This window comes from Dipodomys merriami, unplaced genomic scaffold (genome assembly GCF_024711535.1).
Source record: "Dipodomys merriami isolate MVZ:Mamm:240054 unplaced genomic scaffold, mDipMer1.0.p SCAF_55, whole genome shotgun sequence".
Lineage (NCBI taxonomy): Eukaryota > Metazoa > Chordata > Mammalia > Rodentia > Heteromyidae > Dipodomys > Dipodomys merriami.
The window spans coordinates 9,266,749-9,523,803 of NW_027206124.1; the positions used below are offsets into that span (position 1 = coordinate 9,266,749).

A 257,055-nucleotide genomic window follows, 5' to 3' on the forward strand; every position below is an offset into this window, starting at 1 on the left:
GGGGAGGGGTGGGGTGGGGGGAGGGGTGGCGTGGGCTATTGTGGGGTGCAGGGAAAGCCCTGAGCTTGGCGTCCGTGGCGTGGGAGGGGTCAGCTCTGTGCTCTGGGCAGGCGTCATGTTGCCCAGGGCTAGGCTGGGTGGGCGTCTCCCAGGTGGCTGGCACAGGAAGGGCCATCGGTCCTTGTCACCCCTGCCTGGGGCCTGAGCTCGGGCTGCTGTTGAAACGTCAGGAAATGGCGATTGGGTTAAAGCGCTGGTCTCCTGGGGTGATGGCTGGGACCCCTGGAGAGGGCTGAGGTCACAGCTCCCAGCCTCTGACGTGTGCCCCGAGTTCCAGAACACGAGGGAGAGGGCAGTGAGGGCCGGCCACAGCCCCTCCCCCCACCACCCCGACCACCCCTGCACCCCAACACCTGACAACACCTACCCCTGCACCCCAACACCTGACAACGCCTACCAGCCCTGCCGCTGCACCCCAACACCTGACAATGCCTACCAGCCCTGCACCCCAACACCTGACAATGCCTACCAGCCCTGCCGCTGCACCCCAACACCTGACAATGCCTACCAGCCCTGCACCCCAACACCTGACAATGCCTACCAGCCCTGCCGCTGCACCCCAACACCTGACAATGCCTACCAGCCCTGCACCCCAACACCTGACAATGCCTACCAGCCCTGCCGCTGCACCCCAACACCTGGCAACGCCCGCTCTGAGGCTCCCTTCCCTGCCCCTGCCCCTACCTTGCCAGGGGTCTCGGGGCTATCTCTACCCCTCCCTCCCTCCCTCCCTCTCTCCCTCCCTCCCTCCTTCCCTCCCTCCCTCCCTCCCTCCCTCCCTCACTCCCTCCCTCCCTTCCTCCCTTGCTCCCGCCTTAGGCAGGAGGGAGCCTGGGAGCATGGCAGGCCCTGCTGGTTCCCTGCGGGCCTCTGTCTGCCCCCGGCCCCTCCCCAGCTCTGGTCCCCCTGCCCGTCCAGGAAGAGGCGCGTTCAAGGCGCACTTCTGCTCCTCTTGGGAAGAGCAGGGAGGGGGTGGTGCTGGGGCTGCGGGGACGGTGACCGTCCAGGGTGGGACAGGGCAGTGTGACCGGACACCAGGCCCTTCCATTCTGCGGAGGCCCGTGGACGATGCCACGGCAGCCACTGTGGCCAGGGCAGCCTGGCACCGCGTCTCCCCCCTCCCCTCCCCCGGGTGGGGCCGGGCACGCCATGGATACGGACGCCGGCCCGAGCCATGGAAGCCCTGGGCCAGAGCCTGGCTCGTGTGACAGGGCCACGGGCAGTGGCGTCTCCTGCCCCCGTGGACAGGACCTGAGTCCCCTGCATGGCAGTGCCCTCTGCCAGGGCAGAAGGGACGAGCATCCAGGGTGGCACGAGGTGGCGCATCTTTTAGGAGCGGTGGCAGTTGTCTCTTCCAGGCTGGGGGCAGGGCAGCCGTGAGGAGAGAATTCAACGAAGGAAGATGGGGGGGCGGGGGGGGTGGGGCTCAGGCTGACCTGGACCGCAATCCTCCTGCTTCAGCCTCTCAATTGCTGAGATTACAGGCGTGCCCCACCATACTCCGTTCTGATCCATTTGGGAAGTTGAATGAGATCTCATACAAGTGGCCTAGCCAGGCACCGCGGTGGCTCACGCCTGGCATCCCAGCTACTCGGGAGGCTGAGATCTGAAGATCTCCACACAGGGCCCGGACAGGAGAGTCTTATCTCCAATGAGCCACAGAGAAGCCAGAAGTAGAGCTGTGGCTCAAGTGGGTGACCATTAGCCTTCAGCAAAAATGCTCAGGGACAGCGCCCAGGCCCCAAGTCCAATCAAGCCCCAGGTCCATCCAAAAAACGAAAAACAAAAAGTAGCTGAGACATGTGAAAGAATATCAAAAGAAGGTGCTAGAAACCAGATCCCCGCCAGTGTGAGCTCATCACCCGGACAGCCATGGGGAGAGGAGAGCCGAGCGCGTAGCCTGGGCCGCGGGACGGGCCTGGGCCCACCGTGCTGGGCAGGAGTGGGCCGGGCGGTGGGGACCAGGCCTCACTGTCCAGGGTCCCAGGAGACGGGGTCCTGCCCAGACCCTGGGCCCCCATCAAGGGAAGGCCCCGGGGAGGCGACAGGGACAAGGACCTGGTGTGGGTGGCGTGGAGGGGGCGAGCCCTGGTGCACCTCACAAAGTCACGAGCAAAGATGCCCGTGGCCCCCCCCAGTCCTCTCTCAAAGACTGTCGTGAGCCCCAGGGCGGGGCAGGACCCAGCCTCCCCCCCACCCTGCCCGCCCACCGCAGGGCCAGCCAGGCCAGGTGGTACGGAGAAGGGACACTTTCGTGCCAGGATACGGGGCCCGAATTCTCCCAGGGCCAGCGGCTGGGTGGTCTGCCCCAGCGGAGAAGCCCCCAGTGCTGGGGACATTCCGCTTGTCTACGAGGGCTTGGCTCCCCCCTCCTGCCCTCCCCACTTTCTCCGGACTGACAGGTGGCCAAAATCTCTGGCCAGGCAGTGCCGGCTGGCATCGCCCAGGCCGGGCGACCAGATGGTCCGGAGGGTCTCCGGGGAGCCGGAGAATGGCAAGGGAAGAACAGCATGAGAGCCGGCCCTCCAAGAGCCTCTGCACCCCCGTCTGGAGGGCATGGGGGCCCAGGTGTGTCTGCTGGGGGTCGGGGGGGGGCAGGGAGCCCCGAGCCTCTCGGCAGCCCTGGTCGCAGCCCCGCAGCCCCACCCACCCGGCAGCAGCTGCTTCCGGCCAGACAGGCAGACAAAGCGCTGGCGCAGAGCGGTGGCCCAGGGCCAGCCGCCCCTCCCCCGGCCCGCAGGAAGACAAGCGTGTCCTCGCGTGAACCCGCTGGCCGTGGGACAGAGCGCTCGAATTCCTGGATGAAGAGCTACTGGGGTGTGGCAGACCGATTCCTTCCAGCCTGGTGACGGCCGAGGCCGGCGACCCTGCAGGATGGAGTCGTGCCAGCCTCGGGCTGTGCGAGCGGCGGGCTGAGGCTCCCACCACGGGGCCCTTGCACGGCCGTGCCCTCCGCCTGCAGCCTGCCGGCTCCAGGTTCAGCGAGGCGGCTCTATTCCTGTCTCAGCTGCAGAGGCTCCCGCAGCCTCAGTTCAGGCCCCGGTACCAGCAGATGGACAGACAGACAGACAGACAAAGGAGAAGAAAAGAAGGAAAGAGGACATCTCATAGAAAAGGACCACAAGTGCACTCCTCCACCTATGCCCCAGAGATATGACCACAGGGACAGAAACCAGGGGTCACAGAGGTCCAACCGCCCACGCCTGCCCCGCAGACACGCAGACGCGTGGAAGCGCCCCACACAGCCCCCAGCCAGCCGCTCAGCCTGCTCTCCACCAGCCCCTCCCAGCCCCCCTCCCAGCCCCCCAGGCCTCTGGACACAGAAGCCCAACGTCACAGCCCTGCCGGGGGGCCGGGGGGGCCGCCAAGCCCTCCCCGCTGGCATGGAGAGCTGGGGACTCCGCACCGCTGCGGCCTGGGCCCCGGGGCCCCGGCCGCCGCTTGCCCTGTGTTTCATCCCTCCGTCCATGCCGGAGCCTGGAGCTCCAAGCCGCCTCTGTTCCCTGCTGCAGAGCGCCCTCTGGTGGGCTTTCTGGGAGCCGGCAGGCGACAGAGGCAGAATCAGACCAGGACAGCTCCCTGGTGCAGGGCAGGACCCACCGGACAGAGACGTCTGACCACTCAGCCCGCCACCCGGACCTGGGAATGGGCCTGGGGAGACACGGGCCCAGGCTCTGGAAATGTGGTCACTGGAGGGCCCAGGAAGGGGTCATTGGGGTCCTGCAGCGTCCTGTGTCCCCAGGGTCCCCCAAAGCTGCCCCCCTCCAGCCTTGTCTCACAGGTGGTCAGCACCGTCCTCTTGGAAACAGATGTCCACCTCAGGCCAGGCGATTCGCTGGTCTCCACAAGAGCACTGTGCAGAAAACAGGGGTCACAGGGCCCACCCCCGCCTCCCCACCCCCGGTATGGCCGAGCACCTGGCCTGAGCTGCAGGAGATGGTGGAAATTTGGGGAGGCGGAGCCCAGCTGGATAACGCGGGTCACCAGGGACCACGTCCCGGAACTTCCTGCCGTGAGGTGGGACTGCCCTCCACCACACACACTGCCACTGTGACGGCCTGCCAAGCACATGGGTCAGACAGCCGCAGGACGGAGCCTCAGAAGATGAGCCAGGTAAGTCCTCCAGGCTGCTTCTGCCTGGCATGGTACCACAGCAACAAGAAAGGGGCCCACACCCATCCCCACCAACATCACAACCACCACTACCACCACCCCCACCACCATCACCACCACCATCACCACAATCACCAACACCACCATCACCACCACCACCACCACCACCATCACCACCACCACCATCACCACCACCATCATCAATCACAACCACCACCACCATCACCACCACCATCACCACCCCCACCACCATCACCACCACCATCATCACCACCACCATCACCACCACCATCACCACCACCACCACCACCATCACCACCACCATCACCACCACCATCACCACCACCACCACCACCACCACCCACCACCACCACCCACCACCACCCACCACCCACCACCATCACCCACCACCACCACCACCACCACCACCCACCACCCACCACCACCCACCACCACCCACCACCATCACCCACCACCACCACCACCACCCACCACCCACCACCACCCACCACCACCACCACTACCATCACCACCACCATCACCACCCCCACCACCACCATCACCACCACCATCACCACCACCACCACCACCATCACCACCACCATCACCACCACCATCACCAACTATACCACCATCACAAGCACGACCACCACCATCACCACTACCACCACCACCATCACCATCATCACTACCACTACCACCACCATCACCACCACCATCACCACCACCCCCACCACCACCATCACCACCCCCATCACCACCCCCACCACCACCATCACCACCACCATCATCAATCACAACCACCACCACCATCACCACCAACAATACCACCATCACAACCACCACCATCACCACCAACAATACCACCATCACAACCACCACCACCACCATCACCACCACCACCACCACCATCTTCACTGCATTGCTCAGGATTCTCTTGAGGAACAGAGCCAATAGAACACACATGTGTATGGATGGATGGATGGATGGATATTCATATACATGAATATATATCCATCCATCCATACATACGCACGTGTGTATAGAGATATAGATACAGGTATAGTATATAGTATGACATACAATTGGCTTGTATGATTGGAGACCGATCGTCTGCATGATGGACAGATAACCCAGGAGCTACTCAGTCCTCCCAGGAAGCTGGAAGCTCCAGAAGAAGGTGATGGGGAGGCCGAGGGCCGGGAAGGCCCTGGGGAGTCGCGGTGCAGGTCCTCATCAAAGGCTGAAGAGGCCACGTCTGCCGTCCATGTCCACATCCACGACTGCGGACGCACGGGAAAGGAGGGTGCGGCTCCCTGGCAGGTGCTGGCTGTCCCCCCGCCCCCGCATCCCAGCTGAGCCCCCGGCCTATTGGACAGTGCTGTCCATGCTCAGGGCAGGTTCTTCCCCCTCATTGGCTGTACCACATGCCGATCATCCCTAGACACGCCCTCTCAGGCTCCCCAGCAGTGTGCTCTACTAATCTCTAAAACATCTCTCGATCCAGTCAAATTGACAATGGAGATTAACCATCAAAGTTCACCTCTTGCCAACTCGACACCCCCACACCTCCTTACATCACACTTAATCTCTCAGTAAAGACAACTACAGCGGAGTGATTCCACCTAACACGACGCCGCTGTCCCTGGTAGCTCTACAAACGCACACATTCCTTCCCACACTCAAGTTCAGACTCTTGAGCCTCCAGACAAACGCGCACCTGTGCGCCATGTGACATCCAAAAGAACGTTGCGTGCTTCTGAGACACAGTGGCACGGAGCAAACACCCCCGTTCCCAAAGGGTGGAATCGAAGCAAGACCAGAACCTGGCAGGGTCAGCTTTAGATCCTGTCATTCCGTTAGATCCTGTGGGCAAGTGGTGTCCTGAGGTGAACTCCAAAGGGCTGGGGGAGCCCGGCTCCAGTGGGGGAGCCCGGCCCCCGTGGGTCCTCTGCAGTGGCCACACTCTGGGACAGGCCTCCCGTCCCTCTGGGCCCTGCGGCTGTTGGAGACTTCCTCTTCCCACCGCCACCCTGCAAGGCCGGCTTCGCTTGCAGGGGCTGCATGGGACCGGTCAGAAGTGGCTTCCACTGAATCTCTTCTGTCAGATAAACCACATCCCTTCCCAGTCCAGCCCCCAAAAAGTCTCGGGACAAAGACCCGAGGAAGCTTAGCTCTGTCCCCACAGGGTTCTCTGCCCGTCGGACACCTCCTGAACACACACCTTTCACTGTTCGCCATTTCTATGGAGACCCTGCCCAGCAAATCACTCATGCAGCTAGATCCTCCCGGACCCTTCCCAGCCCGCTCCGCCGCCGCTCCCCACCATCTCGCACGAGGCTCAGTCACGGCAACAAACCACTTCTTGGTCTTAGAGGAGCAGAGTCAACAGGACATAGATGGTATCCACTAGTTTATTAAGTCGGTTTACACAATTAGAGGCTGGTAAGTACCACAATGCCGTTTACACTGTGCATAGCCAGAGTCGCAACTGTTTGATCCCCGAGGACCGGTCATGTGCCCTGGCCTCATCAAAGGCTGAGGAGGCCGCGTCTGCCGTCCCTGTCCACGACCCGGCAGCAGCTGCCGACGCACTGAAAAGGAGGGTGCGGCTCCCTGACAGGTGCTGGCCAACTCCTCCCCCCCCCCCCCCGCATCCCAGCTGAGCCCCCGGCCTATTGGACAGTACTGTCCATGCTCAGGGCAGATTCTTCCCCCTCATTGGCTGTTCCACATGCCGATCATCCCCAGACATGCCCTCTCAGGCTCCCCAGCAGTGTGTTCTACTAATCTTTTAAACATCTCTCGATTGGGTCAAGATAGCCAGGCGCTGGTGGCTCACACCTGTCATCTTAGCTACTCAGGAGGCTGAGATCTGAGGATCGTGGTTCAAAGCCAGCCTGGGCAGAAAAGCCTGTGAGACTCTTATCTCCAATAAACCACCAGAAAACCAGAAGTGCGCTGTAGCTCAAGTGGTAGAGCGCTCGCCTTGAGCTGAAGAGCTGAGGGACAGCACCCAGGCCCAGAGTTCAGGCCCCACAACCGACAAAAAAAAATTGGCAATTAAGAGTAACCATCACTACTCTGGGGCAGAGATGTAAAGATCGCAGTTCAAAGCCAGCCTAGGCAGAAAAGTCTGTGAGACTCTCATCTCCAACCAATCACCAGAAAACTGGAAGTGGAGCTGTGGCTCAAAGTGGTAGGTAAAGCGCTAGCCTTGAGCAAAAAGAGCTCAGGGACAGCGCCTAGGCCCAGAGTTCAAGTCCCATGACCAACAACAAAAAAGGAGTAACCATTAAACAGTTGGAGCATGGTTCAAGTGGTAGAGCACTTGCCAAGCAAGTGTGAGATCTTGAGTTCAAATTCTAGTATCGCTACACACACACACACACACACACACACACAAAGGTCATCAACATCCTCATCATCCTCATCACCATCATCATCATCCGATCATTTCATGATTATCATAAAATCACCTTCACCACCACCATCATCATCACCATCATCATCATCCCCACCACCACCATCATCACTACCACCATTACCACCACCACCACCACCATCATCATCATCACCACCACCACCATCATCACTATCACCATTACCACCACCATCATCACCATCATCATCATCACCACCACCATCATCACCATCATCATCACCATCCCCACCACCACCACCATCATCACCATCATCACCATCATCACCATCATCATCACCATCACCACCACCATCATCACCATCATCATCACCATCATCATCCCCACCACCACCACCATCACCACCATCACCACCATCATCATCCCCACCACCACCACCATCATCACCATCCCCACCACCACCACCACCATCACCATCACCATCACCATCATCATCACCACCATCATCATCACCATCCCCACCACCACCCCTGTGAGCTCACACTATCACACAGGCATGCGTCTCTGGGGTAAAGATCAGTCTCCCCTGATCTGGCTGGTGACACACACCGGGTACTTTGCTGGACCTAAATATCTGGTCCACATCCGTGAGGTACCTGATTCCACGCCCGGATCTTTTCCATGTCACCTCTGGTTCTCAAGGAAAATGTTACTATTTTTTAAAGCCCTGCCTCTCTCCAGGGCCTTTATGTGTGCATTCGCCGCCGGTGGGGCAGGCCGGGCCCCGCTGTCCTGAGCGCTAAGCAACGGCACAGAAGCACTCAGGCTGGCGGTGGTGGCCACTCTGGAGGCCGCGGCAGGAGATCACGAAGCCCTGCCTAAAAACAAAACCAGGGCTGGGGGCGTAGCTCAAGTGGCCGAGTGCCTGCCTCGCCCTTGAAGATGGTCCTGGGTTCAACCCTGGCACGGCAAGCACAATTAAATAGAGAGAGGGGGAGAGCCAGGGGCAGGGAAGGCCTGAATTACTCCCGGGCAGCCTCCACAGGGACTCCGCCCTTGGAGGAGGGCACTGCGTCCCCATGACCCATGACGGCCCCGGGGTCAGGGGCCAGCACCGCCCACGGCTCCCGGCTGCTCTCACACCCCAGGCACTGCTGCTCAGGATGGGCACGCCTCTGCTCGGGCTCCTGGGCCGCCTGCGTCCCAGCCCCGGATCAGCCGTGAGGAGCTGAGCACCGGTGATGCCGGTGAAGAGCCCAGGGCTGCTGCACAGCTGAGCTGTCCTCACTCCGGAGCTCACCTTCCCTCCCGCCAGCCGGGAGCCGCGGGGCCGGGTGCTCTGTGGTGCTGGGCTGGGTGCTGTCGGCAGCGGCTTGTTAGCCTCTCTGTGCCGATACCTTCCGGTGGGTGTGTGCTGAAGCCTGGGTTCAAATCCAGCTTCCAGTGTAAATTATCGCTGGGGCAGGTACCCGTGAAGGCCAGGAGGGGAGAGAGCTCGTGTCCCTGGCCTGCCGCCACCCCAGGGGCCCTGTCAGTCCCGGAAGTGGCACAGGACGGGCGCTGTTCCCCCGGGCGGTAGGGTGGGGCGGGGACCCGGTGCCCAGAGCCACGCAGCCAGGACAGCCTGACTGTGGTTCTTGCTGCTCAAGAGAACAGCAGAATCTTAAAAAACAAAGACTGGTGGCTTCATAGATGCAAAGTAGGCATGCTACCACTGGAGCCACACTCCCAGGCCCTTTTTGCTTCAGTTGTTCTTTTAACAGCCTCTCGCTTTCTTCTCCAGCCCAGCCCAGGCCGGGTTCATTCTGTTCAAGCCTCTTGCCCAGCTGGGGTGACAGGCACTGGGCTCCCCGGGCTCTTTTCAGCTGGGCAGGCCTCAAACCACAAGCCTTCTGATCTGAGCCTCCACAGTAGCTGGGATTACTGGCTGCATTTGTTTGGTTTAAAATGGGGCTTGAAGGCAGGGCCTTTGGCTCTCGCTCAGCTTTTTTATGCTGTCACTGCCAGCTTCTGGCTGGTTCGCTGGAGGTAAGAGTCTCATGGATTTGTCAGCCCGGCTCAATCCTCAGAACGCAGCCTTCTGAGCAGCTAGGATGACAGCGTGAGCCACCAGCGCCCAGCCGAGAATATTGACTTCAAGCACTAGGAATCACGAGTTTGTCCCGAGGCAGCGCTGGCTGCCGGGCCCCGCTCCAGGCCCTGGCGCTCCAGTCACTGGAGTCACTCCGCAGCCGCCCACCACGCACGCGAGGCCTGGCCAGCCTTGGCCCTGCGTCTTCCCCCAGGGCTTGCGTGCCCGTCCCCAGGGAGCCCTGCCTCCCCCTGAGCCCTGTCCTACCACGGAGGCCGCAACTTCCTGGACAGAACCAGCCCCTGGCTGCCCTGCGACCAGACGCCAGAGTGACTCAGACCCGTCCATCACCGATGCCTATGAGACCTGCCAATCACCACCGCCGCTCAGACCCGCCCATCACCAATGCCTATGAGACCCTCCCATCACCAATGCCTATGAGACCTGCCAATCACCACCGCCACTCAGACCCGCCCATCACCAATGCCTCTGAGACCCGCCCATCACCGATGCCGCTCAGACCCACCCATCACTGGGGGTGCCGCAGCTTTCATGCAGACTTTCGGGGCCTCTGCAGTCCATGTCCAGTAAGTCAGGCTGTCTCCACTCCCACACATTAAATCTCAATATGTTCATTTGAGTCTTTGAATTAATTGGTTCACTTTTGTGGCACTGGGGATTGAACCCAGGGACCGGACTTCTTAGACAACTGCTCCAGCACTATATAGTATATTTGTCTTAAATTGCCACAAACATAGTTTAAAACCAGATCTACCAGCCAGGCCCTGGTAGCTCATGTTTATAATCCTAGCCACTCAGGAGGCTGAGATTGGAGGATCACAGTTCAAAGCCAGCCTAGGCAAGAAAATCTGTGAGACTCTTTCTTATCTCCAATGGACCCCAAAGAACTGGGAAGTGGCACTGTGGCTCAAGTGGCAGAGCACTCGCCTTGACTGAAAAAGCTCAGGGACAGCGCCCTGTCCCTGACCTCAAGTCTCAGGACAAAAGAAGTCTTTGGAAAGCCCCAAACCCAGGTCGTCTGGCCATTCCCAGGAGTGTCCATCAGGAGCACAGCGTGGGGCAGAGCACCTTCCCGCAGGCTTTCGCTGGGCGCGCTGGCCAGGACTGTCAGCTGCACATCTGGCTGTTGGCAGAAAATTCCATTCCTCACCTCGAGGTTGCCCCTTCCCTGGTGACGCGGCTCGCTCTCGCTCGCTCTTGCTCTCGCTCTCTCGCTGTCTCTCTCGCTCTTGCTCTCTCTCTCGCTCTCTCGCTCTCTCTCGCTCTCGCTCTCTCTCGCTCTCGCTCTCTCTCTCGCTCTCGCTCGCTCTCGCTCTCTGCTGGCTCCCCGTGACGCCAGTCATCCATCCCTGGACCCCGGAGCTCACTCCTCACCCGCAGCTCTCCTCTGTTTTCAGATCTAGCTATGCGACCGCATGCCCTCCTGGTTTCGAATCTCACAGGCTGCTCCTCTGCCGTGGCCAGTGAAGATTCTGCCTAAAATCGCATTGGCCGCTGGGTGCTGGCAACTCACATCTCCAGTCCTAGGCGCGCAGGGGCTGAGATCTGAGGACTTAAGTTCAAAGCCAGGCTGGGCAGGAAAGTCTGAATTTTTTGTTTTTTATCTCCAATTAACCAGTAAAAAGCTAGCAATGGAGCTGTGGCTCCAGGTGGAGCACCAGCCTTGAGTGGAAAAAAGTCTCAAGAGGCCCTGAGTCCAGGCTCACAGAGCTGGCATACTGGATGAACTCAAAGGCAGATGCTGGCAGCCTTCGCGCCTTGCTCGGCAGGTGTGACACATCACCATGGAAACCACAACCTAGCAGGGCCCTGGGGGCCAGGCAGCACTGGTCAAAGGGTCATCTGCAAGTCGGTGCCCTCAGCTCCTGCGCCCCTCCCCTCCTCTCCCTCGCTGCCCCCCTTCCCTCCTCTCCCTCGCTGCCCCCCTCCCCTCCTCTCCCTCGCTGCCCCCCTCCCCTCCTCTCCCTCGCTGCCCCCCTCCCCTCCTCTCCCTCGCTGCCCCCTCCCCTCCTCTCCCTCGCTGCCCCCCTCCCCTCCTCTCCCTCGCTGCCCCCCTCCCCTCCTCTCCCTCGCTGACCCCCTCCCCTCCTCTCCCTCGCTGCCCCCCTCCCCTCCTCTCCCTCGCTGCCCTTGGGGTCTGCCAGGCCCCTCAGCACCCTCCTCGCGGCCCCACCTCCTGGCCCACCTCAGTCCCACCCCTCTGTGGGGGGGCTCCCAGCTGAGGGGGCCGAGGGCTTCACCATGAGGCTTTCACCACCTCCCAGCGGAGCATGGCCCTGACGGGCATTGGCGCCAATCCCACTTCTACCTGTGATGTGACTTTGGCCCAGTGCATCCCTTCCTGCCTCAGTTTCCCCATCTGAACAACACGCCTACGAGCCCCATTGTGCAGGCTGCCTGTCTGGGGGCCGCCCAGGGGATGCTGGGCGGGAGTTCTGGGGTTCGCGAGACACTGGTGGGTCGGGCAGTTGCTGGAAGAATGAGGTGGGAGGGGCAGCAAGCACAGGGGCTGGAAGTGCGTCAGGTGGTAGGCGGGGCTTCCGCTCACGTGCGCGCATGCCATTGGCTCAGGCCTCTACCTATAGCACTGAAGGCCACACATGCCAAGTGCTCCCTGGAAAGTCGTTTGTTCTCACTAATTGTGCACTTTCTCTTACACCTCGGGGATACAATTGTAACAAAGACATTACAGTAGTTCTCACAGACGCATGCCCTGATGGGAGACAGACAGAAGACAAGCAGCGGAGAAGCAGTGGAGCCTAGAGGACGCCAGGGCCTGTGTCTGGAGGGACGGGGTGGCAGCCCTCTTCAGCCAGAGAACCGCGGGGAAGAGCTGTGCTAGAAGGGACACACACGCACAAGTCCTGGGCCAGGAGCTGACCCGGCACCTCCAAGTCACAAAAGGAACTTGTGTGTGCAGCACAGAGTGCCGGCGGGGCACAGAGCGGTGCACTGGGAATGGGCAGCCTGCGTGTTCACAAAGGACGCGGGAAGCCAAGGTGAGGAGGAACGGTGGAGAGCTGCCGGCCTTCCAGCTGGGGAGACGGACCCCAGCCCTCCATGAGCACCCCGGGAGCGCACAGGGGGCGCTTTGCTCATGCAGAAGCACACACGCACTCACATGGGAGACGAGCTCTAGGCCCAAGGTGCTCCTCAGCAGCCTGCCGCCCTCCCTCCGCTCCCCCCTGCCCTCTGCCTCTCCGGGCAGGGCCTGGTCTACGCAGGAATCCCAGGAATGGAGGGACATGGGACAAGTGCTCCACAGGGAGTAAGAGCAGAGCACAGGTGAGGTGGGGCCCACACAGTACCTGTCCACACACAGAACCTGTCCACACACAGTACCTGCCCACACACAGAACCTGTCCACACACAGTACCTGTCCACACAGTACCTGCACACACAGTACCTGTCCACACACAGTACCTGCACACACAGTACCTGTCCACACAGTACCTGCACACACAGTACCTGCACACACAGTACCTGTCCACACACAGAACCTTTCCACACACAGTACCTGTCCACACACAGTAACTATACACACAGTACCTGTCCACACAGTACCTGTCCACACACAGTACCTGCCCACACAGTACCTGCCCACACAGTACCTGCACACACACAGTAACTATACACACAGTACCTGTCCACACAGTACTTGTCCATACACAGAACCTGCACACACAGTACCTGCCCACACAGTACCTGCACACACACAGTACCTGCCCACACACAGAACCTGTCCACACACAGTACCTATCCACACAGTATCTGTCCACACAGTACCAGTCCACACAGTACCTGCCCACACAGTACCTGCACACACACAGTACCTGCCCACACAGTACCTGTCCACACAGTACCTGCCCACACAATACCTGTCCACACAGTACCTGTCCACACAGTACCTGCACACACAGTACCTTCCCACACACAGTACCTGTCCACACAGTACCTGTCCACACAGTTTCTGTCCACACAGTACCAGTCCACACAGTACCTGCCAACACAGTACCAGTCCACACAGTACCTGAATACACAGTACCTGTCCACATAGTACCTGAACACACAGTACCTGCACACACAGTACCTGTCCACACAGTACCTGCACACACAGTACCTGCCCACACAGTACCTGAACACACAGTACCTGCACACACAGTACCTGTCCACACACGGTACCTATCCACACAGTATCTGTCCACATTGTACCTGCCCACACAGTACCTGCACACATAGTATCTGACCATGCCCCATGGGCAAGAGTGAAGTTATTCTAGAAATTTTGATTCCTGCACCTGACACGTCACATCTGGATGGTCATCACGTCACATCTGGATGTGCCTCACGTCACATCTGGACAGTCCTCACATCACAGTGGACAGTCCTTACATCACACTGGATGGTCATCATGTCACACTGGATGGTCATCACGTCACAGTGGATGGTCATCACGTCACAGTGGACGGTCCTTACATCACACTGGATGGTCATCACGTCACAGTGGACGGTCCTCTCGTCACAGTGGATGGTCATCACGTCACAGTGGACGGTCCTCACGTCACAGTGGACGGTCATCATGTCACAGTGGACGGTCCTCACGTCACAGTGGACGGTCATCACGTCACAGTGGACGGTCATCACGTCACAGTGGATGGTCCTCACCACAGTGGGTGGTCATCACGTCACAGTGGGTGGTCATCACGTCACAGTGGACGGTCATCACGTCACAGTGGACGGTCATCACGTCACAGTGGATGGTCATCACGTCACAGTGGGTGGTCATCACGTCACAGTGGGTGGTCATCACGTCACAGTGGATGGTCATCACATCACAGTGGACGGTCATCATGTCACAGTGGACGGTCCTCACGTCACAGTGGACTGTTCTCGGAGTGTCTCTTCCAGGCGCTAGAGGAGCCATTGATCTCCAGGGACGTCCAGATTCTATAATGCTAGAGCTGGGGTAACCAATTATTCTGTTGCCCAAGACTGCGGAGGTTCTCAGTGCTTGAAGCTGGGAATGTCCAGGGGAATACCTAGAGCTTCTTGTCTCCTCTTACAAGAAATCCATCCATCCGTCTGCTTCCCATCATCCATCCATCCATCCACCCACCCACCAATCCATCTTCCCATCAGTCATCCATCCACCCATCCATCCATTCACCCATCCATCCATCCATCCATCTACCCGCCCATCCATTCATCCACCCACTCACCCACCCACCCATCAATGCATGTATGCACCCACATATCTATTCATCCTTCATCCATAAATTCACCCACTTTTCCCTCCCATAGTCCCTTGGCACTGCTCTAGACGCTGGGGACGTGGGGATGAGACAGTTATGAGGTTGGACTTGGAGCTCCTGGTCTGGAGACACCCAGGACCCTCGGGTGGGTGTTCAGAGTTCTGCCTCTCCTCCCACCTTTGACTCCAGACAAGCGACAGCCTTCCAAGGGTGACACTCTCGCAGAGCGGCTCAGCTGGCTGCCTTCTCCAGGAAGCAGTCTACATCCAAGAAGGCAGAGCATGAAGAGGCAGAGAACAGAGTCCTGAGTCCCTGTTGTCCAGAGAAGGAAAAGGCTCCAGGGAGCTGGGGGGGGGGGTCTGTGGGGACCGGCCTGGGGGTAAGGCTGCCGCTGGGACCCCACTGTCTCTACCCCACCCCACACTTTAGGGAGAGCGGGGGGGGGCAGCTGTCCTGCTCAGGACACACCACAGACAGGCGCCCGGCCTCACATCTGCCCTGGAACTGGGGCAGAGGGAGGCCTTCCCTGACCGTTCCTGCTGAGCCGCATTCTCTGTAAGGTCGGCACAGGTGACCGCCCGGGGCAGGCGCTGCGGGGTGTCAGGACGCCCAGGAGGTGCGGGCACTCCCGTGGCGATGGAGGGGGCTTGGGGGATGGCTTGGTGACTGCAGCCTGAGAAGACCAGAGCCTTGCCTGAGGCCACGCGGGCCGAGCCCCACTGAGCCCACGGGTGACCCCACGGGTGACCCCTGGGGGGGTCTCCAGGCTCTGGAGACTTTTGTCCTCTGGCCCAGTCTTCAGACTGACCCTTAACAAGGAGCCCCCCCCTCAATCCCCACAAACGGGTGGGTGGGGAGCTGGGGTGACAGGGCCAGGCCTGGACAGCTGCTTCTGGGACCGTGGGGGGCAGCCCCTCCCCCCGCAGCGCCGCACACTGCGCCTGCGCGCGCACGGACACGCGCTGTTCCCTCCACATCTCTCCCCCAACCTTGGAGCCATTCAGAGGCACTTCCAGAAGAAACTAGACCCCACCCCCCACCAGTGGGTGCGATTGAGGTTCGGGGCCACCTTTCCCGCGGCGGCGCCTCCGCCCCGCGGCCGGCAGGGGGCAGCAGGACGCCGCGCAGCCGCCCGCCCTCCCTCCGGGGCCGCTCCGGAGCTCCGGGGAAACCGAGGCACCGGGAGGCGGCGCACCGCATCCACCCGCACCCCGGAGCCCCGGCGCCCTCCCCTCCAGGGGCCGCCCCTCGACCTCCTCGGGCCCTGCGAAGCGGGGTGCGCAGGGCGGGCGCGGGGGTCCCCGAGACCCCAGCTCCTCCGCAGCCCCGTGGAGGCTGGGGGACCCGCCCCCTCCCCGGCCGAGCCCGGGGCCCGTGCGGGGCGGAGCGGCGCCCCGGCCGCCCGGTGTCCGCGCGGTGGCAGCATCCGCCCGCCCAGCCCCGCGCCCGCCGCGCTCCCGCCGTTCCCGGCGCGGGGGTCGCTGAGCGGCACTCGGGGCGCGCGGCCCAGGGGGCGCTGGGGTGGGGCGGCCGCTCCGCGTCTCTCCGTGCCTCAGTTTCCCCGACCCCAGCCCCCACGGTCGATTGCCCGCAAAGGCCTCCCACCCGCCGCGCCCGATCGGGGGCCGAGGTCGAGGCAAAGGTTCAGAGGATTTGACGGGATTAAGGGGGGTGGCGGGGCCGGGGTCCCGCGGGGCCGAGGGGCGGGGCGGTGGCTTGGGGCGCGGGTCCCGACGGGGCGGGGCGGGCGGCCGGGCCTCTCTCCGCACACCTGCTTCCTCCGGCCGGCCGCCGCGCTCTCCAAACGCGCCCCGCGCGAGGGCGTCGGCAGCCCGCGCCCGGCCCGCGCCGCACCGGCCGGAGAGCGGCGCCCACCGAGCGGGCGCGGGGGCCGCGGGCCCGACCTAGCGGGGGCCTCCGCGCCGTCGCGCCCCCTCCGGCCCGCGAGGGGCGGGCGTGGGTCTCGGGTGGCGGAGGGCGCGGTCCGGGGGCGCCGCGTGGGAGATTCGGGGGCCGGAGGGGCGCGCCGGGAAGGGGCGATGGGGTGCGTGGTCCCGCCCTCGCCCACTCGGCCCTGGAAGGCCCGCGGCCCCCAGAACGTGCGGCCCCTGTCCCCCCCAGCCCCGCGGGCGCAGGGGCGCAGGTGTCCCTTCCCCGCCGCGCCTCCCCGCCCGCCCGAGCGCGATCGGAGAGCAGGGAGCGGGCCTGGGGAGGGGGGCCGGGGGTAGATGCGTTCGTGTGTCACGGGGGAGGGAGGGGTAAGGGGAGGGAGCGAGGGAGGGAGGGAGGGAGGGAGAGAGAGAGCGAGAGAGCGCGCGGCGGGCGGGGAGGGCGGGCGGGAGGCGGGTCCTCCTACCTGGGGCGCGCTCGCTCTCTCTAGCTCGCTCGCTCGCTCGCGGCTCGCTCGCCCGGGCTGCGAGTCACCTGGGAAGGCCGACAAGTGCGGACACATTGGCCGCCGCCGCCGCCGCCGCGCACGGCGAGGCGCGCACGGCCCCAGGCGGCCGAGCCCGTGGAGGCAGCGCCCGCCCGCCGCGCCCGGCCCCGGCCCGCGCTCGCTCGCGGGGGCCCCACGGTCTCTCAGCGGGGCTCCGAGCTCGCGGCCCCCCGCCCCCGGCCCGGGTCACTCCCTCCCCGGGGCGCGCGCGGCGCCCCGGGCTCACCATGGTGGCCACGCGCGCCGAGTGCCCGCGCGTCGCCCTCGGGCCGAGCCGCAGCGCCGGCTGAGCGCGCCCCGCCCGCGGCCCCGGCCCCCGCCCGGCCCCCGCCCGGCCCGCGCAGCCCCCCGGGCCGAGCCGCAGCCCCTCGGGCCGAGCCGCCGCGCCGGCTGAGCGCGCCCCGCCCGCAGCCCCGGCCCCCGCCCGGCCCGCACACCCCTTCGGCCGCAGCTGTCTATGGCGCAGCCCCCCCTCCCTGGATCATGCACAGAAACTTTCGCAAGTGGATTTTCTACGTGTTTCTCTGCTTTGGCGTCCTCTACGTGAAGCTGGGGTGAGTATCCCCTCTGTGGGGTGCCTCCGGGTCCGGGCCGTCGGAGGGGCTCCGGGGCTGGCCTTCGGGCCCGGCCCGCCCTTCCCTCCCCCTGCAGCCCGGCCGGAGCCCCCGGGCGCGGGGCGCACGGGCAGCCGCCGCGGGCCGGCGGGTAGCGGCGAGCGTGCCCGGCGCGTACTTTCACCCGCTCGGGCTCCAGGCCTCGGGGGTGGGACGCGCCTTCCCTCCCCCGGGCCGCGATGGGCGCCGAGCCCGGGGGCCGAGCGCTCGCCGCCGGGAGGGCGCGCCGGGGTGGACGGGTGTGGGGGGGGGCCGGGCAGCCGGGGCCGGGCCGGGCGGGGGGCGCGTGCCCCCTGCGAGCGCGTAGGCCGGGCACCCGCCGCAGCCCCGCGTCTCTATCCATCACCCGGACGTGTTGAAATTACCTTGACAACTCGTCGGGCTGGCTCGGGATGGGCCTCGGGGCCGGCCGGGCTGCCTCGGGCTGCGTCCGGAGCCCGCGCCCCGCCCGCCCGGGGCCCTGGGCCCGGCCCCCTCGCGGCCCGCTCCCCCTCGCGCAGCCCGGCGGGCGGGCGGGCGGGCGGGCGGGCTCCGGGCGCGCCGCGCTCCCGGCTCGCTGCGGTAGCTGCTCCGAGTCGTATTTCCACATTCCTGAACCCAGCCGAGTCCTTACCTGTTGAGCCGCGATCTCCTTTAGACAGAATCTGTCTCGGCCTTCCTCGATGGGGGGTGGAGAGGGGGTGAGACCCAGAGGCCATGCTCCTGGGGGTGGGGGGTCCCCGCTGCTGGGCGTGGGCCTTGTGCCCTGGCACCTGCGGGCACCTGAGCCCCGCCGCCCCGCACGCTGCTGCGTGTGCGGGACTCCGGAGCCAAGGGACGGCCCTTCCTGGGCCTTGGGGAAGGAAGGAGGCGGCAGGCAGGCAGGCAGGCCGGTGAGCAGACTTGTAGGAAGGGTGCGTTCCCATACCTGGGAGACGGAGACCCAGGCGAGAGGTAAAAACACACCAGAGAATCCTCTCCACCCTCTCTCTGTCTGTGTCTGTCTCTCTCTCTTCTGGTCTCCGCCATTTCAGAGGTGGAGACACCAGGGCCCAGAGCCTGTGCCGACCAAAACCATGGCTTCAGAGCCAGGGGAGAAGCCTGGGGCCGGCCTCGGCCCTTGCAGGTCCGGACGGGTGTGTCTGTGGCTGCTGGTGATTCTGTTTATTGTAGGGCTGTGGGTAGCCTGTGTCCCGGGGTGTTTGTTTATGGAGGTGAGGGGTGCCCGCCTGGAGCCCGCTGGCGGTGGGGGTGGGGTGGGCAGGGCAGGCCGCTGCTTCCCGGCCTCCGTGGCCGGCAGTCGGGTCCCACCGAGGGGTCAGGTGAGGCCCTGGCTCCCGACCTGGCTCTAGCACTGTGGTCCCCACCTGCAACCCTAGAGTTGGGTGGTTTTGCTTGCTGAGGCTTAAGGATCAGAAAATCGAGCGTGGGAGGACCCAAGGCCAAGTCACCATCCACAGGGATGGGAGACAGAGAGCCTGGACTGGCCCCTCCCCCCAGAGCGCTGACCCCCCCCCCCCCCGCTGCCGTGCCCGGGCTCCCCTGGGGGCTTGGAGGGTGAGCAGGTCTTTCCTGAGGCCGGGCTTCTGTCTGCCCCTGGACTGCACCTCGGGCCCTTCTGAACAGCATGGAGGACAGTGGGTGGGGAAGACCCCTGAGCTGGCTTCGCAGGCATGTGCGAGGGTGTGGGAGGGAGGGAGGCTGAGCTCCCTCAGGGTGGGCCTGCTTCTGCCCGGGGGGGGGCATTCCTCCCCTGGTAAGCCCAGCAAACACCACCCCCCACTCTTGAGTTTCCAAAGAGAGCCCTGAAGACCCTGCCACACCACCACCAGGGAAATCCAAGGCCCATTCTGGAGTGCACAGGAGAAGAGGGCGGAGTGGGTGGGCGAGCCAGGCTCTGCTGTGCTTTCTTTGCAAGCTCTCTGCTGTGCCCGAGGCTTAGGAGGGGCTGCTGGGTCCCGGGTGACCTAAAGCTTAGGTACCCATGGATCAAGGGAGTCTGGAGGGATCTGGACCAACAGCTTCCCTGTCCATCACTCCTGGCAGGGGCCCGGGGTGAGCTCTGTACCCCCACGGCCTCCCTTCCCTCACTGGAAGAAAGCCAGGTGGTAGCAGCCGCTCCCTCAGGGCTTCCGGGGCCCTCATCCTGGAGCCTCTGCCCAGGCGGTGATGAGAATGTGTCCCAGTAAACACCACGAGGTCAAAGGTGCAGCCCGGACCCTGGGGGCTCCTCCAGGCAGAGAACCCCAGGACCTCTGAATCTCAACGAAGTTCCAACTGCAAATGAGACCCGGGATTCCCCTCCTCCCCAGCTCACCTGCAGGCTGAGCGTTCTTGCCCCTGCCTGAGAGCCTCCTTCCACCCCTCCCGTGAGCTCACCAAATACTTTTGCCCCTCAGCCGTGCAGCGCACGTACGCACAGGAGGCAGAATGCAGCCGGCCCAGTCCCCGGAACAGACCTGCCTTGAGCAATTTCAAAGCCTAATGGCTATAATGGCTCCGGGGAGACAGTCACCCTGGCTGGGTCCTTTGTAAGTGGAGCAGTTTTCAAGCTTCAGTCCTGGAGGAGACCAAAGCAGAGCAGGCAGCAGCCTGTCTGGCTGGTCTGGGCCCAGTGGACCGCGCTGGCCAGCCCCTGCCTTTGTGGCCAGGAGAAGGAAGCAGAGGCTCACGGACCTGGCCAGGGAAGGGAGGAAGGTGGCGTTCTTGCTGGATGCTGGGGGTGAGGGGCCGGGCCAGGGAGCCCCGGAATCCACTCCTCAGGACTGCCTGGCCTTCCTGGCTCCTTTCGCGCATGCCCTGCTTGGTGGACAGGGTCTCCGGCTCTCCTGGGCCATTGGAGGTGGCAAAGCGTGGCACACAACCGGAGATAGGACCTTAAATGTGTGTTTCTAGGTTACCAAAAAAACTCCTTAGTGGGAGGCTTGTGGAGAGGAGCCAGTCCTGTGGATCCCCCCCCATCCCAGGCGACTCCCCGGGGAGGTAGGGGGAGGCCCTGGGATCCCCGGGTGAGGGGTGAGGAAGAATGGCACCAGCAAGTCTTGCCAGACACACTCCTGGTGTGGACGCCCGGCTAGGACAGGCAGGGCTGGGGGGCAGTCCCTCCTAAGCACACCACGCCGACAGAGACGCCGCACAGATTTCCCGCGTGGACACACACCTGCACCCTGGCGGCGGCCCGGCTGCCGCAGGCGCCGCGCGCGGGCAGGTACATGCGTGCACACAGCAGCACATGTTTGCTGAGCACAGTCGGCCCCTGAGGGAAGCACAGGCCTGGGCCTGGTTCCTTCCCCCAGGGGGCTCTCCGGAGCCCGGCTGGTGGGGACCAGGACATCCCCGCCAGGGCGACGGGGCAACCCCTGGGGGCGGCTCCCGCCGCGCCTCCGGTCAGCCTCCCCTTTAAAAAACCCGCCCGCCCGGGGAGGCGGATGTAGGGGCGGCCGGCCAATGGCAGCGGCAGGCCTCGGGAGACTGGAAGACGTGAGCTGGAGCTAGCGACCCAGCCGGCTCTTACAGACGGACAGACCGACCGAGGGGTGCAGACAACCGCCAGGACGCCCCCACGGCCCCATCGGGCCGGCCCCTGCCTCTCTGCCTCAGCACCCACCGCGCCGGCCCCAGATCCAGCATGATGTGCGGCCCTGGCGGCGGGACACGGGCGACCGCCGGCCCCCAGCCGGCCAGTCCTGGCCCCTAGTGCCCAGAGTCGCTGCCCCGCACCGGGACGGGCGGGGGCCGCCCCGGCCTCGGCTGGGCACGGGAGCCCTGCGGGGGAGCGTGCACGGACCACCATGCGCCTGTTGTCGGCGCGCCGCGCCCTCCTCTCCGTCTATTGCCCGCAGATCTTCCTCCTCCTGTCCAGCGGCAGCTACCTGTGAGTGCTGCGGGCGGCCGGGGAGCAGGGCGGGCAGGGAGCAGCAATGGAGCCGTGGGGCGCGATGCTGGGTGTCCTGGGGGCGTTGGGTGTTCCGGGCTGGCCACACCCCCTGGGGGACCCCTGTGAGGGTGAGGGTGAGATGGTGAGCAGGGCGGGTGGTGGGGTCCCGGCCTCTTGGGCCAGCGGAGACCTGCTCACTCCCCATCCTACCTTGGGCGTCACTGCGCGCGCACAGCGCACCCGCCCCACGTGCATGCTGCACCCCGTCCCCAGGGTCCGGCTGTACCCCGAGGCCGCGGGAGGCTTTGCCTCCATCCCATCATCTTGCCCCGGCCCTGGGACTGCTCACCTGGGAGCCGGGAGGGTGCGTGCGCCCCGGCGGCCAGGCCTGGGAGCGCACTCTGGTGGTTTCGAGCTCCGGGAAGCTCCGAGCAGGGCCCGGTCCGGGGGCTGGGGGGAAGGGGGGCTCCGGGAGCCGAGGGGGCGCGTCCGCGAAACCGTGGCTTCCCCCGATTCCTAATGGGACGCATATGCTCTGGCCTCTGATTTAAAAAGAAGTTTGATTTATGGAACCGCCGTTTGGGGGAGAATTTAAGCTGGATGCTACTGATTAAACCTCAGAGCAGCGCGCCCTCCCTCTCCCCCGCCTCCCCTCCCCCGCCCCTCCTTAACACGCGGGCCACGTTCGGGGTCGCCTGAAGCGGCCGGTGGGGGCAGCGGAGCCCGGGCAGCCCAGGCCAAGCAACCGCCCGCCTAATAAATGGCCGAGCCCCCAGCCCTTTTAATGAAGACACAGCCAATTGCTCCTCCAGCCCCTAGGAAATTACTATCCTACCCGCTTTCCTTCTAAAAATAGTTGCGCATCTTGAAACAAAAGTTCGCAACCGCAGCCAGATGCTGCGAGGCTCGCGGCTTCCCGGCTGTGGGACGTAATTACAAGGTCCCGGCAGCAGGAGCTCGGGCCTGGCCGTGGAGGCTTGGCCTGGGGTGGGGGGCAGCAGCCACCCCCCCCGGGACAGGGCAGGGCAGGGCAGGGCGCAGCGCCCGGTTCCAAGGCTAAGGAAGTGCCGGGTGGGAACGTCCCAGCTCCAAGTGGACGAAGGGGCCTTGGTATCCTGGCCTCTGGTTTGGGGTATGGAGGGGAGTGTGTGGAGCTCCCCCCCCCAAATCCTGGCATCTCAATCGCAGAAGCTCTGGCGGCTACTCTGCCCGAGAAATTCTTTGGAACTGGTCTTGAGGTTTGGGGTTCCCGGGGAGGTGTTAGGGTCCTGGAGGGGGAGGGCTGGCGGGAGGCAGGGGGTGGGTGGGAAGAGGAGGAGGCGCCACGGCCGCCGTGGAGGGGCTCTCTGGCAGGTGGTGGCAGTGTGCGTAGGAAGCCAGGCTTTCCCCTAACCCGGGCCATCCTCTACCACGCAGGCTTGGCCCACCTGTGCCGCCAGCTTCCCGGGCTGCTTTTTTTTTGTTTCCTTTGGTTTTCGAGGAAGGGCTTCTCAAACACGGCTAGGCCGGTGCTGGGGCCAGCGTGATCGGGGGTGACAGCAGGACAGCCTCGCTCCCACCCTGTCCTCAACAGCTCGCACCGCGTGCCAGGCTGGCCTGGTGCAGCCCCCGGAGGAAAGGCTGGCCTGGCCTTCCCAAGCAAGGGTCCACTCAACAAGAGGGTGGTACGCATGGCCCCAGGTTTACTGGTTGGGGTGCAAGATGCCCAGGTGGGCACTGGGCAATTGGAACGGAAAGTATGTATGGCGAGAAACCCTTGGTCCCCGAGTCCCGGAACCATGGTGGAGTGTGGCCAAGGCAGCCAGGGCCGAAGAGCTTTGAGAACTAAAGAAGGTGGTGAGGGTCACCCCCCCTCCCCTCCCGAGGGGCGGCCTGTGGGAGCTGAGGACGCTCTGGGTGGAGGGTGTGTTCTCTGGTACAGAGAACTCTCCAGAAGGTGTCTCATGCCCTGATGGCAGACGCTGGCGGACAGTTGATCCTAACCCTTTCATCTGCGCTGCGCTCCCAGCTCCTGCTGCTGGGCTGTGGTCCACACAGCCAACCCCAGATGCCTGCCCCCACCCCCACTGATCGAGTTGGACGGGTGTGCTGGCCTGGAAGGGTCCTGAGCCCTGCTGGGCTGGGCGGCTCTGGCCAGTCCCAGCCTCTCTGTGCCTGTATTGTCAGAGTGGGGGCTCCCAGGCCAGGGCCGGTCCACAGGGCTCCCGGGGGCAGGGGAGGGCCACGGGCCACAAGGAAGGTTGTGGTGCTTTGTTAGCTGGTGTGGGGGCCTGGCCCCAGGCTGAAAGCCAGGCCCAGGATGGGTCACTGTCCTGGGCAGGTCCTTTCTGGTCTTGGCCTTCCTCTCCCAGATGTGGTGGCTGGTTGTGACGACCTCCCCTCCTCCCCAGGTCTTCCGGTGCGGCCTGTCATGGTGACCGCCGGCTCTGGAGAGCCGGTGACTCATGGGTGACAGGGCGGTTACTCACCGACCACCTGGCTGTGGGGGGCGGGGGGTGTTCACCTCGGTTTTGCCAAGGCCAGGCCTCTTCCCAACTCCCACTGTGGCCTTGCCCGTGGTTCTGACCGCAGTCCCAGAAGCCCTGTGGGATGACCCTTGGTGGGCTGGGTGCTGAATCAGGCCTACCCCCTGGCCTGGGGGGTCAAAAGGGGGCAGGCAGGTCAGCGTGGTGCTCCTGGCCTAGGGGGTGGCATCTGTCTGGGTGCGGAGGGACTCTCTGGGCATCTGTCTCCTCCTTGGTCAAGGGGGCGAAGACTCCGGAGTGTGATGGCACACAGAGTTACCTGGCAAAAATCTTAACTACAAGCAGTCCTGACACACAGAGCCTCGCCAGCCACGGCAGACAAGCAAGCCCACCGCCCGGCGCGATCCACTCACCAAACAAGAAGGGGAAAGAGGCGCATTGTGGGGCAGACTGCCCTGGGCTGCTTCCTCCTGATGCCAGGGCCGAGTGGCTGTCGGGCCTGTGGACGATGAACCCCCCAAGCCCCAGGGATTTCACTGGGATTTCATCTCAGGCCCTCCAGCTTTCAAGGCAGGAATTCTGACACGAGAGCCATCTCCCCAGTCTGTTTGCATTTGCTTTAGTTATTCTTCAAGTAGATGCTCACCTTTACACCCGGCCAGCCTGTGTATGACGGCACCCCTCCTACTTTCCCTTCCCACGTGGCTAGCACACCTGCCGCCACGCCCAGCCAGGTATGGGTGGAGATGGGATCTTGTGAACGTTCTCTCAGGCTGACCTTGAACTACGATCTTCCCAATGTCAGCCTCCTGAGTAGCTCACATTGCAGGCTGAATGAGGACCCCTTTGGAGCCTGCTTTCTTTCCCTTGACTCTCAGATGGCCAAATCTGGGTTCTCAGACCAGCTTTACCTGTCCTGTCCTCCGCTCTCTTCTCTCCTGAGATGTCCGGTATGCAGGGGCTGCTCAGGAAACGGGGTTGTCAGGTTTTTGAGCAGAGAGAGGCCCCGAGGGTGGGTTTGTCCAGGGAGGCATGATGGACTCTAGTGTTCCCTGGGATGTACCTAGGTGGGGTCTGAAGAAAGGAGAGGATGGAGGAGACTCCTGGGAAAGGAAATGATGTCCGAGGGGCATCGTCACCCAGGGGCAGACAGAGAGTACTGAGGTCCCAAGAGAAGGTCCTCTGCGGCCACCCAGGGCCAGGGCCCAGCCCTGTGGCTGCAGGCTTCTAACCAAGCTGTTTGCTTAGGGAAATCCTCCGGCTGGAAAGGACCTCCAAGCTCAGGGGGCCCCGGACACTGGGGAACTGGCCGAGGGCGGGAGCCGTGTTTGAGGGGACCCCGCCTGTCTCCTCAGCCGCGCACTTTGCGGGCTCCTCTGGGGACCCAGCAGGTGCACTTCTGCGTCTGTCCTCCAGCCCCGAGACCTCCCGCCGGCCCCCCAGTGCCACGCCGGCCCTGAGGAGCAGGCAGGGAGACGGCCTTGGGTGTTCCCCTGGGGTTGACCCGGATCACCGCTCTGCCTGGAGGGGGGTGGAGGGGCTGGGGGGGAGGGGTGGCACTTTCCATTTCTGAGACCCGGAGCACCTGCCAGCCCAGGCCCTGGGTGAAGTGTCCTGAAGAGACCATCTCTGGTCTGTCCACTAACCTCTCCTGGGCTCCTGGCATTTGGAGGGTCCACAGCGGGCTCTCCCAAGCCCTCCATTTTGCACGGCCCTGCGTCCGGCGCGGATCGGGCTCAGCTCCCCTCCCAAGGGGGCAGGAGGCGGGCGCCCTCCCCTGTCAGATGAAACCCCGGCCAGGGGCTCCCTCAGACTCATGAAAGGGTCATTGTGTGGTGCAGGCCGTTGCTGGCCAAGGACAAAACGGCCGTTTGTCCTCCCTCCTTGGTGTGGGGCTGGGGGCCTCCCCCGGGCCGGCTGCGGGGTGGGGGTGGGTACAGGTGTGCTCTTCTCCCTTGTCTCTCCGTGCCGCCAGCCGGGCCCTTCCCCCCAGCCGCCCCCAGCCCAGGCCACCCTGTGCTTGAGCGTAGACTCCAGCGTGGCAGCCTGGCTGCTGGCGGGGGCGGGGGGAGCAGGGGGCTCTCCGGCCGCGGGGCACACAAGCTGGGGATGGGTCCTGCTGGCCTGGGACGCCGGTCCAGTGCAGGGCAGAGGGGATGTGGTCCGAGCTGCTCTCGATGGGATGGGCCAGGCTGAGAGCCAGCGTGAGGCAGGGTGGCGGGTGGGGCCTGGGATGCTGGTCACCTGCAGCAGGTGGCTGTAATCAGTGCTGGGGACTGGCGGGCAGGGCAGGCGGCCACAGGGACAGGGAAAGGCCCAATTCAGCCCAGTAGCCACTGCAGCCATCAGTCTGGAGATGCACCAGAGAGGTCGGGGGGGGGGGTAGGGGGGAGGAAGGCTCACCCAGCTGGCTGCCAGGGCCCTAAAGGACCTGGGCCAGCATTTCCAGGGAGTTCCATCCCATAACACATGAGGGGTCTCCTGCTTCCAGAACCTTCTATTGTCTTGGAGACCCTAGTGCTCAGAAATCCTGCCACCATGCCCCTATGGGAGCTGCTCCTGGTAGCTGGGCCTCTGGGGGAAAGAGGCCCAGACCCAGGCGCCTGCCTCTCCCCCCAGCAAGTGTCAGTGTGCCCTGGGTGCTGAGGAGGTTCAGTAGTGACACTGATTAAAAAGGCTTTTTGAGGCTGGGTGTGGAAGTGCATGCATGACTGGAATCCTAGCACTGGGGGGGGGGGGGGGGGGAGGGGAGGATACTAAGTTCAAGGCCAGTCTGGGTTACAAAGGAAGATCATATTAAAAAAAAATGCTGGGATTCCTGTCCGGTGACCACCTGCCCCAGGACCAAGGCCCGAGAGGTAATCCCCACTTCTGAGGTCTCCAGACACGCAGGGCATGCTCAGGACCTGCAGCCTGGGCTGGGCTGTTGGGTCCATTTGGGGGGCTGTGTACTGGTGCCGGGAGGGAAATACCATGAGGGTCATACCCACGGCAAAGTGGCTGAGCCCAGCTTTGAACCTGTGTCTGTCTGGCTCTGAGGTCCTAGCTGCTGTCAGGACAGCTTCCTAGCCTCTGGCGAATTCTACTCACAGTTCATTGCATTGGTTGAGAAACCAACGCATGAACCAGCTGGTTGGAACTGCTGGCCGAGAGGCCCCCAGCCTGTGCCCGGCGCTCCTGCCCACAGCGGTGGGTCCAGAACCACAGCTGCCGTGGTGGAGGTGGAAGCCAAGAGCTTTCCTGTGCAGGGCCCCGAGACCAGCCCGAGACCAGCTGGGAGGAGGCTGGCGGCCCGGCGGCCAGCGTGTGTCGGTGTGAGTGAAGCCGTGGTGTCCTGGACCGTGTTGGCCATCGCTTGTGACACCCTTCCTCTTCTCTAGGCCTTTAGTTTCCCCATCTAGCTGGTGGGTCTAGATCCCCTCCTCCTCTCTCCCCTTGATTCTTGGAGTCCCTTTGCCGACGCACGAGTCTGGCCAGAGGGGCGGGAAGTGTGTTCCGAAAGTGTGTACACAGCCCAGGTACTGCCCCCAAACTCAATTGGAAGCTGCAGTGGGGGCTGGGCTAGGACTTGCCACAGGGTGCCGACAATGTCCAGATCCTGTAGAAACCTCCCTCCTCCCCCAGCTTGTTCCCACCATCTCCAGGTTCCTGGGACAGTCGCGTGCTATAAAGGCAGGGCTGCAGGAACGGCTGGCTCCAGCAGCCACACGTGCTTTTGTGGGCTGAGGCGGAGCCCCCATCCCAGGCCTGGGGGGCTGGCGTTTCCCTTGGTGGCAGTGCCACAGCGTGGAGGACCAGGTGGGCGTGCCGGCCTCCCAGGTGACTTTCCTGAGCCCCAGCCTCATGAAGTGGGCTGTGGTGCCTGGTGCTGAGTGCCGTGGGGGTGGCAGGGCCAGCAGCCTGGCCTGTGGGGCAGGGGGATGGTGTGGAGAAAGACTGGACGGGGCCCAGAGCACTGGAAGGGGAGCTGTCACCATCCGAGCTCTCCCTGAGTAGGACAGGTGGGGAGGGGTCTGCACGGGAGACTGCCCCGGCCTGGCCCCTGCCTTCCTGGATGGAGACCCCTCCCCGGGGAGGTTAGCGCTGGGCCGCAGCATGCCCCGGAGCCCAGCCGAGAGAGCGGGCGCTGCGTGCCTCTGCTCTGGGCTCTGACGTTGCCCCCCCTCCCCCCTCCGAGCCTCCTCTGTGACAGGAGATGGTGAACTCCCAGCGAGGGGGACAGGTGGGCAGGCGTCCAAGCAGAGGCGGCTGGCTGCGGAGGCCAGAGGCCCAGGAGGGACAGTCTGGCACTGGGGACCTGTGTCCAGAGGGGTCCCCACAGGGTATCTGGCAGGCCTAGCGGGGTGAAGCCGGGTCTGACCCCCGGGACGGTGCGTGGCCCCAGCGGCCCCACCTCTCTGGCCTCTGGGGGTGTCCTGGCCACCCCAGCCTCCGGGGCACCTGACCCCTCACCCAAAGCTGTGCCAGGCCAAGGGGTGTCAGGGCTGGGCGCCCTTCTCCTCGCCCTGGGGTCTCCGTGCTGTGGCAGGCGTGAGGTGTGGTGGCTCCCCTGGGCCATGGGCAGCAGGAGAGTGCCAGGCTCGGACGCGCGTGCTGGGAGGAGCAGGCAGAGCTGGGGGCAGAGCTGGGGGGCAGACTTCCTGTCTGGCTTTCTGGCTGCCGGCGTGGTAGGGTGCCCCCTCCCCGGAGGGCAAACGTCTGGTCCCAGAGGGTCGTGATGGGCCTTGCATCCTGGTAGGGGTGTGGTCGTGTCTGAGGTCAGAGGTCAGAGTCCCGAGGTCAGGGGTCATGACAACTGGATGGCTTCAATTTTACAGATCCGGAGGGGACGAGAGGCCTCTCCAGTCCCCTTGTCCCTTTTGACCGTGGCTCCACCACCTACCTGGCTAGGGCCTGTCCACCCCGGCGTCCTCACCCCTGCCACGGGTCCCCTCCTTGTAGCCTGCTTTCTCTCCAAGGTGGGGTCCGGGGGGACCAGGGCAGGAATGGCAGCTGCCCCCCCCGGGGTGCGAGGAGCCTGCGGGCCTGGCGTTGGGGCCCCAGGACACCGAGGACAAGGAGGAGCTGGGCTGGTGGTGTGGAAAGATCAAAGCTGGCTGGACCTAGGGCCAGGGGTGCCTGCGGAGGCCCACCCCTGCAGCGCGACTCCCCCCAGGACAGATGGGCAAACTGAGGCGAGTCAGCAGGTGAGTGCTTCCAGCCTGAGGGCTGCCCGGGCTGTCATCTCAGTTTCTCGGTTCCTCAGGAGTCACAGGGGCGGGGAAGGGCAGAGGAGTGACCTCATTCCTGAGCTGAGCCCTGGGGGTATCTGCCACGGCTCTCCGAGTCCCTGGCTGACTCCAGGATGGTCTCTCTGTTCGTTCGGGCTGGCGAGACCCCTCCTGTGTAGCAGTTGTGGGGGGGGATTTACCAGGGTGACAGGCGGCGCACGCTGCATCAGAAGGGTGCCCATCCCTCCCACAGGTGCGGGCCAGGGCACAGGCAGATGGCCAGGCTGGCTGGGGCAGGAGCTGCTTGCCCCCACCCCCCCACCCCCCCGCAGGGTTTTTCCTGGGTCCAGGTTCTTCTTGTCCAGGTGAAGAGAAAGGAAGGCCATTTGCCTAAGGAGGGCAGACTGTCCCTGATTTTCAGATGAGAAGACTGAGGCTCGGGACAGCCCAGGGGGTCTATGTGCCCCCCCACCCCCCACCCCCGTCCCCGCCAGCCCCATGTCCCCCTGTGGGGCCGAGAGGGCCAGGGGAAGGAGAGGTGGCCTGAGGCTGGGGGACCTGCTCAGACCGGTTCTGCGCCACTCTCTCCCCTCCCGTGGCCCTGAGGGTGCCCGGCCCCAGCTCCCGCTCCGGCTTGGGTCCTGGTCAGATTTCTCTAGCTCCGAGCAGCAGCTAATGCAGAGGGGCAGAGGAAGTTGGTGGTTTGGGCTAACCTGTGCCCAGTGGTGGGTGGGTAGAGGTCTGCCAAGCCACCCAGGCTCCTAGATGATATTCCTGTCCCCAGATGTCAGGCAGGAACAGAGGTTCACTAGCCCCCTGCCCCAGGGGAGCCTGTGGGGTCCCAGGACAGAGGAGGACTCCTTCCTGCCCCTCACGGGCTGGAAGCCACACCCCCCACCTGAGGGAGAGGTTGGGGTCCAGTCACCACTCAAGCTGGGTTTGTAGCTACTTCCTGGACAAGTGGACCCAGGCCCGCCTTCCTGGCCGGTCATAGATAATTAGAACATTCTTCAAATATTTTGCCTGAGGATGCCCAAGAAGGAAGCATTGCGCAGTGCCTGGGGCCTGGAGCGTGGGCCGGAGTTGCCTGGGCAGCTGGGCAGCTGGTTGGGGCAGTGCAGGGCCTGAAGGAGCTGGTTCAGCCTGTCCTTACCGCCCGGACTCCGGGGGGTGGAGGGTCCCCAAATCCCACCCCCCAGGTGGGCAGGGATGGAGGGGATTCAAATCCAGGGGCTGAGAAGGTGTGGAGTCTGTGGCTGGTGATGGGGAGGGGGAGACCCACATGGCCTTTGACCTTGGGGCGGGGTGAGGTGTCAGGGTGGGGGGGGTGTCAGGTCTGAGAGTTGGGTGTGACAGGAATCAGGATCAGCAGAAGGGGGGGGTGGAATCCTGTGGGGGGTATGAGAGGAAGCAGCCAGGGGGCATGCGCAGGTCCAGCTTCATGATTGACACCCACACCCGCCAATCAGACCACCCAGAAGTAGCCTACAGCTGTGCTGGGAGGGGCTCAGGCTGGGGCCTGTGGGTTGGGCCAGGGGCCAGGGGCCAGTGGATGTGGTCTTGCCCTGGGGAAGCCCTTTCACACTGGGGCCAGCCAGGGAGGGAGTGCCCTTGTCCCCAGGGACCCTTCCTGGTCCCGGGCTCTGGCGGGAAGGGTAGGAGCCTCCAGGCCCCGGGGATTCAGGCTGGTTCTGGACACCTAACACGGCCGGCCTGATGTGGCTTCCTCGGAGAGAGTATTCCAGGCTGGGGGCCCCCGGGGGTCCCCATGGAGTCCTCGGACCCCCTTCTAGGAGGGGCGAGAGCAGGGCTGGCCGGTCAGCGGCCACCCTTTGCCCTCCAGGGGGACACCTCGGTCTCAGGCTGTGGCTTGTGGGGTGCACTGCTGGGGTGACGTGTCATGTGACGTGTCACGTGACGTGTCCTGGGGCCCCTTGGGCCACAGGCTGTAACAGTTGTGAGGATTGCTCAGTTCCCCGTGTCTGGCGCCAACGCCATTTCTCTGTGACCACCAAAGCCTAAGGACACGGCCTGGGGTCAGCGTCCTTTCCTGTCCTCTGGGGTGGCTCCAACCCCACAGCCCGGTCCATGAGTGCGGGGTGGGACAGCTGAGCCGCCCTCGTCTTTCCTGGAACTCAGGCTGAGGGCAGGGGACGCCCCATCTCCGCATGCTTCCCATCACCTGCTTCAGCCGGCTGCGGCACCCGCCAGGGCCACTGTCCCCGGGGAGGCCTGTCCCCTTGTGTGTGCCTGGACAGCGCGCCCTCCGCCTGCGTGCTGCGGTGGTCACTGAGTGTCCACCCCAGGGCTGGTGCCAAGGGGCTGGCGAAGGGCCAGGGTCTTGGGGGGGGGCTGGCCGCTCTTCCTCCCGACTGAAGGGAGACCCGGTCCACCTCCCCAGTCCAGGCCTGCCCACGCCCTGCCCTCCCCTGACCTCTGTGAGTCTCAGGGGTGGTGTGTCTCAGGGAAGGGCTGGTGGCTGCCTTGGTTGGTCCTGCTGCTCTTCCGTCCGCCTGAGCTGGACAGACAGCAAAACCATCCTAGACCCCAGCTTCCTGTTCTAGGAAAGTGAGGATGACGGATTTACCCTGAAGCTTTGATGGCAGATTGCGGGGACTCAGCCCAGTCCAGCCATCCTCGGTGCTGTCTCCAGCATGAATCCAACAGCGTGAAGGACCTAGGTTAGACTTCCACCTGCTGGGGCAGACTTTGGAAAGAGTTGTTTTTTCTGAAGGAAGCAAAGATGTCATCCAGAGGCTGGGAGTGGATAGGATGGCTCAGAGGAAACCTGCCCCCGCCGCCTGGCCTTCGGGTCCCATCAGCTGAGCGCACCCCACTTACCCTTGAGAGCAGTGGAGGAAAAAGGCTGTCCAAGGAAGCCCCCAGCCCGGGCCTGGCAGGGCAGGGCCTGGTCTAGAGCAGCCCCCCTTTGCCTCGGTGGCGCGAGCTCCCTGGGAGGGAGGCAGGGCGGGCTGGGGGGTCCTGGGCCTGGGTGGGGGCCCCTGTGTGGGCTGGGGGCGTGGGGCCAAGCGTTCCACGGGCCGGCCAGGAGTGTGGCCCCAGCCTGGAGGGTCAGGGATGACCTGCGGGGCTGCACGGCCTCCCGGGCCAGCTACCCAGCACGCGCCTTCTCACTGTACCTCGGCCGGCTCACTCCCACGGACAGAGGTGGAGACGGAGGCCCGGAGGCCCGGGAATGGCCTGAGGCCTCCCGGCGTAGAGGAGTCAGAGTCCGCGGCCTTCATGGCTGCCCCAGAGGACGGTGGGTGGGCGTCCCGGCACCTGGCTGGCAGGGCAGGAAACCTTGCCCCTGTGGCCGGGCGGGTGTCTACCTGCCACTGGGCAGTGCAGAGGGGGCCGGGGTGCCCTCAAACCCCCACCCCGAGCCCCTCATCCTTGAGGAAGCCCTATTTCCTTGGGCCACCCTGGCAGGGAGGAGGATTTTCCTGTTATTCAGGGTGGCACTCCTCTGCCCAAGCCCAGTGCCAGGGCATGGCAGCAAACACCCCCACCAGCCCTCTGCTGGCCTCTGCACCCAGTCTGAGTCTCTCCTGCACTCCCTTGTTGCCCGGGCTGAGCCCCTTCTCCTTGGAACGGTTTTATTTGGGGGGGGGAAGGAAAGTTCCAGGCTCCCCGCTTGGCTTCCTCCTCCTGGCAACCTGCCCGTGTCCTGAGGCCCTGGAGCAGAGAGGGACAAGCCCAGAGCAGAACTTTCCATGGAAAAGTCAGCAACACGTGGTAGTGTCACCCTAGGCCCCTCGGCCTGCCTGGCCCCGGCCCCAGCCCCGGCCACGGGCACCTGGCAGAGCTGAGGTAGGAAGAGGTTTTCCCCCTGCGGGGTGAGCACGGGGCCTGGCGTGGGGTATACCTGGCTCCAGCAACCCCAGCGCACAGCCCAGTCCTCCTGCTGCCTGGCTCCTGGGGAAGCCATGGGCCAGGGGTTTCCATACCAGTTCCCACAGGTGGTTTTCTAAGGATGCCCGCCCTGTCCGCAGCCAGGCTTGCCGGAGACAGGAGCGGCTTTGGAGGAGGCTCAGGATGGGTGGGAGGGGTCTAGACCACAGCCAGACTCACAACGCTGTGACTCGAGGATGGATGAGCGAATGGATGGGTGAATGAACGGAGTGAGTGAAGGAATGATGGATGCCCTGAAAGCCCTTGGGGGAGAGGTGGTGATTTAAACTGTCTTCTGAGAACTAGACGAGGATCTAGCTAGGGGTCGTGGTACACACCCAGAATCCTTGCACTGGGGAGGCGAAGGCAGGGGGGCGGGTCTACATGGTGTGTTCATGTTTTAAAACAAGCAAAGGGGAGGGGCATGCAGCCCCTGCTGTGTGGCTCCCTGGTCTACACTTCAGTCTCCACCAGGGCTCTGGAAGCGGAACCCCAGTCCCCAGCGTGGCTGGTCAACCCAGGCAGCTCTCTAGCCTCTCTGGGCTGTGGTTACCGCTATGGTGTGAGGACTGCCAAGGTTTGATCTAGTAGAACCCAGCAGCACTGGGCAGTACCCAGGAAGCCCGAGGGGCGTGCTTAGAATCAGTCGTGGAAAACACCCTGTGCAAAAAGAAAGGTGACCTGGAAATTACTTCTGAGTGACTATCTGGTCGCTCATACTCTGTCACCTGAAGATTTGATTCATCTGTGTGTGTGTGCGCACGTGCATGCGCACACATGTGTATGTGCATGTGTGTGTGCTGGTCCTGGGCTTGAACTCATGGCCTGGGCACTGGTTTTCAGTCTTTTTGCTCAAGGATGGCCACTTGAGCCACAGCTCCAATTCCAGCTTTTTGATGGTTAATTGGAGATACGAGTCTCACAGTCTTTCCTGCCTGGGCTGGCTTTGAACCATGATCCCCAGTTCTCAGCCTCCTGAGTAGCTAGGGTGACAGGTGTGCGCCACTGGTGCACACCTATGATTCACCTTTTAAAAATTTATTTTTATTTGAAGGGGTTACAGTTACGTGAGCAGGTAGAGAGCACATTTCCCTTTGGACCGTGTCCCCCCCTTCCCTTCCTGTCCCCCAGGTTTTCCCTCTCGTCCCCATCCGTGAGTTGTAGAGTTCATTTCCCACATGGTGCCCAATGAGGACACGGCTGCATCTGTTCACCCTTCGTCCCTCCATCGAGTGCCCGCCTCACCCTCCCGAAGACAGATCAACCAACATGACAAAAAGGAAAGAAAACAAGAACAGCTAAAACGGCTTGTTCTGCTTTGAACCTGTGCACTGGCCCCCATACCCAAGGCGGTTCTGGAAACTTCCCTGCCACCGAGCCTACCCTCCAGCCAAGGGTCCTATCATATTCATTTAAAAAATTGTGATTGAAATACACAAACAGTAAGATTCACCACTTGAAAGCATCTAAGTCACTACCATTTGGTATTTGTATATTGCAGCCTTCCATCTGATATTTTTCTGTGGCAACCTTCTACCTAGTTCCGGAAGCTTTCCATCACTCCAAATGGAAATTCCACACCTACTAAATAGCCACTCCCGGCTTCCTCCTCCCCCAACTCCTGGCACACACAGATCCACTTTCTGTCTCCATGGATTTACCCGTTCTGGGCATCGCGAATAAATCAACTCTGACAACCTGTGGCTTTCTGTGTCTGACTTCTTTCTCTAAATATCATCTTTTTGAGCTTCTTCCACATTGTGGTATGAATGAGTTCTGCATTCCTTTTCACAGCCAAATAATATTCCATTGTATGGACATACCACATTTTGTGTTTCTCCACTCATCCATCACCGAGTTGTTTCCACTCAGTGGCCATGGTGAATGGTGCCTGCTGGGAGCGTTTGTGTGGAAGGCTTTGTTTAGACACCTGTCTTCAGTTCTTTTGGCAGTGGAACAAGACGTGGATCCAGGTAGCTGTGGGTGGTGTGAGAACCGAGCCCAGCCCCTTACACGCCCCAGCGGTGCAGGAAGGCTCTCGGCTCCTGGCACGTGCCGTTCCCCAGCGTTTCTGCCTGGTGATCACACTTGTCCTGGTGGGAAGTGGAAGCTGGCATTTCCCTCAGAAGCGAGGCCGAGGCCTGTGCTCGGCTCCTCCGCCATTCGTGTATCTTTCAGTCCTTTCTGAAACGGGGTGTGTGGTGGCCTTGAACTCGTGGAACCGCTTCTGGTAGAGCTGTCGGTTACGGCTTGCTCATGTACACATCCGCCCACTCCAGGCAGCCCGGGGAGCCCGCCGCCGCCGTTCCGGGGACCCAGACCCTGCTCAGACCATCAGACCGGGCTGTGGGCCTGTGTCACATCTCATCGCCTGGGAGAGTTGGGAGAAGGCGGTCACTGGGGGCCTGAGGGGGTCACAGGACCCCGCTGCTTCCTGCTGAGGGCCATGGTACCAGGCTGGGGCTTTTTCTGGGGTAGAGTTTGCCGGGCGGCAGGGGAGGAGCCTCGGCAGAGGGACCCACAGGCCTGCGGAGGGGGGGGGACAGGAAGGGAATGGGTGCTGGTGGGTCTCATTCAGGCGGAGAGCACCAGCTATGGTGGTCCTCAGGGCAGAGAGGCTGCCCGCTGTGCTGTCTGAGCCCCGACCCCCAGGAAACCACGGGGCTTTGTGGCAGGAGTCTGTGGGGAGTCTGAGAACGAGGGGAGTCCCGCCGGTCCAGGGCCCGAGTGGCTGCGAGCCCAGCGTGGCTCTGGTCCACCTCATTCCCCAGCCTGGCTTCCGAGGATCTACAGTTACTTTAGGCTGAATTCCCCAGATTCCAGCCCGCATCACCCCACCCGCCCGCCCGTCCACACGCCCTTTCTCAAAGCCGGCCTGGGGCGTGTCTGCCCGTTATGCTCGTGGGAGACCTGGGGGGGGGGTCGGGGCCAGATTAGTGGGTGGAGCAGGCAGGCGGACCGGGGGGATTGAGTGTCGCAGCCGGTGCTGCACGTGCTGGGGCTCGGGCCACACGGGGACTGTCCAGCTGCCCTGGAAAAACACCATGTCTCAAGGAAGGGCCGTTGCCCAGTGGGCATGAGGAGTCCCCCCCGCCCCGGCCCCGTTCCAGCCAGGGCCTGGTTGTCAGCTTTGGGGACCCCCGGTGGCCTTCCGCTTGGCTAAGCACACGCAGTCTGTTGTTTTGTATCCAGATCTTTTCCTTCTATCTCTGGGGTCCTTTTGGGGTGCTGAAAACCAGTCCGCTTGCCCCTTCTCTGAAAGCAAAAACACCCAGCAACACCAGAGCACCCAAAGAGCTGAACATGACCACCAGAGCCAGTGTGGCCTGTGTGCCGTGGAATAGTATTCAGCCTTAAAAAAGAACAGAGCTCTGGTGTGCTGCAGCGTGGATGCAGCGTGGATGAACACTTTGCTCGAGGGGAGTGGCGGGGACACAGGACTGCATGCATTGTAAGATTCCATGGAGCATCTAGAACTGCAGCCCCGTGGGAACCGAGAGCAGATTAGTGGCTGGCGGCCGGGCGGGTGGGGGCGGGGCGCGCGCGGCACAGACGGAGCTGCTGCTTGCTAATGCGGACGGAGTTTCCTATTGGGGTGATGACAGCATCTTGGAACTTGATAGAAGCTGGGCTTGCACAATGCCGCGTGTACAGAAAGGCCAGGGAGCTGTATACTTTAAAATGGTTAATCTGATGTGATGCGAATTTCACCTCATTACCAAAGCAAACAAACACTCTCCCCACAACACCTTTAGGGAGAGTGGGCTTGCTGGCTGCCAGGAGGCTAATTATTGGTGCAGCCTCAGGGCCCCACGTGGCCTGGTTAGCGTGGCACCTGCCAAGACCAGCATCCAGTGGGGGTGATTAGCCGGGTTCCTGGGTGTGCTTGGTCTCCCAGAAGTGAGCGACCTGTTCCTGCTGCTTGTGTGCTGGTAGAGTGTGTGTGTGTGTGTGTGTGTGTGTGTGTGTGTGTGTGTGTGTGTGTGTGTGTGTGCTGGTCCTGGGGCTTGAACTCAGGGCCTGGGTGCTGTCCCTGAGGTTTTTCACCTAAGGCTAGAGCTCAACTGCTTGAGCCACAGCACCACGTCTAGCTTCGTTAGTTAAAGAGTCTCACTGACGTTCCTGCCCAGGCTGGTTTTGAACTTAGATCCTTGGACCTCTCAGCTTCTCAGTAGCTAGGATCCCAGGCATGAGCCACAGACACCCAGGGGAGGAGATGTTTTATGTGCCCATTTTGTGCAGGAGGAAACTGAGACTTGGCACATCTTTTATGGGTTACACAGGCTGGAACTGGGGTCTGAGGCTGCTGGTTTAGGAATCTGGGAGCGGGAGAAGGGAGGCAGGAATTCTACCCTGGAGCTAAGCATGGTGGTCTGGGAGTTGGGTACACCCTTGGGGGCCTGTGCTGTGACCGTGGCGGTGGCCTTCCAAGGGGAGAGGGCTTGTGGGTCTGAACCGGAGGCCTGGAGATGGTGGCCAGGCCATGGGCTGAGTCTGTGGTTCTGGCAGCTGGGAGGCGGGGAGGCCCTGGACTCGGGGGAGGCCAGGTCAATGGAAAAGGACCCTTGAAGACATGGGCCACTGTTTCCTGGTGGGCAGGAACGAGGCTGGTGAGGACAGTCAGTGGGGGAAAGGGGTGAGGAAGGCCGGGCTGACGGCGGGGAGGCTCACCGCCCGGCCTCACCGTCCCGGGCCTCGCCGCCGGCCTCACTGCCCAGGCCTCACCGCCGGCCTCGCCACCAGCCTCGCCACCAGCCTCGCCACCAGCCTCGCCGCCGGCCTCACTGCCCAGGCCTCACCGCCGGCCTCGCCACCAGCCTCGCCACCAGCCTCGCCGCCGGCCTCACTGCCCAGGCCTCACCGTCCGGGCCTCGCCGCCGGCCTCACTGCCCAGCCTCGCCACCAGCCTCACCCCAGGTCCCCTCCCTGTCTCCGCAGAGCACTGTCATCTGTGGTGGCCCTGGGAGCCAACATCATCTGCAACAAGATTCCCGGCTTGGCCCCCCGGCAGCGCGCCATCTGCCAGAGCCGGCCCGATGCCATCATCGTGATCGGGGAGGGGGCGCAGATGGGCATCAACGAGTGCCAGTACCAGTTCCGCTTCGGCCGCTGGAACTGCTCCGCCCTGGGCGAGAAGACCGTCTTTGGGCAGGAGCTTCGAGTAGGTAAGGGCTTGTCCAGGCTCGCGGGCCGGCCGCGGGTGGGGGTGGGGGGCCGGGGGTCCTGGGGACTGGGGGCCAGGGACCGGGGGGCCGGGGTCCCGGAGGCTGGGGGTTCCGGGGGTCCTGGAGGCTGGGGACCTGGGGCCAGGGGCTGGGGGCCGGGGGCGCTGGGGGCTGGGGTGCTGGGGGCCGGAGGGCCGGGGGTCCTGGGGGCCGGGGGGCCGGGGGTCCCGGGGGCCGGGGGTGCTGGGGGCCGGGGATCCCAGGGGCCAGGGGTGCTGGGGGCCGGGGGTCCCTGGGGGTGCTGGGGGCCGGGGGCCGGGGGTGCTGGAGGCCGGGGGTCCCGGAGGCCGGGGGTCCTGGGGGCCGGGGGTGCTGGGGGCCGGGGGTCCCAGGGGCCGGGGGTGCTGGGGGTCGAGGGTCCCAGGGGCTGGGGGTGCTGGGGGCCAGGGGTCCCGGGGGCCGGGGGTGCTGGGGGTCGAGGGTCCCAGGGGCTGGGGGTGCTGGGGGCCGGGGGTGCTGGGGGCCGGGGGGCCGGGGGGCCTGGGGGCCGGGGGGCCTGGGGGCCGAGGGGCCGGGGGTCCCGGGGGCCGGGGGTGCTGGGAGCCAGGGGTGCTGGGGGCCGGGGGTCCTGGGGGCCGGGGGGCTGGGGTCCCGGGGGCCGGGGGGCCGGGGGCCGGGCTGCCCGCGTCGCTGTTTTGCGCATGCTTCCACACTCAGACGTGCCTAGCACCCTGTTGCACAGCCCTGTTCCAGGCCAGGCTCGGGGTGGGGAGCGCGGGAGCCCCTCACGTGGCTGTACCCCTGGGGTACCATGACACCCGAGGTGGGGGACGCAGCTTGTGCGTGTGGATGGGGACTGTGAGGCCAAGGGGGACCATGTTCAACACGGGCAGGAGCGGATGGGCGCATGGCCATGCAGGGAAGTGAGCAGAGCATGCGCTCTGGTGACAGGGGTGTGGCCATACAGTGTAGTGGGCAGGGCCTACGCTGTGGTGACTGGCACGGCAGATCCAGGCCAAGGTCCCTGCGGGGTGTGTGTGTGTGTGTGTGTGTGTGTGTGTGTGTGTGTGTGTGTGTGTGTGTGTGTGTGTGTGTGTGTGTGTGTGTGTGTGTGCGCGCACGCGCGCGCACGCGCAGGCATGTGCCGGCCCTAGGGCACAGCTCAAGGCTGGTGCTCTGCCACTTGAGCCACATCTCCACTTCTGGCTTTTTGCTGATTCATTGGAGGTAAGAGTCTCATGGACTCTCCAGCTCCACCCTGAGCTCTCAGCCTCCTGAGTAGCTAGGGTTACAGGTGTGAGCTACCAGCGCCCAGCGAATGCCTCCATTCTCCTCCAGAGAGCAGGGACAGTGTGGCACTTCCCAGGTGGCTTGGGGAGTTGAGGGGAGCAGTAGCTGCCCTGGGGAAGGCTGGCGGGGGGGGGGAGTGCAGGCAGCGAGAAGGGGACCCTGGGAATGCCCCAGCGAGAGGACTGCCGGCTAGAAGGAGGTCTGCAGCGTGGAACTGGGCTGCGGGACAGGCGGACACCGGCTGAATCACGCAGAGCAGCCATGGGAGCCGGCCACGTGGGGATGGCCGGGTGTCCCTGCTGGGACCCTCGAGGCAGCCCTCCTGTCCTCAGAGTGCCGTGTCACGGATCGGGGAACATGCTTTGAATCCATCATGTAACCTTGGCCATGTCGGTCAGCGGCCCTGGGCCCCGGGAGTTGCCAGCCTGCCTTGTGTGTCTGCCAGTGTCTGTGCACAGTAGGTGCCCCGGGCTGCTGTCAGCAGGAGAGTGCGGTGGTGATTTCAGCTTCTCTCCAGGCTGTGGCAGGAGCCCGGCTCAGAGCCCGGAGCCAGGCTTGCTGGCTCGCTGGCTACCTGGCCCGCAGGCGCGCACAGCGCACATCCTTCCAACCCAGAGGCCTGGAGCTGCCAAGCAGCCCCACAGCTGCCGGGACCCAGGCCAGAGCTGCTCTGCAGGGCTGGCGGTGCTGCAGAGGGGCTTCAGGGTGGCGCAGGGGAAAGTCCCTGGGGGCCCCTTTGCGGTGAGCAGCTGTGGGTGGCGCCTGGCAGAGCCAGGGTGGCTCCTGCGGAGCCTACCACCCAAGTGCAGCTCCCTCCCTCCAGTGCCAGCTGCGGCGGGCTGGTAGGGCACTGGCATGAGTGTCTGCCTTGTGCCAGCTGCCCACCTGCCCGCCTGGCCCCCCAGCCCAGGGCTGCCAGGCTGTGGAGCTCCGGAGAAACTGAGGCTCGGGGCCTTTTGAGAAGCTGCTTGGCTTCTGGAGTGTGGGCTCTGGCTCTGTCGCCCTTCGGGCCATGCTGATGGCGTTGCTGTGTGAGCAGCTGGGAAACCAGCCCCAGCCTCCCCCAGGGGGTGGTGCCACGAGGACTGGCAGAGGGCAGCGTGGCCCCCCAGCCTCTGCCCTGTCCCCAAGGAGCAAAGCGGCCCACTGCTGCCCACCCCCATCCGGACACCTCACTGAGCACCACGGCTGGCTGCCGGAAGGCTCTGCGGGACCAACGGGAGCCGGAAGGGACTGAGCTCTGCCCACAGGACTGATGTCCGGGTGCCAGGGCCATCCTTAGCCTCAAGGTGGGCTCCACCCCGGGCAGCCCCCACCCCGAACTCCCTAGGGGCCAGGCATCCAGGCGTTGGCTCTGCCCCTCCCCCTGCCCCGGTCCCCCGGGCCCCTTCTGAGAGCACGCATGTGGCCCCAGCTCTGCTTCCGGGGAATATGGCATCCCTCTCCTGCCTCCTGGGGCATTCAGAGGTGAACGTTGTGGTCCAGCTGTTCACACCCATCTCCCACGCTCCCTGTCCCACGGTCTGCCACACCACTGCCCCTGTCTGGCCACCAGTGGCCCAGGTGGTCCCGATGGTGCGCTCTCCCTGGCTCCCAAGCCAGTCTCTGACTGCCCCCCCCGCGCCCAGGCCCAGGTGTGCCCTGCGTCTGGGTGCCCCTGCCCCTGTCACCCACGGCTCCAAGTGCCACAGACCCACGGGAGCACTGGCGCTGCGGCGCGCCATCTTCTTGCTGCCACCGTGCCAGCTCCTCCGGCTGCCTGACTGTCCGGCATTGCACAGAACCCTGCGGTGCTTCCACTGTCCACGCAGCCGCGCAGCCCCGGGGTGGCTTCGGGTCCAGCCCTCCCGGGCAGCTGCCGCTGCCTCCCCGCCCCGCCCGGCCCTCCTGCGCCCGGCTACACAGTAGCCGCGCAGTCACGGCCTCGCTCCCGAGCCCACAGTAGCTCCCTGTGGGAGCCCAGGGTGTGAGCGGAGCCTCGCAGGCCTCACCCCTGCTCTTCTCCCTTGCACTCAGAAGCCAGCCCGGCCGGCACCTGCCGCCCTCCCCACCCTTCTGGTGCTCCCGCCGTCGTGGTGTTCCTCCTCTGGCCTCCAGTCTGAGCCGGTGCCGTGCTGGCCCTGAGCCTTTTCTGCCTCCTACCCCTAGTGGACAGGTTTTTGGGTTTTTGTTGTTGTTCTTTCTGTTGGTTGTAGGGCTTGAACTCTGGGCCTGGGCACGGTCCCTGGGTTTTTCAGCTCAAGGCTAGCGCTCTACCACTTGAGCCATAGCGCCACTTATGTTTTTTCTGGTGGTTCATTGGAGATCAGAGCTTCATGGATTTTCCAGCTCCGGCTGGCTTCGAACTGCAATCCTCCGCTCTCAGCCTCCGGAGTAGCTAGGATGACAGGTGGGAGCCACGGGCGCTCAGCATGGACAAGTTTTTTTAACCAGTGACTCCAGCCTAGGGTCCTCACTTCCTGGGTCAAAGGCCCGGCCCTCAGCCAGGGTGGCTCTGGCCACAGCCGCACAGTGCTACGCAAGGACCTCCTGCTGGCACCTGGCTGCGGTCTGGGGTCTGGGAAGGGGACCCCACCTCAGAGGTGTGCCGAGGCCTGGGCACAGGAGCCAGGCAGCTGGGGCACGCGTGGACCATGGGCAGTGCTAATGAATGACGGGCCCCAGAAGGAGAGGGCCCGCTTCAGGGCCTGTGCTCTGCCTTGGGCCTGTGCTGTGGCTTGATCCTGGGGGGAGGGGGGGAGAGCCTTTGAAAGGGCCCCAGGGCCCCTGTACAAAGCCCACCCTTTCTCCTGCAGCTGTGCCATGGCTGGTGCGTCTCCAGGGACGAGGTGCTCACTACGCCATCTTGGGTTCTGTGTGTGTGTGTGTGTGTGTGTGTGTGTGTGTGTGTGTGTGTGTGTGCTGGAACTGGGACTTGAACTCAGGGCATGGTGCAGTGTCTTTGCTTTTTCACTCAAGGCTAGCACTCTACCACTCTAGCCACAGCTCTACGTGAGGCTTTTTTTGCTGGTTAATTGGAGACTTTCTTGCCCACGGTTGGCTTCAAACTGCAATCCTCCATCTCAGCCCCCTGAGTAACTAGGAGGTGTGAGCCGCGGGCGTGGGGTTGGGTCATAGGTCATTCTTGCGATGACTCCTCCTTGGCCCCTCCCTGGGGTCACTCAGAAGCCACTTGCTCTGCCCTCTAGAGCGAGGCCCAAGGCCCTCGCTAGGCTTCCCTCCGCCCATCCACGCTAGGCTTCCCTCCGCCCATGCGCTCCTCCCCGGGAGGCTGTGGCCTCCTGACTGTCGTGGTGTCTCGGGGCATGTTGGAACCTTGCGGACCCACAGCGAGGCAGCTAGGGCTCCCAGCAGAGATGTCCCTGAGAGAGTGACCTGCCACCGGGGAGGCAGGGACGGCACGCATGCGCAGGGCCGAGGAACCAAGAAGCTGGGTTTCCCCAGCACTGCAGGAGCGTTGGGGGCAGGGGGGAGGCTTGGGCCAGCGAGGGGGCAGGGCCGGAGTGCTGCGTGCCTTGCCCAGGGAGAGCCGGGGAAGAGCGGAGGGTCCGAGCAGGCCGGGCTTTTCCTCGGCCCCTTTCTGCTTGCCCCAGCCCCTCCTGGGCCCAAAGTCCCAGCACCCGCCAGCCGGGCCGGCCTGGGCCGTGGCTGCGTGCGGGCCCCGGCTCCATGCCTGCTGCCAGGGAATGCCGCGTCCCGCCTGTCATGTGCCAGCTTCAGACATGACCAGGCATAGGGCCGCCCGTAATCCCGGCTCACGTGAGTGGCATGAGGCAGCTGTTAGGCTTCTGTTTGCTTTGTGGGTGAGCTGTGCGTCAGGGTGGCCCGCGCAGGCCAGGGGAGCAGGCCCTGAGGGGGCAGAGGACCGCGTCTCAGGGGTCTGAGAGGCGAGGGGCTTTGGGCGGGGGTCCGGGTGCCGGTGTGTGTCCACCGCCCCGCTCTGCAGACAGACCCTGAAGGGGCAGTGCTGCCCTGGGACGGTCAAGGGTCCTGTGGCCCCTCCGGTGGCAGTGGGCTCACTCCCGCGGGGATGCGTCCAGGCACGCGCACAGAGGTGAGGTGTAGCTTTCCCCACAGCAGACTGGGCAGACTCTGCACCCAGCACCAGCGGGACAAGTCTGCTTGCCACTGGGGAATTTCAGATGACATCCGCTGGCAGGGACCGAGTAGGTCTGGGAACCCCGATGGGGCAGGCTCTTCCCAGATGCCATCCTGCGGGGCGGGGAAGGGCAGGCTGAGGACGCAAGTCAGCTGGCCATGGCCGCCTGGGCAGTCGGCCCCGCTGCGGTTCAGTCTGCATGCGTGGAGCACCTGCCGAACGCCAGGCCGGGGGGCAGGAGGGAGGCGTGGCACGACAGCAGACATCTCTGAGGGGCAGGGACAGGGAGGAAGGGGCGCCGGGGTGGGAAGGAGCTCAAGGTCGGAGTCTTGCTCAGGATAGGAGGACACCAGCTGCAGCCGAGCCCCGGCCCCTCCCCCTGGGGGCAGCTCCCAAGCGACATGGGAAAGGTCAGCTTCGGGTCTTCCTAGGGTGTCTCTGGAGCTCGGCAGGCTTGACCAGCCAGGTGCCACGGGCTGGGCAGTGGCCTGGCACCCGGAGCGGAGCCTTCCGGCGCTGAAAGCCACCAGAATGTGTCAGAGATAGGCATTTTCCCACTCCCTGACAGACTGGTCGGACGGGAGAGAAGGCTGGGTGGAGTAGGAGAGGACCCCACCTGGTCAGCTGACCGGCCCCCCTGTCCCGGGGGGGGGCTGAAGCTGGGCCTCCACAGGGCCTGGGCTCTCTCCCAGACGGCGCTCAGGGAGGCCGTGCAGCCCCTGCAGTGGTCCTGGGGTGTGGTGCCTGGGTCCCAGGGCAGGCCCAGGCTCCAAGTGGAAAGGGGCCCGCCTGGCTCCAGACAGCTCCGGCCTGGCTCCATCTCTTTCATTCCGTGGCCGTCTTCTAAACCCTCACCAGGGACAGGGACCGGTGGGCCATGTCACCCCCTGTGGGTTCTGCCACCCATCTATGAGGGGCTGGGGAGGCTCTTACGCCTGTGAGAACTAAGGCTGCCCAGCCCTGAGCCCACACAGCCCCACAGGGCGCTGGGCCTGGAGGCCCTGGGGACGAGGCCCGGGGAGGCCCAGGGCTCTTGTGTCACCAGGCACAGGCCTGGGTGGATGTTGTCACCAGCCCCCGGGGCAGGAGGGAGGCCCTGAGAGGGCATCCGGCCCCAAGCAGCTGGGATAGGATAAGGAAAGGCGCGGCAGGTTGCAGGGCGGGTTCTAGGTGGGGGCTGCACACACCCCGCTCTGGGCCTGTGCGCCCCACGCCACCCCAGCGGAAGCCTGATGCAGCAGAGGGGCTCAGCGTGTGCGGGCTGCCCTGGGTCAGAACAAAGGCCCAAGGGCGGGCATGCTGGCGTGTCCGGACCTGGCAGGACTTTCCCGGCGCTGTGCTTATGACAACAGCATGAAGAGCTTAGTGTGGAGACTCTGAGTCAGCAGGACAGGCAGAGCAGGGCCGGGAGACGGGGACAGAGCAGATGGAAGGACTCAGAGGCCGGGTAGGATGGACAGATGGACAGACATGTAGAAAAAAAGCACACACATGCATTGACACAAGTACATGCATACATGCCAGTACATACTCTTACATACCTACACCCAGGCACGCACACACACACACACACACACGCACGCACACACACACACGCGCACGCAGACACACACGCACACACACACACTTCTGAATCTGGCACTGGTCTCAAGCCTGTGACCCCAGGAGGCTGAGATCTGAGGACTGGAGTTCGAAGATAGCTTGAGCAGAAAGTCTGTGAGACTCTTTTTTTTTTTTTAACTTTTTTTTAAATTATAATTATCTTTAAGTAGTTGTACAAAGAAGTTCCCATTCTACAAAACAGTGTATGAATACAGGGTGTCTGACTACATTGTCGCCCATCCCTCCTAACCCACCCCTTCTCTCTGGGAGACTCTTATCTCCAACTAACCACCAAAAAGCCAGGAATGGAGCTGTGGCTCAAGTGGTAGAGCACTAGCTTTGAGCAAAAAAAAAAAAAAAAGGCTCAGTGCACATACATGCAAACACACCCATGCATGAACATGCACAGACATGCACACACACACACACACACACACACACACCTACCTATAATGCCTGTTTGGAGGTGACACAATTCTCATACACAGGCACATGCAGTTGACACATGCACACACATGCACACATATGTGTACACTCTCACATTTACACACATATGGCTATACACATACACATATACCGGCCCTGCATCTGCCTGCCTGCCAGGGTCAGGTCTGCTCTGAGATCAGCACTGCAGCACACACCTGCAGCATACTTCCCATCATCCCCTGCCTCCCAGAGGGTGCTGTGAGGTATGTGCTGCGACCGCCTCCGTTTGAAGGGTCAGGGATGGCCACGGCTGCCAGGCAGCTGTCCTGGCCCTCACCTGGCAGCGCCAGACCCTGCGGCCCTGGTGGTCCAAGCCAGGCTTACAGAGGCGTGGTGAGCTGGGACTCAAACTTCTGATTATTCAGCTGAACAAGTAGAAATATGGCCACCCCCCTTCCCGCCGCTGCCCTCCCTGCTGCAGACCAGCGCCACATGTCTCTTGAGGATGAGGCTGAGACCTGTGGACGTTCACCCCACCCCAGGGACAGAGCTCAGACAGCAGCAAGGAGTCAGGGGACACGCGGGACCCGCCCAGTGCCCCGGGGGCACCTCAGATTCCTGTCCAGACCATGATGGGACACGGCCACGGCCACCGGGCTTGTGGGCCAGGTGACACCTGGTGCCTCGGGCCTGGCTCAGGGGCCTCCTCAGTCCCCACCACAGTGGGGCTCACACAGGGAGAGCCACACTCGGTGCGCTAGAGCGGGCTGGCGGTCTTGGTGAGCAGGGAGCCGGTCAGCCAGCAGTGTCGCACGGCCCTGGCTTTGGGGGCCCCCTAGGCGCCCCTGCCTGTCTCCACGCCGGAGCCCTGGTCTCAGCCGTCCCTCAGGAAGGCTCGTCTGACAACCCCCACCCCCACTACGCAGTGCCCACATCCCTGTTACCGGGCGGGTCACCACCGCGGGCCTCGAGCCCTCGGAGTCTGGCTTGGGGCTGGGGCCGAGCAAGCCCCGCTGACCTCTCGTGCCGTGCCAGGCTTGCACGTGGCTGCCTCGGCCTGCCCGGCTGCTCTGACCGCAGCGTCGGCTCCCGTGGTGGCCCCCGCCCCCTCTCCCTGACCTTCCACCAGAGCCACGCGCTGACCCTGGGCCACACCCGCAGACCCTCCCAGGCCTGACCCCTCCACCTCTCAGCTGGCGGACACCCTGCACTGGCCCCCCTGTAGCAACCCATCCAGGGTGCCCCGACTTTTTAGAGCCAAGTTGAAGTCTCGTCTGTGACGCCCTTGAGGCCGGTGCGGGCGGCGCTGGCTGGACAGACCGGGCGCGTGCTGCTCACATGCTGCTTCCTGTCCCCTCTGCCGGGAGCACGGTCCCCGATCCCCACCAGTGTCCCCGCTCGGGGCTGCCTTCAGCACCCCTTCCCCAGAGGGTGCCCCCAGTCCACTTCTATGCTGGGAGGCTCATTGTCGGGCTGTGGGCCACCCGGGGACAGCCCGTGGCCCGGCCCCGCCGTGGGCTCTGCAGTGGGCAGGGCTCACGGTGTCACCCCTGGGCTCTGGGAGCGAGGCTGCGCGTGGCACTGGGGAACAGAGAGTGGTAGGGAGCTGACTGGTGAAAGGGCCAGGCGGGAGTCTGGCGGACGTAGATGGGTGAGAGTCCAGGGCAGCGAGAAAGGCAGGCAGAACACCGGCGTTTCTGTCCTGGCCAGCGGGCTGAGCAGGCCCTGGGTCCACCCGAGCACAGTCCTGGCCTGCCGCGTGGCCTCAGCCTGCGCTCAGCAGCCCTGGCCTACCGCGTGGCCTCGGCCTGCGCTCAGCCCACTCACTGCACTCTAGAAGCCCCTGGGCCCAACGCCTTTGCCAACGGCTCAGATACTAGACAATGCCACGCCTCTATTCATTGACTTGCATTTACTTGAGATAAGGTCTTGCTCTGTGGTAGTTCAGGCTGGGCTCAAACTTCCATTCGTCCTGCTTCAGCCTCCCACATGCTGAGATTACAGGTGTGAACCACCCTCCTCCATGCATGTGATTTCATTTAAGTTGTGCAGTTCAGAGGTTTTTAGAGGTTTTTAGTAGAATTGTGCAAATGTGGTGAACACGGTGGATTTTTAGAACTTGGGGGGTTTTGTGTTGTGAATGGGCTTGAACTCAGGGCCTGGGCACTGTCCCTTAGCTCTTTTGCTCAAGGCTAGTACTGTACCACTTGAGCCACAGCTTCATGTTTGGCTTTTTGTTGGTTAATTGGAGATAAGCATTTCACAGACTTTCCTGGCTAGGCTGGATGTGAACAGGGCCATCAGATCTCAGCCTCAGAGTAGCTGGGATTTACAGGTGTGAGCTTCATTACCTTTGTATGGCTGAGTAATAGTCCACTATATGGATATTGAACCATTCATCCCTGGGGCAGGATTTTGTGCCTGCGTTTCTCTTAGGCATGTACTTAGGAATGGCGTTGCTGGCCGCACACCACCTCTCACCCCCTGTGGGGTCAGGGTCCCAGCTGGTCCCCTCCTCAACAACCCTCGTCCTTGTTGGTCTCCAGTGTGTCCACTCGGTGGGTGTGAGGTGGGGCCTCTTGTGGTTTTGGTTGGCATTCTCCACAGCAGACCGTGCTGCTCATATTTTTATGTCCTTATCGGCCATTTTTGGAGACATGTCTGTTCAGGTACTTTTCCTGATTGGCTGATTGATTGGCTGATGATTGATAGGTTGGTACTAGAGATGGAAGTGGGCTCTCTGTTCGTGCTACGCCGGCACTGGGTCATGGAGCCACGTCCAGGCCCGGCCTCGCCCGTGGCGTAGCTTGGTTCCGTAGCTGTGGCGTTTTCAACAGTGCAGTGTGTGTCAGGGGGGACGGGCGCAGGTTGGCCGGGAGGAGGGCGGGCCCCAGGGCCGGTCCCCAGCCCCCTGAGCCCCGTGACCCACACTCACGGCACAGAGCACACACGGGAGGGACACATGACCCCATGTGTGCCCTGCGAGGGGCTCTGGGACTCATGCCGGCCAGCCTCAGCCCACGTGGGAGATCCCCAGGGACACAGCCAGGCCCCTCCGCGGTGTCCGGCTGCACCCGGCCTGCCATTTTAGGATCTGGCCTTGCGCTCTGGTGTCACGCCTGACCTGCACCCAGCCTGCCATTTTAGGATCTGGCCTTGCGCTCTGGTGTCACGCCTGACCTGCACCCAGCCTGCCATTTTAGGATCTGGCCTTGCGCTCTGGTGTCACGCCTGACCTGCACCCAGCCTGCCATTCTAGGATCTGGCCTTGCGCTCTGGTTTCACGCCTGACCCTTCCTCTACTGGCTGAGGCACGCGGCCCCCGTGTGGCCCCGGTCACTCCATCAGGGTGGACGCCGGCGCCCCCAGCTCCTGAACTGCTGTGTGGCCCGGCCGTGTGCTGGGCCTCTCTGGCCTTGGTGGGGATGGAGGCGTGTCCCTGAGTGATCTCTCGGCCTCTCTTGGCACCGCTGTTGCCGATTCCTGGCTCTCCTTCTGAGAGGCCAGCCAGGGCCTCTGCCAGCACAGTTAACCAGGTCATTATTAGCTCAATTATAGCTGTAAAAAATTTATGTCCCTGCCTGTGTGGACAGAGGGAAGTGGCAGATCACTGAGGGGTGAGGAGAGCCACGCTCGGCCTGGGGAGGGGGGAGCCCTGTGCTGACATCTCTTTGCCTAGTAGGCTCATTCATTTTCTAGAAGCTTCTCGCAGCGATCTGCCAGGTCGCCAGCAGGGTCCTCCTGGGAGTCAGGGTAAGGGATCGCCAAGCGCCCAGGCTCCAGCTCGGGTCTGGGCAGGCGTCTAACCCTGGGCCTGGGGTCTGCCTGGCACGTCTCCCTCAGAGCCTGCCCTGGGCTGGAGTTTGGATAACCTGAGAAAAGAGCCAAGCTCAGGGGTCCCCGGTGTCCTGGTGGCTCACCGGCATGCGAACAACGAGGCCAGGATCTTGCCCTGATAGCCTGGGATTTTCTAGAATGTCGGTGGAAGGGGGGGGGGGGTGGGCAGGGCTGACTGGGCGACCCTGGGAAGAAGCTGTTTCCAGAAAGCCTGCACTGAGCACGGCCAGGGACCAGGCCTGTCCTGGAAGTCTGGTGACACCTCCAGTTGTCCCGGCCATCTCCGGGCATCCGGGTTCTGCTGCTCGCAGCTGGCTCTGGAGGCCAGCAGATGGGGTGGGCATCGCCGGCTCCTTAAGACAGATGCCGCCAAAGGCCGCCAGGGCCCCTCGGGGCTAGTGGTACTGGCTTCGGCGGCAACAGGAGGCCCAGCACCAGGCTAGTGCCCTCGGACCTCTGGGACTCACGGACAGGGGGTCCCACGCCAGGCCGGTACTCTCGGACATCTGGGACTCACCGGCCCACCCCAGGGCACTTGTGGGGCGGCCCAGGTGTGTGCTGGGCCTGGCTGGGGCTCTGGGGCCCGAGGGCGCAGCTGTGCACCCGGGGCGGCGCTGCCCTGAGGGGAATCCACGCGCACCTCGGGGCAGCCTCTCAGGGGCGGCCTCCGTCCGCCTCCCCCCGGCGTAGCCTGCAACAAACCCCATCTGTGAGATGGGCCTGATTCAGACAGTTCGTTTCATCAGGTGCTGCGGAGATGAGAGGAGATACGGTAGGGGAAGGGCCCAGACCTGCTCGGGCGTGGGGACTAGCAGCTGTGAGCGGGGTGCACACAGATCATCGGACGCGGGTCCTGCGCACCGTCCCTGCGGCGTGAGCTTTGGCACGAGGGAGTTCTGGGACCCGGGAGTGTCCGAGATTTGTCAGACCTGGGCCTGGGGACTTGGGCAGCGATTCCGTCCCAGACAGGGAGCTGGACGGCCAGCGGCGCCCGGGCCCTGGGGCTTTGGGGACCAGGCCAGGGTACCGGAAGTCATCTCAGAGGTGTTGAGCCAGCCTCCCGCCCCAGGCCCAAGCCCAGGCCTTCTGAATCCCGAGCGGGCCCCAGGAAGAAGAGGAAGCTTCCCCGTGTGCTCGCCCGCGCACGCCGGGGCACTCGGGGCTGGGGGATGGCTCCGAGCCCTTGGAGCTGGCATCCTCCCTGCGAGGGCCCCGCCCGGGCCCAGCGCCCCTCTGCCGGCCTCGCTCCCCGCGAGGAGAGAGAGCTTGGCTCAGCAAAACCAAATTAAAAAGGACGTAGGGGGAGTTTCCGGCTGGTGAGTGACTGCTAATGAGTCTGGGCCCGCGTGGGCAGAGGCCGGGGAGAGCCGACCCTGTGAAGACTTGAGAAGGCCCAGGGGTGGGCCCCGAAATGCAGGGAGCTGCCTGGGCACCTGCCCGCCCGCCCGGGACGCCAGGACAGGACGTCGGCGTGGGAATCCCCGACTGCTGGCTGACCCTGGGGTAGCGGGGGAGGCCTCCTCCCTCCTCCTCCCTGGCCCAGCCTCTTCTATAACTGCTTCTGGTCCCTGCTATTGGGTGTCTTGCGGTGGCTTGTGTCCACTAGGAGGCCCCTGGGCCTCCCCCAAGCCTCCGATGTAGAGTTTGCCAGGCAGCCAAACCCGTGCCTCACAGTCCTCAGACTGCCCAGGCCCGTACTGCTCCTCCGTCCCCTGACCAAGCCTGTGCACGCAGTGGTACTCAGTAGCTGTCCATGGAACGGATCTGACATGACTCATGACTGTTTTCAGCCTGGGCGTGAGCACCCCGGCCCCAAAGAAGGGCCAGTGTCTGGGCACATGGGCAGGTGGGTGTGGCGGATGCTGGCCCCGGGGCCAGGCCGTGTATGTAGGGCTGGGTCCTGGGCCTGACTGCCAACCCCGCTGGGTTGGACTTGGACCCAGCCAGCGGCTGCAGGGGAGAGGCCAGTCAACAGAGGGCTCAGGTGCCCTAGCCAGCAGGGGTGTGGGAGGAGAGAGAGGCTGGAGACCTGAAGGATGATGGCCGCGGACAGCCAGAGAAGAAGGCTCGAGCGCCAGGCAGGCTTCTGAGCCGTGTAGGGGTGCGGTGGGGCCCTGTGCCTCCCCAGGGCTGGCTTCCCCCCGGCACTCGCCTGGTCCCGCACGCCCAGCACCTCCCCCACGCCAGGCTCCGGGGAGGGGAGCGATCACACGCCAGGCTCCGGGGAGGGTCACGCGGGAGCGCTCACCCCTCGCCCGTCTCTGCCCGCCACAGGGAGCCGAGAGGCCGCCTTCACCTACGCCATCACCGCGGCCGGCGTGGCGCACGCGGTCACCGCGGCCTGCAGCCAGGGCAACCTGAGCAACTGCGGCTGCGACCGCGAGAAGCAGGGCTACTACAACCAGGCGGAGGGCTGGAAGTGGGGAGGCTGCTCCGCCGACGTGCGCTACGGCATCGACTTCTCCCGGCGCTTCGTGGACGCCCGGGAGATCAAGAAGAATGCACGGCGCCTCATGAACCTGCACAACAACGAGGCCGGCAGGAAGGTAGGCGGCGGGAGCCGGGCAGCCGCGGGGCAGCACGCGGCGCACACCCGGGACAGCGGTAGCACTCCGCACTCAGTACTCCGCACTCAGTACTCCTCGGCACTCAGCAGCGGGCATAGGGCTGAGGCAGGGCCCTGGGTCTGACTGAAGACTCCAGCGTGGGCAGAAGTCCAGGCCCCAGCCCCACAGGCCTGCCCTGGGGTTCCTGGTCCCACAGGCTGACCTGGGGGTGAGGGCCACTGCACGGACAGCCCAGCCTGAGCACCAGCTGCAGCTGCCGGCGGCGCTGGGGGCCTGGCCTGTCGGTGGGTGGGGTGGGGGCGGTCGTGGAGGAGAAGCTGGGACACTGGGGAAGAAGTCGGGGCGAGCCGGCCTGCTGGGGAGATGAGGGCCCCAGATACAGGTGGGAGGAGCAGCCTCCTTGGCGGCAAGATGGCCTGAGATAGGGCGGCCAGCCGGCTGGAACGCCTCACGGGCTGGCGGGGGCTGCGCCCAGGCCCGCGAGGCCGGGCCTTGGTGGGCTGGACCGCGTCCTGCCCGGGCATCGGGAGCGCAGGGTCTCTCTGCCTCTGCGGTCCTGCTCCCACGTGTATTCACTCAGCAACACACCCAGGCTGCTCCGAGCAGATGCTGGGCTGAGCACAGGGTGGGGGGGGGGGGAGGGGGTCTGACATGACCCGGCGATGGGTGTGTGGCCGTCCGAGGGACAGGAACCTCGCTCCTGGGCCTGGGGGCCTAGGGAAGGGTGCGGCCGCTTCCTGGAGGAGGTGACTTCAGCGTCACCCACAGCCTTGCAGGATGTACCAGCACGGGGCTGGCACCAGGGCACTACAGTGCTTCTGGAGGGCCTGAGTTCAAGACTTGGGCACAGCGTGGGCAGTGGCCAGGTGAGGGTCCCACCCCGGGCTTGCTGGGTTATTGTCACTGGTCTCCAGGCACAGACGGATGGTGTGGGAGGGCCAAGAAGAGGGCAGGAGGCCCCGGAGGGCTTCCTGGAGGAGGAGGCCGGGCTGTTTCCGGTGGAACCACCAGGCCTTGGCCTCCACAATGGCTTCTGTGGAAGGGGGCTTTCCTGCACCCTCCGAGCAAGGGCCCTGGGGCCATGGCAGCAGCAGAGGCCGGCAGGATGCTGGCCGGATGTTGGCCTGCGGGGGACAGGGGCCCCCCGAGGGCCACGCGCCTGTCCAGTTCTCCCCACCCCCTGGGCTGGGGCCTGGGATTCGGGCTTCAGGAGCGGTGATGGTGAGGGCCTCAGTTTCCCATCTGCCCAGCAGGCAGCGTGCGCTGTGCCCTGAGTCGTTTGGAGAAGGCGATCCGGGTGGTGGGTCCCACACGGCCCACCAGGTGCAGCTACGCGTTCTCTCCCACCTTCTCAAGAGGGCTGCCAGGTGTGGGCTGCCAGGTGTGGCCGCCAGGTGTGGCCGCCAGGTGTGGCCGCCAGGTGTGGCCGCCAGGTGTGGGCAGTCAGGTGTGGGCAGTCAGGTGTGGGCAGTCAGGTGTGGGCAGCCAGGTGTGGGCAGTCAGGTGTGGGCAGTCAGGTGTGGGCAGCCAGGTGTGGGCAGCCAGGTGTGGGCAGTCAGGTGTGGGCAGCCAGGTGTGGGCAGCCAGGTGTGGGCAGTCAGGTGTGGGCAGCCAGGTGTGGGCAGCCAGGTGTGGGCAGCCAGGTGTGGGCAGTCAGGTGTGGGCAGTCAGGTGTGGGCAGCCAGGTGTGGGCAGCCAGGTGTGGGCAGCCAGGTGTGGGCAGTCAGGTGTGGGCAGTCAGGTGTGGGCAGCCAGGTGTGGGCAGCCAGGTGTGGGCAGCCAGGTGTGGGCAGCCAGGTGTGGGCAGTCAGGTGTGGGCAGTCAAGTGTGGGCTGCCAGGTGTGGGCAGTCAGGTGTGGGCAGTCAGGTGTGGCCGCCAGGTGTGGGCAATCAGGTGTGGCAGTCAGGTGTGGGCCGCCAGATGTGGGCAGTCAGGTGTGGGCAGTCAGGTGTGGGTAGTCAGGTGTGGGCAGTCAGGTGTGGGCAGTCAGGTGTGGCAGTCAGGTGTGGGCAGTCAGGTGTGGGCAGTCAGGTGTGGCAGTCAGGTGTGGGCAGTCAGGTGTGGCAGTCAGGTGTGGGCAGTCAGGTGTGGGCAGTCAGGTGTGGGCAGCCAGGTGTGGGCAGTCAGGTGTGGGCAGTCAGGTGTGGGCAGTCAGGTGTGGCCGCCAGGTGTGGGCAATCAGGTGTGGCAGTCAGGTGTGGGCCGCCAGATGTGGGCAGTCAGGTGTGGGCAGTCAGGTGTGGGCAGTCAGGTGTGGGCAGTCAGGTGTGGGCAGTCAGGTGTGGGCAGCCAGGTGTGGGCAGTCAGGTGTGGGCAGTCAGGTGTGGGCAGTCAGGTGTGGCCGCCAGGTGTGGGCAATCAGGTGTGGCAGTCAGGTGTGGGCCGCCAGATGTGGGCAGTCAGGTGTGGGCAGTCAGGTGTGGGCAGTCAGGTGTGGGCAGCCAGGTGTGGGCAGCCAGGTGTGGGCAGTCAGGTGTGGGCAGTCAGTTGTGGGCAGTCAGGTGTGGGCAGCCAGGTGTGGGCAGCCAGGTGTGGGCAGTCAGGTGTGGCCGCCAGGTGTGGCCGCCAGGTGTGGGCAGCCAGGTGTGGGCAGTCAGGTGTGGCCGCCAGGTGTGGCCATCAGGTGTGGGCAGTCAGGTGAGGGCAGTCAGGTGTGGGCAGTCAGGTGTGGCCGCCAGGTGTGGGCAGTGGCAGTCAGGTGTGGGCAGTCAGGTGTGAGCAGTCAGGTGTGGGCAGTCAAGTGTGGGCTGCCAGGTGTGGGCAGTCAGGTGTGAGCAGTCAGGTGTGGGCAGTCAAGTGTGGGCTGCCAGGTGTGGGCAGTCAGGTGTGGCCGCCAGGTGTGGGCAGTCAGGTGTGGGCAGTCAGGTGTGGGCAGTCAGGTGTGGCCGCCAGGTGTGGCCGCTAGGTGTGGCAGGGTCACACCCCCTCCAGGGTAGGGTCCTTCCTGCCTATCCAGCTTCAGACCCTCCCTGGCATTCCTTGGCTCGTGGCCGCATCCCTCCACCTCTGCTTCTGACTCCGTGGGGTCCCTTCCATCTCTTCTCAGTGGATCTAGGAACGGCCCATTCCAGGCTGTACCACACTGCCAGCCCTCCCTTGATTACGTCTGCAGACCCTGTTCCCATGCGGCCCCTCCAGGGTTCCCAGTGGATGTTACAGAAACAGCCACACTCCCTGCAGCTGTACAAACCCAGATGGGCATGTGTGGTGGGCAGGGGGTCAGACAGCCGAGCCCAGAAGCCTGCTGGCTGCAGACGACTCGGCCCCCCGGCTGTCCTTCCAGTCAAGGACGTCAGGGACGCCAGCTGTCCCCGGAGCACGGGAGGGGCAGGCCAGCTCCTCCAAAGGGCTGTGGGTTCCGCCAGAAGTGCTCTGTGTCCCCCACACTGGCGACCCTTGCTCTGGGGGACCCCCACGCCACCATGGCCCTGTGGTTGGGGAAGAGGCCTGGGAGCCGCCTGGCCCCTCCTGGTGGTCTCCGGGCGCAGGGTCGGCTGAGCACCTGGCAGTTCCCGCTGCCGTGGGCACCATGAATCCTGTGATCCCTTCCCAGGGAGGCTCGGCTGGGACCAGCCGAGCGAGGACTGACAGCGCTGGGCTGCAAGCGCCTGTCCAATCCGCCTCATCCGGCCACTGTCACTCCCCGGCAGCGGGAGGTGCCGCGGGGCCTTGATGGGACCAGGAGATAGGGGCTGGAGGGGGCAGGGCAGACCCGGAGCCAAGGCAGAGGTCAGAGGACAGGCCCCACAGGCCTCGGGGACACCGAGGACATTTAAAGGCTGATCATGTGACCAGTAACACCCCGGCACCCCTGCAGGTCTTGGGCGACCTTAGGAGGGTCTGTGGGCCGGGCAGAGCGAGCTCTCCTGGCTGGGGAGAGCAGTCGCCCTGGGCTGGCCAGTCCGGACAGCACCTGCCCGGGGAGAGGGGACAGCCTCCACAGACAGGGCCAGACAGGGAGGCCCAGGTCCTATAGAGGTGGCTGCGGGGGCCAGGCCCCAGCAGGCTGACACCGGGCTGGGAGAGGAGGCAGGGAGGGCATCGGGCATGGTTCTCCAGGACTGCCTTCTACCTTCTATTTTCTGTCTTCCACCCTCTGTCCTCCATCTCCCATCCTCCACCCTCCACCCTCCACCCTCCATCCTCCACCCTCCATCCTCCATCCTCCACCCTCCACCCTCCACCCTCCATCCTCCACCCTCCACCCTCCACCCTCCACCCTCCACCCTCCACCCTCCATCCTCCACCCTCCACCATCCACCATCTACCATCCACTCTCTTCCTCTATCTTTCCTCTTTCCTCTACCTGACTCCCAGCCCTATCTGAATCACGCCGTCCACCCACACATCTCTTGGCGCAGTCATGGAATCCTCCTAATCTGTTCTCTGCCTCTATGAGATGGCAGGGCATCGATCTCCCCCCCAGCCTCCCTCCCCCCCAGCCTCCCTCCCCCCCAGCCTCCCTCCCCCCCAGCCTCCCTCCCCCTCAGCCTCCCTCCCCCCCAGCCTCCCTCCCCCCAGCCTCCCTCCCCCCCCAGCCTCCCTCCCTAGCCTCCCTCCCCCCAGCCTCCCTCCCCCAGCCTCCCTCCCCCCAGCCTCCCTCCTCCCCAGCCTCCCTCCCCCCCAGCCTCCCTCCTCCCCAGCCTCCCTCCCTAGCCTCCCTCCCCCCCAGCCTCCCTCCCCCCAGCCTCCCTCCTCCCCAGCCTCCCTCCCCCCCAGCCTCCCTCCCCCCCCAGCCTCCCTCCTCCCCAGCCTCCCTCCCCCCCAGCCTCCCTCCTCCCCAGCCTCCCTCCCCCCCAGCCTCCCTCCCTAGCCTCCCTCCCCCCAGCCTCCCTCCCCCAGCCTCCCTCCCCCCCCAGCCTCCCTCCTCCCCAGCCTCCCTCCCCCCCAGCCTCCCTCCCTAGCCTCCCTCCCCCCCAGCCTCCCTCCCTAGCCTCCCTCCCCCCAGCCTCCCTCCCCCCCAGCCTCCCTCCCCCCAGCCTCCCTCCCCCCAGCCTCCCTCCCCCCAGCCTCCCTCCCCCCAGCCTCCCTCCTCCCCAGCCTCCCTCCCCCCAGCCTCCCTCCCCCTCAGCCTCCCTCCCCCCCAGCCTCCCTCCCTAGCCTCCCTCCCCCCCAGCCTCCCTCCTCCCCAGCCTCCCTCCCCCCAGCCTCCCTCCTCCCCAGCCTCCCTCCCCCCAGCCTCCCTCCCCCCCAGCCTCCCTCCCTAGCCTCCCTCCCCCCCAGCCTCCCTCCCCCCAGCCTCCCTCCTCCCCAGCCTCCCTCCCCCCCAGCCTCCCTCCCCCCCAGCCTCCCTCCTCCCCAGCCTCCCTCCCCCCCAGCCTCCCTCCTCCCCAGCCTCCCTCCCCCCCAGCCTCCCTCCCTAGCCTCCCTCCCCCCCAGCCTCCCTCCCTAGCCTCCCTCCCCCCAGCCTCCCTCCCCCCCAGCCTCCCTCCCCCCAGCCTCCCTCCCCCCAGCCTCCCTCCCCCCAGCCTCCCTCCCCCCAGCCTCCCTCCTCCCCAGCCTCCCTCCCCCCAGCCTCCCTCCCCCTCAGCCTCCCTCCCCCCCAGCCTCCCTCCCCCCAGCCTCCCTCCCCCCCAGCCTCCCTCCCTAGCCTCCCTCCCCCCCAGCCTCCCTCCTCCCCAGCCTCCCTCCCCCCAGCCTCCCTCCTCCCCAGCCTCCCTCCCCCCAGCCTCCCTCCTCCCCAGCCTCCCCTCCCCCCCAGCCTCCCTCCCCCCCAGCCTCCCTCCTCCCCAGCCTCCCTCCCCCCAGCCTCCCTCCCCCCCCAGCCTCCCTCCCTAGCCTCCCTCCCCCCCAGCCTCCCTCCCTAGCCTCCCTCCCCCCCAGCCTCCCTCCCTAGCCTCCCTCCTCCCCAGCCTCCCTCCCCCCCAGCCTCCCTCCCCCAGCCTCCCTCCCCCCCAGCCTCCCTCCCCCCAGCCTCCCTCCCCCCAGCCTCCCTCCTCCCCAGCCTCCCTCCCCCCAGCCTCCCTCCTCCCCAGCCTCTCCAGTCTTACCAGTAGGCACTCAACTTCTAAGCCCACCCAACACACGTGTGAGGCACGTGTGGATTGTCTCCCCCACCCCACCCCCATGTTCACTGATCTTGGACTTTTGTTCGTATTGATTTTCTCCGGGAACGCTGTTCTTGGTCCAATGAGCTCCTCCTCGCTCGTCAACGCTGGCCGTGCTCGCGGCAGGCCCACCACGTCCTGCGGCTGCCTGCCATGTCCGCCTGTGTCTTCCAACTGCACTGTGGTCTCCTGAGGTCCTGCCTGTGACCCAGGAAGGTGGTGCCACAGTGCGCATCTGTGGGTTTTATCTCCCTCCTTCCTCTCATTTATTCATTCATTCACTCGCTCGCTCACGTGCCTGCTGGAGGGCTTCTTCCCCGGGGAAGAAGCGACTCCCCACAGGGCCCCTCAGCAGTCAGCTCTGGCCCGGGGCAGGAGTTCCGGGGCCAGGCAGCAGAGCGGAGCCCCGCGGAGCCCGACAGCTGACAAATGGCCCCTCTGCAGCCGCGGGCGGCAGATAATGATTCCCCATCTTTAATCAGGCCAGGCTGGCAGAGCCCTTTCAATCCGGGTAAATGAGTAGCTGGGGTCAGGGCTGGCTCTGGGAATCTGCCTTCCGGGGCGGCGGAGGGAGGCCCAAGGAAAACACAGGGCCGTGCCCGCGTGCCCGCATGCAGCTGAGGAGAAGGAACAGCAGCAGACGGCAGGACGGGGCTTCGGGGGCCCGGCCCTCACGGCCCCCCGTCCCCGGGCTCGCCGGGCTGGCCCTGAGCCGCCGGGCTGTGTGCACGCAAGGCCCAGGGCCAGGCAGGGCTGCGGGAGGCCGGCGGACCTGCGCGTGTTCAGCGCACACTGGCCCTGGGTCTCCAACACCAGCTGCCCGCACAGCGCACAGCCGCGGGCCGGAGCCTGCCTGTGCGGCACAGCTCTGAGCTCAAGCTACCATTGGCATGAGGGGGGGGGGAGAGAGGGGGGAGAGAGGGAGAGAGAGGAGGGAGAGGGAGAGGGAGAGGGAGAGAGGAAGGTTTAGGAAGAGGGAAAAAAGAAAGAAAGGAAGAGAGAAAGAAAGAGAGAGAGAGAGAAAGAAAGAGAGAAGAAAGCAAACTGATAAGCGTACACCAGGCTCCCGAGCCCTGTGCACGGGGCTGTTCTCAGCGGCCCATTTAACAGGCTGGGACACGGAAGCCCAGAGGCCGAGACACGTATCCGCGATCACACAGGACGTGAAGAGCCCGGTCCAGAGTCCAGTGGGCGGTGGGAGGGTGGCGGTGGGGGGGGTGGGGAGGGACGGGACGGTGGGGGGGTAGGGAGGGACGGGACGGTGGGGGGTGGGGAGGGACGGGACTGTGGGGGGTGGGGAGGGACGGGACGGTGGGGGGGTGGGGAGGGATGGGGGACGGTGGGGGGTGGGGAGGGACGGGACGGTGGGGGGGTGGGGAGGGACGGGACGGTGGGGGGGTGGGGAGGGACGGGACGGTGGGGGGGTGGGGAGGGACGGGACCGGGAAGCGGCCACCCAGGCCCCACCCGCGCCGTCTTCCTCAGGTTCTGGAGGACCGGATGAAGCTGGAGTGTAAGTGTCACGGTGTGTCGGGCTCGTGCACCACCAAGACGTGCTGGACCACGCTGCCCAAGTTCCGCGAGGTGGGCCACCTGCTGAAGGAGAAGTACAACGCGGCGGTGCAGGTGGAGGTGGTGCGCGCCAGCCGCCTGCGGCAGCCCACCTTCCTGCGCATCAAGCAGCTGCGCAGCTACCAGAAGCCCATGGAGACGGACCTGGTGTACATCGAGAAGTCGCCCAACTACTGCGAGGAGGACGCGGCCACGGGCAGCGTGGGCACGCAGGGCCGCCTGTGCAACCGCACGTCCCCAGGCGCCGACGGCTGCGACACCATGTGCTGCGGCCGCGGCTACAACACGCACCAGTACACCAAGGTGTGGCAGTGCAACTGTAAGTTCCACTGGTGCTGCTTCGTCCGCTGCAACACGTGCAGCGAGCGCACCGAGGTGTTCACCTGCAAGTGAGCCTCGCACACGCGCACGCCGCGCCGCCCTGCAGCGCACACCTGTGCCCGCCGCCACGGGCAGACGGGGGTGGCGAAGGTGAGGCCCGACTGCATCGGGCCCTGAGCCCTCTCCCTCCCCGGCCCCGGGCTCCTTCCCCGGCGGCCGCGCCCTGCCCGCCCCCCAGGTCCCCAACCTCGAGGATGAACTGATGCCCCTCCCCCATGCGGCCCCCCCCCACAAGACTCTCCCCTGGCCGAGTTCCCCACTGGGCTCTGGGGCAGTGTGGACACTGACAAGGTTATTTATGTTTTCTTAGCATCAGAAGAGGATTCACAGCACTAACGAACGTAGCCAGTCCTAACTCCATCCTCTGCATCTCCCCGCCCGCCCCCTCTGCCCCCTCCACCACCACCCCATCTCCTGTCCCCCTATCCCCCCAGTCCTCCGCCCCCCCACGCAGAGCTGAGGTGTGGCGGGTTGAAGGGGAGGCTGGGCCTGCACGTCCCAGAAAGTGAGCTGGGCAGAGCTTGGAGCCCAGAGGGGGGCACAGAGAACAGCCCAACTGCCCCCCTTCTTTCTGGAGACCACATCAAGCCAGCCCAACATCACCCGAGCCCGGGTCCAGCCCCACCTCCTCCCCCGCCAGGCACCAGCCTGGCATCTCCCTGCAAGTTTACAAGGGCCTTGGCATCCCAGAGCCGGCCTGCACCTTGGGATGGCACTGCTGGGTGGGTGAGGGGCGCAGGCCCAGGACAGATGGGCACAGAGTGGACAAGAGCGTCTGTGCCCCACGGCTTTGCTGGGGACCCCACGGCTGAATGGACTCAACCTGCAGCCCGAGCGCCTGCCCAGCGCCCTCTGCGTGTGCCCAGTGCCCCTCAGGCAGCCCTGGGCCTGCCCTCCCCTGACACTCCCTGGCCATCCCTGGCCCTCCCCTCCCTGACCCTCCCCCGCCTCACAGGGGCCACCCCCTCCCCTCCCCCTCCCCCCCAGCCTCACAGGGGCCGCCCCCTCCCCCTCCCCCCCAACCTCTGAGGACTGTCTCATCTTGGTCTTTCCACCCTGCCCCCCACACTAAGACAACTGGCTTCAGGCCCAAGCTGGGGCCTGGTGCCCTGCCTGCTGTCAGCAGATGCTCCCCCGAAGTCCCTCCCTGAAGTCTGACACGCCTCCCCCCACACGTGGTGTGAGGGGGGCTGCCAGGTGGAAAGGGTGCCGGGCTCGGGGCTCGGGGCTCACCAGTCCTCCGGGGCGCCTGGCCTCCACCTGGAAGGGCTCGGGGCTCGGGGCTCGCCGGTCCTCTCGGGGCGCCTGGCCTCCACCTGGAAGGGCTCGCGGGCAACCGGCTGAGACTCGCGCAGTGCTCTCGGCCTCTCCTCTCAGCGGCTGCAGAAATGTGCTCCAGGGTGGGCGTCCGGCCCGGCGGCCTGGACCTCACCTGGGGAAACTGAGCCCTGTGTAGGCCCTGGTCCCAGTGTCCAGCCATGTGTCCCCGAAGGGGCCAGCTCTCTCTGGACCACTAGAAATACTCCACCCCACCCCGACCCCATCTCTTACCCCCAGAGCCCCAGGACACCCCAAGTCCACAGCCCGGCGTCCTCACAAGGAATCTGGTTAACTTATATTGTTATATAGCGTCGAGATGTCTATAGTGTCCTTTAAGTTATTGTGACCTACACTGGGTACTGGAGGGCGTGAGGGGCGGCCATGGCCTCCATCCCCCCAGCCACGCTCCTCCTTCTGCTGGAAACGGACCCTCAGGGCCCCGTGCCCCCCCCAGCAGCACAGCCCTTCTCTTAGGAGGGGGAGGGGGCTGGCCGCCGGGGCTGTGTGCGGGGCAGCCGTGGCCCCGTGGCATTGGGTGCTGTGTGTGGGGCAGCCGTGGCCCCGTCCGTGGCATTGCACGCCCTTGTGGTGCCCTGCTTCTGACGGCTTGTGATGCACACCTCCCCTCGAGGGGGGCGCTCGGCCCCAATAAAAGCTGGAATCAGAGTCCTGAGTGGGTGTGAATTCCCTGCGTGGCACCCCTGGTGTTTGCCCCAAGGGGGGGCGACATACACGGTCTGCCAACGGACACCAGCCTAGCTCTTCCTGCTCCCCGGCCCCTCCGAGGGCTGACTCCCACCCCACCCTGCATCCCGGAGCCCCTCAGCAGAGCTTGGCTGGGGTGGGCATCCCCCACAGGGCCCACTGGAGGTGGGGAGGGTGCTGGATGCAGACCCCAAGGCTTCCCTGGGGCCCAAGAACTGGCCACAAGGCTGGGCAGGACGGGCTCACGCGGAGGGCAGAGGCCCTGCCCTGCCTCTGCTCCCCTGGGAGCCCAGGCAGGTCCTGGGCTGGGGATCAGGGCCAGGGACCGTCCCGTCTGGTGGATTTGGGCTCCAAGCCCCCTGGGGAGCTCCTAGCCCCTTGGAAAGGTAGTGTGGGGACTTCTGGGGTGCCCCCACAACACCCAATTGCCCACTGGGCCTTGTGCTTCTCCCCAGAGGCCGGGCCTGTGGCCGCGGTAACCACGCGCTAGGCTGTGATGAATGGCATTCCTGCCCCGGCCGGAAGGCATGCGGTAGGGCCGGTTTGGCCACTGCCCGCTGTCCCCCGGCAGCCTGGCATCGGGCAGAGCCACTGATCAAAAAGCCCGGTCCCCACTGTACCCAGCTGGACACCCACAGAAAGCTGCCCCACACCCGGGTCCCCTGGAGGGACCTCTGCCCGGACTCAGCAGAGGGGACGGGGGGACTGGCAGGAAGGGGATGCCCACGCCCCCGGTGCATGCACCCCCCAGTCTACCCCTCCGGAAGTGGGGGGGGGGTCAGGGTGCAGTCCATGGGCTCGTGGTGTGGGTGTGTAGGGGCAAGGGTGTGTAGGGGCAAGGGTGTGTAGGGGCAGGGGTGTGTAGGGGCAGGGGTGGGCAGGGGTGTGTAGGGGCAGGGGTGTGTAGGGGCAGGGGTGTGTAGGGGCAGGGGTGTGTAGGGGCAGGGGTGTGTAGGGGCAGGGGTGTGTAGGGGCAGGGGTGTGTAGGGGCAGGGGTGTGTAGGGGCAGGGTGTGTAGGGGCAGGGGTGTGTAGGGGCAGGGGTGTGTAGAGGCAGGGGTGGGCAGGGGTGTGTAGGGGCAGGGGTGTGTAGGGGCAGGGGTGTGTAGGGGCAGGGGCTAGGTCTGGGCAGCCTGGCAGGAGGCCCCGGTTCCCCCCGAGACAGTAAGCAAATCCGCGGTGGCAGCCTCGGAACGCGGGGTCCGGCTACTCCCACAGCGCCAGGAATGAGGAAAGAACTCTGAGAATACCGTGGCCCCAGTGCCCAGACTGTACTTATTTCTTGGCCGCGGTTCAAGCCCAGCCTCGGCCCCCCGGGGCTGCCGGGCCCATCCTGGCGAGGTGGAGGAGGCCCTGCCCCAGGTGGGGAGCCTGCATCGCCCAGCCTGGCCCCAGGCCCAGCCGACCCCAGCCCAGGCCCATCCTAAGGCTGACATCTCCAGAGCATTTGCCAGGGCCGTCCGGATCAGCACCCCGACTCCACCGTGGCTCGGTGAACCCAAGCAATACCCCCTGCACCCCGGCTCTGCCCAGCCCAGAACCGTGCTGTCTGCTGCCTGCCCGGGGGCCTTCCTGCCTCCTTGTCCTCAGGATGTCCCTCCCCGGACGGGCGCCCTCGTGTGCTCAGGACACTGGATCCCCCGGGCAGAGGAGACTCTGCATGGGGGACTTGGGCACTTGGAGCTGTGGGGACCCAGTTCACCTGCTTCTTCCCTCCTGAAGCCCCTCCCCAGCCAGCCAGGCGGGTCCCGGGGCGCACACGTTCCTCTCCCCGCGATGGCCAGGCAGCTGCTGCCCTGCGTGCAGACCACAAAAGAGGCAGGCCAAGGGGAGGAGAGAGACCTAGAAGATTCCTCTGTATCTTGAGCCTTGGCTTTCCCTCCAGAGAACCAGTGGAAGGTGATCAAGGGTGCTTTCCCAGCAGCCTCTGTGCCCCTGCCCTGCACATGTGTGCGCCACCTCAGGGCTGGCCGGAGACCCTGAGGGAGCCTGCGACACACAAACTGCGTCCCCGCACCAGCCACGTCACCCGCTCCTATGTCCACAGCCCACCTCCCCTGGGCACCCGCCCCCTTGAACACCTGTCTCACGCTCGCTCCCTGAGCAGTAACTCCCCCACCCCACGCAGACCAAGTCCTTAGAACTGGAGGGAGATGGGAGGGCACTGAACGCCTGCCCAGCCCTGCCAGGCCTCTGCGGCCGGCCTCCTCCTTCCCAACGAGGTCAGAGTGAGCGAGGCCCAGAGAGCTGTCCAAGGACACACAGCTGCTGAGGGACAGAATCAGGATTTGAACCCAGGCCCTTCTGAAGTCTCCCTTCTACTTGGGGAAACTGAGGCTCAGGAAGTTTGTCCGAAGCCATATAGAGAAGAGCAGGAAGGGAGTGGTCCGGGCTCATCTCAGAGACGACAAGCAATGCTCAAACTCCACTAAGGACAGAACAAGAAAGACCGGGTTCAGAAGCAACAGGCAGAATCTGTGTTAGACATCTGGGTGAACCGGAGAGGATGAAGAGGGAGGGGCTGTCAGCAACTTTCTTCCTGCTGTCCTGGGCTGGTGAGGCTGATCTTAAAGACGGAGACAAATGAGAGGAAGGTGAGTCCCGAGCCTGGGGGCAGGGAGGGGGCTTTCTTCCCACCTGCCCTCTTCACTTTGTCCTCCTTCAGGACCAAACCCACCTGTTCACCAAAGTCCTGGAATTTGAGCCCTGCGGGTGGTCCTGGCACTCTGGTCCTCCCCAGTGGGCTCTGGTAGAAGGTCTTGGCTGGGGACGTGTGAGGACCCCCAAAAGCCACACACACCCCTCCATGAGCAAGTCCCCACCCTGCCGCAAGGCTTAGGCAGCTGCCCGCTCGGTCCCCATTTCCCACCCCAGAGCAGGCTGGGCTTTGCCTGGGCCCCTCCCTGGCTCTGGCTCAAACTCTTGCTCCTCGCTCTGTGTTTGTCCCGCACATGAGAAGTGGTGTCCATCCACGCTCACATTGGTTCTTCACTCTTTCAAGGTCGCTGAGACGCTTGATGCTCAGGGCTTGGCTGTCCGTCACGAGCTCTTCCATCAGTGACCCCCAGGCCTCAGGCGAGGCCTCTCATGTCCAAGGCTGTGACCCTGAGCACAGCTGGTATGAAAAGGGGCCTGTGCCCAGTCTTCAGGAGAGTGGGGTGCTCAGAATGGCTCCTGGAAGAGCTACGGCGAGGCTGAGACTGGAAGAAAAACTAGGAAAAGGGAGGGAATGGCTGGAGGGACGTGGCAGGACCAAGGGGGGAGGTCTGGGTGTTAGGACACGGCAGCATAGAACTGGGGTCCTAAGAGAGCAGTGCTGTCCCAAGCTGACAACGTTCTAGAAGGTTTCAGGACAGAGGGAAACTTGCCCTTGAGTCTCATGGTCCCCAACACTTGTGGGAAATCTTGTCCCTCTGCCCGGGCCTTCCCTCTCTGCCCTCAGCAAATGATCAAGGCCAAGAGCAAAGGCAGCGAGCTCCTTGTCAGTCTGCAAGGGCAGGCAGCAGCCGCCAGCTTAGCCCATGGATGGGCCACAGACAGGATGACCACCACCCACTTCCCTTCTTGGTGTCCCGGCATGAGGGACTGATTATATTTCCATGATACATTGAGGGCCAGGCAGACACGGTGACACACCTGAGTCACTGGTACATCTCTAGAAGCCAGGGAGACAATTTCTACAGGGAGGGGCATGTCAACCCCAGACCCAGTTTGTGGAGAGGGCTGTGGCATCAGGGTCTATGAGCGCCTCTTATTTGGGGGGTCTGGGATGCTCAGAGAGGAGAGAGTTGGCTTCAGGCCACAGTTCCAGGCCTGTCACGCCTAAAAGGGGAAGGACTGGAGTCTCCTGTCATTAAAGGAGTGCAAGTGTGGTTTGATCTCCAGAATGACAGGGTGAGGGGAGGTGGATTCTGAGGTGAGAGGGGAGTGCAAGTGTAGTTTGATCTCTAGGAGGAGAGGGGTTCCAAGGTGAGAGAGGAGTGCAAGTGTGGTTTGATCTCCAAGAGAGGACAGTGGAGTTCTGAGTTGAGAGAGGAGTACAAGTATGGTTTGATCTCCAGAAGGAGGAGGCGGGTTCCAAGGTGAGAGAGGAGTGCAAGTGTGGTTTGATCTCCAAGAGAGGACAGTGGAGTTCTGAGTTGAGAGAGGAGTGCAAGTATGGTTTGATCTCCAGGAGGAGGGGGCAGGTTCCAAGGTGAGAGAGGAGTGCAAGCATGGTTTGATCTCCAGAAGGAGGGGAGTTCTGAGGTGAGAGAGGAGTGTAAGTATGGTTTGATCACCAGGAAAGGAGAGTGGAGTTCTGAGGTGAGAGAGAAGGTTCTTAAGTGCCAAAGGACTATGCTGTCACACACAGAGCCCTGTGCTGCTGTGGTGGAGAGAGGCTTGATTCTGGGCTAGGGTTGGACAAACAGAACTCCTGGGCTCTGAGGAGGTCTGTCTACCCCAGCCTCTCTTTCTAGGCCTGGGAGCAGGGGCATTTTGCCTCCCCCTCTCTCCAGTCCCCCTCCCAGGGCTGAGGGAAAGCCATGCCCACCAGGGCAAGAATTAGTAGCTGGCAGAAGAGCATAAGCAGCTGTTGTGAAGACAGGGCTGGGCAGGACCCTGGGGAAGGGAAGGCCAGTGGTACACCAGAGGGGCACCCCCAGCTGTCCTCAGGTGTGTGCATGTGGGGGGCTCCAGGGATGGAGAGGAGCAGGATGAGGGCCTCCCTCATGCTCACAGAGCAGCCTGGTCTAGAGGCACCTGCCTGCCCCCACCCCACCCCATTTCTCTAAAGTGGCTGCTAGACAGCCAGGCAGGGGAAGAGATGGGGGTCAGGAACTCTGAGTTGGCTCTAGGCTCCATGTGTATCCCTGCATGACCTGGGCCGCACTTTGCCTCAGTTTCCCCACCTGTAAGCTAGGATGGTAGTGCCTAACTGGAAGCTGCAAGGTGAGTCCAGAGATTTGACAGGAGGCCTCTTCCTCTGGGCCTCGAGGTCAGTGGAGGGGTGGACAGCAGCCAAGGCTCCAAGCTGGTAGCCCCGCAGGGACCCTGGGACAGCCTCGGCCTCTCCCTGCTCAGGGTCCTGCCGGTGTTCGTGCCAGGCTCTGGGTGAAGGGGTGATGGGCACAGGGTGTGAGGCTGCATGCAGGCCCGCGGTGAGTGCAGGCTCTGGCAGCTGAGCCAGGGCAGGGCCCGGCTGCTAGGAAGACAGCACTGTGGCCATTGAGTCATGTGACCACAGCTCTTTTCCATTCCTAGTTGCCCTCTGACTATTATTGGGCACAGTGAGACCCAGGAGCCTCACACCCCAGATCACCCTTGGTCCTGGGGACTTGCAGCTCCTGAGGAGGCACCTGGCACACACATCCCAGCCCCCACCCGAGGGCACCACCCTGCCCCATCACCCTGCCCCCACCCGAGGGCACCACCCTGCCCCCACCCGAGGGCACCACCCTGCCCCCACCCGAGGACACCACCCTGCCCCCACCCGAGGACACCACCCTGCCCCCACCCGAGGACACCACCCTGCCCCCACCCGAGGACACCACCCTGCCCCCACCCGAGGACACCACCCTGCCCCCACCCGAGGACACCACCCTGCCCCCACCTGAGGACATCACCGTGGGGAGACCCTTCTCTCCCTGAGGACACCCACACTTACAGCACAACCCGATGAGCCACGGCACTCATTCACAGGACCTAGGCTGGCTGGCATCATGACTCTGGTGGGAATCCCCTCCCGACCGTCCCCCATCTTTGCCCATGGGGCCCGGCCCTTCTCCAGTGCCCAGTGTGGCCGTCCTGACCTGACCTTGCTGCTCGTCGTGGGGACCCATCCCCTCCACTGGGACACCTTTCCCTCTGCCTCTCCCAGACTACCTGCCCCAGACAGGGTGAGAGCAGTCCCTGGGTCCTTGGCCCCTGACCTTTGACCTGAAGGGGGATCCACAGCCTCGACCCCTTCCTCCCCACATCACAGCCATGAAATCAAAACTTGGCACGAGCACAGAGCCCAGGCCAGGCTTTGCGTGGCTCGGGGTGGGGTGGAGAGGGATCCCCGTGGGGACGGGATGCACCTATTTTTAGCCTCTAGAAGTAAACTAGGCTCCCCCCCCCACATACACACACAACCTACAACACAAATATTTGTTTTTATTCTTAAAAGGGCTTGGGCAGTGGATGGCGGGGTTGGGGCCTAAGTACATACCTGGTTGAGTCACACAGGCTGAGAGGCAGATTGGTCTGTCCCTAGCCAGCTGTGTGGGACAGCTGAGCTCCGGGAAGCCCAGGGCTCCCACAGGGACCGCAGCCCTCCTGAGCGGCCAGTCCACCTGCTCTGTACCCACCCACAGCCCTCCTGCCTCCATGTGCCGCAAGGGGCCGTGGGGGGAGGCGGGGGGGGGATCCGGACACCAAGCGAGGCCTGCAGGGGCTGGACACTGGTTCTGAGGCACAGACAAGGGTGTGCGTGCCCCAGGGCCGGCCAACTCCCCGGAGCAGACAGCTCAGTGAGCTCCCTGAAGGTGGCCAAGGTGGCCCGTGTTCAAACCGCGGCTCCATCCGCCCCTTTCTTGTCCCCTGTCTCCTTTTCTTCAAGGGTCTGCTGGCTCGCTGGGCCTCGCCCAGAGTGACCACATGGTCCTTTCTGCCAGGCAAACTCCCATTTGCCCTTCAAGACCAGTTCCTGGGTTGCCTCCACCAGGAAGGCCTCAGTGCTATGCCGGGGAGCCAGCGCTGCTCCAGGGCCCGTGGGGACCGAGGGCGTCTCTCCACTCACCCCAGTCTCCAACGCCGCTCCGGGCTGGCCCGGCGCACTCTGCACACCAAGGGTCTGGCCTGCTTCTAGGGGGACAGCATGGGCCGGCCCCAGGGCAGGGAGCCAGCGCAGCGGGGAGGCCTGGCCCGGGGGCCGGAGCCAGAAGCACCCGCCCAGGGCTTCCAACGGCAGACACTCGGAGTCCGCCAGAGACAGACAGGACTAGAGCCGTGCCTCTGTCCCTCCTACCGACCAGACGGCTGTCCCCCCTCCGGCCCGCCAGGGACCGTCTCCAGTCCTCCGTGCTCACTGGACACGGGGCCACAGCCGGGTCTGCTTGCCCTCGGTCCCAACTGCCGATCTCCGTCCAAGTCCCGAGTCTCTGGCAGACGTGGGCAGGTCCTGGCCAGCCCAGGTACCTTGTGGAGAATGTGGAGGGGACCCGCCCGCCTCTGGGACCCTCAGTTTCTTCACCGGGGCAAGGGAGCATGCGCCCAGCCTGGGGTGGCATCCTGAGGCCCTTTCCCCTGGCCCAGGGTGTGGCGTGAGGTGCGCGCCCGGGAACCTTAGCTTCACTGTTGGAGGTACCGGTCCAGTCTGCTCTCTTTGGGGAGAAGGGAAGGGAACGGTGGCTCTGGTGCAGCCTGGGGCGGGGCGGGGGGCGGGGGGCTGTCTTCAGGGGGCAGACAGCAGAAAGGGTCTGGCAGCTGGGGCTGGGGGAGGGGGAGAGGGCCCTCCGGCCAGCCCAGGGGCAGAGGAGGACGGGAAGAAGGTGTGGGACCCTCCGCTCTGGAGGTTGGGAAAGCGGCTTCTTTTTAATTAACGTTCTGCAGAGGGCTGAGACCCGAGGAAAGGAAAAGTGTTGGTGCAGAATAATTAGCCGGACAAAAGGCAAATCCTCTTAGCTTCTCTCCAGGCCATTACAGGTTAATTGGTTGACACCGCTGCCCGCCCGGCCGGACAACCGGCTTTCCCAGAGCCCCTGCTGCTGGCTGACCCAGGGCCACACCTGCCCCGCTGTCCAGCGTGGGAACCCAGCAGGGCTCCGGTGGCCCTCTGCTTGGCCCTTGGCCCCCCAGGCTCTCGTGGAGCCCCCGGCGCCCCCCCCAGCTCCAGAGTCCCAGCACTGCCCCTCGGTGGCACTCTTCTGCCGTCAGCCCGCACCCTGCACCCCTGCCTGTCACCCCTAACTTGCCACCAATGCCAGCCCTCCCTCCTCTGATGGCCAGTCACCAGACTGCGTCAGAGGCCCGGGTGACATCTGGGAGCACCATTCGGGTGGAGCGGCCATGGCAGAGCGCGGGCACAGGCTGCCCTCCGCCAAGCCTCCCCCAAAGGAGGAGACTGAAGGCTATAGGTGGGGAAGAGGGAGGAAGGATGGAAGGGGAGGGGAGGGAGGGAAGGAGGGAGGAAGAGAGAGACTGGGGACCAGGGTGGGGACAGCTCAGGGTAATCTGCTTCTCCAGTGGCGTGGTATCAGGGGCCCCGTCCTTGTGTCCACCGTGTTCAAAACCATCGTGACACATCTGCATTCCTGCCCTACTACACGAGCGCCCCAGGACCCTGAACTGTCCCCCCAGGACCCTGAACCCCAGCTGTCTTGCTCTCCCCACCTCCTTCCTGCCAGTGGACAGAGCACAGAGGGCCACAGGCTGAGCGAGGTCAGGCCTGGCTGGCGGCGGCTCACAGAGGGCGGGAGGAGTCAGGGGGGCCAGTGGCCTGGCCCGGGGTCCGGGACGGACCTGCCCTCTGGCCCCACCTGACGCGGCAGATCCTGGGGCTCGGTGGGGAGGGATGGGGCAGCCCGGGGCCCCTGTGTGCTGCCCCACCGGGCAGGGCTGTGAGTCAGCCGCAGCTGGGCTGGGCCCAGGAGGCCGCAGTGGCGGTTTCCAGTCGGGAGACAGGACAGTTGTTTATTTTTCTTGCAGTGAAGGAGCGGCCGGGGGCGGGGCGCGGGGAGCTGACCCCGCTGGTTCTCACACTGGCCCGGGATCCCCCCCGGAGCTCTTGGAAGAGAAGAGGCCTCTGGGACAGGCTGCTGAGGGCTGCAGAGCCCCGGCCTCGCCGCCACATTCCCGGGGCGCCCAGCCAAAGCCAATGTGGCAGGCCAGTTCCTGGAGCGGGATGTTGGGGTTTCCGAGGTTGGGGGGGAGGACTGGCAACGCTCAATTCATGATGTCATCAGCCCAGTGCCAACCCCGGCCTGGCCCAGACCCAGGCCTGTCCCCAACAGGGACAGACGCAGAGCGCCCTGGGGACCCCGAGCTGTCCATCCGGTCACCGGCCCCGGCATCCGGGCCCCTAGACACTCCTGACAGCCGAGGCCACCACGTGGGGACGCCTTGAGGCGGGGACCCCAGCTCCCTGGCTTCTGGGCCTGGCAGTGGTTCTCATGGAGGGGGTGTTTCCTGAACCAAAAGCTTTCTTCCAAGAGGCTGTGAGTCACGCTCGCTCCAGGGCTGGGCCCAAGCGAGCACGGACCCCGCCGCGCCGCCCCGGACCGCCGCGCTGCTTTAACAATTACTAATGGCCTTGATTTCCCCTCTAGACTCTGGCTGGGACCCCTGGGTGTCCTTCCACCAACACTTCTTGCCTTTTCTGGATATAACCACGAGAAAGTGGACGCAGCAGACTTCTGATGAATCTTCAGAAACCAAACCCTCTGGGTAACTCATCACCAAAAGCCGTCATGGGACCCCTGTGGCACTCCCCGCCCCCCCCCGGTTCTGGATTCACAGGGACCCTGAGGATCTCCACGCTCTCCTGGTGGGCCACGCGCCCAACCCTGGGCCATCCCGCATCTGCATTCAGTGTTTCTGCACTCAGACCCACCCAACACACAGGCTGCTTTCTGTATATGTCAGTCCTGGGGCTTGAACTCAGAACCTGAGCTTTGTTTTTTTTTTTTTGCTTCTTTTTGCTCAAGGCTGGTGCTCTACTGCTTGAACCTCAGGTCTGCTTCTGGCTTTTTGGTGGCTCATCAGAGATAAGAGTCTCATGGCCATTCCTACCTGAGTTGGCTTCAAACCTCGATCCTCAGAGCTGAGCCTCTTAAGCAGGGGGATTATGGGTGTGACCTGAGTCTTTGGGGCCTGCAGGACTGCTTCTTTACATTTGCTTCTATTGATAGCCTTGAGTTCTTTTCAGAACAGTTTAGGATTGCAGAAAACTTGAGGGGGAAAGTCCAGGAAGTTCCTGTCTGCCACCCCCCTCCCCCGCATCGACATTTTGTGTTCCCATGGTATCAATTACAATTGGAGAGCTGATGTGGGCCTGTGTTGGTTAGCTCAAGTCCAAGGTCCGCCGGGCTTACTCAGCACTGGACCCGGGACGGAGCCCACGGGCTCCGGCACATGGAGAGATGAGAGCTGGTCAGTGCAGTAGCACACAAGTAGCTCCTCTGCCCGAATAGCCCTGCGTTCTGCTCATTCACCCGCGCCTGTGCCCGCCCGGGGGTCTCTCGCCATCTTGCCGCCTTCCTGAAGAACGTCAGCGCTGGCCTCACAGCCCTGGGCTTTGTGGACTGGCATTCCCACAGAAGGATGCGCATCTCAGTCTCCTCTGGGCCTTCTTGTTCAGTGTTGGGTAATAGTCCATGCCTGGACGGCTCAGGGTTTATTATTTGTCCATCTCTCTGTCCAAGGACATCTTTCTAGTCATTCTTTTTAACTACGAAAAATGATCGATGCTACTTTCAAGAGACATCATGGTTGGCAGCAGATGGCTGTTTCGGGGGTGTCCCTTCTACTGGGCCTGTGAACCCTGAGGTGCGTTCTGGGCAGCCAGCCTCCGGCCCTGGGTGGCGGAGCAGGCAGGCAGCAAGGGGGCTACACGCTTCCCTCCCCCGGGACGTTTGCCTGTCAGGCTATGGAGCATCCACACCCTCCGTGTGGCACAGGTAGGAATTTCTTACTGTGGTTTGTGGCCAATCTCCCATCAGTCCCACAAGGCGGAGGGAGTGGGGACTGGGGGCTGAGGTCAGAGGTTCCCTGCTGGCCCTCAGCCACGCGGTGCCCGTCCTCTGAGTCCACTTCCTTACCTGTAAGGTAGGGCACAGGTTGCAGCCCTGCCCCGGGAGTGATCGAGGCCAGACATGCAGTGGCAGAAAGCCTTTGCAGCTGTAAAGCAGCACTGGGCAGGGGGTCTGTGGATGCCACGGTCAGCGGTGCTCGGCTCCCTGGACGTGGACCTGCCCATGGAGGAAATGGGAGAGGAGGGAGCTTCCCAGACATCTCCACCCTTGGGTTAGGGGAAAACAGAATGAAGACTGAGGAGCAGTGTGTGTGTGTGTGTGTGTGTGTGTGTGTGTGTGTGTGTGTGTGTGTGTGTGTGTGTGTGTGTGCGCGCGTGTGTGTGTGTGTGTGCGCGCGCACACACACGCACGTGCCGGTGTGGATGGACATACAAATTGCACTGCTTAATAAATCACATTCAAGGGGACAAGTTCTCAGACCTGGGTCGCTGACCAGTTTCATGGTGTGGAAATCCCATCTTGTACCTGTATGGTGGGGGTCATTGCTTGGGGGATGGAGATCCAGGGGGAGGAGGGGGAGGAGGCCCCAGGGGGTCAGAGGTCCCAGGAGAAGGATGGAGTCCCCAGAAGAGAAGTGGAGGCCTCAGATACCATTTAACATGGACAGATAAGGCACTCTGCAGACCAGGGGAAAACAGAATGGCTGAGAAGCCAACTGAGGCAGAGAAGGAAGTTGGGTTCACCCACCCACTCGACTCCTTCAGACAAGTATCGTTTTTCAAATAAAAGAACCAAAGCTTTAAACGTCATTTAAATTATCTAGTTGTTTAAACACTTAACACCTAACAAATTAATCGTATCAGTGGGCCCATAAAACCTCTCTATAAGCTTTCTAAAATCCAGGCACAGTGACACATTCCTGTAATCCCAGCACTCTGGAGGCTGCAGCAGGAAGATCATGAGCTTGAAGTCAGCCTGGTATATCCACACAGGACAGCAGAAAGAACTTGATTAGGTCAGAACACATTCAAATGTGTGTAAAAATGAGCTCCTTGCCAATCCAATCCGAAAAGCAAAGAATAACCACAGAAAATGGACTTGGGAGCAGGTGCATCCTTGGGCCTTCTAATCTTTATCCAGCCCTGCTACTCCTGTGCAAGGCAATTTTTTTCATATAGCCTTAGTATTTCTGAAGGTTCATTTAATCAATTTTTCCTGTAAATTGCTTCAAAGTTTCATTTGATGGTCTTAAGACGTGAACACGATGGAACTCCCATTGCCACTTCTCCCTGGGTGATAATATTTAAAGTAAGAAAATCCTTTCTTGCTAAGCTCCAATGGCTCACAGCTACTCAGGAGGCTGAGATTGGAGGATCACAGTTCAAAGCCAGCCTAGGCAGGAAAGTCTGTGACACTCTGATCTCCAATTAACCAGCAAAAAGCCAGAAGTGGAGCTATGGCTTAGGTGGTAGAGTTCCAGCCTTAAGCAGAAAAGCTAAAGGATAGCACCCGGGCCCTGAGTTCAAGCCTTAGTATTGGCATACAAAAAAAAAATCCAGAAACCAAACCCAGAGTCTCGTGCACAGTACATGAGCACTCTCCCGCTGTGCCCAGCCCTGACTAGCCAACGTACTCAGAGAACTGGAGACGAAAATCGCTGGTGATGAGAGGCCTACCACAGGAGGCCTGGAGGCTCGAGCCTGGCTGTGAGGATGGAGGGCGGGGAGCTCCTGGCACATCGTCACGCCGGCCCCGGCCAAGGTTGGGGGTCGTGGCTCCCGCGTGGTGGGCCGCTCACACCCCCCCCCGGGTCCCCAGCGCCCATCTCCTCCACTCCACGGCTGACTTTCCTGAGAGCGTTGCTTTTACCACCGAATTCCTATCTCGCTCATCTCTACAAAAACAAACAGTGTGTCTCCATGCTGAACCTTTTAACTGAATTTGTGGGTACGCTCACCATCCGCCGGTGAGTCACCCGGGCACGCTCCGCCTCCCGGAGCTTCACCTTCATTGCGCAAATTGGGGGAAACTTCCAGCTGCTCCTGGAATTCACGGTGTGTCAGCGCACCCTGTGGATACGCAAGGCCTGGAGACTGCTGCACCTTCCCACCTGCTTATAGTCCCAGCCGTGAGCGTGTGTGGGGTGTGTGTGTGTGTGTGTGTGTGTGTATGTGTGTGTGTGTGTGTGCGCGCGCGCACGTGCGCATGCGTGTGAAGTCCCCTGAGAGACAAGTGTGGAAACTGAGGCTCTGGCCAGCAGGGACTTCTCTCCGGCTCAGTCTGGAGTGCAGCAGGGCTGGGCCGTGCATGTGAGCCTGTGTGGAATATGAGTTGAGGGGCTTCGGGGCCTGGCAGGGGGCAGGGCTCCCAAGAGGCTCCCAGTTCCAAAGCCGCCATGTCCCTTTTGCGGCTCTGCCGGGGACCGGCGCTGCCCGTGAGCCTCTGGGCCCCCTCCCGCGGAACCGGTCTGTGGTTGTGCGGCTCCCAGCTTGAAGGGTCCACGGGACACAGCTTGGGAAGCACTGGGCTCTGTATTCAACTCAGTTCCTGCTGGGAACCTGGGCGGCCTGGCCTGGTGGAGAGAGCTCAGCCCTCTCGTCGGACCCTCCCTGCCTCGGTTTCCCCACTGAGCTGCGGGACAGCCTGTCTCATACTGTCATGGCAGGGATGCAGGGCAGGAGGGACGGGGACCCTGAACGGCCCAGCTCGGGTCCGAGGCCCGCGCCGCCCAGCCAGGCCCTCTTGAAGATCCAGCACTCCCACAGCGGCCTGGCAGCCTGGGTCCAGCCCCGGAGCAGGCGGGAAGAACCGGAGCCAGGCTGCCTAGAAAGGACACCCACAGTGGGCCAGACAGCTCTGCCTGGCCGCTGCCCGGCGGACGGGGCCCTGACCCGCAGGCCCGGTGGGAGGCTGCTTTGTGTGGCCCCGGTGTCTCCGCGCATCCAGGCTCCAGGGTCCTGGCCAGCCCTTCCTGTCTCTGGGCCGCTATCTTCCATCTACAACGACCCCAAAGGGCCGTCCAAAGACCACGCTTAGGGGTGCAAAGGCGGTGGCTCCAGTGCCCGTGTCCAGGGCTACTCAGGTGGAGAGGCCTGGGCCCGGGCCAGCCGCAGGCGTCCTCTGCCCCACCCCAGCCCAGCCCGGATGAGCTCAGGAGCTGGCTGGCAGCACAGCACCCGGTTAGCAGCCTGTGGGCCCTCATGGCCGCAGCTGCTGTCAGGGCGAGGGCTCAGGGAGAACCCTTGGGGTCCATCCGCCTGTCAGCTGCCCATTCACTGTCCCTACACACGCATTCGGGGGACCTGGCTGGGTACCTGGGCCTGCCCGTACAGGGGGTGCAGGGCTCCTAACGGGGAGGGAGATTGGGGCAGAGGGGCCGGGATCGGGCTGGGCTGAGGAGCAGGCTTCGGCAGGCCCAGGCACAGAGACACAGAGGGCGGGTGTCCCAGATGGGGCTCCCAGGACCAAGGCCCCCTGGGGAGAAGATGTCTGAGTCTCGTAGGTCTCACACCGCGTCTTTGCCTCTGTTGGGTGCGGACTGTGCCGGGCACTGGGCCTGGGGCGTCTCGGTCAGTGGACAGGCCTGAGGTAAAGCAAGAACAAGCGGGGGGATGGGAGGGGGCTGGGAGGGGTCCCGGGACGGGGGAGGAGCCAAGGAGAAGGGACGGCCCAGCCAGTGGTGCGGGGGGGGGGGGGACAGTCAGGCTAGCAGAAGCCGGAGGGAGTTGTAGGGGGGCCAAGGAGAGGGGGGCTGCGGCGAAGGGAAGGGCGTGGCTGGCCAGGTGGTGGACACGCGTCCGATATGTCCCCTGAGGTGCTCTTGAAAGCAGGGCCGCCAGGGGAGGGACTGACGGGGTAGAGGGGTGCTGGCCCCGGGGAAGCGGTATCATATGGGGTGACCTGGTGACCACGTGTGTCTGGCACAGCTCCGCCCCCCCCCAGCCTGCGGAGGGGCCGGCTGACACAGGGGAAGGAGGGAGAGCCAGATGCCTTCACTTATGTTTTATTTTTCATTTGTGCCAGTCCTGGGGCTTGAACTCAGGGCCTGGGCGCTGTCCCTGAGCTTCTTTCGCTCAAGGCTAGAGTTCTACCCCTTGAGCCACAGCGCCACTTCTGGCTCTTTCTGTGTATAAGGTACTGAAGGATTGAAGCCAGGGCTTCGTGCCTGCTAGGCGAGCTCTGTACCACTGAGCCACCTTCCCAGCCCTTGCTTAGCTTTCTTGATCATGGCTAGAGCTCTACCACTTGAGCCATGCCTCCAGTTTTGTATTTTGTTCGTTAGAGACGGAGTTTTTACGATTTGTCTATCCAGGCTGGTTTCGAGCCCCCTGAGTCGCTAGGATTACAGGTGTGAGCAGCCAGCTCCAGCTTCTCCTTGATTTTTTTTCTTTTTTTCTTTTTGGTGCTGGTACTGGGGCTTGAATCAGGGCCTGGATGCTTTTTTTACTCAAGGCTGGTGCTCTACCATTTGAGCCACAGTTCTACTTCTGCCTTTTGGTGGTTAATTAGAAATAAGAGTCTCATAGTCTTTCCTGCCTGTTCTAGCTTGGACCAGATGGTCAGATCTTAGCTTCCTGAGTAGCAGGGATTACAGGCATGAGCTACAGGTGGCTGGCTTCTCCCTCCATTTATTAAACGTCTTACTTAAATTTTTGAAATGTTAACTCCCCGCAGGGAATGTTAACTCAGAGCCCTCTAGGATGTGATCATGATTTAGCTCCCAAACTTGCAGAAGTGAAAAAAGGCTTCCTTCGCAGCCCAGGGCCCACCCTGACGAATGGGGGTCTCCAGAGCGAGGCGGCTTTAGTGGCTGCTATCCAGGATTCTGCAGCTCCCTCAGCCTACCTTCCAGACAGGTAAATTGTCCCCAGGGCCAGCTGGGAACGGGGCCGGGTGTCTGGGCCGCGGGCCTCTGTTTGTGCAGGCCTCCCTGGCCTGTGGGGCCTGTGGGAATTTTCCCTCCAGAGAGCCATGAAAGGCCACGGGGTGGGGGGTAGTCCAGCTGATGGAGGCGAAAGGGCCGCATGGGTTTTGTGGTGGAATTATCCAAACAGTGAATTGCTCCGTCCGCCCGGGCGGCTGTGAACGGTCGGCTTTGGCTTTGTCTGCCCTGAGAACAGTGGCGGCGGGAAGGGCCAGACAAAGCGGACGCTGACGCGGCCTTTTCCATGGTCGGGCAGAGAAAGAAAGGCCTGGCACACAAAGCCGTGCCGGTGGGGCGGCCGGGGGCTCTGCTTTAGTCACACAGGCTGAGGATCAGGAGGGGGACAAACCGCTGGTGTAACCAACATGCTGACGCCCTCCTTCCCGCTTCCCATCCACCTGCCTCGTCCCCCCTCCCCCACGAGAGGCCTAGGGGCCCTGAGGATGACTATCTGGGCCTCCAACACCGTCCGCACCCATCCGGAGAGCACAGGGCCGCTCTGGGGGCCCCGGACCCCCAGCTGGCATCTCCAGGCCCCGGCCAGCCAGGCCTTCCTTGCCCAATGGCCAGGGTGCCCTCAGAGGAGTTCAGCCAGCAAGGGGTTAAAACTGATGTCTTAGCAAAGAGCATACGGGAGGACAGGTCAGGTCGAGTGGGGGAAAGTGTGTGAGGGGGGCTGTCCCCAGGCGGTGGGGCCGCAGGAGCCCTGGAGCCGGGGCCCGAGGGGCCGAGAGTGACCACGGGCCAAATGCCAGGCCGGGTTTCCTTCTTCCTGCTCTGGCCAACTTGCTGAGAAGCAGGGAGCGATGGGGTGGAGAGACAGCAGGGAGGTACCCCGGTGGGGAGGGGAGGTACCCCGGTGGGGAGGGGAGGTACCCCGATGGGGAGGGGAGGACCCCGGTGGGGAGGGGAGGTACCCCGGTGGGGAGGGGAGGTACCCCGGTGGGGAGGGGAGGTACCCCGGTGGGGAGGGGAGGTACCCTGGTGGGGAGGGGAGGTACCCCGGTGGGGAGGGGAGGTACCCCGATGGGGAGGGGAGGACCCCGAGCCCAGCCAGCTCAGGTCCCCGGAGTGGGACCGCGGCTGGGATCTCCGCTGTCCCCCAGGCGCGGGAGCTGCTGTGCCGTGCGAGACCAGGTCCTGGGCTGGACACCAAGCAGGAGCCTGTGCCTGTGCCCAAGGGGGCCCTAACCCCAGCCGCGGAGAGCCGCCGGGCAGGACCCGCACACCCCCACCCCACCCCCAGCCCCCTCAGGCAGGGGGCCCAGGAGCGGGGGGTGGGGGGGAGAGAAGGGCATGGTGGGAAGGCGCTGCCTGATCCCCAGAGCACAGAGGGGTTTGGGAAGAGCCAACTTAGGGGAGAGGCTGGCCTGGCACCGGTGGCTCACGCCAAGTGTGAGGATCTCAGCTTGAAGCCAGGCGGGGCAGAAAAGCCCATGAGACTCTTATCTCCAATTAAACATCAAAAAGCTGGACACGGAGCTGTGGTCCGAGTGGTAGAGCGCCAGCCTTGAGTGCAAAGGCCAAGCCTGATGTCTGTGAGCAGGGAGGAAAGCCGGGGCTGGGCCAGGGCGGGGGTCACCCGGGGGCGGCAGCGGCCAGCAGCGCCTGCCCTGCCGACGGCCACCCGACGCCACCTCTTCACACCCAGAAGGAGCCCTCAGTCCCCAGAACCACGGCCAAGGGGCCGTCACAGGCCCTGGGAAACGGAGGCCCAGAGGGGCCCAGAGCACCAGGCCCATGGCCTCGGCTCACAGCCCCCCGGAGAGCCTCGCGCCCACCCCGGGCCCCCTCCTTCCACGCAGCCCGGGCCACGGGGAAGCCTGGCCCTTGTCCAGAGGTGGCGTCATCTCCCCTCAGGCAGAGCAGGGCCCCCCCAGAGGTGGAGCCCCACCCCGGCCCCGCCGCCCTCCGAGGCTGCCCCAGCGCCATCTGCCCCGTCAGCCAGGCGTGTGCGGCGGCCGTGGCGTGGGGAAAGCAGCCGGGCGGGCCGCACCAGCGGGCCTGGCTCCCCCGCCGGAGCCGCTCAGCACATCCTGACGGGGTCAGGTGGTGCCGGGGTCCGACGTCCAGGCCTCCCCCACACACACCCCGCTGCCCGCCACGGTCTCCTGCCAAGATGTGACTAAAAGCTAGCCAAGGTCTGCGGGCCACCTGCAGGGCGGCGCAGGCCGGGTGCCCGGCAGGCAGGAGGGCTCTGGCGTAGACAGCACCGCCATCTCCCGCTTACGCAGTCTGGGGGACCTGAGCTCTGAGCCCCTGGCCCCACCAGGGACCCGGCTGGGGGTCCCCATCCTCCCAGGGACCCATCTCCTGAGACACCCTGTGGGGCCATCCCAACCCCAAGGTGAGCGAAACGTGGTCCCTGCCCTGGGGGCACAGGCCAGGGGGGAGCGGCCGGGCCCAGCCGCGCCAGGCCGAGGTGCGGCCAGGGAGAGCCCACAGGGACGCGCGGGGACAAATGGCACCGAGCGAGCCTGGGGCCGGCCGGGAGTGGCTCTGTGGCATGGGGAAGGAGGCCACAGGGGGCAAAGGCGTCGAGCCCTCTAATGTGTTTGAAGAGAGCCAGTGAGCAGCCAGAATGCTCGTCCACGCTGCTCAGCGAGCGCCGGCCGCCAGCCTTTGTTCTCCGGGGCCTCTGGGCACTGGGGGTCTGGGTGTCACGTGACTGGGCCGGTCATGTGACAGAGCCAGTCAGCAGAACTGGATTCTGCTGACTGGCAGGTTCTGTTTGGGCTGGGGTGCCGTGACCCCCCCATCACCACTGGGCTCCCCAGCACCGCAGGGCTGTGTCCCCGGGAACGCGTGTCTGGCAGGGAGAGGCTCAGGCAGTATGGAGGTGCAGAGCTCAGCCCCCAAGGTCAGCGGGGACAGCGGGGACATCTGAAGGATAAGTCTGAACTGTGGGAGGGTGTGGTGGTGGCCGGGCAGGGGGCAGAGGGCAGGGGGCAGAGGGCAGGGGGCAGAGGGCAGGAGGCTAGCTCCCTGCCCACTGCTGCCCTTGGGCTCCTTGTAATAAATGGGAATTGGGGGGCTGGGTAGTCTCCCCCTAAACAGGTGTCCTGCCTCTGCCCTTGGGACAAAGATGCTGCTCTCTGCGGGTCTCCTGGTGACCCTCTCAGAAAGCCCCTTTTGGGGGCCCACCAAGCAGGATCCTGGCAGAGGGGCAGGGAGAGATCAGAAAGGCTGGAAGGGGCAAGTCAAAACTTGGTGAAGCACAAGGTGGAGTGGAGAGGGAAACTGAGGTAGATCACCCACAGGCGGGATGGGGGGCTGTGAGGGCTGGGGAGGCTGGGGGAGGGGAGGCTGGGGGAGGGGAGGCTGGGGGTCCTGGGTTGGGGGGGCTGTGAGGGCTGGGGAGGTTGGGGAGCTGGGGGGAGGCTGTGGGTCCTGGGCTGGGGGGGCTGTGAGGGCTGGGGAGGCTGGGGGGGGCTGGGGGGAGGCTGTGGGTCCTGGGTTGGGGGGGCTGTGAGGGCTGGGGGTCCCCAAGTCGCCCCACATCATCCCAGCTCACCCATGCTAGGCTGTGCACCCTGGATCAGCTGAGGCGTCTCAGAACCAATTCCCCTTTTCAGAAATTGCTGGAATTGGGGGGGGGGGGGAATGGGAAGGGATGGGAAGGGGAAGTGGAGGAAGCAACAATACTTGATAAGAAATGCACTCATTACCTTTCGCATGTAATTGTAACCCCTCTGTACAGTATTTTCACACACACAAAAAAAAGACATGGCTGGAATCTCCACAGTCCAAACAAGTTACCCCTAGATCAAGTATGCACCTCATCCATCAGTCAGGAAGATGAGCAGGCCACGAGGCGGGAAGGAGCCAGCGCCCGCCGCCCCTCACCGGCCTCCGGGCGATGCCGAGTCCCTGCGCCCGGGAGCCCAGGCCGCGGCCTCCTCCTCAGACCCAGGCCGGGGTTTGGGCCATGCATTGAGCTCACCACTCCATCATCCCTCCACTGACCCCCGACTCCCTGCATGAGCTGGTGTCCTTGCTGCCCACACAGGAAACACACGTGCTCCAGGCCTGCCCTGGGCCTGGGACCCACCGCGAACCTCCAGTCCTGTGCTGAGACTCAGTGAAGGGTGCTTTGTAAGCACTTGGAAATTGGGTTCATCTGCCTCCCTCAAATACCGCCATAGCTCCCTAGTATCCTCAGAGAGCACCTAGCACCCTCAGAGAGCACCTAATACCCTCAGAGAGCACCTAGTATCCTCAGAGAGAACCTAATACCCTCAGAGAGCACCTAGTATCCTCAGAGAGAACCTAATACCCTCAGAGAGCACCTAGCACCCTCAGAGAGCACCTAGCACCCTCAGAGAGCACCTAATACCCTCAGAGAGCACCTAGCACCCTCAGAGAGCACCTAATACCCTCAGAGAGTACCTAGTACCCTCAGAGAGCACCTAATACCCTCAGAGAGCACCTAGCACCCTCAGAGAGCACCTAGCACCCTCAGAGAGCACCTAGCACCCTCAGAGAGCACCTAATACCCTCAGAGAGCACCTAGTATCTCAGAGAGCACCTAGCACCTTCAGAGAGCACCTAGCACCCTCAGAGAGCACCTAATACCCTGAGAGAGTACCTAGTACCCTCAGAGAGCACCTAATACCCTCAGAGAGCACCTAGCACCCTCAGAGAGCACCTAGCACCTTCAGAGAGCAACTGGTACACAAAGAAAACACCTGATATCCCTCTGAAAGCACCTGGTACCTACAGAAATCACCTAGTATCATCAGAGAGCACCGTTTGTCTCTGGACAGGACAGAGGCACTGTCATAAGGCCAAGGTCCCTGAGGACCTGAGTTGGTGGTCCTGACACCACCGCCTGGCCCACCCTGAGGGAAGCCCACAGCTTGGAATTGTGGTTCCCAAATGCATACTTACTTGGGGCTTGCGTCTGCAAAGGTGAGGATTTAAGTATCGCCCGATAACAGGCACTCATGTCCAGTAACCTCCTGAATCACAGAGCGCCGTGCCCAGGTCTGGCCGGGCCCACGACGGGCCGGTGAATGCTGGACTCTGGGGCGGGGGGGGGGGTCCCGGGCCCCCTCACACCTGGGCCATTGCCAGGGAGCAGCTCCTGCTCTGTACCTGGCTCTAAGGTTTGCTCAGCGGGCTGCAGGGGGAGCCCCGGTGGCAGGGTTGGGAGGAGGCCACGGCCCGGCCCAGTGTGCTCGGCCACAGGCCCGGAGTGCGAATGATGCCCCACAGTTCTTGTCCAGATCACCAAGTGGAGGCAGGGAAGGATTGGGGCAGCAGATGCTGCTGGGGATCTTCCCACGAACCCTAAGAGCGGGTCCTGGGGTGGGGAGGAAGCAGACTTTGGGGGGCCCTGCATGGCCGGAGCCAGGGGCACCGAGGCCCCTGGAGGCCTCTCCAGGGATCCTCTCTCCGACTGCTCATCCCTGAGTGCCACTGTGTGGTATGCCAGCCGGGCCCAGACAATGCCCCCTCCTGCCCCCTCCCCTGGCTCACCTCCCTGGTCTCCCCAGCCCCGAGGCCACAGAACGGGGGCCGCACCCATGGCTGGGTGCATGAACCCCAGAGCTGGGAACCTGGGTCCCCAAGTCTCACCTGGAATAAGCTCCCTCTCTCTCTCAGCCTCCTCCCCTGGACTCTGCCCCAGGCACCCTCTAATCCTCCATTCACAGCAAGGTGTGGGCAAGGCCTTATTCTCTGACAGCTGTGTGGCTTGGGGAAGCATAGCTAACCTCTCTGTTCCTGACAGGGAGGCCACCTTCCCAGGGCAGGCCACTGGGGAGCACGTGGCCATCTTGGGAGGTTCCTGGATCACCAGACAGTGAACAACACAAAGGCCAGGGTGTGGTGTTGACTTAACTCAGTCAAAACTCTGAGCGCAGCTGAGTCTATGAGCAGCAGGGAAAAGAGGGGAGGGAAGGAGGGGAGGGGAGGAGGAGAGGAGCGTAGAGGAGGGGAAGGGAGGAAGGAAGAGGAGGGGGAAGGGGAGGAGGGAAGGGAAGGAAGGAAGGGGAGGAGAGAGAGGCGGGGAGAGGAGGGGAGGGGAGGGAAGATGAAGGGAGGGAGGGGAGGGGAGGAAGGGAGGAGAGACACCAGGGGAGGGGAGAGGAGAGCGGAGGAGAGGAGAGGGAAGGGGAGGGGAGGGAGGACGGGAGGGGGAGGGGCTTGCCACCTACCACAGGCGGAATGCAGACACAGCAGAGCTCAGCGTGCGGCCGTGCGGCAGCACAGGCTCCCGGCTCAGGGAAGAGGGGGCGCAGACTGCAGGGGCAGCTGGCCCCGGTGGCCGCGTCCATCCCCCAGGAGAGGATGGCCCAGAGCCCCCCAGCTGGCCCCGGCCCAGGGCCCCCAAGGCTGTATAAAGCCCCATGTGCTCACTTCCTGCTGGTGTCGGGGACTCAGGCCTCTGGGACACAGCCGCGTCCCAGGACTGTGGCATCCGGGCTGAGAGCCATCTTGGGATAGTTGGGGGGGAATCGCTGGGGACCCAGGTTCAAGGATAAGCAGAGAGCCGGGCGCTGGTGGCTCACGCCTGTAATCCTAGCTACTCAGGAGGCTGAGATCTGAGGATCGCGGTTCAAAGCCAGCCCGGGCAGGAGAGACCGTGAGACTCCTATCTCCAATAAACCACCAGAAAACCGGAAGTGGCGCTGTAGCTCAAGTGGTAGAGCGCTCGCCTTGAGCTGAAGAGCTGAGGGACAGCGCCCAGGCCCAGAGTTCAAGCCCTACGACCGACAAAAAAAAAAAAAAAAAAAAAAAAAAAAGATAAGCAGAGGATTCCTTCGCTTCTCTGGCTTCAGTGCGAAAATCCCTAGCCCCAACCTAACCCAGGCGGCCCGCACCAGGCTCTGGCTTGGTCTGCAGGCACGGGCCGGGCTGTGAGTAGGTCTTCATGCCCAGCGGGTCCCATCCACATCTCTCGGGGGCCATGGCTCCCCCAGCCGCCCTCAGGCCGTGGCCCCAGGACCCCCACTGCCCCCGCATTCTCTCCCCCGGTGGTCCCAGTCCTCGGGGAATTGTCCTGGGGACACCTGTCCTGTGCCGGCCTCCTTACCCAGGGTCAGGACAGCTGCGCCCATTCACATGGCTTTAAAGAAGTCCCCACCTCCTCATCCTCCGTCCTCCCCGTCCTCCCCCCTCCTCCGAGCGGGGCGGGGGAGGGGACAGGCCCCAGCAAACAGTCTTTTTTCTGTTCTCTCTTTCACAAGGGGAATTCAATTAGGAGGGAAGAAATCCAAGCCAGACAAGTCGCCCTTAGAAAAAAACCTTCCCAAAGCCCCAGCAGGTCCAGGGGGCAGCTTCCCGCCTCCCTTCTCTTCCCTTCCCTCCCTCCCACCCTTCCTTCCTCCCTCCTCCCTCCCCTTCCTTCTTCCCTTCCTCCCTCCTTCCCTTTCTCCCTCCTCCCCTCTCCCTTCTTTCTCTCCTCTCTTCTCCCTTCTCTTTCCTCTTTTCCTCCCTCCTCCTTTCCCTCCTTCTTCTCCTCTCCCTCCTCCCTTTTTCTCTCTTCCTTCCTCCTCTTTTCCCCTCCTCTCTCTTCCTCCTTCCCCTGTGTCTTCCTCACTGCGAGTCTTTCTTTGCAATGAAGCAGAGGATCTGGGCCGTGCCCCATCTTTTGTCTAAGTGTCGCGCTCTCTGCGGAGACTGGCTGCGTGAGGAGCCTTCTGGGTGCAGCCGTCAACATGAAGCAGAAGAGAAAGCAGAGCCGCAGCCCCGCTGGGCACAAGGACAAAGGCCCCGTGGGCAGGTCCAGGCGGAGGCCGGCGGCTCCGGCGGGGCAGCCGCCCAGCAGCGGCTCAGGGCCCAGCCTCTGCTTGGGGCCTCGGGCTCCGTGTGGCCATGAATCTGCTGCTGACTTTCCCATCTGGGAGGCGAGCAGGTTGGGCCTGGGACCCACAGCGTCTGAGAGCCTTTGACTTAGTCTTTGCCAAAGGTGGGGACCCTTTGCCATCAAATGAGAAGAAGAAAAGGAGAGAGGGAGGGAGGAGAGGGGAGGAAGAGAGGGGAAGGGGGAGGGATGGGGAGGAATGAAGGAGGGAGGCAAAGGAAGGGAAATGAGAGAGGGGGAAGGAAAGAGGGAGAGAGAGGGAAAGGAGGGAGGGAGGGAGGGAGGGAGGGAGGGAGGGGTCAGCGTGGGGAGCCGGCCTCCCCAGCCTGTGGCGGGGAGGGCAGCTGGCCTCTGCTCTGGCCTTTGCACGTGCTCTTTCTTCCCCATCTCCCCACCTCTGCTGTTTCTTCTCTCGGAAGTGCTGGGGCCCAGCCCCCCCTCCCGTCTGCTTGAGCACCCCCAGGGATGGGCACCCCTCTGCTGTGCCTCAGCCCGGGGCTCAGGACCTAGGGGGTACACAGGCTGCTGGGTACCACAGCCTGGTGGTCTTGGCGGGCTGGCCGGAGCCCTCCCTCCGTCTCTGCTGAGGTTCTGTGGGCCCGGGGCTGGCAGAGGCTGGAGGGCAGGGGCAGCTGGCACCACCTCCTGCCCTGCCCTGCCCTGCCCTGAGGCTCAACCCTGTCCTGGAGACCAGAACTTTCCAGGGCGGGAAGGGGGGCGGTGGGAGAGGCAGAGAAGGCAGGAGCTGCAGGCCTTGGCTTCGCTGGCCCCCTTTGATGTTCTGAACCAACAGGGAGCCTTTCAGAAGGCGACTTGGCGACAGGTGACTCGGCTCACAGATTGCCGAGGCGCTAATTAGTGCTCATTATAATCGCATTGCCTAGCCAGGCAATCTGTCCTGCTGGGGCAGGCGCAGAGCGAGCCGCATGTCTGGTCGTGCGGGTGTGGGTAGCTGGGGGGAGGGTGTCTTCATGCCCGTGGGTGCTGGCTTGGAACTCGGCATCCAAGGGGAAGACGCCTCGGTGCCCGAGGGTGGGAGGGCCGGGCCGAGGCCAGACCCGCACTGGCCTCACCTGAAGAAGGACCAGCGCAGAGGGGTTGCCATGGAAACGCTTCCCCGCTGGAAGGGGATTCTGGAGGGGGTGTGAAGGACAGCAGGCAACACCCCAATCCTCTCTGCCACATCCCCTCCCTCCCTCCAGAGAAGGCAGCTCTGAGCTGGAGGAGGCCCTGGAGGAGTGGAGGAGGCAGGCTGCCTGGCCAGCGGGCAGCCAGGCGGTCGGCAGGGCTCGGCTTGGACGTGGCTTGCGGGTCACCCTGGCCGGGGCTTTCTGAGCTGACACCCAAGGCCAGGCGCTCGGCCTGCTGCAGGGGAGGATGAACCTAGCGCTCTCCTGGCGGTGCCCGTGGATGACCAGCCAGAGTCCTGCCCAGCCCGGGCCTGAGCCGGGAAATGGGTGCATGAATCTCAATTTGACAGACAGGGAAGCGGGCTCAGAGAGGGGAAAGAAAATGTGCTTGGGGGTCTAGGAGGGGGAGGAAGAACAGAGCCAGAGGAGGCTCACGCTGTGGCCGGAGCCCAACGCTGCAGCCCCGCACAGGGGCGACGAAACGAGAGGGCCAAGTCCCCCGGTGTCCTGGGGTTCAACCCCATCCTCACTGTACCGGAGGGAACCGAGGGTCAGCAGGGGGCAGGGGACTGGCTTGTGACCCAAACCCAGATGGATGACGTGGTTCCCTCCCATTAGCCCGGGGATGGCCGGCCTGCCCTGGTCCTTGGTGACAGATGCCACCAAGGGGCCCGGAGGGAGAGGGAAGGTGGACTGGGGCTCTACGGAGGGCCCAGGCTGGGCGGGGGGCTGCAAGGAGTCCATGTACAGGGTCCCCCTGGGCACAGCTGGCAGGGGCTCACCACTGGCTGCACCTGGCTGGCCTTCAGGGAACAGACCCTCACAGTCACCTCACTCCCCAGCTCAGTGGGACAGGTCTGGATGCTCTGCAGGGGACGAATAGAAAGATCCAGAAGGTGGCCTTTGCACTCGACTTTGTGACCAGGACCAGGCCGTGCAGGGCTTGGCGGGCCAGCTCACGGGGGACGGGAGCTCAGCACCGTCAGACCCGGCCTTGGGCTTTCTGCGGGGTGAAGTGGCCGGGTGCCCCTTCCGAGGGGTCCCCCGCGGCTGGTGCAGGCAGCCGGCCGTCCTGAGCCCTCTGCTCGGGTCCTCCTGGCTGCCTGCCGGCGCTGGCCGCCCTCGGGCCCCCGGTCGGGGGGACGCCCCTCTGAGCACCCGCTCGGCGGGAGGCGCGTCTGGCTGTGGAGGGTCCGGTGCTGGCCCGGTGTCGGCCACGAACGGCAGTAGCTGACACTTGGAACCACAGCTACCAGGCGGCAAGAGCGGGCAGCCTGGCCACGGCTGGGACCGAAGGCTGATCTCCTCCAGGCCGGCCGTGCTGGGCTGCCCGGGGCGCACACAGCACACGCTACCCGCAAAGCCGCGGGGCTGGAGGACTCGCCTAGCAGACGCGGGCCCTGGCGTCCCACGCCCGTCCGCAGCCCGGCCTGCGCCGGCGGGCGCCATGCCTCCGGTCTGGGCGCCACACCACACGCCGCGCGTCCCCGGGCCATCCGGTAAGCTTTGAGTTACGAGCGCGTCTGCGAAGCCACCGCCAGCCACGACGTCGGCTCAGGAACTGGGCCTGCTCCCAAGGGGCGGGGCCTGCCCGCGCCCGCCCCGCCCACTGCCCGCCCCGCCCACTGGCGGCCACGCCCACTGCCCGCCCCGCCCGCTGACGGCCACGCCCACTGCCTGCCCCGCCCACTGACAACCACGCCCACACACAACCACGCCCACTGCCCGCCACGCCCGCTGACAGCTACTCCCACTGCCCGCCCCGCCCACTGCCCACCCACTGCCTGCCACGCCCGACAGCCACCCCCACTGCCAACCACGCCCACTACCGGCCACGCCCACAGCTCACCCATCCCACTGCCTACGCGCCCACTGCCAGCCACCCCCACTGCACACCAAGCCGGATATCAGCCACGCCCGCTGCCAGCCACGCCCACTGCTTGCCACGCCCACTGCCAGCCACCCCCACTGCACACCAAGCCGGATATCAGCCACGCCCGCTGCCAGCCACGCCCACTGCTTGCCACGCCCACTGCCAGCCACCCCCCACTGCACACCATGCCTGATGCCACCGCGCCCACTGCACACCCCGCCCGCTTCCCGCCCCGCCCACTGCCCCAAAGACCTGGGACCCGTTCCGCCCACTTCCCCATCGTCCCCGCCCCGCCGGCCGAGTGACTGTGTCTACACCCCGTGCTTCATTCTGAAGACACCCGTTTCTTTTATCCCTCTCAGAGACCCTGAGGTGGTGTCTGCACTCGGAGACACATAAAGCCGCCGTAAATCTTCATGTCCCATCTCCTCAGGGACAGCTGTCATATCAGTAAGCAAAGGCCCGAAGGCCTGGATCCCAGGGTCAGGGTGCATTAAACTTGTGAAGAGTGTCAGATTGTTCTAGAAAGTGGTGTGCCATTGGCCCTATGTCTGCGTGTGCCGGGGCTCCAGTCCCTCCCTGCTGGAGTGGCCCCACCGGCTTGCTGGTTCTGCGTTGTCATTGTGATTTTCACTCTCATTTCACAATGGCATCTTCTCACATGCGTGTTTGCTCTTTCAGTGTTTTCTTGGGTGAAAGTTGTTAAAAGACCATGCATTTCAACGCTGGACCGGTCACGGTAGTTTACAGCTGCAGGCTCTGCACTGGGGAGGTTGCGTCAGGATTAGGAATTGGAGGCCAGCCTAGGCTTCAGACTGAGGCCTTGTCTTTATGGATTTATTGTTGCTGGCCCTGGGCTCCTTGCTCCACCACTTGAGCCACACCTCCAGCTTTGCTTTTAAACATTTTTTAAAAATAGTTATTATCAAGGTGATATACAGGGGTGTTCCAGTTATAAATGTCAAGTAAAGAGTATGTTTCTTGTTTTTTGTTGGTCATGAGGCTCGAACTCTGGGCCTGGGTGCTGTCCTCAGCTCTTCAGCTCAAGGCGAGCGCTCTACCACTTGAGCCATAATGCTACTTCTGGTTTTCTGGTGGTTCACTGGAGGTAAGAGTCTCACGGACTTTCCTGCCTGGGCTGGCTTTGAACTTCAATCCTCAGATCTCAGCCTCCTGAGTAGCTAGGATGACAGGCGTGAACCACCAGTGCCTGGCTTAAGAGTGCGTTTCTTTTGGACAATGTCACCCCTTCCTTTGCTCTCTCCCAGTTTTTCCCTTCCATCCCACCCCTAAGTCATGTGCTCACCTTTGTATCTCCATTTCTGTGCCTTCCCTTTCCCAAACACAAACAACATAAAAAGAAAACAAAAACAGCTACATTCCCATTTCCTGTAGTTCATTTCAACAGATACTATTTTATATGATCAGATGCACATATGCAGCGTGGCTTTCTATTGATTCTTTCAGAGACAGAGCTCATCACCTTGTGTGCCCAGGTTACTTAGAACCACACACCTCCAGACCGGAGCCCCAGGGGTATCTAGAATCACAGGCATGAGCACTGGCACTCAGCCGAGAGCCTGCCTTAAAATAGTAACAACAAAAACCATAACAACTCAAAAAATAAAACATGAGTTATTTTCTTATTATTGAATTTAAAGATTCATTATATGTCCTAGATATATATTCTTTAACAGAAACATTTTTAAATTATTCTCTCCCAGATTGCATGTGGCTGGTCTTTTCAATCTTCATAATAATTTTCAAAGGCCAGAAATGTTTAATTTTGGCCTGGTTTGGTACAGTACTCTTGTAATTCCAGCACTAAGAAGGCTGAGATAGGAGGATTAGAAAGTCAAGGCCCGCCTAGGTTATATAATGACTTTGAGGGACCAACCTGAGTTATGTATTGACATGTTGTCTCAAAACAAACAAAAATACAACCAAAAAATGTTTAATTTTGGTCAAGTCTAATTTATTCCTTTACGAATTGTATTTTAGTGTATTATTTAAGAAATGTTTTTCTAGGGGGCTGGGAAGGTGGCTCAGTGGTAGAGCGCTTGCCTTGCATGCATGAGGCCCTGGGTTTGATTCCTCAGCACCACATAAACAGCAAAAGCTGGAAGTGGCGCTATGACTCAAGTGGTAGAGCGCTACTTGAGCTGAAGAGCTGAGGGACAGCGCCCAGGCCCAGAGTTCAGGGCCCCTCACCCAACAAAAAGAAAAGAAAAGAAAAGTTTGTCTAATTCAAGGTCATGAAGATCTTCAATAGTTTTAGATTTTACATTTGGCCTGGGCTCCATTTTGAGTTAATTCCTGTCTGTGCGGGACAGGTACAAATTGAGGTTTGTTCTTTCGTCTTCTGGCTTTACATTTGCATACATTTGCATGTTTTCAATTGCTTAAAAGTGTGTCATACTATGCTCTGAATCACATTTTCACTTTACCATTCGGAGGATGTTAGTTACAAAGCATGATTCTGACTGTGGGACTACGTGGGAGGAAGGAGGGAAAGATGGAGGGTGAAGAACTCTGAAATCCACCGCAGCTGCGTATGAACACAGCGTAAGGAACTCCAGGATAACTGCAGATCACTAGGGGCCAGGGGTGGAAGAAGAGAACGCAATAGACAGAGGTATTCTGAGTGAAACTTAAGATACGCATATCTGAAATACCACAGTGGAAACCTATGGTACAGTTAATAGACACTTAAAAAAATGGGTGACAGGGAAGCAAACAGGCTCTGCTGGGGAGATGGAGACAGCAGCAGGAGATGCAGGGCTAGGGGGAGGCGACGAAGCATGAACAGAGGCAACATGGTTTATTTGCATGTATGAAAACAGAGCGATGGAACCTGTGGAAACTGTTTAAAGAAGGGGCAGGATGGGGGAGGTGAAGGGGGTGGGTTTGATTGGGGACATTGTTTGCAGGTGTGGAAATGTCACACCAAATCTTTCCCTTGCATTAAAAAAAAAAAAAATCACACTGTAGGGTGGGCACTGGCGGCTCATGCCTGCAATCCTAGCTACACAGGAGGTTGATAACTAAGGATGATGGTCCAAACCCAGCCAGGGCAGGAAAACCCGCGAGACTCTTATTTCCAATGAGCCACCAGAAAACCAGAAGTGGAGCTGTACCTCAAAGTGCTAGAGCATTAGCCTTGAGCAAAAGGAGCTCAGGGATAGCACCCAAGCCCTGAGTTCGAGTCCCATGACCAACAACAACAAAACATCACATTGTACATATTGTATATATACTATATTTTCCAGTGCCACGGTAAAGCTGGGAAAAGAATTAAAGGTCATTATGTGTGTGCCTCTGCTTCTAGGCTCTAATCTATTTACCAGCAATTCTAGACTCTCTTGATTACTGTTATCCTATTGTAATTTTTTTTTGGGGGGGTCAGGTCGTGGGGCCTGAACTCTGGGCCTGGGTGCTGTCCCTCAGCTCTTCAGCTCAAGGCTAGCGCTCTACCACTGAGCCACCTTCCCAGCCCCCCTATTGTAATTCTTAAACACTGCAGTGTGAATCCTTTATCATTATCTTTTTTAAAAAGTTGTTTGGGGCTGGGAAGGTGGTTCAGTGGTACAGTGCTTGCCTTGCATGCATGAGGACCTGGGTTCGATTCCTCAGCACCACATAAACAGAAAAAGCTGGAAATGGCACTGTGGCTCAGGTGGTAGAGCGTTCTCCTTGGACTGAAGAGCTGAGGGACAGCGCCCAGAGTTCAGGTCATACAACCAGCAAAAAACAAAAACAAAAAAAAGTTGTTTTGAATCTTGCAGGCCCAGCACATTTCCTTATGAATTTTAGAGCTGGTTTGTCAGATTTTACAAGAGCAAAAGTGTTGGAATTTCAGTTGGGCTTGTGTGGGAGTTGTAAGGAAATCGAGGGGATCTCTCTCTGCTCTTTTCTAGCTTTCAGCTTTTTCCTTCTCTTCTCTTTCCCAGCTCCCTTCTCTTTTCTAGCTCTCTCTCTGCTCTTTTCTCTCTCTCTGCTCTTTTCTAGCTCTCTCTCTCTCTCTGCTCTTTTCTAGCTCTTCTCTCTCTCTTTCCCAGCTCTCTCTCTCTTTCTCAGCTCTCCCAGCTCTCTTTTCCAAGCCTTTCCCCACCGCATGGAGGACCAAGATGGTCTGGTGCCAGCCGGAACGATGAATAAACCTACCCCTTACCCGAAAAAAAAAAAAAAAAAAAGAAATGAAATCGAGGGGAAAGTAACGCAATCTGGAGTCTCACATCTGTAGTCTCAGCTACTCTGGAAAGTGGGCACAGGCCTCTTGTCCGGCTCCTGAGATAGGAGCTCTCACCACAAACACAATGCTGGCTGTAAGACCTCTCTGGGTGCTTCTTCCCACTTTGATCATCATCACCACAAAAAAGCGATGTTGGAGTTTGCTGAACGCTTTTTCTGCATTTGCTGAAAAGATAGATAGTTTTGTAAGTTTGTTAATATGGTAAATTACATTGATTAATTTTCTAATGGGGACTAACCCACCTGGTCATGGTACCTTTTTTTTTTTTGTCAGTCATGGGTCTTGAACTCTGGGCCTACAATGCCGTCCCTCAGCTCTTCAGCTCAAGGCGAACACTCTACCACTTGTGCCACAGCACTACTTCCGGTTTTCTGAGTGGTTTATTGGAGCTAAGTCTCAAGGACTTTCCTGCCTGGGCTGGCTGTGAACCGTGATCCTCAGATCTCAGCCTCCTGAGTAGCTGGGATGACAGGCGTGACACCGGCACCTGGCTACATGATTTAAAAAAGAAAAAAAAAAACACGTTGTTGGATCTGCTCATGGTTATTGAGAATTTTTGCATCCATTTTTATAAAATTGTTCTGTAGTTTTCTTATTGGTTTTGTGTTATGGAATAAGTTGGGAAATACATCTTTTTCTTTGATTTTTTTTGAGCACTTGTGTAGAATTCCTGAAGTATTTCATAGAATCATTAACACAAGCAGGAATTTTTTTAGTGTAATTTTAATTTATTTAATAGACTTAGGGATATTCAGTGTCTGTATTTCTTCTTGAGGGAGTTCTGGAAATTTTGTGTCTTTCAGATGATTTGACCATTTTATCTAGGTTGTTAAATTTATAGGCATAAAGTTGTTCATAGGGTTCTCTTATTACCCCCTTTGACATCCGTAGTAAGGCCTCCTTGCTCATTTTCGGTGCTAGCAGCTACCCTATTCTTTATCCATCAGTCTGGCCAGAGTTATATCAGTTATATTGATCTTCCCAAAGAGCCATGCACTGGTTTCATTGGCTTCTTTCTCTATTTTTCTCTTTATGCTTTTACTTTCACTTTGATCTTTATTATAATTTCTTTTCTTTAGCTTCTTTTGGGGCAACTGGTCATAGAGGTTTAGTTTATTTCTGGGTCAGTGATTTTTTTGTTGTTGTTGTGGTTGGTCGTAGGGCCTGAACTCTGGGCCTGGGCGCTGTCCCTCAGCTCTTCAGCTCAAGGCTAGCGCTCTACCACTGGAGCCACAGTGCCACTTCCAGCTTTCTCTGTTTATGTGGTGCTGAGGAATCGAACTCAGGGCCTCAGGTATGTGAGGCAAGCGCTCTGCCACTGAGCCACCTTCCCAGCCCTGGGTCAGTAATTCTATCCCCAATGTGGTCCCCCTGCCAGTCCCACAGTTTTTCCTACCATGGCTCTACAGTAGGTTGTGAAATCAGGAAGAGTGAGTTCTTCGAGTTTTTTCTGCTTTGTAAAGATTTCTTGGCACGGGGCCTTTGCAACTCTGTGTGACTGTGGAGATCTGTCTGCACTGCGGCCACCCTGTTAGATGACCACCTGCCATCATAACGCAATGGTCTTCCAATCCGTGAGGATGGGAGACTGCTCTGTTCCCCCCAGCTTCCTAACAACTCTTTCAAGGAGATTTAAATAACACAAGCAAACCCTAAGCCCGATCCTGGGACTCTGTGTTCCCGTGTCTGGGTCTGTATCTGAGGCGTGCTTTCCTCTGCCCGCATCTGTCTTGTGTGGGTACGCTGTTAACGAGCCACCAATGCCCTCGCAGGCCCTGTTCTGTGGGTTTTGAAATATTTTGGTTTTGAAAGCTATCTCAGTGAATATTTTCAATATGTCTAATTTGAAGATATATTTTGAAAGATATTTTTCTCTAAATATGGATCGCAGTTGGCAGATTTTTCTGTAAAGAAAAAAAAAATAACCGTAAAGATGTTGCTTCACTGTCTGCCGATTTACATCATTTCTGATAAGAAATCTGCCGTCATTCTTGTTTTCTTCTGCCCTATGCAATGTGTTATATTCACATGCATATGTAATATCTCAAGTCCCTAACCGCTTTTAAGATTTTTGTCTTATATACATGTATGAAAACAGAATAATGAAACCCACTAAAAACTGTTAAAAAGGGGTAAGTGAAGAAGGTTAAGAAGGATGAATAGAAGGGGTGAATGTGATCCAAGTACATTATGCGAATCTATGCACATTTCATCAGGAAACCGCTTTGTACAATGTTGTTGAGCAATGTGATCATGATGATAAGCCCTGGTGTCTCCCGGTCTGTCTTCTTGGGCTAACCAGAAACTTTGACTTGACTATCAGAACTCCTGCTTGTGTTTGGTGTTTGCCAGCTTCACAGAACTGTGCACACACCATTTTTGCTGTGTTGGAAATGGTCTGGTTCTTACTTCTTCCTGTTTTTCTGTTCCCGTCTCCTCCCTTTCGGGGATGTCAATCACACAGGCACAAGGCAAGGCTGCCCCAGCTCCTCACGTCAACGGTGAAATCTTTGCTCTGCGTGTCTCATGTGGACACTGTCTATCATTGTCTTCAAGTTCAGTCATCGTTTTTTCTGCAAAACTTAATCTGTTCATCCCATCCAGTATACTTTTCATTTCCTGTGTCATAATCATCAATACCGTTTGATTTATATGTGCTTTTAATCTTCCATCTCTTTACTGTTTGAACTTATAATGATTTAATGTCCTTTTTGGTATACTCTAACAGCTGTGTCAGTTTTCCTGAACTCAGAGCCTCGTGCTTACTAGGCAGATGCCACACACCTTCAGCCCTTTGACCTTGGTTATTTTCAAGGTAAAGTCTCCTCTCTGCCCAGGGCAGCCTGGGCTTCGCTCCTCCTACTTGTGATTCCCTGGGGGGAACAGGCATGAACCACTGTATTTACTATTGGAGTTGGAGTCTCACAAACGTGTCTGCCTGGGCGGGCCTGAAATTGGGTCCTCCCAACTCTGCCGCCCAATTAGCTGGTAGGAGTCAAGCTTGACTGCTGTGCCCAGTGGTTGATTCCGTTTGGATCCATCCAGCTTTCCTCAATCATCACACCTTCTTTGCAGGTCATGAAATCTTTCACCGGCGGCTTGATATTCGCAAAATTTGCACACTGGACGTAAGTATTCCTGGGCTTTGTTCCTGGTGAGTCTGCCTCCTGGTGCGCCAGGCAGGACTGCGTGCGCATGCCTGGTCCGCTTCCGAGACCAGACAGTGCGGAGTGACTGCTCACCTTATGAACCAAATGTCCCACCAGAATCAGGGGAGAATCGATGTGATTCCCAGGCCGGCCTTTGGGGTGGCTCTTTCTTCCCAGGCTTCCAGTGCGCCTGGGTGGGGTGCACAGGTGGACAGGCCACTCCGTGCATCTCTGGGGTCTGCCCTGGGCAGCTGGCGGTCCTGGCTGATGCTCAGCCTGATGAACCCCGGCATTCCTGGGCCCCCGCAGCCTACGCGGCTCAGGAAGTAGTGACAAGCCCCCCCCAGGGCCCCCGCCCCGTACCGAGGCAGAACGAAGGGGAGTCGGGAAAGGGCCCTCCTTACGTTTTCTGTCTCTTAAACATCAGCACACCTCCCTGGTGTCCAGTGTCTCCCAAACAACCTTTTCATGTGCTCTGCTGCGTCCTTTTGGCCGTGGCCAGCAGGGAAAGCACGGCTGCCCTTGCAGCCTGGCTAGCAACAGAAGCACCGTCCTTCCACAAGTGCCAGCCAGCTCCTTCTTGCAGGGTGTGTGATCTCGGGAGGCGGTGGAGAAGATGCCAGCCTTCCCCGTCTCCGCCTGTCCTCCTCCAGCTCCTGGGGAAGCCAGGATGCGGTGGTGCTGGGAGAGCCTCGCGCTGAAGCTCTGATGAGAAGGGCGGGAAGGTGGCGTGACACGGGAGACAGGCCGAGTCACTGCGGCCTCCCGCACGGCTCAGGAGCTTCGCGGAGGCCAGAGGCTCACGGACTCACCAACGCCGGCCCGAGAACCCACAACTCCCAGGGAGTGCTCTGGTCACTGCGCAGGGAGCAGCCGCGACACAAGGTGCAGCGTCTGAGAAGGACCGCTTACCCAGGCGGGGGCAACACAGCCCTGGCTATGGAGGGGCAGAGCCTGGAGTTCACTGGTAACCGCTGGTCCCTGAGAGGCCCCGGCCCCGGCGGCTCCCGTGGGTCCCCCGTTGGGCCCACAAGCCGACCTGTCGCTCACTCCTATCCTTCCTGCTTGAGACTGGAGAAAGCGAAGCTTCCTCTTACGGTGAGCAGACGGGAGGCGCCAGCCTGCAGCCTCCCCGGGCACGGCCTGCCTGCCAAGAGGTCGCAGGGCCCGGGGTGAGCGAAGGGAGGGCCCGTCTGGCTTCAGCGTGATGCCAGGCTGCCAGGAGTTCTCAGCAAGGTCAAGGAGCCCTGGGCCCTAACCCGCCCATCCACAAGTGCTCGAGTGTGCGTGCATGAGCATTTGTGTATCTGTGGGCGTGCACAGGCCCCACGTGTGTGTGTGGTGTGTGTGTGGCGTGTATGTGTGTGTGTGTGGTGTGTGGTGTGTGTGTGTGGTGTGGTGTGTGGCGCGTGTGTGTGTGTGTGTGGTGTGTGGTGTGTGTGTGGTGTGGTGTGTGGCGCGTATGTGTGTGTGTGTGTGGTGTGTGTATGTGTGTGGTGTGTGTGTGTATGTGTGTGGTGTGTGTGTGTATGTGTGTGGTGTGTGGTGTGAGTATGTGTGGTGTGTGTGGTGTGTGGTGTGTGGTGTGGTGTGGTGTGTGTCTGTGTGTGTGTGTGTGGACAGAAGGCAGGAGGCTGGCTGGGGACAGGGACTCCGGAGGTCCTGGCCGGTCCAGGACAGGGCAGCTCCCCAGCTCTGCGATGTCACAGGAAGGCGACAGCGAGGGTTAATCTGGGGCGCTCATCCAGCTTCGCTGCTGACCCTCTGACCGCCCGGGCAGGGGCCACGGCCACCCACTCCGCCCTGATTCAAACGGAGGGTGACTCCTGGACAGCTGGAGAGTGGTCTGAGGGCCAAGAAAACCTGCCCGGGCCCCAACTGGGGCCTCTGCTTCTGGAGGGGGCAACACCTTCTGTGCTGTCTCCCGCGCCCCCCACACACACAGCAGAGGTCTGTGGGACCCCCCCGGGCTGGGGCCATCCACCGCCCGCCCTCCTGAGCTCCTCCTGAGCTCCACCAGAGCGGATTCCACAGACAGGTACTGGGGGAGGAGGGGCAGGCCACTTCAGGGAGGGTCGGGGCCTGGATTCCACCGGGGAGGCAAAGAAGGGAGAGAGGGAGGGAGAGGGGGGAGGGGAGGGGACTAGGGAGGGGCCAGGGATCCAAGGATGAGATGCTTAGGGAGCACCGGGAAAGCCAGGACTGAGGGAAACCACAGAGAGGGGCTGACCGCTGGGGGGTGTGGGTGACATGAGGTAAAGTGGGGGGGTGGGGTGGGTAGGGGGGAGTATGGGATGTGGGGTGGGGGTATGGGGTGGTGTGAGGTGGGGTGTGGGTGGGGTGGGTGGGGAGATGGGGTGGGGGTGTGGGGTGGGTGGGGGTGGGGGTATGGGGTGGGGGTGGGGGTATGGGGTAGGAGTGTGGGGTGGGTGGGGGAGGGGGAGGGATGTGGGGTGGGGGTGTGGGGTGGGTGGGGGAGGGGGAGGGATGTGGGGTGGAGGTGGAGGTGGTGTGAGGTGGGGTGGGGGTGGGGGTATGGGGTAGGATATGGGGTGGGGGTTGGTGAGAGTGTGGGATGTGGGGTAGGATGTGAGGTGGAAAGGGCGGTGGGCAGGGTGTCATGGAGTCCAGTCCAGAGGGAAGGAACCAGAAGAGGACACAATTGGGACACAATTGAGAGGGGGGAGAGGAGGGAGGGAGGGAGAGGAGGGAGGGAGGGAGAGGAGGGAGAGGAGGGAGAGGAGGGAGGGCATGAGGGAGAGGAGGGAGGGGATGCGGGAGAGGAGGGAGGGAGGGAGAGGAGGGAGAGGAGGGAGGGGATGAGGGAGAGGAGGGAGGGCATGAGGGAGAGGAGGGAGGGGATGCAGGAGAGGAGGGAGGGAGAGGAGGGAGAGGAGGGAGGGCATGAGGGAGAGGAGGGAGGGGATGAGGGAGAGGAGGGTGGGGATGAGGGAGAGGAGGGAGGGGATGAGGGAGAGGAGGGAGGGAGGGAGAGGAGGGAGGGGATGAGGGAGAGGAGGGAGGGCATGAGGGGGATGAGGGAGAGGAGGGAGGGGGTGAGGGAGAGGAGGGGGGATGAGGGAGAGGAGGGGGTGGGTGTGGTGGATAGAGCTGCAGCAGTCAGGGTGGCTGGTGTGGATTCCCAAAGGGGGCATGGGAGAGAAAACCCAACAGTAGCTGGACCCGGCCAAGGGGCAGAGGCTGGGAGAGGAGGACCAGGGAGCAGAGGCTGGGAGAAGAGGACCAGGGGGCAGAGGCTGGGAGAGGAGGACCAGGGAGCAGAGGCTGGGAGAGGAGGACCAGGGAGCAGAGGCTGGGGGAAGGGGACCAGGGGGCAGAGGCTGGGGGAAGGGGACCAGGGAGCAGAGGCTGGGAGAGGAGGACCAGGGAGCAGAGGCTGGGGGAAGGGGACCAGGGGGCAGAGGCTGGGGGAAGGGGACCAGGGGGCAGAGGCTGGGAGAGGAGGACCAGGGAGCAGAGGCTGGGAGAGGAGGACCAGGGAGCAGAGGCTGGGAGAGGAGGACCAGGGAGCAGAGGCTGGGGGAAGGGGACCAGGGGGCAGAGGCTGGGGGAAGGGGACCAGGGGGCAGAGGCTGGGGGAAGGGGACCAGGGGGCAGAGGCTGGGGGAAGGGGACCAGGGGGCAGAGGCTGGGGGAAGGGGACCAGGGGGCAGAGGCTGGGGGAAGGGGACCAGGGGGCAGAGGCGCCTGGCAGAGCAGCCAGTAGGCAGGGAGGAGCCGGTGTGTGCGTGTGTGCATGTGTGCGTACGCGTGCGCGTGTGTGCATGCATGTGCGCACGCGTGTGTGCGTGTGCATGTGTGCGCACGTGCATGTGTGTGCATGCATGTGTGTATGCGCATGTGTGTGTGCATGCATGTGTGTGTACGTGCATGTGTGTGTGCATGCATGTGCGTGTGTGTGCGTGTGCATGTGTGTGTGCGTGCATGTGCGTGTGTGTGCGTGTGTGTGCGTGTGTGTGTGTGCGTGTGTGTGTGTGTGTGTGTGTGTGTGTGTGTGTGTGTGTGTGTGTGTGTGAGCTTCAGGAGAGACAGACTCCAGGGGTCTGGAACCCAGTGAGGAGCACTCAGAGGCACCAGGGAGGAGGGAGGAGGGAGATGCTGAACGCACCCGAGGGGCTCTGCTTTCAAAGAAGCCGAGAGGAGGGGGCTGCGGGAAGGTGCCAGAAGGGGGGTTGGGGGGGAGGGCTCACAGCAGCGTCTGGGGTGGGAGGGCGAGTCCCGGCGGCTGGGGGAAGGGCACCGGGCACCGGGCAGGGGCTGAGGAGGTGGGCAGGGCCCCACCCCACGGAGGGGGCCGGGGTGGGGCGGTGGCAGCCGCTGGGGTCACCGGTGTCAGGGGCTACGGCGCCCTGCAGGAGGTGGCGGTAGCCAGCGTTGGGGTGGGGCCAGCACAAGGCTCCCCGTGGGGCCGGGCCAGGCGGGCCAGGGAGGACGGCCACCGGGACAGGATGGAAACGGAGGGCAGGGGGGCCCAGCGGGAGCCGGCGGTGAGTGTCCAGTCCAGGCTGTGCCCCTGGTTAGCCCGGCTGGACCCGGGTCTCAGCCCCCTTGGCCTCCTAGCTCAGGGAGGACAGAGCCGCCCCGCCCTGGCCCTCAGCCCCGGGCTGAGGAGAGCAGAGCCGGGTAGCGGGTAGCACGCACACAGCCCAGCCTCCTCCCGCCGGCCGGGCCGGGCCTCCCCCAGAGGGCAGTGCAGGCTCACCTCTGGTCAGCCCGGCTCCCGCCCAGCGCTGCCCGCTGAGCCGCGGGACTCCACGTCCCTCCTTTCCTGAGACGAGAACGTGTGCCAGCAGATGGCCACGCCGGGCTCTGTGTCACGGACACGGTCACCCGCAGGAGAGGTGGGGGGAGGCAGAAGGGCCGGGGGGAGCTGCTGGAAGGGCTGTGGGGGGGGACGGTGCTGGAGGCCCAGCTGGTGCAGGCATCATCCATAGATTCTCGATTCTGGGTACTGGCAACAGCTAGAAACCCTCCAAGTGCCAGCGAAGCACCGCCAAAAGAATCCCAGCCTCCCCCCCCCCCCCCATGCGGGGCTCTGGGAACAAAGTCTCCTGCAGCACCTCCGGGGTGTGGAATCTGGGCAACGCAGGCCCCCCATTCATCCGCAGTGGCGCTGTGAAAGCTGACGGGGTTCTGTGCCCCTTCCAGTGGAATGCGACTTCTGCGAGCATGAGTCATGCGCGCAGCACCCAGGAAAATACCCGAGTCACCCCAATTACACCGCTATCAGCGGCTGCATCTCCCTGCAACCCAACCCAATGAAACTGGAGCGGATGCCAGGCGGGCGGGGCCGGGAGGGCCGGGCTCCTGGCGAGGGCCACCTGCCTGGCAGTGGCGTCTGAGCCCATGCCAAGCCACAAGCCCTGTGTGGTCGCGGCGTGCAGAGGTGTTGGTTCCATTTCTCTGTCCCAGACACTGAGGCTCGGGAGGGGAGACGCCAGAGGGGACCCTGGGGTTGGCGGCGATGCTCAGCCCCAGGCTGCGGTCTCGGTCACTAGGAGGGTGCCCGCTCAGGGGACAGCAGCTTCAGGGAAGGCCTGCAGGCGTTGCCCCGTCCACTTTGGCAAGCGGGGGGCCCTTCTCTCTGTCCCCAGAACCAGGGTCACGCAGCTGGCAAGGGGTCGGCCGGGCCTGTGCCCAGCTCCGTGCCCTTCCCCGGGGGGTGGCTGCCCTTCGGCCCCCTGACTGAGGACCTTGCCCGCCCAGGTGGGCACTCTTGTGCCCGGGCCCGCGGGGCCTCCCGCCCCGATCCTGCCCGTGGTGCGCTGGCCTGGCACCGCGAGGAGCCGCCCGCTGCCCACCCACGAGCCGCCGGAGCTCCGCGCTCCTAATCAGGAAGATATGTTTCTGGAATAAAAACCACATCAGCATTTTCATTTTCAAGTTCAGACAAGGCCCCCCCCCCCCCCATTTTCCCTGCGCGCGGCGGGCGGGGGCGGGCGGGGCTAATCCCTTGCTGACAAGGCTTCACGCCCAGCGCCCGGCCCGGCCCGGCGGGACTCTCCTGCGGCCTCCTCTCCACATTTCAACAACGCCACAACCCCTAATTACCAACGCAACCAAACACAAAGATCCCCACACCGAGCCGAAGCCTGGCCTTGCCACAGGTCCCGGCAAAGCCAGGTGAAGGGGTGACTGCCCTCCCAGCGGACATGCCGGCTGGGGGGGGCAAGGGGCAAGGGATGCTGGGACTGGACCAAAGCTGAGTGGACTAGAACAGAAACGGGGGGGGGGAGAAGAGAGGAGGGGTGCAGGGGTGACAGACAGCTGTAGCTCGGGGAACCACTTACAACCAAGGAGGGGGGGGGTCCCGGGGAACCACTTACAACCAAGGAGGGGGGGGGTCCCGGGGAACCACTTACAACCAAGGAGGGGGGAGTCCCGGGGAACCACTTACAACCAAGGGGGGGGGAGTCCCGGGGAACCACTTACAACCAAGGAGGGGGGGGTCCCGGGAAGAGAGGCTTGCCATGGTGACGGTAAATATTAGCGCTCCCTCCCCCCTCCGCTTCAGCGCATGTTCAAATTAAAAGTCCCTGCTCTGATTACAGAGGAAGGGGAGGGAGGAGGGAGATGGAGGGACGCAGTACAACACATTGGTGCTGGGCACTGGGTCAGAGCCCCAAAGCTGAGTCAGAATCGCCCAGGTGAGGAAAAGGTGAGGGGTGGCTACAGTGTTGAAAGGGAGAGGCTGGGCGTCTGTGGGTCTGGCGTTCTCAAGCCTGACTGGAGGCTGCTCCAGGCATGGCTGGGTGCTTGTCACCGGGCCTTGCCCACAGGGGCCAACAGCTCCACATTGCCCCCCCAGGCCCCCTGGTGGGGGTAGGGCACCCTGCCGCCCGCCCGGAAGCCATGGTTAAGGTAACTGGGTGTGCAGGCCTTCAGCAGTGTTCTGTATGGAGGAGGGAGAGGGAAATGGGAGCAAGGGAGGGATGGGAGAGCGGGAGAGATGGAAGAATGGCACCAGAGATGCAGATGGCCGCGAGGCAGCCATGGTGTAAGCTGCCTTGGGGAGGAAGCCACCTAAGGATTGAGGGGAGTTGTCGCTGCTGCCAGGCGAGGCTGCGCGCGCGTGTGTGTGTGTGTGTGTGTGCGCGCGCGCGCGTGCCAGTGAAGAGAGAAGGCGGAGCGTTTCCTACTGGTAAGATCAATCACAAGTCCAATGTCAAACTGAATCTTCTGTTTGTTTCGTGTCCATTTCAACAGTTCAGATCTTTCACAGAAATAATGTCAGTCGTGGGGGTTGAGTTGCTCATTCCTGAGCTTGCCCCTCCCCCATTTCCTGAACAACTGTAGGAACTGTAGTGATGTCACACTGTTCACTGCTGTCACCAATGACTTTATGGCTCATTTTCCTGAGCAGTCTCGTTGGAGACTTACCAGCTGTACTGCTGCAAAGAACTTCATTCTCTCCGTCTTGGTCTGACTGTTTCTGATTTCTGCTTTTGTTGAACCCTTTTTCTTCCTTTTACTTCATTTGCTCTTCTTTTTATCAAGGGGTTTAATGTACTGTTTCCTTAAGCACAGCTGTTTCTCAAAGTGTTCATGTATCACTTTCCTTATTTAGATAAACACTTTTACAGTGTGCTTTGTTTCTTTGACCTGCATAGGTAAAAAACCTGCTGGCTTTTAAAATGTCTGAATACACCTCCCCATTAATTCCATTGTGGACAGAATTTATCTCTGCATGTGAAATTATTTATTCTGTATCATTTCAAGCATAAAAAAGTGTAGAGTTCAGAGTGAAGTAAAACAATACATATTCTGGAAGAAAAAATAAAGTAAGCACACGGATCTTCAGGATGGCTCCTGGCAGGGTCCTCCTTTGTCTCTGCGTTTTATTATGAGAGTGTGCACGTGCCACCTGGGGTGGTGTCCACCTCCCCACACTCCCCAGGACACTGGAAACCACAGGCCAGAGGACGGATGAGCGGTCGCAGGTGTCCAAGTCTGGGAGTTTTAAGATGCGTGAGGCTTGCTGGGAGGGGAGGAGCTGTCCCAGTTACCAGTGGGGTGGAAAAAGGGGTATACGGGAGGAGAGGCGAGGAGCTCCTGTTCACAGACCCTGATGGAGAGGGCAGGGCGGGTACCGAGGGCGCATGTGGTCGAAGTGGTTTATCTGCACGCGTGAAAATACCAGACTTGCTGACCTTTTTAGGAAAAGGGGAGGGGCCTGTAATTCTAGCTGCTCAGGAGGCCGGGTATTGCTGAGACCTGAGGACTGCAGTTCAAAGCCAGTCCAGGCAGGAATGTCAGAGGTTTGCATCTCCAACGAACTACCCAAAAGCCAGAAGTAGAGCTGTGCTCAAGCAATAGAGCTCTAACCACGGGGGTGGGGGTGGGAAGCTCAGAATCAGTGGATAGGCCCCGAGTTCAAAGCCCATGACCGGCACACGTGCACGCGCGCGACGCACACACACACACGGGGCAGGGGGAGAGGAGTAACTGGAGTAATAGAGGGTGGGCGTGGTGGCGTACACTGTATGCATGTACAGAAATGTCGCAGTGAACTCCTTCCATTGTACAGCTATGTATGATAGTAAAAAGTCAGTTAAAAACGCAACGACCCGTGTGGTCTGAGGGTGCTGATGTCACGCGCGGGTGTGACGGCCGGTCTTACAGCCACTCTTTGGCCCGGCCTGCTCCTCACGGGCCCAGCGTCACTGCAGGCTCCTGACCCTTCTCAGGTGAGCGGCCGCTCCCCCCCCCGCCCCCCCGCCTGCGCTGAGCCACATGGCCCACGCGCTTAGACCATGTGTTGAAAAAGGGGTGTTTGCAACAGGTCATGAAGAGGAGCAGTGGTGGGCTGTTCAGGAGGCTGAGCTCTGAGGATCACAGTTCAAAGCCAGCCTGGGCAGGAAAATCTGTGACATCTCTGATGAACCACTAAAAAGCTGGAAATAGACTTGTAGTTCAAATGGTAGAGTACTAGCCTTGAGCAAAAGAGCTCAGAGACAGCGCCCAGGTCCTGGGTTCAAGCCCAGGGGATGCCCCCCTCCCCCGCAAAAAGTGGATGCTGCCCGAGCTCTGCTGAGTGCCACAGGCCATAGATTCTCCCAGGTTCCTGGTCTCCGGCTCCGCCCTCTGCAGGAGCCCCAGCAGCTGGCTGCCATTTGCTGGTGTCTTCTAAGAGCAAGGCAGCATATTTAAATGGAGGACTTAACGGAGGGACTTAATGGGCCTTCACTCCTGTTTGGTTAAGTTGTTGCTCCGATGCTGAGCTCCTCCTTCCGCTCGGCAGGCTGCAGGCCCTGCTGTCCTAGGACCCACTCCAGCTCCACAGGTGGGCGAGAGGTACCTGACCCCTCCCAGGCCGCCCCCAGGGGGGCCTCCTGGCAGTGGCAAACCATTAGGCAGCTCCCAGAGCTGTTTCTCTTGGCTAGAGCCCATCCACATTGGCTCCCAGCCTGGATGCCCTTCCAGCCCGCACCTATCTGCAAGCTGGGGCTTGGGCTCCGTCCTCCGGGAAGTCTCTCCTGAACACCCTGGGCTCTCTTGGCACTTTGGCCCCTGTTGGCATCTTTACTGATCTGAACTTCAGCAAGGCCAGAACACCATGAGCTGGCTCGCTAGGGCTAACCTAACAAGACAGCACAGTGGTGGCTTCAGGCACGTCTCCCAGTTCTGGGGAATGGACATCTGAGGCCCAGGTGGGGCAGGCATCTCTCCTGGGCCTGCGGCTGGCTGCCCTCCCGCTCCTCCCTCCCCTGGCCGCCCCACCGCCCTGGATCTCTCGTCTCCAGATTTCCTGGGAGGACACCAGTCACCCTGGGTGAGGAGCGTCTGCCAGTCGTGGTGCCCAGAGGGAGTGGGGGACCCAAACGTACACCTGGAGGGGTACAACCCAGCCCTCACCCCATTGGGCTGCCAGCCCCGGTCAAGGGCCCTGGGCTTGAATGAGCAGTCAGTACTGGATCCTCTCTGGTGATTGCGGGGGGGGGGGGCCACTTCCGCGCTCCTCCCCCTGCCGCCACACTGGACCCCCACGCAGGATGTGCTACCCGAAGCTGCTCGCTCGACACTTCGGGATCCTTACGGGATCATGCTGTGATGGTCCACCGTGTCTGTGAGCTTGACGGGAGCCCAGATCCACGTGAGTGCCTCTGGCTGTCTGGGCAGGTGTTGGTGAAGAGATGCACATCGGAACTGGCAGAGTAGTGTGCACCCAATGTGGGTGGCCTTGTGGCGGTTCCCCTGGTTAGGTGGGGGCTCCTGCCGGCAGCCTGGAGCCTTTTCCACCTCCAGATTACACTGGAGCACCGGCTCCTCCTAGATGGGGGCCCCCTCCCCCCTCCATCTCCTGGCAGCTCACTCCTCATGGGATCCGCCAGTCGCTGGCAAGGCAAGGCCCTCTGTGGTTAATCAGGGTGAGATTCCCGTGGACTTTCCTGCCCCGGCTGGCTTCGAACCCCTCCTGAGTAGCTAGGATCACAGGTGTGAGCCAGTGGTGCCTGTCTTTCTTAAGGACCTAAGTGTTTGTAAGACCTTCAGGGAGGATGGCCGTCTGGAGGGTGCTTCTCTCCTGATGGAGCCCACCGCAGCCTGGCCGGCTGGGCACTCGCAGAGCCAAGTCCCACCCAGCCCCCTGGTGCACGCACGTCAGTCTCCTGCTCCTGTTCCTGCTCTTTCCTTTCCTCCTCCACCTTTCGGGTTCAGGTCTGCAGCCTCCTACTGCTCAGACGGCTTGGGCACTGCCTCCATTCTCTCCAAGTGATGATCTTCCTCTAACAATTCTCTATGTGCTGCTTTCCTTAGCACTTGATGATGTGCTCTAATTTCCTTTTCTTCCTTTGACCCAAGTTATTAAGATTTCTGTAAGCATGGATCTCCCTAGTTCTTTGATACTGATATGTACCTTAGTTTGACCATGGCCAGAAAACACGTGTATGACTTCTGACTTTAATCCTCTGATTGGGGGGGGTGGAGGGGCTGGGAAGGTGGCTCAGGGGTCAAGTGCTGGCCTACCATGCATGAAGCCTTGGGTTCGATTCCTCAGTACCACATACACACAAAAAGCCAGAAGTGGCGCTGTGGCTCAAGGGGTAGCAGTGACAGCCTTGAGCAAAAGCAGCTCAGGGACAGCGTCCAGGCCGTGAGTTCAGGCCCCGGGACTAGCAAAAGAGAATTATTATTACAAAATTTTAACTTGGGACACAGAGCAATGAGCAATTTTGGTTAAGTGGAAATAGGGCCTGAACACAGGACCTGGTGGCTTTTTACCCTCCCTCCCCTTCAGTCTCATGGATTCTGCCTCCACACACGGGCCTGTCCCTGCTCTGCCCCCTTCTCTGGCTTACGTTCACATGGGAGACCACCCAGACTGCACTCTGTCCTTTCACCCCAAGACGCTTCCACGCCGGCAGAGCACCCGGGGCCAGCACCCTGGCCCTCAGCACTGCACAGCGAGAGGTCCTGGCCACAGCTACAGGCTGGCAGAGCACCCGGGGCCAGCACTGCACAGCGAGAGGTCCTGGCTACAGCTACAGGCCGGCAGAGCACCCGGGGCCAGCACCCTGGCCCTCAGCACTGCACAGCGAGAGGTCCTGGCCACAGCTACAGGCTCAGGCACCTGGAAGGCAGAGGAAGGGGATGCAGTCCAAGGCCAGCTGGGGCCACAGTGCAAGGCTCCATCTAAACACCAAATGGCTCCGTGTGCCCTCAAGCATGAGGTCCTGAGCTCCAGCCCCAGCACTGACAAGAGCAAAGAGGGAACTGGTTAAAGATTCATATACACTGTAGAAGATAAGCCAAAATTCATATTGGTAAAACGGCACGCAGTACTTTACCTAAAACCCCAAATAAGTTGTACAAAAATGCATTAGAGGAAAACAGCCATATTGTAGCCTGACATTTTGCAGACGGAGCTTTTGACTTTGCGTGTGCAGGCCAACACAGCTGAAGCGATCAGAACCTTGGACAGCACCGAGGCCCGCGGTCCCCTCCCTCACATGAGTTACAGGTCTTGCATTTAAGATCCGTTCTAGCTCTACGGTTTCACAGGTAAACAGCGTCCTTCACGGGGAGGACTACGGGCAAACCTGCAGAGCTTTCTTCCTGGCGTCTAGGATGAAAGTCAAAGGACAGTGAAAACCCACGTCCCACCTTTCCAAATGACACACTTGGTGGTTCTGCGCCGAGCCAGGAGGCACACAGAAGGACCCGCAGCACAGCCCTCGGGCTGTGCAAACCCATCTCTCTCAAGTCTTGCCCATTGTTGAACCAGCACAAAAGAGCCATTCTGCCGACACTGGGATTCATTTCCAAGCACAAGCTTTTCTTCTGCGCCTGCCACAATGAGGCAGGCTAAAGGCTTTGCCAGTTTGCTCTTGGAAACAATACGCTCAACAAAACTCGCTGGGACCGTTCTGGCTCTTTACAAATTTTGCAAGGCTGGCCTGCTTTCTTCCCTTCTAAAGGCTGACTGAGGGGCGATTTAATCCTCTGCAGCATGTAAAACACGGCTCTCGACGCCGCGGGCCCACTGGCGGACACAACGGGCTGTGTGTCCAGGCTCTCGACGCCCCAGGGAACCAGAGGGAGCCACAATGCAGCCATCGGCGTGTTTCCACCGCACGGGCCCCACTTCCCTGCCGGGACGCACAGCCACGCCCAGGCCCCTCTCACAAGGACTTACTTGTGTTTGTTATTACACGGCACACAGCGACATGTCTGTGTGACTCCAGTGATGTGCACACATCCATTGAGGGGAAGAAAGAATGTCCACTGCAGACTCCTTCAAAGGAGAAAGGGACCCTGCTGTTTGCTTTTGGGCAGTCCTCTATGGAGAGGACAGGGTTTAACTCTTTGTGCCCCAGAAGGGAACGTCTTCTACGTGCATTTTAGTTTAACAATGACTTCTCTACAGACCAAACTTCACAAGGCAGTCACACACAGACTGACCACGGGGGCAGCACCTGGTGTTTCTTTAGCTACAGCCTACCGGAGATGACCCACGCAAAGCCGCTGCCCCACCCCCACAGCTCACCTGATGCTATTCTTGAAGCACTACAGGATGGCGACAAAGAAACTCAGAACCACTGCATTTTGGAGTAATCATTTTTTGTGGGTGTGTACTAGTCCTGGGGCTTGAACTCAGGGCCTGGGAGCTGTCCCTGAGCTTTTGTGCTCAAGGCTAGCACTCTACTGCTTGAGCCACACTCAACTTCCGGCATTTTGTTAATCAACTGGAGATCAGAGTCTCATGGACTTTGCTGCCCAGGCTGGCTTCGAACTGTAATCTTCAGATCTCAGTCCCCCAAGTGGCAAGGTTTACAGCTGTGAGTCACTATTTTTGTAAAATGTTTGGTTGCGGCGTCACTGGTTTATATTTTGGCAGGTTCAGTGGTATGAACTCTATGGGCATTTTAGTCTAGAACATGGTTGTCCAAGAAGATAGATGTGCTAAGCACTCTGTGCATGATTTATTAATGATCTGAAGGTTGGAGTTGTGTGCCCAGTCCAGTGCCATCTCTGACACAGTGAAACTGCGTCTGCAGCCGCAGCAGAGCTGGGAGATGGGGCTGTTCCGCCGACCAACATGCAAGGGCCCTTCACTGCCTTGGCACCGCACCCGGGTCCCAGGGTGAGCCCTCCCTCCCTCTGCTGGAAGGCAGGCCCCAGTCTGGAATGACAAGAGTTAAGCGTCCCCGTGCCCTCTCACCCATTTCCAGTCCCTGCTACATTCCAGAGCCGGGCTCAGTGACAACAAAGTGCCTAAGAAGGAGGCTCTCGGATTAATTACCTGGAAATGAGTCTTGTCAATGTTCCGGCAAAGAGAAGGGAGAGAGGGATTGTGAGAATCAATCAAAGTGAGAAAGGGCTTTCACAGTCCCCAGAGTTCAGAAACCTCGCTGAGCAGAGGGGACTCAAAGGAGTGGAGCTCACAGAACCCAGGCAACTGTCCCCGTCTTTGCCAAACAGGGTCTGTGCCCTCAGAGACGTTTATTATTTGCTGCACAGCGAATACAATGATTACCACAGAAACACACATCTACCGCAGGCAGGGAAGCGGGGACACCCTTGCAGAGGAAGGGGAAACGCGGGGACTTGAACCTACGACACTCGGGGTCCCAAATCTGTACTTCTACTTCAAACACGGCAAGTCTGCGTACTAGAACATGAAACATCCACAAGCCAGATTCTGAAACTTCATGTGCCTGGATGGAGAGGCCACTCACTGAGGAGAAAACAGAAACAAAACCACAGATACGTATTACAAACGGGGATCTGTGCACACCATCAGATACAGGAAAGCAAGTGCAGAGCTCCAGCTGCGTTTGGGCACTGGGGAACTGCGCATCATGCCGGACATCAGTTCTTTTAACAGTGGAGCACATTACCTAGCTTGTAAAGAGAACATGATTTCCTTCAGGAACTTAGTTTTGGACTACACAAACGTTTTGCAACTCCCCCCCCTTTTTGTCCGCATGGGGTTTGAAAGTTTAACTTGCAAGCAGACAGCAGCATAAATAAAGCCTGCACAAGTCGTCTGCAGTCCTCTATGCGGTGCTGTAACCATGGTAACCATGCAGCGGGGCACTGTCCTCTTACAGCTGCAGGGCTGGAGAGGACAGCTCTCAGGACACTTACCGGTGGGGGTGCGTCACCAGTGGACTTCAGAATCAGCTTTTCCCCCTGCTTTTCCACTTCAAACCCCATTTTCTTCAGTAGGGATGTGTCAGCTAGGCCCTGGTCCTCCATCTTGGCAATCAGATCCTGGTTGTGGCTGTTGTCTTCGGTGAGGTTTCGGATAGCATACACCACCCACTGCATCAGAACTGAGGCCAGGGTGAAGGAACCGACAACGTGCGATTACACAAGACAGAGAGGAGCAGCACGGAGCACTGTCCATCAGTGATTGCGGACGATGCACCCTATGAACACACACCAAAGTGGAAAACGCGCTACAAGAGCGAAGCGTGCACATGAGTGGTCTCGGGGAGCTCAGGAGCAGAGAGACCAGGGGCCGAGGCTCATGACACGAGGCTGCATTGGGTTAGTTACATCGAGAACCAGGGAAAGACCCCAGAGAGGTGAGATCAGGCTGGGGCAGGAGAGCTTCCTTCTTGACTTAGCCCAGTCCCAGCAGGACCGGCTCCTGCGAGGCTCACGAGTTCCCCTTGTCCAGTGCTACAGACAAAGCCCTCACCTGCCCCGCTTCTAGTACCCTTGCTGCTCTCCCTCCTGGGCACTGAGAGTCCTGTACACCAGCCCCAACCAGCGTGGTGTCTGTCAGGGCAGGGTGGGGCAGGCGGGCTGGGGAGGGCAGTGCGGTGTCTGTCGGGGCAGGCGGGCTGGGGAGGACAGTGCGGTGTCTGTCGGGGCAGGTGGGCTGGGGAGGACAGGCCTGCACTGGGGTTCAGGGAAGATGACAGAAAACCCAAGCTGGAATAAACACTTCCCTAAAGACTGAGGCCTCCTGCCACGACCGATACACGCGAGTCCTTTGCCTCAGGGTTCCCAACTCCAGAACTGGGCACGTGGCTCCTCCAAAGGTGTCAGAGTCAGCCTCTGCTCCTGCCCCACAGCCTGCACTGGAGCGTGGCTGGCTCTGAGGTCCCCCCCCCCACACACACACACAATGGCACAGCTCCCACACCTCGCCCGAGAAGCCAGAGGTGTCATGGAGCTGCTGGCTCTGCCTCTGCTCTGACTAGTTCACAGAAAATAATAAAAACCGAACTTGCTCCCTACAGGCTGCAGACAGCGAGAGCGGAGGAGCTGCAGGTTCAGCTTTGTTTTGGCTGTACTGGGCTCGAACTTAGGATCTAACACTCACTGGCCAAGTTCTCCACCATCTGAGTCTTTCAGTCCATCTCTCTGGCCAGATCTTTTTTTTTTTTTTAAAACCACAACCCACTAAATGAATGAGAACGTTTCTTTGGTAGTATGGGAGTGTGAACTAAGGGCCTTGTACTTACTAGGCTGACGGGAACTAAGGGCCTTGTACTTACTAGGCTGATGGGACACTCAGGACCTCACGCTTACTAGGCTGACGGGACACTCAGGACCTCATGCTTACTACTGATGGGACACTCCGGATCTTGATCTAACTTTGGTAGTATGGGAGTGTGAACTAAGGACCTCGTGCTTACTAGGCTGACGGGACACTCAGGGCCTCATGCTTACTAGGCTGATGACACTCCAGATCTTGATCTAACTTTTGCCCCTGGCCTTGAACCAGGATCCTCCCACCACCCCACGCTGTTCCCAGACCGTCACGCCCAGGTCTGCTTCTGATCACTGTGTTACCAGCGGCTGGGCCAGCTCCCAGCACAGGGCTGGGCTCGTGTTTGGGGGCCTGGGGCCTGCACGCGGCCTGGCACAGACAAGAGGCCCCGCCGGCACTGCTGCGTGGCCCACCCACTGGCCTTGGAGGGTTTCTTGCTGAGGCCACCGTGGCGTGGGTGACGGCTTCCAGAGGCGCGGCGCAGGCGTGGCCCCACCTGGGGTGTGGGTCCATCCTTGGCTGCGCCCGACGGGGCCCAGCTGACCTCTGCCATCCTCCCCCTCCTTTATGAGGCTTTTGCTTCCCCGAGGCTGAATCGCTACACCCCATAAAGCCTACGTTCAGGTCCCCCTCGCTCCTCACGCCCTGAACCTCTACTTGGTGCCAGCACAAAAACAAAAACAACTCCCGGTGTCGGACACGTCCAGCACCAGTGCATTTCTGAAAAGCCAAATTATGTGTGGCAGCTGCTTCGCACCCAGGACAACACGATCATCACACGCATTCATGTTCTCGCCGTGGAGGAGAAAACGGAAACTGATGAGAACTGTCTGGAAGAAACCGCCGCTGAGGCTAAGCTCGGGCGGGCACGCTGGTTCTGCGCGAGACTCCAGAACCAGAACGTCTTCTCCTTCCTGAAACGCCCTGGCTGTCCACATGGAGGTAACCGAAAGCCAACAGACTCCCACAGCCCACGGAGAGCGCCCGGAGCCCACGCCAGCGGCGGCGCCACCGTACCCCCTGGAGGGAGCCTGCCAGCCAGCGCCTCCTCACGGGCCGTCTTCCCGCCCTGCGGCCACGCCCGCCTGCCAGGCCGCAGCCACCAGGCTCGGCAGCACGGCAGCTCACCCTCTGTCCGCCTGGCAGCGCGAGGCGTTCTCCGCAGCACGACTGACGACTGGCAGCATGCACGCAGCCCTGCGTCTGAACCCCAGCCAGAGCTGCAGCACCTGCTCCGGGCTCCCATCCGGGACCCTCGCTAACGGTGCGCACCCCTCTCCACGCGCTCCTCACGGGCGGTGGAACCAGCCCACCGCCCGGGGCCAAGCTCAGCCCCCGACTGCTGCGGCTCTGCACTCTAGCTTCCTACCTGCCCACCTGCCCTCTGTCCTACAGCGTGGGACATGTGGGAGGGATGTGGACGCAGCTGGCCAGGCAGCGGATGGCGGGAGGGGTCAGACGCCCCCACGGTGCAGCTCCAGCTCCGGGAAGGCAGCTGCGGTCCCCCCTGTGGCCCACGCTGCCGGCGGGGAGCTCTGTTGGCACGTCCTGACGTTCACTGGCCAGAGCCTGCCACTGCAGCCTCACCCTCCAACGCCAGCAAGCCCCGCCCGGACCCCAAGACACACACGCCACAGGCAGGCATCCCGCCGTCTCCCCAAACGTATCCAATAGCAGCAGCGCGCCCGCCCCGGCGCCAGTGCCTGACACTCATTCACGTTCTCCCCAAGGAGAACCCAACAAGGAGCCCCTCCAGCCCGCGGGCAGACAGGCAGAGTGCCGTTCCTCTGTGCGAGCACCAAGAGCTGGGGTGCCACCCGCCCCCCCGAACACACACCGCTCAGGGTCTCTGGCTTGCTCTCATCTCAAACAGCGAGACGGGCACACTGTCCGGGGTTTGTTAAAATTCAATTTTTACAGTTGTTAATATACACACACGTGTGCATGCGTGTGCACATACACACAAGGTTTGCCTTTACTCGGTGTTCAGGCCCTATTTCTTTCTTTTTACTCTTTATTTGTGGTAAGGAAGTTCCCGCCCAAGACCAATATGGTTCAGATCACTGTGGTGTCCCACGCACCTGGGAATTCCACTGGTGTCTGGAGTCCAGGCTGGCCTCAAACTTGCAATCTTCCTGCCTCAGCCTCCTGAGCAGGAGGGCTTATGTTAACCTTTGAACTGGTATGTAAGAATAAGCAATTGGTACAAACTTGTGAAGCATGCACCCTGTGGCTCACACTGCATGAGGCTGGATGCGGGCAAACGCCTCCTGGTCTCCCACCCTGAGTGCACCGCCACCTCCATCTCCCCAGGGCACAGCACAGGGGCTTCTCGCTCCACCCCTCTGGCTCTACCTCCGCCACTCCATACCCAGGCATCAAAGAGCAAAAGCAAAGAGCAAGAAAATGTACCTTTCCACAAAGCGTGGGTTGAAAAGAAAAGCTCTGGGAAGTGCCGCCCTCGGGACCCGGTGCGGGCTCTGCAGTATGTATGGGCTCCGTGCGGGCTGTGAGAGGCTGGGCTGCTAGTGCAGACCGGGCACTCTCCAGGGCCACAGGGAGATTAAAGGCGCTTCCAGTGATGTGCACACTGCCCTCTTGTTCCCTCTGAAGAGAGACAGGGAGCAAGAAAGAGCTGGGGAGGAAACTAAACATCTTCAGACGTCTCTAATCCTCCCAGCACTGGAGGAGCTGGACTGTATGCTTAGCTTTGCTCTTGCAGGTTGCCATAGCTACCACAAATAGAAGCCGCCTCGAAAGCCGGCGACCAGCGCAGAGCAGCACGGGCTGGGCTCGGGCCCGCCCCTCCACAGCCGAGCGCTCGGGGCCACGACCTGGGTCCGGGGGGCTATGGTGGCAGTGAGCACTGTGCTCCACGCTGCAGAGTCAAGCTGGGAACAGGGTGCAGGCGGTGGGGCACAGGCTGTGGACAAAGAGGCCCACCAGCCTGTGGCCTTGTGAGTAGCAGTTAGATGACAAGGGAGCAGGAGCTGCTAGGAAGGCAGAAATAGAGAACCATGCTTCACGGCCAGCCCAGGCGAAAGGTAATGATCATTATGATCAATCATCTGGGTGTAGTGATGCGCACTCGTCAGCCCTACCAGCAAAGCCAGGCTGGTCTGGACCAAACCGAGAGAACAAATGAAAAATAACTCAAGCAAAAGGGTCCGGGGCATGGCTCAAGGGGCGTGGTAGAAACGCACAGCCTCCCCAGCAGACGCCTTCAATTCCAGCCCCAGTAATGCTCAAGAGGAAAAATAAAAGTCCCATCAAGTGAGTGACAATGTTAGTGGAGCCACATGCTGCTGGGGCTCATACATGGAGTCCCACCTCCTCAGGAGGCTGCGACTGGAGGATCACAGTCCAAAGCAAAGCCCACGATATTCCACCTCCCACTGACCAAACAAAAAAGCTGTACTGGAGGTATGACCGAAGTAGTAGAGCACCAGCTGTGAGAAGCCCCGAGTTCAAGCCCTGGTCAAGATATGTGCGCGTGCACACGCACACACGAAACCATCACAAAGTTGAGAGAGAGCTCACCTGGCCTCAGGCACACATTCCTACCTAGTCATCAAGACCAGCCGCAATGACGGCCCTGGTGAGCACAGGCCCAGGACGCTACCTGGAGCAGCGAAGGCTGCTAAGAACAAGAAGCAGGTTCTCCTCATTCCACAGCTTCCTCTCCCTCCTACCGTTCCTTTTGATTAAGGCCTCACCCCAAGGCGCTCTCACTCGAGCCATGCCTCCAGACCTATCTGCTCTGGCTATCTTGAGATCAGGTCTGGAACACTCCTCTCCAACAGCTGGCAACACAGAGGGATGTTAGGCAGATACCACCCCGTCTAGCTTTTAACTGATTGACATGGGGTCTCATGAATACTTTGTCCAGGGTGGTCTTGAGCTATTAATCCTCCCAATTTCAGCCTCTCAAGTAGCTAGGGTCATGGGTGTGAGCCACCATGCCGTTTCACATAGTTTTTCGTGTATTTTAACGGTAGAGTAAGAACGGTACTAACTGACGCGTCCGCAGGCGCGGTCCTCCTGAGCCTGCTCCCCAGCGCAGAGCGGAGCGGCGGGACGCAGCGGGTGGAGAGGCGGAGCCAGCACTGTGCCCACCTTTGCCAACCTCTCCCTGAGCACAGGAGCCACCAATACATACTGCTGAATGGACACATAAATGGGGGCTGGGCATGGTCATGCATGACTGCACCCCCAACTACCAGGGAGAAATGCAAGTCTGAGGCCAGCCCAGATGAATGCAGTGAGACTCCCAGCTCAAAAACAAAGAACAACAGAATGCAAATAAAATAAAATACTACTTTCTTTGTAGGGGCAGCAGGAGGAGGAGAAAAAAGATGAACACAAAGGCGCAACGCCTATGTGCCTCTGATCCTATAAAATAGTATTTACCGAAATGAACTCCGGGGAATGGAAGCAAAAAAGAAGTGACAGGGGCAAGAAAGATCAAAGGGAAGTCTATGTATGTATGAAAACAGCACACTGAAACTAAAAACAAATGGGAGAGGATATGAGGGAATAATAGGGGAAATTGGACGGATGTATAGAAATATCACAACGAAACCCAAATTACTATGTGAGATAATAAATGTGTTTTTCTGAAGACACCAAAAGGGCTGTGGTAGCTCACATGGCAGAGGCTTGCACAGCAAGCGTGACCCTGGGTTCAATCTCCAGTAGCACAAAATAGACAAACAAATGAACTACTAAAAGTACTGGGCAGACCAGGCACCAGTGCTCGCGCCTATAATCCTAGCTACTCAGGAGGCTGAGATCTGCGGATCACAGTTTGAAGCCAGCCTGGACATGAAAGTCCATGGGATTCATCTCCAGTGAACTACTCAAAAGCTAGATGTGGTGCTGTGGCTCAAGTGGCAGAGTACTACCCTTGAGCACAAAGAGGCTCAGGGACAGCTCCCAGGCCGAGTTCAAGCCCCAGAACTGGCAAAAAAGATAAAAAATTTAAAAAATTAAAAACATTTAAATGAAAAAATAAAATATATGCAGAGATTGTATGCACTTTTCAGGATATGTGTGTGCGTGTCCCTTGTGTGCATGGTAACAATCCGCACGGAGTCTGCTTCCAGCGCACTTGTTTCCAGGCAGGCCGAGGCTCCCTGCACAGCTGGTGGAGAAGGGAGGCGGGAGGGCAGCCCCAGGCAGGCGTCACTGGGTCTTCACAAACCACACGAGTATCTGCACGGGCTGATCAACATCAGAGTTCAGAACTTTTAGAGCATGAACAAGGGAGCCGTTTTAAAGCTTCCGAGAAGCACTTTACTGAAAACGAGAGACGCCAACTTCCACCACGTGAAGGGGAAGGACATCCCCGTGCCGAGGGCCGCGGGTCACGGGGCCCGGCGACCGGCTCGGGCTTCCGGGTCCACGTCCGGGAAGCAGCGCTCGCTAGGGGAGGCAGCGCTCAGGGGTGGGAGGCGCCCTGAGGCGCTGGCGGAGGCGAGGGGAGGCCCTCCCAGACCTCACGGCCCAGCAGGCCGCTGCTCTTCTCCATGACAGCCCTGCTCTGCTACTCACTGTAACACCACTGCCGCCGCCACGGTCACTGTCCCCTGCGCTCACACCTGCTGTCACCAGCGCTGTCCTGGCCTCCTCTCCGAGTGGGTCGGCACGGTGCAGACGTCTCGTTCAGAACTCAGCCGTGGAGAGCTACAGCCACCCCAGGGCTACACAGGGCTGGGCAGACTGCAATGCCCACCACAAACCACCATTTGGCCTCCTTCTTCCCGCTCCAAGTTGCTGGTGCGCCAGCATCTCATTTCCCTCAGTGCCATGGACCTCAAGCGTCTCAGGGAACACCACGTGTGGCGCGCCCTGGCTTACAGGCTACAGGCTGTTGTGTGCCCAGAGCATTCAACAAACCAGAGCCCAAGTCATGCACACAGTAATGGCTAACAGCCAACACTGAAAGCAGGGAAAGAAAATATGAACTGAAGGGGGCGGGGAAGGAAATGATTGTTGGATTTGTAAATTAGAGGTCACACCACGAAAACTGGAGAAGAATGTGTGCGCTTCACACCCACCGGCAGCCAGGCGCTCCGCTGGGCTCTGGTGTGAGGGACGGGGGGCGTCCGGGAGGCGGTGCCAAGGCCCTCAGAACGGGACAGCCCCATGCCACGCCTGTGCGACTCCAGGCGCTGCGGGCACGCCCACCGGGCATCCCAAGCACGCACCATCTGCGTGAGGGTGAGGTCCGTTTCTCCCCCATCTCACAGGCCTCCTCCCGAAGCCTGAACATCTGTCCACCTAAGGGAAGTCCCCGCCAGGCAGCAGGGTGGGCAGGCGGAGAACCTGGCGGCCGCCACCCTCGGTCTGGACATAGCTGGGCTCCGGGCTTTGACCTTCAGTCCCAGAGGCAGAGCCAAGAGAGAAGAGAACTGCGGCGGGCCGGCCAGCTGGCGGTGAGGTCATGGCCTCGTGCGGTGCCAGACAGTGAGCACATGCCTGCCCACCCAGACGCCCCTGCGGCCGCGGGGGTGGCGCGCGCAGGTACCTCGGGCTCGGCTCCCGGGGCACTGGGGCTAATTCAGAACATCCCCTGTTCTGGAAGCACTTTAGCAACCACTTCAAGGCGGCGCGGCGGGGCGGACACTGCCTCCCTATCGTGCTGCAGGTTTCAGGATCACAGACAACCAATACCACTTCTGACTCAGCCCACACCAAAGGCAGCGGGCCACAAGTACTTCCATTTGTCACTGGGGCAGCACTCCAAAGGAGACTGCACGCAGCACGCGGAGCAGCGAGCCCAACGGGTGTGCAGCCTGCCAGGGTCCGCCCCGGGCCCTCACCCGACTCCTGGAGGGCCCAGGCTTCCCAGGCCAGGCCTCCTGGCCCCGCTGACTGGCTCAGGCACACGCCAGAACAGCATCCTCCTGATCCGCTGATAAGGGTGGCTCCCCATTGCCTCTGTCAGCTCTGGGCTGGGCGCTGTTAACGAGTACATGCCAGTGATGAAGGGCAGGCAGGCACTGTTAATTCCCTGTGTACTGACAGTGGTTCAGTGTATGCTGATAGTGATTCAGTACATGACCATAGTGATGCAGTATATGCAGAGATTCAGCTCAGCATGCTGATAGTGACTCAGTGTGTACCCAGAGTGACTCAGTGTGTACCCAGAGTGACTCAGTGTGTACCCAGAGTGACTCAGTGTGTACCCAGAGTGACTCAGTGTATACCCAGAGTGACTCAGTGTGTACCCAGAGTGACTCAGTGTATACCCAGAGTGACTCAGTGTGTACCCAGAGTGACTCAGTGTGTACCCATAGCAAATCAGTGTAGGCTGAGAGTGATTCAGGGTATAGCCATAGTGATTCAGGGGAGAGAGTGGCAGCTTCATGTGTTTCAGGACAGAACTTCAGAAAGAACAAATGCCAACCCTTCTAACCCAGAGAGGCCCCGGGTGGCAGCATGGTGTCTGAGCTTTGCTCCTGGTGACCAAGGAGCCAGAGACCAGCAGAGCCTGTGGAAGCGCCAGGCCCGTTGGCCACGTGGATTCTTGTTGGAGAAGCAGCCTCAGCCTGGACTCTGTGCCTAGCACACTGCTACTCCCAGGCCACGCAAAGCTTGGCAAGAGGAATTCATTTACATGTCTCTCAGATATGCCAAGTCCAAAATGGCAATTTTCACTGTATTTGAATAAAACAGGAAAACTAATAATAGTAATAGCACAGCCACAGAAATATCCAACCTTTACAAAAGCCGTGTGACTATCCTCATCCAACAGATGAGGAAATGACAAAATCAAGACCGAGGAGGCCCAGATCCTACAGTGGGAAGCGACGGGCCTGGGTCCAGATGCAGACACGGGCCCACGTTCCTTCCCACAGAGCCAAAGGGCTTCTCAGCATGTGCCTGGCCTCGGGGAGGGAGAGAGCCCGCTGCAGGTTGGGGGGGGGAGGGAGTGGGTGGGGGAGGGAGGGCAGTCCTCCTGTCATTCTGGCCGCAGGATTTCAGCTCGGCTAGGCCTCAGGGAGGAACAGCAGAATGCACAACTCTTCCAACAGGTCTCTCCTACCAAAGACACCACAGGACAAATTCAAATTGCAGACACCATTGGAGCCACTTGCTGCCAGCAGCCAACGAACCGTGCAGAATGAAATGAAAATGCAGAATAGAAAAAGCAATCTCACTGACATTACAGGACATTAGGTTGGCCTAGCACTGATGACAGTTCAGACTTAATAAAGGACGGCCAAGGGTCAAAACCAGTTCTGAGCGCAGAAGGATGAAGACGCCCAGTGTGGACATTCTGGTGGGTTTCAGAGCAGACGCGGCAGGGAGCTCAAGGCCTGCACCCTTCTGGGTGCGAGCGCCCTCTCTATGTGGCTCATTCTCTGGACCGTGGGCCACCACGGTCTTCCCCTCTCAGCGGCACTGGAAGGCAGCAGTCCCAGGCTGGGAGGGCCGGGGGCTGAGAGGCCCGGACGCACAGGAGCTGGTGGCTCGTATTAGGGGCCATGCAGTCTCCGACCCCTCTCCACACAGAGGTCCACGGCCTGAGCTTCCCTTGGTCAGGGGAAGAATGCCACCACTGTTATCTATTTTGCAACATGCATTAGGGCATATTATGCGGATAATTCTAACAAAAATTAATAACATTTTACAATCTTATTTCACGAGAGTTGGTATGGTGGATGACATGAATTTTGTTTTCCCCAGAGCTAGAGGACACAACTCAGGACCCTGCACCTGCCAGGCCTGTGCTCTTTCACTGAGCTAAATCCCAGGCCCAAATTCTGTAACCATTACTTTGACAAAGAAGTCTCTCTGAAAATATTGGAAAGTACTAAAAAGTAGTTTGCTTTTGGGGAGAAATTTGTTCAATTATTTTGAGATACAAAGAAAGCCTTGAAGGTGTTGCTCATCTATTGGAATGCCTCTGCAGAGCTTAACTGTGACTAGTCCTTCAAGGAAGAAACAGGAAGACATTGCACCCAAGGCTGGAAACAAAGTCAAGGCTTAAGGGTGTGGAGCACAGCAGGCGTGTTCAATTCCAGCTCTGTCATTTTACAAGCAGCGGGATGCCAGGCGCTTCTCTACCTGGAGGCCTGGCCCAGTCCGGTTTCCAGATGGCTCCTCAGAGACAAAGGACTCCACACCCTTACGATCTGACAACGTGCCCAACAGCACAGACTGTGGGGCCGAGAGGTGAGGTTCAAGGGGCGCTGCCGGACCTGCTAACCCTGACAGGGCCATCTGCCTTGACCTTCCCTGCGACACAATGGCAAAAACACAAGCACAGGGCGACCATGAGTGCTAGAAAACAAAGATTTATCAAGAACGCTCCGCAGACTCCCAGCAGACACCTGGGATTAACGTCTGGGGTAAAGGTGCCACTCAACATCTCTTTTGAAACTAGTATTGTGAATGCAATGGAGCATCCTCCACAGTTTGGGTGGTTTTGGGTTCTTCAGTGTTGGGCGGCCACGGCTGCCTGATCCTTTCCCATCTCTTCAACTCTATCACCATTGAGACTCAAACAGCGGATCTCTATCCTGCCCTCGCCCCGCTGGGCAAACACTCTGCTCTCCTAAGTGGGAAGAGACCCTTTGCATCTTTTGGTGACTGGATTCTTCCGGTTAGCTTCATGTCCACAGCGCTCCTACATCCCTAAGATGTGGCAGAACCATTTACTTTCTTCATGCTTAAGTAACAGTCCATGGCATGTATGGGCTGCATCGTCCTTACAAATCCATCTTCTGCAGGACCCTGAGTTGCTTTGTGCTGGGGTACTGGGGATGCTGTCACTACAAATCTGGGCCTCCCACTTTCTCACTTTGTTTATGGCTGGCGTTCTACCAACTGAGCCACAGCTCCACTTCTGACTTTTTGTTGGTTAATTGGAGATGGGAGTCTCATGGTCATTTCTGCCTGAGTTGGGTTCGAACCACAATCCTCAGATCTCAGCTTCCAGAGCAGCTAGGCTTACGGGTGTGAGCCACCGGCGGCAGGCTTGCTTCCTGGATTTGTCAGGAGCAACTGTACAGGTTAAGAAGTGGTGTCCCACTGTAGTTAGAGGTGTACACCTCTATGCACCTTTGCATGCACTTCATGGTACTTCCTGGTCATTTCACAGTCTTTGGAGAAATGCCTATCCAAGACTTTATCCACTTGGAAATCAGCTTTTTGCTGTTGGTTTTCAGAAGCTCATGCTATATATTCTGGGTATCAATACCTTTTCACTCAAGTGACTTTCAAATACTTTCTCCTATTGCATGCATATGTTTTATGTAGTCTAACTTGTCTCTTTTTGTCTGGTGTTGGTGGCTGTCAAAATGAATAAACCATTGATAAAGCTAATGACCTTTTTGTCATGTCTTTTTTTTTCTTCTGGTTTCTAGTTTTACTAAGGCCTTTGAGCCTCCAATTTTTCTTGTCTTTTTTTTTTTTTTTTTGGTGCCACTTTTCTTTATCACTAATGGCTGGTATTCTACCACTTGAGCCAGGCCCCAGTCCTGCTCCTTGCTATTTTGGAGTTCATGTCCCAAGGACTCCTCTGCCTAGACTATCTTAGAAGCCTGATCCTCCAGATCACAGCCTCGAGTAGCTGGGATCACAGGGACAGGCCACTGGCACTGGCTTTATCTATCTCTTAAAACCAACTGAGCCAGGAGCCTGTGGCTCAGGCCTGTAAACATCCTAGCTACTCAGGGGGCTAAGATCTGAGAATTGTGGTTTAAGGCCAGTCCGGACAGGAAAAGTCCTGTACTCAGGATGCGGAGGGAACTGAAATCGCCAACCACTCCCGTAACGCTGTCCCTTTCCTCCTTCAGCTTTGCCTGTGTTAATGTGTATGCTCCTCTCACCTCCCTGCTGTTTAATCTGGTATTAGTCTGATCTGGTATAAGTACCTCGGCTTTCTTGGTTACTACTTGCACTAGTAGCTTTTTCTATTCCATCATCTCCAACCTATTTGTGTGTAAAGCGCTAAAATAAGTTGCTTGTAGATAGAGCACACAACTGAGTCATGTATTTATCATTATATGAATCTCTTTTTTGTGGAGAATTTAACCCACTTATATTTAGAACCATTACTAATAAAGATGAACTTAAGTAATTTCACTAAGCTTTCTATATAACTTTTCAATATAACTTTATTTTTTCCATATCTGTTGTGTTTAAGTTATCTTTTGGGTAGTGAAACATTACATTTATTTTATTTCCTTCCATGTATTCTCTTGTTACCATGGGAATGACATCTGACATTCTAAGGTCACATAGCATAATCTGAACATACAACAGTTTAACTTCAGTACTTGGTAGGTGACAAACTATTTCTCTCTAGCTGCTTTCAATCTTCCAGAAGCTTGATTACAACGTGTCTAGGTTTAAGTATCTCATCTGAGCTATAGCTCAGATAACTCTTTTCACCAAACCCAGGAAGCTTCTAGACATTCTTTCTTTACTCTGCATGTGTATGTTGGTCTCATGGCCATTGTCTCAAAACTCTATGTGGTCAGCCTTTTTCTTCTCTTCAAACTCACCACGCTCCACGGTTCTGCTCTCCAGCTTTCCAAGCCTTTCCTCTGTGTTCTCAAATCTGCCCTGGAGTCCTAGTGAGCCTCTTTCAGGTTTATCTGTTTATTTTCTACGTCTACTGATATTTCATTTTGTTCACACATCATTTTCTTACTGTTCTTTACAACTTGTTTTTCATTCTGAGTTTATTGAAGATATACATCTTAAAGTTTCATTCCAATAGTCCCTGGCAGGACGATTTCAAAAATAATTTTTGGCCATTTATTTTTTCCTTGGAGTAGCTATGTTTTCCTGTTTTATGCATGCCTTCTTCCTGGCTGCTTTCAATTTCGTCTTTCAGAAGCGTGGTTACGATGTGTCTGTGTGTAAGCTTCTCATCTGAGCTGGAACTTGGTGACATACCTACTTCTTTTTCACCAAACCTGAAGTCTCAGGTATTCTTGTTTGGCTGCTGAAAACTGGACATTTGAACCTACTACCACAGCCACTATTGTTTTTGTTTCAGATTGTTGCAGGCTGTCTGTTGCAAGAGCAGTCTGATTGTGTAAGCAGAGTTCTCCTCGTATCTTTTCTGAGTCGTCTTCCCTGGGGATATATAGTACCTACAGTTTTCAAAACCCCAAGTTTTTAATGTCCAGATTCCAAACGGGAATAGGAGAAAAAAACTACAGGGAACTGCCCACTTAAGTCCCTCATTTCAGCCAGGAAGGCACTCACAGCCAGCAGGGGAGCGTAAGAGCCCAGGCCTCAGTTCTTCCCGGCACCTGTGATCACAAGCTGAAGCCAAAAGAGCATGGGCCCCGACTGCGTGGAGGACAGTCCTTCTAGCTACTCGAGCTTACTCCCACAAGCTGCATGTACACTGCTGCAGGAACACACAGCCAGCTGTATGCAGCAGACGGTGACTGCACAGACTGAGATGGACTGAAATTCACCACACTTCCCATCGAAGCCTTCCCTGGAATCTGCCAGCCTTCACGGAACGCCGAGCTCTAGTGAGTGCAGACTGATGAAGAGGTTCTAAGGTGGCGGGGGGGAGGACACTAAGGGCTACATGGGTGTTTGCTCTCTACCTGCAAGTTGGGCAGATAGATAGATAGATATAATGGTTCCGCTTTTCTGTCTACGTACTACATTTCAAAATGAACACGAACAGGTGTTGTGTTTTCATGTGAGGGCAGTAAGGACTGGGACTGGACATGTCAGGAGTCCCCGAGCAGCACCAGTCAGCAGACCGCACAGCAGTGTGGCTTCCACTCTGTCTTCCCAATAGGATGGGGCTGGCCAATGTTACCAGCTGCACAATTCCCGATGCCTGGTCCTTTTCTGTGTCAGAAACCCACCATGAGGAGGTCATTTCCTTCTTGAAAACAGTCTTCTGGCACATCCCACATCGGCTCACAGCAAACACCATTTTCATTTCTCTCAAAAATTAGCAGTGTTTTAACTTCTCATAGGCTTTTGCTGTCTCTAACCGGGAAGTGCAGCTCTCTTTGGATATGAGAGCTCACCGTTCTGTGACATTCTATGAGAATGTAATACCAGGCCTTTTTCCAAAAGCGAAGGCAAGGTTCTCTAGGAAAGGCAGGCCCATCTCTCACACCGACAGTGCGGCTCTGTGCGGCTTCCTGCTTCTGTCTCCCGGGGCTTTCACACCGTCCGGCTGTGCTCGGCTGACCCTGAGGAAAAGGTCTGTCCAACCCCACCCTGGCACACCTGGCAGCTCACAAAACCCAACTGCCCCTGTTGGGGAGCAGTGGGCCAATTTCGCCCAATGGCCAGGGCTCACAAAGTACATCACAACAGTAGAGTGGCCAGGGGCCCCAGTCGCCTCTCTACCTCACAGCTTCTCACACCACACGACAGTCAGTGATGCCAACGGTGAGCGCAGCCCAATCAGCCTTACTTTACTTTACATCTTCTGGCCTTCAACTAACATCCAAGGAAGGAACACGTCACAAAGCCACAGGGACAGAAAGCCCAACACACCAGAAGCCTCTCTTTCCTTCTGACCTCGCCACATGCCCAGAAAGTGACCTCCAGGAAGAAGAGCAGATCTGCCGACAGGGGTCCAGGCAATCAGAAGACACAAACCTCAGAGACACCCTCGTCATGGTCACCGGGAGGAGAGTGGCGGAGGCGGGGCTTCCTTCCCCCAGCCCACAGCTCTGCCCCGCACATGCTGTCCAATGACTGACCCACAGGAACGGAGGGGCCTGCTCGGTAAGTCCCAGAGGAGAGTGGAACACCCCCAATGGATGACTGTGTCTTTAATATGCTGGCTCCTGGTACAGAAACAGAAGGTGATACTTCCTGCTCACAGCGGTCTTAAAATAAAACAGTCACGGAGCTACTATTTAACAGTTCTGAATGGCTATGTGCACTAATGGTGTGACCAGATTCCTCAGTTGCTGTTAAATTTGACTGCGGTCCTTTTAGTCAAGCCCTAACAATTAGTTACCTGGCACATGTTTATGCCAAACTTCAGCTATTCATCTCTCTCAAGTGTCTTACAAAATGCATATTGTGTGTGCAAAGGTATTAAAATAACACAATGTAAAACAGTTACTAATTACTTTCCTAAATACACATCTACAAGTCACTGCTCTTTTAAATAAAGGAAGCTAAGGGAAAAAGAAAACTGGCAAATAATTAACCTTGCAAATATAGTTGTACCTTAATAGTACCAGGGATGCCAATCAGGCAAAGTCCGCGCCTGACTGCCCTCCAAGCCGGTGGCTCAGCAGCTCCTCGAGAAGGGCTACGGTCATGGAACCGCCATGAACGTGTGCTCCCTGCGCAGGGACAGTCCCCAGGTAGAGCCATCTGGGACAGCTGATGGGCTTCCTGCGACTGGCAGGCACCAGGCTGGACGGGACCGCAGGCGTCAGGGCAACCCAGCCAGCCACACAGCAGAGCCCGCCCGCCCGCACGCACGCACGCACGCACGCACGCCCGCACGCCCGCACGCCCACCCACACGCAGGCACCCACGCACGCACGCACACACGCCCGCCCGCCCGCACGCACGCACACACGCACGCACGCACGCCCCGCTGCAGCTGCTACCTTCGCTCTCATCTCACATACCAGGATACCAACTTGTGAAAACACAAGGTTAAGAATGACCAAACCCTCTTTACTTCTGCACTGTTATTCATGCATAGATAAACCAGGAGACGAGCAAGATGTAAACATATTATCTGAGTAGACCATTTTGCATCTAAAAAGTGCTTAGCTAAACTTCTAACTGCGTGGTGACATCGCTTAGGCTAAGGTTTCTATAGCACGTTCCTAGAGCTCCAGCTGTGCCGTTTTCAGCGATGGAAGCAAGCTGGGATACAAGGTATCAAGGGCAGCCAGCACCAGTCAGGGTGCTCAGAAAAGAATGGCTGCTGTATGTAAATTTAAGCCACAAGTGTTAGTTTCAAACCAGTTACACATGGCGACGCTTAAAGACTAAGTGACCACAGAGATAGAAACTTACGGAAACACGGTGTCCTCCGAAAGCCAGAGGATGTACAGGAAACTGTGTCCACGGCAGTCTCACATGACTTCCTGTGTGGGGACAGGGCAGCGGAAGTGGCTACTACAGACTAGAGTACATCCCGCTGACACACGACAGAAGCGACAATGGCCCTGACAAATCCTGCCCCCAAGCAGGTAACCAGATGCAGCAGAGCCGGGCGAACGCAGGCTTCTCAGAGCCCCGGACAGACCACACACAGGACCGGAAGGGTCATGTGGCAAGGAGGAGGGATGCGCCTGCCGTGCCTCGTGTGTATGCAACGGACAAGCCAGGCTACAAGTGCATACTGCAACAGTCCTCCTGTGATGCTGAGACGTGAGAGACTGTAACCGTAACTGTAAAGTCTCATTTCAGACAAGCGTACCAGGGTTTCAACTCTGGGCCTCATGTTTGCTAGACTGGTGCACTGACGCCGAGCCATGCCTCCACCCTCCCTCCTGATCACTAGTCATCCTGAGGATAGAGTCTCACTTCCTGGCAGGAGTGCGCCGGAGTCAAGACCTATCTACTTTATACTTCTCATCTTGTGCACCCCTGAAATGGAGTCTCTCAGACAGCACATCTGAGCTGGCCTGAAACCACAAGTTCCCAATCTCATCCTCCTCCCTGTAACCCTGATGGCAGATTCCTCTGGACAGACAAAGAACTGAGCACCCATAGAAGTGGGCGAGGAAAGAGACAGAACGGAGATTGAGTCTCTGGTCCCAGAGCCAAGCAAATGCCCTCATCACTCCATACCATACTTCCTGTGCACAGATTACAGGGAAAACACACATGGGGCAGAACTGAGGCTGTGGAGCACAGCAGATTCTCTCCCCACGAAGCCATATCTGCTCCACACAGGATTATGGGGGACAGTTTGGCTAGTATGCCTATTACTCTGAATATCTTCCCATGCAAGGAAATTCTGTCACAAATGAGGTCTTTCACTCAAAAGGCGGGGCGGGGGGAGGAAGGGGAGAGAGAGAGAGAAGAAAAGAGAAGAGAAATAAAAAATAAAAAAAATTAATTAAAAAAAGATAAATCTAAGAAGCGTACAAGCCCATTTGGGCTCTCCTAGCCCTGTCCTCACCCAATCCCCCAATAAAAACAACAGATATAAAACCCACATAAAGGCCAACTGATCAAAACACAGATCAAAAAAAGAAAAAAAGAAAAACATTTCAAATAAAGTTCAGCTGTTCCTATTTGGAAACAACAACAACAAAAAAATCCCACTTGCCACAATAAACTGACAAATAAGAAATTGACTCTGTGGCCTCAGAGCTGGAATTTTCCAGTGGCATCGACTACCCTGTCATTACCGCGGGTGACCCAAGAGGGAGTGGGGCGCTGAGCAGCTGGGCTGGCTGGACTGGTATCCCCAACACAGGAGCTTGCAGGGCAGGGCAGGGCAGGGCAGGGCAGGGGCGGGGGGGGCAGGGGAAGGGGCAGGGGCGGGGGGGGCAGGGGCAAGGGCAGGGGCAGGGGCAGGGGCAAGGGCAGGGGCAGGGGCAGGGGCAGGGGCAGGGGCAGGCATCCTGGTCTGGTCGGCCTCCTCTGAGCTGTCACCTCTCCCTAGAAATGGAAACCCAGCTCGTCTCTGCGAGCTGCTTCTAGAAAGTGGGAGAGAAGACTTCCAGTCTTTTCCGCACACGGAGATAGTGTGCGACGTTAGCCTGCTCTAACAGGCCATGCAGCCCGCAGCCCTTCCTGACCCCTAGGAGCTGAGCAGTGGACATCTTCTGGCCCACCTGGATGACCTGTTTCGTAGAACCTCAAGGCCCATACTGGCCCATGGAGAGAGAGGCTGATCTGGGGAGGGGAGTGGGTATGTCAGGGAATGATACAGAACATCCAATAAATATTTGGTGTGTGACTAGGTATGATGGTCCAGGCTTGCAATCCCAGCTATCAGGACTTAGAAGGAAGATGGGAAGGTCAAGACCAGTTTAAGGCCAGCCCCAGCAGTTAGCCTATTTCAAAAAACAAAACATATGCTTAGCACAGTAGTTCATGTCTGTAATCCTAGTGACTCAGGAGGCTAAGATCTGAGGATCAAGGTTCAAAGCCAGACCAGGCAAAAAGGTCTATAAGACTCATCTTCAATTACTAGCAAAAAAGTGGAGCAAGGGGCTGAGAATGTGGCTTAGTGGTAGAGTGCTTGCCTAGCATGGATGAAGTCCTGGGTTCGATTCCTTCATGCTACATCAACAGAAAAAGCCAGAAGTGGTGCTGTGGCTCAAGTGGTAAAGCTCTAGCCTTGAGCACAGTGAGGTGGGACAGAGCCTAGGCCAGGAGTTCAAGTTCCAAGACCAGCAAAAAAAAAAGGGGAGCTGTGGCTCAACTGGTAGAGTGCCAGTCTTGAGTGAAAAAGCCAAGCAAGAATATAAGGCTCTAGGTTCAATCCCAAGTACTGGCAAAAATAAATAAATAAAATCACACACAACAAAAGGACTTAGGTGTATGGCTCAAGTGGTAGAGTGCCTGCCAAGCATGCTTGAGACCCTATTTCTAATCCCCAACAAAACAAAAACTTAAAATGGAAAACAACAAAAACCACTTTGCTAATATTATTAGAAGAGTGGGTTACGCCAAATGAATGAATGGTTCCACTCTGCCTACCGTCTCCCACAGTCCACACGTCACCGGGGCTGGTCACCACGTGGGCAATGAATGAATGGTGCCACTCTGCCTCCATCTCCCACCGTCCACACATCACCGGGGCTGGCCGCCTCCCCACGTGGGCAATGAATATGAATGGTTCCACTCTGCCTACCGTCTCCCACAGTCCACACGTCACCGGGGCTGGTCACCACGTGGGCAATGAATGAATGGTGCCACTCTGCCTCCATCTCCCACCGTCCACACATCACCGGGGCTGGCCGCCTCCCCACGTGGGCAATGAATATGAATGGTTCCACTCTGCCTACCGTCTCCCACAGTCCACACGTCACCGGGGCTGGTCACCACGTGGGCAATGAATGAATGGTGCCACTTTGCCTCCATCTCCCACCGTCCACACGTCACCAGGGCTGGTCGCCTCCCCACACTCTGCCTACCGTCTCCCACCGTCCACACGTCACCAGGGCTGGTCACCTCCCCACACTCTGCCTACTGTCTCCCACCGTCCACACATCACCGGGGCTGGTCGCCTCCCCACACTCTGCCTACCGTCTCCCACCATCCACATGTCACCGGGGCTGGCCGCCTCCCCACGGGGCCATCACAGGCCACACAGGGCCGGGGCCAGGGTCGGGACCGAGTCAGCTCTCACCAGGGAAGGTCGTAGTTAAATGGCAGCTTTCAGCTTCAACTAAACCGGCTGTACCCAGTCCCTAGTTACTCACTACTGTATTAAATCTATTTCATAGCACAGTGATCTGGTGATGAAAGAAAAGACTCAAGGAACGGTGGGGAACACCCTCCAAGGAGCGTGGCCAGTCAGGTAAAGGGAGAGCCAGCGTTCCCAGCTTCAGCCACAGAGAGCTACAGGACACAGCCCTTGAAGTGAGAAACATGTGCGCGCGGCGCTAGCCAGCCAGAGAGCCCCACGCCCCCGAGCTCCCGCGGGACCGCATACTCCTATTCTATAGCAACCCCACATGGAGCATTTTCAGACTCTGTCTGAGAACCACACTCACACGTCAGGCTCGCCTGCCGGCACGCAGCACAGGACCCACACTCCTCTGCCCGAGTTCCACTGCCACCTTGAAAATGTAGCACACCACACCTGGAAGGTTTTAGGAGTGACAGACCAGCACACTATGACTGTGAGAAAATGGCTCAGTTCTTAGAAAGAAGCAAGCAAGGCGACCAGCCCATTACAGACTGCCTCACACCAGCAAAGAGACTTGTCCCCGCAGCCCGGGTGAGCCCAGGAGGGGGTGCCAGGCCTGCAGGCAAGGACACCCCTGTCCGGGCAGGACCAGCGTGACCACGGGCTCACAGGCAGGAAGGATACAGGGGTTGCTGTCGTCCATGCTACAGCTGTCCAGAATCAGGGGAATGCCGTCCAACTCGTTCACCTGCAGACAGAGAAGACAAACAGCAGGTCAGGACCAGAGGACGCAGAAAACTTCGTGTGGTCTGACAGTTCCGCACACCACCTGTATCAGTGCAGAAGTACTGAAAAGCAGAAATGGAAACAAAAGTACCTTTATTTTCCTTTCACCTTTCCTCAGAATGGTTGGGGTGATGGGTGGCCCCATCAAGAAGGATAAAGTAGCTCATCTTCCTAACCCTGCCACAAGGATAGGACTCCAAACAAACCTGAGCTCTAAACCTGAAGAATGAAAAACATAACACTAGGATGGAACTAATAGCAAATTTCCTCCAGACTAGTGGTGCCCCCTGTAATCCTGGCTACCTGGGAGGTGGTAATGTCATGGGTAAAAAGGCATAGGGGGGAGGTTCCGGTCTGAGGCCAGCTGCAGGCAAACATGTCAGACCCTAGTTAAAAATAACTAATGCCAGGTCTGCTGCTCATGCACTGGCTCATGCCTTTAATTCCACCAATGTGGAAAGCTGAGATTAGGAGGGTTTCATTTTGAGGCCAACCTGGCCAAAATGTTAGTGTTCAATAAATAAACTGGGCATGAAAGTACATGCCAGTCATTGTAGCTACACGAGGTGTAAACAGGAGGACCACAGTCCAGGCCCAGTCCAGGCCCACCTGGAAAAAAGATGTCAGACCCTATAGAAAACAATAAAGACAAAAAAGGGAGGCGGCTGGGGGGGGGGCGGGGTCAATGGCTCAAGCAGCTCCTGTTATTGTGAGGCTTACTAAAGCTAAAACCCTAGTACCACGGGAGGGAAAGAAGCAAAGGCAAAGAAAGAAAATGTTTTCTACTTATGATCCAAAATCCAGAAACAACAGTTCCAGTATTTTAGACCGACTACATTTTTTAATGGCTGATGAAAATTTAAAAAAATACTTGCAAGATATCACTGATTTAAAATATAGTTATCTGCAAAGCAGGAGGACAGATGGAAACCAAAACTAGACTAGAGCACAGCTTGGTGCACAGCACAAGCGCAGCAGGTACAAGGCCCCAGAGAGCGGATTGCTAGAACACGTCCTGAAGAACGCACAGGGCAGACGCAGTTGAAAACCTTGCGTAACACGACAGAGATAATGGTGACTCTGTCACGTATGACATCACATGATTTGTGGACTTTGGATCCTGGTATGGATTGGGGGATTTTTTTGGTGTCAGGCCTGAGGCTTTTGAGCTACTCTGCTTAAGGCTAGCACTCTACCACTTGAGCCACAGCTCCATCAGCTATTTGGTGGTTAAGTGGAGTTAAGAGTCTCACAAACTTTCCTGCTTTGTTAAGACAGTCACTGAGTAGCTAGGGTTACAGGTGTAAGTCACACCTGGCTAGACTTGGTTTGTAAAAGAGTCTATAAAACATACCAGAAGCTGAGCATTGATGGCCCTGAGATCTGGGGATTGTGATTTGAAGCCAGCCTGGGTAGGAAAGTCCTGAGAGACTTCTATCTCCAATTGACCACCAAAAATCCCAGAGTGGAGATGTGACTCAAGTGGTAAAGTACCATCCTTGAGCAAATATAGCTAATTGACCGCACCTAGGCCCTGCATTCAAGCCACAGGACCAGGACCAGTACACACACACACACACACACACACACACACACATGTACGCACGCGCGCGCACAACTAAGACCCAAAGCCCAATGAATGCATGGAAGACTTCACAGAATGGTCCATATCTGCTCCCTGGTGCGGGCTGCTTGCTGCGTGCTGTGGAGCCAGGCGCTCGAGGGAGTGCAGGGAGCTCCAGCGGTGCTGTCACTGTCATCTGAACCGTTAGGATAAGGAACACCCCCCACCCTGCTCCACAACTTTGAAGGGAATGAGGAAGAAGGGCTCAGGAGTCAGATGTTTCACTGTATAAACCCTGGGCTCTCTGCACTCTAGCCGTCCCATTGCGCTGTCGTTGATGAAGGTGGTCTGGCGGAGCTTGGGGAGCAGGCACTCGTGCTGTGTGTCCAGGCGGGGAGGGTCGGGCTCTCACTTGGTGGGTACACCCAGAGCAGCCTGGGCTGGGCCACCCCTCCTCCAGTAACCGCCGTGTGCCCACCAGCAGGGTGGGTTCCACCAAGGCTCCTTCTGGGGGAGGAGAGCGCTCTACACGGGGGGGGGGGGTGTCAGGCGAGTGGGGAAGGGAAGAGGCGAGGGAGGCCTTGTGTGGACACAGGAGCAAGTTTCCCTGCCCGAGCCCTTCATGCCAGTGCTGGGCCTACGTGCCAGAACGAGACTGCCATCCAGCGCCTGTGTTGGTTTGGCCGAGGCAGGAGGACTGAAGGGGCTCACAGGTAAGGTCTGTGAGGTGAGGCGCCGTGAGCTCCAGGGTGATGACAGAGGGGCCGGGGCCCGGCAGGGGAGCAAGGGGCAGAGCGGCTGCTGGCCAGCAGGGGCACAAGGCCACACGGGCACAGCTTCCACACCCGCCGAGCGGGAGCCACGGGGTCTCCTTCAAAGGGGGCTGTAGCTGCCGGGCAGAGATGGCTCCGCACAAGGTACCATGGGAACAGCGGCAGGAACTGGGGTTCCCAGAAGCCCAGGGACCACTCCATTCTGCATGGAGCTGAGCTGCAGATGGCTCCTCAAACATCAGTGCGTGCGTGCATGCGTGTATTTTATTTTCCCCCAGAGCTGAGCAAGTGCTCTTCCATTGAGCTAAATCCCCAACCCCAAACACCAGTGTTTTTGTTAAGTGAGAATTAAGGTGTTTCAAGAAATTATTTAATGTAAGAAAAACACCACCTCATTAAATTAAAAAAAAAAACCACACAGCATCGAAAGATATGCTAAAGATATGCTAAATTTTCTATAATGGAAATGAAATTTCCACAGCAATCAATACGAGAAAGTTAAAAACTTCTTACAAGTCATGACTATCAGCTGGTCGTGGTGGCTCATGTCTGTAATCCCAGCTAGCTATTCAGGAGGCTGAGATCTGAGGATTATAGTCTGAAGCCAACCCAGGCAGAAAAGTCTGTGAGACTCTTATCTCATTAGCCAGCAAAAAAAACGGAAGTGGAGGTGTAGCTCAAATGGCAGAGCACCAGCCTTGAGCAAAAACAGTCAAGCAAGAGCACAAGGCCCTGAGTTCAAGTACCAGCACACAAAAAAATCATGGTTATCTTGGAGCTGTGAATGAGCAGCGGGAGAGCTGGTGGATAAACATCTCACATAGCCACAAAAGGACACAGGGACCTTTCTATAGGAAGCCAGAGCCTGTTCATAACACAGGCGGCCCCTACCCCAGAACAAGCAGAGGCTGGGGCCGCTGGGAAGGGCAGCTCCCGGGAGGGCTGGCGGCACAGTCTGTTATTACAGAGCTCGTGTTTATTTCTACAGCTACACGTGCACAGCTAATGTCTGGGGCAGGGGAGAACAATTAAGAAATTAACATGTTTTCTTCTGTTAGCACTCCATAAAACAAGGAAGTTGTTTGTTTCTTTTCCTAACATGTTGGGAACTGATTCGAGAACCATAAGAAGTGAGTCACAAGTTGTAGTTCAAGCGGAGGAGCCAAGCTCAGTCAACACTTTCTCTCCACACGGTAATGATGCACAGGCGGCAGAAGGACTTCCGAGACGAGCAAACACAGTATAGACCAAGGACACTTTCTGTCCCACGGGAGCCAGGACCATCAGACACACACAGGCAAGGAACACAGCCAGCCCCTGCCCCAGGGCAAGCAGGTACTTTCAGAAAGATGTACCAGGTTGGCAGGAAACAATGCCTCAACTATTCAGGCTGAGTTCACACAGAATAAGGATTAAAAAACCAAAAAAAAAAACAAAACCCCACAACAAATCCTTGAGCAGGGCAACAGCACGCACAATGCCCACGTGGGCAGAACCCCCTCTGATCAGCCTGCAGACGGAGTCACAGACGCGCCAGCGGCACCTCCTCATACCTGCAATGCCAGCAACTTAGAAGCAGAGATTAGCAGGGTCTTGGTTTGAGGGCAACCCAGGCAAAAACTTAAAACAATTCCATTACAAAAATAAACCAGCATGATGGTATGTGTTTATAATCCCAGCTATATGAGACACACGAAGAACGAGCACCCTGGTCAGAGGCTGACACAAACCAAAGCGAGAGCCTACCTAAAAATCAAAGCAAAAAGCGTTGGAGTGTGTCTCAAGTGGCAGAGCTCCTGCCTAGCAAGACCCTAGTTAGCCCTCAAAAAAGACCCACGTGGGCCTGCAGATGCTTGGTGAGTTTCCACCCAGTGACGGTGCCACCGGGGCACACTGCCAGCCAGTCTAGTCTGCTTCTGGGGACCCTCGGGTGCCATCACCCTCCACACAGAGTGAGACTTAAACAGAGCATGAGGGCTGGCGCCCCCTTGCCACGCGTGGATGAGGGCCACGAGAGGAAGCACGCGGGCTGGACGCAGCACACCCAGCATAGCAAAGGGCAGATGTTTGCACATGCTTTCCAGATGGTTAAAGAGTCTGAACACTTAAAAAGTTGGAATCTAGAAGAGACACCAGCAGACGTGCGTGGCTTACCCGCGTCCCCGGCTGGCTGTCATGAGCTGGCGTGTGCCGGGTTACTCACCGCCCCGCCCCCCCCCCCCCCCCCCCCGCAGTCTTCTGCTGGCTACTGCCTTGTGCACCAGTGCTAAGCCTCCCACAATCCCCGTGGTGTTGTGTGCACCTTTCTTGCAAAGTCCTCAAAACACACAACCCTTTCACTTTTTTTTTTTGGTCCTGGGGCTTAAACTCAGGGTCAGGGTCTAGGCTCTGTCTTTGAGCCTCTCTGTGCTCAAGGCTAGGTGCTCTCCCCTGAGTAACAGCACTACTTTGGGCTTTCTCCAAGTAGTTTACTGGAGATAACAAGAGTCTCATGGACTTGCCTGCCCAGGATGGCTTTGAACCGTGAACCTCAGATCTCAGCCTCCTGAGCAGCTAGGAGTACAGGAGTGGGCCACTGACTCCTGGCTTCCTGTCATCTTTGACAGCACACATGACGGCAGCATGGGGAAGGTATGCTGCTTGCTTGTGTACACAGAGCAGAGCCTGTCTGGCTCCTGATGTTAGGAAGAGCAGGCAGGCCTCCGTCAGAAGGTCTAAGATCAGCCATTGTACCTGTTCCTGCAGACACATTCACGGGGGTGAAGATGTGCCTGTACGCCTGTACCCTGTCCAGAAGGCTTTATCATGAACAATTCTCTCCCATGGACACAGAGCCAGGCGTCCCCACAGCTTGTCTCACCAGTCGGCCGTGGCTGGGCTGGGCAATCACTGTGGACAGCACCCATGGCAGGAGTCCTCAGATGGACCTCGTGTTGTGTCACGAGGCACAGGACGCTGCACCCTGCTTGTTTGTCTCGTGAGGTGTCTCTCTGGACTTGCTAATAGTCATGGTGACTTCATACAGTAAGCTACAAAGTGTTACTCAACTCTATTTTCTAAAAGAAGTTTAACTCACTCTTTATTAATATCAAAAGTGGGAATCTCCAGGTATTATGTATGCTGTTTTCATTTTGAATTAGAAATATTTTCTAATTTCCATATGGTTTCTGGCACTTGTTTAGAAGCATATTGCTTAATCTTTCAAATACTTCAGGAGCTATACAACCAAAGTAAAGATACTTTACTGCTACTGATTTCCAATTTCACTGTAGCCAGAGAACCTACTGTGTAATATTTTAAATAACTTCTGAAATGTCCTGTTTTGTCTTTTCCCTTAGCTGGTGCTGAAGGACGCAGTCGGGGGCTCACACCTGCTGCGCAGATGCCCAAGTAAAAGCGCCTGGGCTGTGCGCACGTATTAACACGAGCATCACAGCCCAGGCCATCCGGCGTAAATGTGAGATGTTTCAAGTGATAAAGCACCTGCCAACAAGTGCTAAGGTCCTAAATTCAAACCCTGCAAAAGGAAAGAAAATTACAGACCATTTCAACTTATGAATATAGACCCCGCCCTCAAAAATTCTGGAAATAACACAAGACTAAATTAAACATGCTATGGAAAAACATCAAGATCAGACACTTTTCTTAAAAAGACAAGAACAACATACATCAGAGCAGAGACCAAGTAATAATCCTTACTAAGGCATTCACGAATTCTCTCAACCAGCGAGAAAAAGCACACAACACAACCAACCATCTACAAGTCACAATGTTTTACATTCTTGGAAAACAAGACAACTTTTTTTTTTTGGGGGGGGTGGGATGGGGGGTCCAGTCGTGGGGCCTGAACTCTGGGCCTGGGCGCTGTCCCTCAGCTCTTCAGCTCAAGGCTAGCGCTCTACCACTTGAGCCACAGCGCCACTTCCGGCTTTTTTCTTTTTGCTTATGTGGTGCTGAGGAATCGAACCCAGGGCCTCAGGCATGCAAGGCAAGCGCTCTACTACTGATCCACCTTCCCAGCCCAACAAGACAACTTTTTAACTGACCTGTATATGTCAGAACCTTCTAGTGAATACCTAGTAAACCTCTCTAGTAAATATAGCTACAAATACCAGAGAAAATACAAGAAGACACAGGGCCCTCAGGCACTGCCGCAAACCAATGTGATGGAATACTACAGAAAGGTCTTTGGAACATTCTGTCTCTAAATTAGGTGCTTGAGAAATCAAAGCAGAATGAGAGGCAAAACGTACTTACGACAAGAAGGAAGCCACAGAAGACTGAAAACAATAGAACAATATGGCTGAATCAGCTGAAGGAGTTTAAGCTGGTTTTCGGGGTGGCACTACCTGCCCTGCACATGGAAGTGTTTCAGCATCTACTGGGGCAGAAACGTGGCTGAGTCTTACCTGACCCGGCACAGAAAGAGGTTTCGTCTAGGCTGGAACTGCTTGTAGAAAGAAGAGCAGACTCCAAAAATTAGTGGGGAGGCGGATCCCAAGTGTCACACTACCACCCGTCGGAGGCTGGGGAGAAGCAGAGCCCGGCGACACAGACACGAGGCCCCTCACTGGCCCCGTGGCCTTCACACACGTCCAGCACCGGGCTGCATCTGGCAACAATAAACACTAATTGCTGGTTTCTGCAGGGTAAGGACTGGGTACTGGCTTGCTTCCTGACTCTGGTATGTGAAGCCAGTATTTTGACAATCCTGTGCCCTGTAATGGTTTAGTTTCAACAAGTGAGGACAGAGCAGAGGTCCGGTACTGACTGTTCCTGAAAAGTCACACACGTTCCAACAGGAGGCAGCCCGGCTGCAGCTGTGTGGAGATGCTGACCTTCCACAGCCATCCAGAGCCCCTCAGGCCAGGAGTGATGGCCCAGGCCTACAACCCTCGCACCCAGAAGGGGAGGCACAAAGACGGTGAGTCTAAGGGAGTCCTGGGCCATGCGGGGACCTCCCCATACCCTCCAAAACTAAAAGGCTGGGCAGAATTAGAAATCAGGCAGAATGCAGCTTGAGCTTCAATTTCTTTGGACTTTAAAATGAAGTATAACTCTGGGTTTCAATGCCTTCCTGGGAATTTGATAATGAGATTGAGTGAATACTCAAATATGGAGTCTCTTGGGGCATTTTATGATGATGATAAATTTAGGCTTCACACTGGAGGAACTCAGGATGGAATTGATTTTCTGCCTGAAGGTCAAGATGACTTTGGAGATAATGAGATATGCATGTTGCTCTGACCCAGTTAGGAACGTGCTGAAGAAAGCGTCCCTTCCACAGGTGGCTGTGGAGGAAAGAGCAGGCGGTACTGGAGGCGCAGCTGCAGAGAGCAAGGCAGGATGCTCCTCTTTCCCAAAGACGGCCCACCGTGGCCCCCACCACAGCACACAACAGTGTCACCAGGCCCGAAGAACCACTCCCGCACCACGCTGGAGGGTCCACAGCACCGCACTGCGCACATTCCCATGTCCCCTCGCTACTCCTTCCCATGGGGTGGTGGTCAGAGCAGCGAGTAGATGTGGGAAATGCATGGGACACACACCACTCTCATCTTACCTGACCATCATTAGGCTCTGGGGCTTTCAATCACTCATTTCTATAACCCTGAAGTGTTCAGTAATTACTTGCTGGGGGGAGGAGTAACCCACAAAAGTAGGGGATGAAGACAAAATAGCTCTTGCCACGGGCTATTCCCATTCAAGTTCCCGCGAGGCACCTCACACAACATGTGCATGCACAGATTAAGACAATCTCTGTGAAATAAGCAATAGGATGACCAACTACACAGTGACTCAGATGGCTCTATTTTAGAGAAGGGCCAGAACAACTTTTCTATCAAGTGACTGACACCTGCTCTGGAGCCAAGCACGGAGAACGGCCCAGCCAAGAGACACAAGATATGGAGCAGATCCTCACCACAGAGGAAGCCAGAAGCCCAGAAACTGCGGCATAAAGGCCCTGGCGGCAGCACGCACACCTGCAGGGAGCCACAGGCCAACAGCACAGAGGTGCTTAGGGCACACGGACAGAGCCAAATCCTAGAGACAGGTGGCCTCAGGCTGGTCTTTGCACCAGCACCAACAGCCATAGCACAACTTGTTCTTGTGACACAAAGGCCTGAGCTCCGCCCCAGCCTTGCAGGGACCGGAGGGGCAGGACCCAGTGTGTCTGCCCTACCTGTGATGCCCAGTGAGTCTCAAGCTGTCCTGTTAGGGAGCTTGAAAAGTTCCCAATGCCCTTGTTGGGGTAAAGGTCACGGTGTATATAATGGATAGATGGATGAACTTGTGTACACAAGCACGCATGCATTCTTAAAGCCATGTAGCGAATCAGATACATAAAAGCACAGTATAGAGTCAATAAAACCCATAAAGTAAGCTTTTCTACATGTGAAGTGCTCACTGGCGATGTCCTAGGACTGTGTAAAGTCATCGAATTCCAGCTTTTGTTTTCAACATGCAGCCCAGGCTGCGTAGAAACACAGCCTAAGTTTTACAATTCAAGTTTTAAGAGATAAAGGTTTTTAATAGTCAAAGATCTGGCCAGTTAACATGTGCCACCGAATACACCTGAAGAGTGCACAGACACCCAAGGACAACTGAGTTGATGGCAGCACTTCTGGCGCAGGTGCCAGTGTGCAAAGGAAGACGGGGGGCCGCGACAGGCCCAGGTGTGCTGGAGACCGCACCCCGCCGGCCCTGCTCCCAGCCCCCCAAGGTCAGAAAGAAGCTAGGTGTGCAACAACCAATCACACAATAGCAGGCAGGCACAGAGAAAAGAACATAATTTCAGGTAAAGCTCAGGGTTAAAGCTGAAGTACTCTGAAAGCTGCTACCCAAAATGAAAGAGCTTTTCAAGATCCAGAAGAGCCAGGCTCTCTGCAGGCTGGAATGCAGAGCAGCATGATTAACGAGGGCACTTCTTAACGTCTGCCTCTGGCGTTAGAAAATGTCCTCATAAAATCTTCACTTGGCTGATATAATAAATGAAAAGACGCTAACTACATTTCCAAATGGAAAGCTAAAAAAAAAAAGGAAACACTATTTTTTCTTCATGAAGGAAATAATTGGTAACATGGCAGAAACACAGGAAATACTTGGTGCATGGAAACCAGTGCACACCTATGAAATGTGTGTGTGCTTCCACTCTGACTACAAATCACCCAGAGGCCGGGGGGGCGGGGGGAGGACGCGGCGGCAGACAGTGTGTGCAGCAACCTGGAATGTAAGAAGCACACCTTCCACTCCCCGGGCTTCTCCCTGCCGCAGGCCGGAGCTGAGGCAGCCTGCCTGTCACCTGCTCAGCCACAGGACCTTTGTCCTGTGGGAATCAGGGAAATAAGCCCCACTGACCCAGAGGGTCACTTGAATAAATGGTGAGAACAGAGGCTTGTACAACGTGTGGCTCCTAAAAGCGTCCCAGATGGCAGACGCCTATGAGGCTGTCTCACCCTGCGTCAGGAAGGGCTTCCCACCGGCCGGGTGACAGAGGAAAGCGGATGCCTGGCCCCACTTCCCAGGCTGTCCCCGCTCGAGACGGTGTCCCGAGGAGCCGGAAGGAAGACTTCTGTTGTGAAGCAGAAGCAAGGAAGAATCTAAGAGAGAATTTCTCTAATGCACTTGAATGCACGTCTCTCAACACTCTACCTGAGACAGCAGCACACATTCACACTGTCAATGTTCCTGATAAGATGGCCGCACAGTCCAGCAGGTCCCTTGAGAGTCCTATCCTCCTGGTCTCCAATGTAACACTGTAGTGCCCGGGCACACAGAAGCCGGTCCTGCACACACCTGACCTTTCCCCCCGCATTGCTCGTCTACTGTATGAAGACGTGGCCCCCTCTCATTTGGGCAGCACTCTATGCTGTGTGCGTTTGGAACAAGCAACCCTGTCCTTTTGCCCCACTGGCCATCCACAGCACCTGACAGGGGGTTCAGGCGGATACCCGCTGTCCTCAGGGGCACCCAGGTGACCATTAGGGGACTAGGCCCACAAATCAAGACACATTCCAGAAAGTCTAGGAAATGGAGAGGGGAAGGGAACAAGTACCTTTAAAAAAAAAAAACCCTGGTATGCCAGATGGCTAACAGCAAAGGTATAGGGCTTAGCTGGTTTGCCAATAGGAACTAGCATTCTTATCTGATGAATAAAGAAGTGTAGTGTTAACTTGTTTCAGAGTCTTCTATCTCAGTGAGTGGTAAAGCCAGGTCACTTTAGACCCATTTCAATTCCAGGAACTAACTCAGAAAAGACAGAATGGCTGCAACAGTGTGAAGCATGCTGGAGAGTGCCCAGTGTGTGTGGGGGGGGGGGGGGGGGGGAGGGGGAGGGGGGGAGAGCAGCAAGACAGCTCTGCTCTGCCGCGGGGCGCGCCTCTGCCCGGAGTGGTCAGCCAGCCACCGGCTTCGACAGATCCAAGAAGACAGCAGCGGGACCAGACCTCTGGCATTCATTCAGTCAAGAATCTCGCTTTCAGCACAACATGAATAATGGGCTCTGCACTACTGGGAGGGATCTGTAAAGGGGCGGGGCTGTGTCCTCCAAAGGGACTACTGTACGTCTCCTCCTCTCGTGTCCCTGCCGTGACCAACCAAGCCCCTGCCACCACCGGCTGAGCAGCTGCCACAGGCCCCAAACCACACAGTCAACAGACTCGGGGCTGAAACCTCTAACAATGGGGGCCAAAATACTCCTTGTCTATTTATAAGTTGATTATCTCAGGTGTTTTTCAAGGGAAAGCTGACTAATAAGTGTGTGTAACAAAAACATTCTTTACTTGTACTGGAAATGGCCTAAGATAAGACAAACAGGTCTTAGTCATGCAGAATAAAGACTGATAGCAGATCCCTTCTTGTTTTAATAGGATGGGGGAGGGGATGCACGGAAATTTCCAGGGTTGAGTCAGTTACTATTCTAGAGCTGTTGTCAAGGAACCATAATCCAATCCTGGCTCATCAACTGTAGGTTTCGTTTTTTTTGCCAAACTGGGGAAATGATTCCCTTAAACACCTCCCTCACCCCACCCTGAGCCGCCCAGCCAGGACTCCTGCACCCCCAGACCTCAGGGCCCCACGGGACCCAAGGCTTGCTGAATTTTCTTCCAAGCCCCTCCCGCCGTCCTCACACTGGTCAATTCCATTCTGCGCTAACTTCACAGGGGTCTGCCGTCAAGCTACCCACGGAGGTCTTTTGTTTTATTCCAGGTTATTATGTTGTTTTAGTCCTGAAATTCCAGTTTCAATATTCTTTGGAGATTCGATTTGTTAGCTGAGATTTCTTTTAGCTGTCCACAGTTGCTCACTAAAGCATTTCAGACGCTTCACAGTCACTGTGGGCTGGCAGCTCTGGCACGCGTCAGATGTCTTCACTCAGGCTCTGGTTCTTGTGTGGGGCTGGTGCCCTGGCCTCCCCAGCTCTGAAGGGAGCTTCGCGTGTCCAGGGCCTGCCTCATCAGCGCCGGGTGGGGCGCCTCGGGAACGGCCATGCTCAGCCTCGCTGGAGGTCTTCCAGGGGTGTGTGGCTCAAACACACGGCTGCAGTGGCTAACAGTCCTCCTCCTCCTCAGTCCTCTGAGAAAGGCCAGGTCGCCTCCCCCCCCCCCCCCCCCGAGCCTATCCTCCAGAAGACGTTTTCAAGCATACTACAAATGCTCCCTGTTTTTGCACTTTCAAAAAGTCCCATGAATTCTACTGCTTCTCTGCTGTATCACAGATCCAAGCTCACATGTGTGCTACGCTGAAGGAGGCAATCTATCCTGGTCCTTTCACAGGAATTAAAAGCAAAAGGGCAGGAGGCATAGCTGGCAAGGGTGAGCCGAGCTCAATCCCTAGTAATACCTCTGAAGGAGAGAGAGAACAGACAGGAAGAAAGGAGAGAGCAGACTGCCACAGAAAATGATGGAGACGCCTCCGAGGATCCGAACTCAGCATCTGTGACCACATATTCCAAGAGAGCCACTCACCCGAACAGCAAGCCTAGTCTTGCTCCTAGCTGGGGATTTCCTCCTTACAAAATAAAAACCAAGCCGGGTGCTGGTGCCTCACATTTGTAATCATAGCTGCTCAGGCAGCTGAGATCTGAGGAGCGCGGTTCAAAGCGAGCATGGGAAGACAAATCATCAGAGAAAACTCTTATCTTCAATTAACCACCAAAAAGCCAGAAATAAAGGTGTGGCTCAAGTGGTATAGTGTCAGCCATGAGCCAAAAATCCAAGGGTTCAAGTAAGAGGTTCAAGCCCCAATACTGACACAAAAAAGAAAAACAAGGGGACAGCACAGCACCCCTCCTCTGCCCCATTTCCTGCTGGAATTTTACTGTGGAATCTTGGTTGCAGTGTCTCAGTCGACTAAGACAATTGCTGTAGTCAATTACACACGCCGAGGAAGCAGCAGCATGCCTTCTGCTCACAGGCAAAGGCAGCCATGCCTCCCACACAACCAACACTGCCTAGAGCATTCTACTTCGGCCATCTGGCCAGAGAGCCAATTTATACATCACAGCCGAAGAGCTGAAGAGGATCTAGAAAACTTGGTCCAATCTTCTTCCTTTACAAATAAAGAAATCAGCAAGCATATTTCTCTTAAGTCATACTTCTAGGTCCTCCAACACTGTTCAGACCCCTCGCCCCCAGCAGGGGTGAAATACTCACATCTCAGGGCCTTTGGTACAATGTCTATATTTGCATTCTACAAAGATACAGCTCCATCATTTTACATATTAATTTTATTTCTTGAAACATAAACACTACTTTACAGTGACCTAGGCTGGCATTTACAGTCTCAAATACTTGGTCCCCTCGTCATACAAAGAGGAAAAGGGCCTCCAGTGTCTGCTTTGGTCCAATGAGAGCTCTGAGATGTGGAGTGAGTGCGGCGTCCCTGAGTGAGCCAAGCTTGATACACTGGACCCCTGAGGTTTCTGCTTCTCCATCTGAACTGTCCTCTGTACCCCCTCACATTACCGTCAGCTGGGGCTGGAGTGACAATGGACACTCAGGCGTCCGCGTGCGAATGCCGCATGAGCTCTGCCCTCTCTCTGTCACACTAACCTCTCCAGGCAACACTCCCCATCCTTCTGCTGCCCATGCTTCCAGGGAGAGCCTTGAACATGAACTTGTAGGAGCCTCGAGGGGCAGGGGAAGCCCTCTTCAGTCACCTCTTTCGCACAGTGGGCACACACTGGGCACCCAGTGTATTCTGTGGACTGCTGCTTCTATAAGGCATGCTCTAGGTACAGCTCTACATGTACTGACTCGCCTAACCCTCCTGGAAGGTAAGCTGCAGCAGAACACAAGCTCCAGGAGGGCGGGCGTTTGTGTTTGTTGTGCGCATGGCTCTATTTCCTGAGCTCCAGGACAGCGTTGGGCACACAGTAAGCAGAGCCACCAAACACCTGGGTAAGTGCCGTCGACGGGGGAAATGGAGGTTAGGAAACATGGCACAGAACTGGGATTCAAACTCCTGATTGTTTTTTTTACATCGCATTAAGTTGGGGGTTGGCAAACTTGCCGGAAAGGGCTGCGAAGTGCATAATGTCACATTTTCAGGCCATCCAGGCTCTGTCGTGAGCACAGTGCTGTTATAGTGGGATTGTGGCCCCACAAGGCACCAGAGGAATGGCATGGCTGGAAAGCCAGACCACAGGCCACAGTCCTCCTGGTAGTCCTCGTCTTCCTGCGAGGCCACAGGACCACTGCGAAAGGGAGAGCAGATCCCTGTGAACCCAGAAACTGGCGTTTGCACTTATAGGCTCTAAAGTAGACCCTGAGTTCTGCTTTGCATCCTGAACTAAGCCGTGATTCCAGCAAGCGGCGAGAGCTGAAGAACATGGGCAGGTGTGCAGGGGTGTGAGCAAGTGCACAGACACAGTTAATCCGCAATCTGTTTTCACAAGAAAATCTGACCTTACATTAAGCACCGTGATCTGGAAACAATGCAAAGACTCCACCTGGAAGACAGGCAGGGCGCAGGATTGGCCATTCCTGTTCTCATAAGGAAAACAGTCGAACCAAAACTAAACACTAACCTGGTTAAACGTGAGGTGAACATAACTGAAAGCATTAATCATCAGACAGGATAATAAAGGAAAATATGCAAGCTCTCTCCCAACTGTTTACCACTTTTATTTTTCTTGGAACAGAAGTGCATTTTATATATTATATGAACCTTTAAAAAACACATACTTGGTAAAATATGTGAGCACATCCTCTCTATCAGGAGTACTAAAACATGAAATACTCCATCACCATGGAGGGATCTGGAGTTCACAAGGTCCAGACACCCACTCAACTTCAGCTATGGTAACAACTGCATAACACAAACTAAAAAGCATTTGATGCAAGCTGGTTAATCTTGATGCTGACAGATTTCAAATCTTGAAATTTGGTAGAAAAATATGGCAAACTTATCCTTCAGATTGACCCATCTCAGAACAGAAGAAATTCACTTAGGAGCAATGTGGTAAAATTCAAAAAGGACAATCTAAATCAACTACTTTTCAAAACATAAAGCATAATTTTCTAGTTTATTTAAAATAGAAACTCATGCATATACAAACAAAATTATTCAAGGTTAAGACTGCCCATTATTCAAATGACAAACGTTATTTGACTCATTAAGTTCAATTACTAGAAATGATGTGCAAAATGATAAATGGTAACAAGGAATCTTTACAGAGACACTCGTCTCAGAGTCAGCAGCATAAACCCAGTCAGAGCCCGGGGCAGCCCAGCAGGGCCAGGCCTGGTGGCCCCTTCACGCTACGGGGGCAGGCAGGAGCAGTCCTTAATACTTTGACTGCCACGTCACACATTACGGAATGTACTTTACATCCACTGCCTTTGCTTACAGCACCCTACAAGACAGCATGTGGATTATTTTTCTGTATTTTCTTTACCAATAAAACTGGGGCTCAAACAAAGGAGGAGGCCACAATGCTTGATAAGAAATGTACTCATTATCTTGCCCATGTAATTGTAACCCCTCTGCACAGTATTTTCACAATAAAAAATAAATAAAAATTAAAAAAAAAACTGGGGCTCAATTACTAGTGCCCCAACTCTGCCAGCTCATGAGCAACTGAGCCAAACAAGGTTTAGAAGCAGGCCCACAGGGCCTTCCGGTTCCTTCTTCCTTGTTACAGTTTAATTTTCTTAACAAGGTTTGGGGCTCCTGGGCCCGTGAGAACTGTATGAGAGACCGTGCAAGGTTATGGGTGGGAGCAGATGCAATATACCAATCCCCCTTCATATCATCACCTCCTGTGCTACAAAGAGACTAGTTTCCATGAACAAGTCAGCAGGTAACTTAAGGAAAAAACATGGTCCACAACAGAATTAGAGGGGAAACTAGCAACAGTCACTGCAGCCTTTCTACCGGGGGTGTTTTACCCTCCTGCTGCTGAGAAACAGCGGAGTATCCCACTGTCTATCTTTCATCTTTCAGGACATGAAAACTAAAGTCCAGAAGGCTCATGGGACAAGTCCAAGGCGCTCTCAGTGGGACCGTCCCACCGCAGGCAGCGCACGGCAAGTGGAGAACAGAGCGAGGGGCCCGAGTGGCTGTGGGTCAGTTACCGCCCCTGTGTTATCTCCCAATCACCAACAACGTTGTGCCTGCTTCGGGGGCTGCTGACGAAACTGACTGCAGTACTGACATCACTGCGTTAAGCTGGCTGAAGACACGGGTAACCAAATCTCTAAGCATGGATGCCACCCCATGCAGTTCTGCTGACCTCTCAGTGACGGGGCTAGGTTGTACTTCTAGTAAGAGTCTGAGAAGCGTTCTCACATGGACCGCACCACCCAAAGCCACCGATAAACCCAACCACATTCACCAACACAACGTGTCAATCAAACTGGAACACCAAATACATGTTTGAGCAGAGTAAGACAGCCAAGTCTGGGCTAAAAATGAGCCTTCGACAAGTACAGTCCCTGCTACAAATCCTCACAAGGTTTGTGTTTTCCAACTTCAGTCTTAACTTCTTACCAAACTGCAGCCATACCTCTCACCAGAGGATCTGCTCAGCAGCTGGGCGCCGTGCTGAGGTCCCCACAGGGGACAGGGAGAACCCCCAGGGCGTGGCCGGCAGCACATGCTTTTGTGTGCACAACGCGCCCCTCCTTTCCTGACAATGAAAGGGCTGAGGGCCAATGCTCCTCTAAGATGCCCTGGACCCAAACATCCACATTTGGAGTGGAGCTGCAGGGAATTCTGATAAAATACCAGGAGAAATAGAGGAACGGAGGGGGAGGAAGTGAGGGACGTATTAAATGTGGAGAAATGGAGGGAAGGAGAGGAGAGGGAGTGAGGAACGTGTTTCTCCAGCCTCCATGTTGGAAGGTGGAAGATGGCCTCTTGGGGAAGAGACAAGTGCGTGAGATTCTGAGCATCTTCCTGACATCTCTCGCTCTCTAGGCCTGACCCATGCAAAGCAAAGAAGCCCAATTCTAGGAGACCTACAACATCAAGTTCTCAGGAAGGAAAAATGAAATTTAACTGGTTGTTATAGGGTTGAGGAAATGTTCTGGAATTATGATATTGTTGACGGTTGCGTAACTTTGTAACGGAATAAAATGTGTCGTTTTAAAAAATGAGATGTATGTTCTATTCTGCCTCAAGAAGTGGCCCAAAAGGCAGCGTGGGATGGACGAAACTGCTGCTTTGCTCAGGCCAGTGTGCTTGTCTACGCAGAAGCGCAGGGGTCTACACCTAAACCTACACACAGCGGCGCAGCAAGAGCAGTGACAGCTCACAGACAAGCAGTGCCTCACAAGGAGACGAGCAGTTTCTACGAGGAATAGCCACAGATGTTCCCCCAAGGCCGCACACTGGGTAGAAAGCTAACAAGGCACACCCAGGAGCCGACAGTGAAACCTAAGCCCCAGTGGAAGCTGTCAGAGAAGGGCTCGGTGAAAGGACTAGACTCAACAAGGAGAAGCCACCAGTTCCCCCTCACAGCCAGCGTCAGGCCCAACCAAATCCCACAGCTCCAAGCCCAGCAGGGCTGCGCATGCTCTGCCCATACTGCTGGGCAAACTAGCCTAATGTCCACGTGGCACAAGTCACACAGCCACTCACCTGGAAGGCAAGGCAAAGCACGGGCATGCGTGTGCATGGCTGGACACGGGCACTCGGCGCCCTTCCTCAAGAAGTGCTTTCTGATCCCCAGCTGTCATGGTCACAGCTGGCTGTCAGGAGACAGGCCAGGCTTGCTCAGAGGAGGCCGTCACACGGAACCTGTGTTTTCTGGAGACTCCTAGCGTGGCGCTTTAGGATTGGGCTGTGCCAGAGTCCTTTGCAAGGTTACTAAAATTTTCTCTGAACCTATCCCACAATAAGATATACATTTATAGCGCAACCTAACAATGCACACAGAAATGTACATATGTATTCACTGTAGACCTGCCCTAGCCTACCTCCCTTGCACCACCCATCCAAATGAAACAGAGGTTACGACAGTGTGTGGAGTGCTTGCTCAGGACTCCTGTCATGCACAAAAAATTTTTCTTATCCTATGTTGTTTAAAGACATGGTTCAAGTGGTAAAGCACTTGCTTAGCAAGTTCAAGGCCTAGAGCTTAATCCCCGGTAACCCCCTTCCCCACCCCTGCAACACACACACACACACACACACACACACGCACACACACGCACACACACGCGCACACGCACACACACGCACGCACACACACACACACACACACACACACACACACACACACACACACTTTTTTATAACCCATTAACTGATTTCATATCTCATCAATTGGCCCCAACCCAGCAACTTTTAATGTTCTGCCTGGACAGAACTCAAAAAAGGGTTTCAATCCTATTTGCTGCAAAGGGCTTTGAAAAATTACTTTTATGACCTTGTTAAAACGTGAGAGATGGGCCATCGGCTGCTGGTGGCATCCACACAGGACACAGAGCCTCAGCCTGCAGGTGCTGAGCAACCTTCATCAGCTCAAGAAACCCCATCTCCGTATCTTTACTCACAGTCTACAAATCTAGCGGCAGTGTTTATATCCAGCCAACACATTTATCCCTTGTTCTCCATCAGAAAGTTCTTCGTGGTTTTATAACTTCCTGACACTCTTGTGAGTTCTTTTCTAATCAGACTCCTCTAGGGTAGAGTAAGGTCATTATCAAACACTCCCGAAGTGCTGGTGGCGGCTGCATAGGCCGCTCAGGGAGATGAGGGACTAGAGGTTGTTTCCCCAGTTCCAGTACAGTCTGGCCTCGGTCCATTATCTTTTGCCCACGTCAGATCCTCTGGCTTCAGCCAGACATGCGCGCATCTTCACTCTGCGTCCTCTGTGCCTCCGCCAGAGCAAGCTCTGCTCTTCTGCCTCAGTGCGCTCCCCCTGAAGAATGGTGCACAGACCCCCTCCCCAGCCCGCCTCCACATTCCCTCCACCGGGCATCTGTGGCCTTCTGCTTCTCCTCTTCCTTCCTGCACACCAAGGAGGTGCTATAGAAGCACCTGCTATCGCTACAAACAACGAAAACACGCCTGTGTGTGCAGGTCAGAGAGGGCAGGCAGCCAATCTTCGGATCCCATAGTGACCCCACGTCCCACCAAGGCCTCTCACCCTCAGGTCAACAGCAGAGAACCACCTCCTAACCTGCTTCATCTTTTTGGAAGAAGTGAAAATACCACCAAGTTAGAAGTGCAATAAATGCTCACATACCCACCCAACATGAACCAATACACTGTCAATCAGATTTCACCTATCCTCCAACTTCCTCTCCAAAGGATTTAAATAAATCATCTTGCCACTTAACTAAAATGTGAGCCATTCTACCAGATAACTCTTAATAAAACTAACAAGATTTGCTCTTGTTTTGCCTAGTCAATCAACTAAAATTCTTCAATATGACCTAACAGCCAGTCCATGTTCAAATACCCACCAACCAAAAGCCCTTCGACAGCTGATTGCGCCAATCAGCTCAAAGTCAACATGGAACACGTGGTCAACATGCTTCCTCAGTCTCTTCCTGGTCTCCCTAACACACCCTAACTCTTAATAAAACTAACAAGATTTGCTCTTGTTTTGCCTAGTCAATCAACTAAAATTCTTCAATATGACCTAACAGCCAGTCCATGTTCAAATACCCACCAACCAAAAGCCCTTCGACAGCTGACTGCGCCAATCAGCTCAAAGTCAACATGGAACACGTGGTCAACATGCTTCCTCAGTCTCTTCCTGGTCTCCCTAACACACCCTTCCCGCTCACCGCGTCCGTCACACAGTAAGACAGCCAGAAGCTCTTCTGGATTGACTGGCTGCATTTTGATCAGCGTGCCCAAGTCACTCCATTATTTTCTCTCAGCCATCAGATGGATCTGGAGGTTTGGTTAGACGCTGATCATTTCAGTAAGATGGGATCCTAAGTGAGGCTCTGCTACTTCTTATAGGAACCAGTACATGTAAAATGGATGGCTCCTCAAGAAAAGGGAATTACTGATGAATTCTGGTGTTTGGGACACACCTATATGCCACACCTTCTGTGTGGCCACAGTGCCCGTAGCAGCCGATTACCCTGCTGCTGGGTTTCAGAAGCCAGGGGTTATGGCTATCTAGAAACACTGCCCCTTTATGAATGGCAAAGGTGAGACGGCCGCGTTGCAGCAACCATCCCTTCTTTGTTAACTAGCTAGAATGAAGAAGCGTCTCATCGACTCTTTAACTGCCCTGAAATTCAATCCAAACTTTAAAGATAGGGTCAATGTTTGATCCATTTGTCAATTTCAGAATATGAAGGGATACTGTACTAATCTTCAGAAATGATTAAACACATTTTCATTCTTAACAGTGTCATACTATATAGATTTCTATGTTCTCCTATGTTTCTTTCTCCTTCCCGTCCTCACACCAGCCCATCTTTGACTCCTGTGTCCTTGAGACCTAGCGGGCCATGACAACTCCCTCCTCCCTGCATGTCCACAACACATCTCCTCTTCCCCACTCAGTTAGAAGCAGAGATTTCTACAAGGAACCCAGGCTCTCCCAGGGAGATGTGCTCCAGAATTCAGGGGGGCTGCCCTTCACAGGGCACCTCCAGTGCCTGTTTCAACCCACTCCTGAAGTTTCTGCTGTCGCCAACAGCAGCGCAGGCAGGGGGCTGAGCCATCGAGAACCAAACCATATCACTATCCTAACTTGAAAGTATCTCCAGTCAAAACGGACCCAGGCTGGACACGAAGTTCAGTTGTATAGCTCATCGTATGTGAGGCTCTGGGTAGGATTCCTAGCACCACCCTTCACTACCACAATTACCACCACCACCACCATCACAACTAGGACCACTACCACTCCTAGGAACACCCTCCACCCCCAGAACCACCACTGCACCAGGACCACCACCAGAATCAACACTACAAATAGGACCACCACCATCACCAGAACCACCACTGACGAGGACCACCACCATCACCAGAACCACCACTACAACTAGGACCATCACCACCGCCAGAACCACCACTGCAACTAGGACCATCACCAGAATCAACACTACAAATAGGACCACCACCATCACCAGAACCACCACTGCAACTAGGACCACCACCAGAACCACAACCAGCACTACTACAACCACCACCACCAAAAATATTTTTTCCCTATCTACTAGCCCTAACCCACAGAAGAGCAACAGAAGAGCAACACATCACACCACAGTAAGAGAACGGATCAGCACTCGCAACTGTGGGCTAGCTGTGAGCTGCCACTGGCGGGAAGGCAAGAGAGGATTCTACTACATGTTACTAATCTGGGACAGGACCACGATTTATAACCCAAAGCATCGCTTCTAATGAATGCATATTGTTTTCATACCCTTGTGAAGCTGAAAAACCTCAGTCAAATCCCTGTAAGCTAGAAACCATTTGTAATCTCTGTGGCTCTTTTGTTGTCCCATGAAAATAGCTCATTAAAGCTATACTGAAAATACATTTTAAAAATTATTTTTAAATTCAGTTGCTATAGACTCTTCCTGTTCTTTCTTTACTCTCCTTCATTTTAGCCTTCCTTCTCCATTCCTTTGACAAAGTCTCTCATTATCTGTCCTAGACTGGCCTCAAACTGACAAGCCTCCTGTCTCAGCCTCCCAACTGCTAGAATTACAAGTTTGCTCCACCACATCTAGCTTCGTTCTTTGGATTGAACTGGTGTGTTTGTGTTCACTTTTAACCAAGAAAAACATATACTAGAGAACGCGTACATTCAGAGAGTCTAGTTTCTACTATTGTTATACTACTTTGGCTCCTCTTAAAGTTACCATTTTTTAAAACTTAGTTTCTGCTCCAGGAAATGGAAAGGAGGTTTTGTTCTTTGTTGCCATTTTAGTTTTTTTACTTCTTTGTTCATTTCTGTCTTCAGGAGGGTCAGGGAAATAAAGAAATGGAGGGACAAATGTAGCAGTGATACTCACTAGACACTATGTTAAAAATGAACTATACAACTTGTGGATGGGGATGAGAAGGAAGAACTAGAAGAGAGAAAGGGAAGGGGTGATGTTGTCCAAAAAGTAACAGGCTCTTTGCCTGGCTGTGTACATTCCCTTTACACTAACAATAGCAATTAGTTTCTGGTTTATTTTTCCACAACTTCTTCTTTAAAATATATGTAGAATAAGTATAGGATGTATCTGTGTATTTGCACTTCTCCCTCGGTCTTCTTACACCAAAATAACACACCCTGGAAGTGTTTCCGTTGTGGCTTTGCACATGAACATGATGTTCAAATCCCCCACAGCACACACCGAGGTCCACTTCGCTTATTTTACAATGCTTTTAGTTCACTGTAGTCCACTCCGCGGTCCCTACGGATCTGAAGAACGCCTGGTTGCTTCTAACCCTTGACATTAGAAACCAATAGTCCTGAACGGGACTCCGGCAGTCCCAAGGCAACACTGCGGGGCCGGGGGCAAACGCATGGATGAGGAATGTCCCAGCTTCACCAATGCTTCAGCCAGGCCCCGCCTTGCCACACTGGTTTAAGGGCCCTGTAGTCTGTCTGCAAACTGTCTGTTCACACCTTCTATCCATTTTTTCACAAAACTACCAGACTCCTCATCTATTTTTTCAGAAACTGCATTACAAATATCAAGATTTCCGGTTATAATTTAACTTGTAGCTCTTTAGCTTCATTTTTTCAGTTACCAGTTCACTCGCTTGCTTTGTGCCACCTTATTTTTTGAGTTTGTCAGGACTTTCCTCCTCCTCCTCCTCCTCCTCCTCCTCCTCCTCCTCCTCCTCCTCCTCCTCCTCCTCCTCGCAGTCACACCCCCTCCACTCCCAGGGCTCGGAAGATTCCATCCAGTTTTCTAATACTTGAACGGTTTCAGGTGCTTTCATATTTATACTCCTGCTGCTTTGAGGTTCTATACAACCAAACAAACACTGTAAGGAGTGGCCCCAATTTTATGAAAAGCTAAAGGACATCCATTTGTCCCTATACCCTGCTTTTTTCTGTCATTTGAGATCACACCTTAATTACAGAAGTTTCCAAAGGGACCCTGGATTAAAAAAAAATTTTTTTTTTTGTGAAAATACCATACAGAGGGGTTACAATTACATGAGCAAGGTCATGAGTACATTTCCTATCAAGCATGGTTGCCTCCTCCATTTCCCCTTCCTATCTCCCCCTTCCTCCCCCCCACCCCCAGGGACCCTGGATTTTATATGTGGATTCTTCTATTCCTTCCCCATCAACGATCTCTTCGGAGACAATACTGCACTGTTTTCAATGGTGGAAGTTGTACAACATACTAAACATGCTTAAATGTGACTAGCCACCATTTTCCTTTTTCTGAGCATTTCTGGCTATTCTTGCACAGTTATTCCAAATAAATTTAGTATCAACTTATCTAGCTCTAAAAACAACCAAATATCTTGATAAAGTCATGTCAAACTTCAAATAAACATAAGGCGATGGCTACACACGTGGTTTGAACAAGGACGAGCTGTGTGCAGAATGCTCCCCTGCGTGCCACCATGACAATGCTAGGCCTTGCAATAGCAAGAACCAGATTTGCAGTCATTTATATGTGACATGGAGGGCTTAGATGCTCTGCACTAGATGTGAGGGTCCGGAGGCGGGGGGGGGGGGGCATAGGTGCATAACGCCAGGTCCAAGTGGACAGGAGCAAACCCACTACACTGAAGAAGCCCAGGACAATCCTCTAGAGCTACCTGCTGCAATCAGGACCTGGCCTGGGAGCAGTAAAACACTACCAAAATCTTGGAAGATAAACTACGTGCTGGTGAGTTGTTCATCTCTCCCTGGCTTTCAGATCAGACAGGGCTTACTCCTTGCTGAATGCCACGTATCACTCTGAGGGTCTGCTTTGACCACAGTTGTTATCAGCTGACGCTGAGCCCCGCACAGTGTGTTCCAGCAGCAGCTGCTGACCAGCAGGGGACCCTGGACCCAGGCACTGCTTCCACAGTGGCTTGCTTGACAGTGCTGCTCTGAAGCACATCTTCATACATGCTCCATCAGAATTCCTGAGAGGGGCTTGTATCATCTGCACAGCAGAAAGCTTAAGCTTAAGTTATAAAACAACAGGATTACTGGCAACAATGGTCACCACTAGCTGACTGATACATGAACAGCACATTAAAAACAGAAGCCATTCAAAACAGAAAACCTCATAAAACAAAGCAGACCGTCTCCCCTGTCAGCAGCGTACTCGCAATGTCAGTGCTGACGTTCTGGCGGCTTAACACTGAGAACAAAGTGTGTACAGAGCGAAGCGCCGGGGAGTGCTCGCTAATCTCACAGAGTCGGTAGAGTTCAGGAATGTTGTGCTGGTTCTCGAGTGAGTATCTCATTTTAGTTTTGAGTTAAAGCTCCCAGCTTTATAGCTCCTCTTCACCAAATCAGGCAAGGAGTGATGTCAAAAAAAAGAGAAAATACTCACCAAGGAAAATGGGGAGGGTCAACAAAGCTCCAGCAGGATGATACAAAGGATAGAAAAGAGCAAGTCACGTGATCCATTCTGAGGAGAAAGCCAGGCAAACTTGGTGTGCAAAGCCAGTATGTTTTGAGATGCCTCACAGTTTGAAGGATATGTAAGGAAGGAAAGGACCTTATAAACATTCTCTAATAAAGATTCCCTTTTTTAATTAGTAACTTAATTTGGGAGACTTTTCCCCTTCCCTCTCTTTGTTATTTTTTCCTATTATTTCTTATTTTTTTGGATTATTTTTCCTTTTTAGTTGAGATCTCACTAAGTAGCCAAGGCTGGCCTCAAACTCAAGAACCTCCTGCCTCGGACTCCCTAGGCTGACGTTACAGACATGGCCGCCCATGCCCGACTCCTAAAGATTCTGAGAGAAAGCCTCCCACCAAGGCACCGAGAAGCGAGAAGGCACGGTCCGGGCAGCTGGGGTGGACTGCAGATTCAGCCTGGGGAGACCCCGCTCCCGGGGTGCAGTGAGCGCCAGAGTGTGAGTCAGGATCAGATGGCCTCAAAACTGCAGCAGGGCCCTGCAAGAAGTGGGTGCACACCTCAACCAGGTGCACACAGTACTGCAGGATTCAAGACAAGCAGGAGACACAGGCTGCCTAGGATATACTGCCTGGCAAAAGTTTGGAATGGAATTCCTAAGCGATTTACTGCAATATTCCCCAATAACACTCAGCAGCCTGAGATAAGAAGCAAGGAACCCTAGAAAATGAGGTTAGGTGACAGCAACACAGGGCCCCACACTGCCATCCCCCTGCCCTTCAGAGGCTTTGAAGACACCCATGCTCTCCGGGCCGGGCTCTGGCTGGACAGTGAATCAGTCACAGTGGTCCACACCCATGCTCCGGACTCACAGAAGCCATTCACAGACAGGTGCGTGTAAGAACACAGCAGGACAGATGGCGGGGCGCGTTACTGAGAACAAGGAGGCAGGGAGGGCAGTCAGAGCAAGGACGCCTCTGCCACGACGAGAACTTCACTCCACACCAACGGCCAGCTCTGTGAAGTAGCGAGGACACAGAGGAGACTAAGCTGAGGCCACTGTCCCGAAAGAAACCGAAGCTTGTCTGGGAAGACAAAGGAGCTTCGGAAATGACATGAGCACAGCAGCACCGGAAGTGAGGCAATTCACTGACCTTGTACCTGCCATTTCAGGCTTGTTGCTTTTTTGGGTCATTGTTATGCACAAAATATTGCTTATAACCTAGTTTTGTTGCTCATCTCACTTATACCAGAAGGTGAAGTGAAAGCATGTGTCTAAACAGGAAATTCGAAAAACTCAGAAGAATCTGGGAATAAGAAGACTGCTAAAGGCTAACTGAATGCATTCACCTGCTTAGGGCAGGGCCACGCCCATAACACCGCAGACAGATGTGGCTTCATAAAGAGCCAGATCACACTCTGATCCATTAAGTACAAACAGTTCCAACTGATTGAACTTAAATCAGCCTCTTCTGTTTTAGCCAACACTTAAAAGGTTTCTCTATCATCAAGACCTAATTTTATTTTAAGTTTAATTAAAGGCTGTTTTGTCAAGGAACCAACTTTTGCTATTGCCTGGGTGTGGCTGGAAACAGGGGCAAAGCTGGGGAAGGTATATGGTAAGAGAGTAAACCCTCCAGTCACTGGATTCAAAGGGGAGGGCGTGTCCTCCAGAGCCCCAGGCTTGGCTCTGTCTTCCCCCTGATTTTCTTTAAGTTTTTTTTTTACTATCATTCAGCAACACTATCACCAGTCCAGTAAAGAAAAGAGGACAGTAAGCATATGCAGTAGTCACAAGAGCATGTGAACGCTTAGCTGCTGTGACACACCTTCCTAAGCATGTCCACGGTTCTTCCCACGCACAGGGGGCAGGCCCTGTGCCGAGGCCCGGTGGGGACTGAACAGCAGAGCACAGCTGACTTACAAGTCAGAAATTCAAGTTTTAGATTTCAGAGTCACCAACAAAGAAACGGCTGAGTAAGTCCAGGAAAACTAAAGCCACCCTGACAAGCCAAGGAGTGCTTCTCCCCAAGAGTGATGGCACTAAAATGCCACAGGCCACCAGAGAAACATCTCCCACATGCCAACTGGCAACTTGGCCTGGGTGGCTCTTCTCTGACTCATTCTGCCAAGGTAGGGAAATGCAGACTGCAAGAAGGAATAATCCACAAGGATCGAGTTGACAACACAGTGCTGCAGGGCACCAGTGACTCACAACTATAATCCTAGCTACTCAGGAAGCTGAGATCTGAGGATCGAGGTTCAAAGCTAGCACAGGTAGGAACATCTGTGAAAGTAAGACTCTTGTCTCCAATTAACCACCAGAAAACTATAAGTGATGCTGTGGCTCAAGTGGTAGAGCGACTAGCCTTGAGCTGAAGAGCTCAGGGACCGTGCCCAGGCCCAGAGTTCAAGCCTCATGACCAAAAAGAAAAAAAGAAAAAAAGAAAAAAAACCCACAGTGCATTGCTTGCTTGTGCCACTAAACAGCTGTGTGCCCACTGCTAATTCGCTGATCTTCAGGCTCCCCGTCTGTACACTGGGGGAAAGAATGACATTAAATGTGATAAGCAAAAGGCATTCAGACTGTGACTAGCACTTAGGAAGCCCTTAGCAGGCAGTATTACTGTTCACTTGTCTGCAGATACTGTCAGCAGCCTTTGTGCCCCTGCCCGACTCTGTCCACACCATGCAACCCAGCACACCATAACTACTCAGTTCAAAAACCCAGGGCTCAGTTCAGCTCTTGGCCTAAGGCAGGCTAACCTGAAGGCAGAATGCTGAGGAACAATTGCTCTGACTGGGAAACCCCACCGCCTGCACACACTCCCGGCACCTGACTCAACCGCACAAAATGGAGTTTGGACACTATCTGTAGAGGGAAATCCTGTGGCTTTCAAGGTCCCAGAGCTGGGACATGGCCCAGGCATATAGTACTGCTCCCGGGGAAGTCTAAGCAAAGCAATGTGGACGTGCCCTGGTGGAATTACACCCAAGCCCTCCTCCCATGGAAGAAAAATGTGATTCAAGGTTCCTGCTCCTCACGCCTTAGTCAGGGCTGCCCTGGCACCCTGCTATATGGGACACAGAAGCCAGCCCCACAGGGGACGCTCCTGAGGGCACGGGGGTCCTGTACCCTGAGGCAGGGCCATCTCCCAGGGGCATGCGTCTGCCAGGTGAGAACTCCACGGGGGGGGGGGGGCGCTACTGTCTATGCTCCCAATGTCTCCTAAGCCCACGCTCCCCTGAAGTGCAGTCTACGAACAACGAAGGTAGGAAGCACTTGTGAACGGCTGATGACCATGCGTGCTGTAATGCCGCTCATTCTCAAAGTCTGGGTGGCGCCAGCTCCCTCGGGAAGCGTCCCCTGGGCCTCATGGCCACCAGAAGCTCGCGTGGGCGGGCAGTCTACCCAGTCGGACACTTACGCTGCGTAGACCTTACGCTGCGTAGACCTTACGCAGTGTAGACACTTATGCTGTGTAGACACTTATGCTGTGTAGACCTTACGCTGTGTAGACCTTACGCTGTGTAGACCTTTTTTTTGGGGGGGGCAGGGGGGGTCAGTCGTGGGGCCTGAATGCTGTCCCTCAGCTCTTCAGCTCAAGGCTAGTGCTCTACCACCTGAGCCACAGGGCCACTTCCAGCTTTTTCTGCTTATGTGGTGCTGAGGAATCGAACCCAGGTCCTTATGCATGCAAGGCAAGCGCTCTACCATGGAGCCACCTTCCCAGCCCATGTGTAGGCCTTTTACTTAAGGCTGTGAATTACTTCCGCGTGAGAACGTCTTTTGCTCCTTCCCTCTAGCACCTTGCACAAAGTCCGGCGCACAGTGCTCTGAAATGTTTCTCTGCCAATGTTTTCAAAGCTACCAGAGATATGAGAGCTTTAAATAAGAACATTACTTCTAAGTAAAAAATAATGCCTAAATCACATTGAATCTTGGGAATTCTGTAAAGATTTAAATCTCTTCGTTTTGGATATATATATGAATCCTACTGTCATGATTTATAAGTCCATAAAAGCCATACATTTATGGGGCAGGGCAGACAGTAAGCCTGGAATGCAAAACACAGCACTAGAATTCCTTCTATAAAGATTACTGATGCCTCAGGCTTTTAAAAACGAGATGTCACATGAAACTGTACATCAGGAGCTCGCTCGCCCTGAGATAAAAACATTACGTGCTGCCCTGCCCATGCGCCTTTAAATGACAGCCCCTGGCGCTGTCTGGAGTGCGCGCATGCAGGCGCAAGCACAGGGCAGTGCGCCTCAGCAGACACCTGCAGCCCAGAAGCAGTGCCTTCCAGGTAACTGTCAGAGCAGAGCTGGGCCCTCTGAGAACCTGCCAGGGCTGCGGACGAGCGAGCTAACCCCCACAGCACCCGCTCCTTAGGAAATGTTCTAGGGATCTGTGGTTCCAATCGAGTCTAAATTAACGGCTCAGGTACATCGCTAACATGGTTTCCATCTCACACCACAAGTGTCACTTCCTAGAAGCAGCACCGGGTTTTCCTGAGTGCCTATGACATGGCTGGCCTCTCAGGGAAGATGCTGGCAGATGTACATCTGGGGCCCAGAGCTGGGGGCCTTCCTCCCAGGGGAGCTCAGGACAACGAGGGGCTGAGCAGCAGGCTGTGAAGACAGCAGGCTGGTGAAGGGGGACTGGGCAGCCTCTGGCCGTGGCCCAGGGCCCCACACCGCTGTCCCAGAGACACCTGGCTCTATCAGCCTCTGCTGTACACACTGTGAAGCATCGCAGCACAAAGGTTTCTCTTTGACAAGTTTCCACAAAAGGAATAAACAGTATAAACAAGGGAAGTTCAAAACTTGTCAGTATAATCAGGGCAGGCTCAAGAAACACATCTGTTTGAAGATGGCAGGCCAGTGTTCACGTTATTCGTAAGTACAAGTTGAAACCATACAAAATCACTAGCGGAGAAGAACTGGTAAGACACCAGTGAACTTGCGTGTTCTAATCACGGTTCCGCAGTCAGAGTGTGTGACGCGTCTAGTCACTGCCACCCTCCCGTCGCCCTCCCATTCACACCCTCTATCTGCGTGGCTCTGTTTTACATACACAGACTGATAAAACGGTTGTAATTACTTGCCCCTCCTCCTCTATTCATCTGTCCTCCTTCCCCCAGTCACAACCACAATTTTGATATTAACAAAAAATAATACAGCTAGTTTAGGTGGCTCACGTCTGTAATCCCAGCTACTCAGGAGATTGAGACCGGATTGGTTCAGAGCCAGCTCAGAGAGCAAAGTCCATGAGACTCTTACCTCCAATTAACCACCAAAGAAAAGCCAGAAGTGAAGCTGGGCGCCGGAGGCTCACGCCTGTCATCCTAGCTACTCAGGAGGCTGAGATCTGAGGACCCCAGTTCAAAGCCTACCTCAGCAGGAAAGTCCGTGAGACTCCTATCTCCAATAAACCACCAGAAAACTGGAAGTGGCGCTGTAGCTCAAGTGGTAGAATGCTAGCCTTGAGCCGAAGAGCTGAGGGACAGCGTCCAGGCCCAGAGTTCAAGCCCCACAACAAAGAAAGGAAGGAAGGAAGAAAGGAGGGAGGAAGGGAGGGAGGGAGGGAGGGAGGGAGGGAGGGAGGGAAGGAAGGAAGGAAGGAAGGAAGGAAGGAAGGAAGGAAGGAAGGAAGGAAGGAAGGAAGGGCCACAAGTGGATGTGGGGCTCAAGTACCTGCCTAGCAAAAGGGAGATCCTAAGCTCAAACCCCAGTATGTGTTGGGGAAAGAGGACTACAATTGCTAGAAATGCTATTTCAAGATTAAAATCAAATCTCATAAAAAGAAGACAAAAAGATCTGGGCATGGGGCACTAGTGGATCACCTTTTATCCTAGCTATGGAGGAGGGTGAGATCTGAGGACTGCAGTTCAAAACTAACCCAGGCAGACATAAGTGTGGCTCAAGTGGTAGGCTGGCCTTGAGTACAAAAGCGCAGGGACAGCACCCAGATCCTCAGTTCAAACCCCAAGACTAGCACCAAAGAAAGGAAAAGGAAAGAAAAGAGATTAAAGAAGAGGACATGGAAGAGGAGGGGAGGTGAGGAGAAGGGAGGGGAAGGGAGGAGAGATATAAGACAAAAGGGACCAATATCTTTCTTTTGGTACCAGCCCTGGAGCTTGAATTTGTAGCCTAGACTCTGTCCCTGAGCTTCTTTTACCCAAGGCTAGCACTCTACCACTTGAGCCAAAGTTCCACTCTGCTCTTTGGGGGGTAGTTCATTGAAGATAAGAGTCTATTTTCCTGCCCGGGCTGGCTTTGAACCATGATCCTCAGATCTGTCTCTCAGTCTTTTGAGTAGCTAGGATTAAAGGCATGAGCCACCCGTGCCCAGAGGGACGATTTCTTCTTCCCTCCAAAGCACTGACTGGAGAACCTTCTCCAGAAGCCCCCAGAGGGAGCTTCTGTAAAGAGGCCAGGGTGCCCAGCTGGCTGGGAGCCTCGGGCGTGCTGCTGTGGCAGGAGCTGTAGGAGACAGAGGTCCTTAGCCAGGGAGGCAGGGGCAGCTGGCACTGCCCCTGTGCACTGGGGCTCATCTGGGGCAGGGGGAGGGACAAAGGGTGTAGCTGAACATTGCCAGGGCTGGAATTCCAGCAGGCATGGACACGCCCTCCCCCCTCCTTGCCTGAGGCCTGCCAGTAGGATTTTTCCTGTCAACACCCCACCACCCACCACCAGGCTTAGACTGCCTCAGCAGTCCTTCTCCACAGCGGCCCCAGGCTGAGGGTCCCCGGCTGCAGGTGCGGACCACAGCACATCTGCTTCAGAGGATGGCTGTCCAGCCCACACCCCAGACTTCAAATACAAAGAGCAAGGGACTCAGCTCTGACCCTCCTCTTCCCTCAACTCAGCATGCTAGAGAGTTAGCTGTAAAGTTTCCTCTTGGATTTTTCCAGTAGGTAAACTCAACACTGTCACTAACACATACCAAGTAAATAGCATGAATCATTCCCAGAAATTAGTCTCACGTTAAACCAATTATTCAAATGTCCAAGGGTAACAGGAGCTAAGTGCAGCTTGTGGAGGGATTTGTAACCTAAGATGTGCAATAATACAGGTAATACAAACAGCTCAACCCGAAAAGCACAATCTCCATCTCCCTCTCTCTTTTTCTCTCTCACGCATATGCGTGCACACAAGTGTGTGCACCACAGATAAATTCAGAGAGACTCCCTAACTGCAGTTTCCCTCAATTCTCAGCAGAGGGGCCCGAAATGCTGCCTAAGAGACTCATTGGAAAACTTCAGCCAAACAAAAACTGGAAACAGCTGTTAGGAAGTTCACATAATTCTCTGGCTATTTTCTAGTTCATTTTCCTTAAATGATTAATAAACAATACCTCTGCTTATATTATTATATGTTAGTACACAGTTTTCTTTAGGCTGAACATGGTAGCCCAAGCCCGCAGTTCTAGCAACTTGAAAGGTAGAAATGGGGGATCATGGCTCAAGGCTACCCGAGGAGTTACAAGTCCTTGAGACTTCATCTCAACCAAGGACTGAGCACAATGGCACATGCCTGTTACCCCAACACTGGCTAAAGTGCTGTGTGCCTGTCAAACCCAGTAACACAGCAAAGAATAAGCAGGAAGATCAAAGCTCAAGCTCGTGTGAGTAGAAGGCAAAATCCTATCTAGAAAATAAACCAAAAAGGGGCTGGAGATGTGGCTCATCATAAATACCTGCCTTGCAAGTAATAAGGGTTCAATCCTCAGCACACACACAAAAATTCCTTTAATACAGATGTCTTTATGGAAATCAAGATTACACTCAACTTAAAAACAGCCACCAGGATAACAAACAGAAACCTATTTTAAATTCATATACGAAGTTCTCCTTTACTCTTTTTTGTTTTTTTTTTTTTTTGCTGGTCATGGAGCTTGAACTCTGGGCCTGGGCACTGTTCTGAGCTCTTCAGCTCAAGGCTAGCACTTTACCACTTGAGCCATAGCACCCACTTCCAGCTTTTTCTGTGTATGTGGTACTGAGGAATCGAACCCAGGGCCTCATGCATGCAAGGCAAGCACTCTACCACTGAGCCACCTTCCCAGCCCTCCTTTACTCTTAACCTTAGAAAAATACTAGTACTGAATATTCAGCATGCATCTACAAACACAAACCAACCCTGTGATCCCATCCCAGAAAACTGAAGGGCCACAGCTCCAGTGGACTCGTGTGGCCCCACCACCTAGAGGAAGGGTCCGACCTTGGGCAAGTATTTAATGCTTGTGCCTATCTGCAAATCAAGATGGTATAATGTTACCAGCTCCAGAACATACCATAAGGATAAATTCATTGACACCAGCCAACAGTAAGTAGTTACTACACAATGCTCACTCTACTTTCTTGATGTTGTAATTGCGAGTCTCCATTTTTTAAGGAAGTTGCCTTTACAAGGTCTTGATTGAGTAAAGCTTATTTTTGATTTCTCCAAGCTGAGTGAGTGTTCCAAGGTAAAAAAAAAAAAAAGGAATTTTTGTTGTCTTCCACAAAACAAAGATGTGTGGCTACTTCCGAATGAGGCGTACAGAACAGAACACTCCCACCCTCTATCTAGGCACGGCCGCAGGGCAAGAGCAGCAGAGCCACCGTGGGACGGTGAGCAGAGCGAGGAATCCCCCATGTCTCTTCTCCCCCATCTCTGACTGACTAGGCTGGAAATGCTTTCACACAAACTTGTAGAGGAATGATGAAGCCTCACAGTGATTCTCCTCCAAGGTGTGTTTGCGTCTGTGAGGTACAAGCCTGGCGGGATACAGAAGATGGCAGTGAGACCAGGCGGTGCTCACTCGGATGGACGGCTCCACTGAGGGCTCACCGCGGCGTGCCAAGTGGCAAGGAAGGAGATGTGCTCCAAGGCTACGCATGCCGGCAAAGGACCGCACGTGACCTCCTTCCCCGTGCACCAGCACGCACCATCCCAGAGCACCCGGCTGCTGGGGGGGGGGGGGGGGGGAGGTGTGGAGGTGTTGCAGGAACAGCTTAGCATCTTTAGGAGTGTGGCCTGACCAAGGGCCATCAGGTGCTGGGCCCTGCCAGCATGACCACAGGCAGGGCCCAGCCGTGTCCAAGCGATAAGACGCCGCCACATAGGTGCACACTGGGCAGGTGCAGGATGGCAGAGCATGGGTGACACCACGTGAACACACGCAACAGGCACTCGGAATTACCATTATCACGAATGCGAATCTATGTCACAACAAACACGAGGCACGGGAACCATGTCCACTGCACAGATGGAGCAGCACAGAATTCAGCCCCAGGGAGGCTGGCAGGTGGGAATTGAGAACGACTAGGAAACTGGTCCTGGCACGGCACAGAGGAGAAGGCGCAGGGTCTGGCACACTCGCGGCCTGGCACACGCAGTCAGGTAAGAAAAGGCTGCCATGGCAGACGCTGCAGCTCCTAGCACTGCCTCACTCTGACAGGGACCGGGGGGCTCAGAGGAGTCGCCGCTGCATGGCATCATCACGAGACCCAGAATGAGAAAGCCAGAGTGGGAGACAAAAGAGGCGGGGTGGAGGGTCCATGCAGGAAAGGCCCCGGACAGCTAGGGGCTCAGCACAGCTGAGGGGCCTCAAGGTGGGTGGCCTGGAATAAGGCAGTGACGAAGAACAAGTCCAGGACTGGTCCCTCATTGACTGCCATATAAAACTCTGTCCATCACTTCAATAAAGCCACGGTGTGTCCAGACGCCTGCAGACGGAACTACCACAAGTAGGTAATGATAGGCTCAACTTGCAGTTGGGGTGGTACTAGCATAGGTGAACAAATATATAACACTGGCAAGAGGTGCAAAGACCTATGGCCCCGGGAGATAAAGAAGGGGGTGGGGGGCGGGAAGCAGCAGCAAAACATTCTAGAAGGACAAGGACAAGCTCATGGCCAGCAAGCACAGGCCCTCCACAGGAAAGGAGGTGGGGTAGAACTCTGTAAGTCATGAGGAGAAAGATTTTTCTTCCTAAGAAGAAAGGGAGAGGAAGAGTGTAGGAAAGGAGAAGAGAACAAAGGAAACAGTGCTGCAAGGACTGGGGGAAAGAGCAGAATATCTAGCTAAAGTGACCAGAGGAAAATGAACACAGACCCAAACCACTTCTCAAGAACATGGTGGCACTGGCAGCCTGCACCTGCCAGCATCGCACTCAGGACAGAGCCACGGCCTGGCAAACACGCCGCAGCTGAGCGCAGCCTTGCCCACGCTCACCCGCAGGTGCAGGAGGTCTGCACAGGCCGAGCGGCCCACTCAGCCCCCGTGGCCTCTCTCCCTGTCACCACAAAGCTCTCCCAGGGCTCAGAGTCCTCCTCGCTCCCGGGCCCCAGCGGGCCTGCTCCCCGCGCCCCACGCTCCTCACACTCACTGCATTGCTACGTTTTTACATCTCTCTGCCCTGGGAACATGAATTCCTCCAGAGGGCACCATGCCAAACATTTCTGCATTCCCAGCATCTAGAATACCAGCGGGTATAGGATATATGGTGAATAACGAAAAGCTCTTACCACGATACCAACATTCACACCTCTGCCTTTGCCTCTACTTCAGCGTTTAAGTTAGCAGCAACTTACATTCAAAATAAAACCCACAGCTCCAGACCAAAAGACTCTTCTTCCACTATAATACAATGGGCAGAACATAAAGTACCAGAGTGCAATAAGCACCAGGCTGCCACGGGGAGGTGCGTCAGGCAGCCACTGCCACCCTGGAGCTAACAGGAACGCCACTTTCATCTGCTTCGTTTTTCAGTCGCTGCTGGGGGGAACCTAAATACATTAAAGATGAAAGAGCAAAACTGTTTTGGATGTGACTGACAGCTCCATTTTTTTTCTTTTTGAAATGAAGAGGGCTCTCTCATATCTGAAATAAGAATGCTTCTGTAATTTACCCAAAGAAATCGAAGTCTGCGGAGACATACGGAGATGTCATGGTGTCAAAAACAGCTTTCATTACAGAGGCAGCTCACCTAGAAACAGGGCGAATGCCAACTCTACTCCCACAAAGGAAGCAGCACACACACTGGAAAATTACTCTTTACATCCCTTGTCTATCTCTAGTTCTCATGGTTCATCTTAGAAACTCCTATTGGTGAAGCAGCTCCACATAGCTTTTGTTTGGTATCTGCTATGGCTGAGTTCCTTCTCAGAAGACAACAATTACCCACAGTCCACCCTTTACATAGCTTTTGCTTGTCCTCTGTATTCTGGGCTATCCTTCTTATGCGGTGATTTCTGTAACTTCTCTGGGTGGGTTTCTATTAACCTATCTACTTCTGTACATTGTTGTTAGTATAGTTTAAGAAAAAAAATCAGTAACAACTTTATTTTCACTTTGTCATCAACATTAAAGGTTTTGATTTTCTTCAGTGGGATTGCAGTTGGTCTCATAAAAATAAACGAGCTAAGAACAAACATCTCAGACTTCATTCAGAAGAAAGCACAGCTCTTGGGGCTGGGAAGGTGGCTCAGTGGTAGAGCGCTTGCCTTGCATGCAAAAAAAAAAAAAAAAAAAGAAGAAGAAAGAAAGAAAGCACAGCTCTTAGTTCATGCAGCCAGCTTTTCCCTCGTCCTGCTGCACAGATCTGTGAGAAGTCACTCACTGTACAGAAGCTGATGGTGCAGCACAGTAAGCAAAACTGAGCAGCAGTTCAGAAAAGTGGCCCGGAGGCTTCACTGAGCGCTCAGCCATTTCATCCTGGGCAGTGCCTCCTTTCCTGTCTGCTGGAAGGGTAAGCACAAACCTCAAGGAGACTATTTCCAGGAAATACCTGCAGATCGCAGCGAAAGTATTGAGCAAGAACTGAAGAATGGGTAATGAATGCACCCTTCCTGAGAAGGCCCACAAACATGGCCGTAAGCTTTACAGGACACGTCTCAGGCCCTCTTTGATAGCTAATGTGGGAGCCAGGAAGGGGAAGGGGCAAAGCTGGGGCTCTAGAGACATGGAAGGAACTTTGCCACTCTGTGCTTCATGTGCAGGTCGTGTACCGATACGTATCACTACCACCCATCAATTCCATTAACTGTGGGCTGGTGACATCCAGGTGCAAGCCAGGCACAATTTGTGTGCCTTCAAAGAGCTCACAGCCTAGGGAGGAAGAGAGTGATGGGCAGGCACGGCAAGCAGCAGCACAGAGCACAGGCCTTGGGCCTGGAGACCGGTTAGCATGCAGCAGTCCTAGCTATAGACAGTGTACATTGCTGTATTTTGTTTCTATAATTCACACAATTCTTCCTTTTGAGTAACAGTAAGATACAGAAATAGGATTTTTGGACTCAAATACTAGAACATATTCCATGTCTTAAAAAAATGAAAGAACAGCTGCAACAAACTAAACCATGATTGGTGTCCTCTGGATAGGCATTTTAACTTCAGTTACTGTAAAGAAACTATAAGTTCAGGAAACTCATGGTGACAGCTTGATTTATGAATTGTGACATATTTCTTGAACTGGGATTACATTACAAAGAAGTGGAATTCTATGCAAGCTAGGTCTTGCCTCTAACATTTGCTCTTCAAATCAATAAGCTACACTTCTGAGTGACTTGTAACTGAGACAGGAGGCAGACTGAGATCCCAAAGCCCCTCTATGCTCTCAGGCCTGACCTGGAGCAGATTTTGGAACCTAAACAGAAAATACTTCAGCTCTTTACTGGGTAATCGTAAGAGAGAAACTCAATCCAGAGATTGAGATTTTGTGGTAGAACTGACAGGACAAAAAAATGACTCCCACCCTGAGAGCATTTTCTTACTTGCCTCACTTCACCTCCTCGCAGTCTCGCCTCAGAGACCGGCTGTACAGCTTCCTAGCTCTGTAAATACTCCCAACATGTGTCCACACACTTCTGTCTCCATACCTGAACTGGGAGGCATTCATTCACAGACTAATGGAAAGGGGAGGGTTGGGTGGGAGGTGATAAGAGACTCTGGGCGGTCTATTAGACACTTTATATACAAGACCACGTTCAATATACCCAACCCTGTAAGGAAGGTTCACTGTCTCCAGTTTTTACACAAAGCTGAGATTAAAAGAGGTTAAATCACTACCCAAATTTACAGTTACTAGCTGCTCAACTAAGAAGCAAGTCCAGGATTACCTAACTGTAAGGAGTCGTCATGGCGGGCCTAGGCCTGTGGTAATGATGGGAGTCAGTGGCTTAGAATCTGAGGAGTCAGCACAACGCGCGGGTACTGACCCCTCCAAAGACACAGACACACTCCTGGACAGGGGGCATGGGGAGAAGAGGGGTTGGGAAGGGACTGCACCTCCTACAATGTACTGCAGTGATAGCTTATGATACTGGCTTGCTAGTGGTCAGCTTGGACACATGCATCACACTTAAGACAAGGAAACAACAGGTATATACTGAAATAAGCACCTACACCAATAACCCGCAGTATCGTCACACCTAGAGCCTGCTCTGGGTAGGGCAGGAAGTAGGAAGGCACAGTGTGAAGGGCCTCAGCAGGCCTGTGGCCAGGCGCTGAGGATGCGGCAGAGGCCAAGGATACAAACTGGCCCCACCCGGGCAGCCCAGGCCTTTTGTACAGAAGCTCCAAGAACCAGTCAAGCAGAAGCTTCATTCAATCCACAATCAGCCAACTCTGATACACAAAAATAATCACCTCAATAATTAGAAAGTAGCCTTAGGGCTTTTTTCGTCCCTAGATAAATATGCAGTATGAAAACATTTTTCAGGAGAAAATCACTAAGAAGGCAGTAACAGCTCACCTGCTCTGGACTCCTCAGGTGTAGATGTGACTGGCATTCCTCCCCCCGCCTTTCCCCCAGCAACGCACTACAAATAACCACCTCATCAATCTCAGTAAGTGAAATTTATTCTAAAACTTTAGAAAAATTTAGAAAATGGAAAAAACTATATTCAGAACTATACAGACTAAACTTGAGATTTCCATTTTTTTAATTATTTGAGAATATTATATGCTCTTAGAATCTAAAATGCAGATAAACTGGGTCAATCAAATGAAAATAGTAAATGAGAGCCATACTGGGAACCCAGCACGCTGGAAACAGAAGATCCTGAGTTTGAGGCCAGTCTGGGCTATAAAACTAGCCCTTATCGCAATAAATAAGTAAATAAAAAATAGCCAGTTATACTCTTAGAATATATTTGTATGTATATCAATCATAAGACTTTCAAAAATTATTACAGAATCCAGAATTTAGAGAAATTTCAACCTTCACATGAAAAGTCATTTTGGTTTTAATAGTCTTCACTAGATAACAAAAATCATCACCATGGGTGCTAACTACTCAGGAGGCTGAGACCTGAGGATCACAGTTCAAAGCCTGCCCTCACAGGAAAGTCCATGAGACTTTTATCTCCAATTAACCACCAAGACAAAAAAAGCCAGAAGTGGAAGTGTGGCTCAACTGGTAGAGCAGTAGTCTTGAACAACAACAAAAAAAAGCTCTCCCCACAAATAACAGTAATAATAATAAATAATAATAAATATAGTCATTCAACAAAAATTAAATGCTTTACTGTGTACAAAAGAAATGTAAAATAAAAGTGAGTGCCAGTGGCTCATGCCTATAATCCTAGCTACTCAGGAGGCTGAGATCTGAGGATCGAGTTCAAAGCCAGCCCGGGGAAGGAAAGTCCGTGAGCCTTTTTTTTTTTTTTTTTTTTTTTTGCGGGGGGGGGGGGGGGGGAGGGGTCCTGTCGTGGGGCCTGAACTCTGGGCCTGGGCGCTGTCCCTCAGCTCTTCAGCTCAAGGCTAGCGCTCTACCACTTGAGCCACAGCGCCACTTCCGGCTGTTTTTCTTTGCTTATGTGGTGCTGAGGAATCAAACCCAGGGCCTCATGCATGCAAGGCAAGCGCTCTACCACTGAGCCACCTTCCCAGCCCTCCATGAGACTCTTATCCCCAATAAACCACTAGAAAACCAGAAGTGGCACTGTAGCTCAAGCGGTAGAGTACTCGTCTTGAGCTGAAGAGCACAGGGATAGCACCCAAGCCCAGAGTTCAAGACCCATGAACAACAACAACAAAAAAGAAAAGAAATGTAAACTATATTTGCAAACACTTTCATGTTTCCTACAGGAGGGGCAGAGGGAGGCCACCAGCCTCACACGCTCACGTGTCCACTTGGTGCCCACACATTCCTCAGTGAAGGGACGCTTGTAATTTAAGTTTCTATGTGCAGTAGAGTAAACCCAGGGGTCACAGGTGTGAAGGCTGGGCGGGGGATGTGGAAGAGGAGGAGGAAGGGAGGCCTAAACCACATGGCCAGCAAGCTCACAGCAGAATGGACATGAACAAGCACACACCCAACTTAGTGAGTGGAAAGGAAAGCAGAGTAGCCTGATCATCTGCCTGTCCACTTCAAATGATGCATTGGCTCTTTGAAATAAAACGATGTTTGGTGTTTCTTTAAATAAAGCTTTCATTTAAAGTAAGGACAATATTGAAGAACAGAGGAATGAGGAAGAAGGAGGTAACCTAGACATTTCTTATTCTAATAAGGAAACCAAAGAATGCTTTCCTCGTGTTTACAGATTAATACCCATGTGTTTCCTACCATAGAGACCACAACAGAATCTCTATCCACATCCACAGAGGCTCACAAGGTAAGCAAATCACTACAGCCGCAGCAGAGCAATGCTAGCTACGGGGGTGGAATACAAAAGTCGTTAAGAGGAGAGTCCGCAGGATCACAGAGCACCTCCCTGCACAACTTGGTAAAGGAGGTCTGGTGACTGCTTACAGTTCCACACACACAACTCATGACATGTACACAGTGTACACAGTGACTTCTGTTTTGTGTCCTATTACACAGAGTACTACTTCACAAAGCACCAACGACCGACCACCTTCCTTTCTGCGTGTTTTCTGTCACTGCTGGCCTTGTTTTCAGGCTGGTGTCTACTAACATCTTCAGGAAAACCAACTGACATGCCTAGGCCATTGTTCAGGCACACACAGAAATCGTTCCGTTCTAGAACTTCCATTGGTTCTGTGCTAAGTTTCTGTATCTGCTGAGACTTTTCTTCTTCTCCTTGTGTGAGAGGGTGAGCGGAGGGTCTTACTGTGCAGCCCAAGGTGACAGCAAATGCATCCTTCCTATCTCAGCCTCTCAAGTGATGAAATTACAGACATGTACCTCCATGCCTGGCTTGAAATGTCCTTTGTTCTCATTCACAGGATTTGTATTTTCCTTTATTTCCTTGAGTGTAGTTTTAACTATTGTTTTAAAATCACTGTCAGCATCTGTGTGATCTTACAGTCAGCTTTCTTCAATTACCTATTCTCTTGAGAACAGAACCATGTTCCTGTGTATCAAACTATTTTAGTATATATCCTACGTTGTGGAAGCTCTGGATCCCATAATACAGTGACATGCCCTTTGGGAAGACATATCTTCCAGAAATGTGCCAAAATGACACACACATGGGAAAACACTGGAAAAAAAGGAAAGGTGCCCAATATATATTCTCTATGCCTTTCAGAAAACACAGAGTTGGTCCTTTGGCCACATACATTCGACTCCACAAACATCAAAGGAATGGTACTGCTCAAATAGAAATGCCTTACAAATGTTGCCATGGTGAAACCAAGATTCCACCCAGCATGCTGTTGGCACTGCTGTAAACAAGCAAATTAGGGAAGACACTCTTGCCAAGAGAATCAATGTGTGTACTGAGCACACCAAGCTTCCTGAAACGCATGAAGGAAGATCATCAGAAAAGGAAGGAAGGCAAAGAGAAACGAAGCCAGGTTCAGCTAAGCATCAGCCCATTCCACCCAACAAGCACACTTTGTGAGGACCAACCAGGTCAGAATTCCCAATGAAATCATGACAAAGCACATGTGAAACAGCAGAAAGACCACCAAGCTTTTTCAGGCAATTTCCTGAATTGATATAGAAGTGGGATGTACTTTTCCCCTCTAAATAAATATTTGGAACTAAAAAAAAAAAAACAAAAAACAAAAAACAAAAAGTGTTTAGCTTTGAGAAGGGGGGGGGGAGCTCAAGGTCAGCACCCCTGCCCTGAGTTCAAGCCAGAGGACGGGAGCAACAACAATAGAAAGAAGTATTCCCAAAGGCAGAGCCCCCGTCCCAGGGATAAGGCCTGACAAGCCTTGCCGCCAGCAGAGGGACTTTTCTCCTGTCTCTTGGAAACACTGTGGACTCTCGTTCCTTTATAAACACTTCCAAATTAAAAAAAAAAAGTGCTGACTGGTTTAAGCAGAACTGATAGTGTAGTATCACAAGTATTTCTGTCAATGTCACTTCAGAATCTTCCTGTGAGTATCTGAGTATCCACCTTCACAGAGTTCTCTTCCCTCCAGAATTTATAAATTACAAGTCCAACAGTTGCATCCTGGCTATGAACAGAGGAAAAATTACACTATTTTGGGGTTTTTTTTCCCAGTTCTTCAGTTTTTCTCATAATGCTGTGAGAAATGAATTCAGAAAAGGCTCTGCCTGATCTGCACAGCACCAGCTAGGCAAGTGAAGAACCAAGGCTGGACCTATGCAATGAGTCTGGTGCAGTGATATTCCTCAACTAGCCTCCCAGGGCTGCTCCATGCGGACTCACCAAGCCACAGCAAGGATCTTAGGAGATGAGCACTTTGTACATGGTGACTGGCTTCTCAGAAGCTACAAATGGTTACTGCAAGACCAATCAAGGGCAATGAGAGAAATGGCACAGGATCCCTCCTGCCACACTTTGCTGTTCAAGCAGTCAATCCCAAGGGCTGAAGAGATCAAAGGGATGGAAAATGGATGCCAACCCTTAATGAGGGAGTGGCAAATTCACAATGTAGAAACATACATAAAATGACATGTGTTTCTTTAGACTTCTTGGGAAATATAATCTGCCTCACACTACATATTTAAATAAGAAAACCAATCCTACCCCAAATCAAACTTCAGCAAGACAAGAATATTAATGCAGGGTGACACATGATCCAATCTTCCTGCAAGTCTGTCACTACTCAGATTATGAGTACACTTCTTTGCTGTTCAATATGAGAGATTTCTAAAAGCAATCTACAGAGTTTCCAAATACTTAAACACATGTCCACACCAACATATACTATGATGCTATCACCTATCAAAGTAGGGTGCAGATAGAAGTCAAAGGATTTCTGTTTTACAATAATGGTCAATGTAACTAGTGTTACTTCAATGTCTACTAGAAAGTTTTCTAGATTTGTTAAATTTTTTTTAGCTGACTGGTTATGATATATTAGTGTTTAAATACATACACAAGCATTCTAAAAACAATTTACAAGAAGACTGTCTTAAATATATGCAAAACTATATAAATAAAGAACTCAATACAAATAAACATTGTTTACTTGTGGGGAAAACACAGTATATGGGCTGGGAATCTGGCTTAGTGAGTGGTGGAGTGCTTGCCTAGCATATATGAAGCCCTGGGCTCGATTCCTCAGCACCATATAAACAGAAAAAGCTGGAAGCGGCACTGTGGCTCAAGTGGTAGAGTGCACAGAGAGGCTTAGGTACAGTGCCCAAGCCCTGAGTTCAAGCCCCAGGACTTGCAAAAAAAAAAAAAAAAAAAGAAAAGAAAAAGAAAAAATAGTACATACATTATATATCTCACGTTTTATACATACACACATATGTGTACATATAGAGAGAGAGCTCTTCCCAATCTATTCTCTTTTCAATCTACTTCTGAAGCCCCTCAACTCTTCACTCTAAAAAAAATGAATATATTCTAAATTGTAAATGAAGCCACACATGTATGACACATACCTTGTCTTGGTTGTCTCTATTCTTGTAACAGAGATTGCCAATCAGACGAATGAGATGAGACTTAAAACCCTCAGCCATGTTGGAGACATCACCTTCTGCTTTTATGTTACTCAAAGTACTGAAGATGTTCGTGCTGTCTTTTCCAGCTATGTGAATCAGTCGTAAAAGATCTAGAGAAAAAAAGAGTAGGCCTCATTTCCATAAGAAAATCGTGTTTGGTATCTGGCAGTAGTATCACATAAGCAAGTCTAATTTATTGTCATTGTTTATATGAAGTTCAACAGAAGGAAAAGGGCAGCGCTATAATGTGCTTCAGGTTAACCACCCTGAGCTGTTGCCACGACCACATTAAACCCTAAGACAAAAATCTTCAAAAAGTCTCAACAGCCAAGAGGCTGGACCAGCCTGCTCCAGCCATCCTAAGCTAAACTGGGGGAAAGTGAGGAAAGAGGTGACACTGTCCACAGAACGGTACTCATTACCTGATCCGTGAAATGGTAGCCACTCTCTACAACACTTCAGCAATAACAACAAAATTTTATTTAAAAGGGGGGGGGGGGAATCTCCAAACTATATTGAAAAAGAAGAGAGAAAGAGAGGGGGAACGGGAGGGAGGAAAGAGGGAGGGAGGGAGGGAGGGAGGGAGGGAGGGAGGGAGGGAGGGAGGGAGGGAGGGAGGGAGGGAGGGAGGGAGGGAGGAAATCCATGTTTAGACTTACAAGTCAAAGACTTCTTAACTAACACTACCACATGGCTTGCTTCGCTTACCAATCACTCGTTCCAGCAAACAAGGGAACACCTGCAGGTAGCCAAGCAGCTCAGCATTGGCAGTCATCTCACACAGGACATCTAGAAGCCGAACAGTGACCAGGGCCTCCTGAAAACAGACAGGCAACAGGGAATCCTCACTGCTGAGTGGGTGAGAAGGTGAACGATTTAACTGTTAACATACAAGAGAACGAAATACTGCTGTCAGTATGAAAATCAGTGCCTATAACACACCCAAGTGGAGAAAACCATGCAGCATCAAAGCACAGGAAGTGTGTTCCTGGGTAATCAATTTCACTAATAGCAAGCATCTGTCATCAAGAATGAAACATATGTGTCTTTATAAGGCAAGGAGTCAAAAAAGCTTTTTTTTTCCCCTGGGTGCCGGTCCTGGGGCTTGAACTAAGGACCTAGGTGCTATCCTGGAGCTTTTTTGCTCAAGGCTGGTGTTCTACCATTTGAGCCACAGTTCCATTTCTGGTTTTTTGATGGTTAATTGCAGACAAGAGCCTCATAAAATTTCCTGCCCAAACTGGCTTTGAACCACACTCAGATTTCAGCTTCCTGAGTAGCTAGGATTACAAGCATGAGCCACTAGTACCCAGCTTCAGAAAAACTCTTATTCAGGCAAAAATACCTTCCAACAGTGGAATAAATGTTCAAAATTATAAGCTATGCACACATAATATTTATGCAAATACTTTCTTTTTAAAGCATTCCTAATATGCAAGCTCTTCTTTAAAGATGTAAACATTCCGTGAAATACATTAATTTCTTGTCCACAGGAATCCTGTAAAATACTGTGGTCAGAAGACTTGGCTTCAGGAACTTGAACTATTTCTGGGTAAATACAAGTTTGTGTGCACTATCACTACTAGATAATTTATAACAAATAGATGGTATGACCCAGAAACCACCAACTATCAACTGCAAGCATTGTGTAGTCCATATGAGATTCAAAGATGAACTTCCATAAAGATTTTAAATGTTGTTTTAAGTATGCACTAACAGTGGCGCTGTAGCTCAAGTGGTAGAGCGCTCACCTTGAGCTGAAGAGCTGAGGGACAGTGACCAGGCCCAGAGTTCAAGCCCCATGACCGACAAAAAAACAAAAACAAGTATGCACTATCACCCAGGCATACTAGTAAATGCCTGCAATCTGGAACTTAAGAAGGACTATAAATTCAAGGCCAGGCTGGGATACAAACTGAGTCCCTATGTCACAAAACCTAAGTAAAAGAAGAGAGTACACATTATTTGACAAAATGTGTAGAGACTACAAATTCAGGTCATAAAGATAATGCTCTTCCAGTTAAGAATTATTTTCTTGTGTTAATGCTAAATGCTATTTGCCATATTATAGTTATGACTTCAAGAAAGAAAATATTTTAACATCCCCAAATCTCAAAATAATAGGAAATAGCACACATTTTAATGCCTTGCATTTCTATAACCTTATTTCATAGCTTTCACTTGCTAACCAAAGAGTGGGGAAGGGGATAAAGCATAGACTAGAAGTTTGCGGGAAGTGCCTTGAAAAAAGCATGTTGAGCAAATCCATGAACACTGCAGGCTTGGGCACCCTCTGCTTACAACGAGGCCCACCACCCAGAGCACTATCTCTACTGAGAATTTCTCTCCAGGAGTCGGGCAGAGCATGAACAGGATGACCTTGGCATGTCTCACAGCCAGCAATCAGAAACAAACTCCACTGGCTCCCAATGGTCGAGGGCGGCACATTTAGATGTTAGAGTAATTATACCCCCAAGGGATCAAAACCAAATCAAGTACTTTCAAAGATATGACTTCAAAATGATGATTAAACAAAAGACAGCTCACGGATCACCTTTAGACAATACCACAAAACAAACAATATGAAGACTGATAACCAAGAAAGAACAAACATCAAGCATTTATCCTGCCTTCTTCAACCCAAGTGTACCTTTTATAATCAATTAATTAAGGAAATTTTCTTTTTAGAAAATAATTCCTGCTAATAAATAAAAAGAAGACTGACAAGAAGCAAAATACTAGAGATGGCATGTATCTGCAACCTCGGCATTCACAAAATTCAGCAAGGAGAGCTTCCTATGCTCACAGCCAACTGGGCTACATAATGAAACTGCCTCCTGAAAACAAAAAAATAGTCAGGGACCCTATCTCACCCGATACCTGGGCCTAGTGGTCCTCCCAGCTATGCAGGAAGCATAAACAGGATTAACAAGAATTGTGATTCAGAGCATAAGCTTGAAATAGTATAAAAATAACTAAAACAAAAAGGGCTAGCAGGGCTGGGAAGGTGGCTCAGTGGTAGAGCGCTTGCCTTGCATGCATTGAGGCCCTGGGTTCGATTCCTCAGCACCACATAAGTAAAAAGAAAAAAGCCAGAAGTGGCGCTGTGGCTCAAGTGGTAAAGCGCTAGCCTTGAGCTGAAGAGCTGAGGGACAGCGCCCAGGCCCAGAGGTCAGGCCCCACGACCAGACCCAAAAATAAATAAATAACTAAGTAAATAAACAAACAAACAAAAAGGGCTAGGGGTGGCTCAACCCATAAAGGAGAAAGGGGCTGGGATCCATAACTCTGCAATACCAGAAGAATGAGTGTCAAAGGCTGGGAACACCACAAAGAGAAACAACATGCAGGCATTAGGTATATCCTGATGAAGACACTCCCAACAGCCACGTGGCTAGCTTAAGGCAGTGTCTCTCCCCACTGGAGGCAGGGGAGAGGTCAAGTCTTTACCTTGTGCTCAGGGTCCTGGGCCTGATTCCCCAGAGCTATTCAGATCATGGTAAACTAATGATTCTCACGTACAAGTGTCAGCTGTCTGCTTCCCGGCTGTGTTTACTACAGCAGCCGTGACACAGGCAGCCGTCACTAGTCACTAGTCACTACCCTTTGTATACGAAGTTACAGCCTATGGGGTGTGCAGGTTCCCACTAGCTCCACCAGCTCAGTGGTTTGTCCCCAGGGGACAAGCCTCCGGGTGTTTTGTTTTTTTGTTTTTAAATTGCATCAGAGCAGGGGTAAGCTTGGAGAAGAACCGGTGGGGCTGCTTGGCCCCGCCTGCGGGTCTCAGCGCTGACAGACCCCATCCAGATGACTTCCATTTGTAGAGGTGGCAACTGTGGGAGAGAGTACACGCAGAGGACCTGACCACCAGCAATCCTATGAGGATGCAGTTCCCAGGGGCAAATGTCAGTACCCTGAAATGGAAACTGCCCTGCCTGAACAGTGACACTATTTCAGCTGAAAGACTACAGGGAAGTCCAACTGTGGTCTCTGATGTATAAGTTCCAACACAGAAACCCCACAACACAGAAAACAGGAAACCTGTCTCCTTGAAAAGTAAACAATTGCTTAATAAAGGACTGGGTAAGCTAATATATGCAAATAAAAATACAAAAACAAGGAAACCTGAACAACAGTAGGTAAAATTTCAAACAATGAACTCAAAGCACAATAAGAATAAATAAATAAATAATGAAAGAAGACAAATATAGCCCAGCACAGTGGCATGACTAAATCCTACTTAGGAGGCTGAGATCTGAAGATTGTAGTTTGAAGCCAACATAGGCAGGAAAGTCCGTTAAGACTCATATCTCCAATAATCTCCTCAAAAGCCAGAAGATCTGTGGCTAAAGTGGTAGAATGCCAACCTTGAGCAAAAAAGCTAAGGGACAGCACCCAGACCCTGATTTCAAACCCCAGTACCAGTACACATATACTCACACATACACACAAGAATACAAGGATAGCCGGGTGCCAGTGGCTCACCCCTGTAATCCTAGCTACTCAGGAGGCTGAGATCTGAGGACCACAGTTCAAAGCCAGCACAGTTCAAAGCCAGCCCGGGCAGGAAAGTCCGTAAGACTCTTATCTCCAATAAAATCACTGGAAAACCAGAAGTAGCACTGTGGCTCAAGCAGTAGAGCGCTCGCCTTGAGCTGAAGAGTGCAGGGACAGCGCCCAAGCCCAGAGTTCAAGCCCCACGACCGACCAAAAAAAAGAAAAAGAAAAAAAAAAAAAGAATACAAGTATAATACCTGAATAAATTCAAGGAGAATGTAAATAAATAGTTGAATGGACCCAAATGCAATTGAAATAAACAACCAAATGAAGTAAGGAAGACACTGCAGGATATGGTGGAGAAATTAAATGAAGATACAGAAATCCTAAAAAGAAAGAAAAAAAATTGAAATCTTGAAAATGAAAAGTTTGAAAATCTAAATTTTAAAAAACTCAATAGAAAACTTTACAAATAGAATTCAGATGAAAATAGACTATCAGAAATCAAAAATAAAATAGGGGAATTAGATCACTTGAATAAATGAAAAAAAAACAAAAACTATAAACAAAACATGTAAATATGTGGGGACACAATTTAAAAACCAAACTTACATGTCATGGATGCAGAAGAGGAAAAGAGAGACACACTAAAGGTATAGGAAACACCATCTATAAAATATTAGCAGAAAACTACCAAATCTTGAGAAAGACAGGGTCATCATCTAGGAAACAGGAGGCTTTTAAAAAACCAAGCAGGTAACATTAGAAAAGAAACACTCCTGCACATAGTAAATTAAAAACACTAAATATTCAGAACAAAGCATACTGGAAGCTGTGAGACTGAAGAAGCCATCAGAAGAACAACAGATTTTTCAACAGAAATTCTAAAACCAAGAAGGCTATGAAATGATATATTCCAAGCCCTGAAAGAAAATAACTGTCGATCTAGATTAATGTATCCAGCAATGGCATTCTTCACAGATGAAAGAGAAATAAAAACCTTCCACTGAATAAACAAAAACTAATGGGAATTCATGACTGCTAAATCAGCAATGCAGAAGGTATTTAAAGGAATCCTACACACAGAAGAGCAAGATAAACACTATTAGGAAAATAGTGTTTTGGACAAGTAAATTAGCAAATGAGGATTAGAAAAGAAGGAAACATCACAAAACCAACAAAATGACAGGAAATACTACACTCAACTCTCAATTTAAAAAACAGAATGGCGGGCTGGATTAAAAAGCAAGACCCCAAGTCAGAGCTCACACCTGTACTCCCAACCACTCAGAGACTGAGATCTGAGGAATACTCAATACTTCTTATACCACACCTCCATCCTAAATTATGGTAAATTTTTTTCACTAGAATAATGTACTGATATTTTAAAACATATTCATTCAGCAAGTACTTGTTAAGCTCCTACTAAATCTACAGGACTATAACCATGGTCCAACTCCTGCCTGCATGGAAACTACATCCAGGGGGAAAAACTTAAACTGATAATTAGATGACCTAGAATAAACCCACTAGCAGACTGGTATGTGCTTGTGTACATGGATGCATACGTATTTACATGTTCCCTCATCTGACATCTTTAAGCTCTCTAATTTAAGGAGTGTAATACCGTCAGAAGCGATTCAGAACTCTCAGGGTTGGGGCTGAGCTCCCACACCGGTCTGTCCTCCGTCATCCCACACTGAGCTGTCTCCTTACCTCATCCTCCGAGTGCTGCTCGGAGGTGAGCTTCAGCACAGTCCGGCACTGGTCCACAAAAGAGCTGGCAATGAGCTCGGCATGATGCAGAAACACAGGGACATCGTCCTTGCTCAGCGGCTCGTCACCTACCAGCCTGGCTATCATGACGTCTAGAAATGTCACCCTGGAAAGCACAAAGGAACAAACACAGAACACTTAAATGGTACAACACTGGAAATACCTAGGGATACAATTTTAAGGGAATATTTAGTTTTAAATCTGTTCACTAATTATAATGCCTGGCTGGGAATACCATTTTATAAATGAAGCTAATCATCATCAATGACCTGTTTTCTAAAATCTTGATTTGTTTAATGTGAGTAAGCTTCTTAGACACAAGAATTGTCTAATGCACTTCTTATATCTTGTTGTCCCTTGCTTGCTTTCATTGTAGTAATTCAACATTTTAGAAATGCTGAGGGTTTAGGTTTTATGAATACACCCACAGTAACAACTCTAAGTGAGATTGTTAAGTGTGGCAGAAAGTACCAGAAGCTGAGTGGAACACGTCAGACACACTATTTGACCTAACCCTCACATGCCTCTTCAGGCCGGACATTATCATGAAGTGCACATTAAAAGCTGTGGAAAGGCTTCATGTCTGGTGTCTCACAACCACCGAGAGGTAAGCCAGACCTGGAACTACCCTCTCTGAGATAGAAGGAAAGCTCCACTGAATGCTTTCTGTGTGGTGGCCAAACGAGGTCAAAGATAAGCAGTCTGGGACTGTAGCAATTCTCAAAACCCCTCAAACCTTAGCTTTATAGCAAACACTAGAACAAAGTAGAATAGGCAAATAATCCGCTTTCTTGAACAGCACTAAGATTTGATTTCCCTTTTATTATCTTACTCTTTAAACTGAACAGAGTACGTGCCAGCCTTACAGTCAGGTTCTCGGCTTTCCCCAAGCAGGAGACCATCTGGGAACACCACAAGGGGTTCTCAAGACGTCATCTCTAGATCAAGGAGTGAGGTAGTAACTGATAGGATGACATCACAACTTCTGCCTGGCTTTGACAATGTATCTGCCTATTACTCAATAGGTAAAGTAATGGAAGAGAGTGACTTTATCCAATTAAATCACCACATTCTCTTGCATCACAGGCAAGATCTCAAGGTGGTAGAAATCCCAGTAAATGCCCCCTATAACTTTTATTACATGGTTATATGGTGAGAGCTATCAAGATAAGTAATGAATGATTTTTGAAGAAAAAAATGGTTAGAAATAAAAAATGAGCCTTATGAAATAAAAATGCAAACTAACAAAGTGGTACTGTGGCTCAAGTGGTATAGTGCTAACCTTGAACACAAAGTAGCTTAGCGACAGTGCCCAGACCCTGAGTTCAAGCTCCACGACTGACAACAAAAAAAGGTGGGGGGGCGGGGCAAACTAACTTGGAATATCACCTGAACACAGACAACACTTCAACGAATGTTCCTTCCTATTAAGTCAGCTATCTGCCCCAATGCTAGGGAGCGTGTCTGAGGAACCATTATCTATACCGTGGGGCTGTCCCTCACACTGCGACTCTCTCCCTCAACCACTACTGGAAACCATCTTTTTACATAAAATAATCACACACAACAGAGGGCTTTGTTGGTGATGGTATCTGATTTTGCTTTGTTTTTTATTCTTCTTTTTCTTTTTATTCTTTTATTCTTCTTAGGGGACAAAGGGAGTGCAGAAAGGGCAGGAGGAAGAATGATCAAATGCAATCCTGCCAGACACATATGGAAAATGAACTGTGTAACTTGGGAGTGAGAAACTGCAGGAAGGCAAATGACTGATGAAATGGTACCCCTCTGCACAACACCTTAGTAATCACAATAAAACGGACTCTTTGGAAAAATAATCACACAGGACAATACAGCTTGCCTCAGGGACTGAAGAAGGAAACTTTCAAGAGCATGTAATCATGCAGCCCTCTTGTATGAAGAAAACTTGGGAACAAGGAGGGAACAAGGGATAAAGCAGCATGTGTCTCCCTGCTCCAGCCACCTAAACGCAGATGTCCTGTCACCTAACAGTGCCCAGTCCTGACAAAGGAGTCACTGGGTTTTACTGTGTAGACATCATGGGAGTCTGCTTACACACCGAGGTGTAGGCCAAGCACTCAGACTCCTCCAAAATAACCTTGCAAAAAGCCAAGCTGAAGGTAGAGTTCAAGTGGTAAAGTAACCAGGTCAAGCAAGCTCAAAGGCCTTGAGTTCACACCCTGGTACAAGCAACACAACATTAAGGAGACCCCCAACAAGCAAGAAATCGAGTGGTGGCACTATATGGGAAGACAGGCAGGATGAACACACACAAGGAGAGGCCCAGGCAAAACTCAAGTGGTAGAGAGCCTGCCTAGGAAGCAAAAGGCCTGAGCTCAAGCCCTAGCATCGCCAATGAATGAATAAATTGACTGTATACTAGAAGCAGTGTGTACTTTTTAAAAGCATTAAGCAGTGTACACAGTGATACATGCTAAACATTTACACGATTGGCAGTCAGGTTTGTTCACAACATCACTGTCACAGACGCCTGTGGAGTGGGCTGTGCTGACACTGGAATGACTGAGATGTTCCCATAGCTATGATGTCACCAGGACTTGTGTAGCTCCACTGCAGTCTATGGGACTATGAGCAGCCAGCTGTGAACACAGAACAGGAGTGGTCTCACCATGCTAGTCATTACCTTACTCACTCCGGTGTGCTAGCGGCGTAGAGTGAAGTCTTGCTTGTTCTCCTCTTATCCACAGCCCCGTCAGCACCTGCAGATTCCTCATCACTGCAGCTCAACAGGGCTGTCCTAAGCATTTATTTCTATCCCCTGCTCAGCAGTTACAACGTCACCTCACAATTAGAATTCTCATTTTATTTCATGTGAAAAATGGCAATGTGCATGCAATGCATTTTAGGGAAATTCTATGTAAGAAATTTATTTACTTTTGGGCTGGGAATGTGGCTCGGTTGTAGAGTGCTTACCATGCATGCATGAAGCCCCGAGTTTGATTCCTCAATACCATATAAGCAGAAAAAGCCAGAAGTGGCATTGTGGCTCAAGTTGAAGAGTGCTAGCCTTGAGCAAAACAGCCCAGGGACAGTGTCAAAAGAAAGAGAGAGAGAAGGAGAGAGAGGAGAGAGAGAAGAGAGAAAGAGAGAGAGGAGGGAAGGAGGGAGGGAGGGAGAGAGGGAGGGAGGGAGAGAGGGAGGGAGAAAGAAGAGAGGAGGGAGGGAGAAAGAGGAGGGAGGGAGAGAGAGGAGGGAGGGAAAGAAAGAAAGAGAGAAAGAGAAAAAGAAAGAGAGAAAGAAAGAGAGAGAGGGGGAGGAAGGAAGGAAGGAAGGAAGGAAGAAAGGAAAGAAAGAGAAAGAAAGGAAGGGAGAAAAGAAAGAAAGGAAGGAAGGGAGAAAAGAAAGAAGAGAAGAAAGGAAGGAAAAGAAGGGAAGGAAGGAAGGAAGGAAGGAAGAAGGAAGGAGGGAGGGAGAGAGGGAGGGAGGGAAGGAGGAAGGAAGGAACGAAGGAAGGAACGAAGGAAGGAAGGAAGGAAGAAGGAAGGAAGGTGGGAGGGAGGGAGGGAGAGAGAGAGAAAGAGGGGGAGGGAGAGAAGGAGGGAAGGAAGGAAATTTACTTTTAAAGTAATACTTAAATTGATGTAGACAATAAGGTTTTTTGGTTTTTTGTGTGCCAGTCCTGGGGATTAAACTCAAGAGCCTGGGCACTGTCCTTGAGATTTTTTGCTCAAGCCTAGCACTCTACCACATGAGCTGCAGCTCTACTTCCAGCTTTCTGGTGGTTAATAGTAAATAAAAGTCTCATGGACTTTCCTGCCAAAGCTGACTTCAAACAGCAATCCTCAGATCTCAGCCTCTGAGGAGCTAGGGTTCCAGGTGTGAGCCACCGATGTGCCCAGCCAGACCAGCTTTTAAAGCCATATTAATATTACCCTGCAAAGGTGGCTTTGGAGAGGACCAAGAGTGAAGATAAAGGAGAAGGGAAAGAGTGGGTTTTTGAGTATTCTAGAACGAAAATAAAATATCCTATAATTCTAGAAATATCTATAATTCAAATTCAAGGACTGGCTTTTCTAGCAAAATTTGAGAACCACTCCACACATATAATTTGTTGAATAGTATGCCACAGAGACCAAAAATGTTATTAGCTCTCAAGAGCAAGCAAGCTAAGGTCCAGGCAGTGTGCAGTGAAGGAAGGATGGATGAATAAATGAATGAATCTCCTCATTCCAACTGCGGTAAGTTATAGACAAGAGTTAGGTACTGCAGGGACTACAACAACTTTTGTAGCCAGGGCAAAAACCCCACATGGAGAATGCTCTGAATGAGCCTCTGCCTGCAAGCAGTGTTTGTGAGTAGGGACAACACACGCGAAAGCCTGGTTCCCAGTGCACTGAATCAGAGTACCTGACTGGCCAGAGAGGCCACTACTTAACCATGCTCATAGGTAGACTAATCCTGATGTGTCCCAAGACACCGTACAGTGAATGAACTGAGGCCCCGCCCGAGGGAGAAGGAGACAGAAGGGGATGGTATAAGCCTGTGGTGCTGTTAGCACACTCTCTATGGCTGCCAGGCAGCCCAGACTGGACAGATTTGCAATCATCCTGTGTCTGCCTCTATACTGTTAGGATCTGGGATTAGAGTCTTACATCAGCTTCCTAAACCTGTGTGCTAGAGGTATTTAAGAAGAAAAAAAAAGTATTTAACAAATGCCTACGAAGGATTACAGAAAGATAAATACATACTAAGAATTCCAAAACTATTATAAAAACTGTAGCTATTATCAAAAGAAAAAATATTTAAGTTGTAATCAGTAGAGCTATGATCTAATGAACAAATATTTTTCCTAAGGTGACATTTCTAATAAAATTAAAAAACACATGTACCAGGAATGAAAGCATGCTGCAAATTACTGTGTAAATTTTCCTTAGGATGCAAATTTCTTCAACCCTCTTCAAGAAACTGAATACAAACAGGGTGAAAAGACACAGCTAAGACCACATCAAGAATCCCACGACAAGGCCCAAAAGCAAGGAGCCATGTGCCAGCATTTCCCACTACAGTACTCTAAGACTGGACAGCTATCCATTCTTGTCCAAAACTACAAACCTAGAGTGTATAACCCAAATATTCACACCAGTGGCATGAGCAAATGAGCACCTGTCAAAATACAGACCTATAATACATAGTTGTATAAACTGCCATTATAAAATCAAAGCAAGGGCATAAAGTTTTGTCTGTAGCGTTATTTTTTTAATGTCTTTACTCAATAGTGGCACCAACCTGAATTCTCCATTTCTGTGTAAATCACTGCCTATTGTGGCTGAGCTGTGATGTTAACCAAGCAATGCAAAGCCAGCACCACACAGAAACATGTACTTAGAGGTCACTGCCAGCTGAGAAACCACACTGTTTTTCAGTCCAAGCTGCAGGACACTCCATATGGAATGCTAAGACTCAAGACCACAATGGTTTGGGGGTTACCTTTCTTGATTGGTCAGTTTGTCATACATGGCTTGCACCAATTCTGGGCTTTTCAGGAAGTGGTCTGTAATGATCAAGAACCTAGGGAGAGAGGCAGAGGGAAAAGCATGGTTACTGGAAACAGTAAAATAGACATGTTATGTATGTACATCTTACACATGAAAACACATCATCTTATTAAATTTACTACAATAACCTTAAATGCTTTAGTCTGTTCACTATTTTTCTATTAGCAGCAAAAGGGGGGAAAAAACACTTGAAATGATTTTCTCTAATTTTACACCTGAACAATTTATTGAAGTAATTCAAATTGTTTCCATTTTTAAAAGACCTACATCTGCACTGAAAAAGGAAAAGTCTTCACTAGATATAGTAATGTGAAATTTAGCTACAATTTCAGATACCGACAGAAAATTACTACACTCATACTGTAAGACAGAAATGAGCGTGTCGTACTTTATGTAAGATATGCCAACAATGCAGTGATGAATCCTGCTTGATTTTTCATTCTTTAAACATTCTCAAGTTACCAAGAAAACATCCTCATTGTCAAGCACTGTGCTCACATGAACTTGGAGAGAACAGCTACAGAGACCCCAAGGCAAAGATTATAGGGCATATTTCTTTAAAATAGCATTGTGACAGCTAAAAAGACTGAAGAGTATTATCAATCCTTAATCACAACTACTTCTACTAGAGGGCATCTGAGAAAAAGACTTAAGACCTAAGAAATACAAAGTTTATAATCCAGGTTATAGTAATAAGAGTTGATTCTAAAACATTAAATATACTGAAGGCTAACTTAATCACTTGCTAACAATTAAAACAGAACTTTTCAGTCTGATAACCAAAGAAAGCATCTCAACTGCCACAACAGAATGACTGCACTTGAGTGAAAGCAAATTCTAAGCTGGGGATGCAGCACTGGTAGTGTTTGCCTACTATCAACAAGACCCAGGATTCTCCCAGTACTAACCCCCTTCTCCCTAAAAAAAAAAAAAAAAAAAAAAAAGTAAAAGCAAACTAGATATTCTGACTACCATCTTTAAAACGTCCTAGTAACACTTAAGATGTAAAATAGTTCTAACAGGGGCTGGGAAGGTGGCTCAGTGGTAGAGCGCTTGCCTTACATGCACGAGGCCCTGGGTTCGATTCCTCAGCACCACATAAGCAAAAAAGAAAAAAGCCGCAAGTGGCGCTATGGCTCAAGTGGTAGAGCGCTAGCCTTGAGCTGAAGAGCTGAGGGACAGTGCCCAGGCCCAGAGTTCAGGCCCCACGACCAGACCCAAAAAAAAAAAAAATTGTTCTAACAATAATGGCTGATAGTCAAGTTTTGGACCAAGAAATAGAAATATTCATATCAATTCAGATAGGTCATCAACTGTAAAATTTGAAATTCATTCATTCTAAGCTGGGTTCACAAATAAAACTGGAATTCTGAAATTCATAATTCAGCTGCTTGGAAATAAAAAATATTTTGCCATAGAATATTCATTCAAAAACAAGAGACATCTGCCTAGCAAGGGCCAGACCACCAAGTTCAAACCCTAAGTACAACCACCACCACAAAAAAAAAAAAAAAAAAAGGAACACTGAAAGTCAAAACAGTTGTGTTGGCATATGCCCATGAAACACCTGAGGAGCTAAAGCAGAGAATTTCAAGTTAAAGGACAGTCTGAGATCCAATCTCAAAAAAACAAAACTCCTCAATATTTAGTACTTTAGCCAAGGGTTAGAACATGTATCTTATTTCTAAAAACCTTCTCCAAGCAGTAGGAGTCACATCCACACTGATATAACTACAGAACCATGTGCTGGTACCACTTGTAGATAAACATCCTGAATTATAGCAACATCATAATGCACCAAACCAGTGAACTGGGGGCCAAGAATAAGACAACAGGAGATCAAAGAAGCTAAAAGGATAGTTCAAAGAATCTCTGGAAAGGGGGAGTAGAGAGAACACTCATCAAGAGAACAAAAGGAACTGAGAAAAACACAGCATGAAGGAAAGACAAAGCCTGTTCTCAGGGAACCCTGAGCAATGAGATTCAGCCTCTCTGACCAGCAAGCCTGCACCCACTGAGCAAGCCAGGACTCCCTTTAGTGTGTGCTTCAGGCACTTACCTTCAGCAGAACCATTAACTCTATAAGAACCTATCAAATACCAGATGCTATCTTGCTACGGATCCATCAAGAAACTCACATCTCAATGGGCCATTAAAAGCATTAAGTGCTATGAAATTGGGGTACAGATGCTGAAAGCAAGAGGAAAGACAATTATGCTCATATTCCTCCTGTCTTAATATGAGATAATAACATGCATATAGGCAAGAAACATCCCTAGAGCAAAGGGGGTATGAATCTGGAAATTAATCTTTCTCACAGAAAATAAGTCAACAATATAACCTAAATATGAACTGAAAATAATGCTTTATTCAGTTATAATTTCATTTGTAGTGAAATTAGGTATAAGCTCCAAAGAATGCCCAAAATTTGTTCATAAAGGTCAAGACTAACAGAGTCTTCACCTGCCCTAAAGATATAAATCTACACTCTGAAAATCACCTGTTTTTTATGTGTTGCTACACACAATCTACTAGTAGTACAGCTTTAACAAACTAGTTCTCAACTGTATGTTGTGCTACCCACACGTGTGCACACACAAAAGCATGCGTGAACACTTATGTAACAGCAGCACAGCAGTAATACCGCATGCAGAAAAACCCATCAGACCACAGCATCAGCGAGCGGTGACCCTTCTTTCTCCTATTTTATATCCACACTGATGCATCAATGCTCTTCTAACTTACCAATGTCCATTTACTGTCTGGTTTAGATCAAGTCAAAATAGGAACCTGAGATTTATGCAGGGTAATCTAAGAGCATGAAAACATCTTTCATGCCTACAAAAAAAAAAAAAAAAAAAGGCAGGCATTTTTAGAAAGACACCAAGTGTGCTGCTAGACTTTCTTGCCTACACTTTCGTGTGGCCCTCGTATATCCACACAAAAAGACCCAGAGGCGGGCTGGGAAGGTGGCTCAGTGGTAGAGCGCTTGCCTTACATGCCTGAGGCCCTGGGTTCGATTCCTCAGCACCACATAAGAAAAAAGCCAGAAGTGGCGCTGTGGCTCAAGTGGTAGAGCACTAGCGTTGAGCTGAAGAGCTGAGGTACAGTGCCCAGGCCCAGAGTTCAGGCCCCACGACCGGACAAAAAAAAAAAAAAAAAAAAGACCCAGAGGTATTAAAATCTTGTATTTGTCCCTAACAGAAAAGAAGAAAATGAAAAAAAAAAAATCTGTAAGTTCTGAGATGATGTAGTTTGGTGCTTTTTGTTAGACATCGCATCATTTCCAGGACAGCAAGGTGGAAGGGGGTCTTCTGCAATGTTCAGCAACGAGCTCAGACTTAACGGTCAAAACAGCCTTTTCTTTGGAGGATTCTGGATAGTCTGGAACCTCACTGTTTATCAGAAGCCACACTTGTCCCCCTCAGGTAAGTGACATGTGTATGTCCGCTTGCCACTTCCACTTAACGCTGCACTCTAAGTCCCAGTGAGACACAGAACGGCAATGCCACTGGAGAGGGAAAAACAAATAAAGCTCTACCTATTTGCACATGACAGGACCTTGCATAGAGAAAAATCCTTTTCGAAAAATCCTATTAGAAGAAATGAGTTCAGTAAAACTGTAGGGTACAAGATGACTACACAATGAGCAAACGCCCTTGTATACACACACTAGCAATGCTCTTTTTTTTGAGACCAGCGTGGGCAACACTGTAAGGTGTCAAAATGGTGACGATACTAGTATCTATGAGGAAAGCACTCTCTGCCAGAATATCCCTAATCATCAAATTCCTAACAATACTTACGGCCACTCTGATTCTGGCTGCTTCTGGTGAGCTTCTATGACATTAATTGCAATATTGAGGTTTTCTTCCAGTTCCTTCATTCTTTCAGAATTCAGAGATGTGAACAAAATCATTGAACAGTAGGCAACGATTTTTTTATCTGGGTGATTTAAGCAAGACCTTTCAAGAAAAGAAATGAGACTTTCAGTCCAATTTAGAAGCATGTACAGCATGATTATAAACCATAACCGTAATCCCACTAGCAAATTCAATATATGGATTATTAAGGATTTAATAAAAACTTATACCAGGGCACTGGTGGCTCACACCTGTAATCCTAGCTACTCAGGAGGCTGAGATCTGAGGATCACGGTTCAAAGCCAGACCGGGCAGGGAAGTCTGTGAGACTCTTATCTCCAATAAGCTACCAGAAAACTGGAAGTGGAAAGTGGCGCTGTGGCTCAAGCAATAAGAGTGCTCATCTTGAGCTGAAGAGTACAGGGACAGCACCCAAGACCAGGGTTCAAACCCTATGACCGACAATACATATATAAACTTACAATGCTTTGAAACAGTATCATTTACTGTAATGGCCAATGCACATTATGTAGTAAGTGAACTATGTAACTTGAGGGTAAGGACGCAAGTGGGAAAATGGGGGAAGAACAACGGGAGAGGCGACACCGACCTGGAACTACTGTACTTAGAACCACACATGGAATGTTAACCTCTTAATATTAACTAATATTAACTAATAACAAGGAGAAAAGTAGCAAATACCAGATGGAAACCTTATAAAATGTTGCACCTGATTTAAGACTCAAAAGATAAACATTTAAATAAAGAAGAAAGCTAAAATGATCACCTTTATAAAGCATTAAGATTACTGGCTCAGCCTTGTTCAAAAGAAAGGTCAACCAAAAACAAATACTACAGGCATTCCTGTAATGGTCGTGAGGGACAGCAACATCTAAAGAACAGAGTGTGGTGATGAGAAACTCAGCTGAAGTCCAGAGCCTCAGCATAACCCTTACCTTATCTACCAATCTCAACGCTCCCTCAGGAAGGACACTGCTTATCAAATGTCAATTATAACCTGGACTATACACAATTTGGTTTTTGTTCAAATTGGATTTCTCCACAAAAGAAATCTGGCATCTGAGCACCGGTTGCTCACTCTTATAATCCCAACTACTCTGGAGGCTAAGATCTGGAGAATTACAAATCAAAGCCATTATGGGAGGAAAACTGTAGAGTGCACACTTAGCAAGTACAAGGTCTGGAGTTCAAACCCCAGCACTACAGGGAGGGGAGGGGAGCAGAGGGGAGGGCTCACTTGCTCTACAGAACAAAGCTGATACCTGCCTAAACTGGAATCCAACTTAGGCTGTGTCATGTCTCACAAAGGCACAAAGTATAAAATCACACAACCTCTCTCAGTATGTGTTCTGATATAAAAATCAAACCATAATAAAAAGGTCTCAGTCGATCTCACAAGGCTTTTATGAGGACCACATGACATAATGTACGATTTGTCAGTTCAGAACCTCTCTTTTACTTTTCTATTCTATTCTATTGCTATTACTATTGGCCTGGATTTAATCTAAAACGGTATCCGTTCTTACACTACAACTACGGTTCCTGTTTCCTCCACCAAAGCACGGAATCTTCACGAATACCAACATACCTCAGGCTCTCCTACAATCTGGTTATCTTGAACGTGCTTAAGACTTTCCTACAATCTGGTCATCTTATTCAAACCCTGACAGACATGGACTATCCCAAAAAAAAAAAAAAATTTAATGAAGACATGCCAGTCTAGAATATATACTGACTGCCCTGAATTCTGTTACAGCACAGGTTAGTTTCTCACACTTCTTAGTTTATATTCAGAATTCTAGACAGTCTTGTAGAAGCCCAATACTCACATGAAGAGTTCTGGGAAAGCGCGCTCCCAAACGATGCACTGGGACTCTTCATTCCGTGAGGCAATGTTGCCTAAAAACTGCAGGCCACAGCGAAAAGCTATGAATGCACAACAGTAAAAACAAAGAGCATCTGATTAAACACCATGAATAAAAACATCTCTAAAAGAAGCATTTCCTATGTTATTAAACACAAATTTATGGGGTTTTTTCTTTAAAGATCTCTCTCCACAATAATATTAATATGCCTTATCGAGACAGCCCACAGATGGGCACACTCTGTAATCCTAGCTATTCAGGAGGCTGAGATCTGAGGACTGTGGTTCCAAGCCAGCCTAGGCAGAAAAGTCCCTTAGAGACTCTTATCTCCAATTAGCCACACAAAACACAGGAAATGGTGCTGTGGCTTAACTGATAAGAGTGCTAGCCTTGAGCAAAAGAGCTCAGGGACAGCACCCAGGACCTGAGTGTAAGCCCCATGATCAACAAATTAAAAAAGCAAAAAACAAAAAGAACAGCCCACAGAGAAAAATCCAAGCAAAAAGTGCAAGTACGGGTATAGTTTAAGTGGCAGAGTACCAGCCTTGAGCAGAAAAAGCCAAGTGAGAGCAAAAAGCACTGAGTTTAAGGCCCAGTACACACAAATATACACACAATGCTCACAATCTCTAATCCTAACTTCTACTCCAGAGACAGGGATTAGAAGGGTCAGGATTTAAGGCAACTCAGTCAATTCCTGCTTCCTGCATGCATCACCATTCTCTAGCCTTGTTAGTACTAGTCAGTACCACTAGCCTTGCACTAGTCAGTACCACTAGCCTTGCACTAGTCAGTACCACTAGCCTTGCACTAGTCAGTACCACTAGCCTTGCACTAGTCAGTACCACTAGCCTTGCACTAGTCAGTACCACTAGCCTTGCACTAGTCAGTACCACTAGCCTTGCACTAGTCAGTACCACTAGCCTTGTACTAGTCAGTACCACTAGCCTTGTACTAGTCAGTACCACTAGCCTTGCACTAGTCAGTACCACTAGCCTTGCACTAGTCAGTACCACTAGCCTTGCACTAGTCAGTACACTAGCCTTGCACTAGTCAGTACCACTAGCCTTGCACTAGTCAGTACCACTAGCCTTGTACTAGTCAGTACCACTAGCCTTGCACTAATCAGTACCACTAGCCTTGTACTAGTCAGTACCACTAGCCTTGTACTAGTCAGTACCACTAGCCTTGCACTAGTCAGTACCACTAGCCTTGCACTAGTCAGTACCACTAGCCTTGCACTAGTCAGTACCACTAGCCTTGCACTAGTCAGTACACTAGCCTTGCACTAGTCAGTACCACTAGCCTTGCACTAGTCAGTACCACTAGCCTTGTACTAGTCAGTACCACTAGCCTTGCACTAGTCAGTACCACTAGCCTTGCACTAGTCAGTACACTAGCCTTGCACTAGTCAGTACCACTAGCCTTGCACTAGTCAGTACCACTAGCCTTGTACTAGTCAGTACCACTAGCCTTGCACTAGTCAGTACCACTAGCCTTGTACTAGTCAGTACCACTAGCCTTGCACTAGTCAGTACCACCAGCCTTGTACTAGTCAGTACCACTAGCCTTGCACTAGTCAGTACCCATCAGCCCAAACATTTGTGACACAAATTCCTCACCTGAGCCCTTCCCTGTCCAGCCGGAGCGGAGGCACACTCCTGCCATCCCAGCTGAAACTGGGAGGTGGAGGGAGGCAGGAGGACCAGGAGGTCCTTCGCCATCCAAATGACGAGGTGGCTTCCGTGGTGTTCACATACCCTCACTGACTGCATGGGAGAAAGGCATGAGACATGAGGCCCCAGCCTTGGCAGCAGTAACAGCAAAGCCGGTCAGAGCAAGGCAGGCAAACGGAACCCAGACCAGTTAGATTTAACAGGAAAACGGGAATGTCAGACCTAAGTCAAACACAACAGCATCACTAAGGTGACACAGAGGCTGACAGTGACCTTGGAGAGCAAAGCTGATGGTGAGTGAGACCCGGGGCCCGCAGGGCTGCCAGCCAGATCTGAGGCAGGGACCCAACACAAGACACTCAACTGTAGTTGTAGAGATGGGAGGGCAGGTATGGTAGGGGAAAAACAAAGGAGGAGGCAACAATGCTTGATAAGAATGTACTCATGACCTTGCTCATGGAACTGTAACCCCTCTGTAAGGTATTTTCACAATAAAAAAAAAACTTATTAAAAAAAAAAAGACATTCAACTTGGAACGAGCTGGAACTCCCCACAATTCAACGTGTTAACAGGAGACACTGCCACTGCCTGGGGGCAAGTTCCTAGTCCCCCATCCACCTGCCACCCAGTCTCCCAGCAGCTCCTTGGCTGGCCACGCCTAACTGCCACCAAAGGAGAGATGGATGGGTCCCTAGACCCCGGCCCAGAACGTACAGAAGGTGAGGCAGGCAGATCTGGATGTGAAGGCAGCGGAGGCAAGGAGCGAGGTACGCGTCCAAGGCTTCATACTCCCCTGTGCCTCGGGAGGCACAGAGAAACAAAGCACATTGCCTGGCCAAGGGCCGGTAGGGCCCAGCAGAGTCCAATGAGGACAGCGGACTTCAATACCCACAAGGTGCTCACCCCCCAATGTACTAGAAGGGAAGCGCTGATATCCACAGAGCAGATTAGGGTAAGACTTAACTTCTAGATCCCGGCAAGCCCCTGCCCAGCCCCTTCCTGACACCCAGCCCCTTCACTAAAAGGCCAGGACAACCAGACCACGGACACACTGCAGCCCATCCTCTACACCACAGTGTGCTTTTAAAGTGATTCACATCAGGACCTGGGCAGGGAAAGAGAGCAGATACCAAAGTCAATGCGGAGAAGCCAGTAATAAAACAAGCCACATTAACACCAGTGTCCTCTACTCAACAGACTGTGTGTGCTGGTGTGTGTGCCAGCTCATCTGATCTCCTAAGAACCAAGCCCCATTGTAGAGCAAGCAACCAAGGTGCTAAAGCCTGAATACAGTACAACAGAAGGAGTCCCTCCCCACGCCCTTATCCAGAATAGGAATCCAGGTTAATTAGGGTAGAAGAAAGCTGGTGGTTTAACCCTGTCATCTTAGCCACTCAGGAGGCTGAGATCTGAGGATTGAGGTCTAAAGCCAGCCCAGGCAAAAAAGTTTGTAAGAACCTATCTCCAACTAACCAGCAAAATGCCAGACTAGAGGCCCAGCTCAAGTGGTTAAAATGTCAGCCATGAGCAAGAAAGCTGAATAAGAGTTACGGCCCTAAGTCAAGCCCAGTACTGGCACATAAATAAAGAGAAGAGAGCTAGAATTGAAAAGATTTTGTGCACATGAAGAAAGTTGGCCAGCATTTCAGGGACAAACAATCCCTCAAGTCTCTGCTGCTGGCTTGATTACCCAAATAGCAGGCTCCCGGAGCTCACCACAACCATCCTGCCACTGACCCTGATGCCGGTGGACCAGGCCCAGAGGGACCCCTGCTCCCACACCTCACTGCAACGGTAGTTGCCCAACCAGCTGTTCAAGGAAGAACTGGGAAAAGGAAGCCAAAAGCAAAACACTGAAATATACGGAAAGAAAATCACGCAACAAGAACCCCAAAACTGAATAGCAAATGTCATAATCTAACCAAGAAACTGTACACAAATCTGCAAGCACACATTCATACAGACAAAAACACCAGAAAAAGCCAAAAAAAAAAAAAAAAGGTCAAGAGTTTCTCAGTTTATATACAGAGTGGTAATTATTTCTCACATTTCTGAGGTTTTTGTCTTTAATTACTCTAGGCTAGAGACCAGGATCCGCAGTGAAGCACCTCTCTAGCACGCACAGGGCCCCGAGTTCAAATGCTAGTGCTGCCAAAAGAAAAATCTGTAATGAACATACATCAAAGGCTTCTAACAAAAATAAAACCAAAACCCTATCCTTCCTACAGATAAAGCCACAATTCTTACAGATACTTACAGTTCTACAGAATATTTTGGGGTATTAACACTTCCTTAACATAGAAGAAAAACCAGAAGCGTAAGCTGGTCTGAAAAGCCAACTGAGTCAATAATTTCCTGGGCAAATAAAAACTAGCACTCTGAATCAGAACACAATTATAAAAAGGCTTAGAGATGTCCCAGACACAAAAAAAGAAAACTGAAGACAAGATGACAGTTTACTTTTACCAATCAGCTTATCCACTGGTCTTGATGTAAATACTGAAAACAGGCAACTCCCAACATTGTTTTTACAGATTAGGAAAGATGAAAGACTAAAACCAACAACAATAATTCAATTAAAATAGCTCATGCTTGTGTTTACATAAAAATGATGAGCACAATATATTTGTCACACCACTGCAATTATTCCCTGAAAATAATACTCTAAATATTATTTTGACAATGTAATTATAGTTCTTACCTCAAGAGTAGTAACAAAACACTGGCAGTTACCCCTGTGAAAAAGTCTCCCTAAAACAATGTTCTCACAGAGAAAATATCAAAAGATAGCACAAGTCTTTCTTAGAAACCAGAATATTTTTGCAACTTTGCTGGATTAGGTTTGAACTGACATGCAGTGAAAAAAAACCTTCAAGTTTCTTGTTGAATCCAAAATTTACCACTGTAATTCCAAATAAAAAAAAAAGCAGTGACATCACTATTTTGACTTTTTCAAGGTGGCAAGAAGTATTTTTAACTTCCCTTCACCTTCTTGCCTCGTAATATCTTTCTAATTCTGCCACTCAAAACAGGAACTTAAAAATAATATATCTAAAAAGTTAAACATGACCTCAAATAAAAGATGCTCCAATTTCATGGACTAGAGACTAGATACTGTTAAGCTTACATATTCAATATAATCCTAGTATCTACAATATACAAAGAACTTGTACAAATCAACAATAAAACAACAAAACTGGTCAAAGGACTACAAAAGACAGGAAGATTTACTAAAAAGTAGTGAGCATATGAAAAGATGTTTACCCTCAGTGGTCAATGCAAATGAAACCTTGTCACTTCACACCAGAATAACAATAACCCCAAAACAAAAAAGGGCAACAAGACATGGAGAAACCCATCATTACAGAAAACTGCTTGGGACACAGTATAATGGACCTTAAAATGTTAACCACAGTAATCAGGATCCAGCAATACCATCCCCAGGTATACACTTGACACTCAAACAAATATATCATTCATAGAGACCAAAGATGGACAGCCAAACATCCACAACTGATAGACAAACTAATGAACCATGACATGCCTTACAAAAGAGTACCACTCAATCAACACAGGAACAACGTTCTGATGCACGCTACAATGTAGATGAATCTTGAAAATATACTAAGTAAATAAGCCAGACAGAAGTAATTCTACCCCTGTGTTGATATAAAATACTCAGAACTGAGGCCAGGTGCTGGTGGCGCACATGGGCAATGCCTAGCTACATGGGAGACTGAAATCTGGAGGACTAGGATTTGATACCAGCTTGGGAAAAAGTCTGTGAGACTATTATCTCTAAAATAACCAGCCCAAAGCAGAGCTGGGGACACACTCAAGTGGTAAAAGAGAGCTAGCCAAGCAAGCATGAGGCCCTGAGTTCAAACCAGGAAAGGTGTATAATGTCTCCTCACCTCGTTCCAGAGCCCCCCACAATAGGTGAAAATCGGCCAAGTAGCAGCGTTAGATAGTCGTCCCTTGCTGTATCACGGTTCAGTTATTGCCACTTGGCCTGTTTTCACCTATCACGGGAGTCTCTGAAACGTAGCTCCCACAACAGGTGAGCAATCACTATTCACATTTTAACCCACGATACAGTGAAACCCAATACAGCAAGGGATGATCGCAGGCCTCCTCTGTATTCAGGGCACGCGCACCACAGTGCCTCCACTCCCCAGTGACTCCAGCCCCACACACAAAAGGGAGCAGGGAGGACCTTTTTGTTTTGTTTTGCTTGGTGCTAGTCCTGGGGCTTGATCTAAGGTCTTGGGCACTGTCCGTGAACTTTGGGGGGTTTTTTGCTCAAAATTAATGCTCTACCACTTGAGTCACAGCTCCCCTTGTGGTTTGTGGCAGTTAATTGGAGACGGAATCCCATAGACTGTCCTGCCCAGGCTAGCTTCATCACAGGCTCTGAGTAGGATTACAGGTGTGAAGCATGACCATATTTGGGATTTTCCATACACACAATGAAATGATTTTTAATCCCCCAATTCGGAGCACCACCATTTCCACTTCATTATAAAATGGCACTACAAAAATACCTTTAAATAGAAAACATTTTTTAAAAAACCATATGGCTAAATCCATACACTAGTTATACACTATCAATTTCTTGGAATAATTTAACAAACTAGTCCTGCTCCAAAAAAAAAAAAAAAAGAAACTCAGAGCAAACATATTGTATGTACGTAAATTCTTAAAAGACTCCTAAGTCCAATAGAAAGATCCAAGAATTTTCACAATTGAATCTGAAATGAAAGCACCAGAAATCACAGAAGAGAGTATGAATGAAATCGCACCAGGCACACAGCAAACCTCTAACCACACTGATTTGGCCTCTGATCTGTGCTTCAATTCTGATGCCTTGTAAGACCGCTCTCGCCTCCCAATTCTCACCTATCTACCAAGAACAGCCCACTAATATTAATGTAAGTTTGGAAGAAAGTTGGGAAGAAAGGGGATTAAGAACTGTATGTAAATCAATTTAAGTCAAATCATATATAGTAGTACTAGGTTTTCAACTTGGCCTTGCACTTGCTGGGCAGATGCTCTAACATTGGGCCATGCCTCCAAACCCTTTTCAACACGTTGGTTATTTTCAAGATAGGTTCTCCCTTTTCTTCTTTTTTGAGAGGGAAAGGGGGCCAGTCCTTGGGCTTGAACTCTGGGCCTGGTCGCTGTCCCTAAGCCCCTTCTGCTCAAGGCTAGCACTCTACCACTTGAGCCATAGCACCACTTCTGGATTTTTCTGTGATTAATTTGAGATAAGAGTCTCACACACACTTGCCTGCCCAGGCTGCCTTTGAACAGTGATCCTGAGATCTCAGCATCCTGAACAGCTGGGAACGACAGGCATGATCTACGGGTGCCTGGCTTCAACCTGCCCATTTTAAGCTCACAGATGGAAAGACAAGTACATGCCACCAGGTCCAACTTCTGTTCAGATGGAATCTTGTGAATTTCTCTGACCAGGCTGGCCTTGACCTTTGCTCTTCCCATTCCCAGCCTCCCATGAGGCGGCACGCAGCTGTGGTTTGAGGAGGAGTCTCATGAACGTTTTCTTCCCAGGCTGGTCTCAGAACACAACCTCCCACTCTCTTAAGACTCCTAAGTGGCCAGGATTCCAGGCATGAGCCACCGGCACCCAGATTCAACTCGTATTTTACATACTAGCTGGAATTCTCACTGAGACAAACAAAAATTTTAATCTACAACCTAGCATATCTGAAACATAAGCCTAGATATTTACTTGAAGATTTTGTCAAATAACACAAAAGGTCTGTTTTTAAAATTTCCCTTCAGATAACAATCCTTGAGCAAAGGAGCAGTGCTGCTAGCAGCTCAAAACCAAAGACACTCACAATCCTCTACAAGCGTCCAGAGCTTCAGCCACGGAGCTGAGGTGCTCTTAATCCCTACCAACAGCCATTAGCAATCGGAGCTACCGTCCCTTTCTGTCACACTAAGTATTTGGACTTACTTAACAGATTTAATAACTGGCTCCCCTCACTGGAATGTGAGCCCGAGGGCAGAATTTCTGTCTGCTTTGGTCACTGCTGAAATCACACGAGAACCTCAACCCGGGCCTGCCACCACCTAAGAGCACAGCCGGTGAGCCATCTGTCAGCACGGGCTGCCCCGGGGGAGAACGGTTCAAAGACTACAGACAGTGCCAGGGCCTTCCTCACACTCTGGGGTCCAAGTCCAAGATCAAGGCAGTGTGGCAGGGCTGGCTTCTTTGAGACCTGGCTCCTGCCATGAGATGGTCATCTTCCCCCTGCGTCCTCCCCTGGTGCATCCTCCCCTGGTCCTCTGTCTGTGGATCTCCTTTTGGGAGGAAACCAGCCAAACCCCCTCTCCTTACTGCTAAGTATCACTCTTTGGAAACCCTACTCCCACATACACTCTCATTTTGAGTATAAGAGTTTAGGATGAGGCTGTGGTCTGAATGCTTGTGTTCTTCTAGAACAGGGTGGGGACCTCTTCATGCCAAGGGTCACTGGCTGTAGTGGGCTAGAATCATCTGCGCCTGTCCCATCCATCACATTAAGGTACTAATGATCTGGAGGACCTTATATTATATAGACCACAGGCCAGAAGCCCGCGCCACCCCCCCCACACACACACCAAGTAAAACACTTACGGAGCCAGATCTTGAAATGAGCGACCTAAGCAAGATCAGAAGAAGCTCCTTTGCCCTTCTGCCCTTCACTATGTGAGACACAATATGACCTCACTGAGGCAGAGTACAAGCTCAGAGGCCAGAACTGAGAGTGACAAACTTCTGCTTTATTAACTACCCAGACTAAGAGCTGCACACAGACACGAAGACAGACTTTGGTTAAGAGGCTGGAAGGAGACCATTCAGCCTACCAAAGGGAGGAAGTGATTTTATACCTCCAATTTTTAGTATTTCCTTGTCCAAGTTTCCTGTCTCACAAATACAGAACGTGTTTCAAGGAATGGTATGCCTCTCCAAACACGGGTTTTAAATCCTCTTCAAGGCAGACATCACGTGAGGGGTTCACACTACCTGTCAACAGGGAGTCCTGCTCCACCCGCAGCTCACGGAACAGAAGAATCAGATCCACAGCAACGCTGATCGTATCCAGGTTCCTGTATCAAGTTTTAAAAAGACAAAATTAAGTATGTGCTCTTTCCTAAAACTGCCTTTTACATGGAAATTGAAATACCTGGTGCTGAGACTACTGGCAATACCAACAACCCCCAGACAGCCACATCCTGATCCCCCAAATCCGTTATCCTATGGGGCAACGGGGACTTTATAAACAGACAAGAGCAAACGAAGGATCTCAACACTAGGGGCCAATATAAAGATCTTTAGAAGAAGGACATGAGCGAGTGAGAGCAAGCGGAAGGAGGCCGGGGTCAAGGAACACGGAGCGCACCAGGGCTGTGGGCAGTGCCACAAGGGAACTGGCTCCCTGAGGGCCTCCAGCAGGGACACAGCCCCACCAACACCCCCGGAGCTCTCCAGATCCCTGAGGGAACAGATAGATACCTATCTGTCACAGCGCCACAAAGGAAAGGACACGGATTTGGGAAGTAGAAGGCCAGTGCTGCTATCGCACCTAAAACCACGTCAGATGTGGAGGAAGAATTGCAAAAATAAATAAATAAAAGCCTTTGAGACAGTTTCTTAGCTTTTTAATTATCATTTCTTTCTAGTGGTCTTTTTTTTTTTTTGGTCCAGTCGTGGGGCGTGAACTCTGGGCCTGGGCACTGTCCCTCAGCTCTTCAGCTCAAGGCTGGCGCTCTACCACTTGGGTCACAGCACCACTTCCGGCTTTTTTCTTTTTGCTTATGTGGTGCTGAGAAATCAACCCAGGGCCTCATGCATGCAAGGCAAGCGCTCTACCACTGAGCCACTTTCCCAGCCCTCTAGTGGTCTTTTTAGGAGTATAGAAACATTTCTTCTTTGATAATGTTTATAAATTTCAGGTGACATGTGAAACCTTTTTAAGATTTTTCTCAGTTTTTGACAAGTTTTGAAAAGCTATTAGCCAGGATCATGGTATTATAATAAGATACAATGTTTTTCCTTTAAAAATTTAAGTGCATGTGTAGAGGTAAGAAGCTGTGTACTTTTACAATTTAATAAAATACTTCCAAAGGAAAAAACGATCAAGGTGTTAGAGGCTTTGGCCTTGGGCAATGGGCAGCAGCAAGAGGAAGGCTGAGAAACATGACAGAAAAGCCCTTGATGCCTGGAACAGACGGTTCCTGGGCAGAAGCGTGGCCGCAACGCACCGCACCGCAGGTGTGGGTGGGCAGGAAATGAGAACCTGTGGCGACAGACTGGAAAGAGGGTGAGCCTTGCCACACAGTGGCTCCGCTGCCCTGGACAGCATCCTTCTGCGGGTGCAAAGGAAAGAAAAGGGGGTGCCTAATGCCACTCCCTGCACTGGCCCTTCAGCCTGCTGTGCTCTGCCAGTGCACACTTAACTTTCTGGTTTCACGGGGCCCACACAAAGAAGCACTTGGTCCCAGGATGGGTCACATTCAGAGCCTCATGGGGCCAGGGATTCAGATGACTAGATTTCAAGCGGTTTAGAGGGAAGGCATTCTGAGATTCTTTTTTTTTTTTTTTTTTTTTTTTGGTAGTGGGGCTTGAACTCAGGGCCTGGGTGCCGCCCCTGAGCTTCTTCTTTTGCTCAAGACTAGTGCTCTACCAGAGAGAAGGCATTCTGAACACAAGCGGATGCTGTAATGGGGGACCTTGGACAGGGCAAACACATTCTTAATGTGTGACAGGTGTGAGTGGTTAAAAGTCAAAGCGTGAGTGGCAGACAAAAGAGCCTAATCCTGGATCTGTGAAAGGCTTCCTTACATGGCAATAGCTGTGCTATTATCAGAATCTGAATGTAGTCTGGCCTTAGGCTGCTGGCAGAGCTCCTGTGAGTGGTAAGACCTCATGACTCCTGACCAACCCCTGGATGTCATCTGAGTTTATTAACTCAAGCACAGCTTTAGAATGGTGGATGTGTGCCAGAGGTTGTAACATTGTAGTAAAAAGCTGACTTCAGACCCACCTCCTTTCATGGGAGGGGAAAGGGATCAATTACCAGTGGCCAATGGTTTAATTAATCAACCTTATCTAATGAAACCTCCACAGAAATCCCTAAACAATGAGACTGGGTGAGGAAGACAGACCCAGTAAAGGCGTGGAACATGCCCTACTCCCACTCCCTGTCCCACGCATCTCTACCATATTGTATGTTCTCGAATGTCCTTTATAGCAAACTCGTAGCAAGTGAGTACGCTCTTTGAGTTCTGAGGCTCCTTCCATTCTACAGTCATCACATGGAAATATGGGAAGTCTTCTAGACTGAGCCTTGGCGTTCCAGCATGTGACACTGCTAACTCCTATAGATACTGTCAGAACAGAGGGAGCTGTAGGACACCCAGTCAGTGTCAGAAGATCAGAACATAAGAGATGTGTCAGATGTGATTAAGCAAGTGGTTCTTGGACAAGGACATTATCCTGGGTGATCCACATTGCCTAATGCAATAAGGGTACTCATGGAGGGACACAGTAGGGTCAGCATCAGAAAGAGAGGCTGTTAGATATCACATGGTTACTATGAATTCTGCAGGAGGAGCCGTGAGCCAAGGAAAACAGAAGGCCTGAAGATACAGGAGAAGACAAAGAAAGGAATTCTCCCCCAAACCACCAGAAGGAACTACCCCTAAATACGGTTTGACTTTGGGCTGGTAAGACTGATTTTGAACTCAGGACATCCACAGCTGTAAGATAAAACTACTACAGGCTGGGAAGGTGGCCCAGTGGGAGAATGCTTACCACAGAAAAAGTTGGAAGTGGTGCTGTGGCTCAAGTGGTAGAGTTCTAGCCTTGAGCACAGAGAGACTCAGGGATAGTGCCCAGGCCCTGAGTTCAAGGAAAGGAAAAAAAAAAAAAAAAAAAAAACTACCTGATGCTTTAAGCCTAAGTTTATGGTAATTTGTAGTAATTACACAGCAACAGAAAACAAACTCTCCCTGACTTCTTCACTTCCCACAAGATCCAGAATTATGCCTCGGCACTCACTCCTAAAGGCAAGGATCCTACAGGGCCGCTGTGATGGGGGGAACTTTGAGACGGGCGATAAGCACACACATGCAGAAGCTGCGAGTGCAGCAGGGGCCTGCAGCAGTGCGCACATCTGCATTCTCAGCTGACCAGGAAGACCACAGGTTAATCTCAGCTGACCAGAACACAGTCATCTCCAGGAAGATCACAGTTTAAAGCCAGCTCAGGCAAAAAGTTGATAAAATCCCACATCAACAGAAAAGGACATCTATGATCCCAGCTACGCAATAGGCTAAAAATAGGAAGACCGTCAAAAAAATAACCTCAACAAAAAAAGCTACTGGCCAGTCTTAAATGGCAGGTTCTGTCTAGCAAGCATGAGGCCCTGAGTTCAAACCTCAGTAGCATCACCAAAGAACAAAAAAACAAAAACACAAACCCAGAAAATGAGGGGCAGAAAAACATCTCTAAAAGTTCGTGTCTGCCGGTCATAAGCAGCGTGCAGTAGGTGAAAACACCACATACCAGGCTCACTTCAACGCAGAGAGACAGCTGAGACTCTGCCACAGGTCTGCCTCGAGAGCACCCAGAGCAACGGCCGGCCTGGGGAGAAGCTGAGGGGAGCAGGCACTGGGCATGCTCAATGGCTGGCACACTATCATTTCATCCACACCTGCCAAGCTTTTTGCTGATTATTTTGCAGAGAAGAATGTCATGGACTTTTCTGCCCAGATGGCCTTTAACCATGATCCTCCAGATCTCAGCCTCCTAAATCACTAGGATTACATGAGCCACTAGAGCTGTGCCCCAGCCTCTGGGCATTTGACTATGCAATCTCACCTACCACCCCCCGCCCCCCACCAATACCCCATAGGGAAGAGCTATTTACCCTGTGTAAAAAAGAGAAAACTGACACTTAGAACCCTTGTATCTGAGACTTAGAATATGTGTCCAGGTTGCATGACTACCTAAGGACAGAAGAGCCACAGGAAGACCTCATCAGTCTGGGGCTGGAAAAAACATTCAGGACCCCTCAATGGTTCGATGACTGACTTTAAGACAAGTTACCAAGCCCCGAGTCAATTTCTTCACTGGTAAAAATGGAAAACCAGTAGCACACTGTCTTCAGTTTGTTCTCAGGATTAAAACAAGACACTGTAAGTCAAGCACAGCCCCCATCGAGTGCCAGACTTGCACCCTCCACCACGAGGCCAACCAGCAGGGAGATAACATGGCTGGCCAGTCTGCCCTCTGCCCCAAGCTCCCTGTCCCTCCCCACCACGTCAAACAAAAGAGACTAGCCGTCCAGCCAGATTCTCCGACATAACCCATTATCTTTAAAAATATGACCTATGACTAGCAAGATCACCATTGTTTCATTCACTTTCTGCAAACAGGTGGCAGGTTTGGTTTAGCATTGATGCGATACTACTGCAGCTTTTTTCTTCCTTTCCTTTGATCTCAAAAATCCCATTAATCATATTAAAGCCTCAGGTACAGACGGTCTTAAGCAGCCCAGGCAGTCCCTCAGGTGGCCTCTGGACGGCCCAACCTCAGCCGTCACAGCAGTGACAGGGAGGCCTGGGGCGCAGCCAGCACGCAAGCTAAGGAAAGAAAGGTGAGCGTCCTGCTTGTCGCCTGCTCTTCATTCCAACTGAGACCGTTTCATCAGCAGCAGGCTCGGTGGGGGTTGGGCTACAAAGAGGATAAATGAAGATGAATATACTCCAGGTCATTTATTTGTATGTATGAGAACAGAATAATGAAACCTGTTGAAATTGTTTTAAGACTGAAGAGGAGGAATAAATCCCACCACTATTTCCAACAGAATCAAATTCTTCAAAATACCTCCTAAAACAGATAAGAAACATGGCCTCCACCGCCAACACCCATTCCGTGCTGCGCCGTGTGGGTGTCTCAGCACCCCTGAGGTGCCCGTGTATAGGATTCCTCCCAGAGGTATAAACAGCAGTTGACTCTATGAAACCCAACAACTCCTGACAAAAGCAGGAGGGAGGGGACACGGAGAGAGAGGAGGGGGAGGGAGGGAAGGGAGGAAGACTACCTGATGGAATTCTGGTTCAGAGAGCACTCAATGCAAGCGTTCCGGAGGCATCTGAAGCACTCAGTTATTAACTGCAGACTGGAAGCCAGGTGCTCCACTTGGGATGAGTCCCTGCAGGCCAGTTCAACGGTCTGAGATGATTTCCTCAAGATATCCAGGACTCTCTGGAAGATGGTTCTGGGAGCTGTTTCTCTGGAAGAGGATAAAGCTGTTATAAGCCACAAAAACAGACCGTAATTGCTAAGTGTCCTATTCAGAAAATGCCCTTACCTGCTTCTTTGGGGAGGAGGCTCCTTAATTACAACACAGACCCATGACCTGCGCAGACTGCATGCCTACTGCGTTGCCAGGCACCACTCACAGCCCATTCATCCGCCCTCTTAACCTTCAGACTCCCCTGAGGCCAGCAATACCCTTCCAAGGCTCAGCAAGATGAGAGAGGCAGGCAGCAGGTAGGTAATAGCTGGCATCCTCGGCCACTGAGGGACAAAGCCACACTTCTAGCTGAAGCACTCGGACCACATGCTCCCAGACGTGCCTAAGTTCTCAGGAGAATGCAGCCACAAGGCCAGCACACCTGCACCCAACTTCTAGGTACTCCACTACACCTGAAAACGGGGAGGGGAGAGGCATGTCAGCTCTCCACTGAGAACACAGAAGTTCTAAGGGCATTCCGCCTGCATGCCTCCCGTGCCAGGAGTGTGCCCACACTGCTCCTCATCCAGAGATCTGAGCAGCGCTTCAACTTCCTCATTCCGCCAATAACCTAAAGAAACAGCAATGTGTTCTAACACTGGAAGAAAAATCGCCATGTTGGACAACTTAAAAGGCTCACAGACCACATCTTGTTCTAAGAGTCTCAGGATTCTACATTTCATCCTTGATGAAGCTGGATCACAGAAGCCCCAAACTGGCAGTGAACTGCTTGATAACACAGAAGACCCTCTACCCAGGCCCTCTTCCTTTCCAGAGCCAAGGACACCTCCCTCCAAAAGCAACACAGGTCACAAATACACCTTATTCTCATCTCTGTCTGGGCCTTCGATAAGATCGGCCAGTCACTCCATATCTCAAATGTTAATAAGAAAGATGGTTCTATTTCTGCCTTAACCAAAGTCACAAAGAAGTCACAATGACTTTAAAAGGCTTAGCTACTTCAGTCACAAAAGTCAGAAAGTACTCCAGAGAACAATTAAAATTCAACTGTTAGACATTCCTATTAGATAGGAATGCATACCCTAGAGACAACGTATAAATGAAATGTTACATTACCAAAAAAAAAAAAATCCTTTGAATTACACCAAAGGTAGAATTTCGTTTCCTTCAAGTTTCAACACATCTATAGGTTTAATCTTGGCAAGTCTTGTTCAAGTAAAATTAAAGAAAACTGCCTTTGATTATATGTCACAGGTTAGCTAGGCCTACTATACTGTCCAAACCCACAATTTACAGTTAACTCATCAGGTGGGATACCTCCCACAGACAGGAAGTGGACGGCTAGTCACTGCGAGGAGGCACCTAAGACTCACACTTGTTAAGAGGGATTCTAATACCTTCCGTTTCATTAGCAATGGCATAGGTGGCTTAATCACTGTTGCTGAGAAAAACTTAGTGAAACACACACAAGTTCAGAGATTAAAATAACAACTGCTGATTTGTTACTTAAAGCCACACTGCCTTGCTAATTCATTTGGACAGATCAAAACCAGAAAAGAAAAACTTTTGTCTCCTGCCACAAACAGTGGAGGAAAATTCTGAAATCCACCTTTTCAGACTTCCTGCTCCAGCTTCGGACTCTATTCCCCTCCCCGTGGCATCCAGGACCGGATCAGTCAATCTATTCTACAGGGGCACATATTTTCTTCAAAGAGCCTTACAGTGAGTATTTCAGGCTCTGACATCCAGAAAGCCTCTGCGCAACTTCTCAACCCTGCCTTTTATCACAAACATGGCCACAGGGGACAGACAGACGAACATGACACGACTGAGTTCTAGTAAAATGTATTGTGGACACCACAACTTAAACTTCTTACATTTTTCATGAGACGGAGAGCAGAATGCAGAGGAAAGTTCCAGGATGGGAGGTAAAGATGCATCTCCAGTGTCACTGGAAGCCAGGGGTCAACCTGGTGCAGGAGCAGAGAGTAACGCAGGCCAGAAATGAGAAAGGGCCACACTGCAAAGGTTCCATGAACCACTGAAGGACACTGAAAACCACAAGAGATTCTGCAGAGAGTGTGGCCCCAAGAGTGAGGACAACACATCGAGTTGGTTGCAAGCTGAGGAGGAAAGAACAGATTCTGTCTGGATTTTGATCTTCTGGAGCCTTCTGCATGCCAGGCCAGCATGCCACCACTGAGCCAGACTCTATACATCAGTCAAAGGTAATAGCAATACTCTGGCATTATCAACAAATGGGAAAAGTGTACATGCTGTTTGCAAAAAGAGAAATGGAGATTTATGAGACCATTTGAAAGACCAAAAGATCAAAAATCTGGCTTGAGATTGGTTTGATTTGAAGTTATTAAAAATACAAGAGAAAGTTGGGTGCCAGTGGCTCCCACATGTAATTCTAGCTACTCAAGAGCTGAGATCCACTGGATTGCACTTCGAAGGCAGCCCACACAGACAGATCCATCCGTGAGGCTCTTATCTCCCATTAACCAGCAAAAAGCTGTAAGCAGAAGCATGGCTCAAGTAGCAGAGCACTAGCGATAAGCAAAAAAGCCAAGTGAGAACTTAAGGACCTAAGTTCAAGCTCCAGTACCAGCACCAAGTAAGGTAGAAAAAAGAAGGAAGTGTGGCACAGGCAAGTCAACAAACAGTTCTAGAGTTTGTGAAGAAAAGTCTAGCTAGAGAAACATGTTATCAACACCAAAGGGAAGGACGTAAGAGTAAATGAGGTCACTGTGTAAGTAAACACAAAGAAAAAGGAGCAGTCTGAGAAGTGTGGGGTCTGAGCCACCACAGGGCTCAGGAGAACAGAGGGAGAGATCTTCTGAGGAAGGAAAAATTATACCTATATAAACAGGAGAAAAATCCAACAGAAAGGAGCAAACTGGTGACTTACAGAAGAGGATGGACAAGCATGGACCAAGGGGCTTGGACACTGGTGTAGACCATGCAGCAGCCAGCTCTGGACAGACGGCTCACCCTCTCGACAGAGCACAAGTGCAGATCCAAAGAGTCCTAGAGACCGGCCACCAGGCTAGTTTCCAGTATGATCAGTACGCTACTCCATAAGCGTCTGAGGCATTTCATTAAGGAGGGGGTGAGAGGTTCGTTTTTTAATGTCTGAGGCATTCTATTTGTGACAGGAGTCATAGGGTTTGGACACATAACCCAGATTAGCTTCTAGCTCCCAATCTTCCTGCTTCAGCCTCCTAGGAGGTACATATGTGTCACTGTAGCCAGCTTATCCTCTGATCATTTCTATTTTCTCAGTAAAACAGAAAAAGCTATGAGTAAGGAGGAGGAAGAGGCAATATAAGCAGGAGATTGCAGATAAGGAGATTAATGGATAAGAAGCCTGCAGGTCATCTCTGAAGTAAGATCAGGCCAGGCATGGTGGCATACACTTATAAGCTCTCAGCATTCAGACGGTTGAGAGAGAAGGACAAGTTCCAGATCAGCCAGAGCTACACAGTGAGACCTTGTTCTCAAAAAAAAAAAAAAGAGTCAAAGACTGAGGTTAAGCAGTACTCTAAGTAGAAAGAGAACATCCTTCCTGTAGAGATTGAGAGGAGAAGACGAAGTTGACAATATAGAGTCTTCTGCCGAGGTACCATAGAAGGACTGTACAAAAAGTGTATGGGAAGGAGAGCCAGGGAAGCAGTAAGCCTAGCAATTTCCACAGAAAGTAGAAAACTCACATGTGAGTTTCTAGCAAAGTGTTCATTGGGATTTCATTTTGAATGGCACTGAGGCCAAAGGTCAACCTAAGAACTGATGAGGAGGAAGGAACTGACAGGCAAGATGCATAGATGAAGATGAGAAAAAACCCTAAGACAACATGTAGAGTATCTGAAAAACTGAGCAGACAGAACAATCCCAGAACTAATGAGTAATCAGAGCATGATGCAGAACGTAAATAACCAGCCGGGAGCATTTTGTGGTGGGGGAGGAGGACAGGACGACTCCCGAGCCTCAAGTGTCAGCTTTGGCTGCTCTCAGCCCCCCTGTGGCACTGGAAGCGCCTTCCTGTGGATCCAGGGAGCCATCCACAGAAGCTTCCTGGCCCGGGCTCAGGGACAGGAGGCGTCTCAGCCAGGAAAGAGATTCAATGGACCGCCCAAGACTGGCTCTTGAGTTCCAGGGAGCTACAGACACCAGAAAAAGAGAGAAAAAGAAAAGACAGGAAAGCTTTTCCTGCATGTATTCAAACAGAATAATGAAACCCATTAAAAAATGATAAGGTAGAAGAAGGAAGAGTAACAGCAGGGGTGAATTTGATCAAAGTGCATTACATACAGTATGGAATATCACAATAAAATCTCTTTATACAATTAATATTTGCTAATTTGAAAAATGACAAAAACAAAGAGCGGGGTTTCCAAAGCTTGAGGCTTCTCCGGGGTGAGCCCTGCCCCCACGGGACTGAGGGGAGAAGGAGCAGGCCAGCCAGGAGTTCACGGTGCCTGCTGAGCTGGGAGAAGTGAATAAAGCTCACTAACACCAACAACAACAAGAGCTGACTCCTTTATCATGAAGGGTCCTGCAACTTACCACTAAAGTCTACAAGCTTTATTTAGTGGCTTCAGACACCGCTTTATGTTCTCCATATGAACATCGTGATCACAACACCAAAGGCCTTCTCCCTGCCAGGCCAGATTCCTGGTTCTGTCCAGGTGGAGGCTGCGCTGCAGCGCAGGGGCACGACCCAGGAGGGGGGCATGACCTAGGAGGGGGCACGACCCAGGAGGGGGCACGACCCAGGAGGGGTGCATCTCACTCACTCAGAGGGGGCATGACCCAGGAGGGGTGCATCTCACTCACTCAGAGGGGGCACGACCCAGGAGGGGTGCATCTCACTCACTCAGAGGGGGCACGACCCAGGAGGGGTGCATCTCACCCAGACAACCACCTTCTTTTCACCACGCCTGCCCTAGGCTGTGGCCGCGACAGCTGGCTCAGCCTCACCAGTCCAGTCTCCTCTGCTTTTCCGTGTCTTACTCACAGTGCAGCAACCAAGCCCTTGGGCTGAGGAACCACAACAAAAGACCGGAAGAATGGAAGACAGAACCTCTCCTCTTGGGGTTCTGGGAGGCTGAACCCTACCTTATTTATTTTGATCTGCTGGCTTAAACCCTTTCCTGTCTACTTTGTCCACTTAAGATAATTGAATGAGAGGTGGCTCACGCTGACCATTCCGCACTTTGAAGCTGAGTCAGAATACCTTACTTACCAAATGGCTCCCTGTGGTCTTCCAGCTCATGGCATAGGTAAAAAGAAAGGAAGTTGCCATCACACTCAACAAAGTTCTTTTTATAGTGGGACTTAATTGAGGTCCTCTCTCAACAAAGCTGAACTGAATCATGCCTGAGTCAATACACCATATGGTGTGCTTAGCTAAGCTGATGAATCCTGTGGGTTTTTGTTTTGGGGGTTGTTTTGTTCTTCTGGTGTAGTCAATGACTATTGCTGGCCACAGGCTCAGTAATGCTTGTGGAAACACATGTGTGTGTGTACATGTACATTTGTGTGTATCCAGATGAGGGCTTGTTTTTTTTTTTTTTACTTCTGTGGTATGTCGGCCTCAAAAACACTAAACCTATTCACATCTTTTATGAAGGTCGGTAAGCATGTATTTATGCAATCAATTAAGAATCTCAAGTCGCCAAGCGCCAGCAGCTCACGCCTGTCATCCTAGCTACTCAGGAGGCTGAAATCTATGGGTCACAGTACAAAGCCAGATCAGGATACAAAGTCCATGAGCCTCTTATCCTCAATTAAGCACCCAAAAATAAGCCAGAAGTGGAGCTATGGCCCAACGGGTAGAACACTAGCCTTAACCAAAAAATACTCAGGGATAGCACCCAGGCACTGTAGATCAAGGCACTGAGGTAAGCCTCCAGACTAGCGTGCATGCACACGCACGCACGCACACACACACCAAAAAAAAAGAATCACAAGTCATTTTCTATCCCTTGAAACCATAGACATCTGTTATATTTAAGACGTCCTGTCCTTACCTAACTAGTCTTTCCTCAATCTTGTCATCTTATGTCTAATGGCTCAAGAGAGTAAGTCAATACTACCAAATGTTCATTATGTGCTTTAAAAAAAAAAAAAAAGTAGGTACTAAGGCTACAGTAGCAAAGGAGAACCTGCCCTCACATAATTTCCACTCTGGCAGCTGCCAGTCAAGAAGTGCTTGAAATAAGTCTCATAGACTTTACTGCCTGGGCAATCCTCAGATCTCAACTTCCTGAGAAGCTAGGTTTACAGGAGTGAGCTACCACACCCAGTGTATGAGGAAATGCTTTAAAAACCTACATTCAAATGAGCTGAAAAATCAAAAAGAAATTGATACATTTATAAATGCAGTTGACCTACAAAAATGGAACTAACAAGAAATAAATCACTTAAAACTATAGCACAAACAGTGAGACTGAAGTAGTAATAAAGTCTGCCACCCAGGACCAGATGGCGCCACTGTCAAATCCTACCAGACCTCAAACTAACTAACACCAGTACTCCTCACACATTTCCATGAAACAGAGAGGGAAGAAATGATACCAAACTCATTCTATGAAGCAAAAGTAATCAAACTCATTCCAAAACCAGTCGATTTCATTGATAAACACTGATGCAAAAATCTCAGGAAAACCCTCGTAAACCAAATTCAACAATACATTTTATAGCTCACATACCATCATCGGAATGTGAAGATGGCTCAACATACATAAATGTAATAGACAAGATCAAGAACAAAAATCACATGATCATCATAATCAGTGCAGAAAACGCCTTTGGTTAAATAGAGCACTCTGATTTTTAATAAAACAAAAGCACTCAAGAAACTAGGAATAGAAGGGATATACATGAACTTAATAAAATCTATATGACAAACCTATATAGCCAACATCATATTAAAGTCAGGAACAAGCAAGGCTGTCCAACATTCTTACTCTTATTCAATATACTAGCTTTCTTAACCAGAACAATAAGGAAGGAAAAAGAAATAGAAGGGATTCAATGAGAGAAGAAATAACATCAATGGATTTTGGCATATGTGTTATATAGTTCTTTATTTCTTGTTGTGGTAAATACAACATAAAACTGACCACTTTGGCTTGATTTTCATCTACAAAATAGTCATTATCACTACTACCTATTTCTAAAACTTGATTAGCTGATAAGAAACTCTCTTAAGACTGGCACCAGTGGCTTGTGCCTCTTATACTGGTTACTAAGAAGGCTGAGATCTGAAGAAGGCAGTTCAAAGCTAGCCTGGTCTAGGAAGTCTGTAAGAGTCTTATTTCCAACTAATCACACACACACACACACACACACAAAAAAGTTGGCAGTAGTAGAGTACCAGCCTTGAGGAGGGAAAAAAAAAAAAAAGCTAAGCCAGGTGCTGGTTGTTCATGCCTATACAATACTACCTGCTCAGGAAGCTGAGATCTAAAGATCCTGGTTCAATGCCAGCCCAGGAAAGTCCATTAAGACTCTTATCTCCAATTAACCACAGAAAACAGAAGTGGCGCTGTGGCTCAAAGTGGTAGAACATTAGCCTCGAACAAAAGAGCTCAGGGGCAGTGCCCAGGCCCTGAGTTCAAGCCCCACGACCTACGGGGGGGGGGGGGGGGGGGCGCGGGGGGGGGGGCGCGGGGCAGGGGGGAAGCAAAGGGACAATACCCAGGCCCTGAGTTCAAGCCTCACTACAAGGGATAAAGCACTTTTCTAACCCTCTCTTAAACATTCCTTTCTGCCCCAAACCTGTTGGCCTGTAGCCTCTGGCTGTCTTTAGGAATCTGCCTATTATAGGTACTTTGTATCAGTTGCATTACAAAATATTTGTCTTTTTTCATTTCCTTGGTGTATATACTAGAGTGAATTTCTTGGTCCTAACAGAGTTTTAGCTTTTCAATGAACCACCAGTTTTCCAGAGTGACCACACCATTTTATATATCTACCACCAACTTGTCCTCTCCTATGTCTTGGATAATAATCAACCAAAAGGGTATGAAATGTTATCATGGTTTTAACTACATTTCCTTCATGTGTAATCACATTGAGTATTTAATCATAAAGTTACTGGCATTTATATATCTTTGTAAAGGATACTTTTTGCCAAATTTTTAATGGAAATTCCAATTATTGAGTTGTAGGGTTTTTTTCTGCCCTAGTTTTGTTTTGGCAGTGTTGGAGGGGCTGAACTTTTAAAGCCTCAGCTTGCTACGCAGGTGTTCTACAACTTGAACCACACCTCCAGCCCCTTTTCATACTGGATATGCCTGGGCCAACTGGGCTCTGTTCTTTCTACTTGTGCACATATATTATTAAGGATAAAACCTAGCCACTGTACTGCTCCCATAGCTAGAATAATAGCTACGTTCAATGACCAGCCATGGGTTAAGATGATTACTTATTTTTGCCAGGGCTGCCAATTCCCTTCCTCCCAAGCAACTAGAATTACAGGCTTCAGCCACCACAACCAGGTGAACTATAGCTTTGAGGAAGACTATCTTATACATTCTGACACAAGTCTTTTGTTAGACATTTATGTTGCAAATACTTTGAGGTTGTAGTTTGCCTTTTCACCTAAAGGAATGTCTTGGTAGAATATTTTCAATTTGGATACAGTCAATTGATGAAGTTCGTATTTTATTTTCATGGTGAGTGCTATTTGTAGTGCAGACAGGAAATGTCTGGCTACGCGCAAAGTCGCAAAGGTAAGTCACTTATGTTTTCTTCTAAACGTTGTCTGTTTACATCTATAATCCATGTTGCAGCATTTTTATGAATGCTCTCAAATTTGGCTCAACCTTCACTTGGTTGAAAAATTTGGCTCAACCTTCACTTACTTAGTTTTGGTCTGGAGGCATGGCTCAAGTGGTAGAATGCCAGCCAAATAAATAAGGCAAGAAAAGCACAAAGCCCTGAGTTCAGACCCCAGTAGCACCACATAAAAAAGAAAAAAAGAAAGAAATTTAGTTAGTCCACCACCATTTGTTGAAAGAAATAGTTTTTAGGTTGATTTTTGTTTTGAAAAGGCTTCAAATGGCCAACATACAATATTCTGTATTCAGTAAAAAAAAGACAGGACCACATGACTGAATACAAAAAAAAAAAAAAAACACACAAGACTTAGCAGGCACTTTCCTTAAAACAACTGTAATTAATATGCTCAATAGAGATTAACAATAAAAATTTCAACAGTGAACAGAAATCCATTTAGAAAGAATTAAATGGAAATACATTAACTCAAAAACATAGTACCTGAATCTAAGAACACAATGATGACAGCAAATTGGAGGCTCAGAAAACTAGAAAGCAAGCTGGAAAATTTTTACAGTTTAAAGAGAAAAATAATAAAAAGTACAGAAAAGCGACCATAAATAGAGGATGCAGTACAAGGCTTAATGTGTGTAACTGGAGTATCAGAAGCAAGAGAGAAAACTGAGAGCAATGTTAAATGTTAAATGTTAAATGTTAAATGTTAGCTGTCAATTCCCTAAGACATCAAATTCAAACACCTAAACAGGAAAATGACAACAACAACAAAAAAAACCCTCAAAAACCTCTACCCTCAGTCTGGAAAGAGAGAAAGTTATGCTAAACAAGTATGAAGTATGTTAGTATATATTACGTACTTTTAAAAAAGCCTTACATTTTCTACTATACATTAACTTTTAGCAAGTTAGTGACTAACATGCTGTTCAAGAAGCTGGCTACAGAATACTAAGCATAAAGCATTTAGATTGCATTAATGATTACCGCCAAATGTCAGTAGGTTGAAGCAGTAACATTCCTGTCCTCACCCATGTGGCTCGGGGTCTCCCCAGAGCAGCGGCTGTTACCCACATGTGAGCATCCTCCTGCAGTGGTCCCAGAGAAAGCTGTAATCCCTCTGACGATCTGGTCTGAGAAGCACTCGGTCTCATCTGCCCTAATTTTCTGCTTCAGAAACAAATCACTGCCTTCAGCCACACTACCTCCTCCTGAAGGACAGAGAGACCTGTGAACATATTTAAAAACACCTAAAATGGGGGTGTGAGAATTTTCTTTTTGTCAGTTGTGGGGCTTGAACTCAGAGCCTGAGTGCTGTCCCTGAGCCTCTCTGTGTTCAAGGCCAAGGCTCTATCACTTGAGCTACCCCACCATTTCTGGTTTTTTGAGTCGTTAACTGGAGATAAGAGTCTCACGGAGACTTTTCTGCCATACCTGGCTTCAAACCAAGATCCTCAGCTCTCAGATCTGAAGTAGCTAGGATTACAGACGTGAGCCACCGGGATCCAGCAATGTTTTTTTTTAATAAGATCCTAGGATCCCTCTCTGTAAACCTCAAAATTAGGATAGGCTATTATCTTTCTGAAAGCTTCAATTGTTTTCAATAAGGAAAATTAAACACAATTAGGTTCACAGTTATTTAATATCAGGTCATACATAAAGCAGCATCTACTTGGCATAAATCGATGCTACACCTTACAGATCCTCACAGTTCTTACAAGTAGCTAGTACTGCACCATTTTCATTTTGGAGGTGCTGGGATGGCAGATGTGCAACTCTATACCTAGCTTTTGACTGAAATGGAGCATTGCTAACTTCTTCCCCAAACCAGCCTCAAACCATCATCCCTCCTAATCTCCACCTCCCAAGTATCTGAGAATACAGGAATGAGCCACCACACTTGGCTATTATTCCGTTTTCAAGATAAGAAACAGTTAAGTCCATGGAGCTAAACCAAGACTCATATTCAGGACTACGCAATTTACGCAATTCCAAGGTTATTGCTCTTTCCACCCAGTGATGCAGCTTACCACAACAGACAGAATCTAACACTTCAGGGCCACATTAAGACTCCACTAATTTTTTGTTCCACCAAGAAAACAATCTTACTACTGCTTTCTGCCTTTCCTCTCATTTTTGTTGTCTATTTCCTACTTGCTTCTCTGAGGGTTCATTTTGCTTCTTTCTGGACCACATCACCCATGTTTCACTCTGCAAACGTCCTCTCTGCAAACCAGGAAACATCCCCTGCCCCTCCCACCCTGCACCGTTCTTGGCGGTAGCCCTCTCATCGGTAGGCAGCAGCTGCTATAATCTTGGCCTTTCCCAGCTCGCCTCACACATCCGGTGCCAACATCAGCACTGGACAGAAATCCATTCGAACTTGTTTCTACGGTGATTTCCTCAAATACTTGATAAAAGGGATCACGTCACATTCATTTCCTCACCCTCAATCCTCAGCCTTGAACCTGTTTATCCTCAGGTAGTTGTCCAGGGATGTTTCCCTTTAACATGGCCATTTATCTAAGCAATGCGTTGGTCAGTCCCTCTCCTCTGGTCTCCCCTCTGCAGACCAGTCTCATCAGATTTCAGGTTGCATTTTATCTATCTGAGTAATCACAACCATCCTCAGGCTCCTGCCCTGTCTGATCATCTATCCCCCACCCCCTAGTCAAGAATGTTTCAGAGCTTCCTTGTATTTTGTTAAACTGCTAAATTGTTCAAACGGGTTGTACCATGGGATCTCACTCTGCGTGTACATACGTACATACTTCAGTTTAATCATGTATGTGTATACATATGTACACATATTATGTGTTTACAAAGAAACGGGTTTATAGTGGTGCTTAATACATGGATGGTCCCTAAGGTGTGGTTCCCACAGGGTAGAGATCTGCCTAAGCATTAAGTCAATCAACAGATGTCTCTGTATAACAATGCATCAATTAATACGCTGCCCAAAACCCAAGGAGCAGGGCCTGGAGGCCTCAGCTGCAGGCAGCAGCGCTCTTCCCCTCTACCCTGAGCGGAGGCCGGCGAGTGATGCAGTCTGGGTTAGAAAAGGGGCCCTAGGTGACCATCTTGACCAACCCAAGAGCAGCAGTTCCAGTCCTTCAAGTTCCTGGCCCTTTGCCGCCTCCCCAGCCCAATCCCAGGGCTGGGTGTTATCTCAGCTCCCTAGGGCAGAACAAAGACTTCCAGCTCCCGCTTCATCAGCTAGAACGATGGGGGGGGGGGGGGGGAATGTGTTGAGTGAGGAGATCACAAATGCTTAATGCTAAGACGCTAAGACTTAAGATGCATTCTTTCACGTAGTCCAACATTATTCCATCCGACATTAGAAGGAACTGAGAACCAGAACACAATAGCAAACACGCAGTGGGCGTGGGGGTAATGAGGACATCACTCTGTATTTCCATATGCTTTATTTCATGCATCCGTACTTAGTCCGGCCAGTGGGTCTGTCCAACATCATTCCACCAACCATTAGAAGGAACTGAGATCTAGGAGAAAAGAACAATAGCAAACAAGCGCTGGGCGGGGCGGGGCCTCGCGTCGGTCCCTGGGCGTCCTGCGCTCCGCGCCGCCGCGCACACGTCGGCTTCCCGGGCTGGAGCCGGCGGCCCGCCCGGGAGGGCCAGGCGCGCGGCCCTCCGGTCTGCGGGCCCCGTCTGCGGGCCTGGGAGGCGGCGGCCGGCCGAGCCGCAGGCCTCTCCCGCAAAGCCCCGCGCGGGCAGCGCGGGCGGGCGGCGGCCCTGCCGCGGTGCGGTGCGGTGCGGTGCGGTGCGGTGCGGTGCGGTGCGGGCCGCGTCCGCCCCCCCCCCGGCCGGGCCGCGCCCCACACTCCCCCGCCCCCGGGCCGGGCCGCGCACGAGCCCGCGCCGAGCCGAGGACCGGCCGGGCCGGGGGGGACGCGGCCTCCACACCCCGCCGCCGCCGCCGCGCGGCCCCGCCCCGCCCCGCCGCCCGCCGCCATTACCGATTCCGCTGCTCCTTGAAGAGAGCCGTGAGCGCGCGCAGCGCCTCCAGGTCCTGGATGGGCGCCTGCACCAGGACGCCCGACATCCGCGCGGGCAGAGGCCTGGGCGCCGCCATCTTGCCGCTCGCAGCTCGGCCGCGCGGGCGAGGACGCGGAGCGGGCGGGGACGAGGCGCGGGGAAGGAGGCCGAGGAGGAGGCGGCGGCCGAGGAGGAGGAGGAGGAGGAGGAGGAGGAGGAGGAGGAGGGAGGAGGCCGCGCCCGCCCGCGCCGCCCCGGCCCGGCCGCTGCCCGCAGGAAGACGCCGCAGCGCAGCGCCCGCTCCCTCGGGCGGACGACGACGCGGCTCGCGGGGGAGGGGGCGCCGCCGGAAGTCCCGCCTGAGGGGAGGGGGCGCCGCCGGAAGTCCCGCGCGGAGACGGGGCTGGGGGTCGTCTGGAGGTGGGGGGTACGGGGTGCCCCCCGGGGAGCACTGTGGAGCGATGGGTGGTGCCCCGTGGTGGGGCGCATAGAAGGTGCTGAGGACAGGACCCAGCGGAGGGGGGTCCGGGCCCAGGGCTTGGGGTGCCCTGGGGCGGGGGCTTCTCCAGGGGAGGGGTGGGGGCCTGGGGCGGGGGCTTCTCCAGGGGAGGGGGGGACCTGGGGCGGGGGCTTCTCCAGGGGAGGGGGGGACCTGGGGCGGGGGCTTCTCCAGGGGAGGGGGGGACCTGGGGCGGGGGCTTCTCCAGGGGAGGGGGGGGCCTGGGGCGGGGGCTTCTCCAGGGGAGGGGGGGGGGTGCCCTGGGGCGGGGGCTTCTCCAGGGGAGGGGGGGGCTGGGGCGGGGGCTTCTCCAGGGGAGGGGTGGGGGCCTGGGGCGGGGGCTTCTCCAGGGGAGGGGTGGGGGGCCTGGGGCGGGGGGCTTCTCCAGGGGAGGGGTGGGGGCCTGGGGCGGGGGCTTCTCCAGGGGAGGGGTGGGGGGCCTGGGGCGGGGGCTTCTCCAGGGGAGGGGGGGCTGGGGCGGGGGCTTCTCCAGGGGAGGGGGGGGCTGGGGCGGGGGCTTCTCCAGGGGAGGGGTGGGGGGCTGGGGCGGGGCTTCTCCAGGGGAGGGGTGGGGGGCTGGGGTGGGGGCTTCTCCAGGGGAGGGGGGGCTGGGGCGGGGGCTTCTCCAGGGGAGGGGTGGGGGGCTGGGGTGGGGGCTTCTCCAGGGGAGGGGTGGGGGGCTGGGGCGGGGGCTTCTCCAGCAGAGGGGTGGGGTGCCCTGGGGCGGGGGCTTCTCCAGGGGAGGGGTGGGGTGCCCTGGGGCGGGGGCTTCTCCAGGGGAGGGGGGGCCTGGGGCGGGGGCTTCTCCAGGGGAGGGGTGGGGGCCTGGGGCGGGGGCTTCTCCAGGGGAAGGGTGGGGGGCCTGGGGCAGGGGCTTCTCCAGGGGAGGGGTGGGGGGCCTGGGGCGGGGGCTTCTCCAGGGGAGGGGTGGGGGGCCTGGGGCGGGGGCTTCTCCAGGGGAGGGGTGGGGGCCTGGGGCGGGGGCTTCTCCAGGGGAGGGGAATGAGAGGAAATGCGGTTCAGGACAGAGGACCTGGGACAGGGGCTTCCCCCCAGGGGACGGCAACTGAGATGGCATTCCCTCACTGGAGAGGATGCTGGACAGATGAGGCCCAGAGGAAGGGACTTGGGAGAGGGTCTCCGTGCCCCCCCTCCCCCTCCCCAGGGAATGCTGGGAAAGCCAAAGCCTCTCTACACAGAGATGCTGGCTGAGGGGCCTGGAAGGAGAGAGGCCTGGCTTAGGCCCCTCATAAAGCTGGAGACTTGGATTCTGTCTTGGGGGTCATAGGTTCCTGTATAGGCGCATGCACACACCCATGTCACATGCACACACACACACATCTTGTACACCAATCTATCACCAGCTAGTAAGTCTGAGACTAGGAACACTCGGTGAGACTACTCTTCTGGCTCATTGAGATTTAAGATGCAATTAGGAGTCGATGCTAAAGTTGTGTTTTTCAGACTGAGGGTGATACAGTACCCAAGTGTCTTTTTTTTCTTGCCTTGTCAGTCGTGGGGCTTGAACTCAGGGCCTAGGCACTGACCCTGAGCACTTTTGCTAAGGCTAGCTTGCGTTCTACCACTTGGAGCCACAGTGTCACTTCCCATCTTCTAGTGGTTAATTGGAGACAAGAGTCTCATGGACTTTCCTGCTTGGCTGCCCATCCTCCAATACCACTCTCCTGAATAGCTAGGATTACAAGTGTGAGCCACCAGCGCCTGGCCCCACCTGGGTAAACCCATCTCCTAAGAGAGATGGGTATGCTTTACAGGACAAGGTTTCTCTGGCTGCTGTCAGTAACCCACATATTTTTCTTTCCACCACCCTTAATTAAGTTCTATTATGTATACATTTAGCAAGAATTACTGCCAAACCCTATGCTAGGTGCTGGAGATAGATCTTGTAAGAGACATGCTTCCAACTCTGAAAAGGGCCAAATTATTGAGAGAGCAGCAAACCTAATTGTGCAAATTGCTGTGGGGCCATTTAAAATGTGTAGACACACAAACCCTCTGCAGTACAAGTGAAGTGCGGGAGTGTGTTTATAATGTGGCACTTTTAACGTTCTTTGCTAAATAAAATGTACATACAATAGACACCGCCAGAACATACAGAGGAGTGCATGCAAACTACTTCATAAAGTCCTTCAGCCTGTCCTACCTCTTTGGCTCCCTGTTTGTTCCTCCCACAGATGGACAGATGGTTACTAAGAGCCATTTTCCAGTGTTCCAGAAAATTCAACACACTGAAGAACCCTTTGGCTGGCCGGGCAAAACCTGCCGATTTTTTTCCTCAAAGATCAGGGTCTAATAAAGCTCACTTTTCATGCACAGAAATCATGATCATTAGTTTTTTATCCTGTACTATAAAACAAAACGACTCTGAGTCTCTCAGGAAATATTCCCCGTGGAGTTCAGATTTCTTGACTTGGATTATTGCAGTGTTGCTCCTTATTGCAAGTTCTAGAAATACGTCAGCATTTCATTCAACTCGAAACCCTCTAATGTACTCAAGAGTAGAAAGAACAGGAAGATCATGGTTCAAGGCCAGCCTATGCACCAAGTGAGCAAGACCTCATCTCAACCATTTAAGGTGTGTGTGATGGTACGTGGCTGTGAACCCAGATACACGGAAAGACTAGGCAAGAGCAATCTCATTTTAGGTAGGCCCAGGCAAGAATATATGACACCCGGGCTGGGAAGGTGGCTCAGTGGTAGAGTGCTTGCCTTGCATGCATGAGGCCCTGGGTTCGATTCCTCAGCACCACATAAACAAAAAAAAGAAAAAAAAAGAATATATGACACCCTACCTGAAAAATAAGGGTTCAAGAGGCTCACAAGTCCAAGGCCCTGAGTTCAAGCTCCAGTACAGGTGAGAGTTAAGGGGAAGAAGGAAGTCAATTACAGTGACTCAAGCCCGTAATCCTAGCTCCGTGGAGTTGTGGTTGGAGGCCACTTGGACATAAAAGTTTGTGAAATTCCATCTCCACCCATGGCCAGGCAGGATGACACACTGTCATTCCCACAGCCCAGGTAGGCAGAAATCAAGACCCACATACACACACACCTCAAAAATAAGTGGTGCAAAAAATGTAGACTGGTGTTGGGGTGTGGCCCAAGTGGTAGAGCACCCGAGAGCCAAGTTCAATCCCCAGTACCGCCAAAAAAATAAGAAGGGAGAGAGCCATCAATGGAAGGAACTAAAAGTCGTCTGGGTCAGAGCATCGAAGGATATGAGATGGCTCAGCACTGGATGGCACTTTGTCAACCTCACTGGCCGGAGGGACCCTGGTTACTGTGTCTCAGTGCTATGTAACCTTTGTGTAAAATATATGAGTGTGCCACCATGATGAGCAAGACATGCACCTCCATGCAATGTGTGACAAATTTGTGTCTTCAGCCACTGAATAAGGAAGGGGAAAGTACACTATTGACTGCGAGGGAGGGAGGGATAAAGAGAAGGAAAAGGGGAAATCCGTGGAGAGAATGATGAGGTGTAAGGTAAACACCGACTGGACCAAAGGCACAGGGTGTAGCAGGAAGAGGGGGCAGAAGTGGATTCCTGTGAGGGGAGAAGGGCAGGCGCCCGGTGGGCGGGAGCATCCGCTGCTCTTGCTCCCTCCCGGAAGTCACCTTCGCCCCTCTGCCCGCGTTTCTCTCCCTGGACGGTTTACGAGTGTCCTGGCTGCTCCGGGAGACCTGCGTGTCCCCAGAGAAAAGCGGTCTACGGCTTCCCGTCTTCTGGCTTTGGCTTTCTGTCGTCAGCCTTGCGGTGCAGATGTGTTCGTGCAACTGCCTTCTGCACTTTGTTGAAATATTAAAAACAACAACTCGGGCCGGCGACTGCAGCCTGTGAGGCGCTCCAGCTGCCTTGGATGTTGGTGAACTGGTGGTGAACTGGTTGGTGAACTGGTGGTGAACTGGTGGTGAACTGGTTGATGAAATGGTGGTGAACTGGTTGGTGAACTGGTTGGTGAACTGGTGGTGAACTGGTGGTAAACTGGTGGTGAACTGGTTGATGAACTGGTTGGTGAACTGGTGGTGAACTGGTTGATGAACTGGTGGTGAACTGGTTGATGAACTGGTGGTGAACTGGTTGATGAACTGGTTGGTGAACTGGTTGATGAACTGGTTGGTGAACTGGTTGATGAACTGGTTGGTGAACTGGTTAGTGAACTGGTGGTGAACTGGTTGGTGAACTGGTTAGTAAACTGGTGGTAAACTGGTTGGTGAACCGATGGTGAACTGGTTGATGAACTGGTGGTGAACTGGTGGTGAATTGGTGGTGACCTGGTTGGGGAACTGGTGGTGAACTGGTTGGTGAACTGGTTGGTGAACTGGTGGTGAACTGGTGGTGAACTGGTGAACTGGTGGTGAACTGGTGGTGAACTGGTGGTGAACTGGTTGGGGAACTGTTGATGAACTGGTTGGGGAACTGATGGTAAACTGGTGGTGAACTGGTTGATGAACTGGTTGGGGAACTGGTGGTAAACTGGTGGTGAACTGGTGGTGGGGCGAGCCACTGTCAGCCTCACAGCCCCAAAGCCACCATGACCCTGGGAGGGCAGGGTTCCGTGGCTGGGGTGGAAAGTGAGGCCTGGAAGTGTACACCAGTGACTCAGAGAACTGAGGGCAGTGGAGGAGGAAGTGAGGATGATAGAGGAGGAGGTGGGGCAGTGGAGGAGGAGGTGGGGCAGTGGAGGAGGAGGTGGGCAGTGGAGGAGGTGGGGCAGTGGAGGAGGTGGGGCAGTGGAGGAGGTGGGGCAGTGGAGGAGGAGGTGGGGCAGTGGAGGAGGAGGTGGGGCAGTGGAGGAGGAGGTGGGGCAGTGGAGGAGGAGGTGGGGCAGTGGAGGAGGAGGTGGGGCAGTGGAGGAGGAGGTGGGCAGTGGAGGAGGTGGGGCAGTGGAGGAGGTGGGCAGTGGAGGAGGAGGTGGGGCAGTGGAGGAGGTGGGGCAGTGGAGGAGGAGGTGGGGCAGTGGAGGAGGAGGTGGGCAGTGGAGGAGGAGGTGGGCAGTGGAGGAGGAGGTGGGCAGTGGAGGAGGAGGTGGGGCAGTGGAGGAGGTGGGGCAGTGGAGGAGGAGGTGGGGCAGTGGAGGAGGAGGTGGGGCAGTGGAGGAGGAGGTGGGGCAGTGGAGGAGGAGGTGGGGCAGTGGAGGAGGAGGTGGGCAGTGGAGGAGGTGGGCAGTGGAGGAGGTGGGGCAGTGGAGGAGGAGGTGGGGCAGTGGAGGAGGAGGTGGGCAGTGGAGGAGGTGGGGCAGTGGAGGAGGTGGGGCAGTGGAGGAGGTGGGGCAGTGGAGGAGGAGGTGGGGCAGTGGAGGAGGAGGTGGGGCAGTGGAGGAGGAGGTGGGCAGTGGAGGAGGAGGTGGGGCAGTGGAGGAGGTGGGGCAGTGGAGGAGGAGGTGGGGCAGTGGAGGAGGAGGTGGGCAGTGGAGGAGGTGGGGCAGTGGAGGAGGTGGGCAGTGGAGGAGGAGGTGGGGCAGTGGAGGAGGTGGGGCAGTGGAGGAGGAGGTGGGCAGTGGAGGAGGAGGTGGGCAGTGGAGGAGGAGGTGGGGCAGTGGAGGAGGTGGGGCAGTGGAGGAGGAGGTGGGGCAGTGGAGGAGGAGGTGGGGCAGTGGAGGAGGAGGTGGGGCAGTGGAGGAGGAGGTGGGGCAGTGGAGGAGGTGGGGCAGTGGAGGAGGAGGTGGGGCAGTGGAGGAGGAGGTGGGGCAGTGGAGGAGGAGGTGGGGCAGTGGAGGAGGTGGGCAGTGGAGGAGGAGGTGGGGCAGTGGAGGAGGAGGTGGGCAGTGGAGGAGGTGGGGCAGTGGAGGAGGAGGTGGGGCAGTGGAGGAGGAGGTGGGGCAGTGGAGGAGGTGGGGCAGTGGAGGAGGTGGGGCAGTGGAGGAGGAGGTGGGGCAGTGGAGGAGGAGGTGGGGCAGTGGAGGAGGAGGTGGGGCAGTGGAGGAGGAGGTGGGGCAGTGGAGGAGGTGGGGCAGTGGAGGAGGAGGTGGGGCAGTGGAGGAGGAGGTGGGGCAGTGGAGGAGGAGGTGGGCAGTGGAGGAGGAGGTGGGCAGTGGAGGAGGAGGTGGGCAGTGGAGGAGGAGGTGGGGCAGTGGAGGAGGAGGTGGGGCAGTGGAGGAGGTGGGGCAGTGGAGGAGGAGGTGGGGCAGTGGAGGAGGAGGTGGGGCAGTGGAGGAGGAGGTGGGGCAGTGGAGGAGGTGGGGCAGTGGAGGAGGAGGTGGGGCAGTGGAGGAGGAGGTGGGCAGTGGAGGAGGAGGTGGGGCAGTGGAGGAGGAGGTGGGCAGTGGAGGAGGAGGTGGGGCAGTGGAGGAGGAGGTGGGGCAGTGGAGGAGGTGGGGCAGTGGAGGTGGAGGTGGGGGCAGTGGAGGAGGAGGTGGGGCAGTGGAGGAGGTGGGGCAGTGGAGGTGGAGGTGGGGGCAGTGGAGGAGGAGGTGGGGCAGTGGAGGAGGTGGGGCAGTGGAGGTGGAGGTGGGGGCAGTGGAGGAGGAGGTGGGGCAGTGGAGGAGGTGGGCAGTGGAGGAGGAGGTGGGGCAGTGGAGGAGATGGGGCAGTGGAGGAGGAGGTGGGGCAGTGGAGGAGGAGGTGGGCAGTGGAGGAGGAGGTGGGCAGTGGAGGAGGAGGTGGAGCAGTGGAGGAGGTGGGGCAGTGGAGGAGGTGGGGCAGTGGAGGAGGTGGGGCAGTGGAGGAGGAGGTGGGCAGTGGAGGAGGTGGGCAGTGGAGGAGGAGGTGGGCAGTGGAGGAGGTGGGGCAGTGGAGGAGGTGGGCAGTGGAGGAGGAGGTGGGCAGTGGAGGAGGTGGGGCAGTGGAGGAGGTGGGGCAGTGGAGGAGGAGGTGGGCAGTGGAGGAGGTGGGCAGTGGAGGAGGAGGTGGGCAGTGGAGGAGGTGGGGCAGTGGAGGAGGTGGGGCAGTGGAGGAGGAGGTGGGCAGTGGAGGAGGAGGTGGGCAGTGGAGGTGGTGGGGCAGTGGAGGAGGTGGGGCAGTGGAGGAGGTGGGCAGTGGAGGAGGTGGGGCAGTGGAGGTGGTGGGGCAGTGGAGGAGGAGGTGGGGCAGTGGAGGAGGTGGGGCAGTGGAGGAGGTGGGGCAGTGGAGGAGGAGGTGGGGCAGTGGAGGAGGAGGTGGGGCAGTGGAGGAGGAGGTGGGGCAGTGGAGGAGGAGGTGGGGCAGTGGAGGAGGAGGTGGGGCAGTGGAGGAGGAGGTGGGGCAGTGGAGGAGGTGGGACAGTGGAGGAGGTGGGGCAGTGGAGGAGGAGGTGGGCAGTAGAGGAGAGGAAGCAGGGTGGTAGAGGAGGTGGAGAGAGGGCTCTGGTAGAGGGGCAGACAGGCAGACAGTGGGGCAGGGGAGTGTGGAGGGAAGGAGAGATGGGTGTGGGGGAGAGGGGGGAGGAAAGACCTGGGCAGCAGCAGGCCAGGTAAACCCTGCGTCACTATAAGGCCTGTTTCTTCCTTTCCAGGTCCAACGCTCCGTCCATCAGGGGAACACTTAGCAAATAGAAAACAACAGGCCGGGAGCAGCTGTGCCCGGGGACCCAGGCCGCGGGCTGCAGCCTGTGGGGCCCTCTTGGACCTAGGAGGCTGTCTTGCAGAAAAACACTATCCTACCACAAGAATTCATTCTTTGAACTAGCGCTCTTAGCCTGGCACCGGTGGCTCATGCCTGGAATCGCCCAGCTACTCAGGAAGCTGACATCTGAGGATCATAGTCCACAGCCAGCCCAGGCAGGAAAGTCCGTGAGACTCTTATCTCCAACTAACCACCAAAAGGTCAGAAATGGAGCTGTGACTCAAGTGGTAAAGCACCAGCCTTGAGCAAAAACACTCAAGGACCCCAGGCCCTGAGTTCAAGCCCCCATTCTCTCTGTCTCTGTCTCTCTCTCTCACACACACACACACACACTCACACACACACACACACAGAGCATCCATCACTAAGCAGGACCTTCCATTTGAGCTCTGGCTCCAGCCAGACGGTTTATTTTTAAGAGAGTAAGGATTTGAGTGGGCTGCATTCTCCACAGAAACACTAGAAACCAAAATAGTGCAATACTATGCAACGTGCTAAAAAATACAAATAGCTATCAAGGACTGGTGCCAAAGGAAATACAGAGAAGTCTGAATGAGAGAAGACACTCTGCGTGGAAGAGGCCGCTGGGGAGGAAGGAAGAGCCCACAGCGCCATCCGCTGAGCATCCAGGGTGTCAAACAATCACAGGGCAACAGCGAGGGCGGCCGGCTGCTCCACAGCACCACGTGCTGCCTGGGGGCCATTCTCCTGGCGTCCCAGCCAGTGCTCTGGGTCTCTTAGAAGGCCATGTCGGAGACCAGGCATGGGAGCACACACCTGTAATCCCAGCTACTGAGGAGGAATCGTTAGGTGCATCCCAGTCTGTGGCCAGTCTCAAAATCAAACAGGTTGGAGTGGGGGGGGAGTGGCTCAAGTACTAGAACATTCACGAAACTAGCGATTTCATTCCCCAGTACTGCCACAGAGACACACAAGACCACCCCTGCGGCACGGCCTGGGTGCGAGGGTCCCCCGGCCTTGCGTGTCCCAGCAGCCGCATCTACAGGAGCTGAGAGTGGAGCTCCTCTCTCAGAACTCATGGTGTCCGCTCTAGACCCCTAGCTACAAATCTGGCAGGAAACTACAGAAGAGAGGCTTACAAATGCCACTCTGGCCGATCACCAGTAGCTCATGCCTGTCATCCTAGCTACCCAGGAGGCTGAGATCTGAAGATCATGGTTCAAAAACATCCTGGGCAGAAAAGTCCATGAGATTCTTATCTCCAGTAAACCACTCAGAAATCCAGAAGTGGCACTGTGGTTCAAGTGATAGAGCACTCATTGAGCTGAAGAGCTGAAGGACAGCGCTCAGACCTAGTGTTCAAGCTTCACGTCCAACCAAAAAAAAAAAAAAAAAAAAAATAGCCACTCTGGTGGTGGGTGAGACCTGAGCCGCCCAAAGTGCTTTCTGGATTAACATGACAAGTTTCCACTTTGGAGCAAGTTAGAAAAAAAAAATATACTAGATATCGGGGGTGGTGGGTCATGCCTGTAATCCTTGCTACTCAGGAAGCAGCTATCAGGAGAATAAAATAAAAGTTCAAAGCCAGACTGGGAGGGGAAATACACAAGACTCCCATCTCAACCAATAAAAAGCTGAGTGTGGCGCAGGCACGCGGGGCTCACACCTGTGGGGCTGCCTGCTCCGCAGGCTGAGGCTGAGGCTCACGGTCTTACAGCCAGCCCAGGCAAGGAGCACCCTTAAGACTCTTACCACCAATTAACTGCAAAAAGCCAGAAGTAGGGCCGTGGCTCAAGTGGTAGAACACCACTAGCCTGTAGCACAAAAGCTGAGGGTCAGAGTCCAGGCTCTGAGGTCAAGCCCTAGGACCTGACACACCATTCAAAAAAGAAATTAAGAGCAGTGGCTCCTACCGGTCATCCCAGCTACAGAGGAATCATAAATGGGAGGATCCAAGCCCAGGTTAGCCTTGAGAAACACTGGAAAATACCAAAGGCAAAAGGGATGGGGGCATGACTCAAGCGGTAAAAGATCTGTCTAGCAAATGTGAGGTCCTGAGTTCGAATCCCAGCAGTACCTCTCAGTAAAGTCATAAAATGACACAATGCAAGAGAGCAACCTTGCAAAGGCTGCGTCAGCCACCAGAGGCGCGCAGGCTGGGGGGGGAGGGCCCTCCCGCCTGCAGGGGGAGGGAGTGGTGCACCATGGGTAGGGTCACAGGCTCTGCGGGGCCCCTCCCACCTGCAGGGGGAGCGATGCACCATGGGTAAGGTCACACCTGTGAGTCGGCTGTGGGTCTGGGGCAGGTGTGTGCATGGGTGAGCGTTCTCTGTGCCCATCAGAATGAAGGAGGCAGCGCTCAGCACAGGAACATTCGAGAATGCAGAACGCTCACAGGTCAACATTCACAGGAAGGTACCATCCGGAGGCTCCCAGAACCACAAAGAAACGAGAAAACAGAACACAAGCTCGAGAGAAGAGAAGGTGGAATCAGGAGGCTGAGATCTGGGCATCCAGGGTCGGAGCCAGCCTGGGCAGGAACGTCTGTCAGATTCCCACCTCCACCGAAGCACCAAAAAGCCAGGAGTGGAACTGTGTGGCTCAAGTGCTAGAGCCAGCCTGGGCAGAAACAGCTAAGGAACCGCATCCAGGCCCTGAGGTTAAGCCCTAGTGCCAGCACACCCCCAAAAAAAGGAAGACAGAAATTTCCAGATTTCTAATATGATGAATAAAAGAGGTGAATCCGGGCACTGCTGGCTCATGCTTGTAGCCCTCACTATCAAGGGGCTGATATCAAGAAGATCGTAGTTCAAAAGCAGCCTGGGAGGTCATCCCCAAAGTAACTAGCAAAAAGCAGGATTGGGGTGTGACTCCAGTGACAAAGTGCCAGTCCAGCAGGGAAAGAAAATAAAAAAGGTTCATAATCAAGCCCAGCCGCTTGCTGAGCCGGAATCACACAAACATTCACATCTAAGCTGGCCTCAGGACACAGTCCGCAGCCTCTGCTTCCAAGTTCCTGGGATTACAGGCTTGCGTGGGTCTGGGTCTCTTTCTCTCCCTCCCTCTCTCTGTGCTAAGGTGTGTACTCAGGGGCGGGGCGTGAGCCACACCCCAGCCCTTCTACCTTCACTTAATTGAAGATGGGGCATTGTGCATTTTTGCCCGCCTGGCCTGAGATCCCCTACCTCTGCTTCTCCTGAAGATGGATTCAGTCATGTGCCATCATGAGCGCTTTGTTGCTTGAGAGGGGGTCTTGTTAGCTTTTCTCCCAGGCTGGCCTTCAACTATGATGCTCTGACTCTTGCCTTTCAAGGAGCTAGGAGGACAGGCTTGAGCCACCATGTTTCCCCCAAACCATTAACCTTTTCTATATGTGTCTATCCCAATACAGGGGTGGTTTGAACCCAGGGCCTGGGCACTACCCTCAGCCCTTATGCTCACCACTTGAACCACAACTCCACTTCTGACTTTTTTTGCTGGCTAATTGAAGAGTCTCATGGACTTTTCTGCCCAGGCCAGCTTTGAACTGCCATCCTCAGAATTCAGCCTCCTGAGTAGCCAGGATTATGGGCAGGAGCCCAGTGCCAGGCTCAGCCTGTGATTATCCCAGGTAGTCGTTCATGTCCTCGTTTATTGTCTGTCTTCCTCTGGTGCAGAGTCCTGTCCGAGCTTTGTGGTGGTAGGCGGAGTCTTGCCCGTCCGATTCGTGTGACCTTGGTTCGGTGCCAGCTCGGATGTCGGGGTCCACTGGCACCTCTGTCTGGCTGTGGACCCTCGGGCAGGTCCCTCGGTCTCTCCGGGTCTCAGGCTCCTGATCTGCAGAATGAGAAGGAAGGGGAGGTGGTGGGGCCTCAGGAGCACCGCGCAGGTGCGGGGCCCGGCCCCTCTGTGACCCGGCAGGCGAAGCCATCCGCTGGGCGGGAAGGTGGCAGGGCAGGCAGGCAGCTGCCGCTGTCCCCCGTGGCTGTGGGCACCAGCATCCTGGCGTGGGCTTTCTCCCCTGGGTGCGGAGGCTGGGCAGGGTGGAGACAGGTGCTGTTAAACCCTGCCGTGGGCTTTCCGGATGAGCAGGACGGAAGGACCGAGGCCAGGGTCACGCCGTGGAGGGCGCTGGCAAAAGAATCGCTGGGATGATGCCGGTGGTCAGGGGCCCCGGGGAGGCGGCCAGGGGAGCTGGGCCCCGGGAAAGGGCAGGGAGCCGGGATCAGCACGAGGTCAGGGGATGGAGGCGGGAGAGGACTGGCAGCTTCGGAAGCTGTGGTCAGCGAGGGGAGCAGTTGGAACTGTCCAGCGATGACGGGGCTGGGGTGTGGGCAGCCACAGGCCAGCAGGGGTGAAGGTCGCTGGGGGGGGGGGGGCGGGGGAAGGGCCCCGTGGGCCCACAGCGCCCCCTGGAGGCCTGGGGCAGAGGCTCCCATAGCTGGCAGGTGCCCCCAGCACCTCTCAGTCCCCTGCGTTCCACGTCTCCCTCCCAGCTGCGCCTCTGCTTCATTTCCAGTCCCACCCTTTCTAGCCCCCCTCCCATCGCCCTCCCACAGCCCACTTCTGACCGTCCTCGCCCTCCTCCTCCTTGCGGGCTGCCCCACCATCTGGCCTGCCACATTCCCTGACGCCATCTTGTCTATTTCCTTCCCTCCTCTCTCCCTTCCCTTCTTCCCTCCTCCCTCCCTCTCCCTCTCCCTTTCCTCCTCTCTCTCCCTTCTCCCCTTCTCCTTCCCTCCCACCTTTACTCTCTTTCTCCCTCTCTCTCCTCTCCCTCTGCGGAGAGCTCCACTTCTGACCCCCCTCCAGCCCATGTCCATACATTTCTAAGCGAAGGGCCTCTCTTACCAATTTCAGGGAAGAGTTCGGACAGGGCACACCTTGGCCTTAGTGAGCCCAGGAAAGCAATCCTAAGGGTGTGTGTAAATATCAGCCAAAATTAGCCACGAGCATGCTGGGGACACAGCCGGTCCGGCACACCCCTGGGGTTGCGTTCCATGACCTCCTGAAACCAGAAAATCCTAGAATTAACTAACGAATTAATTAATTTTGGCCTGTCCTGGGGCTTGAACTCAGCCTGGGACATGGGCTCCTCTTGCTGAAGGCTACCACACTACCAGCTGTTTTTGTGTGATTAATTGGAGCTAAGAGTCTCATGGACTCTCTTGCCTGGCTGGCTTTGAACCTTCATCATCAGACCTCAGCCTCCACAGTAGCCACCAGCACCAGGCTCCCAGAATCTATGTATACGATGTCTTCTCTTACCTATGCTTATGTGTCCATGAAGTTTAATTTAGACATTAGTCACAGTAATTAAACAGCAACAATAAACAATTAAAAGTGTGTGTGTGTCCATGTGCTGATACTTCAGGCTTGAACTAAGGGCCTCACACTTTTGCTTAGCTTTTTTCCACTCAAAGCTGACACTCTACCACTTGAGCCATAGCTCTCCTTCCAGTTTTCTGGTGGTTTATTGGAGGTAAGAGTCTCACAGAGTTTCCTGCCCACGCTGGCTTTGAACTGCCATCCTCAGATCCCAGCTTTCTGAAGAGCTAGGATGACGGATGACAGGCGTGAGCCACCAGCGTCCGGCCATACTGACTTCTTCCAAGAGATGCAAACATGGGCTCCTGCAGTCTGTACTAACGGGGCGACTCCTGCCTCACCGGGAGGCTCTGGGTGGGGGTCTGGCATTCCACCCTGGTGTCCACGCACCTGCATCCAAACCCTGCCCAGGTGTGGGCCCAAAGTGCGCGGTGTAACCGTGCATCTGAGAGGTGGGGTGACAAGGATCAGGGAAAGGGAGGAGGAAACTCAGGGAACCGTATCTGGCACTCAGCGCTCCATGCATCTGCTAGCCACGCACCAGTGACTCACACCTATAACCCCAGCTGCTCAGGAGGCTGAGATCTGAAGCTCTCAGAAAAGTCCATGGAACTCTTTTTTTTTTGTCCGTCATGGGGCTTGAACTGTGGGGCCTGAGCGCTGTTCAGCTCAGGGCTAATGTTCTACCACTTGAGCCACGGCCAGCACCACTTCCAGTTTCCTGGTGGTTACTTGGAGATAAGAGTCTCCCAGCTTTTCCTGCCCGGACTGGCTTTGAACCATGATCCTCAGATCTCAGCCTCTGGAGTAGCTAGGACAACAGGCGTGAGCCACCAGTGCCCGGCTTCCGTGGAACTCTTACTACAATTAATCTCCAAAAGACTGAAGTAGAACTGTGACTCAAGTGGTAGACGCACCAGCCTGGAGCAGAAAAGCTAAGAGACAGCACCCAGGCCCTTAGTTCAAGCCCCAGCACTGGTGTGCATGTGCACACCCCTCCCCATTAGTATCACTGCTTTGCTTTCATGCGAATACCTTAAAATGCCAGGCGCCCCACCAAGTGCACACCATCTCTGTCTTCCACCCCCTTAGAATGGTCACGTGACCCAGCAGCCTCGGCTGGACACCCCCAGAGTGGAGACGTGGTCACGCAGCTCCTACAATACCGCTGGAAGAAGGCGTTAAGTAATTGCTGGTTTGGGCTTTTTCTTTTTCAACCTGAGATTCTCAAGGAGGAAATGTTTGTACATGACCTGAGATGTCAGGAAGTGAGACCAGGAGGGAGACATGATTGGAGCAAGTCTCGTCGCTTAAGGGGGCGCAGGAATCCTGGCCGCCGACAGCCCAGAGGCTCTCTGCTCCTCACAGGGGCGCTCGCTCTGTCTCCAAGTGCCGCCACATGCCTTGCGCTGCACCTGGGAGCCCCATTCTCCTCTCCCCTGGTGCGCCCGGCAAGGCTGATCCTCCCCCAGCCCCCACCGTTTCCCCATCCCGTCCCCTCCACCCAGGCTAAACGTCTGTTACGGGACACATAGCTCCTGGCTGTCTTCACTCTCCTGATTAGAGCAAAGGTGGGTTTTAGTGCCCTTCCTTGTCTCATTGATCAATGTTTAATTTTCACCTTCAAAGACACCAACCCCGGACGCTATGCTGTAACCCTGAGCGTGGGGGAATGGAAGATGGCAGCCGTTAACTCGCCGGCCCAGGCAGGTGTCCTTGACTTGCTGTATCTCGAGAAGCCAGAGCAGCCAGCATGGTGTCGGGACCCAGGGCCAGGATGCGCCTTTCTGGGGTGGGGCCAGGCAGAGGCCCTGAGGGGTGGGCACCCTTCTGCTATGAGCGTGGTCGGGGTACACGGCAGGCCTCGGGGGCCCCCCGGTCGGGAAGGAAGGTGGAGGATGCTGAGATACTGGTCCTGGAGGCCCGGGCCGGCTGTGGCCCAAGGCAGGCAGCCATTCAAAACTGCAGGGCGCCACCTGGTGGCCATGATGGGGAAACGCTTCCCAGGGAGCGACAGGTGGGCTAAGCACCTGAGCCAGGTGCTGGGTGCTCCAGCTGGCTCCTCTGCCCTCCTGGGAGGGGCCCCAGGGCTCTGGTCAGGGCTTGTTTGCCAGCTGGGGTCCCCGTTGTCTGTCCAGAAGCAAGGATAGGAGGTCCAGAGATTCTCACCCTGCCCCACCCCCACACCCCTTGCTATTAGGTTAAATCCTCCCCAGCGGCCCAGTGCTCAGCTCTGCCCGGCTGGTCGTGCACTCCACAGCCCCCTGTGGAAAGTCGAGGCCTGATCCCACCTGGGGCTTCAGCCCAGGCTAAACATGACCACGCGGGGGACCTTCTAGAAAGTTCTCACTACTCCCTATCTACACTGAGTTCTCTATAATACTTCCCCACGTATTTGGCTGACGCCATTCCAGTAACCGGCTTTCCATGGGGCCTGCAAAGAGCTCTGAGGGTTCCTTGTCCTTGTCGTTTTCAGCGAGGCACACCCAGCTTTCTTCATTCCTCGGCCCAGGATTTGAACCCTGGGGGTCACGAGGCAATGTCTGGAGATCTTTAGGCCGGCCTCTGTGGAGGCAGGAGGAAGTTCCTGAGACCACCACACACGCGACACAGAGTCCTCTGGTCCCAGCGGCAGCCCCGCCTGGCAGCTCTGAGTCTTCTTGCTGGTCTGTGCAACGCGGTGCAGCACCCAGACCGACCCCCCGCTGCCCGCCCCAGCTTCGTGTGGCCCGGGTTGGTGGCACGTGCTGCGTAGCTGTCCCGGCCCTCCGCAGCTGTGTGGCCAGTGTGTGCTCCGCGGTGCTGAAGGAAGCACTCATCAGCAGCTCTGACGCGCACAGCTAAACCAAAGACACACATGACCTTGAAAAGCTGGGATTGCTTCACACACAAACTAGGTAAATGAGCAATTTATTAGATGCATTTGTTTTGAAATGATTGTTATGCATCGTGTGTGTGTGTGTGTGTGTGTGTGTGTGTGTGTGTGTGTGTGTGTGTGTGTGCACGCGCCACTACAAGGGCTTGAACTCAGGGCCTTTTCTTGCTCAAGGCTGGCGCTCCATTTGAGCCACAGCTCCATTTCTGGCTCTTGGGTAGTTTATTGGAAGTAAGAGTCTCACAGACTTTCCTTCCCGAGCTGGCTACGAACCACAATCCTCAGATCTCAGCCTCCTGAGTAACTAGGGTTACAGGTGTGAGCCACTGGTGCCAGGTCTATTTATATAATTTTTAAAAATTCATTTGAACAAAGAAACGGCAAAGCTCTGCCAAACCCCTCTAGAGGAGACAACAAAGGAAAACGCCGAAGCCTGGCTGCACTCCCCTAATTATGTCTTGGGAGGGAAGTTTTGCCCTGATTGGGGTCCTTTTTCACATGCTCAGGTTACCCCTTTGAGGGTTTTTAAGGAAGTGTCGTGATATGGAGACATTGTTGAAGACTCGGCCTCTTGACTTGCACTGAGCAATCATCTCAGAGATCAAATCCCTTCCTGCTGCTTGAACAGTCCTCAGTACTGCCGCTTATCTGGGGTTGGCAACTTGAACCCAGGAGTCTAAGAGAATCAGGGAGGCTGCCTGCTCCGTGTGCGGAAGGCCTGGTCTTGTCTCCAGAATCTGCTTTATTCTGTGCTTGTAAATGCCAGACTATTGTAGAACAATAAAGTGTGTGTGTGTATGTGTGTGTGTGTGTGTGTGTGAGAGAGAGAGAGAGAGAGAGAGAGAGAGACAGACAGACAGACAGACAGAGACAGAGAGTTCTGGTACTGGGGCTTGAACTCATGGCTTTGTGCTCTTCCTTAGCTCTTTTTGCTCAAGGCTGCTGCTCTACCCTTTGAGCCACAGCTCCACTTTCAGTTTCTTGTGGTTAACTGGAGATGAACAACTCTCAGATTTATCTGCCTTGGGCTGGCTTTGAACCTTGATCCTCAGGCCTCAGCCTCCTGAGTAGATAGGATGACAGGTGTGAGCCACCGGCACCAGCATTAATACTAGTTATTGTTGGTTTCTTTTTTAAACTAGAAGAAGTGCTAGGAAATACAATTTTCTTCCCCCCCTCCCTTCTTCCCTCCTCCCTTCCTTGGAGTGTGGGCTGGGGATTTGAACTCAGGGCCTTGTGCCTGCTCAGCAACCTCTGCCATGGGACGTGGGTACCATCACACCCGAGACCTTCTCCTCCAGACATGAAACGCAGAAGTAAATCGTGGGCCAGCCTTGTGCTACCATACATTTTTAAGTGTTTGACTACTTAAAGTATCATTGGCACATCATAAACAGAGGCCACAGGGCCACGCGGCCCCTGCTCTGGGCACTCTGTTGATTTTAATGAGATGAGGAGGGGTGTAATACGTTGGGCGGGGCCGGGGCCGGGGCCGCCCGCTCCGGGTGGAGTGTCATTCCTGGGAGAGGAGTGTCTGGAAAATAGGAATCTATCATAAATCACATTTGTTCGAAGAATGACAGCGCTCAGAAGCCCTTGCCTTGGGTAGCCCAGCCAGCGTGTCAGCGATCAGCCCCGCGAAGGGGAGAAGGGAGGCTGCGGCCGAGGCCGAGCTCTGGGCCTGGGAGGGAGCTGCCCCACGCTGGGCTCTGTGGAGAACGGGGGGGGGGGGGGGGCCCTGGGGCAGGGCGCTCGCACCATCGCCTCAGTGGCTGCCTGCCCCTCAGCCCCACAGGGCCGGTCTCAGACCCCGCCCCCGGCACGCGTGGAGTCACAGGGATCCCTTCCAGGAGAGTTTTGGCAGCTCAGAATCCTAACCTGGCCACGTGCCAATGGCTCTCGCCTGGAATCCCAGCTCCTCGAGACAGCTGAGGTCTGAGGAACGTGGTTCAAAGCCAGCCCAGGCAGCTGAGTCTGTGAAACATCTACCTCCAATCAACCACCAAAAGCCAGAAGTGGAGCTGTGGCCCAACAGGGGGAGCACCACTCTTGAGTGAAGAAGCTCAGGGACAAAGCACACATCCAGCTTCAAGCTCCAGTACAGACAGACAGACACACACACACACACACACACACACACACACACGCACACAGCATCATGACTTGCAGCCTCCTCTTCTGCCCCTTGTCTCCCATCGTACTAGGGATTTGCTGTAGCCATCACACCCCTGGGCTGAATGGTTCCCATCAGGACTCTGGAAAATTCTCCCCTAAAACCAGAGGCGACACCGAGAAGCATCTCGCCAACAGGGCCGCGGCTGCCTGCGGGGGGCGGGGGGGGGCAGGCGTGGTGTTGAGCCCGAGCCCTGATTCAGTCATCCCGAGCTCTCGAACCCGGTACCCAGGACAGATGCTGACGGCCGGGGGCCGCATGAGGGAGGGGACTCTTCTTCAGCAGAGCCGCGTGGAAGCGGCCCCCTACGCCGTGGCGCCAGTGGCCAGGTCTCTTCACTTCCTCCTCCTGCGGTCTCCCCAGGGCCACCCCCAGCCCTCTCTCCCCTGGGGGCCAGGGAGCCCGCCCCCCCCAGCCCTCTCTCCCCTGGGAGCCCACCAGGGACCCGGCGTCGCCGCCATCCACACCCACACCGGCAGGGTGGGTGAACGCGGGCCTCTGGACCCCACCCGACCCCCGCAGCCTGAGCCCCTGTGGGCGGCGGTGCTGCGGTTCAGTGTGGGCACCTCATATGCCAAGTGCCCACCTGTCCTTGGGCCCCTTTGGGGACCCCCAAGCTATACGCCCCTGCCGTTGAAGGGGCAGTGAGGGGTGCTCCTGGTGGGGAGGCTGCTACTCAGGGCCCCCCCAAAGCCCTCCAGACCCGGCCCCACTGAGCTGCTGCCAGCTTGGGTCCCAGTTCAGTCTCCTGACCAGGCCCCCCTGGGGTCTGCGGGGCCCCGACCTCCCCCCAGCTCCCCGGCGGGACCGAGGACAGGGCCGGTCCTTGGTGGCAGCTGGTGACACACCCCTCTGTAGGCCGGGGGGGTCTCGAGACTCCGGACAGGCCAGAAGATGGGCCCCCTGTGCCAGAGCCCTGATGCCCTCGGGCCCCTCGCTGTGTGACGTCACCAACCCCCCATGCCGCGGTGCTCCCAGCAGCCCCTCCGAGGGCCCTGAGAGGTGACGTGGCTGATGTGGGCTACCCAGCGGGGGGGGGCAGTGCCCGGGGCCAGCGGAGGGGGGCAGCGCATCGGGCCAGCGGGGGGTCAGCGCCCTGGGCCAGCGGGGGGTCAGCGCCCCGGGCCAGCTCTCTGTGTGTGCTGCGCATGGCACCCGGCCTTCCTGGGCAGTCTGGACACACCCTTGTCACCTTGCTGGGACAGCTCCCTCTGAGGTGACCAGAGGAGGAAGCACCGAGCCGCCGCCCGCCAGCCCGGGGCGGGAGGACAAGGGACCCGCTGTGTGCCCAGCGCCCACGTCGGTGTCCCGCAGCCTCGCCCCGTGCGGTGTGCCCCTCCCCAGGACGAGGGGGTGCAGGGGTCACGCCGGCCAACGGCCCTCACGGCCAGCCCGGCACCCCAACAGTGCCGGCCCCGGGGTGCCGGCCCCTGGCGGCCCCCACGATGATGCCACACCGACTGACCGCCGGATGAAAGAGCCCGGGCATGGCGGGGAGCGGCCGCTGCAGGCCGGACAGCTACTCAGCGCTGTTTGCCCACCGAAAAGGGGCTTTGTCGCTAAGTCAACCTCTCCCTAATGGGTTTTCTATTCTCCAACAAAAACCCCGCAGAGTCAATGAAGAAAAAGACGCAAAATAAACCCTCCCCCCCCCAGCGCCTCCGCTCACCAGCCTCCCGCGCTCTTTGATCCATTAAGATCCGAGAGGGTCCCCTTCGTCTCCGGAACGAGGTGAAGAGGGAGGAATGATGCCGAGAGTGGCCGTGCGAGTGTTTGTTTTGCGATGAGAGAAAACTCTCGAGGGCTTGGAAGGAAGGAGGAATCTGCGGGCCTCTCCAGATGCCATCCGTAATAACACGGATGAATTAATAATTTACGCGGGTGGCTCTGCTCTGCAGAAGCATACGCGGTTTCCCTGGCAACCCTGACATGGCCCACACTTACCTCTGAGAGTCAAGGAGCTCTCAAGGAAAAGCACACAGGCTCCGGCTGCTTTTCGTTTTCCTTCAGTGTTTGCCTGTGCGAAAATGATAAATGGATTCATTCTAAAGGAGCCGTGTGTCTGCTTTCCCTGCCGTCCCTCATCTGGAGCCTCTCCCGTATCAATCCAACCCTACCCCTCCCCACGCCACACCCCTTTAGTGCAAGCTAAATAATGCTGTTCTTTACCCATGTGTGGCCTTTATGTGCACGCGCCCATGCACACACGCACACCGTCAGCTTCTTACTGACAAACAAAGATGTGACATCAAAACCTGTATCCATCTCAGAGTAAGACCACACTGTACAACTAGTAAGTGCTCAGCATGTGGTGGTTGGTTAAACATGGAAACTTTTTGATGTGTGGAGTTTCACAAGCCTGAGCCCTGGTGACATATGCCTGTAACCACGACCTCGGGAGGTGCGAGGATCGCAGCTGAAGCCAGCCTGGGCAAGGAAGTCCATGAGCCTCTTAACTCCGATTGGCCAGCACATGGTTGGAAGTGGAGGTGTGGCTGGAGGGCAGGTGTTGCGTGAAAAGCGCCAGGGGCATCGCCCTCGCCCGGGTTCAGGCCCAGGACACTCACACGCAAACACGCTTTCTCATTGCATCGGGAAAATCCTGTCATTTCACTGTCCTTCCCCTCATGGGTTTGAGCACAAGGGCGCTCAGTCCCAAGCACCTGCGGGGAGGACCGGCCTGGTGGACGAGAGTCGCCCAGATGGCAATAACCAGGGTGTGTGACACTGGCCAGAGCGAGGGGAGGGGTGTGGTCAGCAGAAAACGTCCCCAGGAGGCAGCAGTCCTGGCCAGCGTCCAGGCCAAAGAGAAAGGGTTGAGAGTGGATTTCCAGCTTCGGGCAGTGCTGTGGACGCGGACACTGGATGGTGTAGCAGCTGTGCCGCGCTGCCCTGGCCCGGGCCCCGGTGCGGGCTGCCCATGCGCTGCTGTCAGCAGATTGAGTCACACCATGAAGAAAGGAAACACAAAGCTCCAAATGACTTGCTTTAGTTCAAGGTGTCTTTCAGCTAACCAGGAATCCGAAGGGCTGGCTGGAGCCTTAGCTCTGTCGGAGCTGAGGCTGAGCGGGTCTATACCAGGGCATGGAAACCATCAACATTGCCAGACATGGGTGGCTCAGGCCTGTAATCCTACAGGAGGCTGAGATCTGAGGACCATGGTTCAAAGCCAGCCCGGGCAGGAAAGCCAGCACTGGGGCTGGAAACCAGGCATCACAATCTCCCGGCTTTTTCGCTCAAGGCTGGCACTCTACCACTTGAACCAAACTTCCACTTCTGGCTTTTTGGTGGTTAATTGGAGATAAGAGTTTCAGAGATTCTTTTGCCCAGGCTGGCTTCCAATTGCAATGCTTACAGCTCAGCCTCCTGAATTGCTAGGATTATAGGCGTGAGCCATTAGCCCCTGGTTTCTGGAGCCATTTCAAAACAATAGATGTAGCTGGGCGCCCGTGGCTCACGCCTGTCATCCTAGCTACTCAGGAGGCTGAGATCTGGGGACTGCTGTTCAAAGCCAGCCCGGGCAGGAAACTCCATGAGACTCATCTCCAATTAACCACCAGAAAAACTTGAAGTGGCGCTGTGGCTCAAGCGATAGAGCGCTCCCCTTGAGCTGAAATGCGGAGGGACAGCGCCCAGGCCCAGAGTTCAAGCCCCACGACCAACCAAAAAAAAAAAAAAAATAGATGTTGTTTCTTCCTAAAAAGGTGTGCGTTGTTCTTGTGGTGCCTCTAATCCTGGCGTCACCGTTTCGTTGTTATTTTGGGTTTGAATTCAGCTGCTGGGTCCCAGGTGCGTGCCGCCCTCCTCCGTGCAGATGCAGCCCCGGGGCTTCCTGCCCTGCCCAGGCTGGCCGGGAATCCCGATCCTCCCAGCTCAGACTCCCCAAGTGGCAAGGATCATCGGAGTGCGCGGTCAGTGTCCAGCGACACAACCTATCTCAGTGCACACAAAAATAACAAAGGGCTCTTGGCAAGGTGTGATCCCGGCACTGGAGACCCGTCTCCTCCTCCCACTGCCAATACGGTTTGCTGCTTCTTTTTGCTAGAAACTCTTGCCCTGAGCTCCGATGGTGTGGCGGGCAGCGGCAGGGAGAGGGCGGCCGTGGGCGCGACGGGCTGAGGTTGGCTGCGGATGGTTCTCGAGGGGATCTGAGCCGCCGGAGCCAGCGTGCCCTTCAGCCCGCGCGTGCGGCGGATCTCTATTGATGCGCTGCTTCTCATTTTGTTGGGGGGGGTGTTTTCTTTGCCATCATCCTGGGAAAGGCACTGGAGGGGAACCCGGGAGCCCCGGGACCCCGGGAGTGTGCGCAGGGCCTGCCAGCCACGCCCTGGTGCCGAGATGCAGGAGGCCACGGAGTCTGCGCTGTGGAAAGAGCCGGCATCCCGCGTGGCTCCCTGTGCCGTGAGAGGTTCCTGGGGTTTGCTGTGGTGCTTTCTTTTCCCCTGGCTTACCCCTCGGCAGAGACTCGAGCTGAGACCGCGCAGCCATCTTGAATCCTGTCCTCTCCACAGGCAGCCGCTCTCCAGGCCTGGGCTGTCAAACAGAAATTACAGATAAAAAACTAAAATAAAAATCCAGGCCTAACAGAGCTCCCGCCGGGAACTCGGAGGAACATCGCTCGAGCAGCCCAAGCACAACGCTCTCCAGAGCCCGCTTCTCACACCATAGAAAAGCTGGGCATGGTGGCACACTCCTGTCACCCCGGTCACGTGGGAGACGCAATAGGAGGATGGTCGTCCTGGCTGCCGAGGCCAAGGTGAGATTCTACTAAAATAAAGAGTAAAGAACAAAAAGTAAAATGGGCTGGGGCACAGCTCCAAAGGAGAATATTGCCTAGCAAGTAAAGGCTCTGAGTTCAAGCCATACCACCTCCCAAACCAACAAGAAAGATCCGTGTGCTGGCGAGGATGAGATGTACGGAGATGTTGACTCCGGGTCCAGAGGGGTCACCGTCACGTACTAATACAAAGGCCCGGAAAGCTGGGAGACACAGGGCACCCCTGGAACCCCAGCTGTTCAGGAGGCTGAGGCTGCAAGGCCTCTTTCTTGAGCCTGGAGTCTGAGGCCAGCCTGAACCACATAGAGCAATCCTGCCTCAAAAAAACAGAAAAGAAAGCTGGGCACTGATGGCTCACGCCTGTAATCCCAGCTACTCAGGAGGCTGAGATCTGAGGATTGTGGTTTGAAGCCAGCCCAGGCAGGAAAGTCCGTGAGACTCTTAACTAAACTAAAAATACTCAAAATGTCCAGAAGTGGCTCCTTGGCTCAAGTGGTAGAATGCTCACCTTGAGCAAAAGAAACTTAGGGGCAGCAGGCCGGCCCAGAGTTCAAGCCCCAAGACCAGCAAAAATTAAAAAAAAGAAAGGAAAGAAACGGAAAAAAGGAAAGAAAAGGAAGGAAGGAAGGAAGGAAGGAAGGAAAGAAGGAAGGAAGGAAGGAAGGAAGGAAAAAGGAAAGGGAAGAAAAGAATAGGAAGAAAAGGAACTTGGCCAGGTGTAGTGGCTCACTCTTGTAATCCTAGCCACGTGGGATCTGGAGCATGGAGGTTCAAGGCCAGCCTGAGCAGAAACCCTGGCTAGCCTCCGTGTCCAAGCCGGGCAGGCCGCAGGCGTGGTGCTGTCCCCTGGGGCTTCACGGGAGGCTGAGCTGGGGAGGATTGGCGGGCGGGCGGGCGTCTGAGACCCGTCTCGGCTGAAGGAAGCTGCACGTGGCCGCGCATGCCTGTAATCCCGGTGAGGACCTTGGCATGGATGCTGCGGCCAGGGAGGGAAATCCCAGCAGGCCTGGAGGGGCGTCCGGCCGCCCAGCGACCCTTCCAGCTCAAACCTCAGTGCTGACGAGACTAAAAACAACAACGCAGCGGGGACTGCCACGAGGCTCTCCGTGCCTCTGAAAACAAGCGTGCAGGATTCCCGCCGGTCTCCACGGAAAACCGGAAAACACGGATGGCAAAGCCGGGAGGGCTCCTGCAGGAGGAGGGAGGGGGCGGGGAGGGGCGAGGGAGGAGGAGGGAGAGGACAAGGGAGAGGGGAAAGGGCAGGAGGGAGGGAGGAGAGGAAGGAGAAGAGGAAGGGAAGGAGGGAGGGAGGAGAGGAAGGAGGAGGGAGAGAGGGGAGGAGGGAGGGGGAGGAGGGGAGGAGGAGGGAAGGGAGGGGGAGAAGACAGGAAGGGGGAGGGGTGGAGGGAGGGAAGGAAGGAGGAAGGGGAAGAGGGAGGGGAGGGGAAGAAGGAAGAGGAAGAGGGGGAGGGGAGGAAGGAGGGGGATGGGAAGAATGGGGGAGGGGAAGAGGGGGGAGGAAGAGCGTCCACCCGCCAAGCCGCGCTGCCGGCCTGGCCCTGCGGGGCTGTGAGGCCGCGCTCCTCTCCGGTCTCTCCGTCTGTCCGTCTGTCCGTCTGTCGGTCTCTCAGTCTCCAGTCTCTCAGTCTCCGGTCTGTCGGTCTGTCGGTCTCTCCTCTCTCCTCTCCTCGCCCCTCTTCCTGTGAAGGCCACTCGTGCTACAGAATAGCATCAATAACGGCGAAGTAAATATGGCAACTTCTGGAAAGAACCCTTTTACGACCCTGCTGGGTGGACGCCGCGGGCTGGATGAGGCTGGGGGAGGGGTCAGGGGTCAGGGCCTCCTCCCCCCACGTCCCCCCCCACTCTTCAGCAGTGGCTCGCGTGCGCGTGGGTCCGCTGCGTGTCCCGGCCGCGCCGCTGCCCTGCCTCCATCTCGCTTTCCGTTTCTACTGAGTGCCGGGCCCAGCCCCACGCTACGCGGCCTGTTCACTCAAGGCTGGCGCTCTGCCCTTGAGCCACATCCGGCCTTTTGCCGATTAATTGGAAGTCAGAGTCTCTCAGATCCGTCCTCCTCGGCTGCCTCTGAACCCCCATCCTCAGATCTCAGCCTCCGGAGTAGCCGGATGGCAGGCGTGAGCCCCGCCCCTGGCTCTGTGCTCTAGAATCTTCCGTGGATGTGGGCTTGGGCTGGAGCCCGTCCTGCTGCCGTCCTGCGGCCGGGCAGGGTGTCAGCGCGCTGGGGACAGCCGGGCCCACGCCGGGGCGGGAGCGCTCCTGGGCCCTGGCAAGACACAGCGCGTGTCTGGCTAGTGCAAGGCTCTGAGTTCAAGCCCTAGCACTGCTCAAAAGGACGGGGGGGGGGGGACAGGATTGTCCTAAACACCCCCTGGCCCTTCCAGCTGGGAATGAAAAGGGGCCGGAGCTCTGCCTTGGCCTCGCTGGACAGGGAAGAGACGCACACGAAAAAAACACCCGAGGGCGCGGGCTTCTGGCGTCTGCGTTGAGTGGAGGGACGCAGGGAGGGCAGGGAGGGCGTGGGAGGGCTGCGTCAAGGGACAGGGAGGGAGGGTGCTTTAGCAAGCCTGTCCCGGCTCAGCCGCACCAGGCGCTGGAATGAGGGAGGGAGGGGGGGGACGCCCTGAGGGGAACCTGTGGGGGGGAGAGGGGGAGGGGGGGCCGGGAGGTGGGGAAGGGGGGAGCAGTTCACAGTTTTGGAATCCAGGAGACCATGAGATAATGGCTTTAATGTGTGGGGTGGGGGTGGGGACCGAGCAGACCCTGCCAGTCTCTTTGAAGGACTCTTCAGAAATGAAAGTCAAACAGAAATGCCTTCCAACAGGCGGAGAGAAGCTGTAACTGTGAGCGTTCACACACACACACACACACACACACACACACACCACGGTGGGACTCGTGAGAGCCCCAGGTGGGCTGAGGGGTCCTCAGGGGAGCACTGGGCTGCAGGGGGGGTGGGGAGCCCGCAGGCGAGCCCCGGGGTAAATGCCAAAATGCTCCCAATGGGAAACACAGCAACGGAAGAGCACGCCCGAAATCCCAGCTATGCGGGAGGCTGAGATCTGAGGATCGTGGTTCAAAGCCAGCCCGAGCAGAAAGGCCCATGAGATTCTTATCTCCAAAGAACCAGCAAGGGCTGGAACTGGAGGGGTGGCTGGAGTGGTGGAGTGCCAGCCTTGCGTGAAAAAGGTGACAACATGCCCAGGCCCTGAGTTCAAGTTCCAGCACTAGCACATGCGGGGACACACACACACACACACACACACACACACACACGTAAAGGAATAAATGCTAACGTATGAGTTCAGTGGCACCAGGCTAGGAGAGGAATAAATGTAGCCAAGTGTCAGTCACCAGACCTCTGCCGAGGCCTGAGGCAAGTCTGAACAGATGGAAACCAAAGGCCTCAACTCACCCAACGGCGACTCTGACCACAGGGCAATTAAACGCGAAACTAGTAACAGAAAGATAATTGGACGATGCCCAAGTGTTTGGGAATTGAGCAACCCAGTTCTGTATCATCCATGGGTCAGGAAAAGCCACAATAGAAATGAGAAAATACTTGGGACAGAGGCTGATGAAAATCAGCGTATTGGAACTTGTAGGAAGCAGCTAAGAAAGCAAGGCCTGGCTGGGAGGTTCTGGCTTGAATGCACGTGTTCAGAACTAAGGAAGCCAAAAGCCGAGGGTCTAACATTTCTGTCTCAGAGAAAAAAACTCCAGTAAACAAAACTTAAAGAAAGTAGAAGGAAGATGCAATCCTAGCTACTCAGGAGGCTGAGATCTATCTGCCTGGCAGAAAAGTCCCTGTGAGACGCTGATCTGCCATTAGCCACTTAAAAGCTGGAAGTGGAGCTGTGGCTCAAGTGGTTGATCTCCAGCCTGGAGCAAAAGCACTTAGGCCCTGAGTTCAAGCCCCACGACGGACAAGGAAAAGAAATGACAATTTACAAATGTTCCGTTAAAATTACAAGGTAACAAAACTAATACAAAATGACAAAAATGACATAAAAAATTCAAAGTTTCCTCTACTGGTCAAAACAATTCAATCTGTGGCAGTGTGGGTGGCTCCTGCCTGTAATCCCAGCTACTTCGGGAGGCTGAGGTCTGAGACTCACGGCTCAGAGCCAGCCCAGGTAGGAAAAGCTCATTAAGATTGTTTCTCCAATTAATCAGCAAAAAGCCAGAAGTGGAGTTGTGGTTTAAGTGCTAGAGCACCAGCCTTGAGTGAAAAAGCTCAGCTCAGGGACAGTGCCTAAGCCCTGAGATCAAGCTCAGGACCAGCGCACACACACACACACACACTTTTCAACATTTATGATAAAACTCTCTGCCAATTAAGATTAAAAGGAACTTCCTTGGGATGAAGCTACCGGGGATTTTCTCCCTGCTGTTCACTGCCAGCTCTTCTATTCACTTCCTTCTAGAGGTCGTCTGGTCAGCAACAGGGAAGGAAAGGGGAAGAAGATGGGAAGATTGGGAAGAAAGTAAAACTGTCATTTTCCCATGATGTAATCATAAACATAGAAAATCTGGAAAAATAAAACCCTATTAGAATTATCAATGAATTCAGCTAGTTAACCAGATAATATACAAAATTATATTTATCTTATACACAAGTAAGAAACTAACTAGGAAATGAAATAAGGGCCGATCTTCAATAGCATGAAAATATGAAACATATAAGCCAAGTGTGGTGGTTCACGCCTGCAGTCCCAGTTAAGCTGGGGTCTTGCTACTTTTTTTTGCTCTAGTCTGGCTTCAAATCACCATCCTCCCCATCTGTGCCTCTCAAGTAGCTGAAGTTATAGAGTGTGTCATCATGTCCAGCCTGGAAATGTGACATACAGGAAGTGGGTCATTCTTGTACCGTGTCCTCTGAGAATGCACAAGTCTCCTTGGCCCGGACTTGCCTTCAAGCACGTTGGTCTGCAATCACTTTCCCCATTTCCCAAACACGCTGCTGGCGTCATCGCCGCTGCCGGATTCTAGGCTGCAGCCCAGGGTCCCTGGATCTGGGAGGGACACGTGGGGTGCGGCCGATGCTGGCCGGACCACGCCTTGCTCTCGTCTGTCCAGCTGTCCCCGGCACACAGGACCGCGGGCCGCCCTCCTGCCTGCTGCTCTTCGCTCCGGGCGCCCGCCACGCTGACAGGTGATGATATAATAGAAGCCATGGCGGGGAAGCGCATCAACACCCCGAGGCAGGGAGAAAATACCTCGGTGATGACAGCAGCCTGGCTGCTGACATGCAGGCCTGGGGGCTGTGCCGGCCCGGCCCCAGAGGAGCTGCCCGCCAAGCCCCGGCCCGGCCCGGCCTGCCACTGCCCCAACAAGCTCCGGCCCGGCCCGGCCTGCCGCTGCCCTGCCAAGCCCGGGCCCGGCCTACCACCTCCCTCCTGCGCCAGGCTGGCTCCTAAGTGCCAGCAGCTGTGTGCGCACTGTGGCGGAAACCTGAGCGGAATCTTCTACTGTGTGGTGGCTCCTAGGAGAGAAAGTTCTGGAACAATGAGCTGTGGCAAGAGGGTAGATACTCCCAACGCAGCAGCCCTACAAAGAAGTGCACTGGCAGAAGCAAGACAGGAGCTTGATCTTCGCTGGCAGTGTCTTTTTCTGGGAGTGCAGGGAGCAGCAAGCAGGATTTGAACTCGGGGCCTGGGCTCTGTCCTTCAGCTCTTTTGCTCCAGGCTGGTGCTCTACCACTTGAGCCACATCTCCACTTCTGGCCTTTTGGTGGTTAAGTGGAGATAAGAGACTCGTGGATTGTTTTTCGAAGCCTAACCTGGCTTTGAACCTCTGTCTTAGACCGCAGCCGCCTGAGCAGTTAAGATTCCAGGGCACAAGTGCCAGGCATCTCTTCCTCCTCTTCCTTCCTCTTTCCTCTCCTCCCTCTGATTATTAACTTTTCTTTCCCTTTCTTTGTTGGTTGTGGGCTTGAACTCAGGGCCTGGGCGCTGTCCCTGAGTCTTTTTGTGCTCAAGGCTAGCGCTCTACCACTTGAGCCACAGCGCCACTTCCAGATTTTGAGAGGTTCATTGGAGGTAAGAGTCTCACGGGGGCTTTTCTGCCCGGGCTGGCCTCGATCTCGGATCTCAGCCTCCTGAGTTGCTAGGATGACAGGCTTGAGCCACGGTATCATGCCACGGGCGCCACGGGTATCATGCGTGGCTCAGCCTGTCCCCTGGGCTGGTTCCTACCTTTGGGGACGGGACGGCTCCCTGGACAGCCCCACACAGGGTCTACCCATTGGGCCACCCTCAGCCCTTTCTCTATTAGCTACTTTTTTGAGTTTGGTCTCCTGTGTATGCCTGTGCTGACCTGGACCTCAATCGCCTCATTCGACTTCCCACGTGGCTGGTGAGCCAGGCACGCCCGCCGCACACCGCCCGGAAGCGTCCTCTAGATCCTCCGTCTAGAGAACTGTCAGCCCGGCTGGCCTGCACCGCAGTCCTCCCATCTCCCTCTCCAGGGGAGCCGGGATTACAGGCATGGGCTACTGGGCCTGGCATGCCCGCACGTCTCTCTGCTGAAGACAGTAATGACTCCAGTGACTTCTAGAGAGGGTCAGAATGACCACGAGGGACACTGGGGGTCCATGGAAGTCCTGCTCCTGTCCCAGCAGTGGGGACGTGTCCTCGGGAGGCTCCTGTGTTAGGGAACACCCCCCCCCCCGCAACACCCTACTAATGGTACCCGGAGATAGGTCTGCGGGAGGACGCACGGGAGGGAGGTCCGAGGGCCCCGGTGGTCAGCGGCTTCACCAGGAGAGGGGCGACCCGCGCCGCGCGGCGCCGCGCACCACGGAAAGCTGCCCCGGCCCTGCCTCTGCCTCTGCCGTGCAGCGCCCGCACGCTGAGCCAGAGGAGCTTCTCTGTAAACCTCCCGCCGGCGGCGACTGCGCGTGCGCTGGGCGCTGGGCGCTGGGCGCTGGGAAGCGCTCCGCAGGTGCAAGCCAGGCCGGCCCCAAACTCGGGGTAGTGAGAGCACTGAAATAACCTTGGGGCGGAGCGGGGGTGGTGCGTGTGCGCGTGCGTGTGTGCGTGCGTGTGAACTCCAGCCTAGGGGAGGCGTCCAGGCTGGCGGGGGTCTGTTCTTCAAAGGCTCCGTGCACACGTCATCAGAAGGATCACAGAGTTTATTCCCCACCTGAGAAGTGGGGGCAGGGAACCCCAGCCGCTCCCCTGCCCACACCCTGGGGCCAGCCACAAACCCAGATGCCACCTTGGCCTACAGCTGCGTTCTGCGGGAGCCGGGACAGAGCCCCGGCCCCGGCCCCGGCCCCGGCCCCGGCCCGCTGCTCTGGGGAGAACTCGCTGCACTTCTGTGTGCTGCGGCGAAGCAGCCGTGAACTTAGCACATAGAAAATCTGAGCAGCATCGGGAATGTCCAATTTCAATCTACTCAGAGCAAGACGCTTTGAGCGCCCTTCTGCCGGTAGCCAGGCCTAGTCATACAAAGAAACAGAGCAAGGCTCAGCCTGTGCACCAAAAACAAGCAGGGTTTTCAGCCAAACAGCTGAGCAATTGGACTTGTTACTTAAACCCCCAAATACATTAGACAGACTTTTTGTTGTTGTTGTGTTGGTCCTGGGGCTTGAACTCAGGGTCTGGGTGCTGTCCCTGAGCTTTTGTGCTCAAGGCTAGCGCTCTACCACTTGAGCCACACCCCACTTCCAGCTTTTTGGTGGTTCGTTATAGATAAGTCTCATGCACTTTTCTGCTCAGGCTATCTTTGATCTATGATCCTCAGATCTTGGTCTAACGGTGGCTACGATTAAAGACGTGAGCCACCAGCCCTGGGCCCAGATGGATTTCTTTACCAGGAACAGCTTAATACATGATTGCCTAACACTACAAACCAGTACATAGCATGGATGCTGGTGGGGGGCGGAAGGGCGTGGGCGCTGTCCGGCCGCAGTGGCCGGGCTGCAGGCAGCGCCCGTGGCCACGCGGTGCCTGCCGGGCGCTCAGAACCAGTACTCGGAGACAAAGATGTGGACGTTGACGACGTTGCGGTGGGAGACCACGCCCTCCACCACGTAGCTCATCCCCAGCTTCAGCACGGCGTGGAACGGGCCCACGATGGGCCGCACCTGGCGTACCACACCTGGGGGGGAGAACAGAGACGCGCAGGTGAGGGGCCCGGCCACACGCTGCGCAGGTGAGGGGCCCGGCCACGCGCTGCGCAGGTGAGGGGCCCGGCCACGCGCTGCGCAGGTGAGGGACCCGGCCACGCGCTGCGCAGGTGAGGGGCCCGGCCACGCGCTGCGCAGGTGAGGGACCCGGCCACGCGCTGCGCAGGTGAGGGGCCCGGCCACGCGGCTGCGCAGGTCAGGGACCCGGCCACGCGGCTGCGCAGGTCAGGGACCCGGCCACGCGGCTGCGCAGGTGAGGGACCCGGCCACGCGGCTGCGCAGGTGAGGGACCCGGCCACGTGGCTGCGCAGGTGAGGGACCCGGCCACGTGGCTGCTCAGGTCAGGGACCCGGCCACGTGGCTGTTCAGGTCAGGGACCCGGCCACGCGGCTGCACAGGTCAGGGGCCCGGCCACGCGGCTGCACAGGTCAGGGGCCCGGCCACGCGGCTGCGCAGGTGAGGGACCCGGCCACGCGGCTGCGCAGGTGAAGGACCCAGCCACGCGGCTGCGCAGGTCAGGGACCCGGCCACGTGGCTGCACAGGTCAGGGGCCCGGCCACGCGGCTGCGCAGGTGAGGGGCCCGGCCACGCGGCTGCACAGGTCAGGGACCCGGCCACGCGGCTGCGCAGGTCAGGAGTGGCTGAGAAATGGTCTCCCTCCAGGAATTTCAGGGCCACGAGGGTTCAGAGCCAGGCTGCGGCCCGAGCCAGGGGCTGAGGCCCCCACAAGAGGTTGGGGTGCACCCTCCACCTCCAGGGACTGTTGATGGTGAACCTGCTACTTTAGGTTCACTCAGACAGCCTTTGCGTGTGTGCCAATCCCGGGGCCTGAACCCAGGGCCTGGGGGTTACCCCTTAGTCTCTTTGCTCAGGGTTGATACTCTGCCATGTAAGCCACAGCTCCATGTCTGGCTTTTTTTTGGTGGTTAATTGGAGGTCAGAGTCTCACAGACTTTCCTGCCCAGACTGGCTTTGAACCAGGATGCTCGGATCTCGGCCTCCTGAACAGCTGAGATTACAGGCGTGAGCCATAGGCGCCCCGCAGACGATCTTTCTGTGGTGAGCAGCCAGGACTGGGAGGGAAGCTGTGGGTGGCAGTCCCCACAGGACTTGTCCCTGCATGAGTCGCTGTGAGGTCCACTTGCAGCCTTAACTCCAGGCCTGTCCAAGGCGGCGCAGGGAACCAACAGACCTCCAGAGGAAGAGCTGGCAGAGGGCCTGGGGTGACGACCCCGTCACAGCCGGCACCAGAGGCTCACGCCTGTAATCCCAGCCACTTGGGAAGCTGAGAGCTGAGGAACTCGGCTTGACGTCAACCCAGGGGGGAAAGTGGATGAGACTCAACCAGGGTTACTGAGATGAGGGATGAGGAGGAGAAGGAAGGGGAGCGGGAAGAAAGGAAATCAGTTGCTCAGGCCCCACAATCCAGGACCGACAACAAAACTGGTCCTGCAGGGATGATGGGGAGCCGGGGAAGGAAGGCTCTGGAAAGGAGAAGGGTGGATTCATCTGAATTGGCCAGAGCAGCGGCAAACTGCAGGGCAAAGAGAGAGGCCAGTGCCATCCGGCCTGCCCGCAGCCACCCACTGCAAAGGCTCAGCGGGCCAGGGGAGCCGGGCAGGCGGACAGGGCTCCAGGCTCAACTGGGCTCATGTTTCAGATCCTTCGTTTTGGCGTTTCTGCTCCGGGTCTCAGACACTGCCGTGTCTGTTGAAAAATATAGGTCAGCCCCTCCCCTCCCTGGTTCACCCTCCTGTCTCTGCTTTGCTTTAGAAATGGTAGCCACGGACTGGCACCCCTGCTCCTGAAAGCAGAGCACACAGGTCCAGCAGCACCCCCCGGCACTGTGGGGGGGACTGGCCACACCTTTGACCTCTGGAGCCATCTCCCAGCTCTGCCAGCCCAGGGCGCACCGGACAGGCTGCCGACTGTCTGAAATGATGAGCACTAGAAACAGGGCTCAGCACCAGGCTGTGCCCAACCCGGCGCGAGTGACGAGTCACAGCCCTGGGCTTCGTGATCGCTGCCCTGGCTGCCTGCAACCCGAGTGGAAAGCAGCCCGCCCTGCTTCTACGCCACGACTGAAGTGAGAAGAGGTGGAGAGAATTCTCTGAAAGCCACGCGTTAACATCATTAAAAAGAACCAGCAGAGCTGGACCAGGGGCTCAGGCCTGTCATCCTCGCTACTCAGGAGGCGGAGAGCTGAGGAGCACAGTTCGAAGCCAGCCCAGGCAGAAAAGCTTGTGAGACTCTTATCTCCAATTAACTACTCAGAAAAGCTGCAAGTGGCACTGTGGCTCAAGTGGTTGAGTGCTAGCCTTGAGCACAATGAGGCTTAGGGATAGTGTCTAGGTCCTGAGTTCAAGCCCCAGGACAAGAAGAATTAGAAGAGGACAAGGAAAGAAAGAAAGAGGAAGGAAGGAAGGAAGGAATGAAGGAAGGAAGGAAGGAAGGAAGGAAGGAAGGAAGGAAGGAAGGAAGGAAGGGAGGAAGGGAGGAAGGAAGGGGGAGGAAGGAAGGAAGGAAGGAAGGAAGGGAGGAAGGAAGGAAGGAAGGAAGGAAGGGAGGAAGGAAGGGAGGAAGGGAGGGAGAGAGGAAGGGAGGAAGGTAGGGAGGAAGGGAGGGAGAGAGGGAGGGAGGAAGGAAGGAAGGAAGGAAGGGAGGGAGGGAGGAAGGGAGGAAGGAAGGGAGGAAGGGAGGAAGGAAGGGAGGAAGGGAGGGAGGAAGGGAGGAAGGAAGGAAGGGAGGAAGGAAGGAAGGAAGGGAGGAAGGAAGGAAAGAAGGAAGGGAGGAAGGAAGGAAGGAAGGAAGGAGGAAGGAAGGAAGGAAAGGAGAAGTTGCAATCACATGGGAGACGTTTGTCTCCTTGCTTGCAAGGCCACGGCCCAGGCCCTGTGTCTGGGGCTCACTCATATCCCTTCTTCACGAAACACAGTATGTCCTTGCCTGAGCTGGAAAACTCAGTTCTTCAAACCTACTGCCTTCTTCTCCTACCACCATGTGAAAGAACATTCTAGATGCTCCCAGAATGTACTGCTCTGAGCTGTCATGCTACAAGTGACACGGTCGCCTTCAGCCCTGGGGCTCCGACAGTGCGTCCCAGACAGCAGCTGAGAGGGTCCTGCTGGCGCTGACCACTGAGGCCAGCTCTCCCCTTTCCCCTCCTCCTCCTCATGGGTTGTTCCTGAGTCTTGAACTCAGGACCTGGGTGCTGCCCCTGAGCTTTGTGCTCCAGGCTAGCACTCTACCACTCGAGCCACAGATCTAGTTCTGGCTTTTTAGTTGATTCATTGGAGATAGGAGTCTCACGGACGTTCCTGCCCAGGGTGGCTTTGAACCGCGATCCTCAGATCTCCCGAGCAGCTAGCTAGGACGACAGGCCCCAGCAAGCTCGGAAGCCCACGGCGTCACCCAGCCGGCCACGTCCAGAGCGAGCTGGGCTGCGCTGAGCCACGAACGCCGCAAGCAAGGCCGCGCGGAGGGAGAAGGATCCGGTCCTCCCAGCAGGACTGCCAGTGTGGAGAAGAGGGGGGTCCTGCAGCCCAGCCGCCCCGCCTGCCCGGGAGCCTCCAGCGTCTGGGCAGGAAGGACAGGCGTCCAGACCACATACTTCAAATACCAACCGTCACTCAGCGTGTCTCGGCGAAACTCCTCTCCGCATTGCTGGAGGTGAGCGCCGCGTCGCCCACAGCTTTCCCGTGAGCCGAGGGGACGCGCCGAGGGCTGCGAGGCCCAGCGCGGGGACCCCCCCCAGGGTCTCAAACGTGGCTCTGGTGACACGTCTGTCCACCCGTGATGGGGACCCACATCCACTGCCTCTGTCTGGGGCTGGAGCTGCCACTGTCCCCGGTTCATGGAGGAAGGACCAAGGCTCAGAGAGATGGAGGGGTGGCTGAAGATCACACAGCAAAGCAGGGCTCGAACTCAGATCTTGAGCTACAGTGCTTTCTACCAAGCCGTGTGGTGGTGTTGCCAAAGCGAGGGCGGTTATGGAGGAACGTGCTGTCGATGCACCTGTGTGTGAAGTTCCAGCCCCAACGGTGGCTGCGAGGGCGGGGTGAGAGGTCACCTCCTCTCCCTGTCTGGACTTCGCCTCCACCCGCACCCACCTCCAGGCTCTTCCTAGACCCCAGATCCAGCTCATCAACCCACCAGAACTCCCCAGAGGCAACTCAAACACAGGCTTGCTGAGCAACCCTCCCCAGACGATCCCCCAGCCCCCCCAGAGCCGGGACCCAGGGCCAGGCTCAGCCACACGGCCCTGGCTTCCAGCCTCAAGGGCCCTGGCCCTGGACGGCCCAGGGCCATGTGGGACACCTCCCCCCTGCCTCCCACCCACAGCCCCCTCCACCCTGCCTCCCACCCACAGCCCCCCTCCACCCTCCCACCCCACAGCCCCCCTCCCCCCTCCCACCCCACAGCCCCCTCCCCCCTCCCACCCCACAGCCCCCTCCACCCTCCCACCCCACAGCCCCCCTCCACCCTCCCACCCCACAGCCCCCTCCACCCTCCCACCCCACAGCCCCCTCCACCCTCCCACCCCACATCCCCCCTCCACCCTGCCTCCCACCCACAGCCCCCCTCCACCCTGCCTCCCACCCACAGCCCCTCCCCCCTCCCACCCCACAGCCCCCTCCACCCTCCCACCCCACAGCCCCCTCCACCCTCCCACCCCACATCCCCCCTCTACCCTGCCTCCCACCCCACAGCCCCCTCCACCCTGCCTCCCACCCCACAGCCCCTTCCACCCTCCCACCCCACAGCCTCCTCCACCCTCCCACCCCACATCCCCCCTCTACCCTGCCTCCCACCCCACAGCCCCCTCCACCCTGCCTCCCACCCCACAGCCCCCTCCACCCTGCCTCCCCACAGCCCCCTCCACCCTGCCTCCCACCCCACAGCCCCCTCCCCCCCTCCCACCCCACAGCCCCCTCCACCCTCCCACCCCACAGCCCCCCTCCACCCTCCCACCCCACAGCCCCCTCCACCCTCCCACCCCACAGCCCCCTCCACCCTCCCACCCCACATCCCCCCTCCACCCTGCCTCCCACCCACAGCCCCCCTCCACCCTGCCTCCCACCCACAGCCCCTCCCCCCTCCCACCCCACAGCCCCCTCCACCCTCCCACCCCACAGCCCCCTCCACCCTCCCACCCCACATCCCCCCTCTACCCTGCCTCCCACCCCACAGCCCCCTCCACCCTGCCTCCCACCCCACAGCCCCTTCCACCCTCCCACCCCACAGCCTCCTCCACCCTCCCACCCCACATCCCCCCTCTACCCTGCCTCCCACCCCACAGCCCCCTCCACCCTGCCTCCCACCCCACAGCCCCCTCCACCCTGCCTCCCCACAGCCCCCTCCACCCTGCCTCCCACCCCACAGCCCCCTCCACCCTCCCACCCCACAGCCCCCTCCACCCTCCCACCCCACAGCCCCCCTCCACCCTGCCTCCCACCCACAGCCCCCTCCCCCCTCCCACCCCACAGCCCCCTCCACCCTCCCACCCCACAGCCCCCTCCACCCTCCCACCCCACAGCCCCCCTCCACCCTGCCTCCCACCCCACAGCCCCCTCCACCCTGCCTCCCACCCCACAGCCCCCCTCCACCCTCCCACCCCACAGCCCCCTCCACCCTCCCACCCCACAGCCCCCTCCACCCTGCCTCCCCACAGCCCCCTCCACCCTGCCTCCCACCCCACAGCCCCCTCCACCCTCCCACCCCACAGCCCCCTCCACCCTCCCACCCCACAGCCCCCCTCCACCCTGCCTCCCACCCACAGCCCCCTCCCCCCTCCCACCCCACAGCCCCCTCCACCCTCCCAGCCCACAGCCCCCTCCACCCTGCCTCCCACCCCACAGCCCCCTCCACCCTGCCTCCCACCCCACAGCCCCCTCCACCCTGCCTCCCACCCCACAGCCCCCTCCACCCTCCCACCCCACAGCCCCCTCCACCCTCCCCACCCCACAGCCCCCCTCCACCCTGCCTCCCACCCACAGCCCCCTCCCCCCTCCCACCCCACAGCCCCCTCCACCCTCCCACCCCACAGCCCCCTCCACCCTCCCACCCCACATCCCCCCTCCACCCTGCCTCCCACCCCACAGCCCCCTCCACCCTCCCATTCACCCCACAGCCCCCTCCACCCTCCCACCCCACAGCCCCCTCCACCCTGCCACCCCACAGCCCCCTCCACCCTCCCACCCCACAGCCCCCTCCACCCTCCCACCCCACATCCCCCCTCCCCCCTCCCACCCCCACAGCCCCCTCCACCCTGCCACCCCACAGCCCCCTCCACCCTCCCACCCCACAGCCCCCCTCCACCCTCCCACCCCACAGCCCCCTCCACCCTGCCTCCCACCCCACAGCCCCCTCCACCCTCCCACCCCACAGCCCCCTCCACCCTCCCATTCACCCCACAGCCCCCTCCACCCTCCCACCCCACAGCCCCCTCCACCCTCCCATTCACCCCACAGCCCCCTCCACCCTCCCACCCCACAGCCCCCTCCACCCTCCCACCCCACAGCCCCCTCCACCCTGCCTCCCACCCCACAGCCCCCTCCACCCTGCCTCCCCACAGCCCCCTCCACCCTGCCTCCCACCCCATAGCCCCCTCCACCCTCCCACCCCACAGCCCCCTCCACCCTCCCATCCACCCCACAGCCCCCTCCACCCTCCCACCCCACAGCCCCCTCCACCCTGCCTCCCATCCACAGCCCCCTCCACCCTCCCACCCCACAGCCCCCTCCACCCTCCCACCCCACAGCCCCCTCCAACGCCTCCAGACCCACGCCGGGGCTGCCGGGCTCACAGCAGGTGAAGCGACACTTTTCTGGTGTGTTCCAGGGGTGGGGCTTGAACTCAGGGCCTGGGCACTGTCACTTAGCTTTTTCCTTCAAGGTTGGCACTCTACCACTTGAGCCACAGCTCTACCCTGGGCTTTCTGGTGGTTAGGTGGAGATAAGCATTTCAGTTTCCTGTCCAGGCTGGCTTTGAACTGTGATCCTCAGATCTCAGCCTCCT

The 257,055-nt window shown here is 55.7% G+C and overlaps 2 protein-coding genes across 5 annotated transcripts; one reads left to right on the forward strand and one right to left on the reverse strand.

The window, feature by feature from the left end:
• The first annotated feature begins 17,759 nt into the window (after nucleotides 1-17,759).
• On the forward strand, nucleotides 17,760-62,335 carry Wnt7b (Wnt family member 7B). 3 transcript variants are annotated; one of them, XM_069999843.1, is made up of 4 exons: nucleotides 17,760-17,891; nucleotides 38,315-38,541; nucleotides 52,070-52,341; nucleotides 59,895-62,335. In XM_069999843.1, the coding sequence occupies exons 1-4, from the start codon at nucleotides 17,821-17,823 to the stop codon at nucleotides 60,372-60,374; spliced, it is 1,050 nt and encodes a 349-aa protein (XP_069855944.1). In that variant the 5' UTR covers nucleotides 17,760-17,820; the 3' UTR covers nucleotides 60,375-62,335. The 3 variants fall into 3 exon arrangements, with proteins under 3 accessions (XP_069855944.1, XP_069855943.1, XP_069855945.1); XM_069999842.1 differs by lacking the exon at nucleotides 17,760-17,891 and adding an exon at nucleotides 21,605-21,804; XM_069999844.1 differs by lacking the exon at nucleotides 17,760-17,891 and adding an exon at nucleotides 29,422-29,458.
• Nucleotides 62,336-110,168: 47,833 nt separating this feature from the next.
• Atxn10 (ataxin 10) lies at nucleotides 110,169-219,008 on the reverse strand. Of its 2 annotated transcripts, XM_069999845.1 has the most exons (14): nucleotides 218,716-219,008; nucleotides 218,180-218,239; nucleotides 215,811-215,906; nucleotides 205,779-205,970; nucleotides 200,696-200,778; nucleotides 191,948-192,044; nucleotides 190,041-190,199; nucleotides 186,167-186,247; nucleotides 180,641-180,806; nucleotides 175,136-175,244; nucleotides 174,368-174,537; nucleotides 131,195-131,258; nucleotides 110,850-111,037; nucleotides 110,169-110,436 (listed from the first exon to the last, which is right to left on the reverse strand). In XM_069999845.1, the coding sequence occupies exons 1-14, from the start codon at nucleotides 218,829-218,831 to the stop codon at nucleotides 110,434-110,436; spliced, it is 1,584 nt and encodes a 527-aa protein (XP_069855946.1). In that variant the 5' UTR covers nucleotides 218,832-219,008; the 3' UTR covers nucleotides 110,169-110,433. The 2 variants fall into 2 exon arrangements, with proteins under 2 accessions (XP_069855946.1, XP_069855947.1); XM_069999846.1 differs by lacking the exons at nucleotides 215,811-215,906; nucleotides 218,180-218,239 and having other exon boundaries at nucleotides 218,716-218,950.
• Nucleotides 219,009-257,055: the final 38,047 nt, after the last annotated feature.

Coding starts and splice junctions, on each gene's coding strand:
- Wnt7b (XM_069999842.1), top strand. CDS start 21,722: ATGCGCCTGTTGTCGGCGCGCCGCGCCCTCCTCTCCGTCTATTGCCCG. Junction 21,805..38,314: donor CTGTCCAGCGGCAGCTACCT/GTGAGTGCTGCG, acceptor CTGTCTCCGCAG/AGCACTGTCATCTGTGGTGG. Junction 52,342..59,894: donor ACAACGAGGCCGGCAGGAAG/GTAGGCGGCGGG, acceptor CGTCTTCCTCAG/GTTCTGGAGGACCGGATGAA.
- Atxn10 (XM_069999845.1), bottom strand. CDS start 218,831: ATGGCGGCGCCCAGGCCTCTGCCCGCGCGGATGTCGGGCGTCCTGGTG. Junction 174,538..175,135: donor TTTGCTGGAACGAGTGATTG/GTAAGCGAAGCA, acceptor TTTTTTCTCTAG/ATCTTTTACGACTGATTCAC. Junction 111,038..131,194: donor CATGGACGACAGCAACCCCT/GTATCCTTCCTG, acceptor CCCTGGCCTCAG/TTCTGATGCAGTGGGTGGTG.